Raw genomic sequence first — 241,407 nt, 5'->3', positions numbered from 1 at the left:
CCTCAGTCTTGAACTAGGTTACAGAGAGCTGAGGCGGCCAGTGATGGAAAGAGTTCAGTAATCAGTGAAGTACCTGGAAGTGTTGACACACCAGTTTCAGAAAACTGTGACTGATTATGCATTAATGTCCCGACACTGTGGGACTTTCCTCCCCTCATCACTTCTCAGTCTAAAATGTCTATGGAATCTTCTAGGCCTGTTTAAAGTGGAGGGCAATCCAACGCCATCCTGCAAACAAAAATCTGAAAATCTATACATTTAATTTATTGATTTTTTTTTACACATTTATGAGTCAAAATGAACTATAATTGTTCAGAAAAAGTATTGGTACTTGTACAGATTTAGATAAATACATTTTTATATGCCCTTGCCCAACAAGCACATGCATATACAAAATACTGTAAATTTTGGACACTTGGGTGAATTTCCATTGAATGCCTACATACAATAAATCATTTTACAAAATTCTAGATACATTACAAAATACAGTATATTAAATCACCCATTTTATTTAGCTTTACTTCATATCCTCTACCAGGAGGCGTGGAGCTGTGGTGTGGACTGTATATCCCAGCATGCCCGTTACTAATAACATTAAGGAGTCCAGTGTCCCAGTAAGCCATGACAGTGCCTTTTGTATATTAGCATGATGCTAATACAAGCGAGGCACAGTCTGGAGCTGGCATGTTCCCTGAAACCGAAGCAGCTAAATATAATTCAGACATAATTATTTTCATTATTTACACGTGTGCTTTTCCTACTGTGACATTTCGAAATGTCTTCCGTGAAAAAGGCTTATTGTACTTAATGGCAAAGAGGTTTTAGGCAAATATATCCTTCCTCTAATGGCGACATCGTTTCCATGTGAGACAGGTGAATGAAATTAGGCTAATTGATAACAGGTGCTGACGAGCTATTGTCGCTGGAAGAACAGACACGCCGCTGCTGACAGCTTAGATCATTTTTAATCATTACAACCTCTGACCAACGGTACTGGTGCTTCTAAGTTTTTCCCCAACCCATAGCTTTACCACACCCTTAAAACCCCTTAAAACAAAGCAATGTTACATAATGGTATTATGACCAGGTTAGCCAAAAGGGGTTTTCCCCCTCTTTAATTTGAAGACTTTAGAGTTCAGATAAAAGAAATGTTTTTCCTGCCCTCTTCCTATTCTTTGTTTCGCGAACCCTTGCTTTTCAAAAGGAAGATACTTTGTATTATAAATGAAAGCACTGTTTTTGAGGTGAAGCAGACTCCTGGAAGTCAAAAGTCATTGCTCATATTAGTATGCCATAAATCACTGAAGTATCCTTTAATCTCGTCAGTTTAATCTATCTAATATGCTGTTTTACACTTGGTGTTTCAAACTGTATCCTTCTTCCCAGCTGCTTTGACAGTTGAAAACTAGCCTCAGAGGCTGCTACGACATGATGCTGTCTGAGTGATTCGCACTGCATCAGCCTCTGAGACTGTATCTGATGAACTAGACAGGAAGGATCATTTTATATACATTCAGGAAGTCAGGACAGCAGTGAATCTTATCACCAGCTCAGGAATCTGGCTCAACGGCCAAAGCACTGAGGCTGGAAAACATGACACTGCAAATCGCCAGTGCAGCTTAATGGCTTTCTTGTTACTGAGTAATACAATACAATACATATTGCTTCTTTATATTGTCTGTGTACATCAGGCTGACAGTTGTGTCTCCTGGTTTGCAAGAGGCTCATTATTCTGGGGATGAAGTGTCAGGTGAAGTCTTGAAAAATTACTTTGGTAAAATGCAGCTTTTTATAAAGCGTTTTGGTGCAATACACTCCAAGTGCATACATAATTACTGCATGCGAGCTTGATGTTTTGTAAATAATGTATTATGCAACAAAGTGAAATTGCAGTCAGCGCTTTGTGGAAGCACCCATGGTGATTTATATTTTTCCGAGAAGAGTTTGAATTGTCCCGGCTGCATTCTTGACATTAGCTCACATTCAGCCAAGTTGGATAGGGAGCATCATAGCAACTATCATCATCATCCAATAAATCTTTTATGGAATTCAAAACAGGCTTGTGTTGCTCTGTGACTCCTACGGTCTTGTTCTGAAGCCACTTCAGTGTTGATTTAACTGAATGTTGAAAGGGTCACTGCACTGTTGGAAAAGTCAATTTAGGATCTTGAAGGAGGTCCTCTGAGGAATATTACCACAACACCAACATAACAGAGAAATTAAATTAAGATTTTTGCGTCAGACGTAAGTCACTGGATCACGGACTGTGCCTTTGACCCAGTTTTAAAGGGTAAACACTGAATTACAGGGCACAAACTGCTGCTTTACTGCTCTGTATGGAAAGTGGCAAACCCTGCTTTGACGCAACATGATGGAGCCGTCGCTCATCATGCTCTTTAAAGATCCATTTATTCTTTTCAACACGTGTTTGTAGTTTCAAACACTAATATATTTATTGTGCAACCTTAATTAGCTATTTTATGAGTAGAAAATGTCTTAATTTGCAGCCATCGCTACACTTACAGCCAGTCCCAACCATATTTGTGCTTTTTTTAATGAATATTGTTAAGAAGGCTTGCAGTTCACATAGAGTTCAGGCACAGCAGCCCCCCTCAGTTTCATTGCACAGCATGTATGTTGGCTCGTTTAGTTTGTTGCTAGTTCACTCCAGTGAGTTTGATGGGTATGTTTGGGATAAAAGTTGTCTTGCTGGCTGTATAGGAGGTTATGTGCATCAGTTGATATGTAAGTATGCTTTATATTTGTGCCTCTCCTTGTAAATAGAGGACGAGTAAGTGTTTTAATCGTGTAATTTGACTTGCTAGACTAGATGACAACATGTGGCTTAGCAGACAGTGCCAGTAGGAGGTTAATTAACCTGTAACTTGAACCATACTAGCGCTCATTGTAACGTGGAATTAACATGTATTTCCGGTTTATTGTTTATTTCTTAGTGTGAGAATTTGGTGTAGTTGTGTGAGTCTTACAATTGTTAATTATAGTGGTATTTTAGTTATTCTAGAAATCACATACAACCCAAGTGTAAACCTGTACAGCCTTCTAAAAAGTACAAGAAACCTTGAAGCGTCTTCTTGTGTGTTCGATGTGATTACTAACTGCAGCCAGTGACATTTATTAAAGATCTCAATCACTTTCACAAATATCCATCCATCCATCCATCTTCTTCCGCTTATCCGGGGCCGGGTCGCGGGGGCAGCAGTCTAAGCAGGGACTCCCAGACTTCCTTCGCCCCAGACACTTCCTCCAGCTCCTCCGGGGGGATCCCGAGGCGTTCCCAGGCCAGCCGAGAGACATAGTCCCTCCAGCGTGTCCTGGGTCTTCCCCGGGGCCGCCTCCCGGTGGGACATGCCCAGAACACCTCCCGAGGGAGGCGTCCAGGAGGCATCCGGATCAGATGCCCTAGCCACCTCAGCTGGCTCCTCTCGACGTGGAGGAGCAGCGGCTCTACTCCAAGCTCCCCCCGTGTGACTGAGCTCCTCACCCTATCTCTAAGGGAGCGCCCAGCCACTCGGCGGAGGAAGCCCATTTCGGCCGCTTGTATCCGCGATCTTGTCCTTTCGGTCACTACCCAAAGCTCATGACCATAGGTGAGGGCAGGAGCGTAGATTGACCGATAAATCGAGAGCTTTGTCTTTCGACTCAGCTCCTTCTTTACCACAACGGTCCGATACAGCGCCCGCATCACTGCAGACGCTGCACCGATCCGCCTGTCAATCTCACGCTCCATCCGTCCCTCACTCGTGAACAAGACCCCGAGATACTTAAACTCCTCCACTTGGGGCAAGGACTCCCCACCCACGCGAAGAGAGCAAACCACCTTTTTCCGGTCAAGAACCATGGCCTCAGATTTGGAAGAGCTGATTCTCATCCCAGCTGCTTCACACTCGGCTGCAAACCGTCCCAGTGCATGCTGCAGGTCCTGGTTTGAAGAAGCCATCAGAACGACATCATCTGCAAACAGCAGAGATGAGATCCTGTGGTTCCCAAACCGACACCCTCCGGCCCCTGACTGCGCCTAGAAATTCTGTCCATATAAATTATGAACAGAACCGGTGACAAAGGGCAGCCCTGGCGGAGTCCAACATGCACCGGGAACAGGTCTGACTTACTGCCGGCAATGCGAACACAGCTCCTGCTCCGTTATACAGGGACCGGACAGCCCTTAGCAAAGGGCCCCGGACCCCATACTCCCAGAGCACTCCCCACAAGGCGCCCGGGGCACACGGTCGAATGCCTTCTCCAGATCCACAAAGCACATGTGGACTGGTTGGGCAAACTCCCATGAACCCTCGAGCACCCGATGGAGAGTATAGAGCTGGTCCAGTGTTCCACGACCGGGACGAAAACCACTCTGCTCCTCCTGAATCCGAGGTTCGACTATCGGACGAATTCTCCTCTCCAGTACCCTGGAATAGACCTTACCGGGAGGCTGAGAAGTGTGATCCCTCTGTGATTGGAACACACCCTCCGGTCCCCTTCTTATACAGAGGGACCACCACCCCGGTCTGCCAGTCCAGAGGCACTGTCCCAGACCGCCACGCGATGTTGCAGAGACGTGTCAGCCAAGACAGTCCCACAACATCCAGAGACTTAAGATACTCAGGACGGATCTCATCCACCCCGAAGCCTTGCCACCAAGGAGCTTGCCAACAACCTCAGTGACTTCGGCCAGGGTGATGGATGAGTCGGCCTCCGGTCCCCAGCCTCCGCTTCCTCTTCGGAAGACGTGACAGCGGGATTGAGGAGATCCTCAAAGTATTCCTTCCACCGTCCGACAACATCCCCAGTCGAGGTCAACAGCTCTCCACCCGCACCGTACAAGGTGTTGGTGAAGCACTGCTTCCCCTCCTGAGCCGTCCGGACGGTTTGCCAGAATTTCTTTGAGGCCGACCGATAGTCCTCCTCCATGGCCTCTCCGAACCTCTCCCAGTCCTGAGTTTTTGCCTCTGTGACCGCACGGGCTGCAGCACGCTTAGCCTGCCGGTACCTGTCAGCTGCCTCGGGAGTCCCACGAGCCAACAAGGCCCGATAGGACTCCTTCTTCAGCCTGACGGCATCCCTTACTTCCGGCGCCCACCACCGTGTTCGGGGATTGCCGCCGCGACAGGCACCAGAAACCTTGCGACCACAGCTACGAGCCGCCAGATCGACAATGGAGGTGGAAAACATGGTCCACTCGGACTCAATGTCCCCAACCTCCCCGGGATCTGGGAGAAGCTCTCCCGGAGGTGTGAGTTGTAGACCCTGCTGACAGAGGGCTCCGCCAGACGCTCCCAGCAGACCCTCACGATACGCTTGGGCCTGCCAAGTCTGTCCGGCTTCCTCCCCGCCAGCGGATCCAACTCACCACCAGGTGGTGATCGGTTGACAGCTCCGCCCCTCTCTTCACCCGAGTGTCCAAGACACGCGGCCGAGGTCAGATGATACGACAACAAAGTCGATCATCGACCTCCGCCCTAGGTGTCCTGGTGCCACGTGCACTGATGGACACCCTTGTGCTTGAACATGGTGTTAGTTATGGACAAACTGTAACTAGCACAGAAGTCCAACAACTGAACACCGCTCGGGTTCAGATCAGGGGCCGCTCCTTCCGATTACCCCTCTCCAGGTGTCACTGTCGCTGCCCACGTGGGCGTTGAAGTCCCCAGTAGAACAACGGAGTCCCCGGGTGGTGCACTGTCTAGTACCCCTCCCAGGGACTCCAAGAAGGCCTGGTACTCTGCACTGCTGTTCGGCCCGTGAGGCCGCCACAACAGTGAGAGACCTGTCCCCACCCGGAGGCGGAGGGACGCGACCCTCTCGCTCACTGGGGTAAACTCCAACACGTGACGGCTGAGCTGTGGGGCTATGAGCAGGCCCACACCAGCCCGCCGCCTCTCCCCGCCCGGCAACGCCAGAGAAATGGAGCGTCCAGCCCCTCTCGAGGAGACGGGTTCCAGAGCCCAGGCTGTGCGTGGAGGCGAGGCCGACTATATCTAGCCGGTAACGCTCAACCTCCCGCACAAGCTCAGGCTCCTTCCCCCAGCGAAGTGACATTCCATGTCCCTAGAGCCAGTTTCTGTGTCCGGAGATCTGGTCGCCGGCCCCTGCCTTCGACTGCCGCCCAGATCTCTCTGCACCGGCCCCTTACGGATCCTCCTGCGGGTGGTGGGTCCACGGGAGGACGGCCCCACGTCGCTCCTTCGGGCTGTGCCCGGCCGGGCCCCGTGGGGAAAGGCCGGCCACCAGGCGCTCGCCGTCGGGCACCCACCCCAGGCCTGGCTCCAGGGTGGGGCCCCGGTAGCGCCAATCCGGGCGACGTAACTGGCCTTGATTTTAAATAATCCATAAATATATTCACAAATATCTAGTTTTTATTCATATGTTTATGCCTTTTAAGCTATACATATGCTCTTTAATATATGTTCTTTTTCAACACATATTTTGTAGTTTTAAACACTAATATATTTATTGTGCAACCCTTTAATTAGCTATTTTGTGAATAGAAAATCTCTTAATTTGCATCCATCATGAAAATGTGCCTGAGGCATGGCTGCAATGTATTCTTCACGCTGCTAGATGGAGCCAGTCCCCGCTGTTTTCACATCTCCTCCTGCCACAAACTTCTAGAGGAAAATGCTGCTCCAAATCTGACCATGCATTGTTCGCAGGAGGCACCCAGTGGAGAGCGTTTATGCTTTTAAGTCCATATTCATGCCCTTTTTAAAACACATTTGTGCTGTTTAACCAACATTTAAACGTTTTATTAATGTGCTTTTTGAGCAAGATTCAAGATGTTTATTATTATATACACAGCAATTAAGTGAAGCAGTCGTTGGCAGCGAAAAGCTTACGTCTCAGGCTCCCTCCAACAGTGCTCTTACATGTATCAATAATAAGAAATATGTAAGGAGAATCACCCAAGTGAAACAAAACAAAATCTAAGAATAATCAAATACAAATAATGCAGCCAGACATAAAATAGTGCAACAATACAATATAAAATAGGATATGAAATAAAGTATAAAATATAATACTGGGGTAGACAGGTAAGTAATAGTAGTAGCAGTACTTATGCTCTTTGAAAAGAAATATTCTTGTCTCATGCCTCTCTGGGATTTTAACACGTGTTGTTCCCCAGGTGACGACCTTTTAGGAAGTGTCTTCGTCTTTGTTCTATGACATTCTTCATTCCCATTTTGGCCAGCTTCCAAAACGAAGGTGTCTGAGGTTACCGAATCTGGAAGTGCATTCAAAAGCCTGTATATTTGGATGTGTATGTCCCAGAGCTGTGATTTTGACATGTTGTCCCCCAGGTCCCAACCTTTCAGGAAATGTCTTCTTTGTTTGTATCTCTTGTCTGAATATATATATTTTATTTATTGTTATCTGCTTTGCTTGTCTGCTTGTTAGCTAGCTAATAGCGAGGAGGAGTGTCCCCTGGGAGGGACAGACAGGTTCCTTGACCTTACACTGAGCTGCAGTGACATTTCTGAGGACAAGCCCCGTCTTAAGCCAGGCACAAAGGTGGGCCAAATGGCAAAATTGTCAAGGAGGATGGTGGTTTGCATGCAAAGGCTGAAGACGAGCCCCCTCCACAAACGGGGTCTGACAGAAAAGGGGGAAAAAATCTAGAAGTATTTAGGGTATGTACCATTTTATTCACTGAAACACCACCTCATGCACAATGGACTTTTCAGCTTCATATTCATTTCTTGACTCTTCAAAGGGCTAATTTTTTGAGCCTCCATTACTTGTGTTGTTATTGTATCAATAAGGATGCTTGAAATTGGAAGTGCATTCCAAACCCAGTCTATTTCATGAATATGTGCATATGTCCATCACAGATAAGATCATTCCTGGACAGTTCAACATGGTTCAGTCCAAGTGGAAACTTATCTCTGACTAGCTGACTCACCCAGGTCTGACACATCCTCAAACATTTTGTAAATAGTTTTTGATTGTTGTGTTTAATATTTATATTTTCTATATTTTTCATATTTTCTAAGTTCATATGTTGATATATTTTTAAGAAAAGTATTTGCTAGTTTTTGCCTTGGTTTACTAGTTTCTTTGCAAACATTTTCTTGTTGTGTATTGCTTTTATATGTTCCAAATATTATTGGTGTTTAAATTTGTAAATAGTTTAGTAGTAAATAGTTCAACACAGATTTAATATTAATCATGTTAATCGATTATGTTCCATATATGAAGTTTGTGTGGTGTGTGTTTGTTGAAATAATACATCTTTTTGGCTGTTTTAAACACAGTGGTCTCCCATTTGATGTATTGATATGAAGATTAGATAGATGCTAAAATCCCTAAAGAACGCAGCTGTCAGCTTTTCATCAGGGGGGAACCATTCGAGTGGTTTAAGTGAAAGAAATCTGCTTATTCTTGTTTACATGGTCCAAGGCAAGGAGGATTTGTACTCCTGGGTCTTCCTTCCACTTAAGAAGTGACTTTGCGGGGTGCTCACCTACAGGGCTGGACTGGGACAAAAAAGTGGCCCTGGCATTTTTGGCCCAGATCAGCCCCCACAATCGGTTGAACACCACCCACCAGTAGGTTACACCATCCTTGTGGTCCCTTTTAAATATGCGTACTGTACTATTCCCCTAAACCACTACAAAGCTGAGTAGTAAGTGTGGACAAGTGTACTCACTCGCTCTTGACTGACTCCCTGATGATCAGAGGTGGCTGTGGAGGACACAACACCCATACTCAAGTAGAAGTACAACGAAAAAGCTCTGCTAGAAGTCAAAGTAGCGTTTCAAATTCTTTAATAAAATTTAAGTATACCCCACAGATAGTAATTACAGTAATCCATACCATATACATCATAAGAGTTACTACATACTTGAAAATAAACATTGGACAACTTTGTTGCCTGTTCTTGGAAATTAAAACAATTTTTTCACTGGACTAAGCTAATACATAAGCAGGCATACATTTTAGCACAGTGGAGATACAGGTGTAACCTATTAAAAAGCCTTATTGTGCATCTTTATCAAGGGATACCTTAATAATAATATTATGATATATGGACTATTGATATATATATATATATATATATATAGGTCACTCACTGCTTAGCCACTGCTAACGTTAGCTAGTTAATGTTCGAATAGTCAGCCGAAGTTGCGACAGCATATGGGTAACTATGCTAAGCTACAAAAACTTGTGCTACGCTATTTGACATTGACTGAATGAGTGAGCACCAGCTGACGCTCACACTTTATGATAGTGTTACGATTGTGTTATGTTATTATTATCTTATCATCGTAATTAATTGAATAATAGGTGGGGTATGCAATGCCAATCCAATATACGTCCTTTTGTCAAATTCAGCAAATATCTCCTCACGGTCCGCTAGCTGTCCGTTCTGTGTGTGCGCTGAATAAAAATCTGGCGTTTGTACACAGCCTTGGCTCTGTAAATGGGAAACAAAGTGGCTCGGACCGAGCCACACAACACTATTCCAGCCATTCCATTCCTCATGATACCTTTGAATGGGCTGGCTAGATTTCCCAACTGTCAAAACCCCAAGAAAAGACTTTGTATTGACATACCATTTTGAAATTAAAATATAAAGTTTAATATACATTAAATTGTATACAATTCTCCCCTCCCTGCTCCATTCACGGACCAATAAAAACAGGTCAACTTAATTTCGACATCACACTCATTTGCATACTCATCGATAGGCCAATCACAAGTGATTGAGAAACTCTACTCCCCAGGCAGCTTTTCCTTCAACGTCATTTGAACACAGTGCACCTCTTTTCCTCCCGTTCTTTGCATGGAAATTGTATTTTGAGACATGAATGTGTGAGTGCAGGTAGTAAAATGAAGTGGTATACAAGCTTGAAATGTTTCGTACAAATAATTTGATCATTTCCGTGCCAGTTTGAACTGTGAGAGCGTTTTTTTTTTTTTTACATTTTCCTGATTTTTCAGCCACTGTTATATTTACTGAAGCTTATTGCCTGTGTTTTTGAATCAACTAACGCTTCTTCTTTCAGACAATGAGCTACTGCCCTGTTTGTTTTAAGATGTATTCAGCCTTGCCGAACCACTTGCACAGATCGCAGTCAGTCAGTAAACATCCCCTTTGAGCCCTCTCCAGTCTTGGGCTGTGCATATAAAAGCTCAAGACTAGACAAGCACCTAGCAGATGGCCACATTGAGCTGAGGCAGGCAGAGGTCCAGGTCAATCTGGACTGGCAAGCGGTCTTCTACACACCAAAAAGACTATGACTTTGGGGGTGGTGCTGTACACATTAGAGTACTAGAATACTGACACCAAGGTCACAACACCATAATACAATCATGGAAATAGTGGTTTCCACTATTGCAGCTTTGTGTTTTGGTCATCTAGTGAGCCCACCTCTGCCTGATCAGAAGAATCCGGACATTGATGTTGATCCTAGAGAGTTTCTCACACTCCTATGACCAATCCTCATTCAGCAGTGCAGTGCAGTCATCCAGCTTGATTGGATTCTGCAGCTGGGACTGGGACATCACTGGGCTCATCTCCTGCAAGAGCTCCGTGAAATGGTTGAAATCCACATGTGTCGCCATTCATCATCATGCCGACACAGTGACCGCCCTGAAATGGCTGCAATTCTGGACAGAGGAGATGGTTTTTGGTCTGCTAGGTGGACCTGTACAAAGTCTTTGCAGTTCCACCACACCTTCTTGGTCCTCCTGCAGTCACGGAACTTCACTGCAGGAAAAAACAATATCTTCTCCTCAATGAAGCCCTGCAACAGACATTCCTGGACATCTTTGCCAGCTCTTTCAACCAGGATTCGAGCCCTGACAAAAGTGTTTGGCGCTGGAAAGCAGCTCCTGGTTACAAGGTCTTGGCAAAGGGTGTCCAAGGAAAGGAGACCAATCAACCTGCTATGTTTGTACAGGTCCCCTTGTAGCACTCTGACCAGAGGCGCACCTGTGACTGCTGGTCCTGCATCGAGTGTCTGGCACAGAGGAAACAGCCTCTCTATGAGCACCTTCGGCTGCTCATCCTTGCTCCAGTAATGGAGTGGGGGAGGCATTTCATCAGAACTGGCACTTGAATGAGGTGCCAGGCCAAGAAACCTTCTGTGGTGGGTGAGGCTGATGTCACTCACTGTACTTGTTACCAAGCTGGCACTCAGTTGGAAGTCCAGTGGTGACAGAGGGCGGCCATTGAACAGCTCTTCAAGTGTCCCTTCTAAAGGTCAAAAGGTCAGATCTGTCCTGCGCTGTAAGTCATGTGTGTACTGTAAGTCAAATTCACTGGTGACTCTCACTTTCAGCCATGGAGTCACAGACTGATGGACTGCTAAAATGAGCTCAAGCACATGCAAAAACTAAAATGAAACAAAGTTTAACCTTGTGATATCAGTCAGATCTGCGTTTTCATTTTGTATTTTAAATGCAGGGAGTAATACAATGCAGTTCCAAGGTCAGGTGTAAAGTGCGTTTCCCCAACACTGTGGATGACCTGTGATTAAATGAGAATGGCTCTATTAAATCCTGGCTGGTCCTATGAGGACATCTACTGGTAAAAAAAAAAGAAAAAGATTTAATTTATCAAGTCAGCGATTGTTCATAATAGCAATAAAGTAATGAAATGCTGGTGTAAAAAATAAATATAAAGTAGCACTACAAAGAAAAATATACACAGCCTGTGAGCATGCACCAGAGCAGGATATCTCACACACACACACACACACACACGCACATTCACACAGCAGCTGTTGACGTGTGTGTCTGCATGGGTAAAGTGATGCTGACAAATGAATTCTGAAATGGGCCATTCTGCAAAATGACTACTTTTACTTTTGACACTTTAAGTATGTTTTGATGCTCATATATTGACTGAAATATTGGATGCAGGACTTGTAACAGAGTATTCAGCGGTGGAAGAAGTACTCCGATCCTTTACTGAAGTACTAATACCACAGTGTTACAAGTAAAAGTCCTGCATTCAAAACTTTACTTAAGTAAAAGTACAAACACACTAGCATGAAAGCAAAAGTACTCATTATGCAGAATGGCCCATTTCAGAATAATGTACTGTATATTATATTATTGGATTATAGTTATTGATGCATTACCGTGTTCATCACTTTAATGTTGCAGCTGGTAAAGGTGGAGCTCATTTTAATTACTTTATATACTGCTGGGTAGCTTGTGAATTTCCCCCTGAGGATCAATAAAGTTTTATCTTTATGTATAATAATACATCATCATTTATTTGTTGACTATATTTTGTATTAGTAATATATGAATCTGCTAAGTAGCTAAAGTTATTAAATAAATGTAGTGGAGTAGGAAGTATGTGAGATTAGTGGAGTAGTATAAAACTGAAATACTATTAATAAAATAATAAGTACAAGTACCTCAAAATTGTACTTAAGTACAGTACTTGAGTAAATGTACTTAGTTACTTTCAACCACTGGTGAATGTTAAACGGTGGCTCATGCCTGCAGTTTGTGGAAATCAATTCAGCATCTGTAGCAGAATCTCACACAGCGATGCAGGGGGAGTCCACAGGAGGGCTTGGGGTTGGGTTGGGCCGTCTGGGGACAGGGCCTGATGACAGACAGACAATAACAACAATAATATGATGAGTAGATGAACAAATATGAAAAAAAACACAGCTCAAAAAACTTGCCAGAGTAGAAACTAACGCACACACAAAGCACAATAAAAACAATGAAATAAATGGTGGCTGAAATCCATGTAGCTGCTTCAGTTTCAGGGTCCTGGTATTGTGCATGCTGAGCAGTGGGTGGTGATTGTGTGGCACACTGGTATTTAGTAGCTGGTGTTTCCTCGCACCTTTACTTCCTCAAAACCAAAACTCGAAGTCATAACATTGCTGTTCTTGTGAAATCAATTTATAGAACACATTAGTTTGCATTTTGTTGTTGCTACAGCGTGCGACCGACAATGTGTATTGTCTTTTTGTAGAGACAGCACCACTGCAGGAGCAGGTGCATGGTCAGAGTACCAGGTGGTAGTGAGTAGACATACTGATTCAGCAGAAATCTCCACCTGCACATAGGTAGGCTACTTAAGAGAAAAAATGGTCTCAACCAGCAAGACCAGTGTTGTGAACAATGTGGCCTGTCATGTGTAACAGATGCTCATGTACTGTGACGCTCCTGGCACTGTGAGTGGTGGCATGTTGTGAGTGCCATCATCAGTGTCACCATCATCTATTAAATACTCATTTGGCTCCTTTCTCTAAAATGGAAAGAGTGGCATGTCAAATTCAAAACTTACCAGTAGAGGGAGCCATAACACAAGTCATTTGAAGTTGCAGTGTACGTACTGTAGTACTATATGTCTTCTATCTATAATCGATTGTCAACCCATGTGTACTCTTTAAACTATAAAAGCAAATGTTCCTAAATTATAAATGCGATAGAGCTAAATATTTGATGTTATAGTTTTTTGTGGTGTTTTGCAGTGGCACTGCTGACAATTACAAGTCCTTATTATTAATTATTAATTATTATTAATCAGCAGCTTTCATTCTATTAAGAGTATGACCCTCTGAATCTGACAGCCTTTTTGCAGTTCATCCTTCACTTCTTCATTCAGCCTGCTGATGCTGACTCATGTATTGCCTTAAACATAATTACAACATCTTCCTTTAAAACAATCTCCATCTATTCATACGTACATATTAGCAGCCAGCACCTGTCTTTTTGCAACCAAGAATGATGGAAAATGTGCCTGTTTACTGCTGGAACGGGACGGAGGATGCTTCCTGTTCACACAACCCACAGTTTGGGATTGACAGCTGTTGCCGCCACCTGAGATAGCAGGAGAATAATGAGGGAGGAGAGGAGAGATAAACCCACCGGGGGGATTTTAACCAAAAAAAAAAAAGAATAAGAATAATATTCATGATTAGGCCACAGGCCCGTGAGACAGGAATAAAATGTATTTCTGCTGCTGTGCTAAATGTGCACTGGTTTGGTTCCTTGCTGCATGTGTGTGTTTAGTTTCCTGCTGTAACTGATAACAGTTCAGATACAGTGAAAGTAGGACTGGTTGTGGATGAAATAGGGCATGAATAGAAATAGCTCTGTAGCTTGGGCTCCAGCAGTCTCTGGAGGGAGTGCTGTGTCAGTTGCCTCATGTGTGCTGTTAAGCCGATGGCTGTCTATTCTCCATCCAGGTGCGTGTGTGTGTGTGTGTGTGTGTGTTTGGTAGTGTGTGGGAGATCCTGCCCAGGACTCACAAGCTCCTGGAGTCCATGAGAAAGCATAAGGCCTCTGCCAAATGCATTAAGATTAAAGGCATTGACAAGGAATGTGTTATTGCCAGCTCAGATGGGGCCTGCATAATCTGGGACCTGGTGGAAGCCAGAACTCGCCCACTCAACCCCTTCTGTTTCTTTTCTGCTGAAACTAATTCACATCACAGGAATAGTTAAATCAGTTTAGTTCTGATGAAGGCGATCGTCTTGTTAAACCTTCTGAAACTTTTGTAGAACATCGTATTTGGTCAGCGCTGTAAAAAAAAACAACAACATCAGTATTGATTTCCTCCTGGGGGCGTGCTGTTTCGTCCCGCTGTCTGCCTGTGTACAGTACAGCAGGCATTTTGAGAGGTGTCAGGTGGTCCCGGGTAACACTGACAAGCACTGTCCGCGACATCTTCCAGATGAAAAGCAGGTCATTATTAGTGAAAGAAACAGAGAGGTGCTCAGAACAGAACTCATAAGAAACATCTAAACTTTCATTGTGCTGTGGTACATGTGAGTTTAGATGTAAATGCTCAAAACCTACAAAACTTGTGTGATGTGCGTACTGTATGGTCTTGCCTCTGGTCATATTTTTACTGTAGCGAGGCAGCCACAGCAGGGCAGTGTGACAGCAACAGTGCATTGTTCTTTTAGCTAAGAGAGTGTTTGTTCCCAGAGCAGACGGCACATATGACTCAGGCGACCAGATGGTCTCTGTCGCCTACTTCATCTTTGGGTTTGACATTTCCTTCTTTGCAGAGAGAAGAGCGTCACAGGCAAATTACCTCTCCATTTATAGGCATAACATGACTTAACTATTAGGCTACAACGCAGCAACACTGATCTAATTATGTGTGCTGCAGCAGAGAAATACACCTTGCTGTCTCTTTTGTTTATATTATCATAACTTTTAGTTGGTACCCTATTAATGTTCCAAGGGTTGTGCTTTGTATGAGATATGATCCACATAGAGACAGCTACTGTTAGCCATGGGAGAACTCATCTTTGCAAGAGAAATATTAAAAGGGTACCTGACTTTGGTGAGGAAAATGCAAAATTGCTCCTATAATAACATCAAATAATAAGTGAAAGAGGAGGCCAAAACAAGAAGGAGACAACTGCCGAACCCAGAGATGATTATTGCTAAGCCATAAATTCTCAAACATGCACAGCGCTACTGTATATGATAAATGGCAGCAGCTCAGAGGTGCAGAATTATTGCAGAAGTTGAATGGTTTGTTTAGTCCCTTGGAGTCGAATGGTGGAAGTACTCCAGTCCATGGCTTTTTGGTAGTTTCATCACATCTCCCTTCTCCTGTCAATGACTGTGAAAAATACCATAGGCAAATTTATGTGGCTTGGGTTTGACGTGGCTGAGAAGTCATCAAAAATGTGGATTTAAGCGGGTAAAGAGGATCAATTCAAAGAGTCGACCCAACACATGTCAGGGGAGTATGGCTGCATAGTTCCTCCTGGCAGAGTGAGGTCGGGGTCATTGTCATTGTATCAGAGTGAGATCGTCTTTGTCCTCTGCTGGAGGAATGTACGTGCAGGGGATTGGCTATTGAAGTCCCCCAGGTTCTCTAGATGTCACGGTGGCTTAAAGCAGGTAGGACTTGCTGGTCCCCAAATGGCACAATTGGTGAAATGTGAACCCTATTTCATGGAAGTTAGATTTACTTGCGTCTGCAGTGTTGGGTCACATGAACAGGTTGGGTGCATGGTGTGTAAGACAGACGATCATTATTTGCCTCCTCCTCTCGGAGGCAGATGATGTTGGGAAAGGAGGTCTTTGGCGAGGCTTTGCTTGTTTGTATACAGGCCTTCAAATTCAAGTTGTAGCGTTCTGAGCGCAGGCCCTTCTGCTGTTTGCACTCATGGCGGTTTCTCTCTCTCGGCTTAAAGTATGTCATGAGTATTCTCGAGTTTCCTCTTTCTTGAAATTGAGCGTGCTGGTGAGCTTATTGCTTCCCAACAACAACAACAGGTTCTCCATACCATCACCAGCACCACTCTGAAGGGAAGCAGAGTAGGAGGCTCCCCTTCTGAGCAAAGACTTGGCTCAGACTCACTCTTGCATAAGAAGTGAGGAGGAGAGTCAGTCATAATGCTTTTGCTCGCTGCTGCAATAAATCTGCAGTTTTTTAGTGTTAGTAAGACAGCCCTGTGTGATTAAACATATCTATGTAGTGAGCAAAGGAGATAAGCAGTGCGGCTCTCCTATACTTCATGCCCCAGGAACGATAGTAATAATCCAGGACACTGTAACCTGTGATAAATGCCTTCCAAGGATTGGCTAATTAATTTCCTCTGCAGGCTGCTGGGGTCACACACACACACACACACACACACACACACAGATATGCTCTCTTCTTACCTTTTTGATTGTGATTTGGCAGAAATCTGTACATTAGACCAGTGGTTCCCAACCAGGGGTACTTGTACCCCAGGGGGTACTTCTGCAGCTGCCAGAGGGGTATGTGGAAAGATATTTATTTATAGAGCACTTATCGAAACAAAGTACAAAGTGCTTCACAACAAGAGAAATAAAATACCACAGTGAATGATGAAATATAAAGAAATAAAATACACAAAAGCAATGAAATAAACAGCCAGTTCAGGTAAAATCAGGATCTGCTTTCCGATAAAAATGTGTTTTGATAAGAGATCTAAACGAAGACACTGAGTCAGACGACCTAATTTCTTCGGGCAGGTTGTTCCAGAGCCTCGGGGCCCTGATAGCAAAAGCTCTGTACCCCTTAGTTTCCATCCTGGACTCAGGAACAGACAGGAGACCCCTGCCCGAAGATCTCAAACTACGTGAAGGTTCATAAGGGATTACAAGGTCTAAAATATAGTCTGGAGCCAGGCCATGGAGAGCCTTAAAAGTAATCAACAAGATCTTAAAATCAATCTTAAAACCAACAGGGAGCCAATGTAAAGAGGCTGAAACAGGTGGTATGCGGTCGCGCTTCTTGGTTAAAGTTCTGTACAGTGTGCAGTTGTGTCAAAGTTTTTTGATTAAGACAAGTGAGCAGGCTGTTACAATAATCGAGGCGTGAGGAGATAATAGCATGTACAACAGCTTCTGCATCACTAAAATTATACAATATACAATATTTATATTGAGTCAGTGGTAACACCTGAACACCACGGGTTGCGACTGAGAGTGTGTGAAAACTAGTTAGAAAGCAAGCAAGCCTAAATAATAAGCTAAAAGTAATGGATAAATGGTTGAAATGTCTAGCTTCTGCCACTGGTGGTACGAATACAAACTTGACCAAACCAAACTAAACATTCACAGTTGAACTGTATGAAAAACATTATTGTAACAGTATCCATCCCTTTATATGTATTTAGCTTCTAATAGTACAGGTACCAAAGATATGTGGTGCTCTAACATGAAATGGCAGTAACTTATAACATCAAACTTTTTGGTAATGGCCAATAAATGTCCTAAAAGTTTGTCTGTGATACAGTTAGTGAGTATATCATTCACCCTACTGATCTGTGGAAAGCAGTGAAGGAGTCAACATCGTGTACATGTACAGTTATTCAGGTACTGTATTGTACTAAGCACAGTTTTGAGGTACTTCCCCTCTAAACTTCTCTAAATATGGTTTCATTTAAACAAATCTTTGAGCCTACACAGGAAAAGTAATCCAATATTTCACAAAAAAAAAATATTAGAGAAAGGTCACAAAACATTTACATCTGTGTTGCAGAACTTCTGTTATTCTTCCTTCCATTAATCATCTCACAGTCCCTCAGATTCATCTTGTGTCCCTTTAAAGGGGCCCAACCCTGAAATTGGGAACCACTAGACTGAACTACCTAACTGTATATAATGGAGTTAAAGCTACAACAGCAAAATGTTAGATATGCTTTGATGCATCAGTATTAATAATCTAATAATGTCATAATAATATGTCATTTTATTATCATAGAGGCCATTTTACTGCATTTTGAGTAGCCTGCGGTTACTTGTGATACTTTAATACATTCTGCTGATACCATTTCTGAATGGAGGACTTATACTTGTATGGAGTATTTGACACTACTGATGGAAAGTAAAAGAAAAGCATTTCTGTGTCTGATTCGTTTTCAGCGCTGAGCACATGAACCCAAGCCGTACACTGCTCTCTTATGTCCTCAGTGTGCTGGAAAGTGGATGGGGGAGGGGGGGGGGGGCAGTCCCACAATCGCAAGCCTTTTTTTTTCTCCCCAGGCGAAGTTGGGAGCGATGGGAGGGGAAGCGCTCAGTGCTGCAGCTGGACGGCGGAGCGGCTCGAGCTGTGCCGGGCACGACGAGATGCTGCTCGTGACAGCGGGATCACAGTAATAATGAGCGCGTTCAGTAAGTGCTGGGATGGATGAGGAAGGTTCCCCGTCAGCAGCGCAGGGTGGAATAACAGCGTGCCGTTGCGCCTCCTGGCTCCGCGATGGTGTCCCCTCTGCTATCCGGACAGGGGACACTGGCGGAGAAGTGACACACCGGCCTCGGAATTTGCACAGTTATCAGTCTCAGAATAGACGCGCAGGGGAGTAGAGGCGCCGTCATGGAGAGGCAGAGCAGAGGCAAGGAGGAAATGTCGACATCGAAGGGGGAGAAGCGCAAAGAGAAGAAGCCGAAATCTGGGAAGCTTTTCCGAAAGAAATCGCTGAAGTCTGTGGGGAGTTTTATGAACAGAATCATCAAAACTTTGGGCACTTTCACCCACTTTGGAGACGCTGACGTGCATGACGCGGAGGACGACGATGGGGGATTTCGGAATGGCGCACCTTGCACCCTCAGCGCCAGCTCGGGAATCGTCAAAGAGGATGTACAGGTGGCTTGGGATCGCGTGGTGAAGAACACTTCGAGCACGTCTTCTTCTCTGTGCACCGGCAGAGAAAAACTCCTTCACCAATACGGAGACAAAATCCCAGGGGTTCTGGGGCTGAAGAACCACGGGAACACCTGTTTCATGAACGCCGCCGTCCAGTGTTTGAGCAACACCGACCTGCTCGCAGAGTACCTGGGTTTGGAGCGATACAAGCTGGACCTGAGTCAAACCAGAATAAACGGGCTGGTGAGAAGTGATGAGACGCGGCTTGCCAGGGGAGAAGTCACGGAGCAGTTGGCATCCCTGGTCAGGGCTCTGTGGACTCTGGAGTACACCCCACAGCTGTCTGTGGACTTCAAGGTACCCAAAGTACACCATATCAGCCAAAAAAAAAAAAACCCCACAGTCTACAGGTGGATATGAGCTCAGTATACTTAATAGCACAGAGAAGGGCCTGGTAATGTTAAAAAGGTGAGGCCAGTGTTGCAGCTTCAGTGGTTATCATTAACTAAATACTCTTACATCATTAGTTCCTTACCTTAAGTGCAGAGGAAGCTTTGTGTTTAGCCAAACATAATCACATGTTATGCGCACAGTATGCCATAAACACCACTATGAAGTAGTCTGCATGTAATGTTCAGACAAAAAGAAAAAAAGGGGGGGGGGGGGTCACAAGCCATACATCATTTGCTAAAATTGCCAATAGTATAGCAATCATTCTCCCACATGCACTAACAAGCACGCAGCGCTTTGCCCTGTGACTTCAGTGTTTTCCTGCCAGGTGATAATGAGGCTGCTGCTCTGTGTGGCTGCAGCCTGAGGGCGAAGGGTCAGCAGGTGCCTGACTCAAGTGCAGGGCTGGACTTTTTCCGCCAGGAGACCCTATATTACACTAAAAACTTTAGTGATAAAAAAAAAAATAATAATAATAAGGTTCACACCGCTGGCATCCTTTCATGAACAAACCGCAGTAGGTGTATGAGTGATGACTTTAAGTTAATCATTTCCTAGTTGCTGTAACTAGATATCGTTTTATTTCCTCTCACAGCATGGCCAGCGAAGTAAGGCACAGGTGACTGCTCAGCAGTGTTTATTTAAATGTGTTGCTGTTGGGATTCACATTATGTTGGCACCGGAAGGAGATTATTTACTGTATCACTTTCTACTTAAGAATCTTCCTTCCCTGAGGATCAGGGACTGTGGCAGAGCCCTATCAGGAGACCCTCAGGCTTTCCTACTCTGCCCATATAAGATAGGGGGGTGGGGGCAACTGTATTTTATCTGCCTGCAGCTCTCTGCTCTGGATTTCTCTGAGCCATAGTTCAAGGCAAGAAGTAGATGATATGGAGCAGTGAACAAAGAAACTCCACAATGGATCTATTCTTGGAAATGCTAATTACTCTGTTAGAAAAGGGTATAAGTATGGCTACTGCAATATCTTGACCCCTGCTGTATAGACACTTTCATGTGTCCTCACACTTGAATACATTGTAATGAGGAAGTGTTGTCAGGTTCTTGCTGCATACGAAATGCGGCGTTGACAGTCAACTTACAGAACCGAATCAAACTTGACATTGATTCTTTCTTTCTCTTTTGCTCTCCCATCTGTTGTGCTCTCTGAAAAACTCCACTCCCCTGTCAACCAGAATCCTCGATGCCAATAATTCCCAAAATTCCACACTTTCATTCCCCTCTTATCTCATGGGACTCGGATATCAGATATTTTCGGGACAACAATCAGAAGGAACAGCGTGGAAACATCTTGCCAAGATTAAAAGACCCTAAACACTCCCCCTTGTATGTGATGAGATGTTTCCTGTGTTAAAGCACACACACACACACACACACACACAAACACACATTGCTGCGCCTCTTGGCTGTGGTTTGTGACCGTAGGAGGTCCAGAGTTCATGCAGCTTAGGCCTCCTGAAATTGCCTGTTGAGTAATACCACAGCTGCCTGGAGGGAGGCATTATAAAATAATCAGATAGCTCCGAGGCTTGTGTCTGAGAGGCAAAATTAGCTCCCAGTTGCGGGAACTCCAGACAGCACAAGCCACTTATAAACAATCCTCCAGAAGGGATTTGTCTTTACTTAAATGCTCAATTAATCTATCATTTTTATAAGTTGATTATCAGTCGCTGCAGGCCTCTGAGAGTCAGGTGCTTTGTCAGAAGGGCATTGGAAAGGTTCAGCTAAAGCAACCAGATTAAAAGGACTACCTATAGTACCCATCTTCACATCACAGGAATTTTGATAAGAAATTATAAAAGGGCAAGTGTTGAAAGGGATCTCTTTAGCTTTTCTACTGTGCTGCGCTTTTCATTTTAAATGATTAATGCTGTTCGTGTACACCTCCTCTGTAAATGTAGACTCATCCTCGTTTGATCAAACGTTCTTCAGAGTTAATGAATCAGCGGTGGCCTCCCCACGGGTCGGTTGGTCGCAGAGTCCCAGTCAGGAGAAAAAACAAAACAACAAAGTCCTGCCGAATACCTGGCGCTCTGCCACATTCCAGTACCACCTGGCTCGTAGGACAAGAGAGGTGGAAGAAGGGAAGCAGCGTTTCTAAATGTTCACTAGAGATATTTTACATTGCCAGTGTGTCCTGAGCTTCCGCTCTCACAGATGTGTCTCTGACGTTGCAGTTGAAGGGTTGAGTTTCTTCAACCTGGGAGCAGATGTGTGCTTTTGATCTGGACGGTTCTTGTGCGTTTTCTACATCCCCCCTGGCAGGATGGTGTGTTTGCACAGAGGGGCCGAGACAGGGACAAAACCTGAAACTCAAACAGTTACTCAACAGCCAATTTATCGGTTTCCATAACATGAGAGGCCTGAGAACGAAGGGAGTTAGGGTGAGCAGGCTTGATGACTGAACAGGAATGTCAGCCTCCCCACACTGTACACCGATGGGCCTTTTTAGCAAGCTAAATATATGTTGTGACGACAACAATTTGCTGTCTCCATGTTGATCTTTAATGATTATCTGCTGGTTGCAGTAAGTCAGACGGCTCACGGAAGATTGCTTTGCGTTGCTTTTTTGTTTTTCTTTGGCTAAATTCAGCTTAGCTGCCAGGCAAATTTCGCCCTCAGTTGAAATTGAAAAGTTAAACATTTTCAACTTTCGACCCCTCCCTTTTTTTTCTCGCATCGCTTGGAATCCCACAATGCCTTGCAAAGCGGCTCACTCGTGTCGTGTCCCATAGAAAATGAATGGGGGCGAACTCTGTGTCACATTGCGCCACTTTCACTTGGGTCTTTGCCCTGAGAGTGCGCGAAAACTAGTCAGCAAGCGAGCAGAGACGTCTCAGCAGTTAAGCTAGCTAAAAGTAATGGATAAATGGTTAAAATAGATAGTTAACAGTAATGGATAAACAGTTCAGATGGTTAGCTAAAAGTGTTGGATAAATGGTCGAAATAGTTAACGTTAGCTAAAGGTAAAAGTAATGTAAATGGTCGAATTTGATAGCTAAACTAAAAAGTTTAAATTGTCATCTAGCTGTAAAGTAACAGATAAACAGTTCAAATAGTCACCTACAGTTGAAATAGCTAAAAGTAATGGATAAAGGGAAGAAATATTTGACACTGACTGATGGGACTGTTTTCTTATTTTGTCTTTATCTTTTAGTTAGATGATTACACACATTACAAACTGGCCAGTGGGCATTATGCCACAGAGAGCAATAAAAAACACGGTATTTTCCACAACCTCAATTATATCACTGAGACAATTGCCACCTTCGAAAGGCTGATGGTAATTACTGTTATTACTTTGCTGCACAACAGCTTTAGGCTAGTACGTGTCCGTGGTCTCATGGTGAATGTCAGAGCATTTCTGCACAGCAACCCTGAATGTTTCAAGAACATTAATCTCAAAAAGATCTGCTGTTCTACACTGAATCGTCTCCAGTCAGTTTGATTTAGAAATATTTGTTGTAATGTCAAGTTTGGTCATATTACATCTACAGTATGGGTAGATGTAGCTGGACAGAATATAAACTATATATATATGTGTGTGTGTGTGTGTGTGTGTGTGTGTGTGTGTGTGTGTGTGTGTGTGTGTGTGTGTGAAAATACATCCACAACATCCAGAGAATATGCATTTAAGGTTGTAAATATCTTATTCTAGAATTCAGAGACTTCCCAGAATCAGAGGTGCATCATCTATAAGAGCAAAAACATTAGTGCAAGCATGCAGTTTAAGAAAGTGTCTCAGTTCCTCTCTGGCTCCTAGTTCACATGCTGTAATAAAAACATTGCTCAACAGAGACCCGCAGCTGTCCACTCGTATTGGGAAAACAGTAGCTCTTTATTTGTTAACCCTTCGTATTTCGTGACCAACTTATCTTAAAATGACTGTGAGGCTCCAGTGTCGGATGACAACGCTCGTCACTTTTCCACTTTGAGATCGATGATGCAAAGGAAGCTTCACTTTCACTTTCAAGATAAGATCAGAAGAGAAGATTAGAGAAACCTTACTGCCCCGCCAAGACTCCACCAGCGGTTTTTCTCCGTTTATGAATTTTTATGTTCACTTTTTGAACTTGTCAGTAACCACGTCTCAGTAACTACTTTGAAGATGAGTTATTCCTCTGGTCATACTGAATGGCTCTCTTTTTTTAATGTTTTGAAAGAAGCGTTGACTTGAGTATATTCTTTTTTTTTTTGTATTCAAACAACTACACACATTCACTCTGGGGAGTTGCTGCACAAATGCAGCTTTATATTGTGTGGCACTGAGCTGCTGCACTGGAGAAATATTCAGCTGCATGCTTTGCTCCCGGACACTTCAGCGTCTCTGCCTGATCTTTTTGAGAACTGAACTAGCAGCTCTTCAGCGACAGGCCTAACTTCATCATCAGACATCCTACATCACGTTATGGTGTAATGGCTAAAAGAGGCATATCACACATTAGTGGATCATGAAGCAATGATTGGAGTCTGCTGTTCCCTCTGCTATAATCTCTCATCACTGCCTTTGCTTCTCCAGGCTGCCAGCTGCGGTTCTTGCAGCTAATTCCTGCCTAATTGACTCGGGTGCCATTCACATCTGCAGTGACATTATACTGTGTGCGAGCTTAAGTAGTCTTCAACCTACTTTTAAGAAGAATGTTATTCACACCTTTTTATTGATGTCAAAAATCTTGAAATTTCGTTTCTTGAGAAGAAAAGGGGGAGTAAATCTTTTATTAACAAGCATGTTTTTTAGGTCTTAGACAAAGGCGTATTTTGCAAATCTGATATGACTCTGCATCAGTCAAAGCGTGGGCCAGGTGGAGACGAAGGGAAGCGTGAAGAGCGTTAGTGCAAATTTGCAAGTCTAGGATTCCTCTGATCAGTGTTCTGTGGAGAAGGCCAGGGTAGAGCCGCCCAACGAACACACCCGAGCTGTCAAAACCAATAAACAGGTAGCGCTTGAGATTCCCGGTTTTTGTGAGAGAAATCTTTAGAAAGGATAGCTTAGCAAGGGGCTTCTCCAGGTAGCACACTACTATTTTAATTCTAACAAGCTGTGAGATTCTAAAAACCAATTAATCCACCACTGTTTTTCTTTTTCAGTGAAGTCAAATTTGGCATTATCTGGATAGGATGAATATATTTATGAATTTCAGAAGGTTTCTCTGTGAAGTGGCTGCATCATCATAACTTAACATCAGTACCTTTACAGCACTGGACCATTTTCCTTGCTTATACAATAAAATACACGTAATCAACCAAACTGTCATAATTATGCAGCTGTAGCCAAATTCCACTTTCATCAAGTGTGCTTTTCCCCTCTCCAGACTATAGTGTCCAAGCATGGATCGCAGTTTCGTGGTAATTCCCAACATGACGCCCTGGAGTTCCTCCTGTGGCTGCTGGACCGCGTCCACGAAGACGTCAATTTGGCCTCCCACAATAACAACAACAAGAGCAAAGCTGCCGGAAAGGTGAGAATCAAGCAGGCTGGTGGTTCATGTAGCAGCAGTCGACATGATAATTCTGCTTCTCATCAAAAAAAAAAAAAAAAAAAAAAGCTCCCAGTGTCGTATAGTAACATTTATGATAACAGTTCAAACTGCATGCTTAATTGATGCATAACTAATACATGACTCATAATGATTAAATACATGAATATATCCAGAACTCCCGTGGCTTGATATATATAGTAAACCCATTGTTGGTTCATGTGATTACATGACATCTAATGGATCAACATTTTATGAATGTTAACTCACACTTAAGACGCACATTAATTAACATGAAATTATATTATTTTTAAACAGATTAGTGTCTCAGACTAGTGCGTTCAATCACCTTTTCTCGCTGTTGTAGCATGAAGCTTTCTAAAGGGATTCTGTTCTTTCTGCATTTGGTCTTTGTCCATGAATTGACAGATGGCATAATCACAAGGCCAGATGTTCTTGCATGAACCAAGACAATATGCATTGCATGCAGCAACGTAGCTACTGATAGATGCACAGTACACACTGGCAAATGTTTTCAGATGTTTTTTCTCCAGTGGTTCATATTACTAATGTCCATGTTTGTTTTGTTTATTATCAAGCTAGCGAGTCTAACCTCACTGATAAGGATGTCCAGAATTTTTCTGATAATTCCACAGCATCACTGCAGTTAACTCTCCAGAGCTTACCTCCAAAATTTGTTCTGCAGTGCAGTTTTCATGCCACCGAAACCAGTGTGACAATCTAAGCTGTGCAACCTTGCTCTGTGTCTAATGCATTGCCTGTGGAAAAGGAGAGTACAAGTGTGGCGATTTGGTGTTTGATTTTCTCTCGGCACGTCTCCTCCTCGAGGTAGGCCTGCAGGCGCGGTGCATCCTGATACTCCTTGAATGGATCTTTGAACTGCTCTGCTGCGAGCCATTAAGGCAGAATTTTCATGTATTATTAAATACGTTTTTACCTTTTGAAATAGACATCCTTCTTTTTTGTAGTTTTATCGGGGTAGTAACCAGTGGCATAATTTATGAGAAGTGCTACACTTGCTGTTGGTGAGGCATTGCAAATAAATCTACTCAAACTCAGTGTCCATTGTTTCCTGAGGCGCTAACTGCAATGATTTATTCTGTTGTTTCATCATTGTGGGATCGGGAGATATTGAGATCTCCCAAGGCTATGCATTGGATAATTTAAGATATAACATCCCATTTTTCTATTAAATTGGTATGACCGACATGCAACCTTCTCTTGCACTGACTACTTGTATCAATTAAAAGGAAGAAAAGGTTATTTTTTCTGAAAGGAACACAAGTGCACTGTCAGCACAGCATATCATTATAAAGCCAAGGTCATATTGAAAGTTTTGGCTAGTCTGTGGAAGTAAGCCCAGCTCCTTTTTTCTGGCTTAAGTAGAGCATTTGCTCCTCTTTTCAACTGCAGCTGATACTCAATGCTTCCAATAGCATGTGAGTGATTAAAATGAGGCATTGAGACAAATTAAGAGATAGTGATAGAAATCTCTGTGTCTGACTAACAGAGAGAGTATGGGCCACAGTTCTCCTTCATCCTCTGTGGGTGTCCAGCTCCCTGTGTCAATACCAACTCCCCCAAGTTTTCTTATGTTCATACACAATGCTCTGATATCACATGAACTAAGCTTCCACCTCCTTGTGATCTGAGTTGCCCTTTAATTCAGGTTTGGGGGCAGGGGGGAATCTGGACTGTGTCTGTGAGTGTACAAGGCTCTGCAGCGGACATGACAGGAGGTTAGGACTGGAGAGCTGCTGATAAGGTCTGTCATGATGAGTCTGCAGCACCCCGGGGAAAGTGTTGCAGCACCTTGTTAACACCCAAGGAGCCAGTGAGGTGTGGAGGACATAAACCTTAAAAAAAAAAAAAAAAACCTGGAAAAAACCCTGCTATATGATGATGTCAGCATCATGATTCATTTTATTGACGGAGCACGGGTCTCCTGTCTCTCAGCATTTAGCCTTCTTTCCAATGGTAAATAGAGCCAATACATTTGAATTTATCTGAATAATATCCTGTCCCTGATTGGATGAAAGCCAACATGGTAAACATGTGAAACTGGAGTGTAACCCTTTGCTGCATGTCATCCCCACTCCCTCTCTCTCCCACATATCCTGTCTCTCTTCAGCTGTTCCTATCAAATAAAGGCAAAAAGCCCCCAAAAATAATCTTAAAAAAAAAATAACGTGAAATATCCAGCTACCAGTAACTGATCTAGCCAATACAAGCTGGAGTGAACACATAAGTGGCGATAACATCAGCCAATGAAGCTAAAGTTGGGTAGCTCCAATTCTAAAATACAAGCAATGACCACTTGTTTTATAACAAGCACCAGTGGCGACAGCATGGCAAGGCTAGTGGGATTTTGGAGAGAGATTGTTGGATATATAGAAACAGATTATCAAACCACAGAGTTGTATAAACTGCCCAGTGGTTTGGTGTGAACTAAACAGGGACTGTGAGTCCTGTATCCTTGGCTACTTGATTGTCTGCTATGCAAGCAGTATTGTCTTGTTGGCGACATCCGTTGCCTAGTCCAAATGCCACGTTTGGCCCTCCGCCTTGAGTTGACAATTCATGTCCAAAATCGGCTGTGCACTGGAACAATCAAATCAACATATAAGGCCTGTCAAAGAGGTCCGCTAAATGCAATTGTCAAAATCCAAAACATTATTGGCTCTTTTTAGACTTGCAACAATAAAAGCAAAAGGTAATGTCAGAAACAAGCAAATCAATAACAGTAGTAACACCTGCAGGGTTTGTGGGGTCAGGTAGCAATGCATACTGGGAAAGCCAAAGTCAACTCTAATTTTAAGCCCTGCTTGCACCATGGCTCTAGGGATGGCAATGTTGGTATGTTTATCTGTCAGTTGGTTGGTCAGTCGGTCACTGAGGTCCAGCCTAAAATATCTCAACAACTATCTGATAGATTACCATGGAATTTTGTACAGACATTCACAGTCCCCAGAGGATGAATCCTAATGACTTAAGCGATCCCCTAACTTTTCGTCCAGCTCTACCATGAGGTTGGCAGGTTTTGTTTTTTTTTTTAGTGAAATGTCTCAAAAACTATTGGCGGATTGCCATTACATTTGGTACAGATATCCATGGAGCCCAGAGGAAGAATCCTAATGACTTTGGTGAACACCTGACTTTCCAATTAGCGCCACAAGTTTTCAACTATCCAGTGAAATATCTCAACATCTAATAGATGGATTGGCACAAAAAATGTTCCAAGGATGAATTCAGAAGACTTTTACTCTTAAGGCCATCATGAGGTTCACATTTTTGGTTTTGAGTGAAATGTCTCAACAACTATTGGATCGCCATTAAATTTGGCAAACACATTTGTGTCACCCTCAGGGTGATGCCTCAACTTTTCATCTAGCATCATCATCAGGTCAAAATTTTATTTCGTCCAATACTTTGGTTTTTGACCCAATACATGCAAAACTAATGACATTCCCATCAGCCTCAGCAGTAGTTCCTCGTTTTAGTGCTAATTAGCAAATGTTACCATGGTAACATGGAAATATAGTGTAGACTCTTGTTCATGTACAACATATCAAGGTACAACTAAGGTCTGGAGAGTGTCTGGTTTGGTGACTATAGGTGGCATCTCCGCTTTTTGTGTTTTATGTTATCCTGTAACTGTAACCTCTGATATGCACTAGATCTGTTTGCACCAGCGTGTAACGCAACACGGATGATGATCGATACCTCCAAGAATGAGAACATACGTTTGAGTTCTTTTTCTGGAGCAAAAGTCAGATGAAAAGTGGAAAGGAACTGCGAGGCTGACCATTGCTTACATGCCTTGGCTGCAGTAATGCAGAATGCTGAACTATAAAGCAAATCTCTCAATTGATGACTGACCCTCTTTGTGGTCATACGCTTTGGGCAGTAACCAAAACAATGAGATGGCAGGTATAAGCAGTTGAGGTCAGATGACACACACTGTGTTGACTAAGTTTGCAAAGTATGTTATCTTTTTTGCAAAGTATGTCATCAATGTATCATAAGTGCATTGATGCAACATGTATCTTTCTTAATCAGTCAGCAGTTGACCGCAATAAGCTGTAGGTTTTTAGTTGCAGGTACAGCTCTGTATGAAAAAATCATCTGCAGTGTTAGCCTCCTTGTATGGTCTATGATTAGTCCATTCCCTTGTTCATCTTTGTGCCATTTTATGGGACTGTGAAGACCTCTGACATGGTTTAATTAGGGATCATTTCAGAAGAATACTGTGCTGTAATAGAATATTCTGCATATGAATAAATATCCCTTGCAGTGAGTGAGAGAGAGTGAAGGGGAGAGCAGCTCTGTGGCCTCCTTCCAGAGAAGAAAATCTCTTGTGGCAGTTGTCTCTTATGTTTGTCCAGGCCTTGTGCCATCAGCCAGTGTGGGCTCTTTGCAGACACCAAGGTTGTCATGGATTTCAGTTTTATCAGTGAGGAAACATGCGTTCAGATAGGCCTCTGCTCAGGATCAGGAACGGGAGGGAAATAATTCGGGTAATTCTGTCTCCTCATGATTAATAGTCTACTCCTTGCCTTAATCTCTGTTTGGACCCTTTCATAGCTCTTACATACTATACCTCTGTAAGAATGTACAGTAAGGCTGTGGTATGCAGTCTACCATCACTTCTCCACCCACAAAGGAGCTCTGTGAGGGGCAGAGAGGGCCTCACAGGGGGCAGGAGAAGGGCACCTGCAAGAAAAGTGTCTAAATCACACTCCTCTAAAACTTTAAAGAACCATTCAGCATCGTTTTCGGTCTGTGACGGTGTGTTTGCTTGCTTGCTTGCTTGCTTGTTGGTTCAGAGTTAAACTCCTCTGCTGCCACCCTGCTGGAGCTCTGGTGGTGCTGGCAGAGTCATCCAGGGTCATAGCCAGGCTGATGGGAGGCGTCGGCCCCGTTTTCCAGTCCATGCACGTTCCCACTCACAGCCAAGGAGTCGGCAAGCTCCATCCTCTTCTGCTGCTAATTGAGGAGCCTGTGGGCCTATGCTAATTGTTTTTAAGCATGTGTTGTTAATCACCACTTAGCACAGGAGAGCCAAAGAAAAAAGTTAGGAAGAGGGAACCCCTCTTCACTCCCCCTCTCCGTCTACAGTCTCCTTGGGCTGGCTACGTAGTCGCAACCACTGAGTGTCAGAGTAGTTGGAGCTGAAGTATTTTGTATTTGTAATGAAGGGTGACAGTTCACAATCCTGCACACACACAAGCAGACATACACTACACACATTTTAACATTTACCGTTGGCTCCCCATGGCTTTGACTCATGTGGCGTACATTCTCTCTTGGTTTGTTGATCATTTATCACTTAGGAAACACAGTGCAAGTGTGGTTCATGCACTCTCTCTCTCTCTCTCTCTCTCTCTCTCTCTCTCTCTCTCTCTGCTCTATGAATGTGGCTCTTTGTAAGTCGCAGGAAGAAAAAGACACTTGTTGTGCAGCTCTAGTTCAGAGACAGGAGAGGTGCGACGGAGTTCTTTGCAATAGTGTTGCAATGGGTGGGGGAACGGTAAGCAGTAGTGACAGCCAGAGAGATGGGGAAACAGAGAGATAAATTACTTCTTTGATTCTACATGACAAAAATCTCTGTAGAAACGGTAGAATGTGGGTGTTTGATCATTTACAAATGCGTCTGGTCAAGCGAGGGCATTGTTTTTGTAACAAGGCCAGGCTCTCCATGGACAGGAGATTACCAAAAGACTGAATTGCACTTAATTTATCGTCATCAGCACAACGGGAAAAATGCATGTGAAAGTTTTTACCTGGGCTTTGCTGTTCACACGAGCGAGTGGATATACTTTCAAAAGTCTCACTTATAGTACCGCGACAGCAGACGAAAGATACTGTGTTGAGAGCAAATGTCGTCATTTCCATAATAAATTATTAAATGTCTTAACAATCAATAGTTCGTTCAAAACAGTGTGCGGTCTGTAATCTCTGCAAAGTCCAAATAAATTAGGTGTTTGAGCAATAAATTAAATAAACATAATTTAAATTATAATAACAAAATAATGCCTTCACCTAAAATTGTGGTGCTCTGACTCCCTTCTGTTGCCGTTCAACGAATGGCCAGACAAGATTAAAATATTATTGTATTGCTGCACAACTGTCAGGCTTTTTTGGAGGACATAAATTAGATGAGACTGAACATGTTGGGCAGATATAGCACTTAATACTCTAACCCCATTTGTTTTGTATCAGCAAAAAGGGCCGTAACTTGAAATAGCTTCTTATCCTGTAAACATAATAGGTAACACCAATCTCAGACCTTAGTTTTACAGTTTTTATTTTTAAAGAAAATAAATATAATCGGCATGAGAGCTGTTTGTTCACTGAATCTAAAGTTAGTCCAGCTGCCAAGCAACCAACTGGTTACTCGGTCAGGGGAGTCAGCTAGCTAGACTGCCACAATGGGTGCAGGGGGGCACCTAAGCCGCAGTACATTTTCTGACACGTCCCTCGTCTTCTATGTTGTCAATTTATATACTTTTAATATATTTAGTTATTAATGGTGATTAACGGATAATTGATTAATCATTGACATCCCTAGTTGAGAGTTAAACTCAGACAATATAAGAAAGATTACCTGTCCTAATGTAAGTGAAGAGCAACTGTACAGTAGCTCTCAGAGTCAGTAGGTCAGTACGGTATGTTCCCAGTAGTTCCTGAGATACTCCTACACATTCACAGCACAACAATCAGTGGCCCCTCTTTGGTTATTAGTTGTGCTCTCCTTTCCTTCCCCTGCCTGGAGATATGATTTGTACTACGTGGGCGGTTGTGTACTGAAATTTGACATTACATCCAGACAGTGACCCAGACATTGTACCAAGGTTTCAAACTTCTTTTCACTAATTCTAGCAGTACTTGCCCATAAATGCACCTCTAAACCCAGAGCCGAGCAGTGCAGTTGCCTGTGTGTGGTCAGTGCTGCTTCCCTTTCTTGTCCAGGCTGGATGCGAATGGTTCTGTTGTGATTCTTGTGTGTTTTCTGCTGTGTGTGTGTTTCCTCTCCGCTCTGCCTTTGATTCTGTCTGCCCTGCCATGCTGAACTGGCTTCCTGTGGCTCGGAGCCACCCAGCTGGAAAAGCAGCTCAGAGGGAAGGGTCCGAATATGACCACTCTGTGTTTGAGTTCCTCTCCCACCTCCGACCCAGATCAGTGTTGATTGGTTAAGAGCCTTAAGCCCCCAACAGATGCTAAGATGAAAGTTGTCTGTGTGTAAATATGAGTCTAAAATGAACTTAATGTGTTCATCTACACTATCTCTCTGTTAGTCATGGGGGTTGGATTTGAGGCCATGTTCGCTTCCTAAAAAAAGCTGCTGGTTTTATTGGCTGGGGTTGCTCACTGTGGCACAGACACAATTAGCTGCAACTGTCTGACTGCTCCAGACAACACAATGCATCACCACTGGTTTAAAGAACAGAGAAAGGACATTTCTATAAACTGCACTCATGCTCTGCAGGGAGCCCTGCCCAGAAAACATTTTCTCATTAAGTTGTGGAGAGCTTTAAAATAAAAGGAAACAAAATTACCATTTGCTTTTGTGGGATTTTGACTTCTCAGAAAGGCTACATGGGTCTAATTACTTAAAAAGTAAAAAATTCGGCAGTTAAAAGTTTAAACCCGCAGCACACAAAGCTTTAAGAGTCATTGTTTGAACTCTCATAGATTTGTCTTCAAACGTGCTTTGCCTGAGGAGAAGAATGCATCTCTTCATCTTGTTTTGCAGAGAAATGTAGTTAAATCAACACACACTGATTCTTTATTTAATATAAGGAAATTCCCTCACACACACAATTATTCCCAACCCGTTTGGGTCTGATTGGCAGACAGCACCGACCCCAACAATTTAAGTGATTCAGATTTGCTGAGTGGAGGCTTTCCAGAGAGTGTGTCAATTAAATTGCCTGAAACCAGGCTGACTGGAATGATTTAAACAGTTGTTGATAGAAATAATTTAAACAGGGAGGCGTGCCTGTCACGCCAAGTCCAGTTATAATGTGTTATCTTGAGTTAAATTGAATCTGCCTGTTAAGATGAATGGATTTCTTAAAAAGCAAAAATTATCAATCCGGCCTCACCAACAAATGCCAGTTTAGAGAAAGAGCTTTAATCAAATACCTATAGCAAAGTTTGTATTTCTACAACATTATACCTTTCAATCCTGAACGTATTTATTGCTGTTTGTGATGGCCATTAAAACTCTACCTAACTGGCAGATACCAGAGGCTCCTGTGTGTCTCGGTTGATTGATGTGTGTAGTCATTTTATCCTCATCTGTGTCACCACAGTCATCAGCGGCAGCCGAAGAAACAGGAGGGTAATAATAAACCTCATCAGCTCAGGAGGCCGACCTGCCTTCATTAGAATTAATTTCCCCTTCAGCCTCTCCTGCTGCTCTCTTAAAAGTGGGATAAATCTTCTTAAGAGACATCTCACAAAGTCATATTCACCAGTAACATTTCTACTGAATTTTCCCCAAGTTTATTCTTAGATTTTAAGAGAACGCTGTTTAAACAGTCTGTGTTTCATGCCCTCTTCCTCTTTGAGAGGAGGAATGCAGTCGAGGGGCAGATAAGCATGGCATCAGTGAGCAGTGATTGGCTCCACTGGACCTATTGGGCTCAAATGTTTGTTGTATGTTATTGATGCGTCTCCACTGAAACAAAAGTGTAATGTTGATTGCTGCTATCGTGGCTTGATTGTTACTCATATCCAAATGGAAAAAATTTTCACTATTTAGTTTTATCTGGCATTATTTATTGTCCTACAAAGTTATGAACACTCATCGGATGCGCCCATCCAACTTTTTCTACCCTGATACCGATACTGACATATCGGCCGAGTACTGATCTGATACCAAACTTTTTAATCTGTAAACCTCTCTGTGTGGAACTGATATGTGAAAACAGGGTTGGTTCATACACCAACATGCCTTTTAGGCTTCTTTATTGTTTAGAGGGTTTATGAAATTGCATCATTACAATGCATCAACCTCATAACGACAGACACACCATCACAGCCTGAGCGTGCCGCTGTCTTTTTCCCGAGACCAGAACCTACCTGCCAAAAAACATAGCTCCTCCTCCTCCTTTTTTTTTTTTTTTTACTTAAGGTGTTGTTGGGGCTAAATCTTCATTGTTAACAAGATGTAGCATCAGTCCTCGTTTTCCTGAGCTGTTTTCTTCAATGAAGTTTAGTTAATCTTTAATAAAATGTATTCTGTCCCTGCAAAGTTTCAAAACAATCTCCCGACAAAAAGTGCAGAAAATGTTTAAATCTACTGTCAGAAAAACTAGCAGTAAGGAGTAAACTTTGGGTACTGTTAGCTAATCCAAAAAGTATTGCAGGTAGCTTTACGTACGCTTTCCAATGCAAATGAACAGAGCGGAACAGAAAACTGTATTTAATGTGGATTGTGACGTTTGGCCAATGCCCGCTCCACTTATTCACCTTCTTGCTGAGAGTTAGATGAGAAGATCGATACCACTCTCATGTCTGCACAGTAAATATGAAGCTACAGCTAGCAACCGATTAGCTTAGCTTAGCACAAAGACTGGGGGTAAAGAGCTCCTCCTTTCTCACTTGGTTGCCTGGCAACCTCACTGTGGCCACAAGACCCCAGGAAGTTACTGCGTCTGGCTGAGAACAATCTGGCACATCACCCTTCGTAAAATCACATTTCACATTTTTCCATTTTAGTTTTTGTACAAATTAAACAAATGTTATATAACATGTTAATCAGTGAGCTTTAGAGGTGCTGGTCGGTGGATTTTGTTACCTTTGGACAGAGCCAGGTTTGCTGTTTCTGGTTTGCAGTCTTTGTGCTAAGCTAGGCTAACAGCTGCTGGTGCCAACAACATATCTACCATACAGACATGAGAGTGGTGTCGATCACGTTATCTAACTCTCTGCCGAATAAGCGTAATTCCCAAAATGTCAAACTATTCCATTAATAAGGTCAGTATTGGCCCTCATACTTTGCATCCCTACTCACCACCATTACTTATCAGTGACAAACTCATACAGATGGAGCCTATCCCAGCATGCATTGGACAAAAGACAATCCTTAACAAGGTGCCTACAGGTGGCATATCTGAAGGCAGACAGGCAAAACTCACATTCATACCTGTGAGTGATTTAAAGTCTCAGACAGAGAAAAGACAGTGGCAGGTAATAAAGTCTGGGTTATTCTTACTGTGAGTAACTAACTGCTGAGAACAAATAGTGTTCAGAAAATGAAAAGATGAAAAGGAACCAGCTGCTAAGACTCATCATATTGTTCTCATGTATAAATTTACCACTTTCATTATATTTACTCAAACCCTGTTTTTTGCAGCCTCAGTCAGTGTCCTCTATTTATGACTCAGTCTTAGGTCAGATCATTTGGGTGGTTAGCAAAGCGCTTTTGGTCATGTCGATGTCATATTCATGTATTGCTCACAACACTCGGCTCATGTCTTGCTTTTAAAATGTGACTCATTCAAATCGCACCCAAAACAAGAAATATTGTTCATACGCTTTCTCACAGTGTTTGCTTGTTATACTGCACCACACTGTCAGTCAGAAAGTGTGTTGACAGTGCATCAAGACTTTTTACCACAAGAATAGAGCCTCCCTCCTGACCAGCTTCTCATCTTGGCTTCCTCTTGTCTTTGTTCCTGTCACCATGTCTGTCTGATCCATCACAGTTTTTTTTTTTTCGTCTGTCTCATTTAATTTCTCTTGTTGAAAGCCCTTTCATTTCCATCTGGTGATGATGAAATTCACTTTGAGGCCTGCGCTCTCTTGTCATTAGGTTCTTGCTCTCAGGCTAGCAGAGGCAGCATACAGTACACACTGCCTCCACAATGGCTTTCTCCTTACATCTCTCACCTTCAGAGAGTGGGATTCAATGAACAGCCCAACAGGATACCACAGTTACCAATATAGAACCGTCAAAACCTAAATACTTTTTTGACTGACACTTCAGTCTCATGATTTTGAAATCATACTGAACATTTACAATTACATGTGTTGTTCAGATGGAATTGATCGGGCTTGTTTTTTTGAAGAAGTAGTTCCTTTTTTACAGTTGGTTCCACACTCCTCAGTGTGTTACATGCAAAGATGCCAAATACATGTAAATTTAATGTAATGTAAAACAAGAGTCAGCTATGCTAGCACTTCTGTGAGGCTGTATGTAGGCACAGCGATGCTTTAGGCTAAATGCTAACATCAGCATGCTAATATGCTCACAATGAAAATGCTAACATGCTGATGTTAAGCAGGTAATATTCATCATCTTAGTTTAGCATGTTAGCATGCTAACATTTGCTAATTAGCACTCAACACAAAGTACAGCTGAGGCTGATGGTAGTGTCATTAGTTTTGCAGGTATTTGGTATTTATATAAACCAAAGTATTGTGCAAATTGAAATTGGGACCTGATGATGGTGCTAGAGGAAACGTTAAGGGATCACCCAAGTTATATATAATTCATCCTGCTGGGAACATGAATGTCTGCACCAAATTTCATGGCAATCCATCCAATAGTTGTTGAGACATTTGACTCAAAACCACAAATGGTGGCGATAGAGGATGAGTGAAGGGATCATCAAAGTAGGCCTGTCATGATAACTACTTTTGATGCATGATATACTGTCACAGCAATAACTGCGATAAACTATATTGTATATATTATATATATTGTCATTTTAAGGCCATTAATTTACATCACATTCCATCGCATTAATTTGCATAAAGCATAAGGGTTGTCGGTTGTAGCAAGGGAGAGATAAGGTAGATAGAGAAATTATTAGCCAAATAATCCCAAACTCACTACAGGGACATTATATATTTGAAGTAAAAAAGTTTTTAAAAAATCTTCAAAGGGAGGGTAAAGATCAAACTATTTAAATATTTACAAGATCAAACAAACTATTTACATATTTACAAACTATAGCAACATACTAATCCAGATATCCGGAGAGAAAGAGTGAGAGAGAAGCTCAAACCTGTCGGCCCCACACACTGCACCTACTGACTGTCTGCACACAGCGCAGGAGGAGAGGGAGAGACGAGACCCCGGCACTGTTGGCAGAAGAGCCGAGGACTGTGATTACTCTGAGCAGCATGTATGGGAATGAATTACAATAATATATTTGAATATATTTCTCGCCTTTATGATGGTCTGAATAGGTTGTTTAATTTGTTAGTCGCTTTCTAGAAAGTCCCTAAGAGGGTCTGAAAAGTCGTTAAATCTAGCGAGAAAGTTGGCAACACTGTAGTGTGTGTGTGTGTGTGTGTGTGTGTGTGTGTGGAGGAGCTGCCTGAGCCCCACCCACGGTATAATTCCACACAGAGAGCAGACGACGAGGAGACAGAAGCAGCGCAACCAGCATCGTTTTTTCTGTTCATTCTGGCTTAGGTGCTGTGAAAAAACGCTTAAGCGCTGCACCCCAAGTCTTATATGGTAGGGAAAACCTTGCTGTTTATTCTGGCATCATGTTGGCTAAAATGTTGGTGACATTCTTATGTAAATCGTAGAAAAGGTTTCTTATGTAAACAAACACGCATGTAAACACAACGGGCAATATCAAGGTCAGCAAAAATCATCCAAGTCATGTCCATATATAAGTGTTGGGTCTATGTAAATAATATAGAGTACGGTCTAGACCTGCTCTATATTAAAGGTGCAATGAGATAACTTCTATTATGAATTGGCGCTATATAAATAAAATTTAGTTGAATATATTAAGATTAGTCGATAATGTAAATATTGCGACAGGCCTACATAAAGGTAATTGGGATTCAATGTCTGAATTATGATTGTACAAAATGTGGTGCTAATACAACAAGTAGACATTAAGATATGGATATCTGAACCAAATATTATGGCAATACATCCGATTGTTTTCAAGACATGTCACTACAATCAAAAATGTCAACCTCATGGTGGCCCCAGATGAAAATTTAGGGGATCACCAAAGTCAGTAGGATTCATCTTCTCATGCCCATCCATCCAACAGTTGGTGAGTTAGTGTGCATCAAAATGGTGGAATGACAGACCAGTATTGCCATCTATAGAGTCATGCTGCTAGTATGGCTAAAAACTGCCCAATAATGATGTGCTTTACACCAAAATTAAAAGGGACATTTCACATATTTAGAGTTGAGGCAGCTTTAGCACCTTAGAAACATTTAAAGGGTGATTCCAAAGCGGCCTCAACTGCTTGGTAACTCACCTTCGCTCTGTAAACAAACTTGTGACTTTGTGACACTCTATTGATCACTTTGGGAGACATTAATTATGTTGTTTGTACCTTGGCACAGGGAGGTCAGAGCACAGAACAGGATCCATGGAGACAGTAGAGCATTTGGTATTTTGCTCAAAGACAGTTTATCAGAGCAGATGCTTGCTCACAGGCAAATTGAAGACCAAACAATGTTTTTCTGTGGTTGGATATATAAGCATTACAGATGACAGCATTATAGATATATATATATATATATATATATATATATATATATATATATATATATATATATATATATGCTCACAGCTGTTATAATGATAACAGGGGTCATCTGTATAACATCCATGACCTTACTGGTAGCTGTAGTATAGACAGGTGTACTGACCTGCTTCAGGGCCAGTCTGCCTTTCGTCCTGTCCTGTCAGTCAAAACTAGAGCAGATTGAGCCTAGCATACTGTATAACTACTGTACACACAGCATTCATTCAGTTACAACCCTGAGTTCAGTTTGAGTCCATGCACCCATGTCTGGGCACTTAGCATTTCCATACAAAGCACCCCAACCAGAGTGATCGCCCACAGGGGGTCAGAGAGAGAAAAGCTTCCATCGTCAGTATCATTGGGACTATTTATAGAGAGGTACGCAGCGTTGAAGGAGACTGTCCATTATTTATCAGCGCACTATATGTCAGCTGTGTGTTCTACTTTAACTTTCTGAGTCATTCAGTCACTCAATAACACTCTTTTCTCGCGCTCTATCTCCATCCATCTGTATCGAAACACACACGCATTAGCAGTGTCTTTACGCCTGCCCCACATCTCTCTGTCTCTCCTCCTGCGTCTCTCTCTCTCTCTTTTACAATCACCACGGGGATTTAGGTGCTGTTGGGTCTTGTTCTCAATCACTCCACTATAGTGCTTTCTCCAGCAGCAGCACATACCTGTGTGTTTCCACGGCTCATTTAAATTATTCACATCAGGGCCATTACTGGGAACACTCGTCCCCCCCTTTACGACCCCCCCCATCAGGATGAGACAGGTGGTCTGTGAGGATGGGGGGCTACATTTCCTGGATTTTCACCACAGTGGAGTGAGAGTGCCTGAGTTCCTTTACAGCGGGTCTACTCACAGAGGTGAATCACTCCCAGCAACATTTTTGGGGTTAATTATTGAAAGCCTCCCCAATGCAACGCAGCACACCGTTAATCTGTGCGATTTCAGGCTTTCATGCTGAAGTACAGATGACCAGGAGTCAACAGTCTTTGATTCAACAGAGCGTTGGGAGTGAGCTGCTCATCTCTGTTTGCATCCACACTGCTGAAATGGATCATGAGTAAATGCAGTGCTGTTTCCAAGGATGCCAAATCTCTTTTTAATAACAATGATCTCACTGTGGGAAAGTCATCTGATCAAAAGAAAAGGAAGTAAAAGAGTAATTTCTTAGCAGATAACAGCATGAGCATTTTTACACCACTCTTATTTAGTCAATATTGTACTTATGTTCATATTCATTTTGATATTATCAGGAAAAAATAAATACTTATGTTTTAGGGAAGAGCCATCTTTGTTTGTCTGAATAACTATCTAGAAACTACGATTCCCCAGCTGGTATTCTCCATTGTTTAAAGAAAATTACACTTTTCAGGCAGCTGTCTGGTTTTCAGCAGCTAGCTGCACAACAATGTGCTTATCAAGTCTAGCTTTAAAAATCACAGTGTATGAACTCTGGCTTCCTGCTGACAGTGCTGAGCCAGCGGCCAGGCTCCAGCCCAACACTCAGTTGCATGCTGTATCTTTGTCATTTATCTAAATCCCAGAAATCAATTACAGCACGCTAAGGTGCCAGGGATTTGAGTTTTAATTTTCTCCTTGCTCCTCGGGTACTGGCACACGCCCCTCTCCTGGCATTGAGGCTTATGGATTAAGCAGAGGTAGACAATTCTCTGGCTTTACATATCTTGGATATTAGCAGTTGCACATTTTTGTGTTTATATTTCTCCATGTTACCTTTTCAGATATGAGTTGCTATGGTGTGACCACAAAATAGTGCAGATCTGTTTCGTTGTAGGATATTTTCTCTGCTCAGCCATTAACTTGCCACCGTTCCATAAATGAGATATTCTAGAAACCCTATTATAGCAAACTGCCCATTGAAGAAAAGTTTGTTTGTAAAGTTTGTGAACGGTTACAACCCTCCCCCTCTGCCTGTAGTGTTTAACATATTGTCATTGAGGGTCGTTAGCTTAATGTGGACACACCTGTTATGTAGTTAAACTGGATTTCGCTTCCCATTCATTTACTTTACGAACAAGGTGACACACGTTCGTTTCGTGAAGAGACCTTTTTCCCAGCAGACATTTTGACTTATCATGGCAGAAAAAGCACAAGGGGAACTACTAACATTAACGATGGCTCTGTTCTATTAAGTTGCCCAGGAAGCCCCTCCATGAGCCAGCACACACAATACCAAGCCCTGGATCCGGATCACCTAAATGGAATACAGTAGTTATTAATTACACCTGTGCTTTTCCTGCTTTGACATATCAAAATGTGTGCCATGAAAAATGTCTATTGCCCCTGCCTCTTTCGCTTTGTGCAGAGTTCAATCTGATGGAACAAATAAAACTGGAAGCTCTCCAATGTCCAGCCAGAGGGAGTGGGATTGAGGGATTGAGCTCATATTCAGGGACTATTGCTTGTTTCTTCTTATTCTCGTTTTATAACTGCAGAAATAATAATAAAATAATAATAAAAGCAGCAGGAAATGAGGGACTACTCGGCTGTAGTGAGGGCAAGGACAGTGACAGAGACATTAATGAAAGTGAAATGTTTGATGAGAAGTTGTAGAATTTACAAATTTGTGGACTGCTGTTGTCCAGCCGACTAGTCGTACTAGCTCCCACAGTTTATGTTTACAAACCTACTCATGTATTTTCCTGTCCCGTCTGCTTTTTATTGCACCACGCAAGTAAATTTTGCCTGGCAAAATCTGGTCTGACCGCACCTTTAAGCAGCCGGCATGCGTCATCAAAGTGCTTGTCAGAAACCCTCTTCCCACTCTTTTCCGAAAACGTAATTGGGGGAGCTACGTCTGACAGTTCCAAAACTGTCAATCTGTCTGTAAATCTACAAATCTGTGTATGTGTAGACAAATCTGTAAATACAGATATTAATGGCTGAAAAGTAATTTTGCTCCACGAGCTGGAAATACAGACAAGTCATCAGTTACAACTCAGGCGGGCCTCTCAATTGGCTGTCTTTTTACACGTGACTTTTGCTACACTTCTGCAAATGCGTGTGGCGATTTGTCTGTGTGCTTCAGTAGCTATACAGCCTACATACCACCAGTTGGCGGTAGCACCCAGTGAAGCACCCAGTGATTTTAAAGCGAGTTTAAAATTCTGTCACATGAGCCGGTAACTGTGGGCAAGAGCAGTAAAGCCGAGATCCTCCCACTGGCAGCGGCAGCTAGTGGCACCGCAGTGGCACTCTGTGGCAGCTAGTGGCAGCCTGTGCGGCAGGCGAGCGGCACTCGTTCGGCAGTTGAGAGACGCCTCCCTCGACTCGCTGTCAACTAGAGCAGGGCCAAATATCCTGGGAAAACAGTGCCACTGGGAGGATCTCAGCTTTGCTATTGTGACAGAATTTTAAAATCAGCGATTGGATGTTTCATGTCAAAGTGCACCGTAGGAGTCGTAGTTAACCTCGAAATTTCCCTCCAAGATTCAGTCGTAGTCTGCCTTGCATCAGCACAACTGCAGCCATTACCACTACCCAGCCCAGCAATGTCACGCTTAAAATCACTGGGTGGTGGTATGTAGTCTGTAGCTACTGCACACAGACAAATCTCCACAGATCTCAGATCTGTAGTGTAGCAAAAGCCACGTGTAATAAGAGGCCCGGCTGAGTTGCAACTGATGACTTGTCTGTATTTCCAGCTCGTGGAGCAAAATTACTTTTCAGCCATTAATATCTATGTACGTATTTACAGATTTGTCTGCGCATTTACAAATCTCAATACACTTGCAAATCTAAATACAGATTTGGAGATTGTTTTACACATTTACAAATCTGATTACGCACACACGGATTGAGATACAGTTACACAACTCTCAACTTACATTTGTAAATAGTCCTGCTACAATAATGGCCCCATACGCACACACATTTCTCACTCATTCATACATTTCCTACATTACTGATGCTGCTGACATCAACACCTCATGCTAGACTGTCGTTGGGTCACCAAAAGTCCCATAGGGGAACCCACTGCTAAGATGTACCCCTGCCCAAACTGACCCTAAAATACCATAGGTAGGGCCAAAAGGGGACCAAATGCTACCCTCCAAACTATCCTGAAGGGAAGTAACTGTAACACTTTCCCCTCCCAAAATGGTTGGTGAATAACTCCAAAATAGCTATGCCAAAAACAACAAACCTATCTACACACTCCTCCAAGATAAACCAAATCAGTAGCCACTATGTCTGCCACAGGAGCTAGCAACACAGGCTCATTTACTCCTAACTCCTAAAAAATGTTTTTCCTGGAAGAGCCCCCACTTACTGTATCTCAAACCAGCTCAAACTATGTGATAATGAGGGGACACAACCCAGATTAAAGTGCCAATAAATATGTTTTATTTGACGGGTAACCTTTTAATTTACTGGCTGTTAATTTCATAGTAATTCCAAGAAATATTTAAACAATAACCAAGTAATATTGATGTTATAGGAAATGGTAGAAGTGCAATTAATGTAGAACAAAAAACGAGGATGCATGCGGTGTGGAGGTCAGCTGCGTCAGTACTGTAGGAAATGTATGGATGTGGGAGAAATGTGTGTGTATGCATTATAGGCTGCAAACTGACAAACCAAAAAAAAACAAAAAAAAACAGCCATGTTGCAGTGTGTGTGCAATAAATAAAAAAGAAGAAATCTCCCACCCTATGCTTCGGTCAGACCTGACTCTAAACATAGCTTTTCAGATTTTTTCCCCCTCTATTGCCTGCCTGTTTAGATGCATTTTTATCAGTTTGAAGTTTTTCTGACAACCAATTTCAAAGATAGCATCTCAATTTCAGACCGGCACATAGCACCTCTTGAGAGGGACCCCTGTTCTGTCGGGGTCACTTAACCTGTAAAATAATTTCTTCGACCAGCAGCAGTCATAGCTTACTCCATGGGATTTTCTATCTGGCCATGATCATTTAGATGACTGAGGCCTTATCAGAACCACATGTCAGTGGGCAGGTAACCTGTCCCACTTTCTCACTGTGCTTAAATATCCACATCGTCAACAGCTACTGTTAACACACAGCTGACGCCTTGCAGTCTTTTGACATAGCAGAGCTGGGCACAGATTTCTGAGAAGTGATAAGACCAACTGTGTCTGCAGTCGGTGGCCTCAATGTTGCTTTGTTATCTCTACATAAAGATAGCAATGGAATTCCTTACAGAGTGTCTGTGTGTGTGTGTGTGTGTGTGTGTGTGTGTGTGTGTGTGTGTGTGGTGGGGTGGGGTGAAAAGCAGGGCCTGTCAGTGCATTTGATTAGAAAAGAAAAAGTCTGAAGGGTTGCATTCTTTACCTTTCTCACTTAATTTCTAACACTATACATTGCATGTTTTACCTAAACCAGTAACAAGAAGATCAGCTGGGTCGAACCTCCCCTTTTGGCAGTCCTGACGTTTTGTGGGAGAATATGACTAAGCGATAGAAAAACCCTGACATCCATGCAAAGAGGAAAGAGTGAGCGAGGGGGGAGAGATTTGTCATTGTACGTGCCTGCTGAACCACAGTGCAGCAGGAAGGTCAGATTTCAGTCTCGCGCTCGGTCTTTGCAGAGCTCAAATGCTCTTCGAAGAATAGACTCAGGATTTGAAATGGTGGTGAACTGTAAAGGACTCTCCTGTCTCTGTCTCACACTGATTTCTCAGATGCGCACACACACACACACTCTCCACTTCCCTCTCCCCTTTAGAAATTCTAAACCTCCTTTCAGCTCCGTTTGTGAGCGGAGGTCATGGTCGAGCTGCCAGCCTAGGAACAGTGGCAGCCAGTATGGGACCAGGAGCAAGAAATCAGAGGAATAGTAAACAGAGGAGAGAGCGTGTGTCAACAGAAAAGGCTCGGAGAGTGCATTTCCGTTTGGCCTGGCCAGCCCGCTGTAAAAGCACAGCTGAAATGATATGACTTAATGCATTCTCAAGTACCTGACTTTTACACAGGCTATTGTGGGATTGATAGCGTGCGAGCAGAGAACTGCTAACAAGGTGCTTGTATGCCACATGATGGCCTTTTAAGCAGAACCACAAGAATGATTTTCAGGATGATTTTCCCCAGCCAGTAAGGTGTGAAATGGAGTTGATACTGAACAGATTATGTCCTACCTGATACAGTAGGACTGCTCATTATAACTTTTAGATTTTAGTCCTCTGCACAACCATTTCACAAATTAATGAATAAGTTTGACATTTTGGGAAATACACTTTCTTGCCAAGAGTTAGATGAGAAGAATGATACCACTCTCACATCTGTGTTATATTTGAAGCTACCACAAGCAGCCAATTAGCATAGCTAACATCAGAAACTAGCCTGGCTCTCTCCAAAGGTAACATCTGCCTACTAGTACCTCTAAAGTTCACAAATTAATATGTTATATCTTTGTTTAATCCTCACAGTGGTATCCATCTTCTCCTCTAACTAATTTTACATACTGTATATCTTCAGAAGCTTCCTCTCTGTTGTAGGTGAGTAGATGAAAAAAATAAAGACCGGGGCTTCCCTGAGGGTTATGTTTAGGTCAGTTCTTTCCACCACTTTCGAATATCACAGTATTTCCAAGGAAAGGAAGAATGTGCTGAAACTGTATTCTACGGGAGCCTGTAAGACTTACAACTTTGTTGCACTAGCACTATATACAGTACGAGTTTCCTCTCACAATAATGGACTTTTGATAACCTCTGCAATGGCAGCCTATGATGGATCTCTGAAGAATCAGAGTGTGACAGCGTTGTGTTTATGGGTGGCCTACTCTGTGCTGCAGGGCCCCGGTGGAGCTGAGGAGGTGCCGTCTCCTGACCCGTCCCAGTCCCAGCAGCCCAGAGTCCAGCACAGCTTTGTCCAGAAACATTTCCAGGCACAATACAAGTGAGTCACCTTTCCTCAACATACCACACTCATACCTGCCAGAAATGAAATCCACAAATACAACAAATTAGCAACAGGTCTCCTATGTTTTGGTGACCAGTGAGAATTTACAATGATTCCTTTGGAATCAAAATACCAAGAAGTTATGGCATAATAATTGACCATTTGCTAAAAATTGTCAAAACATAACTTTGCAACAGTAAGCACAGCAGGTCTGTCAAATTTTGGATTTCTCTGCATGTTCAAGCTGTATGCATTGGGCTGTAATAAAAGCGATACTCTTTTTTTTTTTTTTTTACCCTCACCAAAGGCAAAAATACTAGAGCTAACTTGTAAGGAAGGGATTAAACAGTCTCTCCATCTGCTCGAACGGGAACTGCAAATGTTAGCATGCTAACTAATACTAGCTTAGTAACAACAGTCCAGATTGGCAAACGTAAAACAGACGAATAAACCAAAATCTAAATAGTCAGGCAGAAAATCCAACAAAAGCAACTAAATTCAAGCAGACAGAAAAAAAAAACAACATCCAAAAACAGGTTGTCCAAGAACACTAGGAAACACAGACTGAGATGCTTGACCTATACTGACAATAGGACGAGCTGGCAAGGAAACACACTGACTAAGTGCTCACCGATGGAAGGACAACTAGACACAGATGAAACATAACTAGACACAGGTGCAACTAATCAGGGCAGGGCAGACAATCAAAGCTGGAGGGAAAAGCAAACAAAGACAGGAAGTAAATGTACAAGACACATGAGCAGAGGAGAGTATTTCAAAATAAAACAGGAAATAACTCTACAAAAACCCAAAACCATGACACCACTGTTATCATATGAAACTGCATATTTGTATTCTATGAGAACCGAAAGCTTGACAGGTGTAGCGACAGTACACTGAGGGGGTCGGGGCTTGGCAAACAAAAGTAAAAAAGTATAAGCATCAAAATATACTTAAAGTACTAAAATTAAAAGTACTCATTATGCAGAATAGGTCATTTCAGAATAATGTATATTATCTTATTGGATTATGATGCATTAATGTGTATATCACTTTGATGTTGCAGGTGGTAAAGGTGGAGCTCAACAAAGTTTTATCTTATCTTAATCTATAATAATACATCATAATTGTTTTGTTGATTATATTTTGTATCATTAATCAAAATCTGTAAAGTAACTTGTAACATAAGTACTTAAGTTATCAAATAAATGTATTGGAGTAAAAAAGTAGTGGAGTTGAAGTATAAAGTAGCAGAAAATGGAAATACAAAATAAAGTACTAAATGAAGTACAAGTACCTCAAAATTGTACTTGAATAAATGTACTTACTTTCCACCACTGCCTGTCACCAGGTTTTACATGGGACAAGTGCAGAGTTCAAACTGTGGTTCGTGCCAACTTAAATGTGGGTTATGCGATTTGTGAGAAGTCCAGTACCAGGACAAATACCATGATATAGAGTGAACAACAACACAGCAAGTAATGTAACTAACATTAGCTAGGTTGTGGGTTAGCTTAGCTAGGTTGTGGGTTAGCAAACTGTCCCTACAGTTGCTGCTGTGAAGCTAACAGCCAGAGAGGACGAGACGGTTTCCCAGAGCCAGCACAGCAGCTCCAGACAGCGATACTCACAACTCCCCTGCTACTATAGCTAACATCACAACAACAGCATATCTTGGCAAACTAGAAAGTAAGCTGAATGTCCGTGGGCAAGTCATTTAACGTTAGCTAGTGGACCATGAGGAGATATTCGCTGAATTTGACAAAAAGACGTGTATTGGATTAGAATCGCACACCCCACCAATAATTCAGTGGAAAGCTATAAAAACATGATAAGTCTCTGTTCAAGACTTTTGGGTTAGGGTATCCAAAGTTTTGTCTGAATTGATTGGTAAGGCCATACCACACAATCCGACCTTGCTGCTACTCAGTGATGATTCTCAGTTACAATTAAATACAAGGCAGTGCAAGTTGTTGCTGGGAGGTCTTACAGCCACCAAAATCTTCTAGTACAAAGATGGTTGCCGTCTCACGACCGTAGCACCAGGAAATGTCTGACATATTCTCATGAAATTGTGTTACTTGGGCTGTCTACTGTCTGAATTAATAAGGCAAAATCCTCCACTTTGGAGATGTGGTCACAGGCAGCAGTGCAAATAAAGGATAAGCTCCATGGGTCATGAGCCATGAGCCAAGGAACACTATACAGTGTATACCATTCTCAATTAACTATGGTTAAGCAGTCCATAGGAGAGTGTCTTGTGAGTTTTGTTTAGAGTACAACAGCAGGTCACAGCCTAAAAAGCCACTGCAAACACATCTGTCTAAGAACAGTCCTGTGTTTTGTCCAGTCAAGATGCTGTACCCACACAGTGTTACTCTGGCTAAGTGAAATATAATTGTATAACACCTGCGTGGAATAAGGTACACATCACACAGTCCACCCATGCTTATATTGTATTTAGGCTTCATTGATCAGATTATAGTGTAATTGCTTGATACAGCTGACGTAATGGAGATGTCATTATTTCTTGTACACGGATGTCCGCAGAGATGCAGATGCCTGGCTAGAAGAACAATAAATCTACACAGCCCCTCCAGTACTGTAATTACCAAGCAGGCAAGAGCAGTAATACTGGTCTGATGAAAAACTGGCCTGGTACCCTAACCTCTGTGTCTCTTAGGGTAATAGAAATCAAAATCTTTAGTACAAGTACTTACTTAGAGTTCTTAGCTTTTGTGCTGGGTGAAATACAGTAATTGGGGTTGTTAGCTGTGCCAATGGTCAAGTATTCTCACCGTTGTAATACCATGTGAATTTGTCTGGTGTAATTTGGATCACAAAGAGATTTTTTTTTTCTCTACTAAACTGGTTACTGTTTCTTTGTGGTGATGTACAGCAAAAAAAAACCCAAAACAGGCTTTTCACCCCGCTGTATTGTCACCATTTCTGATGCAGCTGGATGTCCTTGTTACTCCCATCAATCAGTCATCTAGGAGATGAAGAGGCAGTTAATATTTTACATAATATATGCATCTGTCAGCTGTGGTCTACTGGGAGAGGAGTGTCATTCAGATGTCAAGTCTCTGTCTATCTGGCCCGCTCATCTATGTGCCATTTTCATGTTTTGGTCTCGTCTAAGTAAACATTAATATTTGCACAGCAGATTTGTTGCGGTCACAGTCATGTTAAAAGACATTTACACTGTGGTTGGTTACTCACAGCTTTTTATAGTGATGCTTTGGGGTCTGTACACATTTAGAGGCCACTCCCTCTTGGTGTGCATCATCCTATCTGTTCGACTTAGTGCGTTACAATCTTTCTTTCTTACCCATGTAGGTGCCAATCTCTAATCAGTTCTTCCTTCATTTACACCAGTCAGCTGTATCTTCTGTATCCAGCTCCCAGGGTTGGGTCAGATTACTTTGAAATGTAGTCAGTTACTGACTACAAATTACATGGCAATTTTTGTAATTACTAAAGTAATCGATTGGATTACAACAAAAAGTTTATCTAATCTGAATACTTTTGGATTACTTCAAAATCAACCAAAATATTGCACCTCATAATAAAAACATTTTCAATGCATATAAAATGGATTTTGAATATTCAGCATTTACAATTGGTCTAATCCAATTACCTTTACAAAACAATACTGGCACAAACTACAGGAGTACTGTGTGAACATGCTGTTTCTTTTGTATAAGGTTTTGTTGCTGCTGTTTTTGAATCAAAGGCCACTTGACTTTTAACGCAAGAGGAGCACTTACTCAAAATGTTCATCTTCCATTTTCAATGGAAATAAAAAGGAATAAAAAATCCATTATCCATAAATCTTCATTAAAAAACAAAAACAAATATTAGTTAAGTCACCATTAACAAAACTGGCAACCTGAGAGGAGTAACTTACTCTGATATACAGTAGAATATGTCCGGCATTTAGGATGGGTCAAATCAAATTACCCTTATAAAAACATGCTGGCATAAATGTCTACAGTTGTACTGTATTGTTTCTTTTGCTTTTCATGAGTTAATAGACCATTGGTTATCATGAAAAAAAGTTTCATCATTTTAAATTGTCCATATTTTAGAGACCTAATCAGAAATGTAATCAAGTAATCGTTGACAATGTAACTATAATCGAATTACACATTTTTTCAAATGTAATCTGGGCTGATTATAGTTACTTAGTTTTTGTAATCTGATTACATAATCCCGATTACATGTAATCCGTTACTATCCAACCCTGCCAACTCGTGATGCAAAAGCCCAACACCGTCTGGACTCCATCCATAAACCATGGTGCACACTGACCGATTATCGAGGTCTTAAATTCAACTCCAAAATCTTATCTATGTTTAATTGAGACCATTTTTAAAAGTTGTCCCTCCAGACTAAACTGCTCATATCTTGTTTGTCGGTACCATCCTCCATCTGCCAATTCCTCGGAAAATTGGCAGCTCTGTGTGACTGTCAGTAATACATCTGTCAGAGTGCATCTCTTAATTGCTACCCTCACTGTCAAATGTTTCAGCTGTGACACCTTGGGTGTGTCTAGACAGGAAGCAGCAGTCTTAGCAGCCTGGCAGGCAAAATTTGTTCCTCACCCACTCGAATACTGTGCTGTCCAGGGAAAGTGGGTGAGATGGTACAGAGGGAATATATACATGACAGGGTTGGTTAAGCACAAACTTTAGAAAGGAACTCTAACATATACAGTAAGTGTACAGTCTGAGTCTATTTTAATAATGCAAAAACCCATGCATCATAAGGCTGTGGGGTTTTAAATGGAGATGAATGCATTTCTAATGTAAAATCCTGTCCCTCTATTTTCCTCTGAGTCCTTAGTCCCCACCACTGCCTGTGTAACACTTCGCAGTGCAGCGTCCAATGTGATACAACATCTCAGGTTGACAGACCGGAGAATCATCCTTGTAATAGCCCCGGTTTGTCACTGTGCAATCATCACGGCCATTATACACGTTCAAACAAGTTAAATCCAAGCAAGCCAAACCAAGAGTTATTTGATCTTAATTTATGTTATGTGTCATCACATGCTGGAGCTGATCAGAATCAGAGCTGAACTTTAGTTCAATGTACATTCAAGCTTCATTTTGTGATAAATTTAGTGTCATTTTCATTGCAGTATAAAGCGAAGCTCTTACCTCTGTTTCAAAAGATCTGAATTAATTCTATCGTCTCTGATTTATACATCTATTGCTCTTTACCCCCTTTGATCAAGTAAGGAAATCTTAATTTAGATCAAAGACTGTGTTCTTTGTCTATATGTGGGTGAGTCACGTGCTGTAGTCAGTGGAGACTGCAATGAAAATGTCTGTCTGTCAAGCATTGTTCATTACAGTGAAGCCAAGTGACGGGCAGCCGAGCGTTTCAGATTGCAAACGTGGTGCAGTTTCAGGGGGAGTGCGGCTGGTCTTACTGCAATGCCACTTTCTCTGAGAGACCCTCACGTCTCATCTCTGAATCAGTCGGACTGTGTGACCTTTGTTTTGATCATATCTCCTGATTGATTTGTTATGATTTAAAGGGAAGGATTGGGTAACTGGTACTTTGGAGTTTACAGGCCCAGTAATGGGTCTGTTTATTATGTGTATATTGTTTTTTCAATTAGAGAATTATGACGCACACATTAACGTTTATGCCTTTTCCATTTCAGATCATTAGTGTGGTGAATAAACTACCGTTCATTCCCCAACAGAGGATAGCTGCCAGGCTCAGTGAGAAGAATTAGCTGCCAGTCTATTTGATTTGAACGTATTGAGAATTTTTGTCTTGTTTTTGCCTCTCTTAGGAAAGAAAATCAATTAGATAAAGATACCTGGGTGATGCGTTACTACTACTATTCAAAGCTCTAGCAGTGTGTGGTAGTGCAAAGCATCAAGCTCAGAGTCTCTTCAGCATGGCTGCATCCCAGACAGAGGGATACATACCTCTCAACCTTTGCACGCTTCCTCCATTAGAGCATCACCAGAATATCACCTCTTCCTTTGCTCCTTTTCTCTTTTTAAGTGTTTTAGAGCAGTGCAGGGCACATCTATGTTTTAGTGGAGCCTGAGTGTGATTTGTATGCATGGAGTGCAGTTACCCTCACTGTTTCCTGGCGAGAATAAGACATCCGTAGGGCAGCCATTCTGCTCTGCCAAGAGGGAGAGATCCACTAAGAGCCAGTGTCAGCTGGGCTTGCTTGAATAGAGCTTTATTCACTCCCCCCTCTCCTCCCCTACTGGGTCTGTCAGGTGCCTTCCTATAAGGAAAACACATTTGAACGTCATCTACGGCTTAATTTCCCATGGTAGGATGCCGTGTGAAGGTCGTAAAGGTTCAACACACATAAGCTTGGGGAGTTTAAGTGTTCCTTACAGAGCTGATGAAAACGATGTGAGAATTAGGAAGAGGATGGGGAGTATTTTTAGGCATGGTTCATGACACAAAAAGGGAATTTGGCATTTGAAATGAATCAATTAATTTTCTTGATTTAATCTTAATATTTTTCCTATATGTTCATCATGATGTATAAAACATGATTTTTCTTTATGTGACATTTAAGTCTCCCCAAGTACTCACACTCAGTATACCGCCTCTACGTAATTTATTGGTGCTGGGTTATGCTTCACACAAGTCTATTATCAATTTATGTGCAGCAAGGTGCTTTCCGTACTGTTACAGTAGCAGTGGTGAATCATATGTAATCTTTTATTGTTAAGTTTGAGAAGTTGCACTCTCAATGTGGGGTGTCTTACTCAGAAGAATATTTTTTATTCCCTAGCCAATCTTTTTTTATTCCCTTTTTGAACTAAACCTTTTTTTCCAGCTCGTTTGGAAATGAAACTTCCATGCATAAGGTTGCTTCTGCAAACTCTGGGCTTTCCAATGTGGCCTCGAGAAACCAGATTAAATTGGTAAATGGTTGTGGAAAACATCCACTGATGATTGATTGAAACAGGGAGCACGGACCAGTCACAAGGGCGCAGATCTCATTACAACTTTAGGGGAACCACAAACATGGAATTTTCTCTTGAGTATTTTCTGGAGGGAACATCAGTAATATCAATAATATTTTTTTCCTACAATTTAACTGTGAGTGTTTGGGTTGGTTTGGTCAAGTTTCTGTTTGGACATTCGTACTAGTGGCAGAAGCTAGATATTTCAACCATTTATCCATTACTTTTAGCTAACTATTCTGTTTATCCATTACTTTTAGCTAACTATTTCAACCATTTATCCATTACTTTCAGCTAACTATTTCAACTGTTTATCCATTAGGCTATTTTTAGCCATCAATTTTAACTGTTTATCCATTACTTTACACTAACTATTTCAACTGTTTATCTATTATGTTAGCTAACTATTTCAACTCTTTAGCCATTACTTTTAGCTAACTATTTCAACCATTTATCTATTACTTTCAGCTAACTATTTCAGCCATTTATCCATTACTTTCAACTATTTCAACCATTTATCCATTATTTTTAGCTAACTGTTTCAGCAGTTTATCCATTACTTTTAGCTAACTATTTCAACCATTTATCCATTACTTTTAGATAACTGTTTCAACTGTTTATCCATTACTTTTAGCTAACTATTTCAAGCATTTATCCATTTCTTTTAGCTATTTCAACCATTTATCCATTATTTTTAGCTATTTATCCAGTACTTTTAGCTAACTATTTCAACAGTTTTTCACTTCTAGCTATCTATTTTATCCATTTATCCATTAGCCTACTTTGAGCTAACTATTTTGTATATTCATTACTTTTAACTATCTATTTCAACCATTTATCCATTAGTTTTGGCTGTTAAGACTTCTCGCCACTTGCTAACTAGTTTTCATGTACTCTAAATCACAACACATAAAACAACAAATAAAGTGCTTTATTTTAATATCAAATTTAACGATATATTTGGTTTTATGTGTCTGACTGGTTGATGTCAAATCTACTTGTGTATGAATAATATGAATAATTTTGGTCTACACCCACTGATGGTCCTAATTAATTTAATCAAAGAGGTTTAAAGAAAGCACCTATTTGAGATTCACTTAATTACTGTGTATTTACAGAAAGTCTTATCCAGGAAATCCTGCACAGACTAACTCTAAATACTGGACAAAAGATTTAATTTAGTTGCAGGACAGTTTACAAAATCACTTCCAGCAATCAGTCCATTAACTTCAGTGGGCTCTCTGACTCATTGTTCAGACAATTAGAGTGGGATTCATTGAAAGAAGTGTAATCATGAAAAAAAGGGACTGAATGGAAAACTGTTGGAATAGAAAATCACTGCTGTACGCATCTGGACATTTCCTTTTTCAGTGATCTGTGTCCTGTGCATTCTGATGCAGAGGAGGGAAGGCCATTGTTTAGGAAAGCTCCCTACTTTTCTCTGCTTGGGATCCTGTAATGGCATCACATGAGCATTAGCAGCACTGTTGAGAGTGATGCAACAATATGGAAACCACTTCTGCTGGTTCCCCTTTATAGCCCCGATCACCCCAGGGGGCTTCTTCTACTACTTACCACACCCACCACCCCAACCCTCTTGTCTCTCTCATTCTCACCAGTTACATCACTCATCTTTTTCTGTTTCTCGCAGTCAGATCAAGGGGTTCTATATGGAACACCGTGTTCTTTTTGACTATGTTGTTCACTTGTGTAACACGATTAAGCCATCTCCATTCCTGCCAGACTTAATCAGGAGGACTTCGAGATTAATTTAGAAGTCTGTGTCAAGTCAGCACAGCTGTTTTTTTAAGACTAATGTAACTGTGTGCTTTCTTTCCCTCAGATCTTCACTGACTTGCCCCCACTGTCTGAAACAAAGCAACACCTTTGACCCGTTCCTCTGCATCTCACTCCCCATTCCTCTTCGCCAGACCAGGTGAGCACTGCTGTTTTTAATAAAACAGACTTCTATCTTCTATCATCTGAAATCATGGTTCTTCTACAATGTGTCATTTTTACGCTTCGGTTTTTGTACGAATTAAACAACGTATGACGTGTTAAATAGTGAGTTTTAGCTGTGCTGGTAGGCGGATTTTGTTACATTTGGACAGAGCCATATTCCCAGTGTTGCCAGTCTTAATGCTAAGCTAAGCTAATCAGCTGCTGGCTCATATTTACCGTACAGACATGAGAGCAATATCGATCAGTGTCATCTCACTACAAGAAAGAAAAATGTCGAACTACTTCTTTAACACTAGAACCGCCAACGGGTAAAATTTACCCACTCCTGTTTTTCAGTTGTATGTAACTTTGTTGCAATACAATATTCAAGTCCCCTAGTCTTTGACTTTTCCTAAAAGTGTGTTATGTAGCCCCCCCTATTGTTAAACACATTCAGGTGTGCCAGAGGGAAAGACAGCAGTGTAGACCTATCGTTTAGCAAAAGTGGTCATTATAGATTTTTTCACTGGGTAAAAATCTACATTGAATTTTGGAATTGTTACGAATTGTTTCTTTTCAATAAATATTTTTGTATGCGTAATTGTTTGGATCCACACCAGTCCGCAACAAGCAAGCAGGAAGAACACCTTGGAACACCTTATTCTACATTATTATTATTATTATTATTATTATTATTATTATTGTTATTATTATTATTATTATTATTATTATCATGTAGGCCTGTAAAAACACTGCAATAGTCAATCGTTTTTTCCAAATTGTATGCTGCATTTAAATTCAGACTGTTTAGAATATAACGGCACGGAGTGGTTGGTATCTAAAGAGCCTCCGCGCGTGGACGTGCTCTTCACAGGTGCAGAAGAGTGCAGGAGAAAATGACCTTTATGGTGACGGCGGAATCCAAACACAATAAAACATTCAGTAAATGCATGAAGTGCTGGGATGCTGTTTGTGGGAAGTGCACACCCAAGGTGCTGAATGTCTGCGCAAAGTGTGTTTGAGCAACGCGTAGCTGAAATAATCACATTTTACCCGTTGGCGGTTTTAGGTATACAGCGATCCCTGGCGGTTCTAGCATTAAGTTTGAGGCATTCAAAAAGGGGAAGAAAAAGAAGAAAACCGGCTGGACAACACCCAGCTTTGTTCATGCACTACATACAGTAGGAACACAAGTAATTGTGAAGCTAGAGGGCTGGTATCAAAAAGGAAAAGCTGGTGGAAAACCCTCTCAGCACTGAGGAACAATGTCTTATTCAACTTTACATCACAACACCCACTCAGCCTCCATGTCAGGTTAATGGGGATCAGCTTGTTCAGGAAATCCTGACATTTTCAAGGAGGGAGACCCCATTCACTCTCTTTTTTTCAGCAAGTAGCTCTCTCACTTTAATTATATGGTAGTCTCTTTCCAAACATACACACACACAAAATCCACATGCAAACGTTTGCCTTTTGTTTAAAAGTCTAAACACTGGCTTTCACTTAAATACTCACAACATGCTTACAGTACTCGTTTCTGGTCTTTACTGTGGTCCTGCTCATGTCCTGGAAACTAAATCAACTATTTCGTCTCCCACAATTTGCCTCGTCTCCTGTCCTGTCCCGCGTAGGCGGTCTGTTCGTAGATGAAATGGTGGAGCTCCTGCTCAGATGCATTGTCCTCGCAGACCCACACTGACAAACAAACTTCCACACCACCTGCACCTCTACGACACACAACTAACTATGTGATTAAAGATCATTGCCTGACATTAGCATCTGTTTTCAGCTTTTTCAGGTTTCTGTTTTTTTATTATTTAGTACTGTGGATAAAGGCATTTATCAAAGTCAAGTTTGACCTCTCAGGCTGGGTTTAAGTTGACTGACTCTAAACCAAAACTTAATTCTAACATTAACCATAAACCATTTTTAAACTATTTATCCTGTTTAAAATCACTGTGGAGGCTAGAGCTTTTCCCAGTATCCATTGGGCAAGAGCAGGGTGCACCGTGGGGAGGTCAGCCTAATGTTGTAGGAATAGTTTGACATTTTGGGAAATGCGCATATTCACTTTCTGGGGGAGCGTTACATTAGAAGATCATAACCACTCTCATATCTGTTTGTTCAGAATAAGTCTACAGCCAGCAGCCGGTTAGCTTAGCTTAGCACAAAGCCTAGAAACAGGAGCTGGCTATGTCTCAAGGTAAGAAAATTCACCTACCAGCACTTCTAAAGCTCACTAAATGTGAGCTTTATTTGTCCAGGAAGTTACTGCTCCCAGCCAAGAAACAGTCCTGCACATAACCTACTGTAAAACAGTGAGTTGTCATTTTTACACTTTGTACAGAGTAAACAAACGAGATGTAATGTATGAATAAGTGAGCTTTCGAGGTGCTGGTAGGTGGATGTTGGACAGAGCCAGGCTAGCAATTTACCCCTGTTTCCAGTCTTTGTGCTAAGCTAAGCTAACTGGCTGCGGGCTCTAGCTACATATTGAACATACAGATATGAAAATGGTATTGATCCTTTCATCTCATTCTTGACAAGAAAGCGAGTACCACTTATAACCTAAATCTAAGCATAAGCATTTGGCAGAGCCTATTAGGCTAAAATGTACCTTTTACTCAGCACAGCCCCTGCGTGTTCAACTCTTTCACATGATTGACACACAGAGGTGTGTAGATCACTATTTTAAGGTTTGACAGGGTTTCTTCTTGCTAGTTATTTCCTTCCTTTTAGTTTTTATTCTTTGAAATAGTTCATACAAGTTCAGCCAACATCCCCTCTAATTTGGGAAATTGTTTTTAAGAGCTTTGTTCTGACAGTGTGCCAAGTCGAGAGTATTTAGTTACTGTCCTTTCTTTTTGCTGTGAGGCAGAAAGGGTGAGAGAAAACAGATGGATTGTCTTTTAAAGCATTTTTTTTAAATGCTTTTCTCTGTGTGAACAGTTCAGCTCACTACCAGCCAAGTCATGTCTGTAGCTATAAACACATACTGTTTGTTACCAAACCAACATTTCCTGTGCCCAGCGATCCAAACACTGGCCTCTGTCCCTTTGGCAATCATGTGCTCTACGCATGTTGGATGATTTTGTTTACACTCTGTGAACGTGATGCAAAACTTTTGTACTGTATATGAACAGTCTCAGTGGCTGCAGCCGTAAATGAAATTCATTAATTGAGCAGCACCTTAGGGCTGTAAATATCTGTAAATATAGGCAGTGTAGCTATTTACAGGAACCGTTATTAGAAAGCATTTTAACTAAATATTGTATCACAAGATGGGAGCAAAACAAAACATAGAGGGTTGTAAGTCAAGGAAATGGTAATCATTATCTCAAATTAATGCTATATAAAATTCTAGCTTTAAGCGAACAGTGCAATCCAGTCCCCCTACAGAGTGGTTTAGCAGTTAGAGTGTTTTGTTTTGTCCATACTCGTATGAAAAATGTAATTAGCATAAATTGGCGATACCTCCTTGAGCTGTGGCTTGATCAGTGCTGCCAATTACTGTGCTGTTTTTGCTGTGCTCTTTTGAAGTTTCCTGTTCCACTCCCATTCAGTGGAACAGGAGTAAACACATCGCTTCAGTAGTTATTGTTGTTTTTCAGATATACAGATTTAACAATACCACTTGTGCCTTACAAGAACCAGTAGAATTATGTAAATAACTCATGTTAAATCTTTAAACTGGCTTCCAGTTAGTTGCAGAATAAACTTCAAAGACCTGCTGCCAAAATACATTACTGATATGCTTGAAAAAAATAAACCCAGTAGGTCCCTTCACAACAACACAGACACGGGTCTGGTCTCTGAAACCGGCGTTTATTGCTTGGGAACGTCTTATTTCTGTGATGCATCCACGCCTTAGTCACGCCATGAAAACTATATTTGAGAATGAACATAGTAGAAAATACATGACCGAATTATACAGTACATAGCATGAAACAAATGAAGATACAAAATGACGCCTAGAATTAACAGGAAATACAGTAAAAGGCATTCTTCAGGTAGGACAAAATACTGTACCTTGTTGGCCGCTTGTCGTGAAAAGAGGTTCTTGAGACCTTGAAATTCTTTCGAAAGTTCCTTTGACTGTCTGCTTTGACTTCAGACTTCAATAATTGCAACCTTTACTGCAAAATCGCAGCACCTCGTGAGACATCTGCTCCGTTGGATTGTAAACAGTCCGTCAACGAATTCCGTGGTAGTGGTATTACAAACAGAGAAACGTGAAGTAAACTAGTGGTTCCAACCCTTTCAACTTTTACCTGTTATACATCAGTATATTCCTGTACTGTATCAAATAAATCTGTTTAATCATATATTAAAAAAGTGTTTTTACTTTACATCAAATAAATGTATTTATTTATTGCATGAAATGGAATTGATTATGATTATGCATCATGAATATAGAGCATTCATGCAACAGTACTTACACAGAGGTTCCCAACCCCAGGGCTGTGGCCCAGTACAGGGTCTTTGAACATTTGCTCCCGGACCACGAGGAAACAATATGATTTGGCAAAAAAGCAGAATAATAATTGTAACTTTAGGGGCTATTATAGGCTTTTTTTGTGGTAATAAACCTTAAACTTGTTGCAGTACACGGTGTATTTTTTTTCCCATCACTTCCCTGTCAGTGCCCCCAACACAATATACTGATTTTTAATTAAAATATAGGTCATCTGTATGTGAGGAAACCAGTCCATCATCACCCCCTTTCAACATTCAGCTGTATTACATAAAATCTGTATAAAGCTACAACCTGAGAGTTGCTGAGAGGTCTATCTGTATGTTTTTATTTAGTAAGTAACCACAATGAAATACAGAGCAAAGATTCTTTTTAGTTTTCTTTTTTTTCCTACCCACCCTTTTGTCTGCTCTTTTCTCTCTCTCTCTCTCTCTCTCATCATCATCAGTCATTTTCTGACTCTCATTGTGTGTGTGTGTGTGTGTGTGTGTGTGTGTGTGGGAGGATAAATAGAGAGAAAGATCAAGCCTGAACCAAAGCTCACATGAACATGCATGTGAACCTTCAAGCAGACTACTGGGAGACCCCCCCCTGTCGGACTTCAGCTTCCAGAACAATTACACTCTGTGATTCCCGTCCCCGGTCGGCTGGTCAGCCGCTCCGCAGTGAAATTGTTAATAGTGAAATGGTCCACGGTGCAAAAAAGGTTGGGAACGCCTGCCTTAGATCTTAGAAAACATTCAACTAGTAGTACAAGAACCAAACACAGTAAAGCTATTTGCTCAAGGTTGAATTGCTGACATGTGACAGACCTTCATAGACCTTGATTGTGTTTTTATTCCTTACATAGACTACACACATTGTGAAAGTACAAAACAACCTCCTGGCTGCAGAGTGGAGGTTATCCTGAGTTTGTGCAGCAGACTGAGAGCAGTCATCTCTCCTGCTGCTGGATGTCCTCTGTACTCACCTGTGATAAAACCTGTGTGCTCTGACATCCTCTGCTATCACTCTGCATCTCCATCACTCAGAGCCTCATTATACAACGACCAAGAACTCACCAAATGACTTTCAACTTTGTTCGTTCATGGGTATTTTTCTGGATTAGAGGTTTCTGTTTTAGCTGTGATTTTGCCTTTATTTTTATCTCACAGAAGAAATGTTCTGCCTTTAGCGCACAAGTTCAGATTTGATTCTTCTGTTTTCTGTTTTACCTCTTCTTTTTCTTTGTTACTCCCCAAAATAAATTTTGAGTTTTCTTCTGTTGTTAAGGTTACTTTTCTATACTATGCATAAGTTCTTGTTGCTTCCTTTTTGCTTCCTTTTCCTTTTGCTGGGACACTTCAGTATCCCTGCAAAGGGATCAATAAAGTTTATCACTCCATTATTTTTTTGAAATCAATTTCTCCATATAATATCTCTTGCCCAGGTCTTTCTATGCCAGTGGTTACAGTCTCCAGGCCATAGACTCCGACAGGTACCTGATAGAGTTCCTCTATATCTCCTCAGGGTACTGTTATTCAAAGAAGCCATTATGTCCCAGCACCCTGCTCATGTCAGCGCTGCCTCTGGAGAGGTCAGAGCCAAGCGCTCCCTGTATTTAAAAATGCAATAGCGATTCCATTATTTGGCACACATAAAATGAAGTCCTAATGATCTATTATTAATGTTAAAATGTATTGATTTATTCATGAACGTCTTCTTTTGTCCCTTCCTGGTCGTAGAGGAGGCTGCAGTAGAAATGGCACAGAAATCAAAACAGAGGCCGTTCTATTTCCCACCGTCCCTGATTGTGTATCTTCATCTGTGGCAGGCCGTTATGTGTGATTCTGGTGTTCAGCACCAAAGGACAGCGGTACCTGCGGGTCGGGCTGGCTGTGCCTCTGTTCGGCTCTGTGGCCTGCCTGAGGAGGATGGTGGCTGACGAGGGGAAAATTTCCCCAGACCAGGTAACATGAAGCAGGAATAAATGCTCAGTGTGGACCCAGATTCCTCTTAGATTTTCCTATTTTAAACCGCAAACTACTGTAACAGGGCAGCACAGCTCACCTTGGCTGGCACATGAGTGCGATTAAAGTGATTTGTGGAACTTATTCCGACCTTTCCTTGCATGCCATTGGCTTAAATTTACTGTTGTACTCGCTTGGCTAAAATACATTAAGCTGGATCTGAGATTAGGGGGAATAATAGTGCAAAGGTTGGCGCTCCATCAGGTGGGTTAAAAGTTCACTCTCACAGCATTATAAGATTTATATTGGCACTATTATAAGGAAACTAACGTGTGTGTTTGTGTGTGTATATTTGTCCGTCTCCAGGTGATCCTGACAGAGGTTTACTCCACAGGGTTCCAGCGCTCCTTCTTTGATGAGGAGGATCTGACCAGCATAGCTGAGAATGATGTCATCTACGCCTTCCAGGCTCCGCCCCTCTACATCAGAGGAGGCTCTGCACGGATCTCAGGTAGCTGCATGACTGAAGGTGGTATAACAAGCTATTTTTAGTTACAACACAACACACATTGTCTTGGTGGTGCTGCATTCATATTTTAATGTGGATGTACACACAGATCTGTAAGCAACCAAACCAATTTTATTAATTTACTTTGCTTAATGAAACCCTCAGGGAATGCACCTTACTGCAGGGAGCCCTCGGGGAGCACATTAAAAAGTATATAACTTAACATAGAGCTCTGTGAATTACACCCTGTGCAGATTTCTCTTGCGCTATCAGATTTATATCTTCATTTCATCTGTTTTTCAGCTACTGATGTAAAATGTGTGCTCAGAAGTACTTCAGTGCAAAGTATCACCTTCTTTCTTGATTTGTGGTGTAAACAAAAAGGTTCTGCTCTGTTGTCCTATCTCACAGAGCTGTAAGCGTGTTCCCAGCACTGTGTCAACACCGCTCAACACGTTTCTGTGCACTGCAGATTGTCTGCTAAAACATTGCACCTCTTCGTATGATTTAATACCTCTCCTTCAATCTCCATTATTTTTTTCTCTTTATGTAACTTTTTTCAGGCAAAAAATTGAGCAAACCCAAAGTGATGGGATACCAAAAAGGCAGCATTAGCTTGTTTTGATACTTAATTGAAAAGAACATTTTACTTTCCTGATTGATAAATATCACACACACAAGCCTCTCTTGAATTATTTAAGTACATAAATGAAATATTAAGTTACTTAATTTATTTTTATTTTTCTCAACTGCAGCCAGTAAGTATTTTCTGCCTTGCTGTTTGTGATTAATCAGATCTATAAAATCAAGATAGCATAGAGTAAACGATGCCATTAAAATATTCTATTAATGTATAAAAAATGTTTTAATTTTTTTATTACATTTTTTTCTATCCAGTCACATCAATGATCTGTAATGCTTTTAGGCTGTCTGACGCCATTAAAATGTGATTTTTATGCCCCTTCTGCAATTACTGAATCTAAAAGGTCTGATCTGAGAGACCCTTAATCAATTATCCATAAATGCTTAAATGAAAGTAAAAATCTGAGTCTTGTGGGTTTGGTATGAGATAGAATAACTCTCACCATCTAAGCATTTTTATGTGCAGTGGTAATGTTAAAGAAAGGTTATCAATGTGGATTATGTCCTTAGGCATTAAATTAAGCCACATGTTAAGTGTGGAGTCTGTAGAGAGCAGCTTCCTGATTGCTTGGCAAATGCAGAGCCAACACAGCTTGTGAGTAATTTAAGCAAAAAATGTGTGGTGAAATCTGAGGGTAGCCCTGATTGTTTTATTATGCTTTCTATTATGCATGTTTCCATGTTGCTCGTGACACACTCGAGTGATTGAATTTCACTGGCATTCAGTCAATTTCAAGGTAACAGTTACTCACATGCTTAGATCCTCCTAATGTGTAGGGCTGTTAGAGACAGCGTGAGGCGCTCAGTAAAGAGCTGTTCAGTGTCTGCTATGAATGAAAAAATGAAATACCCTTGGATCATGCCAAAGGCAAACCAATGATGACGTGACCTTCCCACTCCTGACTCCCAACCTCCCTGGTGTACTCTTAAAATGAATCTCTTACGTCATCTTCTCCCCACTGCATACACCACCTCTCCTATACACACCAAAGTCATCATTTCATTCTTTTCCCAGCACTTCTGTCTCATAAGATCATGTTGGCTCACAGAAATATTGACTGGGCACTGTGGCTCTGACCCTAGCACTTATTGGTTACTGACTGTTTGCTAAGCCCTGCCTCCCTCAGTTACTGTTGCTATCCTGTCAAGATTTCCTTTCTCGCGCGCCACACATGCAGGTTACTTAAACAAAAGCAGCTTCTTATTTTTAGCCAACAAACACGTTTGCCAACTGAAATTGAGGTTGTTGGTGGCAGAATGTATTAGCTCTGGCTAGGTTTGCTAATTAAGCTAACATTAGCTCCATGACTTTGATAAAAGGAGTCTTGATGTACTGTACTTGATGGCTCTCTACATGATAACGTGCTAAAAGACTGAGGCTAAAGCTTCACATCCCAGGCCGCATCCTCGCCGGCTGATGATCTATGTAGAAGACATAGAAAGACAAAGAAACATCATTGTTCTTGTATTACACTGTAGAGCTATAGTCCTACTATAACTAAGTATGATAAGGAAAAATTTAGCCAGACATGCTAACAGTTGCAGCTTACGTTAGAGTAGATAAACACACTGTTTAATCCATCCCTTACACTTTTGCTATTGTGTTTTTGGTTTTGGAAAGGCTAAGGAAAAAGGCACCACCCTCCAAACTCTTTAAATGCAGAGTATTGCTCTTAAAGCCCCATACACCGCTTCTACATGTGGAGAAATCTAAAGTTTGACTCACCTGCCATGCCTAGCTACGGTTGTTAAGGCTATGATTGGACAATCGTGGTTCGGGGGAGGGGTTTAGCGAACGGTCAGTTTAAGCTTCTTCTATTATTGCATGCATTGGCCTATAGAAAAGAATATTAGTAAGCTAAATGTCAAAGCTATAATGTCTCTTTGCATAAGACAGGCCCAAAACTTTAAGACTCTCCTCTGATGGCCTTATGGTGATGATGCCTGCTTTCATGTTGCAATTCAGGCTCACAAATGATACTGATGGGTGCACAAGCTGCACCTGATTAGAGCTTTACTTAAGTAGTAAAACTTAAGGCTGCAGTTTCCATTTATTTTACAGTAATACACAACGGGTGTCAGATTTTCCTTCAGATCACTTACATGTAATTATTCCTAAACCATTCTGCTTCTCGTAGAGAGTGAATAAGGGGGGAGGCAGCTCCAGCTTCTCTCTTCTATAAGAAAACAGCAACTTTAGGTGATTAACAGACTACTTCACTCCCATAGAACTGCAGAGACATTTTTAACATTACTTTGACACCGTTCGTATCTCCTTGGTGAATTGAGGACAGTGGAGCCACAGTTTTGTGTTTGGATTACAGCATTTTCATGTGCCTATCATCTGGCAATCAAGTAATCGAGGTTTACCTTAAAAATAAATAATGTATACAATCTTCAAGCGTTGTTCATAAATTTCATCTGAGAAAGAAGTCCTTTCTGTTTTTGAAATTTGACGGTGCACTGACAGAAATGAATAAGCACAATATCACTGTGGGGAGTACGGGTGCCAAGGACAAAACTTGAATATGGGATCACCTGCCAAAGAATATTTGGAAACAGATAATTGGCTTTCACAGTTAAAGGATCCATTTCTCATTCTTTTATCTCTGTTACAAACAGAGAACAGGTTCTTCCTCCTCTTCATTCATCGCCCAGTTGTCAGTAAAATGAGATCATCCTTCAGACTGTGATTTTGGTTTTCTTATTATTTTATGGACTGTTTATTGTTCAACAAATTTAACAACAGAGACCACCATGAGGTCAAGTGACTCGAGCTTTCACATTCCTGCCATGAGTTTCATCTATTGCTGCTGCAGTAAATTGTATCATACCAGTGGCCCTTTTCTTTGTTTCCACCTGTCAAGGCGTCAGTGTTTTGGCCATTTTAGTTTCCAAATAATAAGGACATTTCAGGTACAACTGATGTAGAAAACCTGACTGATGAGTTCCAGGAAGTTTTACTTAAACGACAGCGTGTCAAACTCAGATGCCCTAAGTACCATAGTACAGTGGTGGCTGCAAGAAAAAAAGACTTCTGTGAAGCTGTGCACTAAGTGTTTGTCTTCAGCTTTCTGTCTGCCGCATGCTACTGCAACACAAAGGATTCTGGAAAAACTTCAGCCAGCCTGACAATACAGTTACTGGATTTGTGTTACAGCTTAAAGCTCAGCTCAGGAGACTCTGAGTTGAAGACATTTAGTCATTTTTATTAGCCATGCTATCACCATGGCTCTAGGGATGACAGTGACGGTCAGTCAGTTGGCCCACCACTTAGGTTCACACCGAAATATCTTAATTTTGATACACACATCCAAGGTGCCCAGATGATTAATCCTACTGACTTTGGTGATCCCCTGACTTTTCCTCTAGTGCCACCATGAGGTTCACATTTATGGTTTTGAGTGAAATGTCGCAACAACTATTGGATCGAACACCATAGCATTTGGTGCGTACGTCCATGCTCCCTCAACTTTGGGGATCCCTTAACTTTCCATCTAGCACATCAAGTCACAATTTCAATTTGTCCAATACTTTGGTTTATGACTAAATACCTGCAAAAGTAACAACATTCCCATCAGCCTCCGCTGTACAAATGTTAGCATGCTAACACGCTAAACTAAGACGTGAACTTGGTAAATACATAAAAATAAGTCTGCATCAAAAAATCTAAATATTCTTAAGTCAGATAACATGTGCATGTTTTTGTCTAACAACCTTTTTTGTTCAAAGACCTTGAATACGACTGTGCAGACAGCTAATGGGTTAGGGGAGGGCTGTGGGTTCAGTATCCCTTTAGGGGCAGAGGTGTTTAATTATGGGCTTTCACATAGTCTGGCTGTGTTTAGTGTGGCTCATCCTGTGTGTCTGTTTGACAATGAAGGAAGCCTGAGAGTCCTGAGGAATGATGAATTCACAGACTCCTGCGGTTTCTTAGAATTAGTTAGAGGCTTTTTGATAATAAGAGATTAGGATCAACAGGTATGTAGGCAAAACAAAGTTAACTTTGGTGTGTGTGTGTGTGTGTGTGTGTGTGTGTGTGTGTGTGTGTGTGTGTGTGTGTGTGTTACCCATTTTACACATTGTTTTCATGTGGTGTGCCTTTTTCAGTATAGCTATAGGAATTGGGAATGGACAGTGTTAAAACACATCTACACAAGTGGAAACACACACGCATACACACACACACCCATCTCATACTTCCACCATTATTCATCCTGTAAACAAGGTTAAAAACAGTACAGTCTTTGACAGTGAGCCATAAAAAAAAGATTTAATGAGCAATGAGAGGTAGGTCTCCTCCCCAGCATCCCTGTATAAATCTTAGCGGGACAGGCCAGGAGGTGACCTCTATATTTTACTGCTGTTTCATGAACATGTTTCCCTGGGCATTTAAAAAGGAGATTTTTCCCCATTAATCATTCCCACAGCTGTCGGAGGTCGCTGCTCATGTAAATTACAGCGCATGATTTAAACAAGTTTTATTACTTGCTTGATTAGAGCGACATTAATAAATGAAAAGCTGTGCATACTTATCAGTACTCTCATTCTCCGGGTCAAGACACTGCAATCAGAGGTTTAATGTTAAAGCTTTGGCGGTTTAAATGTAGACTTTGATTAGTTTTGAATAGGTCTTGCCCTTCATACAGTTCACAGGTTAACGTCCTCACACCCCAGTTATTTCTGTAAGAGGAGGGATGTGCCAACACAGAGGCTTGCTACTTTGCAAGGACCTCAGTAACAGGATGCTCGGCAGTGGCATTTGCTTTGTCAGTGATGAATCATGTATCAGGTGTAAACAACAGTGTTTAATGAAACGTTTGGGGAAGGCACAGCCTCCATGGTCAATCAATACCTTCTCATCTGTGTCTGCGAGTCTAATTTACCATGTGATTTATCATCGTGAACTTCTTTGGGGCTGACCTGCGTGCTAAGCCCAGCGGTTGTCAGCTATGTGACGAGAACGCAGCTCTCCTGACGTCACGTTTCACAGGGATCTTATAATCTCAGCTTTTCGCTCTGTCAGTCACACTCCTCTGAGGGATGGAGGGGGCGAACAGGAGAGAAGTGGTGCTGCTTGGCACCCCACCAGCTCAGGATGTGGAGCAGAAGCAGCATCAGATAATACCTCCTGCTGAGAGTGCAGGCAGCCATTGGTCCATCTGTTCTCCCCTCTGAATCACTGTTCCCCAAATAGAAAGCTGCTGTCTCACCACTTTATATATCTCAATTCTCCTCCTCACTCCTTGTTAGAGGTGTTAAGTTTAATGATCACATTTTCAGTACGTGAAGTAAGATCATCTTCCTTTCAAGGAGAGAATGTGAAATGTCATGTACTTCCTGCTATCAGCTATCAGTGTAAAATCTTGAAATTGGTATGAGATCAGCATCAGCAGGATTTATCAAGAAAGTGTGACTGTATCTATAGTAAAAAAATATATATAAAAATCCCTATCTCCTTGTTCTTTTATCTCCTCTTCCTATGACAAATTTTAGTATCTCTTTCCACTTTGCTTTCACACCCCCTATCTGACTTTCTCCTGTGTTCTTCCTCCTCTGCCAGGGTACCATCACAGCCTCCCATCATCCCCATACTCCACTGGACCAGAGGGTCAGAGGTTACCTTCATCTGGGACATTGTCGTCAGAGTTCCTCAACCAGGGTGTTCCCGTAAAGATTCTGCTGTTGGTGTGCAACGCTGCAGGGGCAGGCCAACAGGCTGTTAGGTATTTATATCAACTGACTCTTTGCTTATATCAGAGTTTAAGCTAACATTAGCTGCTCTGTCCTGCTCTGTATTTGGTTTTGGGAAGATAACACTCTCCAGCCAAACTTGCATAAGATAACATTACGTTGCTCTACCTGTGTTGGAGGTGTGTCAAGCAGGAAAGCAGGAGTAGGACCCAAAATGCAGACACCATGACAAAGCAGGTGCAGTTCAATATTTAATGGAAATGAAAAAATGTTTACACTGATTTCAGGCAGGCAGTGGTCAGAATCAGGCAAGAAGTCCAACAATGGCAAAACCCATCAGACAGGGAGCAGGTAACGTACAAAATTCATGTAAGATAGAAACGAAACTCAGAGGTAATCCAAAATAATCATGGATACAATGACGATCTGACACAGAGGAAAGGATGGACACGGACTAAATACACTCAGGTAGGGGAGACAACGAGGCACGAGACAGGAAGCAAAACTACAAGACACGTGAGGGAAGGAGAATATTTCCAAATAAAACAGGAAACATCAATAGAAGACATGAAACCAACACTAAGAGGCAGAGCAGGACATGACAGCCTGCAATACGTGAACAATGCTGCTCCTTTATTCATCACCTGATGAGGATGCCAGGACCTTTGCCTGGGACAGTTTTAGCATTAGCCGTATGTATTTTAGGACCCCTTTACAGGGCTCTTGTTTTAAAACGAATCAATTCAAGACAAAGTTTTCAACCAATTGAGTTTTAGCATAAGCATTAGCTTGCTAGCTTCAGCTGACATTGACAGGCGTAGCAACAGTAACTTGAGGAGGGGTGAGGGGCTTAGCAAAATGTCAACTCTTAGCTTTTCTGACTTGATTGTCAGTCATTAAGATTTGTGTCGGTTTCGCAGCTTCTCAGCAGATGTGAGCTTTATGTACAGTAGCTCAGTCCACATTATATCTAGCCTTGCTCTGGTGGAGCATGTCAAGGTCATGTTAGCTCCCTGTTACAGAAAGGGCTGAGTTTCAAATCAGTCAAATGACAAATCTAACATCTGGCACGATAGAGATCAGACACTCATCTCCCTGACAGAGTCCAGAGAGATCAATATAAGTGAGCTCGCTGTGGGAAAGTCCAATCCCGGCCAAGTTTCTCCTTCAAATGCTTCACCGTCGTTGATCAAACCACCCACCTATCTCGCTCTCATCAGATGACAGCTGGAGGACTTTGTCTGCGCCAAGAAAATGACATTGGAGTCACATACTTGTTTCTCGCTTTGGTTGTCTGTTGAATATCATCACAAGTGCGTTTCTGAAAATCAGCAAAGTGTGAAAACTCTGATTTTGTAGGTCTGTTGAAACTGTGAAACCAATAGATAGCAGTAGATAAGGATTTAATAAAGTTTCACATTTTATGTGTGAAACCCAAATGTTCACTGTGTTTGCATTAGTTCTCTTGACAGTTAGCAATTTGGTATCATGACATTTTACTTCTGTTGCATCTGGATAGGGAAAATAAAAAACAGTATAAATTTAGACTTCTAAATGTAATCACTTAGGTTGGGGAAGTTAACATTCACTGGGAATGAGGAGCTAGAGAGTTGCTAACACAATGTTAAAGGCCTTAAACCATACAGCAAAAGAATGGAATTGTACTTTTAAAGTCATTTTCCCTCCTATTTTGTTGTGTATATTGTCTGTTCCCATGCCGTGGTCACTGCAGCTGTTGCCCCTCAGCCACCACAGAATGTTAATGGTTACCATCCTGAACAGTAATCCAGTAATCCTAATTTATTTTGTGGATCTCCGCTGTATTTATGTATGATGTAATGGGAAAATTGTATGACTGAGGATGTGTTTGATTTCTACAGTTTTGTTTCAGTGTCTCTAATAATCTAAAAAAAAAAACATGAGAAACAATTAAAAAGAAAAAAATAGTGTCTTTATAGATGCAACAAAGCTTGCTTCTCATTCATTACTCTTCTGTTCCTACTGATTAATCTGCAGCTTTATAACACCCCATCGTCATTCACTGTGTATGTGCCTGTGTGTGTCTTTGTTTGTCTCTTTATGCACATGCATGCTCACATGGCCTCCTACTAATAAATCTCAAGCATACAATGGAGGCCTGCCCTCAATTAAATGTGTATTATCATTAATGTGACATGTGATCTATCATTTCAGAGGGATGGTTGTCCCTCTCCTCATAAGCTATTTTCACTCCTTATTATCTCTCGCTGTCCTTCTATAGATATGCTGTAATGAAAATTCTGCTCTAATGCTGATAACGTTAATAAATTATTATTTACATTACAATAGGATAAGGAGACGTGTGAGCCGGTCGGGGCTAACGTGGAGTGGTTGAGTAAGAGCGTTGTGAGCTGTCATTTTAACTTTTATTTATTCCTGTTCAAGGTTTGGACCTCCATTCCTAATGAGGGAGGACCGGTCTATTTCCTGGGACCAGCTGCAGCAGAGCATCCTCAGCAAGCTTTATTACCTGATGATCAATGGAGCCCAGGCACAGGTACTAGACAGCTAATAATAATAATGTGATAATTGATCCATGTAAGGAAATTCAGTTTTTTTTTTCCTTGCCCCCACTTAAGGGTTTTATCAAAACACAGTGCCAGGAGCTGGTAAGGATTCATTGACTCACATACAGACTCTTTAGCATAGCAGATGCTTGAACCATTGTCCTCGGATTAAACCGTGCCTGTCATCTGGTGACATCCAGTCAAGGGACAAAAATTGATATGAAACACAACTCAAAGGATCTGCAAGTTAATGCAGTGAAAAAAGACATGTCATGTGCTATAAGGACAAAAGTATTCATTCCAACCTGGACATATACTATACATTCTGCAAACCGCCACAACATCAGCTAGAGTTTATTATTTATTATTATTATTATTTAGTATTATTATTATTATTATTACCCTTGGGGTAAAGTTACAGTACAGCCCTGTAATAAGTCAATAGAAATTGGTCCATGATGCTTGTAAAACTTAGATTTAATAGCCGTGTCGTGTGGGCGGGTTTGTTTTGAGCACCAGCTGGAGGCAGAGAGGGGACATGGTTCCTCCTGCCGTGCCAGCTGGCGCACCTGTTCCAAAACAGGTTTATTGGCTCTGGACAGAGCAAAGCATGCCCACACAATGGCGCGGTGTGGTACAGGTGGGGGAGCTCAGAGTGCCAGCTGGAGGCAGAGAGGAATTGGTTTCCTCTCGCTGCACCCACTGGAGCACCAGACCAGAGTCAGGTTAACTGGTTTGGGATACTCGCTCACTGATACACAGAGAGACACTTACAGTCAAAGACAGACAGAGACACTTAGTATATGGCTGTTCTGTCCTGTCATCCAGGCCATTTGTTTCCTGGTTTGTGTATTAATAAATGGATAGATTGTGGACAAAGCTGCTTCTCTTTTTGGAGAGCCCTGTTTAAAACCACATCAGTGACTCTGTGGCACGGTCATGTTTGTCCAGAGAACATGTTGTCCTCTTATTTCCCAACAATAGTATTATTGGCCTGTTTCCGTGCCAGTCTCTGGCTGCAGTAGCCCTCTGCCCTCTTTACTGTCAGTATTAAGAGTAAATATTGTGCTTTCTCAGGAGGTCAAAGCTCTTTTCAGTGAAGGCTGTGTAACAGACTTCAGTCTTGGGATGTTAATAAGGAGTTCTTTCCTAAATGTACACAGGATGGAAACGGTAATCGAAACTGCAAATGAATAAGGACTTTAAAATAGGTGAATAACACTACACTTACAAGAAAGCACTTCATATTAAGTTGAATGATAATGAGCATGTGTGTGTGAAGCCAATCAGTACAATCAGCGATCCAAATGCAAACAAAAGGGTCAGCCCCAGCAAAATGCAGTACTGAGTGTTTAATTTACTAAATACGAATTAACACTGTGCAGATGTTTATACTAATACAGTAGACACTATACTTTTTAGTCACAATAATCTCATAATTGAGTCTAAAAAGACTTTATATTCAGAAATTCATCTTTCTCTCCCCTGAACTGCAGTGACAAAATATTAATAATTATTGCAATTATGCAAATGCAGTTATTACATTGTGATGCTGGAAAACCTTTGTTAAGCCTAAAGTTACACAAAATACTAATTTTCCATAATTTGTCAGATTATTCCATTTTATATGTTAATAAACCTTTAATTTATATGGCCAAGTTACAGATTGGACCTTTTAATATTTTCATATCTTTAGGTACCGCCCTGATTCCATTCTCACAATGAACATTATAATATATTTGCATATATATTGCTGTGACAGGCTATAGGGCAGTGAGTGCTAATGAGACTTGATTGGGTCAGAAGGTGAGTATTTGGCCTGCCGGTCTTCCATGCGTGGCTACTGCTGGTGTGACTACTGGAAAACATGGGATGTAATGATGCCAATGCAAACAGCTTAGCTTGCTTAGATGCACCCCTGCTGTATGTCACTGTTAGATCAATTATTTACTTCACTCAAGCCAATTCCATCTTCTTGCTTGTATCTGCTTGCTCACTTGCTTGTACTGTATACTTGCCTGTGTTTCAGCATCTGATTGTGTGCAGTAGCATGCTGTTAATCACGTAGCCAAACAGATTTCCAATCAGTGGCTCTCCCTTCGTGGATCCAGCTGACACACACAAAGAGCAATAAAGAGCCATATAGAGCATGGGTTGTACAAGAAAACTGTTGACCAACTTGCTGCACATAAGTCAGTGTTCTTTAAGAAGTGTCAGGAGAGAGAGGATGAGAAGAGTCAGGTGCAACGTTTTCAGTAACTCTGTTGGAGATCTGTATTCTCCTTTGTGCCCCACGCTGTCAGCCTTGTAATTAAAACCAGGCTTGTACAGTATAATCACTTTGCTGGATCTTACCTCTGCCAAGAAAGGAGCAACGCTCAGAGCAGATGTTTGCTCTAAATCTTTTATCTGAGCAGAATCTGTAGTTTTCTTGCATCAATGAATTACACTCACAAGTGGATTTTTCCGCTACTGTCTAATTTTAACTTCAGCAAAGATGCGATTCAAAAACAAAAAACACGGCCTCTCTGACAGCCATTTTTCCTTCTACTGACATCACTTGACATCTTCATTTCAGCAGTGGCTGGCTTGATGCTCACTAACGCACACATAGCAATATAATACGCTACAGTACACTGCTGACTGCACATTCATCTACAGCACTGATGTTAACAGTCAGACAAGCATTCTCGCAAACTCACGCCTCCTCTAGCTAGACCTCTGGTGCAAACCCGGAAAAGGACTACGTTTTTGTTGAGGGGACACTGAACTGGCCCTGAACATTGCATACTAAGACAAAATCCCTCTGTACACACACAATGAACATATTGAATATAATGAAACATGTCTACTTTTAATGGGTTGTAATTGGAGATCTTTTGCCTTGTCATGCACAAACAAAGCCACAAACATTCCTCACCTCACACCACCCTCACTGAACACACACCAGTGATTAACCTTGGTCGAAAATAAGGCAGAGGATTTTCTCATGGTGAAACATTACAAACTCTTGAGTCTCCACCCGTGTCCGTGGAGCTCTCATGCTCATGCACACCTCCGACAGGATGCTGAGATGACTTTTCACAGGTTTTCTCCTCCTCTTCTCGACAGTCACGCTGACAGGGGTGACATTTCTCAGAGCCTGACCAGATCTCCGATGCTCGTTTGTTCGTTTTTCTTCTCACTCACACTTACTGTCTTTCACACACACACACAAACACACACACAAATAGTGTGTTTACACCCACTGGTTTCTGGTGTTACTCTCACACGTTCCTCTTCATCTGCCTCAACTGCGTGGAAAATAAATCATGAACACACCAACATGCATACATACACACACAGCACAATATTTTAATGTAGAAAGGAATTTTTGTCCCAACCTTTTTTACACAGTCGATGGTCCCAACCTCATAAGTTACTGTTGCTTTCCGTTCTCGCTCAGCATATGCAGTTTACAATGATAACGGTGGCAGATTTACCCCTCAAAATTCGCAGTAATTTTTGAAACAAAGGTCCTTGATTTCAGACAGAGGTAGACAAAAACAGCTTCTCATTTCTTCCTGACAATCGTCAGTTTAGCAGCAGATTTTATCAGCTGTAGTTAGCTAACTAATGTAGCTAACATTAGCTACATGAGTTTGTTAAAAATGCTACTTTTTAATGTTTCCAGCATAGAAAAGTCCAGAGCATCTTGTAAAAGGGTCTTATACATGGCTACATACATGATATCGGACTAAAAGACTGAGGCTAAAGCTACATGTAGCAAAAAGTTAGCTGCCTTATCAGTTGATAATCCATGTAGCGGACATGGAAATAAACAGCATTGTTCTTGTATTGCAGTGTAGAGCTAGTTAGTCCTAGTGTTATGAGTATGAAAAGGTAAAATGTAGAACCAGACAGTTTTTTATTCTAACATAACTGTTTAGCTGTATACTTGGACAAGCAAGACAAAGGTTCGATTTGTGCTTAATTGTTTGAATTATCATACACTGTGTTTCCCTTTTCATGCTACAAGAGAAAGGGCTTTTAGGGTGAGAACCAATGTGTTTGGCGAACATAACACTATCACAGATAACAGGTTTTGCTTAGGTCACATGAGTGTAAACTTTCCGAAATCCAATAAAGTGCAGGACAGAGCTGCTAATGTTAGCATACACTGTGAAAAAGTAACATTCAGGGCCGGGTTCCACACGGTGGGAAAATACTACACAGTGGATGTGCTAGTTGTAAAAGGGGCTTTTTTAATGTAACCTCACTTACTTCACAAACTAATGTAGTATGAAATGCCCCTGGCCTCAGAAGTAATGCTCAGTTAACACTGTAGGTAGTAAGCTAATTAGCCAGACATGCTAACATTTGCAGCTTGCATTAGAGCAGATAAACACACTGGGAATCCATTTGCAATGGATCCGTTTTAATCAGTTCCTTAATCCAAAGCTTGACAGGCCTGTTGTGAAGCTAAGCTAGCATTGGAAAATTGCTGTTTGGGTGAGAGTAGTGAAGTTTATCTCATTAAAGCACGGCCAATTCATGCACAGTCAAATGTATGTATCATATTTTAAAGGAATTTTCCCCTGGTTTTTTGGGGAAAAATCCTATTCCTGAGAAATTGGAATTGGTCGGACTCTTTGGGTGGTCTTCACATGTACACACAAGCCTCTGGAACTCACAGTAAGCCCAAGCAAGTCTGTAATGAAAAGAAAACTTATTTTGAGTTTATACTTGTCATCTAGCATTACAGGTTTTTTTTTTTTGGTTTTTTTTTACACAGCAGATTGAAAATGAACACACAGAAAAGTTGATGAGTTCTCTGGAAAAGCAACACACGGCACCTCGACACCACAGGGAAGTTGATGCCTGCGGTGTCCATAAACACATGATGCTGAAACGCTGAAGAGAAGATAATATAGTCTTAGTTACTCGGCTCTGCATGTGTACTCAAAATAAGGGCATGAGACCAAAATGTTACTTGGACATCAAGTAGTTCTGCTGCAGTATCTCAGCAGCCGACTGGCACTTGTGATACTGATACTTTAAATAGTACTGTAGCCTATATTGCATATGCGAGGCAGTAATTCAGAAGTATTGTGTAACTTCCCCTAAGGGTTATGCATTCCAGAGGGTTCATGTGTTCAGCATATCAATATTGTTGTTGCTTTAGTACGCTCCTTGTCATCAGAAAGACCCTGCTGGATCGAGTTTTCCTCACAGGACTTTGAGTGGGTGTTTGTGTTTGAGCTCAGCCAGCAGCTACACACTAGATTTCACTGGAACAAGAAGAGACAATTTCATTTTTGCAAAGCGCTCCTTCATTCCTAAAGCACCTCCACTCTAAGTAGATCTCAGAGTAATATAAGCATGCTTTGAAGGAGGAGAAAAAGATATTCGTACCGTATTTGTTCTTTCTTTTTTCTTCTCAACTCGGGCTTTGCAGTCCAGTCGAGAACGATGTGAGTGAGTAGTCCAATAATCTATGGTTTTATTAAAAAAATATTAATAATATAAAAGATAATATTTTGAATGCAAACAAAACTTTGACACCACTGTGTTCCATGTTGAGGTGCTACATGTTTATTAAAGTTGAACTGCTGTGAGCTCAAAATGTCAGGTCTTGGCCTATATTTCACGATGGCCCACTTTGTTCTCGTCTGTCTTTTTGTTGGCCTGTTAGCCTGTTCACAGCAAAAATTTTAAATATAACCCCGAGAGTGTAAAAATATGCCAGTGTTTATAAAAACTCACTCCCAATTCAACATTTTTTAAATCTTTTTGAACAGCTGTCCAAGTATGAGTGGACAAACAAGATTCCAATCAGCATGTGCCAGCAACAAATGACTAAAATGTCAACACAGGAAATCTTAGTCAAGTTCTTTAACGGTGTTGGCTGCAAACACTGATTTTTATCATTAAGTGTTAATGACTTCTACAGAAATTGTGAAGCTTTTGGCCATATTGTGTGTGCCAAAGATTAATAGACTGAACAAACCTCATCCCTGGTCTCTCCCTTTGATCACGGGAGACATGGAGTGTGAGAAAGACCGTCCCCAGTTTATCTGATGCTAGTGGTTAAATGTTTGAAATAATTCTTTGGCGCAGAAAGCCAATCACTCACCTTGTCTGAAGTCCTACAGGACCTACCATGTTGTATGATGGGAAGATGGAAGTTGTTGTACCTTTTTTGAATTAGAGAATGAGAGCCCGAAAAAAACGTTTGTGCTGATGAGCCAGAGTCTGCACAAAACACCTTGATTTGCTGTCTAGAAAACTGCACATCCTCTGCTTTGATGAAAAGGGAAACATCAGTACTTACACAAACCATATGAAACTTAACTATGATCGTCAGTCTTCTTTTGCACACACACATATTGGAATCATAAACCAATTTCAGCCCACATTTTTATGATCTGAAGTCTCCAAACTGAGCAGTCATTTTGACTGAACACAGTAAAAGTCATGAGGAATGTTGCTGCTGCTGCTGCTGCTTCTTCAAAATCCTGAGCTATGTGGTCTCATTTGGCAATCATGAAACTATCTCATCCCAGTTGTGCAAAACCATGATGGGTGAATAACACCACGAAACTACAAGCACCAACATTTCTCATAACTTGTTGTGGTGAATCAGTGTGGTGGCAGTGCTCATTTTAGACCTTAACTAGACTTAATAGTCCACAGCCCTGCTAGCGGCTCTGTGAGGATGTAGTTAAGCACAGCGGTGCTTAGAGCTAAATGCCAACATCAACATACTAACATGCACACAATGACAATGCTAACATGCTGATGTTTAGCATCTTAGTTTAGTGTGTTAGCATGCTAACATTTGCTAAATAGCACTAAACACAAAGTACAGCTGAGGCTGATGGGAACGTCATAAACAGAAATACTGGACAAACTGAAAGTTTCATCTGAAGATGGCACTACATGAAAAGTCTGAGGATCACTAAAGTGATTATAATTCATCCTGAGAGGAACATGAATGTTCATTTATTAAATAGTCCACAAAGTTAAAACTTATAGTATTTGAGGAGAGCATATGTGGGAGGCTTAATTTAGAAATGTTAAGTCCTGAAAGTTTATAGTATTGTTGTTTATACTCTTGTTATGAAAAGCATTAAAAAAAAAAATGTTGCCTTTCTTTCAGAATACCAGAGTGCTGTTCAACATCCGTGTGGTGGGAGGGTCAGCATTTTACAGCTACCTGTCACCTCAAGACGGGCGGCCACTTTACCACCCTGCTGTCGACAGGTGAGGGTGTCGAAAATACATGAAACATCAAGTAAATTCTGGCGGAGGACTGATGGCCCACAGACGCTCAGCTGATCAGCATGAGCTGGCTCTCATGGTCTCCAAACACATTCAAACAAGTTCTGCTGTTCTGGATGTGTTAATTGATTTTCCCCTCCATCACCAGAGCTCACCATACGTATAATTGGCTTTTCTTAACTTTTATTGGCTTTTGTTCTGCACAGTTTGGGGGATGTTAATTGCACTCCCTCCTGAATCCTGAAAGCCTGTGAGGCCAAATAAAAGCGATTAATCATTCATGCAATAAAAGATCCTGTATCCTCTGTTTACCTGGTAAAATATATTTCTGCAGGTGTCAACACTGTAAGCACGCAGTCCAGGGTAACTGTTATCATTTGAGCTGACTGGCTGTGTGAACACTAACTTCTTCTATTATTAGCTTAGAGGATTATTAGATTATTCTAAATGTGTTATTTGTAGAATTACTGGTGTTACGGTCAAAACTTTCAATGCTGAAATGACCAAATGTTCCCACAGGCTCATTCCAGTTTGATCTAATGTAATACATTTTAATTCAATTCAAATGTGCTCTAATCTAATCGAATAGTTTTTCCTGAGAAAGGCTACAACTACAGACAGGCAGCCAGTTACTGGAGACATTTTGACATAAAAACACGTTACACACTAGTATGAAGTTCAGCACTTTTTGATGATTGGCACAGTCTATACAGATGTTCTGAAGCAGATGTTTAGTTTTGTATCTTCATTTTATGTAAACCATACCAACTGTAAAGGTTAGACCTGATTTTACAGCGTGGACTGAAACGTGCCGACATTTTATCCCTTTTCACAAATGCGTGTCTGAAGGCTTTCACTTGCAGAAGTGAATTGCTATTTTAAAGGGGCCTTTTGGCAAGGTCTTGAAATGACTCCCATTTGTGTAGTTGCTAAGAACAGTTCATTCATTCGTTGAATGGTGCCGATGGGGGCAAATGCTTTTGAAATCTTTTGAAACGCAAATGTGCAGCGCCCTGTATCCTAGAAACTAATGTAATGATAGTGTTTGAACTCTAATGATTCAGAAATATGCTCTGTTCCCAAGTCAACCCACATCAAACAGTACAAGAATGTACTAGTGCAAGTGTTTTAGTCCACTGTGTTCACTCCTATCAGCCTCTGTAAACTGTCTTGTGTCTATGTGTAATGTCATATACATCACTGTGTTTCTTATACCAGAAGATATGTTGACGTAATCTTTAGTATGCACTTACCAATTGACTTGTTACAGTTTGCTAGCAGTGTGGCTATATGGGTGGAAATGTCTGTTGGTCACTCACCACTTTGGTCCAGACTGAAATGTCTCAGCAACTGTACAGCGGTGATCCCTTAACTTTTCACCTAGCGCATAATCAAGTATCAATTTCAATTTGTCCAATCCTTTGGTTTATGACCAAATACCTGCAAAACTAATGGCATTCCCATCAGCCTCAGCTGGACGTTGGGTTCAGTGCTAATTAGCAAATATTAGCATTCTAACTTAAGATGGTAAACATGGTAAACATTATTCCTGCTAAACATCAGCATGTTAGCATTGTCATTGTGTGCATGTTTGCTTTTTGTACAGTTTTATTTTCATTTTCCAAATATAAATTGACCCTTATCATATACACTTCACATAAACATAAAAAGGACATTCAGTTCAGTCATTGTGAGCATGTTAGCATGCTGATATTAGCATTTAGCTCAAAGCACCATTGTGCCTAAGTATATTTTGAGCTGCATGCATGGCTGTAGTCTTGTTCTCTAATATTCAAGTGAATAGTGCCACATATATATGGTAGATTCTTGCTCTTTCTCTTGTATCAACAGAGATTTCTTTGAAAGTGTGTTTGTGATGCTACTTGCAACCACTTCTCACAATGTGATCTGTTGAAGACTGTGAGATGTGACTGAGATCCCTGGAAAAAGCTACTAAGTGGACCTTGAATAAGGATCATTTTGTCAATTTACTGTTGATGTGTTGAAGCTCAGCTGTGAACAACTGGGAGCTGTGTTTCGTTATGAGTGCTATATCAAAATCAGTGAAGTATACAGTACCTTTATATTGTACTGTAGCTTTTATAATACATTTGCTTACCTAAAACATCCACAGCTAAATCCCCAATACAGTCCCACACAGTCACTCTCACACACACACACACAGATAAAGTAAGACACAAGCAACAAGCAAATGTCATCCACTGTTGCCTTATCAAACTTGCCTCTGTCTGAGCTCATGTAGCAAACCATTCATGCCTCACTGTGGTAATGCTGACACCTAGTGGTTAAAAAGCCTTGATACACATGCACTCAAATTATTTTAATAAGGTTACCGTAAATTTACTGTAAATGTAAAAGCATATTTCAAAAAGCACGGTAGAAGTGAAACATCATGTCACGTCATGTTAGACCAGTTAATGGAATGCTTCTTCCTCTACACTGAATGACCTTTCACCTTTATGTCTTTTAGAGTTCTGAAGCTCTGCGGCTCAGGAGGACCTCCACATGTGAAGCTCATCATCGAATGGGAGCACAGAATCAAAGACTGGTCAGTTTGTTATCTATTACAGACCACCACCTATTTACTCAGGCATGTTTCTCTCTGAACCTGACATAAAACTACTCTCTGCATGTTTTCTATAACCACCCCTTCGTGTCCTGGGGCCACAGCCTGTTTGGTAACATTCAGGAGGAGGTGGTGAAGGATGCAGAGAGCGTGAGGAATCAGCAGCAGCAGCATGTCCAACAGTACAGCTGCACCTTGGATGAGTGCTTTCAGCTCTACACCAAAGAGGAACAGGTAGTCAGTCTGTTATCATTTGATACCTGCAGCAACCAGCGGCTCCATTAAGAGCCATGTCTCCTGACAGTGAGCCTCCCGAATCCCTACCTAATCAACCCTACCTAATGTCATTTTAATACTGTTGTTGTCAATGTTTCTTCAGAGTAAGCAGGCGATAGCAGCGGTCATGTAACTAAAACAACATGCTGTTTCTCATTTTAATTCGCACAATTAAGTTATCATAGTTTTTGCCATTCTGCAGCAGCTATAACTACTGAACAGGAACAGTGTGAAATAGTTGTACATTTATGCGTACAATATAAACAACGGATCCAGAGTTAAATTATATCAAACATTCAAGAATATAAAAGATCTTTAGTTAATTGGAGCTTGGATGTGTTACCAATAGATTGGATTTTTTCTTAACTTTAATTTTTCATTTAATTTATGTATAACATGCTTTAGGTTTTATTTAATACTGATAATAAACATAGTGGCATATGGCAGATTTGCCACTTTCCATCAAACAGTAGACTTGGATAAACTTGGCCACACGTTCTCATCCGCAGCACACCTTACATTGTCCTTATAACCTTGTAAGGTCTTTCCCCCTTTCCTCACCTGGCCCAAGTCTTTCATAGAGGTCATCAAGGTATTAAATGAGGCGCTCATTGTTGTCTGCCCCAATGAGTGGTTTATGTATTTTTCTTTTCTTTTTAAATTTTTTGTGATGTAGATGTATCAGAATGTAGCAAAATGTAGTCAAATTTTACAGTAATTTTGTGTTATATGTTTGAGTTTTTCAAATAGTATGTAAACACACACAACAAAGTAGACTTGGAAATACACAGAGTTTTTGGTGGTGGTTGAGTTGGAGTGAGAAAACAGTCCATTCATTTTGAAAGACGTGGTCAGTGAATGCATTTTGTGTCAAAGCAATCAAAAGCTATCCACAGTCTAGTCCCCGCTGACTGGCTGTGAGATTGCTGTTGCTGTTACCTCGTGTCACCACCCAGTGGCGCTGCAGGCAGACGGATGGCACTGATGGGCCAGCTAAGCAACATTTCAACCTAAATGAGCAAACCTTAGTTATTCATGTAGCCTTTAGTTGCTCATATGTATGGGAGACACTTAAGTTGGGATTTATACATTGTGTGTGTCTCTGTCTGTTTGCATCCATATTATTTTTAATGTTGTTTTTTTTAAGAATCCCGGACTTTGCAAATTATTAATAATGTCAGTCATAAATGTTGCAATCACAATATTAGCATTTCCCTCACAACTTGTAAGTGAACCGGCTTTCAGAATAAGTTTGTTATTTTTTCTCTCTAAGCCATAAATAATGAAAACATAATATCATAATTATCGTATCCTCCTGTCCTCTTTTTTGAGTCCAGAGGTCACCTGCATTCCCACACACATGCACACACACTATATGATAAAATATGCACTCGCTGAGCACACACACAATATGAGTTATATCTCACTTGCGATTCACCCTGACACAAGAAAAAGGATTTTCGCGAAAATCTTCAGCACTTCACTGCCAAGTTTGAATGAATGACCTTGTTGAATACAGTGACTCATCGCTGCCCAGTATTCAAGATGGTAATCAGAGGGAGGCGGGAAAAGTGAACAAAACTAGTAGCCATAGCAACAGCTGCAAAATGTACATCCTGTTCCAAGTGAAGCTGATTAGGACTGTGAATTTCTGAGGTTCAGTTGTACATGCTTTCCAAGAATGTGATTAAGTGGAATAAGAAAGGAGGTTCAGATTTATCTGGAAGAGGTGGAGTAGAAGAGTGATTTTTGAGGCTCTGTCAGGTTGGTAAGTAGGCAGAGACTATTGACTGCATTGTTGTGTCTATTTCGTCCTCTTTTCTCCTTGTCCCCCACCAGCTTGCCCCAGATGATGCCTGGAAGTGCCCCCACTGTAAGCAGCTGCAGCAGGGCATGGTGAAGATGAGCCTGTGGACGCTCCCGGACATTCTCATCCTCCACCTGAAGCGCTTCAGGCAGGTGGGAGAGCGGAGGAACAAGCTCACCACGTTCGTGCATTTTCCCCTGGCGGGCCTGGACATGACGCCTCACATGGTGAGCCGCAACCACGGCACCCATCAGCCCCCTCTGCAGCCTGGCTGGAAACAGTCCAGACGACCTGACTTGGCTCCTCCCGACTTCCTGTACGATCTGTATGCTGTGTGCAACCACCATGGAGGAATGCACGGCGGACATTACACAGGTCTGAATAACTAACACCTTCTCAGGAAAGACCTGTTGTAATAATAATAATAACTTTATTTATATATATTTCAAAAACAGTTACAAAGTGCTTTACTGTAAAACAAGGAATAAAAAGTAAATAAAAACCAAAACATAAAAGATAAATCGAGATAAAATAATCCAAACCTATTGCAACAGATTAATAAGATAAAAATGAGGGGCTCGGACAATAAAGGCGGTCAGCAAAGGCCTGGTCATCCTTAGTGACACGGTCAGCAAAGGCCTGGTCATCCTTAGTGACAAGGCAAAATTTTGGAACCACTGGAAGCCTGGCAGCAGCGTTTTGTATCAGCTAGAGGCTAAAGGGAATTGCAATAGCACAAGAACGCATAAAAGCATGCATGACCTTCGCTAGATCTGCAAATGTAAGGAATTACTTAATTGTGGTTAAATGTCTCAGATGAACAAAACAGGACTGCACCACTTCAGTCACCTCAGCATCAAAAGACAGCTAAAATGACGCCTAGACTACAGGGCTCAGGGCATTTTTAGACATCTAACGTTCATCTCTCTCCATTGTCGCTGTGATTGCAGCCTTCTGCAGGAACTCAGTGGACGGCCAGTGGTACAGTTATGATGACAGCAGTGCTGAGCCGGTTCCAGAGGCGGAGGTGTGCACACGTGGAGCCTACATCCTCTTCTATCAGAGAAGAAACACCATCCCTCCTTGGTCTGCCAGTTCCTCAGTCACCGGTTAGTCCTTTCAAATACTCTGTTGCGGCTTGTTATATTGAGAACAGTCAGGTGGACTCTGCTTTACATCCTTTTGACAAAATATAGAAATAATGGAGGGACGGTAGGAGTGGATTATTTTTCCCTCTGTAATTTCAGTCTGCCAGTATTGTTTCGTGTGCTGCTTTTCAGCAGCATCAGTGTCATCTCAGTTACTGTTTTTAGCCAATAAAAGGCAGGTCGCCAGTGGTTGTAGAGCTGACGTGTTGCCAGCAAAGGTCTCCCTTTCCTGGAGTCAGAAGCATTCATCTTCATGGATTCAGCATAAAGAGAGTATTCACAAATGCTGATGGTACCCTGTGATCACATAGATTTCATTTTGCAGTGTGGATGGGATTGTTTCTTCTCTCTCACCGTGACTTTTGTGAGGAAAATTCAATGTTGCTGTGGGAAGCCTCGTGATGTCTTCCGGCGTACATGTTTACGACTGCCCCTGGCTTGTTTTTGGATAGAAAAAACACAAACTCCCTTCTTTTCTTTTCTTCTTTTTGCAGGATCCACCAGCTCATCCACCTCTGACCACTGGCTGGTCCGGCTGACGGGAGGCAGCAAGAGGGGTAGTGTGGTGTCAGGAGGACCCATCCCTGGACCTTCGGGGCCCATACAGGCCCCAGAGTCTCCTGAGCTGCCAGTGTTTGGAGATGAACCCCCCACAACAGTAGAAACAAGTAGGTATCTAGAGTTGCTCCTTGGTGTTCCATTACTCCCTACAATATTTAAAACTGATCCCAGAATGACCGTGTCTTGGTCAACGATCTCTGTCAGCGCTAACCTCTGTGACACATTGCGTTTTCTGCGACTGCTTCACAATTAAAGCCACCCTAGTGCGGGAATGAAAACTACCATATAGCGAGGTAATTACAGAATGTAAATACATTAATTATAAATTAATTAACTATAAATAATCAGAAAATGGAGTTTGATTTCATGAAAATTTAAGTTGTTGTCTCTCTTGTCTTTGATAAATAAAGACCCCACCACATTATTATTATACTGTATGGCTTGGTAAGCCTAATGCCTGGAAATATGTATTTTTACAATGTTATACTGTTACAATACTACATTTGAAATATTCAATCTGAACATTAACTCTTTTTCATGCTCATGTATTTTGTATATTTGCCTTAGTAGGAAGGTAGTAGTGACGTATCATGTCTTTTCTTCTAGATGGGTTTGAAGCCAAGCCGTTTGTCCGTGGGACCCAAGGCAGGAGTGTAAGCATGAGATCACCAACTAAGCCCAAGGAGACTCTGAGCAAGGTTCTGCCATTGCGGTGGTCTTTTGGCTCCAAGGACCGCATTAAACACCCAGTCCAGACCCAGCCTGGAGAGCTGGTAGAGTACCTGGAGTCTGGGCGCCGGCCACGATGTACCAAAGACCCTATCATAACATTGGTGGCCACCCCACCACAAAGGAATGCCCAGGGAAGAGCCTTTGAAGTAGGACAGGACTGCAGCTCACCTAGCGGTAGCAGTCTTAGTTATACAGACAGACCTGGCTCCGACACTTGTTACTCCCCCAAAATACCAGAGGGACAGAGCAGACCTTGCGTGGAGAGAAGCATCAGCCAGGGAGTCAGTAACAGCAGCAGTGTCAAAGCCAGGGATTATGGTTCTCTGAGGCAGAGGTCATCTAAGAGAGCGAGGCAGGACCAGGGCAGGACCCTGGACCTCCAGCTTCAGCTTCAGAGAGGGGCCATTCTAGTGGGTCATATCAGCCACAGTGCACCTCCAAGCAGAGATTCCACATTGCGAAGGACCAAGATCCAGACAGGCGTGACCTCCAGGGCACAAAAAGACTTGTTACAGATGGTTATTCAACCTGAGGACAGGAGGGGGCAGAGGGGACAGGAGGGTCGCAGCCACGACAGCCTCTTGTCTTTTTTCAAACCTGGTTTCATGAAGAAAGACCTTCCTGGGTCACCAATCAAGGGGCAAGACAGGCGTATGAACGGCCATGGACAGCTGGGAAAGCTGGCCAGCAGTAATTTAGCCAAACTGTCCCTCTCCAATGGAACGCTGACCACAGTGGCACCTGAAGAGAGGAAGGCCAGTGTCATCCCGAGCTGTGACGCCCATAACTGCAAAGTACAGCTAGTCAACGGAAAGGCTGGGAATCACGAGCCTGCAGACATTAAGCACGCTCACAGCTCCAGTAACATCCAGACCAAGCTGGATCTGACATTTCGCAGGTGTGCCTCCCTGCAGAGGAACGGCGAAGTAGTGGCCCCTCCAGCCCAGCGCATCCTGCTGTCAGACAAGCCCAGCTACGCCACTCTGCAGCGGACACGATACAGTACCACCTCCCTGGGTAGGCACAGACCGGTCCCCGAGTCTAGTCCCTGAGTCCGCAGCGCAGGCTAAGCTAGGTTAGAGCTGCCGAGGCTTTTTCTGTTTGGCTGGTGTCGAGCACAAGTTAGAGCGCAGGGTTGGAGTTTTTCTCTGGTAAACAAATAAATAATGAGGATTTAAACAGGATGTGATTGGGCAGCCTCCCTGCTGCTGTCATAGGTAATGCAGTAATTGACAGTGTGGCGTGAGTTCAGTCTTACAGAATAAGTAGAAGGCTTTAAATTGCAGTAAATGCAGTCTCAGTCTGTTTTATTATAATCATTAATGTTAGTCTTAGTGATTACTTCAGTGACTGATGGCTTTCTTTTGTTTTTTTCCATAAGTGCCTCTGTGACAGCCCAGAATGACTGTTGAACACTTGGACCTCTCTACTGATTTCTACACACGGCACCCAGAGAAGCTCCCAGCAGGAGGCATCGCTGCAAAGAAAGTATATCTTCTCGCTCCCCTTCATAGTACTGTTATAAGTTCTTACCTGTGTGTGTCTTAAACTAAATCTATGCAGAGTTAAATTCACTGAGGAGAAATACTGCTGTAATTTGACCTTTTTTTCCCCCCTTGTTTTGCTTTACAACACAGTCTACTGTTAATACATGGTTTTAATTTTTGAGTTTAAGATCAATATTTGAAAAGTGGAGGGTGATTTGGTGAATTTACATGTATTCAGCTCATTATACTTTCATTATACTGTTGATCTCCTACCTTCCGAACAGATAGTTCGGAAGGTAGGAAATCAACCTGCAAACGTGGCTGTTTAAAGTGGTATGCATTGGAATCCATTCAGAACGTACACTTTACCAATTTACAGATAATGGGCTAAAACATGTGAAATTGTTAAACACTGCAAAAAGTTCTAACACCTGCACTGTAAATCGGCTGCTATAGCAACATACATCATATGCTTTGTCATTTACTATCATTTTCATGTTATATTACCAATGCACTTTCTTTTTTTTTATCCATATTTTGCTATATGACCAGAGCTTATATGCTAAGATGCATTGCTAATGTAGGGATAATTACACTGTACCAAAATCTGTGTTTCAGGCATTGATTGATAAGACAATTAATCTACAACTTGTAACCAACAGATTGGATTGTGGATGTACACTAGATGAAATATGTAAAAGAAATCTCCTAACTAACTCAGTTTTTAACTCCGTTTTTAAACATTTTCAAAAGGTAACATAGAATTGTGAAAACCCCTTCCCTCGAAATTGCTTTCTCCGGTTTTTCTTCAGGTGTGTTCTGTGGATGGATGATGAAGAGTTTTTGGCTACATCTGAAAACAGCAGGTGGGATTGTTCGGTCGAAAAAGATATTAGCCACCCCAGAAACTTGCAGAGCAACTAAAGAGGGATTTTGTATTTCAACCTCTGCTGAAGTCTGGTTTGAATTCTTACTGATAAAATGCCAACATTAACAGGACCAGATGCAAAAGCAAAGCTCAGTTTGAAGCAGTTTTCTCATTTGGGATTGAACAGAGGATTCACACCATGTGCACACAAACACACTCACACACACACACACACACAGTTATTCTTTCTCTGCAGCCACAGGAGTCCTAATGGTAATCATGCTTTGTCACATTCACATAAACTGTAATAAAGTCGTCACCACAGAGTCATGTTCCTGCAGCATATCTAATGTATATTTAATTCACACTCATGAGTCATATTCACCGTTTCTGTTTCTCTTTTGTTTACTTCTGCATTGTAAATTTGTCACTGGGGATTATTAGGGAATGTAAAAGTGAGAGTCCTGATTCTTTGCCAACACTGTAACTGTGTCCATGTTTCATGTTGTGTCATTTAGCCTTGCTATTTAACAACACTCTTTACCAAAATGAAATGATAGTACATGAAGGATGTTTTTGAGACATGATTTGGGAAATATGGCTAGATTATATTTTATTATTAACTTTTTTAAAAGTCTACATTTTGTACCTGATGTGTAATTATGTAATTTAAGTACCAGATTAAAACTGTATGTTTCAGGTTCCTGTATAAGGTCAGATTAATACGTACTGTAAGTGGGATTAAATTGGACACAACACACAGAAGTCCCTGTACTGGACTGTCTATAATGTCTGCTTAATGTACTGCAAGTTTTATGGATTGCAAATTAAACACAGCTTTTCTCACAAATGAATTCAGTGTAGCTGAATGATGTATTACCGGAGGTTCAGCCTGTGTGTCTCATCATTCTTATATCTGCCTCACAACAGGCGGCTACAGCTCTAATTAAGGCTCGTTTCCCTGAAACACGGTGAAGTGAGGCCAGACTACTGAGAGATTTCATGCCGTTTTAAAGTGCAGCTTCTGCTTGATACGTAGCCTTGGTGTTTGATTGAATGATGTGTATGAGAGTAGATTCAATTCCAACGGCAAAGAAAGGATGTTGCCAAGAACACTTAACCGGATTTCCAAACTTTTGGGGGTGAACCCTTAAGTGTTAACGCCTTCCTCAGGCAAATACCCACAGGAGTAAAATGAGGGACATATATTGCAAAAGGACCAGTGACATCCTAATCATCTAATCACATTTATATGTGTCAGGACACCCTTATTACAAGTCATTATTTTAATTGTTTTAATGTCCCCAGTTATCTGAGCTCACAAAGCAGTCACCATTATGATGTGAATACAGTTAACACTAAGTAATATATAATGATCTGAAGGTTGTTGCTGACACTTTATATAAATGATATGCTGCAGACAATCCGCCTGTTAGCAGCTACTGTACAGAATGCTTATTGGGCTATAAGTCCAATGTACCCTAGCCAAACCGTTAAGCCTCTAAAGAGGCTCGCTCTGTTATTTAATAAGACTATAATGTCAGCCATTACATCACTGATTGAGCCTCCAGTCAGGGGCTCTGTATGCATTTCGCCTTGCTTATTTGTAACATGAACAAATGAAGAGGGTGGTTTAAAAGAACACCCTTCTAGCATGCAAATGTTTGCAGCTAAGTGCTCCTAATGTAATCAGACCTACTGTGCAAGTAACAAGTTTCTGTTATGAACTGTTTTCTGTTACGTAAGAACCTGTCTACTACAACAACATAACGCCCCCTAATATGTTGTTCCAACATGGCCCAATATTTGTTTTGGTGAGTTATAAAAGTAAACACATGCTATGTCCTTTATTATTATGGTCACAATTCTGCAGCAGGAGGGCCAGACTCGCAGCAGGGCAGTGGAAAGTGCCGCTGACCAAATGTAGATTTAAAAAAACTGCTTTCATTGTCACATTTCCAGGGGACCGTTCAGAAAAATGGAAGCTAACAGGGAGGAGGCGTGCTGGAGCAATATATGTGAATCTCCACATCGAGCTTCTAATGCTGTCTTTGATGTCAGTGGAAACAGCAGTCAGTAGCTAGTTTGTTGCTGAAATGTTCCCTCTCTTTATCACCGGCAGTCACACACAGAATATAATAACGAAAGAGAATGCTGTTTATTTGAATGTGGGCTGGTTGGAGACTGGACAAGTAAACTTCAAAATGACATTGGCTACACTGCGTCACTCTTGTTAAGTCTTGAAAGCACATTTCTTTGTATTGAAGCCTGCTTTTCCTTTTATTGTCTGCACTGTAATGTTCTCAAAACTGACTAAACTGCACCACTTATCAATCCAAGATTTCAGTGGAAATAGAGGATACCTACATGTTGTTAGTAGCACAGATTGAATGCATCTCATTGCACGCCATTAAAGAGGTTTTAATCAGCCCGGATGTGGCTGATGCTGCTGACTGGCAACATGTACAGAATGATAATTTTAACACCTGTTGGTGTTGGTGAGTAATGAAAGTGTGATTTCCACGTAGATAGGCCAAGGGTAAAATGCCTCAACTGTGCGTCGTGCTTCCTCGTCAGTTCAATCAGACTTCAACATTAAAGATCACATCAGTATGGATGGGGGGTAGTTCTGCTCTTAATTATTTAGTTGGATGTTCAGAGCCACAGCGCTTGAATAACAAACAAATAAATGTTTATGGTATTCTCAACAGGTAAAGCAAAAATGCAAATTTGAATCGTTTATTTATGTGGTTTATTTTTCTTATTTGTGTGGAAAACCACCTGTTTTATATACTTTTGTTTATGTAACTGTATATACTGTAGATTTATGTTTAAAGAAATAGTTTGACAATTTAGGAAATACGCTTATTCACTTTTTTGGCGAGAGTTAGATGAGAAGATTGATACCAGTCTCATGTCTGTAACGTTACGTAAATATGAAGCCACAGCTAGCAGCCGGTTAGCTTAGCTTAGCAATATTAGATGAACAAGTTATAGCTCGTTTGTTCAATCCATCCAAAAACTGCAGTGTAAAAACGATAATTTGCAATTTCCGGTGGGGTACTGTGTCAGGCCATTTTGTGTTATAACGTGTTAATTATTGAGCTTAGCATTATAATTCAGCTCATGATCCCTTGTAAAACAGCAAGTTGTTGTTTTTACACGTTTTTTGCAAGGATTAAACCAACAAGATAGAAAGTGTTAATTGGTGATCCTTAGAGATGCTGGTAGGTGAATTTTGTTTCCTCTGGACAGGCTAGCTGTTTCCCCCTGTTTCCAGTCTTTATGCTAAGCTAAACTAACTGGCTGTTAGCTCTAGCTATTTATTTGCCATGCAAACATGAGAGTGGTGTCAATCTTCTCATCAAATTCTCACCAAGAAATTGTTGTTTTGTGTATGCAGACTTTTAGCCATTTACTACACACATGTTGCTGAAACATTGGGGAGTGAAAATGTTTTCTAAATTAAATAAAGGCCCATGCAAGCATGTTACATAAACAAAGATGGGAAAACAAGCCAAATCAATAGCCTACTGCTCTAAAAGAGTGTTTTGTTATTGTTTATAGTGATAGTCTGCAAATCATTTGCTAGGCTAAGTAACATGGTGCGACATCAATTTCCTAATGGCTACACAGACACACATCTGTGCTATGAATATAGTGAGCATGAGACAACAGGACTGGAGATTGGTCCCTGCCTTTGGACAAAACTCATTATAGCGAGGGTAATTGCTTGTCTTTGCTCATGCAGAGATTGGTGTGATGGCTGGTGGTGTTTTGTTATCCTGAGACCATTAGTGCTTTTGCTTTGTCACCATCACCATAGGATGTCGTCATTCAGAATCAAAGGGAAGGTGGACACCTACTTGTGTTTTTACATTAGAGCCTTTGCAATGTTCTAATATCTATTTCAATTTAGTATGACGTTCTGGCATCTAAACCATCACACAAAATACCATCATTTTTAAGGTTTATTGTTTTTGCATTTATGTTAAGCGGTTTATGATGGCAGTTTCATAGCACTTTTATATAAAATTTTATCAGGAATGATGCGTGCTTTTTTCCTAGTCATTTTGGCTTGACAGTGATGACTGCTGTGCAATGGCATGACAGTGATGGGCAACATTGTGCAGCACTGATGTTGTCTGCTCATCGATCGTCTGGGATAGGCTCATATGGGTTTTTACAAAATTTTATTTGAAAATAAAACTGGCAAACCCGTACAGAAATCAGCAAAGAAAAATGAAGCAGACTGAGGAACGCTTGCTGCTGCTCTCAGAAACAACTGCTCGATGCTGGCATCTAGAAAACAGGACAAGATTGCATGAGCTGATGAAAATGATACACACTGGTGCCAAGAAAATCATGTCCTGAATCAATGGCAAACTGAGGTTCATGCGTCACAGACTTAGGGAAGACAAACCGTGTGGATTTACAGTGAATGTTCAAAATAGTAGGCACACACAGAGAAAAGACAAACAGAGGAGTTGAGATTTTGTATATATATATATATATATATATATATAGAAAGAGAGAGAGAGAGAGAGAGAGAGAGAGAGACAACTTTATGCAAAAGGAGCTTCAAGTCTTTTCCAGGTGGATGTCAGAACAAATTCATATTGTGTTTTTCAGTTGTGTATTTATAATTCCACAGTAGCCTGCATCATTTATAGCAATGGGTTTGTCAGGCTCTACATTGGAGCAAGATCCCCAGACTGAAAGAGACTACAAACGACGAGGCAGTGTCTTTGTTGACGTTTTGCTTCTCTTTGTGGTCATTCTGTGTCTCTTCGTAGTCCCTTTGAATCTCTTCACGGACATTTTGTGTCTCTCTGTAGTTGTTTTGCATCACTTTGTGGTCATTTTGTGTCTTGTTTTGTGACTCTTTAAATGTGCGTGTGGCACCTATTCATGTCAATGATAAATTAATTCATTTTAAGTCGCATTCTAGCAGTTCGTCAAAATAAAAGTCTACACCTATGGTTGAGGGTAAATAATTGCCTTGCTATGTCATGTAAATGTAATCCTGGCTTTATCCAGTCCTCTGTTTTTTTCAAGATAGTGGCTGATACTTCGATTCCTGCCATCTGACATTTGGATAAGCAGGAATGCTGAGTCTTCCCACTGTGAAAAGCTGAAGAAAAGACAAACAGTGCTGCTTTCACCCTCTTAAGTCTGTGAAAATTTGTCACAACAGATTTTTCTGCTTGAAATGTTTCCCACTTGACATTTGATGTCCTTGCACGCCATTTAATAGAGATATTTTAATTTAATTCAGCCATATATTGACACTTCTCTTCTCAAATGTTTGAAAAAAGGGCTGTTAAGCAGTTAAGATATTTAATCTCACAAAGCAAACATGAGCCTTTAAAAATAGAGACTGCCAACCAAAATCAATGGTACATTGAAAACATGACTTTTTATTGAAATAAATTTGACCTTTCATTCCGAGCATTGTAAAGACAGTCTTCTGTATCTCCTGGATTCAAATCTAACAGTTAAAACATACAGCAAGTTACCATAGGCATGCCACAGGTCACATCATAACGATGCCCAGTTAAATACGCAGAGACAAATAACTGCATCACAGCATCACAAGCCAAACAGCCACATAGATACAGTATAATGTCTTTTTTTTTTTTACACGCTGTCTAATTACTACACACACTGCCCACAGCTGTTCGTGCTTGCCTTAATGGTGTTTCACTGCTCAGTACAATAGTTTTGACATTTAAGATGTGCTCATTATGCATGCAATGATCCGTAGAAGGCAAAACTACAACATTTAAAAAAGTGACACGCTGCAGCTGTTGATGCAGCACTGTGAATATATGGATTAGATGCCACAAAGATGGATTCCATGGTTTTTACTATGAAATACAAGAGTCAGAGCGAATGGTTACAGCGCATGCCGCATGGTCGTAACAGTCGCCGGTTCGATTCCAGCCAGTGACCCTTGTTGCGTGTCGTACCCCTCTCTCTCCCCATTTCCTCTCTACCTCTTCACCTGTCACTATCAAATAAAAAAATAATAATGACAACACAAAAACAAAAAGATAAGAAATACAAGAGTCACACAGATCATGTGTTTCCTGTTCAGAAGATGACCAGCTATTAGTGCCGTGGCTTTCTGGGTCAAAGTCACAAACAATGTCAAACTGTATGATAGACAAACATGCACAATATATTCTGTAATCCAACAATACTGATTGCAGGCTGCAACATAAAACAGCTAACACAGATAAATACTGTTAAAAAACTATTTATAAATGATATTTCAGATGATAAAACTTGTTATGTTGAGGTGCAGAACCAAGGTTTCATTTTGTATGGCGGAAATAACACAATGGACCAAAACTTATTATTAGTTTGTTATATTTGGTGCAAAAAAATTGTCTCCTTTTAGCTCAGTTGCTAACTCTCAGGAAACATCAGGGGCTTTCAGTTACTCTTTATGCTCGCTTGTGTTCTTTTTTTTTCCCATTGTCGAATGGCTGACTGAGTCACATTTCCTGTAGCTTGCTGAGGCTAAAAATGTTATTTACCACATACAAGATGTCATCTGTTATTCCTTTTTTCTCATTTTGGTAAAAGGGGGACTAAATCTGACTGCTCCTCACATTGAACATGCCTTGAAATGTCACAGATCATATCACCACTTGGCACATAAATGTACTTCATAGTTCAGTAGTCACATTTGGAAGGATCCCTCCTTCATTATGTCTTCATGTAAACAGAAGTGTTTGCCGAGGGAATAAGAGCAGTCAGTAGTGGCAGCTGGCAGCTGGCAGCTGGCAGCTGGCAGCGGTCATTGATGGCCAGTTAAGTGTCCGTCTCAGTGCACAGCCACAGTGACAGGCAGCATGTTTTGAAGTAGTTCCCTTGATGACTGCGAGTGAGACAGATGAGAGCTGTCCGGTGCCATCCTCAGACTCATACTGCCGTCAGCCAGAGCAGGGGCGACTCTGAAAACCCTGTGGGATGGCCGAATGGCTACAATGAATTGCCTCTTAAATGTTTCACTTAATACAATGTAGATAAATGGATTAATGCAGCTGTTGGCATAGCCCATGCTGATAGCAATGTTGTAGGCATACAGGAAGGCAAAGGTGGGCCGCTGCACCCCAAGGTGGGCCAGCTGCAAGATGTAGTAAGGGGCCCAGCAAGTGAAGAATGCCAGGCATATGGCCACTGCCATACGGGTCACCTTTCTCGTCCGCACCTTCAGGCTGCGCTGGGGCAGTGGAGCAACTGTAGCTGACATGTTTTGGAGAATCTTGAAGAAGACCCCACAGATGACCACCAAAGGCAGTGCAAAGGCCAAGAAGAACTGATACAGAGTGAACCAGTATGTATCTGTAGCTGGGTTGGGCAGCAGGAGGGCGCAGCCGACCGAGCCGTCCTTGAGACGCATGAGTCCTGTGTACATCCAGACTGGAGTGATGGAGACCAGAGAAAACACCCACACCAGAGCTACCGCTGCCCCGGCCACGAAGGTGGTTCGAACGTGTTTGAAGCGGATGGGATGGACAGTGGCCAGGTAGCGATCCAGAGTCATTACAGTCAGGATGTATGTACTGACGATCTGGCTGTTGGAATCTAGCGCTGTGATGACAGTACACATGGTGGCACCAAAGCACCAGGAGCCATTGCCCCCAAGCTGGTGAATGAGAAAAGGCATGCCGAGGAGGAAGAGGAGGTCTGCGATGGACAAGCTGAATGGTGTAGAGTACAATGCAGTTTCCAAAGATCCCAAAGAAACAGATGACACCAAATATGCTGGGCATGAGCACATTGTTGTACTGCTCATGTTCTGGCAACAAAAAAAAGAAGATACAAACAGAATACTCTTTGTCAGTCACTTATAACATACAGTAAATCCTGCTGCCTGTCAGTCCTTTCCATAAACATCTTCTGTTTCAATGAAATATGTTTAAGCCACGAGTCACAATGACCACTGATCCCCACTTAACAATAAGTTTGCATTTGTTACACACAGCACTAACATCGTGTGCTCACTTCAATTCAAGGAGTCGGTTAAAAAAGGAGAAGAAACAAACAACCTACCTTCTTCTAGATTCTCGGGAGAACTCAAGGACGAAATAGATGAATTCGAAATGTAGGCAAAGTCCATCCCAAATGGCTTTTGGTGGTCTTTCTCTAATATAGTCTGCAGATTAATAATAATAACAATAATAATGATAATAATAAAAATAATAATAATAATAACCGCATAAAGGGATAAAAAAAAATAGTTCGCCTCAAAAAACAGCTTACAATATTAGTTTATGGCATTATTTTTGACAGCAGACATGCAACGCCGCGCGCATGTTTGTGTTATCAAAAGACTTCATCAGTGCACGCGACGACTAAAACGCACCTAAAAAGAAAAACGCGGAGCCGACGTAACACACTCGTCTTTCTGTCACTGAAAACTGGCAGCACCAGACTTTAACTCTGTGACTTCAACTCATTTATAATAGCCTCTCATTTTGCTCATTTCCAGCGGACAAAGGTAGGCTATAGCTGTATACTGTCAGAAAGTGAGGCAGAAAATGAGCTATCAGGGAATATAGCTACTGAGTGGGAACCTGAACAAGAGAGAAGGGGAGGGGGAGGAGGGGGGGTATGGGTGGTTTTCTCTCTTAATGTTGTCTTCCTTGTTTTTAAAAAAGATTTAGCCAACCTGTTCAGCCACAGCCTAACTCAAATACAGGTCTATATAAAGATACCGTACACATTACCCGGCTTCTATGATACTGCCACACTGTCTGATGTTGGTGACGCTGTTAGCGCCATCATATTTTTAAAAGATACAACTTAGACTTGTAGTTTTCTCATATAAACACTGCTCTTTTCTTATTTATTCCTATATTCACCCTGTAAGTCTGTGTCTTTCTGATGGGAACTTTTGCCATGGTTTGCCACTGAACAGCGTTCTGTAATGCAGTACTAACGCTGTTTTCCCCAAGGTTAAAGCTTGCCACTAGGTGTCAGCATTGTCAAGGTATTTAAACGTCTCTGTTGCCGCAGATAGACAGGCCAGAATTTAAAGCAGATGTCCAAAAAATGACAACAAAGAAAGACGACCAAATATTTGCCAAATAAGGGGTTCTGTAGTGGGATAAAGGTGACAGCCAATACACTCCCCGCTGACAACATGTAAGAGGGAGAAGTGGAGGAATGTATGCATATAATATTTGGAATATATCAAAATAGTGTGTCTGGCTGCTTTGTATATGACATATCCAGGCCGAAATCTTGAATTTGTCAATATGATGATTCGTTTTTAATGAGAAGAACCAACAGAATGCCTGTTGAAAGGTGGCGGTTTATAAAGTGGCTTATTTTATCGAACACACTCAGTTATTGTATGATGGAAGCCATCAAGACACACAAACCTCAACACTCAGCATGCGGTTTGCTTCACCTGGCAGCTCACCGTACAACGCGTTGCCCTGTCCACTTTTAATCACCTGACCAGTAAAGTCAGATGTCAAGCGCTGATGTGGCAGCAGCGTTATTTTTTACAGTCATAAATCTTATAGCAATAGGATGCTTCCACCGTATCTAGCCTATTTTGTCTGATGTTCCGCCTCGCCTTGTTTAACCCTAACTTAATAATTAATGGCTGATATGGATTAGCACATGTGGTTTAATCCTCTAATTTGAATCGCACTGAATCAGACACACAAAAATATATTAAGATAGATATATAGATAGGCTAATAGGTAGAGCTATGTCCGTACTAATACTAGGTATTTAGTATTAGGCTACTTATAATTACCATAGGGGATAATTAAAGCCAGTTGTAGGCGACAGTAACGGTGCTGTGGTGGGTTTGGCAGGGTTAAGTGGAACAGACTGACAGGGAGGAGCTCCAGTCACAGCAGCAGGCAGACCCTCCCAGCGCTGTGGAAGGAAGCGGAAATAAACGTCGTAAACCAAATGCTAGTAGCTACGTTTATAGGCTCCTAGGACGGGGTGTAAGCGATATCAGACGTACATCGGTTGTTGCCTCTTAAGAGGAAAGGGAGTGGATAAATTACACGATAGGGTTTTGTTTGTTACGGTGGCAGCATCGAAACGGAATATCTCGAGTGGTGAGTTTTCCCTTATGCTTTTTCTTTACATAAAAGTTGTGTACTCTTTCCTTTCACGACGCAGGCTAGGCAAGTTCAGTAATGTTAGCTGGGCTAACTGTGCCACAAAGCTAGCAACAACAGCCTGCGCTATGAGAAAAAAAGGTGTTTTCTTCCCTTTCACATTTGCCAACGTGAAGCTAGCTTGGAGGCCTCGAGCGTCAATAAACAGCTCCAGTTTATTTTAGACTGGGCACTTGTTTTGGATAATGTCATCGTTAGTCTGCCCGTTGTGATAAATTAATAGGTTTAAGTTTGATAATCACACTGCATCGCAGTTATTGTCATCCGACCGTTAGCCGGCTTGCTAGCTCTAGCGTTCTAGAACACTGGGCGCAGGCTGTTAGCTGGAACGGATTCGAGCCACTCGAACTCGTGTGAAAACGGTAAAAACGTCGTCTGATGCTCAAATGGCATGTTACTAGATGTTGAAATCGGACGTTGCTCTGACAGTAAAAATTCATGAGAAGGATGTATCGTTAGAGGATTATTGCAGCCTGCCCTCCCTTGGACTTCAGCTTCCCTTTTCATTACTTTGCCTTTACTAATGTTAACGTTACGCCTGTAACTGATGTGCTTTATTCGTTTGTCTTCAGTAACGTTGTAGTGGCCATCGGTTGAGTTGTTGACAGTTGTATTGTAAACAATGGCTGCAGTCACATTTTATGACTTACTGTGTCGTTACTGTCAAATGACTTTTCTAGAAAAGTGGCTTGCATCTTCTGCTCCCTTTCTAGCCAACACATGAACTGATGATCCGTGACGAGCTAACATGGATTGTTTTTAAGAAAATGAAATCCGAAAGTTTGCATTTACAGCTAATTTGCCATAGATTTGTTACACTTTTTTTTTTTTTGGTCATCTGGCTGGCTGTCAGATTTAATAGCTTTATTCGACACAGAGCTGTATTAGTGTGAACCCCTCAGAGCTGCACGGTAGCATATTAGCAAACAACTTAACGAGATAACGTAGCTTTATCCATTTAACTCAGCAACTGTGGGTTTAGCCAGTGTATCGCCGTCAGCTCTGCTTAAGTTGTCTACTGACTTATCTGTGGTCGGGCCAGGTGGTTGGCTGTCAAGAAAGTCTGAAGGAACTGCCATTGATTGTTGTGAACTTTTGGATCAATTATCCTCTTGTCCTCTTGTGAATGTTGCCCAGAGTAGCAGCAAGAACATGTACTGGTGGGCCTTAACCTCTTTTCACATAAGTTTGCCATTGGACATGGCCAAACTTGTGGGCTATATTTTGTATATTGTAAGATTTCAAGAGAACAAAGCATGTGATGTCTAGACCCCAAAATAACTTTCTCATGATCACAGGAAACAATTACATAAACATTTTATGTGCGCAACTTAGAGGAACTGAAGTAAGTAGAAACATGCAACATAAAGAAGGAATCATATTCACATTTTCCAAATATTCTTAAGGTTCAGACCAAACCAAATTCTTCTTTGGTTTTTATTCAGGTCATCTTAACCTAGCTTTGATGTTTTGAACGGGAATCTTCATGTCTTAAGAGTAAACATATGTCTAACTATCAACATTTCTTTTCTAAAAAAAACATCCTCCCCTGTGCAGTTGTTTCTCAACACTACATTTTAGTCTGATTAAGTGCCACATTGTTTCTTGTTTGCAGGTACCTTACTGTAACCTTTATGTGAGGTCTAAGCCCTAAAGGAGCGGGTCATAGACGGGAGGAGAGACTCGGAGAAAAGCATCTGGCTACAGAAGCCTGGATAAGAGTTTTTATTTTTTATTCAGTCCCTGAAACACAACTACAGCCAAGCAGTTTTCCAGCACGCAACAACAACCATGGAGGCCATTGCCAAATACGATTTCAAAGCTACTGCTGATGATGAGCTTAGTTTCAAGCGTGGAGAAGTCCTTAAGGTAATTACAACTATTTGATCATTTAATGTTAAGGCTTGTCTGTATTACTCATGATTATGAAATGCCTGAATTTCCTGTGTAGTTAATCATATCCATCCTGTGTAAAATAAAAGTGCCATCAACAGCGTATCAAGAGGTTCAGGCAGTAATGTTATTTTTATTAAACACAAAAATAATATTTGTAAGACTAAAGTCATCACCCAAATAAAGCTACAGTGTTAAGCCTGTATCTTACATTGAGATCAATATGTTCTTTTTTTAAATTCATATTTTACAAAAGATGCAAGGTTTTTGTTCCATTATGAACAATCTAAAGTGCTCTCTTAAACCCCAGGCTTGCCCAGATCCCCAGGCTCTAGAAGCTTATTCAAAGCCTTATGCTTTCTGGTTGCCTGAAAGCGTTTGTCATTCTCCGACCTTGATGAGATCGTATATTAGAAAGTGCATACTGCAATTTTCCTACACTCCTTCTCTTTGGATTTAAATGCAATTATTATAATCCCTCTGTTTAGAGTCATGGTCATGATGGGCAGGATGCAGAGGCGGCAGTGTAGAAAAATTAGTTACATCTTCATATTTCCTTATTTTCTAGGAAAATATGTGTAGCTGAATACTCCGTTTAAAACATCCTTTTGATAATGAATGACTTTAAGAATTCCCTTTTATCCCCTGTGGCTTTATGGCCAGTCCTTATTTTACTAAAAAGAACCGCCTACAGTTAAAATAGTTCTCAGAAACACTGCTCTTAACTGCTCTATTGGCAGCTAACAGGGTGAAAAGCCCATTTTGTAAAAGATACATTTCTAAAGGACCACACAGCTGTGTGTATTTTCAGTGTAACCTGTCATCTTGTTTTAATCATAACAGTAAAGTGTTTTTACGGGCAACATCTGCTTTGCCAGACATGCAGGTAGATGGAGAATTGTTGTGATGCAACGTAACATACACATCATTTTGTATTAAGTAATATTGGTTTTATTTTTTGCTACAAAATTAATATTTAGAAATTGAATGTTGTCGCCATTAGTACTAAGCCCATGAATTTAGCAGGATGTAGAATGGCACAAGAGGTGACTCCACAACACAACTGTAGTAGTAATAAGGAATCAACAGTGACCAGTAAATAAACATCCTAATAGTTTTACTGTTGTTTTTCTCCGGCAGAATCTTGATCAAACTCTGAAGGCCTTTCTGCTTTCATTCCACGTGAGATGAGACTGTGTTAATGATTCGGTAGCATGCAAGACTGCTTTACGACAGTTTTACATCAATGTGATGAAGTACTTTGATTTTATACTATCATATCATTTTGTGTATATGTAATATAAAAGTCAGCCGTCGTGGATGAGTTGACTTTTCTCAGAAAAGATTTCTTATCTCACCGGGGGGGGGGCGGCTTAGGAAACACTGAGCTAAATATGAGTTCTCATTAAATTTGCATATGAGAAGAGAAAGTACTGTACTTTTCCCTTTTCCTCTAATTTCAACAGCTAGCTAAAATCTCAAGCTTTTTACTAGATGGAAGAGTTCCAGCCAAGATGTTAATGGAAAATACCACAGATGCTTTCCTTTAATTGACATCACTAACTTATCTATCTAGAAAGCATGATGCAGGTATTGAGTACAGTCATTAATGGCTAAAAACCACTAAAACGTCATTCTTCAGAATCAATTATCCTATGTATGAAGCTCTGTGTTAGTACTATGCCTGAAGTTCAACAGATATGAGAAGAGCCACCATGTGTAAAGTTGGAAAATGTCTTCCTGACACACAGTGATATTCATATATCCTGGCCCTACATATTTGACCCAGCTAGTGGGTAACATACTGTAAGTGCACAACCTTAAGAGCTACAAAAAATGCTTTACAGGTTATTTCTGGACAGAGAATGAATCTGAAATGAGGAAGGAAAGCCTGCATTAATGTTGCCCCTAGCACTGTCCACATTTCATGTGAATCATTTGTTGGCTGCTTTGCCCATAGGACCATTTCACTGTTTTTGAGACAGAATGAATTGGCCTGATGTTTGTCAGATACCATCCCCCTCTCATTTCTTTCATCCTCTTTTGTTCCTCCTCACAGTACTCATACATTAGTCTCTAGTCTGAATGTTTCCCCTCAGGTAACTTATGAGAAACAGGATGGAACAAGCTCCTGTCATTCACTGAAACATACTGGTACACAGGTGGACCCACGCTTCACCTTATTTAGCATTTAAATAAGGTGCTACATCAGCTCCAGTTGAAAGTCATGTTGGTAATCTACTAGCAATGATTTTAGATTGATTGATTGATCCAACAGTTATTTTTAAACTACACTCTGCACTCTACATGTCTGCATTGGTTAATTACTTCAAAGTACTAGCCAACATCCGTTTGGTCTCTCTCGCTTACTATCTCACTTGGCTCTTTGCACTCTGCTTTTTAGACCAGTTGGATGTTTGGTTACATGAGTTGTTTAAACATCAATGATACTAAGCTAAATCTCTCCCTCAATTATCAACATTACCACAAATAAAAGAACATACTCCTGAAACAGGCTGTTCATGATTTCTAATCTAACAAGTCTGCTCTGTTTATTTACAACCAATAGAGCTGCTTTAGCTGATGCTGTACAGCATTCTATACACAAGCATTTGGACTATTACATCTAAAAGAAAACCTTTTCTGAGGTGGAGTGTGTTCATAGTGGCTCCTTTGCTCCCATCACCAGTACTATCTGTCTGCTGATACTAATACTAAACAGCTCTGCTCTTAGGACAAAGGATCCCTCTCATGAGAGCGAGCCCCTGTTAAGGCTTTGCTCGCATGTAGCATCCTTAACTTCTCACCATTTTCAGTATCACGGGGAGATGGTGGCTGCGTTGCTATCTCTAGCCCTCGCGTTGGCATACAAGAAGATGGGTTCCTTTCAGTTTTTCACTTTGTTCATCTACTCTTGCTTTCATTCACAATATCACTATCACTGTTACCGCACACAAGGGCGGGGCAGTTTTATGAATGTTTACAACATCTAAACGTAAATTTGTTGTAGATACAAAAATAGGCAGTTGGGTATTGTTGTCAACATTTCAGTGATTTGAATTTTTTATACATCAAGTATGATCTGCACCAGCATTACAGTAAGTAACTCTCTGTGCTGAAGCCCAAATATTAGGCAGCTCTGGCTTGAATCCACACAGCAGTGGTTCTCCTTCCCTTTTATATAAGCATTTATCTAATGGTCTGCCACTAAGGGGATGAAAAGGTTGCTTTGGGGACACGAAATCCTGTTGTGTCGAACTATCTAATCATCCTGAAATGTGTATATGCTGACTTATATCACTTTTCAAAGTACCCATATAGGTGAGTGATTACAAATGGGACGTGCCAGTTTGTCCATATGAGAATTTCCTATAACGAGCATTCCATTTAAGGACGTCTGTGTATTGATGCTAAATCTTTCAGGAGATCCATCTGAGAATGGATTTGGTTTTATTTGGGTCATCTTTGGATGAGTGATTCTTTTCTTTTGATCAGTACGTATGATCAGTTGTTATTGTGTGTCACTTTGACGCACACAGCTGGTTGACCTGACCAGGCTCCCCTCATATTTTACAGCCTTGAGTCATGAGCTAACATTTAGTTCTCTGATTTGCCAGTTCATGAGAAGTGTTGCAAGGTGTTACTTAATAATAGAGGCTCCAACCCCACACCATTTAATGTTTCTTACAATAAATCTATTTTATAATTAGGTGTGTGTGCTTTTACTGCTTTTAGCTTCTTATCAGTAAATGGCACACAGAGCTGTTGCAACTACCTTCCTGTTTTATCTTTACAGACTGTTTCAAGTTGTTCGACTGTGTTTTTAACTTCTCAATCTAAACGTAGAGAAGGAAGGATTTGTTGTTTGAGTCTCAAATTTCAGGTACAGAAATATACAAATTTAAAAGAATTGAAGCGTCAACTTATGTGAAATATGTTACAGTACAAATGTGTGTGGGCCCATGACAAATTTGCATAGTGCAGACTAGTTCGGTTTCACAGTGTGATTTCCCATCATGCATAGACAAAAAAGGGGAAATTGCCACTGATGGTTTAGAAGGTCTTTCTTTAAATCCAACTACACTGAACAGTTATTAGTTGTTTTTGTGCCATTTTTAGTCTTGGGCTTGGTCTCAGCTACTTTATACAAACTTCAGAAGTTGACATTGAACAGTGAAGTCTACACACGCACTCGTATACTATTTAACATTACCTCTTGACGTACTGAGAGTTGAAGTGTGTTCTTGAGGTGCAACAACCAGGGAAAAATCACTTTTGACTTCCTTACTAGTAATATATGTCTTTGGGGGATCATTACCGGAGATGATTTACTAAGACGATTGAAAAGTAATCTATTGAAGTGAGAAATTCATTGACCTGTATAACCTTGTTTACACGACCTGTTATTGTAGCATTTGAACACAGCAGTATGACACTGCAAAATCAATGATAGGTAAATCACCATTGATCACATGTCACATGAGCATATATTTAATACAAATCAACCAGCCATATCTGCAGTAACTCGTCCTATCACGAACTGCATTTGTTGTTTGACCAGTTTTATAATCAAATCAGCTCTTTTCAATGCTTAGCCTACTCTCATTCTGCTCATTTTCTGTGTCAGAAAGCAGATCTAGAGGCAAAGCGGCAGGCATGTGAAGGCCACAGTAGAGTCTGGCCATTGCCCTGAGCACTGTACATTTGTTCTCATTTCCTCCTTAAATAAATAAAGATTAACAGCCCTGCTAGCTGACAGAATTAGCTCCCATCAACAGATCTTTGAACTCTCCCCACGTAGCATGATCTAAGATCCGCCCTTCCACCTCGCATATTCTGCAAACTGCTTTCTCCACATTGAAAGCATTTATTTAAACTCTGTTCAAGTCATACTACTCTGTCAATATTATATTGTAGCCACTAATGAAATAGTATGCCATAAAACTCCAATTTAAAGTCAACCCAGGAATTGAATGAGAGCTTGCCGATAGATTACCAATAGAGCCGAGGCCTTTGTGGAACAGTAAGACACTCAGTAGTCATTATACGAAGCAAATGTCAGCTCACAAAGGAGAAAACTGTTATTACACTGAGAAATGAAATATATATACTCAGAAAGTTCAAAAAACAAACACTGAAAACTAAAACATTGAAACTTGGTGAAGAGGCTAGGAAATATTAGAACAGGAGTGCTACACAGTGGTAAAAGGTAAATTGGACTGACTAAACCAAATTGGCTTATCAGGCCAATGAATGTGAATTTGAGAGATTCACAAAAATGAGTCTTTTCCTCAAGAAAGACAGGATTGTAACCACCACCACCACCCACTCATCCTGCTGCCCCCAAACCATTTCAAGCCCAGAGGCAAATTGGGCTTAGAATCTGTGGTAAAGTTGTCTTGTCTGTCCCAACATTAGTGTCCCCTTGTATCTGTGTGTTAACATTAATGCCACAGCTTAGCTGTTTTCACATCCTGTTTGATGTCTTCCAACCCCCAGCAACTTCCTGTCTCCTCAGCAAACTCCAGCAACGCTACAGTGTGCACCAACCACACTACAGCACTGAATTTACACAGATATGCACACTCCCAGTCCCTTCTGACACTGACTTGCAATAGAATTACAGTCAAATTATTTGGCTTCAGCAAGAACTCACTATTTTTAAGTTGCCCTGTGACAGGCATCTTGTGATATAGAGGAGTATTGAGCTTTTAGCCAGTTACTTCAACACTTTCTCTTAAGGCCCCCTACCCCACCCCTCCCCTGATTAATGGCTCCCTCATCGCCTATTAGTGCTTAGGGTATTGATTTCCCCTCCCCCCCTCCTCGTCTACTTGACCACTGAAGGGAGGAAGAGTTGTATCAGCACTGGCTTGTGATGCCTGAAAGTCCAAACCTCACTTGAAAGACTCGTAAGCCGTCATTAGAGTCTGAGCTCCAATCCAAGATCCAAATCCCACTATTTCATTTTCCCTTTCCAAACACTTTAAGTTCAAGTCAGCCATGGTTTTCTGCAGATTTTTTAGCCATCTGTGTAAAGCAGCAGTGCAGTTGACTATGTGAAGCTGAAGGGTCAATAAAGCACTGCTACGTTTCTCATTGTGCAGTTTTTGTTACAGCTGAGACTCACCCTACTTACACTGCCAGAGGCCTTGTAGGATCTCACTGTGTGTGTTCACTTCACATTTGCATAGGAGCAGACTATTTTCTAATTAAGTGCTGAATCTCTGGAGAGAAAGCTTAGATAAGTACATTTCTCTGACTCAGTTTTTCCCCCTCTCCTTTCTTTCATCTAATTCAAACAGTGTGACCTTGTTAAAGTAAGAAACTTTTCTAGAGGCTTTGCTATGAAGTCTTTAACACAAAAACACACAAAGACGTTAATCAGTCAGGATAAAGTTTACAGCGTTTCAGTCATCCAGTGGAATACCCCTACAACACAGTGGTACGGGTGTTGCCATTATTGTTGACGCAACCTGTATTTGTAAATGGATTTTCATTAGTAAGAATAGTAGTAACAGTAGTCAAAAAGATGAGAGCTAAGAGGGGAACATGCAGTCTTTCTACCTAGCCACTACCAAGCATGCTGCTGTTGACATGGCCAATGGAAGGAGATGTGGAAAGTACAAATATTGCCTTAGCTTAGTAATGGAGGAAAGTGTGTTTGCATGAACCTTTTCCTGCCTTTCTCCTTTTACATTGAAATGTTTTTTTTTTGTGTGTGTGTGCGTCCATGTATTTGAGACATCTGCTCCAAGTCAACATACAGCAGCAGGTCTAGCAGGCTGACGCTTATTTGTACCAGCAACTACCCACTCTGGTCCAATAGCTGCCCAACTGGGCAAGGTTTAATATGTCAGTAATCATGCCTGCTGCTCACCCTGAAGTTGATACACGCTCTCTTAAATTGACACTCTCTCTCCCTCTATTTCTGTGGCCTTGCTTGTGCACAGTTTGTTAGAGCAGTAAATAGTCTGTGCTCAGGTACAGCCTGTAGACCTTGTGCAGAGAGGAGCAGCAGTAGGCCAACAGGTGGTATTAAGGCCCTTGACAGAGAATGTAGTATGTAGTCGACATGTATGCAGAAAATATACGGCTCTCTCGTTCACTCATTCACTACTCCCTATATAATAGACTCTAAATAGTTTTACTCTTTTGTGAATTGACATGACTCATTGCATTGTGGGATTGTTAGCAGAAAGTAGTGTACATGTAGATGCAACACTACTTTTTTAGATCCATTGTTGGAGTTTTTGAGGGCACTATAGTGCATACATTTCACACTCAGTTTGGACACTCAATTAAAATGGTGGATAGTAAATATAGTGTACTATATAGTAAATGGGGAGTGATTTCACACACAGCCTTTTGTGTTTGTATCCCTCTGTGATAAAGGGACATTAAATCTTTTCCTAAATAATGATCTCAAAGAACCTCCTTAGTTTGAAGCTTAATAGCAACCTTATAGTTTATTGCACAGCAAAGATAAGCTGTTGACACCAGAGAATGTGAAGTGGGGACTTGGTGGGAATGTGTAAGTTTTTGGCATGGCTGAAGCATGCTGTACTGATTCTGTGAAAAGGGAGCACTTGGATGGAGTTTTGATAACCTGGTTTAAAGCCAGACATTTTCCGTGTACTAACTGACCATGCAGTTCTGGTTCAGTTCATGGTTCATGTCCTGGGAGACATGGTGCGCTGTAGTCTGTTTTTTGGGGGGTTTTTTTGTTTTGTTTTTTTAACCTTTTCAACTTTTTAAAACTTAAGATTACCAAATTAAGATAAATTTTGACAGTGCTTCCTCCTGATCATTTAAAGATGACTCGTGTACATATATATATGCCTTAAGGATGTAGGCACCATAGACAGACACTCTAATTCGGTAATCCAACAAAGGCAAGCTGTGTGGCTCATAATCAGCCATCTAAAGCAGGAATTAGGACAGCTCGGCTCTTTTTGATCACCACCCCTGGACATAAACATCCCAATAGATGTCACTCAGACTAACTCAATTTCATTTGTGTGTCTTTCACACATAGTGAGAAACCACCATCAAGACAATTTTTTGTGTTGCCAGCAATGTTTTCTGTACATCTTCTACATTCTTAAGAGCAATAAAAAGAGGAGGAAGAAGGAATATTTCAGTGGCACTACAGATGCAGGTTAGCTGTTGCATCTGATGGGAGCAACAACTGTGCAGCGCGGGAATGAAAGGACAAATTTGCACTTTCAGTGGATTGATAGGCTATCACAAAAGGGCGTTTAGCCAGCCATCTTCCGCAGATGGAGGACAGTGCACTCCACAGAATAAAACATAGCTAGTTTGGCTGCTCTGAAGAAGCGATGCCCTCATTTTATGTAATTTGCCCCGGAGGTGTTTTCCTAAACTGATCACAAGGAGTGTGATTCTTCAAAGTGGTCCTTTTGTCTTCTTTTGCTCTCATTCTCTCTCTCACAGCTTCTGTCGCTTTCTCTTGCTTTTGCTATTCATCTCTCTTGATCTGTCTTCTGTCTCGGTTGGTGCCTTGTTTTTCGCTTTTCTTCTGCTTGCTGTTGAGTCAGAGAGCTGTAATTAGATCTCACTCCTCCTCATCTCCACACCACTCCCTCCTGATGTGCCATAAAGTCACTGAAAACTGTATTTAAACCAAAAGTTATTGTCTCGCTTTTCTCTCTCTCCTCGGCTTTAGTTCCCACTCTGCTCCGGCTGTGAGTGAAAAATAGTCCAAGAATTAGGCAGACATTGATTAGCCAATGTTTAATACATTATACATACGTGACCAAAGTGACATATATTTCTTGACACAACCGAGAAGGTGATGGATCATCAACTTCTGGCTTACACTGACTTAGGATTGGGTGCCAGCGGTGTGTGGTTGGTCAATTTCTTCAACAACAGCTGGTAAAGCTTGCATTGGCATTAAACAACAACAAGCTCATTCTTAATGCGACATAACTGCAACAGTTGTTCATAAGTGCACACAATTGCCTAAGCTGTCACATCTGTTTACTTCACAACAGATTTTGTCGCTTTTTTTAAGCTTGAGTCATTAGAGGGTTCTGCCAAAATAAACTGCATTGAGAATTCAAGCTGTGATAAACATCAGCTGCCTGAGTCAAATTGATGTTGAGAGGAGAAAGGAGTGAGGGAGTGGGGCTAAGCCGAAATTATCCTTCCACATCAATTATCACACTTAAACTGTTAATTAGAGTTTACCACCCATCTGGTTTGGCTGGTGGGTTCATCATCTTTTCAGGCATTATGGCTTATGTTCAGTGTAATTTTGATCAGCTACAGTGTAACTGTTGGATTGCTTGTTGCCTATTGTATCCTCACCACTGACTGACTTTTGCATCCTGATACATTAGTCCAAAAGATGGTGAAGACTTCATACAATACATACACATTATCTAAGTCTAATTTTGTATACCTTGATTACTTTTGATACAACTCTTGCATCTTTTCAACGTTCCCAGTTATTCCCTACTTTTTAAAAGAATTAAAAATACTCACTTTTTGAAATGAAATTCTCAGTCCATGTAAACTTGGTACTCAGCGTTTCACTGCTGTAAACACATACCAGTGATTCTCAACCAGTCTAGACCACTGAGTCTCAAAAATATGTGGCAATACAGAATGGGTCAAGTGTTTTTTAATGCTTAACAATAAATATATTTTCTTGAAAAATCTAGAAAATGTAAAGTTTCAGTATGAGAGTTGGTGGTCTTGCAAGCTACAGTGAAGCCATGATCAGCCTCTTCTGTTGTTGTGTCCAACATTGAGTTTATCCCCTGGGGCGGAGGTGTAATGTGTGTCTGAAGCCACAGTCTCTACTCTATAAGGGAGGCTCCCCATGTGGTAACAGCCTCAAGCATTATTTTGATTACAAGAGTGTTACAAGCCTTTATTTACTGGAATTCAATGTAATCTCTTTCTCTGTTTCTGCATCGGGGTGGCACTCCCTGATCCAAGTCTGCAGCCTCCCTGCTGGGAGTAAAGGAGGTCAAACTCATTTCGATGGCTTTCATTTCTTTCTAGATCTGTTTTTGTAAAAAGTGGACTAGTGTGGGTCTTCACGCCCCACCACATCACACCCCCAAGTCTACCTGTGGTTTTAAATCTTTCTCTCCATATCCATCAGTCTAGGGCAGCCCAGTTATTCAACTTTGTGATAACACATTCGGGGTATTTAAAATTATTACACCAATACATAACCTACCTTTTTTTATTTTCCTTTTTTTTTTTTTTAAAGACTGTATCCCACAGTCCCTGCACACTGTCCTAGATACTGTTTTGGGGGGTGAATCAGTTTCTCCCCTGTGTAACATCTGGTGCCACCAAAGGGGTCACAGGACATGTACACAGTTGGCACTGACACACACACACACACACACACACACACACACACACACACACACACACACACACACACACACACACACACACACACAGATATGCTCAGGAATCACTTAGCATGTCTGCCATTACAGGCCATCTGTTCTCCCTGAGTTGTTTCACTGTTGTCTTATTTTTTGAGGGGGTGTGTGAGTTAGGCCCACCTGGTTGCTCAGTATTGTCTGCTAAAAATCACTGTTTAGGACTGACCAAGCCACCACCTCCACGGGGACTTTCAAGTCTTTTCCCATAGCAACTTTTTCAAGGGTCCAAATCTACAAATTCTGACATCTTTGGACATATTCATTCTTGGACAGAAATAGGTTTGGTGTGGTCATGAAGTTGCTAGATTTGTACAATTTGAGCAGATTTAAAAAAAAAAAAAAATATATATATATATATATATATATATATATATATATATATATATAGTTTCTCATCTTTCTCAGTCAGTGTCTGTACATGAACTGAGGCCGAATTTTATATTGCCCGCTGCAAATGTGTAACCCTATTGAGTTAAAAAGAACCACTTCCTTATCTGATCGTTCTGATTCTGTGGAATAATGAGTGATATTGTAGTGTGTGCTACTTCCGATCAGCGATGTGCTGTTTGGGTTCCTTAAAATGCTTATTTCCTGTTTGCTTTGGTCCACTTGCTCTTCTTACCAGTTACTTTGACTTTGCATATTACCAGGTACACTGTTGTAACTGATCACTTTCTGTGGTCTGATTAGATAACCAAACGGTGTTTGATGTTGTCATGGTTGCCATCTGGTGTACAAATAGACAGCAGAAGGGGCTCTATCAGTTTCATTAAACTTGGTGGCAGACCCAACAGGCTTTGGCCTCTGAGGTTCTGATGAAGCTTTATCTTGTCTATCTTTCTATCTGGCTGACCTGCCGCATGTTCAGATTAACTCACACTCCAGGGTAATCCCTGCTCCTGATTTATTGCAATCCTGTGTGGACTGCGCAGACATGTGGTTTATTTAGCTTCTTGTTTTCTCTGCCCTCACCATTAGTCTCCCTATGTACCTCACTCTCTACCTCCATCTCGTCTTACACAATAAGTCGGTCCTATGTACACATTATGCAACAATGACATCTTAATCATGGCTATTTCTTTCATCCACGTACTTAGTGTTATGCAAAGGATTTTCTTTGTGACATTCAGTTTTAGGTAGCCACGAAAGGGAAAGTAAGGATTTCAAACTAATCTCCTCATGGTCATCACTCCAAATCAAAGCAGAGAGCCAGCAAAAATCCATGTTTGCTGTGCTTTGGTGTATTCCAGGCATAATTTCTATTCATCTAAATAACAAAGATACTTAAACATGATTATAGAATGTAAAGGAAAAGAAGAAGACACCATGGCTTGGGAAGATGATTAATAGCGTTGAAACTCAGCAACCCTGTTTTATCAGATGGATTCACACAAGATATTGTGTAATTGCGTTTTACAGAGACGTACTGAATTATTAGTTATGGACCTGGGTCTCTTGTGAATGCCAGCTACCCATGTTTAGTGTCACACATGGGTGTGTGGGTGAAAGCACTAATATTTTTGTGTGTGTGTGTGTGTGAGGGAGAGAGAGAGACAGGGGGAGGAGGGAGTCTACAGTGGCAGCTGTGGAGGAGATGATCCCTGGCCTGGACCTTTGCCTCTCAAATAGAAACTCCTACAACTATTGTGGCTCAATCAGATTAAAAAGACAAAAAAAAAAACTGTCTTCAGAGAGAGGGAGGGAATGCACATCATCCACAGAAGTGCAGTAGCACAATTCTGGCTCAGCTTGGAACACAGAGACAGAGCTCAGTCAGACACAATGCTGCGGTTGTCTCCTCTCTGTATGGTTAAAAGAACTGCCAGCCAAGCAAATATTTTATTTCTGTTTTTCCTCATGGGCTGCCATTCTTTCAGTTTCGACAGCCACCAGATAGACCCGCAAGCAGTTCAAATGCCACTCCAAAGGCATGTCTTAACAGCCGAAATACACGGGGCTTGGACGCGGGTCGACACATCTGCCGCAGCAGAGTGCGTCCATTAAAGTCAACTGCACCCATGTATTTCGGCCGTAAGCCAACCCTTTTCACTGGCCTTTATTTGATATAATTACACACAGTTTCTCTTTCGAAACAGTCACTATTTTTGATATCAAGGCTGGTGGTCTTATCTTTTTTTAACCGGCTGAGCAAATGTCTCCTAATCATTTAAAAAGATAAATATGACTAAAAAATACTTGTCAAGTTGGTTACCACAGTTAGGATGGGTACTTATTGTATAATATGACAAGTTTCAGTGTTGTTTGAGATGTATATTCAGACTTATTCAGCTTAATTCAAAGTAGTGAGACATTGGGGGGAAATGTGCTTTCTTGCCAAAATTTAGATGAGAAGATTGATACCACTCTCATGTCTGTACGGTAAATATGAAACAGCAGCCAGTTAGCTTAGCATAAAGACTGGAAACAGCTAGCCAGGGTCCGTCCTGGAGTCACTGATGGTTACTTGGCAACTGGTCCGGCAGATAACCCACCTTTTTTAAAATGGCGAATTGTTGTTTTTGTACGGATTAAACAAACGCAATATAGTGTGTTAATAAGTGAGCTTTAGAGGTGCAGATTGTTACCGATGGACAGAGCCAGGCTAGCTGTTTCCTCCTATTTCCAGTCTTTATGCTAAACCAAGCTACAGCTGCTAGCATTATCCTTATATTTAATGGACACATATGAGAGTGGTATCGATCTTCTCATCTAACTCTCCACCAGAAAGCGAATAAGCATATTTCCTAAAATGTTGAACTATTCCTTTTTAAAATGGAATATGGTTTGATTCAACACTTACTGAAACACCTTTCATTGGCAAGTTAGTTACTCAGATGTCTGCCACAATGAGGGAAGTTTCTCTGTCACTGCAGCCGCTTATTTTGATTGAATATCATCGATCAGGTCTCACACATTGGCTGTCTCTTTGTTCAGCTACTCTGACTTCCATTCACATTAACACTGTGTTTTACTACTGCTAAGTTTTAGCTCTCTCTTTTTTAAGGAAACTAAATATGATGTCTAGTAGGTTGGGGCATTTATACTACAGGAATTAACACAGTATTTAATTCCTTTTGTTTAAAATATCATTATTGTCGAAGGCACGTTGACCAGTTTCATAATGAGATATATATATATATATATATATATATATATATATATATATATAAAAATACAAAAAGATTGGATTGTTTCTCTTTTTCTGGTTGAAAACCCCCTGATTTTACAGTGTTCCCCAATTTCAGAAACCAAACCTACAGCCAGCTGTTTCAAATTGTTTTGTGGTTTTCTGAAGTAGCAAACCTGCAAAGAACAATTCCATATATTTTTGGGATGAAGCCGGACTATTAAGTTTATATACAATGCATGTTCTGGTTATTGACAACATGCTGTACCGATTTCACTTTCAGTCATAATAACAGTAGCTACTAAATTCTGTTTTGTCTAAAAGATGACAATGTTTGTACTCGTTTGTACAAATCTAACAGCATTCATCATGTTGTAAAGAGGCTTAAAGTATCAAGGTAGTCAGATTGTTCAGATTCACCATTTTGCTGTATTGAGCTGGAAATGAGCCTTCGGAGCCATGCTGCCGTTTGCCCTGCTGTCAGCATCATTGAGACACGGTCATCCCACAACAACACAACAGTGTATGTGAACATATCTCTGACCACCAAAGACGAGACCCCAATTTGTTTCACTTGGATGTCAGCTGAGTTTTACTGTGTACTGTAATATTGCAGGTTTACATATGGAATGAAGCCTAAAACATTGTCATGTACACCAAAAAATGTAATCAGTAGTTGCAGATATTGAGTATTTATAATTCAGATATCTGCATCAGTCATTGAAAATGAAAGTTAGATTGGGATACCCCTAGTACAAACGGTGGCTTGTTTTTGAATCTTGGGGAAAATTCACTTAAGCATTCTAGCAATTCATATCAGATTAGGGTACAGTATACTGCAGCACCTGCTGTGCTCTATTATTAACTTAGGTTGGGTAATTATTTAAGGTTATTTAAGGCATGTTGCGCCATCTGCCAAAAGGACTCTCCTTCTCAACAATGATAAAATGCATTGTTAGGAGCCTTATGGTTTATCAGTGATATAATTTAACAATGAACAGTGAGAGATATAAGGCGGCTCTGTTTTAGGAGTGTTGTATTAACTATGAGACCATGATGAGTTTAAAAAAGTTACTTCTAATGCTTCTAATTTTCTTTCTGCTGCTTTCTTTATCGTGCAGAAAATGATTACAGAGTCAATCTACTTCACAACAGTGTACTTAGTTGATGTCAGTCTATTGAGAGTAATTCATCCAGTTAAGAAAGTTTCTTTTTTTGTTTGCTTTCCCTGAGGGAGGTCAGAGTGCAGGGTCAACTGAACGGCACTGCTGCAGCTGGTAGGGTTTCAAGGGCACTTCAGCGGAGTGGATGCTTGCCAACAAGTGGGCTTGAGCCTGGGTCTTGAGGATGAAGCATTGTCTCTCTGACTGCTTGGCAACTCTTCTACCTATAATCCTGTAGAAGAGCACATTTTGAACTCTCACATTATTTGTTGCTTTTATGTTTGATTTAAAGTGCCTCAGCTGCAAGTGGTGGAAGTGTTACTGTTTTGTTTGTGTGTGTATGTGTGAAGAAATTTAGTTTCTGCATTCCCATATATGGAGATCGCGCGCACGCGTGTGTGTTGTTGGCGGAAAGTAAAAGGGAGTTTGAAGTTCACAGTATCATTAAGGCCCTGACACAAAGTGGTCATTGGGTGTCAGCGGCCAATACTCACACATAGTTTTTGCAACGTGTTTGGCATGTTGGCACAAGTTTTCCTTCACAGACGGCAGTTCGACTGATGAATGTTGAATCCGTGGAGGCTGTCGGTGAAAGCAAGATGACTGAATGGCTGTTAATGACCCAATTTACTGTGGTTTCTTCTTATTTTTTGCATCTGCCTTTTTAGCCATGCTAGCGTCATAGCCCTGCGGAGTGCAGCCCACCACAGTCCACCACTTTGGTCCAGACTGAAATATCTCAACAACTTTATTTAAGGGATGGTTTAATGGATATCTGTAAAATTGTATCTCAAGAGGATGTATTCTACTGACTTTGGTGATCCCCTGACTTTCCCTCTAGCAACATCATTGACATTTGTGGTTCAGAGTGAAATATTTTGACAACTTGTGAATGGATTGCTGGAGAATTTGCTACAGATATTCAACGTCCCCAGAGGACCTATTACTTGGTAAAAGTTTTCATTTTAATTCAGTGAATTATTTTAACAATCCACTTGATGTATTGGCATTAAGTTTTGTACACATTCATGGTTCCCAGATATTATATCTTACTGATCCCTTGATCTTTCTTCTAGCACCATCATCAGGTCAAAATTTCATTTTGTCCAATACTTTGGTCTATGACCAGATACCTGGGAAACTAATGACATTCCCATCAGCCTCAGCTGTACTTTATGTTCAGTGCTAATTAGCAAATGCTAATTGTAGATTGTATGCGTTTGGTCGGTTTGGTGTGTCAACCAAAGGCTAAGGCCCTTTGTTTGAGACATGGCTCAGACAGTGCCACATTGACTAGTGTAAACACGCTCGCCCTGTCTGGCTCACATCACAGATGTACCCCGATATCTGTAAATCCACTGTGTTACACATGCACATACACATATAGACGACCCCCACCCTTCCCCCCACTCCTGATTTCAACCTACTTGTGTTTTTGGTCCAAGGCCACTCCCTGATCCAGTAATGTTGGTCTTGTGCAGGGTTAGCAGCTGGGGAAGGCCGGTGACAGCTGGCATTCTGCAGGCTCACTGGAGCAAATAGACCCAGGCCACTCACACTACACAGGGGCCAGTTGGACAGCTGTCTTGGCCTGGGTTAGTGGGAAATTATGAATTTAAGGGGAAAGGAAGGCAAAGAAAAAAAATTGTGATTCAGAAAATAGAGGGACAGAGGAACAATGTCGGAGTCTAAAATGCTTAGAGGATTGTCAACGGTGTTTTTTGTCTGATGTTTTCTCACTCCAGTGATGCTGCATTAAGGATCGCTTGCGTGCCTTGGCCAAAAAAGTTTTTTGCCTTTTTAATTACGCAGATGAGTTGAGATCAAAGACAGTGAAAGAAATGGCTTTTTACAAACTTGACTCATGTAATTCTTCTGAGTAAAACTGATTCATTCTTCAGTACAGGATTTTGTCTGACTGGATGAGAGGGACAGCTTGGTTGCGTCCTTTTCTGTTGCTTTTAAGGCTTTATACCCTGCTGGTCTGTGGTGGCCATAAATCAGGCTGAGATTATCAAAAGGGCATTCACTTACGAAGGACATTTTTAAATCGCTACTGAGAAGAAAAACATCTAACATTTCAAGTTATGAATGGAACAACACTCATGGGCACCTTTTTTTTTTTTTTTTTTTTTTTTTTAAGATAGATCAGCTGCTGCAGCGTGAAGGTTAATTTCTTTCTGCACGACCCATCTCTCTTAAGCACACTCAAACATAGACAAAGAGGCACATACATATTGACTTGGACACACATCGATACACCTGCACTGTAGCCATACTTTGTCAGACATGAATGCCCTCACAGCTGTCTGTGTCACAGAGGTGTACCGCTAAAATTCGTTAGGATTAGGAGCAAGCGTTTTAAATAGTATTTGTTACAATATTTATTTGCCTGCTGCTCTCCTCTACTGTTAGTTTTGTAGTTTTCCAATATTTACCAAGCAGATCTCTGACATACAGTACATGTACCTTCTGAAGTCACAGGAAATTAAATGACTTAAAACTAAATTTAGGAGGTTGGTTGCTTTCCATTGTTGACATTTGTATGTGGCACTAACCTGAATGACTCTTCTTTGTCTTTTTGTCAACTCCAGGTATTAAATGAAGAATGTGATCAGAACTGGTACAAGGCAGAGCTAAATGGAAAAGACGGCTTCATCCCAAAGAATTACATAGAGATGAAAGCCCATCCGTAAGTATTAGGCATACCAGCTTCTCTAATGTCCGTTTTTAATTAGTCTTTATCTGTGAAAGTGTGCTATATATTGTACATGTCATACAATATAGATATAATTTAAATATATACATCTATGTTAAATAGAAAAATGTGGTGATTTTTCTTTTCTGCCTCTACTGAAAAATTAATTTGGCCATATTAACTGTCAGTTGCTCAGGTTGAGTAAGCTTGAACTACAACTGCCCCGTTCACTCTTAGGAGACGTGATTGTATGAGATGCCTTGGCCAAGTGCGCGCTGAACCACTTCAGAGGCAGGATCCTTAGAGGACATTACGTCTGGACCTGCGTTCAGTGCCAAATTAGCTCTCTCTTTATTAATGTGCTCAAGGCCTCTTATGCTTAATTGAATATTGACCTTATTGCATCATTGCTGGGTTGCTATCAGATGTACCTTCTCTTTTTTTTTGCAGGGGGAGGATGTCATTGTATTCGTACCAACAATACTCAAGTGTTTACAGTCTTTATTATGGTTATGGGGAATCAATATTTAGCTCTGCCTCATACATCTGTAACACTGAACCTCTCATAATCGATATATTGAAGGTTCTCAAGGGGGTTACCACTTTTATGCAAAGTTTTCAACACATTCATACTGAGTCCAATGTTTTCTGCAAAATAATATAGTACATACAGAAAGGTAGCAAAATAATCTAATCTAATTGTCTCATTATTAAAAAGCACTGTCTTCCTTAAAGGGACAGTTCACCCCAAAATCAAAAATCCATATTTTTCCTCTCACCTGTAGTGCTATTTATCCATCTAGATTGTTTTGTTGTGAGTTGCCGAGTTTCGGAGATATCGGCCGTAGAGATGGCTGCCTTCTCTCGAATATAATGGAACTGGATGGCACTCGGCTTGTGTTTATGAACTTGAACAAACGATTTATTTGATAGTTAAAGTATGGCTGAACCCATTCTTAAAACTTGATTTCAGCACATAATAAGGTCGTTGACTGTGTGTGTTCCCCCAGCCCCAATACTTGTCTCTGTCCAGGTTGTCAGCCTGTTTGAGGTTCATGCCATGTGTCCTACAGCCCTAAATCTCTTCTGCTCTGTTGTTGTTTTGTGAGGAAAGCTGCATCATGTATATGCTCTCCATCAGTTGACTGATTGTTTTGCTGTTTGCTTTCTTATTTGCATGTTAACATAGAAGCAGTGTAAAAGCAGTATAATGCGGGTGCTGTCAATGGAAACTCAACACTTCCAGTACCTGCTTTTCAAAGTGAATGTAATTCTGTATGGCTTTTACTGTGAAATAGCCAGCAGACCAAATTTCCACTAAGCCTAGATCCCAGATGAAACCCAAATCAGACTTCAGTGATTGTGAGAGGTTGTCTAATGTCTTATGTTGCTTGCCTTAATGGGCTCCATTATGTGTTATGTTGTGTAAGTGTTATCACATCCTACGACGTCATCAAAAGCCACTTTTCCCTTTTTTCCTTTTACACTGTGATTCAGTAAAGTGCAACCTGTGTGAATTGACTTCTGTGAAATAGTTTTGCACCTTGTTTCTATGTAGAATGTAGATTTACTGTAAATTTTTTTATTTTTTTAAGAAAACAACCCAGTACAGTAATGGACTAGAAATGGTGGTGACGGGGCAATGAAGAGTCTGGAGTTTTCCTTTGTCCCCCATTGCGGTGACAAAGTGCCATCTGAAAGCACCAGGCACCCACACGGCCCAACAGACATGCACACACAGCTGTGCTATACAGCAGAGCACAATAGAGAGTGGCTGTGTTTTAAGTCAGAGTCCTTTCTGTTGGTACACCCTGCTCAACAGTAATTGTGTTTTTGTAGCTAATGCTTAGGTTTGTGTGACAGTCAATTAAGAATAAGAGTGTTAGAGCAGCATGAATGCTTTCAAACAGGGAAAGAGACTCAGGCTTGCCAAGCACAGATACAAAGCACATCAAGAGTTGGCCATTTCATTATTGATTTTCACCTACGTGTAAAGGAGCCAAGATGTCATCTTTTGGCTGACTGTACTTTTTAATTATTTACACAAGTAAAGAGCTTTCAGTCGCTATGTCTCGCATTTGTCTCTCCCCTTCTCCATCCATCTTTGTTGCTCTCACTTATTCGCTCTGTCAGGGCTTTCTCACAGTGATATATTGGTAACAAATATACATCTAAAAATAAATGTCTGCCACTTACAAGTGATAGAATATTTACAGACTTTAAATGTCAAATTATATCATTTTAATGTCATTTTCACTGCTTCTCTAATTAGAGACTGTAACTTTATCTGGAACAAAATATTTATTTTTTGCGTTGGCTTTGCCACTATAATTAGATAATGACTAATCTACTTCCTGGTATATAGATGGACAGTGCAGATTCATAGGACTGGTCAGTGCTTGTGTAACTTTTTCCTTACTTCCTGGTACAGTATTGTCTCTCTTGTTGGTGGTAGAGTGCTCTCTATGCGTCTACGCAGTTGCCATATTGAAGAGGTCAAGATCCGCTAGTAAACAAATACAATGTGCGTCCTCGATCGGTTTTCGCGACTAGAAAGCATTAATCCCAATCGCATATTTTAACTGAATATTGGCGTTGATAATGATTGGTGTCTGATCAATCTGGGCATCTCTACCTCATGGGTGTGAATGTGAATGTCTGTGTGTTTGTTTATGTGTGTTAGCTCTGTGATGTACTGACAATGTCAAAAGTGTACCCTGTATCCTCTTGCACAGTGCATGATGGGCTAAGTCCCCCAGCATACCTTGAGCACAATAAGCACTATAAAAGAAAAATGGACTGTCATTGCACTGCCTTAACACTTTTCGGATATGTTGTGCATTATCAGGCAGTGTTGTGTTCATATGTTCATAAGTATGGGTATTTGGATTGTTTGAGAAAACATTTCTATAACAGTTCTTATAGACTCCGTGGATCCAGTCTATGCAAGAAAAAGGCTAAGTGGTGGCTTCGGGTCAGCTTAGTCAATGCTTACTTGTACCTGTTTTCTTTTTTTTTTTTTTTTTTTTTTTTTATTTTTGCATTTTTTAATTTTCACAATGAACAAGATAACAACTGGTAGGGTGCTACAAATACAGATCTTCCATTTGTTTCATATATTTGAGTGGGTTACATAGTTGGTCCATTTCCACCATCGTAATTTACATTTATGTGCATCCAATCTCAGGTCGTGGGTCATTTTTTCCATTGTAAAAATTTCCGCCATGATATTCTTCCATTGGTCCAGACTCAAAGGCTTACTTTTCAACCAATTCCTCGTTATAACTTTCTTACTTGATATCAGCATCACTTTGAATAGATGAATGTCTTCCCCTCTAACAACATCTTTAGTTAACAGGCCTAAATACAGAGTCTGTGGGTCATTCGATATTTTGTAACCCAAAATCTTTTCCATTTCTATTACAATAGATTCCCAGTAGGGGCGAATTTTTATACATGACCAAAATATATGAGAATGATTGACATTGACATCCCCGCAGAGTCTCCAACACTGTTGGTTTTTTTTAACTGTTTGCTTTTAATGAGGGGTGTAATAAAGTATCTCACCAAGTTCTTCCAGCCAAATTCTCTCCATTGTCTGGAGCTAGTAGAAGTTTGTTGTAAAAGACAGATTGAATGCCAATCATTCTCTGACAGTTTAAGCTGCAGTTCTGCTTCCCATTTCTGTTTTATGTATAGTGAGTCAAACCTATTGCAATTTTGTAGACTTTTATACAGCCTGGATACAATTTTCAAAGGTAAATGTCTGTAAGCCCCTGTGACCATATCAATTAGTTCACTGCCCTCTTGAGAAAGGTGATTTTCAATGTCTGTATTATAAAGATGTCTTAGTTGGAAATACCTAAATAAATCAGAGTTTTCCAAGTCAAATTCTCTTTTCAAGTTTTCAAAAGATTTAAACTTTTTTCCGTCTGTTAATGTACACACTGCAGTGATTCCCTTGTCAATCCATCATGTAAATGTGCTATCCATCTGACCACATTTGAATTTTGGAGAATACAATGGCCAGATCAACAATTTACAATCCTCCTCCATTTTGTATTTATTCATTACATCCCACCAGATCTTAATTGTTGTATCTACTATAGGATTTGGTTCTATAAGTTGGTTAATTGTTTTCTCACCCAACCTTGCTTGTGGCTGACATGATCCGTAGTTAAGCTCAATGTGTTTCCATTTGGAGTAATATTCTGGTGAGCACCAGAAAATTATTGTACCTGTTTTCTACCTCCTCCAGGTGGTTCTTCGGGAAGATTCCCCGGGCCAAAGCAGAGGAGATGCTAAACAAACAGAGGCACGACGGGGCCTTCCTCATCAGAGAGAGCGAGAGTGCACCAGGAGACTTCTCCCTCTCTGTGAAGTAAGAAGCATTCAGGGGAAACGATTCACACTCGCACTGTTTTCTATAAATACAGCTGACCATTATCCTTACATCAATGTACAGTTTCCCCACGACTGATCAGGTTCATAAGTTTCCGTACTTGGAATGCCTGAGTCATCAGCACGGCTTCTTCCTTATTCTTGTCAAGTCTCAGTGCTGCCCTCTGGTGAAGTGTTTGCCAGTTTATCATTTGTATTGTGCGTTGGACATCAGCCCTATGAGTACTTACTGTTTTAGCTGACACATACAGAGCTCATTTCCTCTTATCGGTCTCTCCATTCTGACCTTCCCAAACGACAGTTCAGATCAGTTCACAGCAGGTTACATGTAAAGTTGATGCTAAGATATGGATCTTAATTACTGTCTGGACTGTCCTGATTTCATTTAGTCAGCTAGTATTGAATGTCAGTCTGTTACTGGCATGACTGATTCATTTGACTAACACTTACCAGTCTGTCACAGACACGTCTAATCCATTTGATAAGTGAGGTAAATTTGTGAGTTCCACCACATGTATTTTAAATCTGTGTTTTGCCTTCAAAAACAACTATAGATGGCTGTCAGAATTTGTACCTTTTTTGTACTCTTAAATGTTGCTGCAGATCCCCTCCTCATAGTTTTCCTCTCTGTGACCTTGTGCAGGTTTGGAAATGACGTCCAACACTTCAAGGTTCTTCGTGATGGGGCTGGAAAGTATTTCCTATGGGTGGTGAAGTTTAACTCCCTCAACGAGCTGGTAGACTACCACCGCTCCACCTCAGTCTCTCGCAATCAGCAAATCTTTCTGCGAGACATAGAGCAGGTCCCCCAGGTAGGAACTGACATCCTTAAGAGTGAACACACTCTGACAATATGCCGCAACATGGTCTCTTTTTAAGATTTTTTACAGAATGATATGGTATAATAACTATTAAGAGGTGAACACGTGGTTTATTTTGAGGATATAATTGAATGTACCTTTCAAACTTACTAGCACCATACATGCTCATATAGATTTGCCCCTCCCCCCCAATCTAGATCACTTGTGAGAAAGCTAAGTCCTTAACGCTGCAGAACCAGCATGCTGGTTGTCTGCATAACCACATATGAACAAACTGCAGCAATGTTGTCTGCAGAAATGTCTTTGGAAACGTCTAGTCTCTGAAAAGCTCTCTCTTGTTGTTGGTTACTATGATTTCTGATGGTGTTCAAGAAAAGTAAGTTAGTAAAACCGAATTATGCTCAGGGAGAAACAGAATGAGAATCCCCCTCTAAGATGTATGTGTTTTATAAATACTGATGGGGCCTTTAAAGCCAGCTACATTCAGTGATCACAATAGGTGTGTGAGTGCATTGATAGTTTGAAAAAAAATATGATGCTATTAAAACTACAGATGACTTGATAAAGCAGTGAAGAGACTATCATTCAGTGTGTCATCCCGTCCTCAATTTGACATTAAATAACTTAACATCCTGTTCTTCTAAAAAGTAACTTACAAATGTAACATTGTCTCTCAGTTCAGTTCTCCTAAAAAGTACAACATACTACTTTAAGATATAGATATAATTCCTGCTGTGGGTTAAAGAGTTTCGGGGTAGATTATGTTTAAAAATATCTGCATTGTGCTGAGAATTCAATTGAATATACAAAATAGTTTTTTATATGCACCCAATTTAATCGGTTGGTTCACCCTGGAGAAAGATAGCTGCCATAACACAACAACAGAGACACCCGCAAACAACATGCTCCTATTGTTTTACTATATACTTCATTTTTACAAGGCTAATTAGAAAAAAAGAAATTGGTAAACAGGTGAAAATATACATGTCATTTATTGTATCCATGATCAGGTGTCTGGTCAGCTGACGCAGTGAGAATCCTTTAACCCCTTGAACTCAAACTAATATCAACAGTGTTTTTTCTGAGTGACTGTGATGCAAAGCTACAATGCTATTCTCTTTGAGTTCATACTAACACTTTTGCATTAATCTCATTCAGTAGAAATCCTCTGGGTGACTGACCGGAGTAGCTTAGCTTTTAGTGACCGGACATCTGTCACATAGATGTTTGTTTGCAGTTCTAAATTAGTGCGCTAGTATTAAATTGTAGGTAAAGACAGCAACAGTGAGGCTTAGCTAAAGGGCTTAGAGCTAGTATTACTTGTGTAGCCTATTTAAAAAAAAATAAATAAATAAATAAACATAATAGCTTCTCAGTAAAAACCATAAAGATTTAATTTCAAATGTGTGTGGTATTTGCGTGAATCTGGCCATGGGTAGGAGGAGGAAGTTAGCTAAAGTGAAGCTGGTAGCCTGCATGCCCGAGGGACAGCTGCAGGGGAAAGAAGAGAGGAAGTGTGACCAAAACCACACAGCAAATAAAGGAGAGAGAGAGAGAGAGAGAGAGAGAGACAGCCTGTGTCTGTGAGAGAGCGCCATGTAACATTATCGCCACTAGAAAGACAGTTATAATTATATTTTGTAGCAGGATGCAGCACTATTGTTTAGTCCTGTTTCCTGTGTATTCCTGCGGCTGATCAAGATTTGAGAGCAACCACTGAAATAGTTTTTTAATTACAACGTACACTGCAACGTACAACCCACGTGTCGTACTCTGGAGTATTCATAGTGGAGAATTGATGACGTGAAAGTTAGCCAGAATATTGCATAGGGTTACTTCAACCAAGGTCACTGTTAACTCAGAAATCAGACTGAATGTCTCAGTATTTTTATTCTGTCACATTTCATCCCTGTTTGTTTTAATCATCATATTACACCTTTACTAACCTGTTTTACAACCTCTTTTTCCTTCCTCTGATTGCACAGCATCCCACATATGTGCAGGCGCTCTTTGACTTTGACCCCCAGGAGGAAGGAGAGCTGGGTTTCCGACGCGGCGACTTCATCCAAGTCCTGGACAACTCTGACCCCAACTGGTGGAAAGGAGGCTGCCACGGCCAAACGGGCATGTTCCCCCGCAACTACGTCACGCCTGTCAATCGGAACATGTAAACAGTCAGACCATGTAAACAACAACAAGAACAACCACAACAGCAACCACCATCACCACCACCGCCGCCGCCATCATCATCTTCATCATCATCATCGTTCTTGATCTCATCAGCCCCCCATCCAACCCCCAACCACCCCTCCACCCCTCTTCGCCATCCCACGATAACAGGAGCAGACAGGAAGAGCGCAAACAACCGAAAGAGAGAGAGAGAGAGAGAGAGATAGCACAGGAGTAGTGCTGTAGTAGGTGTCGCTGTGTGGGTGGCAGCTGAGCAAAATCAACTTTAACTTGTGCTGAGAATGTTCGCCTCCTTAGTGAACGCCTCGGTGAGGATTGAACCGTCTTTGAGGGAAATCTAAATGCAGAGAAACTAAAGAATAGTGCACCAACCGTGAAGATAACCAAATGATTCTACCGCTCCCACAGCTACTTCTGTCTTCTCCTTAACTTCTTAACATTCTGCCTGTTTTTTTTGTTTGTTTTTTTTTTTGTTTTGTTTTTTTGTTTGTTTTTTCTTTGCCGCATGTTGTTTTAATCACCTAAATGAAATGCCTACCGATAAACCCTAACTCTGTTTTAAAGAAAAAATAAATAAAAAAATATAAAAAAGAAGAAATGGTTTTAAAAATGTACAAAAAAGAAGAGAGACACAAAAGATGCAATCTGCAGTACAGCAAGTTTCCATGTCTGAGATCATTTGGCACGTGAGCATTGTACATCAGCCATTGGCTGTATAAATAAATCAACTATAGAGAGAATCCATTTTTTAAGAATATATATTATATATTTGTATGTGTTTTGTCTGTTTTACCTCTCATCACAAATTGTATTTTTTTCCATTTGTAAATTATGTTCAATCTTTTGTTAGTCTGGATAAGACCTAGTAGCTCTAGAATGTGCTGAATTGTCAGTCTTTTTTTTTTTTTTTTTTTTTTTTTTTTCCTGAATCTATCTGAGGGCTCTCAGATAATACAGCATGATATTTAAGGGGTCACGAATTCCATTCAAAGAGGTTTGTCTTATCTACAATGCAAGGAAAGTAAAGTTAGTTCTCTGAGAAGAAACTAATTGCGTCAGGAAGCTAATGTTGACCAGCGAGTAGAGCCATGGATGCTGCAAGAGCTGTTGTATTACGAAGCCCTGTGGTAAATGTCAGCCACCTTTTCAAAGCCAATGTATTTATTGCAGCCATTTTACTTGGGCAGTGAATGTAGCTGACTGAGTCCATTGACATTAACATGAGGGAAGCAAGGTCGGAGAACTGAACTACACAACCATGCAAGGGATTTTTAAAAGACATGCTGAAATAGTAATGTTGTCAATATTCATTTCTAAAGAAAATTACATATGGAGGATATGTACAGGTAGTTAACATGCATATTCACAAACACTCATTATATGCATGAATAAGCAGACGCTCTCCTCCTTGTTATACCTGCACGTAGCAAAGAGGCGGAGTTTGGATAATCACATTGTGTAATCACCAGTGCAGATCTGCAGCTGGCACAGATTAACAGTTGAAACTGAGAGATTGTCTTTTATGCTAAAAGTTGAGAGATCAGCGTAAATGATGTAAAAGTTGTTTTGTCCTTGTTTTTGTTTTTATGTTTTTTTTTTGTTTTTTCTTTTGTCCAATGTGGCGTGTGGTCAAGCACTTTTTTTTTTGTCAAACATTTTGATTTCTGGTTTGGTCCAGTGTGTTAGCGTGCGTGCGTTTGTTTACTGTGTTTGTGTTTTCTTGTTCTCTCTGGATAGTGCCTTTCTCTCTGGTGTTTCAGTGTCTCCGACCTGCTACTTTGAGCCCCCTCCCTTTACGGGGCCTGCCAGTCCTGCAGTGAGAAACAGTGTATATAATCCAACCTGCCCTACCCAATAATGAACCCCCCTTTCCCCCCTCCTACATCACCCCGCCTTCACCTTTATCCTCACCAACATGGAACTCTTCTTATTTAAGTGTCTTTCGCCTTGTCTTACCTAATGATACTGTTTTGTTTTTGCTCTTTTTTTATTTGCATATGTTTGGTTTGGTTTTTTGTTTTTTTGGTTTTGTTGTTTTGTTTTTTGTTTTTTTTTTCAATTAATAAAATGCAATTATTAAAAAATGAGAACCATTTTGTTTTTTGTGGTGTCTATTTTAGAACAGACTTAGCTCATGGACTTGAGTGGTAGCTGACTCATAAATTCACAAACTCACTTACTCATTTTAGTTTAGCAGGCTGCAGATTCTCCACAAGAAGGAGCTGTTCTGTCATTGTCAGAATTGCTCTATGTGTGCCAAGCTGGGCCATCGTTATAGCTACTGTTTTCCTAGTATGTATGTATTTGAGATTTTACATTTAAAGGAATAGTCTGACATTTTGGGAATACGCTTATTCGCCTTCTTCCAGAGAGTTGAATGTGGAGATCATTCATTATTGAAGTATCTAACATGAAAGGGAGTCTACGAGTGTTTTTACTACGACTTGAGGGTACTTAGTGAGAAATGAACTTTTGTTAAACCGTAGCCACAAGCTGTAGCTATAGTAGCAAGAAAAGATAGGAGTCATATTGTCAGCCAATAGCCTCAGTTACACAGTAATGTGTACATGTATATCTAAAATTAGCTATCAGGAGCTACTTGTCATAGCAGCGAAACCCCCTGAGTGAAGGCAAGGCTGCGTTTTGTTGCTTATGAACTCAAAGTTTCATTTGTAAGAGGAAAAAACAGGTTCTTTTCTTAATGCATCACCCCACCTTCTAGGCAGCCAGTGGTTTCTATACATGCTGGTGCAGTATGATAATCAGCTTGCAGACTTGGAGCTTGCTTGTGATGAGTAATCCATCACAAGTGAATATCAGGTGCGCTATGGTTTTTGGCAGAACTGCTGTTGACAGCACAGATTGTTTTTCGTCTCTGGGTGGTGGTTGTGTGTTTGTGGGCACCTTTTAGAAAAGCAGGATTTGAGAGCTGCATTCATTAGCTCAAACCTGAAAACAAAAATGTCGCAAAGAGAACAGCTTTTTCTCAACATCTTTTCAGATAAATCCAGCACCCCAACCATAATGATCATCACTGTGAAGACTGCAGGTTTATTTTTATTTCTTGCTGAAACGGGAGTCACGGGAAAAATACAATCAAAACAGTACAGTATGCTTATTTGACTTGTAATAAAAAGGCAAAAACATGCACCCATACAGTCATATAAGAGATTTGTCCTTTTTGACATTTTAACCTTAGATGATCTTGCCCATCCAGACACAGTTTAATGATATTGCCTGTTATGCTGGCGTTGTATTAAATCATCTATATAATCTGAACATGCACAGGAAATCTGCATACTACAGGATTAGCATCTTCGACCGAAAGGGAATTCCTCCAGACAACAGAGCAGTGGCAATGAGTCAGTCGGTGGGTTTAGTTAAACGCCAACTCTATAAATAAGGCCACATTTCATTATGAAACCTGTTATGAAAGTGTCTCTTTCTCTGGAGGTGCAGATGATGTGCATGTGTCAGTTGATCTGAAGAAGCAGTGAAGAGGAAGCTGATGATTTCATTTCTTGAAGGGAAGCCCGGGGCGCTCTGCATGCAGCACTCTGCTGCAGCCAAGTGAGATCTTTAACATCGAGTTAGCCACGGTCTGGTGCACTGTCTGCTCCACATTTTGACTTTTAGCACTCAGAGTACCACTTTTGCTCTTCTCTTCAATCTGGCGCCCCTCTGCCTTCATTTTTGTCACCGACTGCCTTAAGCAGACACTGTTACATCAGTGTTGCTGTCCTCTTTCTAGCCCTCTCATCTGGAATGTATTCTAGTTATGGAAGATATCTGCTCCAGTTCTTCTATTCATCATCATGACATTTACCAGCAATGTTGGCACGGTGGTCTCCGTTGACCACTGGTGGCACTGGCAGTTATTCAAATTAAATGAATATAAGAGATTTCTGATGTACACTATGTATATAAAACTATATAAAATATTAAGTCTCTCATAATTGTGGGAGGTTCTTCTAAAGTGTAAGGCGTAAGCATAAACTCAGGGGTGTTGCATCAAGTTTGACTAGGCTGCTTGCCATATGGTGCTGCTACAGTAGTCGACAACAGCCACGGCAGCATTAAAAGCCTGCTGCTCTCCACTGTGTTCGGACATTTTTTAAGATGATTTGAGGATTTGCAAGTGAGAAGGACATTTCGTGCAGAGTTGAGAAGATTATTATCAGCGTGTGAACTAGTGACCTGTTTGTGCCAGTCCCTCAGCATCATATTTATAGAGATATTTTGAGTTCAGTCTAGACACATGGTTATTTATAGATAGATAACATTCGAGGTAAATAAAAAAGATGTCTGGATTTGGTAGGTGTAAGAAATAAACCCATTTTGTGAAAAGGCATGTGCAGTAGGAGGTAGACATTAAAATAAAAAATAAAGGCAGAGATGCAAAACGACTACAAAGAGACGCAAGATGAATAAAAAGAGACACAAAACAACTACAAAGAGACACAAAACGACTACAAAGAGATGCAAGATGATGAAAAGAGACGCAAGATGATGAAAAGAGACACAAAACAACTACAAAGAGACACAAAATGACTACAAAGAGACGCAAAACGACTACAAAGAGACGCAAAACGACTACAAAGAGATGTAAAACGACTACAAAGAGACACAAAACGACTACAGAGACACAAAACGACTACAAAGAGATGCAAAATGACTACAAACATGCAAAATGGCCACAGAGACACATTTGTAGTCGCTTTGCGTCTCTTTGAGTGAGGGTGTCTTGCTGCTATGTAGGAGGGGTGGGGAGCCTTTTACACATCTGTAAATGTGAGTCTTTACCCACTCTGACTGTGTCCCTCAGCTTTAGTCTATTTCTGCCCATGTTTTCTGTTGTTAATAATGTCACCTGGGTGGGCAGCAGTCTGCCACAGTTTGAACTCATGGAAACAATTTGTGTCCCTGTGTGGGTGTCTGATATGTGATAGAGTTATCAGATCACTTGTTTCAACTGTGTGAGTGCATTCATTTAACTCACATGCAAAGGTTGAGACTTTCCATCTCACTCCCTAATGGCAAACACAGGTAGATGAGCTCAAACACACTTTGACACACTCCTGGCCCAATGTTGACCTTCGGGGCTGTTTTGTGGGAATCTGCAATACAAAAGTTGCATTCAAAGCCTAAACTCTCCCAAGCCTCCAGAATTATCCCTCATATTCCGTCTTAACATTGTAGTGAGGCAATTTAACCACTCTTCACGCAAATAGTCTGTGTATTGCAAACTTTGGGTTCTTTGTAACCCTGCCAATCTGTTACTGCTGCTGCCAAACATCTCACAAATACCTAAAGTTCAGACAGGTGCACAGCACTGACAGGTGACATGTGGGAGGAGAGCTCAGCCTGTAATTTCACTCTCCAGCATTAAAACAAATAATTTCACTCTCTAGCATTAAAACACAGCATCAGACAAACATACATTTATGGTATATTACTACCACCTACTGGCTGATCACCACACTACCTGGAAATGTACACACACACACACACACACACACACACACATATATATATATATATATATATATATATATATATATATATATATATATATATATATAGAGAGAGAGAGAGAGAGAGAGAGAGAGAGATTATATAAAATGATATACAGCCTACTATGAAACAATAAGACAGCACATAAATGTTAAGACACAGAAAATAAAGTCAAAATACTGCTAGACTATTATGCTAGACTGCATAATACATCTATCACATATACCAAATCATGACATGTCTATAAAATACAAAACATATTCTTTTAAAGTATACATTGGTCATATAGCCTACTATATTTCTTTAGTGCATTACAAAGCATTCCCCGTCTTGCTGAATTAATTCAACCAGTGTGTGACAAAGTACATAGAGTCTTGGCCTTTTAAACACAAAACAACATTTGCCTGGAACGCTTATTCTCCACCATTTTATACAGTCTATGGTCTCCACTCGTGGTTAAAAATGTATTTTTGGTAGTTTTGAAATTGGACTCACTTGCAATGCCGTGCCGCTAAGCAGTGGGGGGCGCTGTTTCATTACTTTAAACCATTACAGTGGGAAGTCCAGTCATTGAGCTGAGCCAGTGTTGCTTTGTTAGCATGAACACGACATGCCGCCCGCAGATGGTGGGAAGGAGCAGCTTTGCTGCTATATGTTCAGCACTATGGTTCAAAAGCGCTATCGGAGCAAAAGAGCACTAAAACAACTTTCACGTTGTCGGCAGGATTCGAACCTGCGCGGGGAGACCCCAATGGATTTCTAGTCCATCGCCTTAACCACTCGGCCACGACAACTTACAGTTATAAAGCATTTACACAAGCAATTCATACCTAAATTCATATTCAAATGTAATAAAGTTACATTTGCAAAGGAGCGTGTATATCTTTATTATTATATCATATTACAATGTAATATGAATTTGAAACAAAATCAATGTAACAAATGTAGCCGCATCACTGTGGCATCTAACTGTGCCGTCATAACAACTGGACCGGCTGCAGTGTTGGTGAGGGCAAACTAGAACTCAACTAAACTCAGTTCACATAAAGTTACATTTGCAAAGGAGCGTGTATATCTTTATTATTGTACCAAATAAATACTGTTGCTGATTGAGTTGTGTGTTTGCACTACTTAGGTTTTATTCTGGTCAGGAAAGTAAATTGTTGTCTGACAGCTGTACTTTGCAGAATATTTTTACATGCAAAACATAATAAACGGATAAAATACGATGGATCACTAGTTATAGTTCAACTCAGCAGTATAAAGGGCAGCTAGTTAGACTGACTTTATGCCACCTTTGCTTGACTTGTTACAAATTACTGCATCAAGAATATAAACGTCTAAAAACTATAATCTACAGAAATAGTGCACACACTCCACACCTGCAAGTCTATGTGATCAGCTAACTGGACACTTGGCTGCTAATCTTGTCATGTGCAGAACAGAAGATAGCCTCAGTGCTGTTTGCATTACATTCACTGCCTTACTTGTTCGCTCCCATCTATATCCCCTAAGAAGCTGCTGTGACTTGTGGTGTTGCAACAACCGCACACTTACTACTTTAGGAAAAAAATAGTGTATAAGTGTGACTTAAAATATGAAACTAATTGTGAGTAATACAGTAGTCATTTCACTCATGTTGCCACTGAGCTGGAAGCAGTGTAACCACGTGACTCCTCTACTGAGAGCCTGCTGTTTGTTCAGGCAGAGAGGCAGAGAAAAAGAAAAATGGCGGCTCTAGGCGAACCTAAACGGGACGCCGGGCTAACATTTTGAGTTTTCACACCCGAAAAGACACAGGGGCTTATCGGGTTCACTGCACCGTCTGAATCCCCACCGGTCCAGCTTTGTAGGGGTGCCGTTTTCGCTCGCGCTCGTGTAGGCTAAATAAACGCAAACATTGGGATAGTAAAATAATAGCTTTCGCTTATCATGAGGGGAAAGAGGGGCAGGCCGCCCAAACCGCTACAAGCCGAGGAGCCATCCCCAGCTGCGGCCCGGGGCTTGCGACCAAGGAGGAATCTGAAGCCCAGGTTGAGGGACAGCGGGGATGAGGACGTCGAGAGCCCCACAAGGGAGACCAAGTCGGCCAAAAAGAGGAAAGGGGGATCCGTCACGTCAACACGGGGCAGGGGACGAGGTAGAGGTAGAGGTGGTGGCGGTGGCGGCAGAGGAGGCAGAGGAGGTCGTGGAGGAAGGCGGACTGCTGCGTCCAAAACAGTGGTGTACGACGACCACGAGAGTGAGGAGGAGGACGATGCTGTCAGTTTGAGATCGGAGGAGGACGAGTTTGTTGAGGAGGAACCTCAGTCCGAGGAGGATGAGGCCCTCAAAGAGGACTCTGATTGCCTTGAAGATGATGTGCTGGACGAGGAGGAGGAGGAGGATGATGCCAGCTACTGTACAGAGAGTAGCTTTCGGAGTCAGAGCACACACGCCAGCACTCCGGGTAAATAAACACTATAATTAAGCGGTGGCTCCAGTGTCTCAACATACACTGCAGGGGTTGGAAAATACACCCCGAAATGCTTCCGATGCTACTGATTATTGTTTTAGATAAGTGCAGGAAGCAGTATGGTTATTGTTCAAAATGGAGAATGCACACTGTATGAACACAGGCCGCAGTCATTTATGCTAACGTTACTGCAGGTGTATTGAATCGGTACTTGTAGCACTAGCTTACCTTGTTGCCATTACCGTCTGTCAACACATCTTAAAGCACGACTTTCAAATAATTCACGCATATTTAGTAGAGAAACTGCGAATCCCTCTAACTCGAAATATTATTCAGTTGCATTTACGTCAACAACTTCGCTGCTAGCGTGCTAACGTTAGCAAGTAAAATTAGCTCACGCTGCCTACTGTCATCCTGAAGTCTTTGTTAGTTTGATAACGGTAACTAACAATAACGTATTTATAGCTACCCTCAACACTCACTGCTTTTTTAGGTGAATAAGAAATGGTAGTTTCTGATTTAAGCTGATAAAAAGAAATACAGGAGCTAGCTAACTAACTTAGCTTGGCTAGCATGCCTGTCATTTTTATCACTTTTGTCAGCTTTGAACTTAGTTAACCCCTAAATTCATTCCAAAACTCATCCGAAAATGACAGCTAATGTCGTTCACGGTGCAACACCAAGAAAAGGGGTTAAAATATGTGGCCTGACTTACATTTAAGTTATTAGCCAGTTGGACAGCAAATGTTTTCCTACATGCAGGAGGTTGGCAGCCCCATTTAGCTGATGACACTGGCCATTGTGTTGAACCGGCTCAGCTGAAGTAGCACACATAAAAGTTTGCTACCAATTTGAAACCAGACTTCAGAATTTATCCTTTTTAATGTTTTACAATAATATGTTGAATTTTGTCTCTTTGAATGGTTCTGGCAAGCTAACTGCACCTGTAGGTTTGAAAATAACGTGAATTACAACTACATTTAGAAATGATGCACTATATATCCTGCTGAATTTTGGAGCTATTGCTATACAGAAGATGGATATTGCTATTTAGGCCTATAGAAGAGCTGGGTGACATTGATAAGATCAAATATCACAGTATTTTGACCATGTACCTAATAACTGTGACTCTCAGTCCTTTCATACAACCATAAAGAAATCATTTTTAGAAGTGTTTTCCTCTGCTGTAGCCTATTGATCAAAGCAACCTAATTATAGTTTACTAATATCATTTGTGTATCCTACAGGGAAGAAAAAAGTACGGGCTCCCCGACCTCGCACTCCCATTCTGGAGGAGAAGGAGATTCCTCCTCTTGAGCTTCCCGACACCTCTGAGGACCTCCTGGTGCCTAATGAGGAGCTGCTCAATGCCACCTCCATCTACGAGGTGCTACGGAACTTCAGCACGGTGCTGCGTCTCTCCCCTTTCCGCTTTGAGGACTTCTGTGCAGCAATGGTGGGCCAGGAGCAGTGCACTTTAATAGCAGAGACCCATATTTCCCTTTTGAAGGCCATCCTACGCGAGGAGGACTCCTCCAACACTACCTTTGGCCCAGCTGACCTCAAGGACAGCGTCAACTCCACTCTGTACTTTATTGACGGCATGACATGGCCTGAGGTGTTGCGGGCGTACTGTGAGAGCGACCGGGAGTACCACCATGTCCTGCCATATCAGGAGGTGGATGACTATCCCTACGGTCCAGTTGAAAGTAAGATCAAGGTGCTACAGTTTTTGGTGGACCAGTTTCTCACCACCAACATCGCCCGTGAGGAGTTGATGTCTGACGGCAGTATGCAGTATGACGACCACTGCCGCGTGTGTCACCGCCTGGGTGACCTGCTGTGCTGTGAGACCTGCTCAGCAGTCTACCACCTGGAGTGTGTGAAACCGCCACTGGAGGAGGTTCCAGAGGACGAGTGGCAGTGCGAGATTTGTGTGGCACACAAGGTGCCTGGTGTCACAGACTGTGTGACAGAGGCTCAGAAGAACAGGCCCTACATCCGCCAGGAACCCATTGGATATGACCGCCACCAGAGGAAATACTGGTTCCTAAACAGAAGGATTATTGTGTAAGTTAGGACCCTCACTGCCTTTCTGTTTCATTAGAATTACTTTTCATTCACACACACAGATTACAGTGAATGTGCATTAAGTTAGCACCACAAATGAAAACAAATGGGAAATATTCAATTATGTTTATCATTTTTATTTAACCAGTTGAAAACACAGTGAGAGCCACATTGTCACCAAATACATTCAAAACAAAAAGAGAGAAAAACCCTGAAAAAAAATCGTCAACACCAGTACAGTGGTGTCCAGCTGGTAACTTGGATAAACACGATGGCATGTTACAACCCTTTGACAAGTTATTCAAAGCATAGGGCGCAGGTAGGTAGGGCTGGCCATTAACTCAATACTTTCATATATCAACTGTCAGTGGAGTTCTATTGTCATTGTGTTAATTTACAAAAATTGTAATCTAAAACTAACAGTTAATTATTGAGATGTTTATTTTACATGTGTGAAGAGGTTTGTCTCGTATTACACAACATTGGAACACACTTCAATGCAATGAACATCAAGTTTTGTGTACATTTGACATATCGCGATATATATTGATATCATAATATAGAATCATATTCTTATTGATATAGCAATTTTGACTTCAGCCATTTCAGTTTCTAACAAGTTCATTTAGATCTACAAAGATAGTTTAGAAGGCACAGTATGAGTCATATATTTAATATTAGTTATATACCTCAATGCACTGTGGGAAGATCTGAGGTGCTGAGCCTAAGCATTCATGTGAAGCATGCCACCATAGTCACGAAGCAGTGAAAAAGTAGCAGCTATGTAGTAACCCTGTGACCCTTGTAAATATTCAATTGCAGGCTTATAAAACACCTTAATCTCAAAAGTTTTTGTTGCACATTTACCCTAAATATGACAAACATAGGCCTCAAATGTGGACAAATAAAAAAAACACATGCAAACAACATTGCAGCTGAATACAGTTTCCTAAAAGGTAGTCTCACATTACCAGACCTGTCTCTACTCTGTGTGTGTGTGTGTGTGTGTGTGTGTGTGTGTGTGTGTGTGTGTTGTTCCACACTAAAATCTGAAACAGCTGGAGAGTGAAACTGAAAGTTACTGGAAAATCACTTGGCAAAAGAATGCCTCCATGAATTCAGTCATTTGTATGACTGAAGATTGTAGAAGAGACATGCAATCCAAGCCCTTTCTCTTTACTGGCGGTGATGCTTTTCCTGATTGGCTCCTCACCTCCACCCCAAACCTATGTTCTGTTTGAACATAGACTTTACAAATAAGAGGCTGAATTCATCTCACTGTCAGACAGTATCTGACAGAGCCTTTTAATATTTTTGATTTTTTTTTGGGGGGGGCACTCACTCAATGCTTAAGCTGAACTGTTGTGCACCAAGAGAATATTAATGAGTAGATGAGCAGTCTAGTAGAGTCACAGTTTGACCTGTCCATGACACTCTTTTATCTTAAACCTGATTATCTTAATTTCTTCAACAAATGGCTGGTATCGTTCTGTGTGAATCATCTTGCTTTTGCAATTGGATTCAAGTATAGAAATAGAATTTTTTCAGCTAGCTTGTATAGGGTTCTCCCTACCTTTTTATACAGATATCTCAACAGAGTGCAGAGTTTATTTAATCCAATCCAAATAGAGGGTAATATTCTTTTAACAAAAGTTGAAATTCACAAACATCTGCGAGGCATTTACCCAGTGATATTATGTTACTAGGTAATATAAATGGATGAATTAGCAAATTTGTGTCCATGTAATGCTTTGTTTCATACAGTGAACATGTTTATATTGTCTCAGTTAATTTATATTGTAACGATACCTTGCAGAGAAGTGGTAGAGGAGGTATTTAACAGTCTATCCTATTCTGTTTCCACTCCCCAGCGAGGAGGATGGGGAGCATGAGAAGAAAAAGATCTGGTACTATAGCACCAAGGTGCAGCTGGAGGAGCTCATGGAGTGCCTAGATAAGGAGTACTGGGAGATGGACCTCCATGCCACCCTGGAGGAGATGAAGGAGGAAGTGCAAGCCCACATGGACATCACAGAGGACCTCACCAACAAAGCCCGTGGAAACAATAAAGCCTACCTCACTGCTGTCAACGGTACAGATTTGATATTGTCTTCATTCCCTATAATAGAGATACATTTGAATCTTGTGGTTGTGTAATCTGGTACTTGGGAGTAGGATGTACTTGTGTTCACATGAGCAGCGTTTGAAGGTGACATGGGAAAATCATTGATCAGCAATTAATGATCAGGGCATGTGTGACTCAAGCTGTGCAGGGAACGTACTGTATGTATCTGTGTGTGTTTGTGTCCTGCAGGGCTACATTCAGAAACAGTCTATCTATGCTTCAGATAACATAGTTCCTCCCCTCAGGCAGCAGTGCTCTGCTATGATGACAGTTGACTCAGAAATGTTACATGCCACCTTTTCTTCCTGCTTCTCTCGCACTCTCTCAGACAACAAGCAACTGTTTTCCCCTTCTACCTTCCTCCAAGGAGACCGAGTGGTTAGAAGACTTTTGATTACCATGCCAGCAGTTTCCGTCTCTGTTTGACAGGCTGACATATCTGTTGTTGTAACAGTTTTCCTGTGTTTGTCACCAAACTGCCTGATTTCAGTGGGGTACTATGTTTTACTGGAGATGTGCCTCTGGCATTCTGTCAAAGAGGTTTGAATAGGTTTTCTGTAGCCCAAAATGGAAGAAAAGATGTTTTTGTAAAGCCATTGCAGTGCTTTCTTCCACCATCATAAGTGATTTATGGGTGTTGCTGGTATATTTCATCCGTTAAAAGCCCTTTGCTGCTGCAACACAGTGCTGCCTGCACCTTGCTTTACTTCCTTTAAGCTGGTTGGGACACCAGTGAAAACTTTAGTTATGAAACACGGTCCTCTGGAGATTTTGGCCTTCTGAGGAAAGAAAATCTGCCCTGTCTTGGATCTGTGTGGATGGGAATAGGTTTTTTTGATGGGTTAACTGAGTTATAGACTTTAGATATACTAGCGTCTAAAACCAAGTTCACACTATTACTATGTTATTATATTTCTTAATTTATATATAACTTGTCAGTCATAGGTCACCTGGAACTGAAAAGCAGCATTTTATCAACTATTAGTCATATAATTTTTCAATCAAAAATATCAAACATTTTTTAAATTAAAGCTTCTCAAATGTGAGGATTTGCTGCTTTTTTGATCGTATGTAATGGTAAACTGAAAATCTTGGGTTTTGGACTGATGGTCAGATCAAACAAGGAATTTGAGGATGTCACTTTGGGCTCTGGGAAATTTTTTGACATTTCATAGACAAAATGATTAGCAATGAATCAAGAAAATATTAGTCAGATTAAACAACAATGAACACAATTGTTGGTTGCAGTCCTAATTTTTTAAATTTGAGCAAATGATCTTCATATGGAAACATAAGGAATGAGGACTGTTACTGTACTTTACAATATTTTAATGTTTTTGCCCCGATAACTGATGCAGTATGGACTGTATTTATGCAGTACTTTAACTAATTTAAATCTTAAACCAATACTGTATTCTTCCTCATGTTTTTTCACTTTTTTCACCAAGCAAGTGTATTTGTTTTGTTGTGATCTCGTCCTAACTTGGAAAAAGCTGTTGCTCAAGACAGGGCATTTACATTTGTTTAAATGTTACCATCTAATGCCAAGTCCTTCATGATGTTACATGGATATGTAATGGCTGTTTCTTTTTGTTTATAGATGTGATCATGGAGCATATGAAGGTCAGGCGGGAGGCCCAGGAAGCAAAGAGGCGAGCAGGGGTGCCAAAGCAGGAAGCAGAGACAGGCTGTGTTAAGACAGCGGAGGACACTGCCGAGTTAACCGCGCAAGACACTGAGGCCGCGCAAGACACTGAGGCCAAGGAAGATGCCAGTTCACAAGGTAAAAGTGAACTTATATACAGTATTCTGTAAATCAGTCTAGCTCTCTCTAATTCTCTCTTACATGCCATTTCTTCCAAAGTAACCCAATAGCACTCCTAACAGCAGGGGAACTGTGTCAGTGATGTCTCTGCAGCACTATCAACACCTTTACCTCTACTTGACTTGCTGTTCGCCCTGTGTATGTATGTCATACCACAGCAGCCACGGTTCCCCCTGCTGCAGAGGAGAGCTGCGTGTCTGATCCTGACCCTGGCTCGGCCACCCAGGACGCAGCCGCGCCTAAAACGGAGTCCATTGAACCTAACAAGGAAACGCAGCCTGCTCATTCTAGAAGCCAGGAGAGTGGGGAGTCCCCTCCGTTGGCAAAGCAGGAAAGGACAGGTACTTGGAGTCAAAGACTGACTCATGTTAGCTCCAGTGTCCACCTATCAGCAGCATATTTAGCCATTCAGCTTATCCTCCACTTCATAGCCTGCTGCTGGGCCGCACATCCATCTTCATCTGTCTGCTTGTCTCTGCTGTTTGCTGCTAACCATTTTAACCATTCAGCCCTTTTCACCCTGTCCATTTGCCTTGTTGGGTGTAATGTAGGCTTATCAAAGTATTACAGTATACTAGGGTATTTAGAAATAGATTTTATATACCGTCCAAAAACACAGCCGCACCTCTCGCCGCTTATTTTCTGTGTGCTCAGTTCGGATTTGAGTGTGTATTTTGCTCAAAAGATGCTCTGTGCTTTGTCTCATAACGTTAGTGACTCTTCATATTGACGCTTTTAATAATCGCCACGGTCTGCCCGTGGGAAGAATGAACATGTAAGAGTCTGTCCATTCTTGATTAAAAGCTCTTTTCACTGTGTCACACAGGCTGTGTGTGTATCTCACTCACTGAGTCGCAATGCACAGATTTGATTGGCTGAGTATCGTCAGGTGAGATGGTTCTGGGGCCACTAAACCAGTGCCATAAAAGATAGAAAAGCTGTGCCGGTTAAAATAGAATCACTCCGGTCATGCTACATTGACTTCTATCACCAGCAGCTCAGCGTTGGTACGTTGTTTTGTTTTTGTTTTTTTGTTTTATACCGTATACTCTGATGAAATGTCAGGATGGTACATGGCATAATATGGAGGTGATTGTAGGTGTTCCAGTGCTTTGAATTTAGACTGACATAAAAATTAATAAATATAAAATAAAAAATATAAAATGTTTATCTTTTACCTCTGCCATGTGTGCAAGGGTCTCTGTGCTTGCACCTGGACATAATAATCATTTCAGACAAAACACTCTTAGCTGTGGCCATTAAGTCCTCCTTTCTTTGAGTAGCTCGACCAAAACGTAGCTCGTAGCTCTCACCGCTCATGCAACACTGGAGTGACCATAATTAGCCTGATCCTTTTCAAATCGTCTTTCACAGCATCTCTCCATTATTTGCAGTAAACATCTAATTTGATAGTGATAATATATATTTTTTCCTATCATTTAATTGTTTAATAAGACCGTAAGCTGTTGCATTCAGGACATGTTTTGGTAGCTAAATGCTCCATTTATTTTTGGTGCATTAATTTCTTGTCTTGCGTTGTCTCCTGCGCTCATGGTCTTGAAAAGCACGCTTTTGGCACGGTGGTAGACGGCGTCCTTGGCAGCAGCTAGCACGCCACGTCTGTCACAACCAGCTCCTTATTCTCATTCCAATTTATGGGCTTTTGGGTGGGTTCCTGTTGCTCAGACAAAAAGCTCTCTGCCTGGAAGCCCCACCTGCTACCTTGTCAACAAAGAGCTGCATATATATGCAGGACTCTCTCCCCTAACAACTCAAAGGCAGAGCTGGTGTCTTAATTTGGCTTTGCAGCAAGCGCTCAGCTTGTTTTGGATTTGTGTAGCCCTTCCTTTTGTTTGTTGGTCATATGCAAATTTCAAGTCTTAAGACCTGGTGTTACATTGAACAAGGTCTGGCCAAACTATATTGAGAATTTCCTAATTGCAGAGTTTGAGTTTTTGTCAGTATTGTTGTAGTTTTTTTTTGTTCACACAGGTGTCTTTGCTTCAAGTATGTTGCTTGTTATTAATGTAATTCAGTTTCATTCCTTGCATCCCTATTTATTTTTTTTTAGATGAGGATGTGAAAGCAGAGTCTAGCAGTGAAGTCAAGCACCCTGATGAGTCGCAGACACAAACCCAAGATCAGCCACAGCAGCAGTCATCTCAACCAGAGGCGAGTAGTGGCAGCAGCCAGGTTTCTGGATGTGGGAGCCTCAGGAAACCAGAGCAGCCTGACCTGGCTGATCGGGCCTCTCAGTCCTCTTTTACCAGCCAGGATGGGACAGGTAAACATGAGTGAGACTCGTTAGTGCTCGAAAAGTAAATTAACACAGACTTTCAGTTCAGTTGTGTCAAATTGTCTCTCAGTGTCTCTGTTTGACTCGATGCTGAGTTTGTTGTTGCACTGATAGTGACATCTGCTTTCTGAATGACAGAAGAGTATATCGAAAGGGTCAAGAGCGATAGAGGGAGAGCAGCAGGACGGGAAACGAATAACCAAACGCCCAAAGGCAGCAAAGAGGTGAGTTGTGTGTGGGGTTTTTTTTTAAAACAAAAATGTTGTTTAATTCTACATTTTAATTATTTTTCACAGAAATCTGTTTAAAATGAAAGAAAAGTGAGTACTAATAGTTAAAACATTTTGATTACTGACTAAATTGTATCAACAGCATCTAGGATCCTAAATTTTCTTTATGTTTGCATGAACACTACATTGACTTGGCTTAGTTATTGATTAAATGAAAAGGCTTTCACCCATGTATGCACTCAGAAAGTTATTGCATCACCACATGTATCAAAATCTTTCAAATCTCTAGCATTAAAGGTCCAGTGTGTAGGATTTAGTGGCATTTAGCGGTGAAATTGTAGTTTGCAACCATTTGAATACAGCTGGCATCATCCTCCCGTTCCAAGCATGTAGGAGAAACTACGGTGGCCGCGAAAAACGTGGCAAATGGCCCAATCTAGAGCCAGTGTTTGGTTTGTCCATTCTGGGCTACTGTAGAAACATGGCGTGGAAGGGGACCTGCTCCCTCTGTAGATAAAAACAGTTTATTCTAAGGTAATGAAAACACAACAATTTTTATTTGCAGGTTTTTATACACTAATTAAAACATACTTATTATATTCCATTTCTGCCAATAGCTCTTTCTAAATGTTACACACTGGACCTATAAAGCCACAAGTTGAGCCTCAAAAAAGCAGCTTTTATTTTTTATGTCTAGTAGTTTAGTTGAATGTAATGTTCCCTCTCATGTTTCAGTCCTCTCCTGTACGCTCTGATGGTGACACTTCGCGTCTCAGCTTCTTCAAAAGGGACCTGACAGTGAATTTGAACAACTTGTTCAAACTGGGTCAGGAGGGTAAATACAGGGTCTACCACAACCAGTACAGCACCAATGTCCTGGCCCTGAACAAACATCAGCATCGCGAGGACCACGACAAGAGACGCCACCTCTCCCACAAGTTCAGCCTGACCACCGCGTCTGAGTTCAAATGGAACGGCTCTATATACGGTTCACGGAGCCTGACTGTCTCCACCCTGCGTCTCACCATCATCCAGTTGGAGACCAATGTCCCTGGACCATTTATGCATCCTAACTGGGCATCGCACAGGTACAACTCGGATCAGGTTCATTTGAAGCCCTTTGGGAAATTCACTGTTATTTCACACACTGCACCCTTTGAGCTGGTAAGCAGGGACTCATACAAACTTCGCGGTGATTTACCAAGTACTGTCAAAATAATAAACTACAGGCTATTTATACATTCATTTCAAGTTTATAAGTTACTGTCCCAGTGTGGTCAGAGATTCATATTGATTTAGCCACCAATGATTTTTATCAACATAGATAATGCTTGCACTGATCTGGCATGAAGTTCCTCTAACTGTGGGGTGGTTAAAGGAATAGTTTGCCTTTTAGAAAATATGCTTAGTCAATTTCTTGATGAGAGTTGAATGAGAAGATCGATACCACTTGTCTGTACCGTAAATATTAAGCTATTGCTAGCTGCCAGTTAGCATAGCTTAGCACAAATACGGGTGAAAACAGCTAGCCTGGCTTTGTCCAAAAGTGACAAATTCTGCCTGCACCTCTGAAGCTCACTTATTAACATCTCATTTGTTTAATCCGTATAAAAACTGTGTAAGAATGTCAAATTGTGTTTTTTACGGGGGTTTATGTGCCAGACTACTTCTTGGACAGAGCCAGGCTAGCTGGTTCCTCCTGTTTCTAGTCTTGGTGCTAAGCTAACCGTCTCCTAGCTGTCGTTAGACACGATACGGTGGTTGTATCAATCTACTCATCTAACGTTTGGCAGGAAAGCGAATAAGTGTATTTCCCAAAATGTCCAACTATTCCTTAAAGGATACAAATATAATTCATTTTGGTTCTTGCGAAATGTGATGATCCTTTTTTATTTGTTTTAAGAGTTTCAAATATAATTAAGCTTTATGGAAGAAATATGCAGTTGTGCTGTTTTATCTGTTGTTTTATACAGTTTGTTTCTGGTTTTTCTAGAACCAACTGGAACAAAGCAGTGCAGATGTGCAGTAAGGCCAGGGAATTTGCTTTGGCATTGGCCATACTGGAGTGTGCCATCAAACCAGTGGTGATGCTGCCCGTATGGAAAGATTCTCTTGGGCACACAAGGTAAATGAAGAACAAAACTAGCTGCATGAACTATATGGCAAACAACTGTTGGCTACACACACTAATAGCACATTAACATGTAGTGTGCCTTCCAAAAGACTAACAGCACTCAAGCTACTCATCATCTGTGTCACTACACCAGTGATTTCTTCAGCCCATTTGGAGTGCGCTATTGTTGACCAAACAAGCAGACTCAATAATAACCTTTCTATTTCAATTCTGCCCACGCACCTTACATCTTGGTTAAATACTGCACATTATTGCTTCAGGCTACATCGCATGACCTCCATGGAGCGGGAGGAGAAAGAGAAGGTGAAAAAGCGAGAGAAAAAACTGGAGGATGAGGAGACACTGCAACAGGCCACATGGGTGAAGTACACCATCCCCATCAAGCACCAGGTAAAACAGCAGTGTCTTTCATCTGTCATCCAGCTCCTCCTCTGTTCATTTGAATTGATTTAATCCATTACTTTTAGCTAACTATTTGAACTATTTATCCGTTAGCTAACTATTTTAACTATTTATATCCATTGCTTTTAGCTAACTATTTCAACTGTTCTTTTAGCTATTTGAACTATTTTGCCATTACTTGTAGCTATTTCAGCTATTTATCCATTACTTTTAGCCAACTCTTTAGACCTCTGTTTGAAAACTAGTTTTCACACACTCAGTTGTGTAGTGTACCTTTAATTGGGAATCACTGACCTAGTGCAGTGAAAAATCAAAGCAGTGGTGTATTGGTATGGTGTTGATATTGCCATAGAGCATTGTGTGGGATTTTGATCTTAATATTGTTACAGAGCTTTACTATGTCTTTAAGGCTGCTTTACAGTTGACATTGTATCAGTTTTAATGTGTAGAAATGTTCTCTGAAATGATTGTGGTTCTCCATCTGAAAGCTTCATTATTTTGTGACTCACTTGTTTGTTTTTCTATCCAGGTGTGGAAACAGAAGGGGGAGGAGTACAGAGTGACAGGGTATGGTGGCTGGAGCTGGGTCAGTAAGACTCATGTGCCGCGTTTTGTTCCAAAGCTACCAGGGAACACAAATGTAAACTACCGCAAGGATCTGGAGGGTAAGGGCTAAACTGGCATAATTTCTTCACTATAATCTTCTTTTGCTGGCAATTTTGGCTCATATTATGACTTGTTTCACTGTCTTCATAGCAGCTAAAATGAGCAAGGAAAATGCAGCAGCTTGCACAAATAAGCAGAAAAACTTGATGGAAACTGAGAAGCAGACTACTAAAAACACAGCGGACGAGGACAATGAACAAGCATCCATCACTGCGTCATCTCAGAGCACTTCATCAGAGGAGGACTGCAAACCTCAGACCTCCAAAGAGGAAGAAAACCCCACAGAGAAGGAACGGGGGGAAAATATAGAAGAGAAACGAGAAGATGAAAATATGGAGGTTGACCCCTGCCCAGAAACTGCTGCTTCAAGTGATGAAAAGGGTAAATGTTAAATGATAAAATTCAATTATTTCTCCTTTATCTTTGGATTTTCCTTGATGCTGTTTGTGAACGGATATATATTTCCATCATCCCCTGACCTCTGTGACTCTTTGTTATAGATAAAGTTGAAAACAAAGGCCCTTCCTCACCGTCAGTGCAGCCTGTGATGGAGGAACCAATCCACAGAGTTGAACAACCCAAGAAGGAGGAGACCACTGCATCAAAGCCCTACTACGATGTTGTAAATGTCAGCGAGGGCTTCCAGCTGCGGACAGCTTATAAGAAGAAGGTAAAGCCCTCCAAACTGGATGGGCTTTTGGAGCGCCGGGTAAAACAGTTCACCTTGGAGGAGAAGCAGAGGCTAGAGCGGATGAGACAGGCGGCCCTGCTGTCCAAAATGGCTGCCACAAAGCCTACATCCGGGGTTAAGACTGAAGGATCCACATTAGGCAAACAGCAGCCTGCTGTGACCCCGTGTGTAAAAGAAGAGGAGGAGGAGAGCCTTCAAGTGAAAGACCACGTGGTTAAAAAACTTCACTTTGAGCAGGAGCAGATGGAGATAAAAGCAGACAACTTGGATGTCAAATCAAAAACCACAGCACCCAATCACAGCAAACAGACAGAGGTAAATGCTGTGCAGGGGAACGGTGAGGAGGCCTTAGCTCACAAAGAAGTGAATGGAGGACCCCTAGCAAGCACTGAGCTCAACAGTAAAAACAATTGTATATCAGATGTAATAGAAAGCAAAGAAAAAACACAGAAGCCAGAGGTTGCTCGAGTAGGAGAGAATCCTAAGAAACGTGGGTACGAGGAAATGGAGCAAGACAGTGGAAAGAGCGACACAGAGAGCATGGAGGTAGACCAAAGCAAGACCAGTCCAGTGCAGGTGAATGGAAAAGCTGGGGTTACCACCCCTGCAGACTCAAACATCAACTCAGACCCAGGCAGTCGAGTCCAAGGTGATATTAAAGAGCCTCAGACTCAGAAAGAGCCTGTCATGAATGGAAACCTCTCGCAAAATGATGTGTCCGACATATGTCATCCACCTGCCCTGAAAGTCCCGAAATTAGAGAACCATGTGGCAGAGAAAGGAGACTCCCTCAATAAGAATGTGGCCATGAACAGTGAGGAGACAGTACCTGCTAAGCTTCCATCTTCAAGCCCTTCTTGCCTGAATAGTAATAGTACCGACAATAACAGTAGTAGCGAAGGTTTGAAGACTTCCATCACCACTAACACCACCACCACAGAGTCTCAAAGTGCCCCAGCAACTGACCTATCCAGTACTCTTACCACTTCCATCACCACCCAGCCCAGCTCCAGACCAAGTGTCCCTCAGAAGACAAAAGTTCCAGTCACTGACACCAAGATGGGCACTTCTGGTTCAACAACATCCAGCTCCATGACAATTAGTAAAGAGTATTCCACCAGAGACCGAGTCAGCCTTCTCAGGTTCTCCAAATCCAAGAAGGCACGCTCAGGGACAGCCTTGCCGTCCTACCGCAAGTTTGTCACCAAGAGCAGCAAGAAGAGCATCTTTATCCTGCCCAATGATGACCTGAAGAGGCTGGCGAGGAGGGCAAGCATCAGAGAGGTGCCCATCTTCAACTACAACGCCAAGCCTGCCCTGGATATATGGCCCTACCCTTCACCTCGTCCCACGTTTGGGATCACTTGGAGGTTGGTAACACATTTAGATCTTTTTACACATTGTTTGGGATACTTAATAATTAGATTTAGAACTGGCACTTGTAGTATACATTTACAATAGCCAGGTGAAAATCTTCTTTTAATTATTTTAAACAATATTATGATTGATATGCCAACTTTAGCTCAGACACAAATGTTAACATTGCTCATGGTTTTTGTTGTCTCTCTATATTGTGTTTACGTGGCAATAATAAGACAGATTTAAAAGAATTTATCATTTAGCCTTAGAGCAATGGAGACTACAATTTACTGGGGACACAAGGACATTTCTTTTGATTCATGAGCGCAATAATATGTTAACACGATGTAAAAATACAGCAAATTAAAATGTGTATGTAAACATACTTGCTGTTGTTGGAATAAGTAGCTCATTTTTTTTTATGACACTGTCCCATTTAGGTACCGTCTCCAGACTGTGAGGTCACTGGCAGGGGTCAGTCTGATGCTGAGGCTGCTGTGGGCCTGCCTGAGGTGGGACGACATGGCTGTTAAGCCCTCTGCTACTGTAGGGACTACTCGGAAAGGTGAGAAACTGCTGTACCTCATCTTTACCTGTACTCATCTTTCACTTCCTTTGGGCATCTTCTCTGTGTGCCTTTGAGGAAGTCTTCTTACATTAGTTTCTATTTTACTTTAAACATGCAACTTTTTAATGTTGTCTCTTCTTCTGTTTCTGCCAACAACACATTGGTGTCTCCACCTTCCAATGCTTGGATGAGTGCTTGTAGTAATATGACTATTAAGAGTTGCTATTTTAAATTATTGTGCTAATATGTTTGATTGGCACCATAGAAACCACGGACACAGACATCACCACAACAGAGATTATAAAACGAAGAGACGTGGGGCCTTACGGCATCCGCTCAGAATACTGCATCAGGAAGATCATCTGTCCCCTCGGAAACAAAGACACTCCCAAAGGTAAAAGCTAAACATTTGTTCAGAAACAATGTAGGAAAATCATAATTGCAAATTTGAAGACTGACCAAGATCCATTGTTGGAAGAGTTTTGGCAACATTTCATAAGGATAATGAATGCTTTGTTTCTCTTTTCCCATGAGTAGAAACCCCTACTCCACAGAGGAAAGGCCTACGCTCAAGTGCCTTGAGGCCCAAGAAGCAGGAGCCAGCCAAGCTTACTGGGCCTATTGCTGTGGAGACATGGGTGCCTGAAGAAGACATGGAGCTGTGGGAGATCAGGGCCTTTGCAGAAAGGTGAGAAACGCACAAAAAGCCTCCTCTGGCCTGTGGCCCCAAACATTATTGTTTTGGGGAACACTGAATTCTTCTGATAGAGCAGATTGTCACGTTTTTCCTTGGTGTTACAGAGTGGAAAAGGAGAAGTCACAGGGTCTTGATCCCTCGAAAACTGGCAGTAGTCTGAAGACGGCAGAGGATGTCAAGGCCCATTTGGAGAATCAGCTGAAACAGGCCAGACTGGCTGCCCAGCAGGTGGGAACACTGCGCACACACACACACACACACACGTGTTATCAGTTTTTCTGGTTTAGTAAGACCTTGTTTAGGTTGAACTTGGGCGGCACTATACTGGGAGGTCAACAAACTCTATATGTACTGAAAATGTTCTGACATTTTTGTTTTAGAAACGTCTGGAGCAGCCAAGACCAAGTACAACTGCCACCACTTCCACAACAACAACCACCACCACCTCAGCCAACACTCCCATCACTCCCAGCACCCCAGCATCCACGGGCCAGAGGACAGGTCAGGCCACATCTGGAACCAAGATGGTCCTGGCCTCCAAACTGGGCTCTCCAGTTTCCTTCCAGCAAGACAAAAACTTCCATCAGTCTTTTGCTTCGTGGGTCAAGCAGGGTCAGACCAACAACAGCTCAGGTAAGCCGGTCGAAGGCGAGGATAATTTGAATTATCTTCAGCCCATACCTGCATACCTCCATATAATGGTCTAGAGTTGCGTGCCTTCTCATCCATCATATTCTGTTAAAGACGGGCGGACAGAGGACTTTGTCACAGGAGACTTTATTCGTTGGTTTTCCCCTTTTTAATTTTTTTTAAAATTTCTAATTGTTGTTTTTCCGCCATTTCCGTTTGTAAGAAGTCAATCATTGGCATGACTTTTCACATCTTTTCTTTTTTTGTGTCAGTTTTTTACATAATGTGATTGGCTTGCCAAAATGACTTTGTGGCTCGTGGTGTCCACTTTCAGTCCTGTTAAAACTAGATTTTCAATGTTTTTGAGTCCTTTATATCCTAAAGGGCTACAGGAGATCCTGTGTATCGTCAGAATTTAAACACGTAGTAAAGCAATAATCCCAAATTTTCAAAATATCAGCCCCTTTGTTGACTCTAAACCTACCAGTGGACATCACAGCCGTAGACTGGCTGTCGTGGTGGCCCTTGTGGGTATGCGTGACTGCAGGTGGCATGGTGTGTCTTGCAGCCTCCACTGGCTTGGTGGCCACCGTGGCTAGCAGCATCACCACCTCAGAGCAAACCTTCCAGATTGCTGGCAGCCCAGTGACTGTGGCTGGCCAGGTCCTCGCCGCCAAACTCCCGCTGCCCGCTAACAGCAAGATTGTCACGCTCAACTTGCCCACCACTCAAGGAGGTAGGGAGCACAAGTGTCATCCATTTCCGCTGGTTTGGGTTTACACTTGTCAAAATGGATGGGCGCGTGTCATGTGAGAGGCAAAATCTGTCTGTTATAAGTATTGGCGTTGAGCATGGATATGCCACCAGTGTTTCGCTTGTTTTTCCTTTATTTTTCATTAGATGGAAGAGCTTCTATGGCCAAACGTTAGATTACAGTTTTTTTGTCTAAGGACTGTTGTCCGATGAACTTAAAGCTTTTCCAACTGCTTTAGAGATACTTTTCAGTTGTTGTTTTTTTTAAACAAACAAGACATTCCAAAGATCTTCCCCACACACACAGTGCATGCCTCGCCGCTTCTGTACATCCACGACCTGTATCACTGCATGTACCCAATGCATATTTGCTTCTTTCCTATATAAAGATAATCGTTCTTATCAACAGGTGTAGTCCAGCAGAAAGTCCTGGGCATATTCCCCTCTGGCCCCCCTGCAAACCTTAGGACATACAGCACACTACATCCCACAACTGGCAACATCAACCTCAGAGCCACCACCTCTGCCTCAACTACCCAGCAACAGGTCTTTTGTCTTTCATCCTGTCCTTTTCAGTTTTTACTTGAAGCTGGGGAAAATGTTAAGCATTAAGATTGATGATTTTACTTTTGGCTTTGTGTTCCAGGCCATCACCGCAGGAGGCCAAACACAGCCTGGCATGACAATGAGCCAGTCACCTACCCCGTCTACCTCTGTGGGCACAGCAATGGTCAGAAGTCCAGCGTTGGCTCAACAAGGTGTTCTGTCCAACTGATCATTTCCATTCGCAAATAAATGTCTTCAGCCTTTTTGGCTCATGCCTTACAAATAAAAATTCTTACTCCCTCTTCATCCCCAGGCCAACCTCAGCAGGCTGTGACCCAGATGGGCCGTGGTCAGCCTGGATCCACAGCTGTGCCTGGTTCTACACCTGTGCAGACAACTGCAGCTCAGAGAGCAGCAGGTGCTGCCCCATCACCTCATGCAGCCACTACAGCACCTGGACAGTCACCTGTAGCTTCCTCCCAGATCAACAGACCACAGCAGGGTCAAGTTAAACTCACTATGGCACAGCTCATGCAGCTAACACAGGGTGCTCAGGTGAGGGCACATTTTTTCTGTTGTCTTTTCCTCCCTACCAATACCATACTAATATCAAATTATGTTTTTTTCTGCTCTGCTGTTTAAAGAAAGTTTAGAATTATATCACTGTTAGCTGAAGGCAAGATTCCTTTTGTCTTCAACTCTGCAGGGTGGAAACCCAGGTCTGACGGTGGTGATCCAGGGTCAGGGCCAGACCCAGGGACAGCTGCAAATCATCCCTCAGGGTGTAACAGTCATCCCTGGTCCTGGTCAGCAGCTAATGCAGGCAGCTATGCCCAATGGCCAGGTCCAGCGCTTCCTCTTCACCCCCATGCCCCCATCCTCATCAGCTTCAGCTTCAGCACCTACCACTGTTACCCCTACAAAGCCTGCTGTGGCTCAAACCCAAGGTCCAACCCAAGTTCAGACAACTCCCTCAGCCCTAGCCCAAACCCAAATGGCTGCCCCTGTACCTGCCCCAACACATGTTGCAGCCCCAACACATATGCCACATTTGGCTCCCACCCCAGCCTCAGTCCCTGCGCCAACCCAAGTTGCAGCCCAGGCTTCAATGCAAGCACAAGTTTCGGCTGCTACCCCATTATCAGTCCCTGCACAATCTCAAATATCCACTCCTGTGCCTGCCCTGCCACACGTTGCAGCCCAGGCCTCGACACAGGTTTTATCCTCCACACCAGCTTCTGTCCCCGCACAACCCCAAGTGGCAAGACCTGTGCTTGCCCCAGCACAAAATGCAGTCCCAACCATGGTGCAAAACCAAGTCTCCACCCTTAGCCCAGGCTCATTCTCTACACAAACCCAAACTGCAGTGTCGCTACCTGTTCCAGGACAAGTTGCACCTCAATCCCAGCTCCAGACACATGCCTTCAACCCTGCCCCAGCTTTAACCTCAGCCCTTGTCCCGATGCATGTTACCGCTCCTGCCCCTGCTTTAGCCCCTGTCTCAGGCCCCTCTAACTTGACCCAAATGCCTGTTTCTGCCTCTCTTCCCTCACCTGTCCAAGTTCCAACCCCCGCTCTTGCTCCTGTCTCTGCTCCTGTCATAGCCGTTGTGTCCACCCAAATTGCCGTTCCATCGGCAGCCAAAGCTCTAACCCAAATCCAAGCCACAGCTCCCGTTCCCCTTCATGCTGCTGTAGCCAGTGCTGTTGTCACACCAGTCACAGCCACCTCTACAACACCTTCAGTGCCAGGTAAAGAACCCACTGCAATTCACACAGACACACATCAACACCAATCCTGTTTTAGTGATTTGTCTATACACATTGGTTGACTTTTTTAATACTTGCTTCTCTTTATTTCTCCCTCCTGTTGCAGCTCTGACAGAGCAGAGGGCAGCTCAGCCCCAGGTTTGGACTCCAGCCTCATCTCAAGCTCAGACTCCAGTTCAGCCAGCTCAGCAGGCTGCAGCTCCTGTTCAGACACCTGCCCTGGCCACTGTATCTGCCTCTGCCCCTGCATCAGTCTCCACACATTCACCTGTTACCCCTCTGCCTCAAGCATCTCTTCCTCCTCAAGCTCAAGTACAAACCCAGAATCCTACTGTTGTATCCATGCAGCAGGTGTCTCAAATTCCAGTCTCAGCAGTGCAGGTTCATATGACAGGATTACCAGTCTCTCCTGTTGTTACTACTGTGAGACCTACGCAGCCTCAGCTCCAGCCCCAAACCCATACTCAACCCCAGCGTCAAGCCCAAATCTGTACACAAATTCAGGTCCAGCCCTTTGGCCAAGTCCAACAAATGCCACACATTCAGGCTCAAGCGCATCTCCAGGCCCAAGCACAAGCCCAAAACCACCCCCAGGTCCGAGTTCAGTTTCAGCCACAAACTCAGCCACCGCAAGCCCAAGTACAGCCCCTTGTTCAAAATCAACCTCAGGTGCAGTTTCAGTCCCAAACCTTGCCCCAGCCCCAGCCCCAGGTCCAGGTACAGGTCCAGGCCCAGGCCCCAGCCCAGGCCCAACTCCAATCAAGAGTCCAACCTCAGTACCACCCCCAGGTACAAGCTCCATTTCAAACACAGGCTCTAACCCAACCCCAGGCTCAGCAACAGCCTCAGGTCCAACCTCAACCCCAGGTTCAGTCTCAGGCCCAAACTCAGCTACAGCCCCAGATCCAAACCCAACTCCATCCCCAGGTTCAGGTCCAGTTCCAGCAACAGAGCCAGGTTCACCCACAACCTCAGGCCCCGCAGCAACCCCAGGTCCACACTCCATCACAGATCCAAACTCAAGTCCAAACCCAGCCCCAGTTTCAAGTCCAGTCACCGCAGCAGACACAGGTCCAGCAACAGCTTCAGGTCCAAGCCCAAGCCCAACCCCAACCCCAAGTCCAAACTAAGCTCCAAGTCCAGTTCCAGCCTCAGAACCAAACTCAAGTTCAAGCGCAGCCTCAGCTTCAGGTCCAGTCTCCAATCAGGCATCAGCTCATCACCGTTCCAGGCCTTCAACAGCCGGTCCAGCTACTCTCAGCTCTGCCACCCCATGTTGCTGCCCAGATCCAAGCCCAGATCCAGGCACAGGCACAGCAGCAGGGTGGCACAGTTCCCCAGCAGATCAAACTGCAGCTGCCTATCCAGATCAAGCAGACAGGGGGGCAAATTCAGGCCCACCAGATCCAGAATATGGTGACCATACAGGCTCCAGCGAGCGTCCAGGAGCAGCTCCAGAGGATGCAGCAGCAGCAACCGCAGCAACAACAACAACAACAACAAAGACCAAAGAAGAAGAAACACCATGAGGCTAAAAGGGAACAGAAAGAGCTAAATCTGCAGACCGTTAGCCCCGGGGATGTCATCCAAAAACAGGTCTGATTCCAAAAGAATATTTCACAATGATTCATTTCTTACAGCATCTAGATACTGTAAATATTAACAGGATGTTTTTTTGGTGTCAGGTGGTAGTGAAGCAGAATGCTACAGCAGAACAGCTAAAACAGAGGAAGACCCTGGCTGCAGCGGAGCGAGAGGAGAACCAGAGGTTTGGCTCTTAATAATCCCAGAATTGTGGAGCTTTATGACAAAAGTTGTCAATGATATCTTGTGGATGACAGTAGTATTTTCATGGTATTCAGTGCATTTCCCTCCACTTTTGTTGCCCACATATCCTGATATAGGCATTTACTGAATTTCCACCCCATAACTGCACCACCAACTGAAGCTGTCCTCTGTTTTCAGAATGATTGTGTGCAACCAAGTGATGAAGTTTATCCTCGACAAAATTGAGAAGGACGAGAAGCAGGCAGCTAAGAAGAGAAAGAAGGAGGAGGTGGTGGAGCTGAAACGCTCCAAACAGAATGCCACCAAGCTGACTGCACTGCTCTACAAGCACAAAGAACAGCTGAAGGCTGAGATCCTGAAGAAGAGGGCCCTGCTGGACAAGGAGCTGCAGCTGCAAGTACAGGTTAGCACACAGGCTGCCTGAGTATAAGAGTCAAGATATCCAGAAATCATTCTTTATCAGGCATACATTTTAGAGAGGAGTTTAAAATACATTAAGTGGAGGTACTATACATTACATTACATGTCTTGTCTTCTTCTCAGGAGGAGCTGAGGCGGGACATTGCCCGGCTACATAAAGAAAAGGAGAAAGCCAGAGCTGCTATCACCCAGGCTGCTGCAGCAACGGTCAAGGCAGCCGCTTCCCACTCTTCCCATCCTTCTCACTCTACACATTCCTCTCACAGTACCCACACAGTGCCCTCACCTTCCTCATCCCATAAACGGAAGAGGGAAGAGGAGAGAGACAAAGACAGAAACAAAGACAGGGACAGGCACCACGACAAGGACAAGAAACGGGACAGGGATAAGGACCGAGACAAATATAGAGACAGAGATAAAAACAGAGACGGGGATCGAGAGAGGGAGAGAGACAGAGAGCGGGACAGACATCGGGACAGGGACAAGGACAAGGACAGAGATAGGGACAGAGACAAGGACAGAGATTCCAGCTCATCTAAACACAAGAAGAAGAAGAAGCTCTCTTCTACCTCAAAGGATCATAAGAAGGACAGCAAATTGTACTGTATCTGCAAAACACCCTACGACGAGTCAAAGTAAGCTCTCTGGGAAAACTATTGTGATTACGTTTCAGCATACCACTGTAATGCACACGTGATGCACACTCAATTGAATCATCATTGAGTGAGACAAAACTTTCTTCTTCTTTTGAAAAATGATCTTTTTCTCTCAGGTTTTACATAGGGTGCGACCTGTGCTCCAACTGGTTCCATGGTGTGTGTGTTGGCATCACAGAGAAAGAGGCCAAGAAGTTGGAGGACTTTGTGTGCAATGACTGCAAACGTGGTCAGGAGGGAGCAAGCAATGAGGAGTTATACTGCATCTGCCGGACACCATATGACGAATCACAGTACGGCTCCTTATAAATTACATAACTGTCTTCACATAGCAATGTTGTCAAATCCAGCCCACTAATGAAAATCTAGAAAATGCACAGTGGTATTTTTGCATGCGAAACATGTAAGAAACCTGATGACATCTTCTTCATTCATTGCTTTTATTTTCTTCTACATGTGGAACCTTTCATTGGTGCGCTAACCACGAGATGTATCCAATTTTCACCTGCAGGTTTTACATAGGCTGCGACCGCTGCCAGAACTGGTACCACGGGCGCTGCGTGGGCATCCTGCAGAGTGAGGCCACTCACATCGATGTTTACGTCTGCCCGCAGTGTCAGTCAACAGAAGATGCCATGACAGTCCTCACACCGCTCACTGACAAAGACTATGAGGGGTTGAAAAGAATATTACGCTCGTTACAGGTATGGAACAGTATGCCGGACTATCTCTACTTATACAACAATGTTAAGAACATTAGATATAAACTTGGATAAAAGCAAAATAAAGTGTCTTACAAGAAGGCTGAAAACAAGAAGCAGTTAATTTAGGAAAATGACCAAATACAAGAAAACAGTTACGATAAAAGTATTATAAACACTATAAATGTTTTTGTTTTTTAAATAATACTAAATAACTAGCTTTTTCTCTTTATTACTCACCATTCCAAACTGCCCACACACAGGGTTACTGCGTTGTGTATGCCCAAGACAGTGGACATCGTAAAGAAGTAGTAGAACATGTCCTTTATTTTTTATTATAAAACATGTCCTGATACTTTTAATCTCTTTAAACCATTGTGGTGGAAACTTAGTGGGTATGAAATTGAAGGCCCGGAGCAGTATTCTCAAATATCTTGGAAATCAGTGATTTAATATTAACTGATTCAAGGGAATCGCTTCACTCTTATTACAGTTTACTTTATACCCAGAAAACGTTAAGAGCACATTAATTGAATTGAATGGCATAGTTCAGACAAGGATAACAATATATCATCACCATGAAGATTTATTTTGAAGTCATATCCAGCAATTTTGATGCCTCGTATATCTTCTTGGGATCTTAATGCACGTGGCAAAGGCTCCAGTGCCAACACAGAAATGACAAGTGAGATAGGGCGGCCCTGTCGTGTAGATCTATAAAGGCAGAAAGGTTCCGATAATGTACCACTGTTCCAACTGAGGCTACTGGTTTGTGATACAGTGCTTTAATTCACTTCATAATAACAGTGCCAAAGCCACATTAAGATAAAACATCAAACTAACATGGCCACTCTAACCTATCAACAGCTTTTTCAGCATCATGTGATACAGCCATAAATTTCTTGCATCCAAGCGCATTGCGAGAAATTTTGCAAATCATTTATTCCTGGTTTTGGTATTATTAGTACTCATTTTCATTCATTAATAATTTCTTGTTATTTCAACAGTCCCACAAAATGGCATGGCCTTTCCTTGAACCAGTGGATCCCCACGACGCACCTGATTATTATCGCGTAATCAAGGAGCCAATGGGTAAGAACAAATGATAGCAATTTTCTTCAACTCTGGAAAATGTCCAATGTGTCTGCCTCCCATTGTGGAAGGTAGTAGTTGTGAATTTCCCTAAGCTGATGAAATGATCCAGATAAAAAGATTAAAAATTGCTGTCCATACTGTTTATTTCATGATGTTTTGTAATGTAGGAAATGTTATGCGCATATTCTATTAAAAAATAAAAAACGTCCCATATTTTTCTGTCCCTTGTAGACTTTTCGACAATGGAAACCCGTTTGCAAAAGCGACATTACCACAAGCTCACAGAGTTTGTGGCCGACGTGACCAAAATCTTCGACAACTGTCGCTATTACAACCCCAATGACACGCCCTTCTTTCAGTGTGCCGAGGTGCTTGAAGCCTTCTTTGTACAGAAGCTTAAAGGTTTCAAAGCGAGCAGGTAAGGTCAGCTGCTCCCACTACTGCAGACTCTCAGGGGCCCCAAGTTTCTCTCTCCTTTTCCATGCTCATGTTTGTGTGCCGTAAAACTTTGACTCTGGCCGCACCGGCTGTCATGTCAGTTTCATTTGTTCTTTTATGCATTTATGCCTGTCTTTCACTTTTTACTTTTGTTTACACCACTGGCATGTGTAGTAAGTGTTATGTAGTAGAATGTGCTTTACTTGTAGACTAGAGTTGGCTTTAAACTGTCAAATGGTTTGAGGGGTTGCTCGGCCGCACTAAAACCAACAGCTGACAAACGTTAAGACATTATGTCCAATGTCTTAACAGAACTTAGTGCCATGTTACATCTGTATCGTGTTTCATCTTGCATTTGTCTATTCACCTTTGCTGCATGCCTTATGATTTATGCCATCCCATTTTCTTCTTTCTTACAGATTGTCAGATTCTTAAGTGGGCCAGTCTAGCTGGAGTCTGGACTGGATGCTGGGGTCTCTAGTAAAAATGACATGGAAACTTTCTATTTCTAGAACAGCAAAAAATATCCATCACTAAAGAATAGAATAACACAAGAACACACACACACAAACACCAAATGTGCTTTCGTGTAAATGCCACCAACTTAACATTTTTGGTAACCATTATAATATTCAGTTTAATCACTAAGTGGCAGCCATGTTGACATGTGTGTATCATGTAATTGAGGGACATGCTTTCTTCTCATCATTTCCCTAAATCTGGCCTTTTCTAACAATCCATCACAGTAGCTAGGATGTTTTCAGTGCGATTTTAAATGCATTTTAGTTTCCTAACTTGGATTTATTTTCTGTTATACATCTGAGTTGGATTGGATCATGTGTTGACCTTACCAGATATAAAAAATATATAAAGCTGCATATTTTATTATAGAGAGATATTTATGAGAAGTTTTGTATGTTTCATCCCTTCGGCTTTGATTTAGCTGGTTGTTAAGGTGGTTGTCTTGAATGTACATACTTTTTATCATGTACAGTGATTGTAAGATGTATCTGACTGTATTTGAATGTTTTAAATAATTATGAAGCAAATCATTTTAGATAGTATTATTTTATGAAACTAAAATGTTCTACAAAGAGTGAGGAATGTGACCTCATCCTGTTCCTCACTTCACAAAGTAACCTCAGTTTGTAGTTGTGGAAGATTTCTTCAGTAATAAAGGCATTCCCAGTAAATTACACCAACATGGCTGCAGGATCCTCTGCTGACCCCTTTGCATCCTCTGTGTCTGTCTGTTGAGATGTCACAACAATAAACAAAATGCGAAGGGCTCTCAACTTTCCCCTCTCTCCGCATTCTGTAGGTCTCATAACAACAAGCTACAGTGTTCTTCAGCCTCTTAGAAAGCATCGCACATTGCCCAAACAAAATGCACTTGCCAAGAATATGGCTTTTCTGAACTGTAACTCTGTGACAGACTCTGCCTCATCCTGTGTTTGGGATCTGCTCCTCTGACTGTCGGTGCAACCAGCACTGCTGCTTTCACAGAACTGTTCAGGCAGAGCTGCCTTCTGCCCATTTGAGCTCTAAGGGACCTTTTTGGACCTGTCTTCATCAGTGGGACTGTAGTAAGGAGTGCGAACAACTGAGGCATTTCAGACGAAAGTTTACCTCGGAGAAAAGACTCTTAAGGAGCTCTCATATTTCCATGTTCTTTATTTTTTGATCTCAGTCTTTTTATTTAATTTTCTTTCTTGTTAAAAATCCCTCAGGCCATCCTTGTGGTCATCATGTCCAGTGAGAAATAGGAAATTGAATACTGATTTACAATGGCTGAGTTTTACTGAGCATAATGTATCCAGTTTTGTGTCTAAATTCAGATATCGCAAGGGAACAACTTTTTTTCTCCCATTTCCACTCACTGTTAGTCTGAAGTGGCATGAAAGACAGTTGTACTAAATATCTGGACATCAGTAGTCTGCTTGGTTAAACTTCTATAACCTACTGAAAGTACGGTAATAAGCTATTGTAAATGAATTGCTCCACAGTAGTTACTGACTGAGAAGGATGAAACAATGTATTTGAAGGTTCCTGCCCTGTTTGTAAAAATTTGTCAGATTTTGACTGGATTTCTTTTTCTTTTTTTTGTATTACATCTGAAGAAATATTGATGTATATGGAACTTAATAAAATGGAAAAGACTGATTCCTTCCTCGTGTATTTGTGGAAGACAGCAACACGTGGGAGTGCTGTTGACATCTTTATCAAACTTTAAAAAATGTTTAGTATAAGCTAAACGTTTGCGTATACATAGCATCTCAAGATTTTCGATATAATGCAGGGACAGTAGAAAACAATTATAATAAAAGATAAAGACTTGACAAAATAAATGTGCTTCACAATGTCTTCCAATACAGCGGCAGTTTGTTTAGTTTTTGGTTACAGACTCTTTAGAGGTGCATAAAAACATTAATTGACAAAAGTTTGATTTATGAATATGACATTTCCCTGTCAGATAAATAAGTTTTACTCAGCACCCGTTCTGTTATTAGTATGAACTGATGCAATTAAAAGCATGTACTAGATTTATTTGCTAAAGCAACAAAATACTAACAAAGAAAAAAAAACATTTTGAGTGGCTGCAGTCAATAAACGGGTGTAATATTCCATTTCAGATTTACAAAATGGGCACATATCTTTACATTAACTTAGGAATTTGTTGGATGTTTATTTGGGGCGTGGATATGAGGTCTTTGCTTAATTATTTCCCTTTGACACTAGAACCGAAATGCACCGATCCAGGAACAGTTCGTCTCTCCAAAACGTCAATTGAAAAAACATAAAGACTGGCAGAAAGCTGACTCAGAGTCAGATTAAACATGGTATTCACGCGCGGAGATCTCGCGATGTTACTGCAAAGTGACGAAATTTCCTGTGTTCTCTGTGATTTTTTTTTAAACAAGCCAATGAAAGGAGGCGGCTGGATGCATTTGCTCGAACAGCCCAATCAGGAGGCTTTGTTGCAGGAATTTAAAGGTCTGTGCGGGACTGTCTGAGTATTACAACCTTTGTGCGAGGACTAGGTAAGTGCGTGTGAACTATTTATGTAATTTTATTAAAAGAAATGTAATTTTCTTTTTGAAAAATGAGTTTTGTATATTTCTGTATTTATCTGTGTGGCGCTTACTATATTTCCAACTTGAGCTAGCCGGCAGTAGGCCTATTTTAATGTGAAACCGGCAGTCTGCTTAGAGGCAACTTAAAGTAAGTTTTATACCGGCTGACTTTTTAAAACTATTTGCAGGAATAACGCCACAAACCTTCACTTTCACTGCTGCTAAGCTTCCCTGACACTTGAAAATGTCCGAGAACGTCGCACGTCTGAACAAGTTCAAGAACAAAGGCAAAGACGCAAATGTGAGTTTACTCGAACAAGTTTCCTTTAGCATAATATCTGTATCGTTATCCAGGGGTTGTAACCTTGTGTCTTGGTTTCATTTTAAACAAATGCAGGAACTTCGACGCAGGAGAGTGGAGGTGAATGTCGAGCTCCGCAAGGCGAAGAAAGATGACCAGATCTTCAAAAGAAGAAATGTGTCCGCTTTTCCCGACGAGGCGACTTCTCCTCTTCAAGAAAGAACCCAAAACTGTCAGGTAAGCCTTTTAAATCCATTATTTTAAATTTGAGGAAACGTTTACTCTATTGTTAAATCTGGCTATGACTTGGATAAAGCAGTTTATTCAGCTCTATGGTGATCTTTGAAATGGTTAGTGTTGACTAGATAGATATCTATCTCTCTCTCTAGTCAACACTAACTAGAGCTGAATAAACTGCTTTATCCAAGTCATGCCTCAAGTTACCACAGTATAACAACTCCTTTCTGAGCGTCTCAACATGTTGAACATTCATAAAGCTAGCAGCATTTGTTTGCATGCCATGTGTAGCCATTCATGTTGTTGTCCACCTCCTGTTTATACCTTAAGTCATTGCTCCTTTTTTGTGTGTGTGTGTGTGTGTGACAATTGGCAGACCTTCAGACAGTGGACAGTTGAAGAGATTCTCACAGGCGTGAACAGTGGTAATGCTGAGTCCCAGCTCCAGGCTACACAGGCTGCACGGTAATAATTAAAGAGCATTGTATGTTAGGCTTTACGGCACAATCAGCATGACTAGTTACTGCCATAATGACTCACTCTTACCGTACTGTCCTGAATGCAGGAAGCTGCTGTCTCGTGACAAGCATCCTCCCATTAACCAGTTGATCAGCGCTGGTCTGATCCCCAAGTTTGTCGCCTTCCTGAGGCTGACAGATTGTCCTCCAATCCAGTTTGAGGCTTCCTGGGCTCTGACCAACATTGCCTCTGGGACGACTGATCAGACAGCTGCTGTTGTTGAGGGTGGGGCCATTCCTGCCTTCGTTAGCCTGGTCACATCCCCCCACCAGCACATCAGCGAGCAAGCAGTGTGGGCCCTTGGAAACATTGCTGGTGAGTGACAGAATATAATTTGTTTTTATGGTTGTTTTTTTTTTTTTTAAAGTATATTTATAACTATTTGGTTTGAAGCAAAGGGTGTGTGTAGATTTAATTTGTTTTTTTGTTTTTGTTTTTTTTAGGTGATGGATCAGCCCTTAGAGACAGGGTCATCAAGCATGGAGCTGTGGCCCCTCTGCTCAGTCTGCTGGCAGTTCCTGATCTGTCTGTATTTAATGTAAGTTTATTTATTTAAAAAAAAAAGTAAAGTTTAACCATGTATTAAACAATTTTCTTGAAATGGTCAAATTCAGTCATTTACTCTCCTTATTGTCCACTAGGGGGGGCCCTAACTCAACCAAATGCTGCCCTGTGTCAAACTAATGCCTGCCCTTCTCTTATACTTGATGTCTTTGCAGACCAGCTACCTGAGAAATGTTACATGGACGCTGTCAAACCTCTGCCGCAACAAGAACCCCTCCCCTCCTATGGATGCGGTCCAGCAGATCTTACCTACTCTTGTTCGCCTGCTACACTGTGATGACCTGGAGGTGTTGGCTGACGCGTGTTGGGCTGTTTCATACCTGACCGATGGTTCTAATGACCGCATTGAGGTGGTGATCCACACTGGCTTAATTCCTCGCCTGGTGAAGCTGCTTGGCTTTGAGGAGCTGCCCGTTGTTGTACGTATAACAGTCTTGTGTGCGCTTCAGAACAGTGATTTAGTTCTTGTAGCCTCTGCATAACTCATGTAGTCTGGTACATTGTGTCATCACCCTAAGGCAACTGCTTCGGTTGTAGAATGACCCCTCTCACCCTTCCTTCAGACCCCTGCGCTGCGTGCCATCGGCAACATTGTGACTGGTACAGATGAGCAGACTCAGGCGGTGCTGGATGCTGGGGCCCTCAACATGTTCCGCCAGCTGCTGCGCCACAAAAAACCCAACATTCAGAAGGAGGCGGCCTGGACTCTGTCCAACATCACAGCAGGGAAGGACGCCCAAATCCAGGAGGTCATCAACGCAGGCCTCGTTCCATACATGGTTGATATGCTTGTGCGGGTATGTGTTTGATTTTTATTGCTAGATTGGATTTGTTTTACTGGTGGGGGGGAAATATCATTTCAGCTATACCAGTACACTGCTGTCAAAAACAGATGCCTACATTATAGCATTTCTCTAACTTTTCAGGGCATGTCTATGTGGCTTATCGTTCCCTTTTTTTTTTTATATATATATATATATTTTTTCTGCAGGGTGACTACAAAACTCAGAAAGAGGCTGTGTGGGCTGTTACAAACTTCACCAGTGGGGGCACTATTCAGCAGGTGGTTTACCTTGTTCAAGCCAATGTGATTGAGCCTCTCCTGAATCTACTCTCCTCTAAGGACAGCAAAACTGTCCTTGTCATCTTGGATGCCATTACCAATATCTTCATGGTGAGTGCAGTGGCATGGAAAAATAGAAATGTGTGTTATCATTTTTGCCCGATCTTCTAAGTGAAATTATCAATTGGAGGTGGCAAGATGGCTGTGAAATACTTCTGCTGATGTGTTTTCCTACCAGGCTGGGGATAAAATTGGAGAGGCAGACAAGCTGAGTCTAATGGTTGAAGAATGTGGTGGACTGGACAAGATCGAGGCACTGCAGGCTCATGAGAATGAGATGGTCTACAAAGCAGCCCTCAACCTGATTGAGAAGTACTTCTCTGAAGAAGTAAGTGTCTTTTTTAAGATGTTTTGAACTGACTAAAATTCACTTTTTATGCCCATAAGTGGTCTTACTGTGTTTTTATATTCTCTTTGCTTTTTAAAGGAGGAGGAGGTGCAGTGTGTGGCCCCAGAAGCAACCGATGACGGTTATGCATTCCAAATCGGTGAAAACCAGAGCACTTTCAATTTCTAGAAAACGTTCTAATAACTGTACTGTACCCTCATTGGCACTGTTTGTCTATTTTGTTCATGTAATTGTTTGTTTGTTTGTTTTTTTGTGTGTATTGTACATACTGTTTTAACATAACTGATAAAATGTGATTGTAAATAAAGTTGTCGGATCATGTATGGCTTTTTTTTTTTTTTTTTTTTTTTTTTTTTTTTCCCACATTGCTTTGGTTTAAATAGGTCTGTGTATACTTGCACAGTAGAAAACGGTAGTATTGTAGATGCAAACAGAAATTAAGTTTATACATGCCAGCCTAGGTAGCCAAATGGTTTGCTGCACACATACCAGACTTGTAATGAATGACACTCCAGGATTGGCCCCAGTGCTCTGGTCCAAATCTGGCTGCTGACACTGGACTCAGTCTGGTTCAAAATGAAATCTAGCAGCCATATACTGAGCCAAATGTGGCACCAGCAGGTGCCTTTTTTATTTTTTCTCCCTGTAAACACCCTTCTCAGCTTTCTACCTCAGTGAGTAACGATAGCACTACAGCATTGTCTGGCAAAAAATGTTTAAAGGAATAGTTTGACATTATGGGAAAATACATTTATTCACTTAAGTTATCGCTCCCAGCCAAGAAATATTCTGTCTACACACACAAAAAACTTCGTTTTCACTTAGATTTTTGTACAAATTAAAGTGAGCTGTAACATGTTTAATTAGTGATCTTTAGAGGTGCAGGTAGGTGAATTTGTTACCTTTGGCCAGAGAAAGGTTAGGTCTTTATGCTAAGCTAACTGACTGCAGCTTTTATATGTAGCGTACAGGCATTAGAGTGGTATCGATCTTTTCATCTATCTGTGAAGAAAAAAGCGAATAAACGTATTTTCCAAAATGTCAAACTATTCCTTTAACCTGGCTCAACTTCAGCCTAATTCTGTTTACCTCGCCATTGTCAGAAGATAATGTCTCATAATTGTAAACTGCTGCGCAGTGTTTTGGTGTCCGATAGGCCTTCAAACTTATGGGTGTATTTCTCAAACTTGACTTCCTGGATTGTATTTCATGCCCTCCCTTGCTGCTTCTTGTTTTGTTTTTTATCTTAACTCACATTATTCCGAATGATTGCTGTAGTTCTCCAGGTCTGTCATTTGGGTTATACTTGCTCCATATTTACATGAAAATAGTCTTCACAGAAGACCCTTTGACATGTCACAGGGAAAAAAAAAGGCACAGGTGTAAATTAATAATGGCTGAATTCCATGTAGCTTCTGTTTCAGAGTCCTGGTATTGTGCATGCTGGCTCAGGCACACTGTCATGGCTTACTGAGACACTTAAATATTATGGGTGCTTTTGCTACTATGATAACAAATTGTCTTCTGTGAAATGAAAAGCCCTATTGCAGTAATGGCACTTAAGAGCACACATATGACATAAATGAAATAGTTGTGGTGGTGGAAGGGGGCCTAGAGTTGTGATAGATTGTGGCTGCGCCCATGTAAAAAGTCATAAATTGTCAGAAACACAAGTAGCTGTGTTTATTTATGCCATCAAAGTAAAAAAAAAAAACGGTAATCCGCACGGCTCATCACCAACTCAAGGACACACTGAGACCTGTGTGTGAATTACAGTGAGGTGCCACATGTTGGAGAAATGTTTCACTCCCACAAACTGTGTTGTCGTCACTGGTCAGCTCCTACCAGAAGTGGGATCTGCACTGGAGGGCTCAACAGTTCAACTCTCGACGAGCGGAGAGGAGGACTCGGTCCGAGGCAGAGGCTCCTTCCGAAGATGTGAAGATAAACATCGTGTTACAGCGCCGCCACTCCGTAGTAGCTCGTTTACACGTCTCACCAGGGATAAGTCATTTCTAGTAAATGCACTTTGCAGCGGTGCTAACGTTACACTCGCGATTGTCTGTTTTTTTTTTTTTTAAACGTTTCACATTTTGTGAACGGTCGCTATGGCAGTTCAGTTCACATCCGGGCCACAATGCCTTGACTCCATTATTGTCTAAAACTGGCGGAGAGGTTGATAAACCTTATTATTTTTTTTTTGTTACAGTTAACGACACATTTTTATTACGTGCAGTGAAGGCTGGAACCAAGAGGAGATGTCTAACCAAGGAGTTCGGCGGAATGGCCCTGTGAAGCTGCGATTAACAGGTAGCTAGCAATGCTTTTAAATCCCCAAGTATATTCCCCCACACATTAGCCAGGAAGGCTCGGTGTATTTGCTGGATGAGAACAGTTCCCATGGGCCATGGACTTGGCTTACCGCCGGTTCTTTCTCCCATGGTTTTCCATGGTTTTCCTAACAGCAATGCATTTTAAATATTCTTATTTTTACAGTGTAAGATAATATTCGAAAACTGACCGAGTGGACCCGTAGATAACGCTGAATATGGATATTATTGTTCTTGGAAATAGTCTCAAGCTTGTGATTGTCGCCAGTAACCACCACCAGCCATAACACGGGTCCCGGAGTATCGTAGCCATATGTTGTGTTGCTCTGCCATTGAAGTGGTTGTCGCTTGATGAAACCAAAATCTGGGATGATATCTCACATGTCTATTTAACATATTAGTTAGATATATACATTTGCAATGCAAGTGTGCTACCTAGCTATCACACTGTTCTGCTGACCATAAAGTTGGCTAGCTGACGTTAGCCTAGCCTAGACAGCCTGCCAGCTAGCTATAATCAAGCCTTTATGCCAGAACAAGCCTCGGTTGAGATGACAGGGAGCTCCACAGGTCACAAGAGTCTGCAACTGCCACTGAACAGTGAGCAGTGTCCCATAACTGCCTACTGACAGACAGCTGCCACCTTTGATTGCCATTGCTGTTAAAACAGGTCACTATTAAGTTGTATTCCTGCAGTATAACTGCATCGTTTTATTATTATTATTTTTTTTTTATAAAGTTTTATAAAGCGAGTTCAGCCTCAGCCACTGAGCAGATCTTACTTTCACAGCATGATCCACACTTGATGTTGGGTCTTTTTAGACAGAGTAATGAAGTAATGAATGTGAAGTAACATGCCCTTGTGCTGGTCTGTTTGGATATCTCCCTGCCTCTCTCCCTCAGCTGTTTGGTTTGTGCCTTTTCAACACAAACAGCAAAAAGGGTTTACATGAGAGCACACTGTTTGTACTGGGAGAAGTGGCTGACAGCTGCCCTTTCTGATGTACGTCCAGGATCTGACCTGAATCAAATTCCATGGCGGTCTTTTCTATCAGGAAGGGCCAAATTAAATATTTTAGCTGGTGCTGTTTCTGATAGGAATAAGTGGAGACAACAGGGCGGGATCTTAATGAGGTGGATTTAATGAGCTGGATTTGCAAGATGGCCAAGGACATCAAGCTTCGAGCAACATTTTTATAGTTGTCAGAAGTCATTCAGGGTTCAAAAAAGGGAATGTCATGTGGACATATTTCTCAAACTGATTTTGAGAGTTGTGCAATTAAATATTTTAATTGTTGTGACAGTTTGAATAGTGTTTGTCATGAAATAACTGTTATATAGGCATGGAAGTATTGTGGATGAACAAGTTATTGGTCTTTTTCTCATACAGTTGCACAGCATTATGTTGCGTGTGTTTGACGCTGCATGAAATTTCCAACCTGCTTGGACTTACTTGGTTATTTTTTTTTATCATTCTGCAATATCCCTTAGAGACTTGTCACTACAAAAAAATGTTTATACCCAACTTTCATGTTAAAATCTAGAGTCCGTTAGTTTGTCGCTGCAGTTTGAGATGGACCGCAGTGGTCTCCTGATGGAATGCTAAGAATGTGAGTCCACTGTGTGTGTGGGGGGGGAGGGAACCTCACAGACCACCTCTCCTCCTGATGCTGAGTGACACTGTACACCCCTCCAGACTAAATATCATCCCTCTCTTTCAGAATTATGTAATATTGTGCCGTGTCATCCACATGGTCAGCCCTGTCCCATAGCTGAGCTCACTGCGTTCCCTTTCCCTTTCAGGAGAGCAGTGGGAAGCAGGGCTGAGAGCAGAAGAGGAAGCTCTATAGGAAGGCAGCCGTCTGGTGGTAAAGCCCAAGCGCTCACTTTTAGCAGAGAGGCTTCACTACACACTGTCATTATGTCTTTCATTGTTTAGCACTGCACAGCTGTGTATACTAGGCTGATTAGATCGCTGCATAGGGAGTAATGGGCCCAGAGAGCGTCATTGCGACATTGTAGCTGCATGTTGTCATCTGTAGTCGAGTTGATTTTTTGACACATAGCTGCAGATGAATTTCCAGTCAGGTTGTGAATGATGAGTTGCTACATTTAAACAGGCCTGTAGCTGTTTGTGCTGTAGGCGTCTCTTCATTCTGACAACCCCCCTGTCCATTTGAACCAGATGTTGCAGATGTTTGCCAGCTATTAAACTGGAAAAATATGGCAAGCAAGCTGCTAAAACTAACACTTGGGGTGAGAATTGCCCCTTGACTACACGGGACAGGTTTCCATTATACTCTACAGCTGATCACTCCTAAATTATGTGACACACAAACACAGCTAATGGCATTACATGCATGATCCACCGAGTCATAAATTACATCCGGCTCATTGCTTTGTATGATCATTCTTAAATTCTGTCATGCCGACATAGCTCATGGTATAATTTGCACCACTCTCCATGCAACCATAAATTTGATGACACGCAGCTGAATGCCAAGTCTCAGAGTTCCCTCTGATATGATTGAGACTTTGCAGAAAAGAGAATGCATCCCTCCAATCCGTCACGAACTGTGAGTCACAAGCTGTCCATCACATGGAAGTGAAATCAGACTCATAAAAATCAGCGTTCTGTCTTTGCCCTTTGAATACATTTTCTGCCCAGAAAGATGTGCAGCAGAATAATAAATGAACTGACGTTTGTTTGATTTTCTGGTCTGATTCAGAATCTTGACGTTTATTGCTGGGGGTTTTTTTTAGTCTTAGCTAGGAGTTTACATGTGACTTGTTAAGCATATGGTTTGCTCATCTGAATTCTTTGGCGCGGCGCAGGCTAGCGAAGAGAGCTATCTCTGTGGGATTCCCTAGAATTCTCCATTCGCATTCCCACCTCTTCCTCTCTGAGTCACTCCTGTTCTTTCCGACTGTAAGCTTCTTCCCCCTCAGACCAAGTCCAAAGCATATTTCACTCCCACCCTCACTAACTGAGCTTCCTCCGCGCTCACTGATTCCCTTGCTGTCTGATGCGCTTTCTGTAGGTAGTTGGGTGTCTTTCTTTCCATTTAATCAGCTGCTGTTGCAAAATAACAGGATTTGATGGTGCTGCAGCCGATTCTCAAATTAGATGGACTAGCACTATAATTTTTGGTTATATAGTTGCACATTTTCCCTGCTCCTTTCCCTTGTAAGATGACTGACAGCTGAATGGACACAGATGCTGCTTGAGAATAAAACAGACGTGTTTTAAAGATCCAACAAAGGCCCTGGGGTTTCACACTGGCCTGCTGTGTGGCTTTGAGTGAAAGGCTTGGGTCTCCTTTTTAGTGCGAGTCCTCGCTCTTTCAATGCAGCTTGGTCTGACTGTAGTCTACAGATGGGGGTCTTTGGATGTTGGATAATTGAAGAAGAAACCCCCACAGTTGGGCGCAGATGGGGCTGTGGAGGCACAGGACCTGATGATCAAGACCGTTTTAATGTGGCCTGAGCTGGTGCTTGGTACATTCATGTGGTCTCTGTCAGAGCCATTTTTACAGAGTGGCTGCATGGAAGTGATTTGGGTTCATCTGGGTGTTCAGACAGGATACATTGTAAATACACAGTGATTAGCTGCATGTGGTGAACTGTTGACTCTATTGGCCCATCATGGACATGCATTTTGAGCAAGCATTTCCACATTTTGCTTTAACCAGATGCAAAAGAAAACAAATATAATAGCAGCAAAAGACCAGAAGAAAAGAAAATAGGGGTTGGGGAATCAAAAGGGGAATGTAACAAGCAATTATTACATGTCATTTGTAAACATTTCCTTCCCCCTGCTGAGAGCCTCCCATAATTTTAAATTGTTCCATCAATTAATTGACTGGCCGGCGTTGGCTTTCCTGTTGCTTCAGCTGCTCTTCAATGAGGACAAAGCCTTCTGCGGTTGCTCTACCCTCAACTGCCGCCAGCAACGGCCCGGAGGAGACCAGATGTAGCAGGGGGAGAAAGAGTGGGCAGCTTCTTAGAGAGGAAGTGCTTCCCAGACCCCGAACACTTGTCCAAACGTCACCCCTGACAGGTGGGGAGCAGAACAGTCCAGAAACCCCCTTTTGAGGTTCTCCTGTAATAATAAAGGGAAGAATTGCAATTACTCAGCAGGACATTAGGCCTCTCGTCTCTGTCCTGTCACTGTAATATAACAGCGTGCCATGGGTTTGATTAGTGGGCGGCATGTGTGATTTGGGGAGATTGGCTCTAGAGCATCAACACTTCAGAATGGCTGCTTTGTAACATTAACAACAGATACTATTGATAAAGAACAGAGAAAATATCTACCGTGTTCTCTGTTTATGCTTGACTGTCCTACAGCAGTGATTCCCAGCCAAGGCTACTTGGTACAGAGTCTGGACCTGTGATTGAAGGCCACCTGCTGCCCCTGTGTTACTGCTCGACAACTGCTACTACACTTGTTGTTATTAGTCTTATTACTGTTATTATCATTATTATTCCTATCACTATCATTCCTATTATTATTATTATTATTATTATTTTAAAATTCTAGGTGGAATTTGCATACAGTCAGCTGTAAGATTACGTGTTGCGATTGAAAGTGGCTGGAAACTTGTTAGAAAGTGAGTCTGTACAGTTATGAATAATAATTCAAATGGATTGATAAATGGTTTAAAAAGTTAGCTAAAAGTAATGGACATATGGTTGAAACGTCTATCTTCTGCCACTTAAAGGTAGTAGTATGAATACAAACTTGGCCAAACTGACTTAACTAACAATTCAATTGTATGAAAAATTATTGTAACAATATCTACATTTATATAGTGAATAATGTTGAATACCCTCCTGTTTGAAATCAGTTCAGATGAACATGACTGGTGGAGTTTAAGGAGTACTTGAGTTCATCTGACAGGGCTGTGGGCACGTTTTTTTTTTGGGGGGGGGGATTGGAAACCACTGCAGTACAGCAGTTCGGTTGATTGGGTATTTTTGCTGTATATAGTTTTATATTATTTACGTTATCATCTCTTTTATTGCATGGTGCTCAATGGAGACACTATCAGGGTCATTGCAAGGTCATGGGATATGCCCTAGCACATACTGCATTTATCCACTGAGAGGGAATCCATTTGGGAACTGATGTTTACAGTTAGCTGCAGACACTAGAACATCTGCAGCACTATTCCCAAGCCTGCGTGATATCCTACACATATCGGCTGTACTGACTGAGCCGCAACTCATCCTCTGGCTTATAGTGTACTTCTCTCGTGCTATATCATTCGTTGCCTTTCCACCTTCCTGGCAGAAAAAGAAGATTGTCCCTGCACTGAAACTGCACCTGAACGTGTCCTCTTTTATTTCCATTTTTGTGATTTATGTAGTCAATGTGCTGGAAGCCATGGTTAATTACAGTTCATAAAGAATTTAAATTGCTATGGTGTATTTCAGCCAGGATGAGTCATATGACTTTACATCTCAGGTCAGGATCTATACACCGTGCCACATTGCAAGCTTACACTGGTCGTGTGCCTCCTGTAGTACTGTCAGAGGGAAACAGTGCAGAGAGTGTCTCTTTGGCCTTGGAGAAGTGCTAATCCTTCTGGGCGGTTTGGGAAAGACCTTCTTCAAAGACCTGCTCTGTTAACCTGGCTGTGGTGGTTAATGGGTCAGAACTGGATTAGCAGTGAGTGTGAGGGAGGGGAGCTCCAGTGAGAACTCAATTGATTCTTGTTCGCAGGCTCTTTTCCTATCATTCCTGCCTGGCTGTTCTCCATGCTGTCCCTCCCACCGCCGTAGCCCCTCTATTTCTTGCCTATTTCCCAAACTAGTGCTCCCTTTGAAGTTGGAAACGCCACTCGGGGGTATTTTTATATTTTTTTTTATCAGAGGTGGCTGCATGCATATCCAGTGTCAGTCTAGAACCCCGTTTGACTTTAGATGACTTTAGTTTTCTGCAGACAGTCTGTACTGAAGAGACATTTTTCAGTATGGTTTGTTTGTTATTGATTAGCTGAACCTTAGGGCATTGTCTGTCACTGATGCTGGGGAGAGAGTGACTTTTGAGGATCATTAATGTATCACATTGACAATTCAGTTATTTCAGGCTTTGCAGGGTTGAATATAATGAAGAAAACATGCAATGTGTGATAATGTTTGATATTGTCATGGCGATACAGACTTTCATGTGTAAAAATGTTGGAGTTCCCCTTTAAATCTGTTTACAGATCTTGGGAAGTACCGCTGCATATGTGAAAAAGTTGCATAACTCCTTTGTGGCTCCAGAGGGAGCTGTGTAAAATCTGACAAATTGATGTCACTTGAGTTGGCGTCAGTTGGATCTGAAGACTAGAAAAAAATATCTGGGGGTGTGGAGTAAGAAAGAAGTGAGCTTACCAGACCTCTGTAGCCTGCTCCTCTTTTCTGCTTGAGGCTAGCGGCCCGAGGCTACATTAGCCACTACTAGCATACCAGAATCTCTGACAGAACTGTCGGCAGTCGAGTTGCATTGTGGGTAATGTGGTAAAGTGCCAGGTTTTGACAAGGAAGAAGAATGTATGGAATAAAAAAGGCTATCTCTGGTTCTGCTGCATCGATTTTAGAAGCTTTTTTGGGGGAGAACTACCGACTGTGAATCCGACAGTGTTATATCGGTGGCATACTCTTTTAAGTGAACAATTTCAGTGTGTCTCTAATTGTATGTGACAGTGACATTTTTTGGTCATTGTTGTTTCATGTTTAGCAGTTTATGTCACATGATGTACATGGAAGACCTCAGTTACCCTCAGTCTACACAGCTAATCTAAAACTAGATTTGTGTTTTGTTTTGTTTTTTTGGTGCCGTTTTGTTGACAGTTTGAAAACTACATTGGAGAAATGGACTTTGTCACAGCTCTGACAAAGCATGGCAAAGGGGAGAACAGGAACTACAAGATTCTAGACTCGGTCACAAATGAAAAGTGGAGAAAGGCCTTGCTTTGTAGACAGCTTCTCAACCGCAAGACCTTTTAGTCCATGAAAGGAATGCAACAAGGAATGAAGCCTGCAGCCCTTTGCAATGTGTTTACTGTGAAAATTCATACTGCAATGGTGATAAATGCAATACACCTGCTGCCCTAGTAAAGCCTCACTACAACATCAGAGATGTTGTGAAACATTAACTGTTTCACAACATCTCTGGCTTTTGTGTTCGTAAGGGTGTGGTGGTCCACCATCACACCCATTCCTAGTTCACAAAAGCGTGCTGGTACGACAGAGCCATTTTCTTTTATCATTATACTGGTCAATGTTACATTCCTCCCTGGAAAGTTAAGGACTTGTGGAGGTTGTGGAGCAGTCTGCGAGTCAAGGCCTCTCCCGTCACATTCCACTTTTGATCTGTGATTGATGCTGTGGCATTACAGGTGGGGTATGCAATTCTGGAGAAATCCAATACCATGACAAATACCATGATATAGAGCGAACAACGACACATCAAGTAATATAACTAACGTTAGCTAGGTTGTGGGTTAGCAAACTGTCCCTACAGTTGCTGCTGCGAAGCTAACAGCCAGAGAGGACGAGACGGTTTCCCAGAGCCAGCACAGCAGCTCCAGACAGCGATACTCACAACTCTCCTGCTACTATAGCTAACATCACAACAACAGCATCTCTTGGCAAAATAGAAAGTAAGCTGAATGTCCGTGGGCAAGTCATTTAACGTTACCTGACACACAAATCATGACTGGAATAGTGTTGTGTGGCTCGGCCCGAGCCACTTTGTTTGTTTTCCATTTACAGATCCAGGGCTGTGTACAAACACCGGAGTTCTTTTCAGCGCACACACAGAACGGACAGCTAGCGGACCGTGAGGAGATATTCGCTGAATTTGACAAAAAGACGTGTATTGGATTAGAATCGTATACCCCACCTTTTTAAGCTTGTTTCCTCCTTAATTTGTTTGTAGGGATGTCTGTGATTATTATCATCTCTTAGCAGTGTGCCCAGGTGAGATCACTCAGCAATTTTGCACAAAGTCTCATTAGCCCTGATAAATATCCACACATGCAACGGTCTTTTCATTTCCCTAGAAACAGAGGTGAAGGCAGGGTGGCCTGAGCGTTCCTGCCCAGCTGTTTGATGGAGGAGGGTAACCTGAGAATAATTCTCTGACGTGCTGGCTCTGCTTTAAACCTGGATGGACAGGGGTTGATAAGATTAACTCTGACTAACTTCAAGCAGATGGGGGTCTCTCAAGTCTCCAGTGTTACCGACTGGCGGGTGGGGGTGTGGTTTGGTGCAAAAGCCGCAAGACGCCAACAGCTGACCGAAGGAGTCTATCCGTGCCTCAGCCTGACGTTTGAGCCCCTTCAGTCCTCTGAGGAGACAAGACCAGAAGAGAGATGTTTATATTCACACCAGATCACATTTCAAATGGCATCTCTGCCAAAGTTGAACAAATACACCACAGGATTCCTGTGTCGTAAAAAAAAAACCGTCTGCAGTAAATGCGATATTTCAACACAAGGTTTTTTTTGCTCCCTGACGTGCTTGCCCTGGAAGAATCCTAAATGTGTACAGAGGCACATCTATTGTCTATTCTTGATGACTGTTTAGATTGACTCTGACGTATGACTGTTTGCTTGATAAGAGTTGCCTTATGATTCGCAAGAAATTCATTATGAAACTAACCTTCAAATCCAAAACTAGGAGTGCCAAATGCCTGATGATTCAGCTCTCAGGCAGATGCTACAGAAACTGTAGTCAGTCATGTTGGGAATGTTCAGAGATGTAGCCTAATATTTACTCTTACAAACCTTATTATTATAGGCGAAGCACCTGATACCTGTACTAATTCACTGTCCAGCGCTTGAGGCTAATAGACTGTTCTAGTTATGAATTTTTGTAATCACGACTGAATGAAATTATTGTTCAGGCTTTGGATAAATTAAGAAACTAAGCTCAGGCTTGTGATAGTCACATGTAGCATTCTCCACACATGAACATATATTTATTTATTTTTTTAACTCAGTCTGAAACTCATATCTCATGTTTAAGGTCCATATTTTCACTTTTGAAAGGCTTTACATGTTAATACGGCATTTGTCGAATTCCACAGGTTTAACTGCATTCTGTTAAAAATAGCTTCAGCAGTCTTAAAATATGGCTTCATTTGACAACCCAAGCTCTGAGAGATGATTTCATCCAAGCTTAGCTAAATTTGGGTCAGACGTGATGTCACATGCCCTGTAGACACGCGTCATCTAATTTAAACATGACTTGCAGCACTTAGTAAAAGCTGTTTATGGTGTGCACCTGCACTCAGCGGCATTTGGTCATGGCTTTTGATCAAGAGGCCACCATTGCATCTCAGTGAGACATCAGGGCTAATTACTGAGGATGAACACGTCACGTCATGCAGGAAGGAATTGTGGTTAACGGCTTCATCCTGTATCTACCTGGACAGCCACCAGTCATTCTATGCTCAGCCAAGAACTACATTTTCCATTGAATTGTTTCTCAAGTAGAGCTGAAAATATTAGACTATTAAACAATTAGTCGATCGACAGACAACTATATTGCTTTTCAATAAATCATTTCAGTCATTTTTTAAGCAAAAATGGGGGGGGTGTCAAACATTCTCTAATTACAGCTTCTCAAATGAGATGATTTGCTGCTTTTCTTTGATATATTGTAAAATAAATATCTTTGGGTTTTGGACTTTTGGTCGAACTAAACAAGACATTTGAAGACGTCACCTTAGGCTCTGCGAAGTTGTGATGGACATTCTTTCACAATTTAAAAAAAAAATGTTTCATAGACTAAATGATTAATAGAGAAAATAATTAGATTAATCAATAATGGAAATAATCATTAATCATTAGCCCTATTCTCAAGACATCAGCTATGATTACGACACGATTCTGAAAAGTGGCCGAGGGTCCTCTCAGTCCAACACATTCATTGGCAAGGTACACACTATAAAAGGAAAAATATGGTTGGGTGGTAATGATGTAACACTGCTCCCAGATGAAGTTGTGAAATCATTCTTAGAAACTAAAACTCCCCAGGATGGGGGGGAAGAGAAGAAGCAAAGCAGCATTTCTGGCATTTAACACAGCGGTGTGGTGGTCCTCAACTTCTGTTAATACTATCCTGTTGGTGCTATCCACCCTCTCCTCTGCAGCTCAGTCTAGGCCTCTCCTCTCCTCTACTCCATTACATCAGACGGGGCAAAGGAGCCAAGAAGCTAGGAGAGCCGCGCAGCCACTGAATTCAACTCGGGTCCCAGCCAGCGGTAGTGCAAGCTTGCAGAAGCCTAAGTTGCGCCGCACTCTGATTTGCTCACTGTTTTGACTTTTCACTTAGCAGCAGCGGTGAAGGTACAGTGGAAGACTTTACTCGCCTGGATGACTTTCTGTTAGGCAAGTTGTATCACACAGAGTGGAAAGACAGAGTGATGCACTATGCAGGGGTAACAGGAATGCCACTAAAAATTGCCATTGTGGCATGGTTTCCCACTATTTGGAGCCGAAAATAGTCAGGGTGGACTCCTCTATTATGCAATTACAGTGGACTGTATCACGGAGGGAAAAGGTGACGTGGGATGGATGAAATGTTCTCACACTAAGAATGTTGCCAGCCTCTTTCCTTTCACGTGTGGATGTGTGTGGTGAGTTTCCCCATGTAGTCAAACAGGTTTTTGCAAAGAAAGATAAGCCTTAGTTGGTGGATTTGTTACAATTGTACATCTTTGTATCTGCAGCTTTTGTCTTTGTCAAGACCGGTTTGGTTAGGAAGCAGTCTTGGTTCAACGACAGTGTTTCCCCCAGGTTGTCACATTTCATTTGGTGAGACCAGTAAGTCTGTTATGTTTGGGGCTGCAAGTAATGATTATTTTCATTATCAATTAATCTGCCGTTTATTTTCTTGATTCATCGTTTTGTTAGATTAAATTTGTCAGAAAATAGTGAAAAATGTCCACAGTTTCCCAGAGCCCAATGTTGCTTCAGATGTCTTGTTTTTGTTAACTAAACTCTTAACAGTCCAAAACCAAAATACATTCAGTTTACAATCGTAGAAGATAGTATAGTATATAGTTCCATTATATTCAGAAAATGCAGAGATTATTCTCAATCATGACCTGGCTGTCTATCCATTCAATGTTTGTCAGTGTTGTTGAGTTATTGTCACTGTAGTAGCAGTCCTCCGTCACTAAGCTGCATTAGATCTTGATTGTTAGAAAACTCCATTGGTTACAGCTGCCAGCATTGCACACCATGGCACCTAAAACAAATCCAAACGAAAACTTTACTTCCTGGCCAGTTATTTATCTTAGCTGGTTGCCCAGATATTAATAATGTCTAATAATCACTGGGCTTTGATGCTGCTTCATTCTCTAACCGCAGCACATCATTTATATCTAATATCACCTCGCAGAACAGACCTGTGCCTCCTCTGAGTGTGATGTGTTTCACGAGATCTCTCATCACTTTTTCATCAGGTGCTGAGTGGGACGTATAATGATATATGGCTTGTCTTAGTCATGGCCTTTTTATCCTTTTATGAAGAGAAGCTACGGGGGATATATTGTGTCTTCTGTCTTTTCTTTCTTCTAATTCCACTGTTGTTTTATGCTTCTGGTCACAGTGATTTGGTGCAACAGATGTCCCCAGACGTGTGTAACAGGAGTCCTGGGAATCTACATTTTCTGTGTTTTCTTTGCGGTATTTAATGCACTTCTCAGGGACTGAGTTCCTTAAGATGTTTCACTGCTGGTTTCCTCTCCACTCCTCAATTGTTGACAAGATTGTTCTTTCCCCTCCTCACTCAGGGCACGTGTGAGAAGGAGATGGGCCATGTCTTTGAATGCCTCTTTGAAGCTTGAAAAGAGGGGGAAGAAGGTCTTTTTCCCCCCTCTTTTTTTTTTTTTTTTTTAAGTGTTTCCCTTCTGTTTTCCTCTCAGTATAAAATGATGCACGGGGGGATTTTGTTACTCTTTTTCCTTTCTAATTTTCTAAATCTTGGAAATTGCAGGTCTGTTTAGAGGTATTAGAAGATTTTCCTGGCAGTTAGTAGTTCCATGATCACTCTGCCACCAATGACTCTAATATCTGTATTATGTGACCAGAAGGAGTCTTATCAGATTTGCATATTACATAAGTGGATTTGCTAAGACCTAAAAACCTGCCAATGCTGCCAATATTTCCCATTGCCTACAAGTCACTTTGCCTTAACCACATTTCCACAGTTAGCCTGCACCCCGTGAAGAGTTGGACAGAGTTTCTGAAATTCTACCCTGCTTCCTCACTCTATTCTGCCTGACTGCAGTTAAGGGCTCAAGTTAAGTGGTGTAGCCAGGTCTTTAAAAAGTAACCCACTTTTGTCATGAATAGGGCAGCGCTGAATGTACTCAGTGAATGGGTTGTGTGGTTGCCTCTGTATCCGATACACTGGACTACTCTATACAGCAGGGCCTTTTTGAGATTGATTGTTTGGTATCTGCTTTTAGATAATGAAGGTTTTGCTGCACTTCCATTTGCTTACAACACATCTTGCGTGCGTCAGAATATGGAAGTAGATATTAATTATTATTATTATTATTATTATCAATTGGAACTTCTGTCTAGGGCGGGGTATTGTTCAAACATTTTTGATACTGATACCTTGACTTCAATACCGGTTACTGAACGATTTTTTTCAATACCAATTTTACACACTCAAAGCAGTTTTACAACATAAAAAAGAAACCTATAAACCCATCTCTGGGCATAACTCAGTGTTTTTCCTGCATGCCTCTACGATGTGTAACGTTAGATAGCCAATCATCAGCATTATTAGATCTTGGTACAAGCATGCTGCATGCTTATTAGCTCACTGACGTTGATGAGATTTACTCCTTAGGTATTGAAATTTGGTACCGAATGAGAAGGCATTTTTCAATACTCGATAGTATCGAAGAAATTCGGTCGGAGCCATAAAAGTATTGAAGTTCGGTACCCAGCCCTATTTCTGTCTAATTGATCATTTTTAGCCCCGTTAGTGAGAGTGTAGGAGCCGCACGATGGCAGTTGGTTGCTCTGTCACTTGTAGGGCCTTTCCCAGTGCCCTGCCACTTTCAAATGGCTCAGGGACCATCAGGTCAGAGATTTCTGTCACTGATTGGTCAAACACAGACCCTGCGGCAACTACAATTTGTGTACTGTGTAATTCACAAAACAGGTATAGTATACTAGTATCTAGTATTAGGACAAGGGGTTGAAATTTCTTGTTGTCTGTTAATGCTAAAACAAAGTGAGGCTTGGTTATCAGTTTCCCAACTTGTTTAAAAAAAGAGAGACTGGGGGACTGTGGTCGAGGGAGCAAGGGAGTGAACGAGAGAGAGGGAGCGTTGGTGGAGAGAGGTAATAAGTGAATGAGAGCGAGAGAGGGAGTGCAATGAGAGAACAAAGCGAGTGAACAAGAGGAATAAAACTTAATTTACTGCTTTGGTTACGTACTGACGCAGGAATAAATAATCATCAAACACTCAGCAGATCGTCTGCTTTGGAGACGAGTTTTCCATCTTTTCCACAACTGCAGGTCTCCTTTTTTTCATTGAATTACATTCACAAAAACACATCATAGTCACACCACAATAAATTCAAACAACAACATGACAACCTTGTCTTGTTTCCTTATGGTGTCATGGTGTTTATTTTTAATCTGTCATTGGTCTAATCTTCATGGTTCTTTAGATGTGGTGGAAATGCAAACAGGAATGTTCAAAGGGAACTTTTATTTCCTGGTTTAGTTCATCAGGTCGAAAAGTGCTATTGGTCATTCACTGAGTTGGTTTAGTTCAAAATGAACTTGGACTTATTCCCTATAAACTACGCCTAATTTCCTTCCTGTGTTAGACTGAATGCCTGCATGTCTGTGATGTTGCCATGCATGGAAGCTCCAGCACCCAGCTAATATCAGCCTCCCTCCGCTGCAGCGCCAGTGACAGGCGCGAACAAGAGGCAGCGTTCAAGACCAAACATTACCCAACATACTGTCATAGGAGATTGATTAGGAGACTGCTCAGAGATTAGAAGGAGACTGATAAAGAACAGGTTCACTGGCACAACCATCAGCACTTGTCAGTCACAACTCTACCTTCTTCATCTCAGTTTTTCTCCCTCCCCTTTAGGTTTTAGGGAGGAGTGGAGAGGGGGAAAGGAAGCCTTTTGTTTATAGAAGAACAATGCTGCGCATGAGATTGCACGGTCCTGGGCCTGGAGTCAAAACAGGCTAGACAGACAAACAGGCAGAGGAAAGGTTGGGGTCTGGGAGAGTGGGGAGGAGGTGGGGGAGTACTGTTCCCTGAAGATGTGTCAGACTGTCTGGCGGGTTGGGTCAGTGCACTGGACTGGAGGAACCAGGTGGACAGGAAGGGAGGTTCAGAATGGGGTCAACCTGAGCTAGTGGGCCTGAAGAGATTTGTTTAGGTTCACACACAGTTACGATTCCACGCAAGGAGCAGATCGGCTGATATTTTGAAAATGCCCCCTCCTCTCCCTCTCCCTCTTATTAGGCTGTGTTTCCAGACAGTTTTGACTTGGGACAGGGATAGTGGAATATTACCAGGCGGTTGTCTCTGTTCCCACACCCCCATTTCCTCAACCTCATAGGCTCCAGTGTAATGGTTAACCGCAGAGCAACAGACTACAGGCAGTGTGAACCCTCTTTTCCCCACGGTGCTCTTTTCCCATGCTTCGTTGTGTTAGTGTGTGAACGCGACTTTTAAAGTGGCCGTATATGTCGATTCAGAACAGGCGAAAGTAGACTCACGGTTCCATCTTGTCTCGACCAGTGATTGCTACCATGGCGACGCCCCCTACCCTCCCTCCCCTAGACGTCACGTGAACTCTCGCTCCCCAGGTGTTTGGCTTGCGTCTGGTGGACTTCATTGATTCGCCTGCACAGTAGGGCTCTTTGTGTGCCAGCCTGTGAGAAACTGGGCCCATCCTCTCTCCACAGGTGGAACTTTAACTTCACCCCAAGGTCTCAGTCTCTGCCTGCATAGAGCTGCTGTTGCCACTCAGAGGAATTGATTTTTATTAAGATACAGGCTGACAAAGGAAGGAGCTGAACAAATTTCAGCTGATAAGCAGTCGTATGTGGTGTTTGTTTAGCTTTCCCTGCTGTCCTCGGGGAAGCAGCCCTGTTTGGGCTGTAATGTGGAAAACCATTATGTGACTAATAAGCTGCAGTCAGCCAAGCAGCCACTGAGAGTATACACACAACACCTTTGCTCTTTATGTGGAGCCACCAGGTTATACTTCCACTTAGCCACTGACCAATTTACCAAGTATTTGCTTGTTCCAGTGGTAGTGTGTGAAGCTGTAGGTGGTTGTTACATGATGCTGCATTTTTTTAACCATGGTTTTTTTATTTTTATTTTTTTACCATTTGTGTGGGTGAGCCTGTCTGCCTGCTATCACATCCACAAATTCCTTACCCTGCTTCTGTGGTCTGTTTAAAACTAACAATACTCCGTAAAAAGAGAAGTGGGCCGTCAGCCTAAAAGGTTTTGGTCATTTATCAGATTGAGGGAATAGTATGTGATCGCTGTTCCCGCTCAAAAGTGTCAATGATGATGGAGAGATGTACTTTCAGAGTAGCTGCGGTATGGAGTATTTAAACTTATTACTCACAGTGACAAATTCAGATACCTGTGTTTGACTGATATTGTGCTGTATGGATGGCCAGTGACAAACGTTGACTTGTAATCCCCATCAAAAATCCATTCTGGTCTAAATGATGGCTGTAAGTGGAAAATGCCTCGAATGCTGCTTTCTTTGTTTATTGTCTTTTTTTTTCAATGTCTATACCCGTCTCTTGCTGTGAATCAGTCAGCGCTGCAGTCCCTGGCTGTGCGACCGGAATGAGAAACACAGGCGACACAGAGAAACCCTTCTCTCAGCTTTCTCTCAATACTTGCTGTCGCTATGACGACAGAGGATTTTAGATGGGCCGAGATGCACGGGGATATGTGATGCTTTTCCGGAGTGTGTCTGTATCATTACGCTCCTTGATGGTTTCTAACTTGCTCCTTCTCTGTCACAAAAGCAGTCATCTCCCCGTTTAGTACAATATATTACACAGACTTCGCTGTTCAATACACTCCTGATAAAACAAACACATGACTTCTTGTTTCTTCTACTTTATGCCTAAAATGTATTCTTCTAATTTTTAAACAGTTTAGAGACAGCTTAACAATTTTTTTTAATATTAGTGTTTTCTTATAGATTTTGGTGCAAAATGCAAATAATGAGTCACTCAAAAGAAAATATACATCAAGCAAATCTAAATTGTAAAATTTACTAGATTAGAGCTTCAATGCTGAGTCGATTTATTAAATTTGTCCTTTCTAACCCCTCACCCCATATTATCGCTGGCAATCCGCTACATTATTTGGTTGAGCTTAAAATTGCCACTCCCTGAAAACAGCGTTCTGTACAGTGTAGCCATGAAACAGAAATGATGTGATTCTAGCTGGCGTCTGAAATGAGCTTTTAATGTTTCTAGTTTTCCCATAATTTTTTAAATCTCGAGGCCATGTGCGTGTGTCCATCACACTGTGTGTGTGTGTGTGTGTGTGTGTGTGTGTGTGTGTGTGTGTGTGCTGACGTATGTGTCTCTAATCCATTTTTATGTAAGAGTAATTATATTTGTTGATTTGTGAGCATGAGAAAGCCCGTCCACGGTGACCAATAAAACAACAGATTTACGATGCTGCCCTGTAGGTGCAAGCTCGCCCACTTCCTTTTCTTGGGGAAGGCTTCTGTCATCCGGACCCCATTTCCCATAACGGCATAAATTTTGGGGCATTTCTGTGTGCTGGCGGGTAAAGAGGCACCACAGTTTCTATGATTGTCATTATATAAAGCTTTGGGAAAGAACATTTAATGGCCTTTTGTGCTTTTTAGGTCATTTAGCTACTGATGATATATCTCTGCAAGGGGTTCAACATAACAGGTTCTACACTGAAATATGTAGGCCATGCTAAACCCGTTCATGAGCTTAAAATTAAATATTTTGGTGCCACTGACTTAAATTTTTTCATCATTGGATCAAAACAATAAGCTTCTTCTTTCATTGTTTCCCTCCTTACACTTTCTGCTCTTCCTGCTTGCCCTACATTCAGATCCCCCTTCGCATCACACCCCCTACTCCTCTCCCTGTTTATTTATTTTATTTCTTTTCAGAAGCGGCTATGAAAATTCAGAGCATCACAGTTGGAAGTAAAACAACATCATTAGAGAGATTTTACAAGCTGGAGGTGTGTTTTAGAAATTCACATTTATGCGCACAAAGGGTGAAGAGGAATGTCAAAGAGGAGGAAGCAGAAACCCCAGAGAAGCTCCATCAAACATAAATGAGGCCAGTCTTTCCACAGAGGGTGACATGGCAGCTCCTACCAAGGGTCCCAAAAACCCAGCTCATCCTTCATGTCACAGATCTGAGAATGCTTTGAGCCCTCATCAATCGCAGCATCAGTCACAGAAAGACAGTGAGACTTTGCTGATAGTCTCACTGAAGCCCTTAGCTTAACTAAAGGGAGTAGTCAGTGCTCAGTTCAGTTTTTGATTTAGATTTTTTGCCTCTTTCTGGATGTGTGGACTTGGTAGGTCCACATTTCCTACTGTAAGTGGAAGCTCGAGAGTAAAGGGAGCTGAACACACAGGCTTTTACAGATATGAAATGTGTGTGTCATTTGACTTGGCAACACTAGATGTATTTACAGGGAGATTCACTTAAAAAAAAAAAATGAAAAAAGCCTGTTGCATCAGCTGAGCAGAAGTTTGATCGAAGGTTGGATGTAAAGTCACCTGTTCTGACGGAGTATACTGGCTCCTTAATGATAGAAGAGAACACAAGTTTTGGAATCCCCCTCCCCACACCCACACATCTTTCCGACGTCTGATTTTTTTTTTTGGGGGGGGGGGGTGCTGTGTTTGACCATTTCTGTAACTTTCCTAAACGGACGATCCGACATTCACACTTCACGACGTGGTTGATCAGCTGTGCAGAGGTGAGAAAGGAGCCAGGGCTTAACTTCTCTCTCTGGCTCTAGCTTTTTTTCATTCTTGACACAACTATTTGTCACTTTTCATGTGTACAACGGTGTACACTCCCCGCTCTCTTTTCACTTCACTTTAAAACTAAACTTGGCTTGTATCCTTCATACATGGAGTGTGTCTTAAAGTGTCTTACAGACGTAGTGGACATTGTGTCCTCCCCAAGCAAACTGCAATTTTTGACATGTGAATTGCTCTTTGCTACATAATGCTGTCTCAGGAGGCTCTCATAGCTGTGTTAAGAGTGAGACCATTTACTCTGGTTCCTTTCATGCTGCTGTGTGTTTTGTGTCTGTGTGTATACAATGACACACATTTGGATGTACACGTCTGTCGTTCAGAAGGGTAAGCCTGCTGAGTTGGAAGTGTGTAGAGCCTTACCAACCAGATTTTTGTCTCTCTACTGTTTGCCTATAAAATGCTTTTCGCAAAATAAACTGGCTCCGCCGTTATACACATCTATCAAATGAAGCTCAACTTGAGTTTATGTATATCATCATAGCATTTTATAATGACTGTGTTTCGTCAGTGTGTAATGAGAACTGTGTTCTGATGGTTGGATTCGTCTGCGTCCTGATTGCTGTCCTTGCTCTCCTTCTTGCTGCTCTGCAGCCTCAGACTCTTAATTGGCTTCCCTACTACCATTGTCTCCCTGCGTGTACCATTCCAGCGGTTTTCTCTCCATTTTCTGTTTTCAGCTGTAATTTGGCCCCTTGTATGTTTTCATAAGGACCCTATATATGTATAATTGTAGTGTTGCCTTCCTGCTGTGTGGCTAGCTGAGGACTACTTATGTACTTGCTGGAGGGTCTGCAGGGTTTTGCTCAGCTTAGTTTGGTTTAAGCTGAGCTGGCCATTGTGTGGGCCATGTCATGTCTTGCTTTAGCCAGCATTTTGTCTTTATTGTCATTTCTCTGTTCCTGTCTGGACTTTGAATGTAGGGTTTGTTGCCAGTGCCTTACCTTGCTTTAGAGTCATATTTCCCAGTGGTTCACCATTCTTTCTCTTTACCTCATGTGGATTTATTGCATTGTGACTTCTAGACTTGGGAACATAGTGCTTGATGTTTTTCCCCTTCTGGAAACACCATCAAATCACTGTCAAGCTCTTTTTCACATTATGTAGATGTTGTGTGTGGCATGTGGGCAGAAGCATTGTGCAAACACAAAGAAAATGTTCACCTGTTAGGTTACTCCACCTTTTTCACTTCTCTTAAAGGCTCAAAGCGTGCAAACACATACACACTTATTCCTCTGTGCCTGTTAATAATTAATTAGATCACTGGAGCTGGAGTGGAGAGCGAGTAGTCTCTGGGGCATGTGTGTGTGTGTGTGTGTGTGTGTGTGTGTGTGTGTGTGTGTGTGTGTGTGTACGCGCATGCTCGTCTGTGTGTTCAGGAAGAGCGCGACCGAAAGCGATGCATACCAGATGTTTTAGAAATGAGGTGGGTTTCACTGGAACGTAACACATTCCCAGGGATGTTTGCGGAAAGAAATTCTTTCTCGTCTGTCGAGCATGTTCTGGGGCCCCCCCAGGTTGTGGGTTCTTGATGTTAATCCTACAACCTTGTGTGTGTCCCTTGTGCATCTGTAAACACCATGCATATGTAGATGTTGGTGTGTTTGACACTAGTGAAGCTGGTGATTTGTGTATTTAATTTTGTCAGCACTGCACTCATGTACTCCTCCCTCTGTTTCCTGCTGGGCAAAATTGTTTCAGCTCAGACCTAAAGTGGTTCAGGGTGATATTTGACATGCATGGTGTGTGTGTGTGTGTGTGTGAGTATGTGCGGCATGGGATGGAGATGAACTGGCAGTGGCTGCAGATTGAATGGCTCAAGCTGGAGTCTGCCGCTATGGGCGTGCCTTTGTCTATTTGTGTTAGCAAAGTAAAGTCTGAGCACTCTCACCTGCACATGAGGGGAGTGGGCAAGTCGGGCAGATGTCGCCCATGAAAGGCGTGAAATGGGCTCATATGGCAGCATGATGCCTGTCACATTGCAGCTGTCCTCTTTAGACCAGTCTGATATTATATGAACAAAACATGGACTGTATATCATGGGTAATACTGTGGATGTGGAACGGTGGCGTGTCATTCTACTCCCAAAATATAGTATTTAATACATATTCTTATGCAATTTTAGTGTAGTTATAAGCAAAAAAAAAAAAGTTTTATAAAATATTTTAAACTGTCTTATATAATCCTAAATATTATTAGAAACAGAATCAGTGTTAAATATAATACTATACTATTACTGTTGTGTTTTTTTTTTTTTTTTTTATCAAGATATATAGTCCTATTAATTATGTTCTCATCTCTGTTCAAGCCAATGAATCAGCCACATCAATATCCAGACCAATTAGTGTCTGTTTCTCAGGAACCTTTATCACAGAAATAAGCTAAGCCAAAACTGTATTTCCATGTGCCTGACTCATAGGCTGTGGCTGTAACTGTAACTCCAGATGCCCAGGTGCTGACTGAGCTTCCTCATCCATCCGGCTCTGCCTCATCACTTCAGCAACCGCCTCAATGACTCTCAGAGTAGATCAACAGGATCAACTTCTCTGCTGCAGGCGGGCTGGTTTGGGAAGGAGAAAGAGAAACAAAGCATCCCCTCCTACAGAGTGACATGTTTTTATTCTAATGATACAATAACTTTTAATTGCTGTAAAGCTTCAACTTTAAACCTACAGCTAAGGAGTTGCTTCCTTTGCTGTTGTTGATGGGGTGTCTTGATACACATTGTAGGCATTGTGTGCTATTAAAATGCTATCTAATTGTCTGTAAGCGATGGTTTGTGTGATCTGTGCCAAAGTTGTTCTCAGTAGAGTGTTTTCCTGCTTGAATCCCGAACTAGACAAATCGTTTCCCGCTGCCTACCCATGCACATTCCTGCCACTTTTCTAACAAATAAAACCCTGCTTTACTGTTTGACTGTAATGTTTATGTTGAATTAACGCTTGACTCTTCCTTTGTTTTTGTTTTTCAGTCCTCTGCGCCAAAAACCTGGTGAAGAAAGACTTCTTTCGTAAGTATCTGCCAATCATAGCTGTTCGTGATAAACCTATATTTGGTTTTCTATTTTGGTTTTGTGGGTATATGATGCATGCACTGTAAAATGCGGGTCACTTTGGCCTGATAAAGTGCCTGCTGTCAGCTGTTGCTAGCCTTCAACGACACACTAGGATCTACTTATTTAGCCATTTCAACAGATGTGGATGGTTTACTACATATGTCCTTGGAAGAAGGAGAGTGTTGTCTACATAGTGCCGCATCACTTTAAACATAAAAAGACTAAGACTTAATTGAGAGTGTAATTCCTGACATACTTTTATCATATATATATATATATATATATATATATATATATATATATATAATATGCATCTTTAGTGTTGTTAGTGTTTTGCTGTGTTTGGGTCAGGCTGTCATGGTGAATGAGCATGTAAAGGTCTTCTGCTCACTCAGGTGGTTTCTGTGGTGCCCATTCTTGCCATTCTAACGCTCAGGAGCTGAGCAAACATTCAGTCAGGGAGTTGGTGGAGAGCACCACTGAAACCATAGATAAAAATGTGTCTGTGTGCGTCCTTATTTGTGAACTAAATCCATAATGTACTTGTCTGTTTTGTCATTATGTTGACGTGTTGCATCAGTTATTGTGCTTGCTTCACCCACATCTACGTTATTTGCAGCAAGGAAAATGTCCCACACAGGTCCTACCTATCAGTTATAGACCTGCCACAAATAATAATTTGCATTATCAAATAAAATGAGTAAAACATCAAAAATAACAAAAGATATCTACCACAAATAATCAAAGGCCAAAATGATTCTGTTTCTAATAATATAAAACAGAAAAGCAAATACCTTTTACGCAATACTGCAGCCAACTCATACCATGTGTTTCGACTAGCAAACATTTGGTATTTCTCCTGATAAATGACTTAAATAATCTCTCACCAAACACCAAAGATTTTTGTGTGACTAATCAATTAATCCGATACGTTCAGCGTTATTCACATGGTATATTTTCAACTTAATATATTGAGAGCAACAAATTCAAAGCATCTTTAGTTATTCGCAACTGTAGCTTTGTCGCCGACGGATCTCATTTTGGAATCAAAATGCAAAAAAGATTTGTGGAAGTAAACAATGAGTAATCTGTGACTAGTCTGGGCTGGTCCCATAGCAGAAAACAGTGCTGTAGACACCACAGCATCTGTGTCAGTTGTATTTATCACCATCTGCCATGTAGCAAGCTAACACCGCTGTGTAATGTTGTCATTTGTGTCTTGTTAAATTGTTTGTTATCTGTTATTTATTCTTGGTGAGTGTGGCTGAGGCTGAATGTGGCGTTGTTGTGTTTTCTTCTCTCCCTGCAGGCCTCCCTGATCCCTTTGCCAAGGTTGTTGTGGACGGTTCAGGGCAATGCCACTCTACAGACACTGTGAGGAACACACTTGACCCCAAGTGGAATCAACACTATGACCTGTGAGTCCCAGAGACTTTGACACTTCTTATACACTCATTTCTGACATCTGTTTTCAAAGACAAAAAAAAAAAATCTGATTCCTTTTTTGTTTATTTGAATACCCCCCTCCTTTCTAAAGAATTAATCTGATTACAAACAGCAGTTTGAGGCCCTACCCGGGCTATTACAATGCCTCACAATGTTTATGTCTTTATTTATTTAACCTCAGTAAGTGAGCACACTAAGAGGTGTCAGGCTGTGCCATTAACAGGACCTAAACAGTAACAGATGTAAACAGCTCTTGCATCTGGTCTCTCACTGATCTAGATACTCTGTAATGACATAACCCTTCAGCTCCAGCAAAGAGTCTAAAAATGTCCCTTGGAGCAGTATTTAAAGAAACAGAAAAGGAGAGGCGTCTCCAATAGTATTTTCTTCCATTGACTGAAACACGTGCATGTCTTGTTGTACCCTGATTGCCTTTCCCAAAGATGGTTTGTGCTGTGAAAGTAACCTGGAAAAAAAAATAGAGACGGAGCGCGTGAGTGAAAATGTGAGAGTGAAAGTTTCCAGTATTCGCCCCGGTGTTTATCCAACCGTCACGCATAGCCAACAGCGAGAGGAAGCACATGTCTCCGTTTGTTTGGTTGCTGGGGATACAGGACCCTCTCTCTACATGGCTGTTGAATCAGCTACTCGTGTCACATTTGACAAGAGGGGGGGGGGAAAAGTCACGCGCATGCATGCGCACCTTAAACGATGGATCGATGGAGAGGAGAGCACAGACTCGTGGAGCATCTCTGCGCTAATTTATCCCAAGAGTCTGTAGACATAGCCGACTGGAGTTTATGTGAAAATTACTTGTATTTCTGTGCCAGTGATAAGTTTAACATCAGTGTACCCCCTTTACTGTCTGTCATTGTTTATCCTCATGGCCAGCAGAAGGACTCTCAGGTGGTGTGTTGCAGGAGAGAGGTTTTAATTGACTGAGAGCAGCCTAGAAAGCCGTCTGGCTGGCTCACACTTATTAAAATAGGGCCTGCAACACCTGGTGTTCCGAATACAGCCTAGTGCATTAAAGCTGTTGGCTGTGATTCTTTTTTTCCATTTGTTGAATGTGCTCATATGAGGGTGTAGAAATCCTGTGTGTGTGTGTGTCCGTCCATCCGCCCGCCCGCCCAGGGCCTTGGTTTCATTGGTCAGCCACAGCCAGCAAACTGGCCCGTGAACTGTGACCCTTCAGCATTGTTGCAGGATGTGGCCGGCATGCCAAGGATAGCAGACAGTCTATCTGGCTGCCTTCCTCTCTCACTCATTCTGCCTGCACCAAGTTTGTACAGACAATCACTAAGAACTACAGGATATGGTTGAAATTAAGGAAACATTGTCCTCTACCACTCCAATTGGTAGAGGACAAGGACACAGTGATTATTAGTAATACATAATATATATATTTTTTTAGAGGATCTTCATCATCATAATGAGTGTCATGAAGTGTTTTGAAACACGTTTAGAGTCTTCCTCCAGTGTGCACTCAAATCACATTTGGTTAATTAGGAGTTCTTCAAATATGGCATCATTAAATAATACATCTGCAATGTTAAGTGCCCAGCCAAGACTCAAATTATTTACGCCCACTCGTCCATCCATTTTCCTCCCACCTTCCAACTTGAATTTTCTATGGCAGCACCCATTTAAACAGCACCACCATTACTGGCTTTATTAGATCTTCATTAGCATTACTGTGTAGTATAATTAGGGCTGGGCAAAAGGAAAAAAATAAATGCCATAATGCAGAAGAAGCATAAGAGATTCTCTGGATGTTTATATATGTTTATCTGAGAAATCATCTGTTAAACTGTATTTGTTGTCTGTTTCAGTGGACATCATTTCATTTCAAAAAGCAATGGGTGATTAGCTTGTTTTAATCTTAAAGCAGTGGTTCACATTTTTTCACATTCGCATGTTCCAAATATGTTGATTTAATTTCATTTTAAACTGGATGTTATTTAACACTATTAATTATATAAAAGTGGCTATTGTTACAGTAATTTTCTCATTACAGTTGAATTGTCCATGTTTAGGTTGGTTTGGTCACTTTTTGCTATTTTAACCGTTAATTCATTACTTTTAAACTGCTATGCTCGCTTGCTAACTAGGTTTCACGTAGTCTCTATCGTAACATGTAACAAAAAAAGTAATTTCTATTTTAATCAAATTAGTTGAGTTACTCCACAATCTTGTGTACCTTTTTGGCTAGTGCAGAAGTACCCCTGGTTATGATGGTTATGGTTATGGTTTAGTTTTTAACAGCATCAGAAAACATATTTAGCCCTAGTGTAAGTCCACATATTTAAGATCTGTCAGGCAATTAGAGAACATCAGCTGGTTCCAGTTCCAAGTTGTGAATCTTAGTAGTGGGCCTTCCCTTTTGTTTCTGTTTGTATCTCAGATTGTGACTGTAGTGTTGCTCTAATGTAAAGTTTTTCACCATATGTTCTTGGCAGTAACTTGCAGGAAAAAGCTACTAAAACCATGCAGAAGATGCCTCTTGTGTGAATACAGTCTGCCAAATAAAAGGATGTGTTTAGAAAGCACATCTGACTCTTTAAATTTGCTGCTTTTTACTTTTTATTGCAATTTTCCCATTGTCTCGCGTGTGTGTGTGTGTGTGTGTGTGTGTGTCTGTTATTGCCTATGACTGGTATTAAAAATCTTAGCCAGACTAATGAATTTTATTACATGGAGGGTGATCCAGATGACTGGGGTTTGGTTATAATACTTCCCTCCCGTCACGTCTGTCTGACATAGCAGCTCTCTCACATCGCACCCCAGACAGGCATTTGGCACTGACTCAAAATGTCCAGACGTCTTACTCACAGCCTCATTGTTTCATATCCCTTTTGGTAAGCAGCATGATAATTACAGTGGGATGCAGTTCTGCGAATCGTACAGATGATTAGTTTTAGACTGAAGGAGGGAGCCCACCCGAGCAGATGTGCCACAACAGGTTCACATGGTGAGATTTTATCACACCTCGGCCTTGCCTGACACACGAAGAGAAGGAGAGAAGAGAGCAGCACGAATGCACTGAAGGAGAAAGGAAATAATCTGTCTGTTTCATCTAGCTGTCTCTGTTCTTTACACATCTTTGGCTGTGTGTATACAATATAATTACCTGACCATGTTCTTTACTTGCATAGCAGGCGAACATTTTGTGTTTTATTTTATTTTTTTTGCCATGCTAGTGGCACGGCTCAAGGGATGGCACTGACATTAGCCTTTAGCTCAAAGCACCGCTCGGCTTTAGTACAGCCTCACAGAGCCGCTAGCATGGCTGTAGACTCTTTAGTCTTGTTGCGTTACCTTTCGTTCTCTAATTATTGATTACATGCCACCTTTTACTATGTGATGTTGTTCATTTTCTCCCCATTAGTGCCATCACATCTGTCTTCTTCTCCATGCAGCTTATTCACAACTTCTTCAGTTAAGAATATGGGATCATGTAGCAAATAGTGTGATTTGACTGCAGACATGCATGCAGTATGTCTTAATATGTTTACTGTATAGTTTACTAACTTCTCCTGAACGTCTCGTAAACTGATTAAAAATAGGTTACATTTGACAGCATGATTGATGACTCTTTATATCCAATTATATTTTCAGAGTAGCTGGTTTAATCAAGCTGGTCATTTAGATTTTTCATGTAAACCAAAAGGGGCTAGAGAGCTGAAAGTTTGGTGTGAGTCTAATTTTTAAAAGAAAAGCCATTTTGAACAACAAATGTAGACACTTTTTCCCTTTTCCCACAGATTCTTAGAAACATTGTCACTTTTCTAGAGTATTTTCACAGTTGCAGCAGTTTTGTTGCTGCTCATCACGTCACCGTAGCTAAAATCGTCATCTCTCTGCTGTATCTCTCCTCCCTCAGTCCTCCGTCTCACTCCCCCTGATCTGTGGGGAGGTGCTGCTGTGAATATTATAAATAATTCACGGGGTCACAGTCTGCTTGTGGCGCTCTGTCTCATACTCAGACGCTCAGGGTCAGATTTACACATTCACACACACCGGCTGGAAAATCTCTCTCAGCCACCCCACCTTCCTCTTCCGCCTCCGCGTCCCCACTGTCTTGTAATATGTCCTTGACGAAGCAACTTAGCGGTCGCCTCTGTGGCGGATGTGTGTCTCCCCTGCATTGCTGGGGACATCCTGAGTGAGACTCTTGGCAACACGTTAGCCGTTACATGTTGACATTACCATTACTTCTCTTATAAGGTCTAACAGCTTCAGTTACACTTAAATCGCTGTACAATTATGCAATTCTTAAACAGCAATTATGTGTCACACAGTGATTCTCATGGCATCCATGAGAGAGCCTATCACTATTGAATATTAATTATGTCTCCTTCTTCTCTCTTTCCCCTCAGATACATCGGAAAATCAGATTCTATCACCATCAGTGTGTGGAATCACAAGAAGATTCACAAGAAGCAAGGGGCTGGGTTCCTTGGCTGTGTCCGCCTTCTGTCCAACGCTATCAACCGCCTTAAAGACACAGGCTGTAAGTGTCAGTGTTACTCTAATGTAGCAATCTGTCAGTGGTTTCTTATTATGTTTTGAATTTTCCAAGCTGTATGGGACTGTGTGGCTCTGTCTGGCCATGGAGCCATGTTATATATTAAAGATACCCTGTGGAGCTTTTAACCACTAGTAGCACTACAGAGCATTGTATTTAAAGCGGCTTCCCGTTTGGTTTGTATGGTGCACAAGGACAGACCTGCCGCCAGTTTCACGCTATTCCACTGATCAGCCATTAAAGAAACTGACGTCCAGACGTCGTTTGTCATTTAGTTAACTCAGTTACTTACTTGCCACAGACATATGGTAAAAAGAGGCCGTATTTATCAAGCCAGTCTTATACCTGTAGTGTGATAAGAAGCAGAAGTTAATAACACAGTGCTGCTGTCAGGGCTAAGTGACAGAACATAGAGTAGCTCCTTTTAGTGTCCTGTCTCCCTCACTAGGTCTGACAGAGGCCAGACCTGTGTGTGAGAGGGATCAACACTCTGCCCCCTGCCAGAACAGGAAGAGCCAATCAACATCACCCTGCAATTATAGTAAAAATGTCTCATGTCAGAAGCTAACTGGATAAATGAGATGGAAGCTTTAGTAAATGGCTCCTAGTAAAAGCAGTGCCAGACAGTTGTAGCTTCAATAAAGCGGTCTGGAGTATTTTTCCTGTGTGGTGATCTGGTACCTGCTCACTGGGCCTGCGGCCTTGTAGGCAAAAACGGGAAAGAATCCCACCGCTTTTCCTAGAAGCCCCTGACACTGTTGTTTTCCTGGAGCGACACAGGAAACCTGAACCTTGTGCCACAGCTGTGAGTGGTTTGCCTCTGCATTTCCTTTCTCTCCTGGCCTCCTCCTCACCCCTTAGTTTCCCCTTCAGTCTCCTCCGTAGACTGGCAGCATGTGCACACGCACACACACACACAAAATGCCATTGTGACTAACCTCCCTCTATCTCCGTCTGCCGATCTAGACAACCGGTCATTTCACGCAGACATGCATAATTGTACAGCTATTTAAGTGTGAGCGTAGATTTGTTGTGTTCTTTCTGTTGTGGTCTCTCTCCCCCTGTGAGTATTTGTCATTCTTTTGTTTTTTTGTGTGGAATTTACCAGCAGTTGCAGTTTTGTCCCCTCCACAGGCCTTAGAGAGGGCATTGGGTTGACTACAACATTTGTGTATAATTGTAGTGTCTGGGGTTGACTGTAACATTTGTGTATAATTGCAGAGTGTCTGTGTTTCTTGTCTTTGTGTATATGACTGCATACGTATTTAAATGTATGTACTTGTGAGTGCACTTCTCTGCATACATTTGTGTATGTGTGCGTGTTTTCTGTTTTCTCTGTGGCTGCTGACCTCCGGCCAGCCTTGTAACGATTTGACCGTTGCCTGTTTTAGTCCTGTTTAGTCTAGACAGACATCCTGAGCTGATCTGCATGACACCCAGACAACAGAGAGCAGATAGTGGCATTTCTCATGTCTGCAGGCAACTTGGACATTTTTTTTTTCTTTCCGCCTGATCTCTCTTTCTCCCTCGCTCTCAAATTCCGCAGACTTTAAGAAGACAAAGAGTTTCCAGACTTTGGCAGACGTTCATGTCCATGCTAAGACTGAGTGGAATAGTGCAGGCTTTGTACTGAAATTTGTCAAATGTTTGACCTCTGCATTTGAACTGAAGCCTGCTCTGTACCGATGCTCAGTGAGATTTTTACAGCCCGTGGCTGTTCCACAGACCAGACCATCTGTTCCAGGGCACAGCCAAGCTGTGGTCTACAGACAGAAGAATGAGAGACGGATAATGAGGGAGAGAGGAATTGACTCTGAGTGATGGAAATGATACAGAGCAATGGGACTTGTCCAGGGAGGGAAAAATTGCATCCCAACACATGCTAGTTTACATGCATCTCTCTGACACTGATGAATCCTCTCTTTTCTCTCTCCCTCTTCTCTCTTTTTTTACTCTTTCATCTTCATTCTCATTTCCTGTTTGTCTCGTGGTTTTCTCTTTCTCTTCTGCACTCTCTCCACTTCTTCTTTCTGTCCTCTCTCCACAGACCAGAGACTAGACTTGAACAAGCTGAGTCCCAATGACAGTGACACAGTCAGAGGCCAGATAGTGGGTGAGTACAGATGGGCACGATAACAAGGATGCATTTGGTAGCACAAAAAGATTTTGGAAAATGGTCACTTTAATTAGTAAATGATTAGAAGTTACACAAAAATCTAATACCTAAAATAGTCAGTCTGTCCGGGGTGTATTCCACTGATTGTATTCTTCACCAGATGTATAGAACGTTGTCCGTCATTTACCGTGTATTGAATATTCAAGGAGGGTAATATACAGCATTTAACGCAAAAGGCAACTAGGTTAAAGGCTAGGTTCATCATCTTTTTATTAGTTGCCTTGACAGTTTTTGTTGTCATCATGGAGCTTGTAATGACCTTCCATTTTCTGTTTTGCCTCTTGCATGGTGATGCATAATATATATAGGTCACAATACTCTTGAGGATATTCTTCAATGCCATTATAAATATATAAATGTGAAATATGTTCAGCTCTAGTCTGCCAAATGTTGCCCATTCTGTCATGTCACATTTATCACAGTCTTCATATAAAGTTTAGGATTAGATTTCATAACACCAGACCTTCCCTGCAGGAGGAAAAAAAAAAAAAAACTTCCTTTAACCAGACCCTCCAGGATACGCTGATAAAATTTAAGCCTATTCCTGTTACTCACAAAGATATATAGCTCCATTTTGTGCTTTGATAAAATATCTTTGCCTGCACTGTAATCTGCTGTCTAGTAATCCTTGCGTGTGCATCTGTCTGCCATGTGTTGCTGCAGTGAGCCTGCAGTCTAGGGACCGGATAGGCACAGGAGGCCCTGTGGTGGACTGCAGTCGGCTGTTTGACAATGATCTTCCAGATGGGTGAGTGAGTTTGGGGGAATCTCATATCATCTCAGATGGAGCTGTTTGTGATGCTGTTGCAAATCCTGAACAATAAAGGTTCGCCTTCGAGTACTGGGGTAAAGATATACGGAATATGATATTTGTGTGTGGTGAGACAGAGCAGCGAGACAGAACACTACTAGATGGTTCTGTGGCTGCTTAACCATGTCCGCTGACTGCTGTGTCTGTCTATGTTTCCGCTGCCAGCTGGGAGGAGCGGAGGACGGCGTCTGGACGAATCCAGTACTTGAACCACATCACACGCACCACACAGTGGGAGAGGCCTACCAGGTGAGTACACTCTGCAGCCCACAGAAACTCAAACCCAGACCTCTTAAATCAAACAGCAGCAGGCCAATGGAAGACCTCATCTCTGACCTCAGTGCTCCCAAACTGGAGCGGGCTCCTCAAAAAAGAGGTGTCAGACAGACTGCTCCAGACAGTGGTGTTTAATGATGTGGAAGAGCCAGGGAAGTCACGGAGCCAACAAGAGCGGAAATAAAGGCATCTCTTCCCAGCTCTGTTGCTGTCTGTTGTACTTTTGTGCTCCCTTGTTTAGATTTCCTAGTTAGCATCTGAAGACTTCCTCTTTTCAATCCTCTTATGCTCTTTTATATTCTCTTTCTTTCTTACACTGATTTACAATTACCATACTTTTCTTTACCCCCTCAGGCCTGCGTCAGAGTACTCTAGCCCTGGCCGTCCTCTCAGCTGCATCGTGGATGAGAACACACCCATCAGCACAAACGGGGCCACGCCCACCACAGCATTGCCGCCCAGTGGCGGTGACCAGCGGGCCCAGGAGAGACGGGTCCGGTCCCAGAGGCACCGCAACTACATGAGCAGAACCCACCTGCACACACCCCCGGACCTCCCTGAGGGATATGGTTAGTGGGAAGCCAGCATCACCGAGTGGACTTCTATATAGTATCCACTCTTTATATATGACTGAACATTTATCATCTAGCCTTATTGCTCAGCCTTCATTAAAATAATTACAGTTGTACAAAGTTAGGTTAGCGTATGTACTTACTGGAACTGATAAGGCAAATGGTTTGGTAGGGAACCTTTAAATTGAGATTATCTCCAGTACCCCACTTCCACTGAAGAAAACACTATACCAGTGATTCCCAAACAGTGGTGATTGATGGTGTCGATGAAGGGTTACTTGAGTTCATCTGATAGGGCTGTGGGGGTACATCTCAAAAAAGTGTTGGAAACCACATCACTATACCATCAATACTCTATATCCAGTTTTTCTATCTTGAGACAGATACATATTTAATATTCTGATTACACTAGAGTATGCTGGGGTTTTTAAATCCTCTATGAAAGCCATCTCTACTTCCATTATGAATCGTGTCATCATTGTAATGCTGTTATGTTAATTGCTTCGCCTCTGCCCTCGTCCCTGCTCAACACTGGGCTCAGTAACCCGGCTAATCTGTAGCCTCATTCAGTCCAGTGCCGCTCTGATGCTGCTGCAGATCCACACAAGGAGCCTGAAATACTGGCTCCATTTTTTTTTTTTTTTCTTTTTTCCCCCTAATTGAATTGATCTAACTGTTAAAGGCTGGCGGCAGCCATTCACTCCCCCTTCTGTTCTCCTTTCTGCACACAGTCAAACAATCAGACGCATTCATGTAAAAGCAAACACACACACACACACACACACACAAACACAAGCTGCGATCCCCCAGACAGCCCAAGGGAATTTTATTTATCCTCACAGTAAAATCTTCTATAGGATTTGGGAGTCAGAGCTATATAAGCATTTCACAACTTTGCTCTCAGTTCTTCAGATTAGGATGCTCCTAGCCTCACTACGCTTGTCTCTCTATTCCTGGCGCTCTCTCTATCCTTACTTTCTTAATTCTTGGGCAGTCCCTATAAAACCTGTCAGCACCTCTGATTCTCCTCATGTGTGCGCACACTAGCCAAGAGATGTCACCTCTATGTGTTGAACGTATATCGTGCAGTCATCGGGTGGGTGTGGGTTTGGAAGGTTGTGTGTACATGCATGTTAAAGCAGGGCGGGAGGTCCAGAGGGATGCCAGAGAAGAGCTCTCTGGCAAGCTGCTCCCATGGAAATATCTGTCAGGCTGTGATCAATGAACTTACCAACTCAAAAGTCAGACAACCCCATCTCTCCTCTCCTTTCCTCTCCAATGTTCTTCACCCTGTCTGTCGCCTCCCCTCCTCCCTCTTCCGCCTCTTCCTGGCTGCCTTTTGGGATCTCCACTGACTCAGGCAGTCCTTTTTATCTCCATCTGTGTGATCTCTCTCTTACACAGACAGATTATAAGCACAATCTGTCTGCATGTGGCACATACAGAATTAAACTCAGTTTCATTTTGCATATATTTTAAACATTTGACATACACTTGATGCCAGGGTTGAGGCAAAATCTTCTAGTTCCATTTTATTTTGATTCACATCATTTGTATAACCAAGGATCTCCAAATCTTTCTTCGATTAATCCCATTTTTATGTCTTCCTACAGAGCAGAGGACCACGCAGCAAGGCCAAGTGTACTTTCTCCACACTCAGACGGGTGTCAGCACGTGGCATGACCCCAGAGTACCAAGGTACGTCCACCACTTTTTTACTACCCACCGTTTATACTGTAAAATACATAAAACACAAGAATAAAAAAAGCATAAATTAGAAATCGACATTACTCATAGCTTGTGTCATGGCAGTTACCATGACTAAGAGCATGGTCCCCTTCCGTAAGGCTGCAGCTGTTTATGAGTCTGACATGCTGTGAGAAGACCCATGTCACGGGGCTCTGAGAGCGTTTCGGTCCTCTGGCACGAGCGCTGAAAGGCCTCACTTGGGGACACATGGCCAACAGAACACAGGTCTCAATCAGCCATACCAGAGGCTCTTGGGCAATACTCAGTCAGGCTTGTGTGTCCTACTGATTACCATACTCCAAAAGAAATGCACACGCACACAGATCTACATGTGCATGTGCAAAGACGGGCTTCAGTGCACTCCAGACGCTATCAATAAAACATGACTGATGTTATAATACCTGGCCACTGCTCACTTGCATTCTATCAGTATGTGAGTGATAGATGATATTTTTATTGCTCTTGATAGGAGGCTATTGGTCACGCCACACCTCACTGGGTGCTCCTAAGACAGCTCCAATATTAGCAGATGGCTTAGCTGCCAAGCTCTCATGGCTCTTGAGGCTCTGGTCCCTTTTGGCTTTAATCCTGCAAAAGTCCGCGCCAGCATAGCTTGCCTGCTGCAATTTCTGAACCTTTTTGTCTCCATGGAGTCCAGCTGAAAGGGGTTGCAGGGCAGCAGTAAATAATTTAGATGGGAGGAAGAAGAAAAATAGAATAAAAGTGATTTCTCAGACATCTCGGAATCTTGCTGTCCGCCTGAGTCCAGTTAGTCAATGCTTTGGTATGTTTTATACCTAGAGTTGGATGTGTGTGTGCTTTGTCTCTCTTTTCCCCTGTCCCCGCCCAATGTTGCCTCTATTTTTCTTAAATTCGTGCGCACTAATGCTTCATTGTGTTCTTCTGTTGCATTTCAGAGATCTGAGTAATGTGAACTGTGAGGAACTAGGTCCTCTACCTCCTGGATGGGAGATACGGAACACTGCCACCGGGAGAGTTTACTTTGTCGACCACAACAACCGAACCACGCAGTTCACGGACCCTCGCCTCTCCGCCAACCTGCATCTAGTCCTAAAGTGAGTACTGCAGTACCCTTGAGCCAGAAAAATGTAATAGTAAAATAAATTAGACGGTACATAAAAAAACAGTATAAAGGCAGAGAGATTTATTTTCTGTCTTCATGTTGTCTTTGTTTTACGTCTGTAGTCCAAGCCCCAATGGCTCTCGAGGAGGCATCGAAAGTCAGAATGTCAGGTAAGGTTTGGGCGTCACGCCAGCAGTCTTCACTGCACACAGACGGGAACACACACAAGCACACACTCCCCCAGACATTCACAGACTTACTCACTTTGCCTCCCCCTCAGTCAGTGTTTTACTGTGGGATCCTGTGCCAAGGTGTGTTCACCACCTGTAGAGGTTCAGCACTCAGAGTGGCCCTTCTGCTGAGCATACGTTTGTGTGCACACACGCAGAAATACATACCCAGTGCACTCCCCCACAGTCTTTCTTTCCACACAAAAAATTCAGATTCCTCGGGCCCGCAGAGGTTTTGATCATAAAGGCGTTTTAGCACACAATCCGTCACAAAGCTGGCTTTGGCCAGACATCAGATAGCTGAGTGGAAACCAAGGCTGCTGTGTCTGTGACTGAGGAGCGTCTTACGTCCAGGAAACGGAGCATAAATTTGATGCCCAAGTCAATGAATGAACTGTGTGTGTGTGTGTGTGTGTGTGTGTGTGTGTGTTTGTGTGTGTGTGTCCATCTATGTTCATGTGTGTTAGTTCATGCTTCTATGCTTGGTACATGCCTGCGTGCATTGATGCACATGTTCAGAATTTCTTCCCTTGTGCAGCTGTTCAAACACATACTGTGCAGCAATAGCCATAGAATTACCCATAGTTCCTTGCTCTACAAAGGTAGAAGCGTATGGGTGCCTTGGTGGGCCTCCTCCGCCTGATCTCATTCCTTCTCCGTGCAGAGAGAGACGGAATGCATCGACGGAGAGATCAGGTTTCTTTTTTTCCTGTTCTGATGGATCAAAGAACGTGTTTGGGATTTTGTATTCGTTTTGCTTTTTTTCATCTATGGCCCTCTGAAAAGTCTTGTAAAAACGTATCCTGGCACGCCACATTTGTTTTTAATGTGTAATTTTGTCATGAGCATGACTATGCCCAGATGTGTGAAAATTTTGTGCATACAATTTCTATTGTATATGTATTCTGGTAGGATGATTAGTTCATATCAAAGCCAGGAAGTTGGCATGTTTGATTGGTGTCTCTCTGTAGCTATTAGTGTTATTAGTATTTTGCAGTTGTCATTAGTACATTTGCACATTTTTGTTATGTGGTTTTATTGTGAAGTGAAAAGTTAAGTGATATAAAGTGTTAGATTTGGGCTGTAGAGTGCCGTACATCTCCTGGTTATTCAGGGGCACACAGACCTTGGCCTGAGTTTTGTGAAAGAACTTCTTTATAAATTGTGCATGACTAAGGTTTAACCTGAGCCTACCTCAATCCCTTCTAATTACATTAGCCCTGTAATAGATGATCTATTGCCTTTTTGGTACAGTTTCTGTCCTAACTGAAGCTGCTCTACTACTGCAAATAGAATAGATTTTGGAGTGACTTTCTCGCTTGTGACAAAACTCTGGAAAAGATATCAGTTGTCATGGATTTCCATCAAGACATCTGCCTTTTATCAAGTCAGGGATTATAGAAATTTTCACCCCTCATATGCCGTCATCCCACAAAAATGTTTGTTATATATATGTCCGTCAAAGTTCTAGTTTATTGCCTTTTTTATTTGCTTAAGACACTGCCTGAGCACCCAGACCACAGCTTTAGTTATATTTCCCCTATGATGTTGCAATCTTCTGCCTAATTCCAGCCCCCTGACTGGTCGAGGTCACTGTTCACTAGGTAACTGAATCCTTGTCTGGTTTTTAAACTGCGCTGCAGGACTGCCCTCTATACAGTTGCATGAGAAACAACTGTGTCATTTCCCAGACGTTTGCGATTTGTCGGGCAGCCAAAACATTGTTTTTATTAGGGCGACTTGTCTCTGCAGTGAGCATCTTCATGTAACAGTCATGCTCATCAGTTACGAGTTGGAAAGAGAAGAGAGAACTCTGGGCCATGTTTGCCTGCAACCACGAGAGGAAGAGCAACAGAGCCAGAGCTGAAATGTTTGATTTATGGGTCAAAGTGCAGGAAGAGATGCTCCATGCCTCCTCTCTCCTTCCTTCTCTCCCACCCTCTGAGTTGTCTACAGTGTTTGGGTGCTGTCGGGAGAGTGCCCTTCCTGCCCTCCCCCTCCCTCCCTTGCCTTCCCTCCCTCTGAGTTTAGTCTGCAGGAAATAAAGGGATTCAAGAGGATGTCTTCAGTGTCCTATAGGGCCCTTCTGGGATAGCAGGAAGTGATTGAAAAGCCACACTGGATTCTATTGGGTAGACACCAGAAACCAAACGCAGTCACTCAGTCAGGAGAGGTTGTTATTGTGGTAGAGGAGAATGCAAGCCGTAGGGCAGAAACTCGAGAGTAGCAGTTTTGAGGTAAATTAACTTGTGACAACTGTATTCCATTGAATCAAATTAACATGATCCAATTACCTGATAAAAGCCTGTGTGAAAATGTTTATTTTAACCTTGGCATCACTTTGAGTGTTATAGCCTACATATCCATACTGCATGCGCACAGACTGATATGTGTATGCTTCCACCACCCTCTGTGCTCGGCCCTAGAGTCTGGTGTTTATGACCCTGCTCAGGGCCAAGCATGCCTGCTACCCCCTACTGGAGTCCAAAAGGCCATTGTGCAAATAATCTTTTAGTGCCGGCCCCATAAAGGCTCTTTTGATTCTGTGTGTGTGTTGTGTGCCACCCTCTGAGGCCGTCTTCCCAAACACAGCTCTTAGTTCAAAAGTTGTATTCTCGAGACCTGTGTCATCTTTAACCGCAGATGATATTTACAGCCACACTATTGATACTGTGGTTAACTGCTTTTTTTGTCAGTGTGTGAAATGTTTCATCAAATGCTGCTTTCAAGAAATCCTTTTGGTTTTAGCACATACTGGCTTCAGTTTTAGAGTATCCAATAGAGTGAGAATACAGTAGTGATTTGAAAGGCAGCAAAGTGTGAATGAAAACAGTTTAAATTCAATGCTGATACATTCAAACTAGACTGCTCTTCAAAGGCAGAGAACCGTAACTACAGAAGCTGTGAAAGCAAGAAAAAGTGGTTTTGAGACTAGTCATACTACATAAGACCTAAAAAATGCAGATACTGCACTCCAAACAAACAAAATGTGTTATTTCATGTTTCTTGTCCATTTGCACTAGTTTGTTTTTTTTTTTTCTTTGAAAGAAAATAAGCTATTTTGATCATTTACAGTCCATAGTTGATGGGGATGAAATGTAGCCCAGCCAGTGTCTACTGTTAATATTTACAGTACATTGAAATCATTAAATTAATCTGCAATTTATTACATTTAAAGATGCTATAATACATTTTTATAATAACAGTGTATTAAATGACAATGTGAAAGGGGTTGCTTGTAGTGATGAACCTACAGAGAATTATCCCCTGAATCTGCCGCTCCCCTCGTCCTTATGGGGCTTTATGTAGTTTTATAGTGAGTTTCAGCTCATTGTTTAGCTGTCCAGCGCACAACTTCACTCAGTTCAGTCTTACCGCTCTCATACCACCATTTTCAGCCACAGCTGGTTTCAGCGAAAAAGCTCTAAAAACTCACTGTACACTACCTGCCCAGCACCAAACAGCAGACAGACACAGTTAGAGACTAGCTAGTAAACATAGTGGAGCATTCAGCAGATAAAGCTCTCTTAGGAGTTGGTAGTGACCAAAAACAGAGCTAAAAGAAGGCTTCCAGTCATCCAGTGGACACAAACACGATTCCAAACGAATGATAATTTTGCTCCGTAACTGCTGGATGTGTAAATAAGCAACTGTTTGCTAACAAGTTTGCCATATCAACTTAAAAGGTGATGATATGTCAATGTTGTGTTCACAACTTGTTTCTGCTGCCCCAAGTGGCCAAACAAATCAATTATTGCAGGTTTAAATATTTGACTTAATTTTAGGTCAGCCACTGCAATTGCATGAATTCCACCACAGTCAAGCGGCTACTGCTGCTCTGCTAAGCTAGTTACCTTTATCAGGGGTTTAGGTGAATTTTTTTTTCTCCTCGTTATGATAGCATTTAGCTAACGCCTCGTTCTTTATGTGGATTAACAAAATGAATTACAAAGATGTTGGTTCATCAAAATGGATCATCTTTGATTACAGCTAGGGAAAAATCTGTTTAGTAAATTTAGTTTCAGCTTTAGCAAAGGCTAGCTGTGGCTATCTCACCAGCTAGCTATCATGTGATAGCTCTCACATGATAGCGCTCCTGTCTAGTTTTCTGCCTTTCTGTGACAATTGTACTTTTTTTTTTTTTTTTTTACATAGATTATACATTTATATAGCATAATAATTTTGTATATGGTAAAACAGATGATAAATCTGATTCCTGTTGTGACTCAATTTTGACCAAATATGTAGTTACTGCATTTTGGCTTTGTTGGCCAGAACATGGTATGCGTTTCTATCTATCACAGTGCCTGCACTATTTTCTCGCTCCGTCTCTTAAGACAAACTTTTGGACTTGTGTACCAGGCCTTGATGACCCTACATTACCTCGAGTGTACATGATGATATAAAAGCAACAGAGGATCTATTTGCAGAACTTTATTTCCCTCAGTCATATTCTGCTGCTCCCCCGTAGAAAGCCTTATTTTAGTTCCGCAATCTCTCTGTGTGAGACCACAGCCTCTGCCAGGTGGAGAGAGGAAGGTGTGTTTGTGTTTGTGAGAGAGGCAGTGAGTGAGTGAGGGTGAGGGAGATGTCTTACCTCCAGTAATCCCACCTCCACCTATGTCTGTCTGACTGTCTGTGAGGGGTCGAGGCAGCTGTTTGACTTGATGTGCTTCCCAGATGACCTCAGTGTGTTTACTCCTCGTACTCTGCAGTCCGCAAAGGACAGAGAAAGAACTCTCACTCTCAGAAAGCTGGATTTTGAGTTTCTTGGCGTTCATCTTATTGTTTTTGGCAAATGCTTGCTTACTTTTTTCTCACCAGTTGTTTGTGTTTGGTATTGGTACATCTAAGACTTACAATTTTTTTCTTTCATCTTGTCCCTCTGTGTCTTACTGTCTCTTTCTCTTGGCCTGTTTCACACTCTCCTCTCTCACCATGCCACTCTTTTCTGCCTCTCTGCCTCCTCCCATCGCTGCTCTCTCCCTCTCCCTGCCATCTGCCCTCCAGTCGTCAGAACCAGTTGAAGGATCAGGTCCAGCAGGCTCTGGTGTCCCCCGGTCAGCTCCCAGAGGAGGCCGAGTGCCTCACGGTGCCCAAGTACAAGAGAGACCTTGTTCAGAAGCTCAAGATCCTCCGCCAGGAACTGTCCCAGCAGCAGCCTCAGGCTGGCCACTGCCGCATCGAGGTGTCCCGTGAGGAGATCTTTGAGGTGAGGAAGGAAAGAAACAAGTTCAGTCATGTCATCATATCATCTGAAGCTCACAAGGGGTGCCTGTTACTAAAGATACTCAGAAACGGGTACATAATTTAACCCAGAGGGAAATTCAGCTGTCACAGCCAGAGCAACAAAATGATAGAAAAACATGGAAATAATGTAATATTTGCTCCATTGCACAACCACCTTTTCCCCAAAACTCTACCCAACAAATTTACATTTAGCACAGTAAGCAATAAACAATAGCAATTCTGTGTTGTCCCCCAATTTACAAGTAATGCCAGTACACTACTTGCCGTCTAAGAGAAGCAAACAGCACGATATCTCATTCATTTGTACCTGCAGAGCTGCTTGTAAAATTAAAAGTTTTATTTATAGACGCACCCAAATTTTTGTTAAACATTCTCTGAAGGTTTGTCCCCCCCCTTCTTGTCTACTCCCATAAAGGTCATTGCCCACAGCAGTTTGGCTGTGAGAATGATTTCTCTCACACACACATGGTTATCTATCATGTGTGAAGGTAGTCTGTTCAAAATCTAAAGCAGACCTCTTGTTTTAGATGAGGATTTTATCAAGTACATTTTCTCAGCTGGGGAGTTTTTTTTGTTCTGCATCAAGAAGGTGCGGGGCCTTCATCAGAGCAACAACACCTGCAACAGACTGCATGACCCTCATAAAATATGCGCTGGAATGTGCTGGAACAGCCACGTCTGTTAATCTGAACGAAGACATTTTTGTTGGCTGATCTCAATGTGAGAGAGAGAGACGGCCAAGGGGGGGGGCAGAGGACGTCTTGAGGTTGAGCGAGACATAACTGCATAGTGTCTCCAGACCAGCTGAAGCATTACATTATGACTGAACAATCAAGTGTTAACTGGTGGACTGTCAGACCTGTCTTTATGTGTATTTTTCGGCATAGATAACAAATTCCCATTTCTCCCACAACACCTGTCTGTTGTCTGCTGCATCTGGAGGGCATAGTGGAACCTGGCTGTGTTATTATAGTCTTATGGCTGTGTTTATTATAACTGCCCCTAATCCACTTTAAATGAATCCTCCCCCTGACGCTGTGAGCCGTCTGCACGTGGGATGAACACTGATTGAGGAGGAGAGTTCTCACAGCAGAGAACCAATTGAAAACGACTGCTGTAACGCCACACTGCATCTGTCTCATTTCTTACAAAACTGCTACCATAGAGCAAATTTTTATTTAAAGCACTCCCCAACACTTTCTTTTTCTAGCTCTTAACTTGAGTCCTTTATTCTCAACCTTTGGTCTAGCAGTTACCATGTTTAACATGCGCCATAATGCAAGGCATGGTGCTTGGAGAGTGGGTGCATCCCTGGAACTGGTCACATGTGATTTTTGTCAGTTTCCCCAGAGACAGGGCCCCTCACATGGATAGTGCAAACTGATAAATGGCTTCTCTTGAACTCTTTTGCCACTGAGGAGCATATAGCTGCCCAGCAGCTAGCAGAGTAAATACAGTAAACCGCTGTCTAACTGATGCTGTTACTGTCTTTTGATGTGTGTGTGTGTTTCTTTGCATCTGTGTTGCAGGAATCGTATCGACAGGTGATGAAGATGAGGCCGAAGGACCTGTGGAAAAGGCTAATGGTGAAGTTCAGAGGAGAGGAGGGGCTTGATTATGGAGGAGTAGCCAGGTAAAAGAAGAGCATGGTGTATGGAACACACAGACTTTGATTCTGTAAATACTTTTTACACAGCGGTCTGCCTCCTAGTGGGGGAGCCAAAGCACACAACTTACTCACCATTCTGTTGTCTGGTTTGGTGTAGTCATGTCTTCATCACTTTCTGATGTAACTGGTATCTCTCTTTTTTTTCTTTTTTTTTTTCTCCCTCTGCATCTCCCACCTGACCTCTGTGCATATCTGTGTGCCATACTCTGCGCAGGGAGTGGCTCTATCTGCTGTCTCATGAGATGCTGAACCCGTACTATGGCCTGTTCCAGTACTCCCGTGATGACATTTACACATTGCAGATAAACCCCGACTCTGCTGTCAACCCTGTGAGTCACAGTTGTTACTGACAACACACAAAAAACTCCAAATGTACTGTAAGTTTTGGATCAACCTGGTATCTGCACATCTTGAATGGTCTTAAAAAAGCACTGAATTCAATTCCCTCTTGAATTTCATTTACAAGAGCCTGAATATTGTTTCTGGCCTGCTGTAGACAGTAACATAGTTAGAACTTTTATGTGGTTGTGGGCTGTCGGGAGACATTACACATATATAAACTACAAATGAGACTGGTGTGACAGTGGATTGTGCTGCAGGAGGCTGTTAAATCCTTTTTTTGTGGAGTTTCAGTCAGCGCCATCAGACCTGTAGCAAACACTGTCACTTTTGCTAGCTGCTGTAGCTAGGAAGCTCATTGTCTCATGTTAATTGGTTATTTACATTTCAAGGAATTATTGTTTATATACAGCTGGAAAGTACTGACAAATGTGATATGAATGTAGAATTGGTCCAATTCAGTGGTATAATTTTGTAAGTCCCAAACACACTTTAAACGCTCAGTTCTTCTGGTAAATCACTGCTGTCTCTTCATTTGGAAACTAAAGATGTTTTGTCTGTCCTCAGGAGCACTTATCATACTTTCACTTTGTGGGCCGTATCATGGGGATGGCAGTGTTCCATGGCCACTACATAGACGGAGGCTTCACTCTACCCTTCTACAAACAGCTGCTGGGTAAACCCATCACCCTGGACGACATGGAGTCTGTTGATCCTGACCTGCACAACAGCCTCGTGTGGATCCTGTACGTACAAGACACATTTTTATAGACGTCAACAAAAGTATTGACTTTTCTGCCTTAATGAAAAGTGAAAGAGGGTTTCTGGATCATGAATTACAACACATTACACACACTGTTCTGCTCTGCATTCCTGTCTGCAGTCTACGTGTGCTGAGTATACAAGAAAAACAAAATAGTTATCTGTACTTGTCAAAGAAAAATATGCAACTTTAATGTAAATTTGACAAATTATAATCTAACAACTGATGAGTTGTTTTGCTCACATGAATACCTCTTTCCCGTACTTTGATGACAGCGCCCCCCGGGGTTTTTGAATATTTCTTACATCAGGTGTCCCTAAGCACGTGCTTTCAGACCAGCCTAACATCACATCTGCTGGTTTCCCCGATTAATACGCATACAACTAAAAGGAGCTCACTTCAGTTTTATTGGAATGAAAAGCACGTTGTATTTTTTATTTTTTTCCCCCCAATAGTGATTGTTCAAAAGACCCTCAAAGAGTAATTCATATGTTTATCTCTCTTCAGGGACAATGACATCACAGGTGTGCTGGACCACACCTTCTGCGTGGAACACAATGCCTACGGAGAGATCATCCAGCATGAGCTCAAGCCCAACGGTAAGAGCATCCCCGTCACCCAGGACACCAAGAAGGAGTACGTCCGGCTCTACGTCAACTGGCGTTTTCTGCGAGGCATAGAGGCCCAATTCCTGGCTCTGCAGAAGGGCTTCAATGAGGTCATCCCCCAACACCTGTTAAAGTCTTTCGACGAGAAGGAGCTCGAGGTACTTTAATCGATTTCCCATTGTCACCTCTCTTTGTTGTTTACACACATCTAGATGCCATATATCTTGACTTACCTCCAAGTACATTTAGTTAAACATACTGAAATGATTTCACGACACTCCTAAAAAAAAAAAAATTATTTACTTCTTTCCTCGACCTGTAGCTGATTGTATGTGGCCTGGGAAAGATCGACATCAACGACTGGAAGTCCAACACACGGCTCAAACACTGCACTCCAGACAGCAACATTGTTAAATGGTTCTGGAAAGCTGTGGAGTCCTTCGACGAGGAGCGCCGAGCCCGGCTGCTGCAGTTTGTCACCGGCTCCTCCAGAGTTCCCCTGCAAGGCTTCAAGGCCCTCCAAGGTAATAACACCCAGGAGGAAAACTGTGCATACTTTATGTTTAGTTATGTAAATGCTCTTTTACAGTGGAATTGTTATGCAATAAATGCAAGTGCAGTGCTACGTACAAAACTGCCCCTGAACTAGCTTGGCCTGAATTGTGAGTTGGACGCAGACCAGAGTCAGCACTCTAAAATATTAACCAAGTAATGCAGTTGAAAGGAGTATAAAATAATAAATGCTACTGTGATGTCAGATCCGTAATGTACAAAAGAAGTGGTAGTGTAGTCTGTTCCTTTGCCTCTATTTTCACAGGCTCTGTCAACACAATCTAAGGTGTGTGTTTGGGATTCTTGGCTTCTCTGTGTGTGTGTGTGTCTGTGTCTCTGGGTTTCTCCGACCTGAGGTGAACCCTGAGTCTGCGCTTAGTGCAGTGGTTCAGTGGGTCCACCCTGGCAGACGGTGCTGCCCAGAGACAGAGCACCCAGGCATGAGGAGTACACCGTGATCCACAGGCAGACAGCGCCCTTACACACCTTTATATAACATGGCCATCCTTTCTTGGTCAAAACATCACCAGAGGCCAAAACACCCAAAAGCACACTTTGACTTAAAGTATCTGTGGCATCGCTTAGATTCTAAAAGCTGGACACACGGCTACAGTCAAGGGACAAAGTCAACTCATTTAGTACTGTTGGTATCTAGATACTGTACAGTATTATTGTTGGGCCATTTGAATATTTAATGAAATGTCTGCAATAACAGGAAACCATAATGAGTGATTTTTAAATACTCTAGCAAAGGATGTATGTCACTAATGTTTATTTTTGTTTCTTTGTTTGGTTGTAGTTGGAAAGCAAACATCAACTAATTATTTGCAGCACTATCAAGTCTATGGAATGTAGACACATGGACAAGTATTAAGGCCTCTTAAGTGAAACGTTACAAATGACACAACTCAGTCAATAATGAGAAGTCTAGATGTAACAGCTTATATCTTTGCTTCTTATTGTATAGAAGCAAAGAGGCCATAATAGTTTTTATTTTCTAAACAACTGAAAACCTAATTGTGAAATTTAACCACTACTGAATACTTCTACAAATGTTTAAAGTACCCCTCCACTCAAAAATGTGTTTTTCTTATGTTTAAATTCCCTTAAATGTCAGTCCTTGACATTACTGACTTGTATCTGTGCAAAATGTGTCACTAGAGGGGTGTTTTCACATTCCTCTACTGAAGGGGTAGATGGGAGCTTCCTTCCACTATCTACTAACATTACGTAATAACATTGTGAACACACTGTAACATCGTAGCAGATATTATTGTATGTTTCACAACCACCATGACTGTGTCAGCCACTGCCAGTTACAAGCTAACAAACAACATAAACAAATAAAAGATGCTAACTACACCTACCATTCTGATACGTTTGCTAGTCGCCGATTTTTGGTGCACAATAGACCAGCACCGGTCAACCTAACACGCAGCGGTGGGGGGCGGGGCATTCGTAGATCCAGAATTTCTCAATGAGTGAGAAAGAGTGGATGTGCTTCCAGCCCCTTTTACTGTGGGACAACCACGTTAAACAAAATATTAATCAGAGTAGAGCCTTTTTACATACTTTAAAATGTGTCTGGAGGGGAACATTTAAATTTAGATAACACTGAAGTTACAGCACTGAAATATTTTACTTTGAAAACTATGTCTGAATTTATGTTATTAATTCCCCTTCTTGATTTTTTTTCCGGAGTTCAATTCAACTTTTTTTCACAAATTGAGTTAAAAATTCAAATGTCCGGGGTTTCCAGTCACTCACCTGAACTTTTCTTTCTTGGGGATCCTGCTGGGATAGGACAGAAGTCTGATTGATTCTTTCGGGCGTGATTGATTATCCTAGCTAACCTGTATGTTCAAGTTTGAATTAATTTGTGTAAACCTGAAAAACAAAATCAAAACTTTAAATGACCTTCTGGAAATTTCAACGAGAGAATCTAGACAATTCTTCACAGAGCAGGATCAAATGTGTGAAGGTCCATTTTTTCTAAACTAATTGTGCTTTGTACAGGTGCTGCTGGCCCTCGCCTCTTTACCATCCACCAGATTGATGCCAGCACCAACAACCTGCCCAAAGCCCACACCTGGTGAGGAAACTGTCAGCACTGTAACATTTTCAGATAGTTTGACATGGTGCCTGCCCTTGAGACAGATGGGAAGAGAAGTGTTGAACCTTGACAAAACGCTTGCTTTTGGTTTAACTTTATTCAATCCATGTTCACTTTACAGTCAAGGTAGTTTAGCAATTAAGTAATTAGTATTATCAAACCTCTTTATGTTTGCTTTGGTCTGGAGTTATGCAGCTGTGTAGTCATTCAGATGGTCTTGGTGTTTTCAAAATATGATTTTAAAATCTGTTCTCCCCTTCTGTTTTCCCAGTTTCAATCGGATTGACATTCCTCCCTACGAGCACTATGACAAACTGTACGACAAGTTGCTCACTGCCATCGAGGAGACGTGTGGCTTTGCTGTAGAGTGAGTCACTGATGCAGGCGGAGCTCAGCAACAACCAGAAGCACCATGGTTTGGCCATGATGAGCCTCCCCCTTCAAATCGATCCACTCAGACGGGGGTCATCCACGGTTGCTTCACCCAGGGATGCCCATACTTCCCTGGGACATGTGGCCAAGCTAAGGGAGGGTGGGCAGAGAAGACCAGAAAATGTCATCTGACTCTGGGTTGTTTTTTTTGTTTTTTTGTTTGTTTGTTTGTTTTTTTTAGACCCTCCATCCCCCCTTTATGTCTTTTTTTTATCATTGAAAAGGATCTATTCAGCTGCTAATAACTAAGACTATTTACTAACTTGTGGAACCTGCAAAATTTGCTGGCTCTTCCCTTTTTTCTAAGCTCATTTTAGCATTTAAAAATACAGGCTGTATTCCATGTAGCAATGCTCCATCTCACCAAGCAGAACACAAGGTCAGTCCACTCTGAAACAACATTAACAAGACTGGTTTGTTTGCTAGAATTACCACAACCACTTGGAAACACTAAATTTGGATGCTGAGTGTGCATGACTCGGGCTGGTTTGGTGCCTCAGAGTGATCACACTGGGGCTATCAGTAATGCCAAGGCTGGAAAACGGCGATGTGTGCGGATGAGAAGGCAAGACTAGAGACTGAATTAGGCAGAGCCCGACTGTTTACAACCCTCTCCAAAGACAGCAGCAGGGACCTCTGCTCCCGAGTCGCTGCCAAACAACTAGCGCTGCATTCCCAGAAAACCTATTTCACCCGTTTGACAACTAGTTTTGTTGAATGAATAAATGAATGAATAGCTTGAAATGTGTTATTTTTATATAACAGGGAAAACTGAAAAATAAACAATAAAATTCTCTATAATATATATAATTTATTGCTGTTATATTTCAGATACCCCTTAACATTGTTCCAGAAAAATTTAAATCTTTTGAATGTTAAGTGTTACTGTTTAAATTATAGAAGACAATTTGAGCTTGACTGAATTTCATTTAAGAAGGCTGTGGTTTATGTCTTGACAGAACCTCCCTCAATACTGTACAAGGAGAGGTATGTCTTAAAGGGCAAACAATCTTAAACACACAACGTCCTCTGAGTGCCATAATCATTTTGAATGAATGAATCTTTGCAAATATCGAGCGTACCCTTTAAATTCTACTGATTTCATCCTGGAGCTACATATGGTGGTGTGACGTTTCCCTTCTATTACCCTTTTTTAACAGTTTGTCATTTGTAGCTGGGCTATATTAATGTCACTAGCATGAAACCTACCATTCATTTCTAATGGTATTCTGTTCAGAAGAGTCATCGTAATCCATTTTGTGTTGCCTCCACATTGTTGAAAAAGAAAAACCTCTACTACCTTTTAGCCATGTGGTGCTAAATAGCATTAACGTTTGTCTTACATTGGCAACCTTACTCATTGACATACTACTGCTTAAAGTGTACAATACACTACTCGTGCTCATACATGCTTGTGGCCGCTAAACAACATTTCCAAGAAACCAAGAGCTCTACCTAGCCACATTCTCAGGAGATGTCATATGTAGTTTGTAATGTCCTTTGATTTGACGACTGACAAGAAACTAATTCTGACCATTTGTCTTGATTTCCTGAATGTCAAGGAGTTTAAAAAGTCTTGTCATTGAAATTGTTTTGCCCACGGCAGACCATTAAAACACAGTCATCGTTGCATGTGTCCATATGTGCTTTTGATTGAAAGGGAACTGAATGAGATGAACTCGTGTTTTAGCCTGCTACACAGTCCCATCGGTGATGCTTTTATTTACAGAAAGGGGGATTGTTTTATACGATTAAAAATGAAATTCTTGAATGTTTTCAAAAGATGCTGCCTGTCTAGCAATCTCTATGACCGTGGACTGTTCTTAATGTTTGCATACACACACACACACACAAAAAAAAATGGAACTGTTCATGACTAATGTGTATGCAAAGTGAAAAGTGTCCTCAGATGGTGCTTTGTACAGTAATAAGATATTGTTCATATATGTGGATCAAGCAACCTGTAATTTATCTTTAACTTAAGTAGAAGATTTTCTTGAACTGAAAAGAGGAATTGCACACAAACAGAATGAGGTCGCCATGTGTATTTAATGGTGACTTCTGTAACAGATATTCATTCGCCTTTTAAGTCCAGTGCACAAGCTGATCGCCCTACTGTCTGTTCCTACACTACATCGCTCAGCATTGCCCCGTAGCTGCCTCTCATTGAAGAACTGAACTTTTTATTAAACAAGTCAAAGTTGAGAGATGCCGCTCTTGTATTATTATTTTTGTTGTTGTTGTTTTGTTTTTTTTATAGCATGATCCACTAGCAGGACTATATCTCTCATAGCTGACTGATGCAATTTGATGTATGTTAACACTATCATTTTGTAAGAGTATTTTATTTTTGTGTGTAATTAGTTCTAATTAAACTTGCCTTTGTCTAACAATGTAAGGCCTTGTACAAAGATATGTCCTGTCCTTTTTCCTGCTGGAATGGTTGTTTCAAATATCATAAAGAAGAAAGCTTTTTAATCTGAATTATTAGTTAGGCTACTTTACAACAGATGTGCTTAAACTGGCCCCTTGGTACAGTGGCACATGCCCCCGACCACCCACTGTGTACTCACTGATACCACTCTGGATTTAAATGTCTGGCAGATGGCTCAGAGGGGGGCAGGGAAAGGAGTTAAAATGACAATGAATGGAGCTGTTGGGGAAAAAAGGTGTCAAGTACAATTTTTGTTGTCCCATAGATATGCAACTGAATCACACTACAGAGAGGTCTTGAAAACTGTCTTTCTACACAGACTGGAAAGAGGATAGAAGATTAGACTTAAAGATGGTAATGATTCCTATTTCGATGATTCCCTGTGTAATTCGTATCAAGAATAAGTATGTCAAAGCTAACAAAATGTAAAATGTACGACTGCAGGCTGTACAGAACTCAGCTGCTAGGCTGTTAACCAGGACCAAGAAGCATGACCACATTCCACCTGTTTCAGCCTCTTTACATTGGCTCTCAGTTTGTTTTAGGATTGATTTTAAGATCTTGTTGATTACTTTTAAGGCTCTCCATGGCCTGGCTCCAGACTATATTTTAGACCTTGTAATCCCTTATGAACCTTCATGTAGTTTGAGATCTTCGGCAGGAGTCTCCTGTCTGTTCCTGAGTCCAGGATGAAAACTAAGGGGGGCAGAGCTTTTGCTATCAGGGCCCCGAGGCTCTGGAACAACCTGCCCGAAGAAATTAGGTTGTCTGAGTCACTGTCTTCGTTTAAGTCTCTTCTCAAAACACATTTTTATCGGAAAGCAGATCCTGATTTTACCTGAAATGGCTGTTTATTTGATTGCTTTGTGTATTTTATTTCTTTATATTTCATCATTCACTGTGGTATTTTATTTCTCTTGTTGTGAAGCACTTTGTACTTTGTTTTGATAAGTGCTCTATAATAAAGTTGTATTATTATTTATTATTATTATAAACCTACAATGTCCAAATGAACAAAGGTGCAGTCCCTTAATTATGAAAGACAAAATACTTTTTTTTTTTTTATTCAGTAGTCAAAAGTCAGTAAACCTTACTCTCACTCTCGTTTTGGTCCACCTTTGTAGCCTACTTGACCTCTGTTTATTTTCCTCTGGAAGAAAACTGCTTTCTGTCAAACTTTGAACATCAATATACTAGTTTTCTACCAAAAGATCTGTAATAATTAAACATTATTATAAAGTCTTAAACACTAAACATTTGCTTGTCGCATTATTCAAAAAGACGTTAAGTGAAAATTCATCACACGGGTCACATTGGCTCTAATAGATAAATACAAGAGGGGAAAAAAGTCGTGTCTTTCATGTTTGGGTTGGTCCCAATGACGTCACTTACAGTAATACATCGGAAGCACAGTTAGAGCCGGATTACCAGTTTCTGTCTCGTACAAATTCATCCGCCAATGTATCAAAAGGAAGCGCCAGAAAACAGAGTCGTGGGCCTTTCACAGGGTGACATTTTTAAGTGATAGAGAAAATAAAAAACATAGTTTCAGGCGCTACATAAACAATGATTGAATGTGTGATTGAAAAATGCGTTATGTTCTTTTGTCTGCTCTAATTTAGTTTAGAAAGTATATTCCATGGAGGGTTAGGGGTCCAGACGTAGTAGTTACAGTGAAATAAAAACCCAGTTTGACTGCAATGTGTCTGTTGTCAGTCGGTAGAAGCCATGGATGTATTACAATGGCAGAAGCTGAAGTTGAGAACCGTGTGGCGGATGAATACATGGGATGGGGGACTTCCTCTTGCTATATAAACCGGGCCTCATTTTCCCTTTACCGGCATTTCAGCACCACTGCCGGTCGGGTTTTTTTTTTAGACGGCGGTCAAGCCATAGTGAAGGATATTTATCTTTTTTATTTATACACATTACTTACAAAATGCCTGGATATTCCGACAGAGACCGTGGCCGAGACAGAGATAGAGGGTAAGTACCTTTTCTCACGTGTTTTAGACGAGTTTTGCCCTCGTGTGATTCATAGAAATGGCCGACAAGACTTATAACCAAGAAAAATGAACTGGTTGACTAAATATTGTTACATTTTTATAAAAAAATCTCCATAATTTACTTGCGAACCTACCAGTTTCAATAGCAGGCAGTTAACCGGCTAACGTTACACAAGGCCTAGGCCGGGCAACGGACCCCGTTGTCTTTGGCTCAAGGCCTAGTTTGGCCTCGTTCCCCGGCACAGCGGCTTTTCGTTAGCTTCAGGGTAGCTTAACGTCAGCTAACTTGGCGTTAAATTTCACCGCCACACGAACCTCTTAATCACAATAAGGATTGTGGATATTACTGGACTACTTTGTTAAATACACAATACTCATGATAAAGATTATTTATGCATGATCACTCTGTAGGTAACATGTAATGTGGTCAACTGCTCTAGCTGCTCTAGCGCGGAGTACTGTTGCTAATGCAGCGGGCTAGTCGGAGTTACGCCATGTGGCAGCGTGAATGCGGTTACAAAATGCCGGCTGTTTTTCCATTGTTCCTCTGCTGGCTGGAAAGTATATGGCAGCTATAAAATTTTCCCAGAATGACGCAGTTAAGATGGGTCGCCGTTCGTTTTAAAAGATAGATGACTGGCCCGATCTTGACTTTGTAACGACTACGACTAAAGTTTCATTTTATTTGCAGCTATGGCGGCGGTCCTCCTCGCTTTGGTGGCAACCGTGGTGGAGGTGGAGGAAAGTTCGGCAATCCTGGTGAACGGCTGCGGAAGAAACAATGGAATCTGGACGAGCTCCCAAAGTTTGAGAAAAACTTCTATCAACAGCATCCCGACGTTGCCCGGAGGTCTTTGGTATGTAACGCTAGTCCACATGGACCTTGAAATGTTATGCAACAGTGCTAGTAATGTGCTTCCTCCTGCACGTGTTGCAGTTACGTAATCAGTTATGAATACTGAAGTTGTTTCATTCTTATTTTGCAGCAAGAAGTTGAACAATACAGAAGGGCCAAAACAATTACATTTAAGGGGAGAGACTGCCCAAATCCTATTGCAAAGTTCCACGAGGCCAGTTTCCCATGTAAGTTTAAAACAATTGGTAAACTAATATCACAAAGGGAAGTTTAGTGCATCTCATTTAATTGCTCTGCTTCCCCCCCCCAGCTTATGTGATGGATGTGATCAACAAACAGAACTGGACGGAACCAACACCCATCCAGGCCCAGGGCTGGCCTCTGGCTCTTAGTGGCAAGGATATGGTCGGCATTGCGCAGACTGGCTCTGGCAAAACGCTTTCCGTAAGTGACATGGCATTAGTTGTGATCAACAAATGCTGCACTGATCTGTGCTGACATGCCAGATCAGGATATGATTGTATGATCAATATTACTCTTGTCTAGCTCATGGAAGTGACTGTTATGTGTTTGCTCTACAGTATTTGTTGCCTGCAATCGTGCACATCAACCACCAACCTTTCCTGGAACGTGGAGATGGTCCCATAGTAAGTAATAATAACGCTGTCATATTGATTTACATGCTTTTCCCCACTCAGAAATGCGTTTTAGCACTCTGTCCCATGAAACACATTTTAATGAACTGAATGATGTCGTATTGATGATAAAAGAACTTTTTTCTAGAAATAAGTGACCTGTACTATCTGCAGTGAGCAATCTTATTTCTACACTTGGAAGTGAATAAAGTGTATAGCTCTTTTGACCGACTTGTACTGAAAAGCCATAATTCCACCTTGACAGTGCTTGGTGCTAGCCCCGACCCGTGAGCTGGCACAGCAGGTGCAACAGGTGGCTGCAGAATATGGCAGAGCCTCTCGCCTCAAGTCCACCTGTATCTATGGCGGAGCACCCAAGGGTCCCCAGATCCGTGACCTGGAAAGAGGTATTGTAGCATGTCTGTTTGCTTTTTTTTTTTCTCCCCCTTCTTTTGGTCATTTTCAGTGTTTCAAGGGTTTAGTTCTCACAATGGCTCTTCATTAAAGGTGTGGAGATCTGCATCGCCACTCCTGGAAGGCTCATCGACTTCCTTGAGGCAGGAAAGACAAACCTCCGTCGCTGCACTTACCTTGTGCTGGATGAGGCCGACAGAATGCTGGACATGGGCTTTGAGCCACAGATTCGGAAAATTGTCGACCAAATCAGAGTGAGTTACTAGGATGACTATTAACAAACCTGTGGAAGTTGAATGTCTCTCTCGTTGTATATTTAAGCGAAAGTGTTGCTAATTATTACCTATTTTTGCAGCCTGACCGTCAGACACTGATGTGGAGTGCCACCTGGCCCAAAGAGGTTCGCCAGCTGGCAGAGGACTTTCTGAAGGAGTACGTCCAGATCAATGTCGGGGCGCTGCAGCTCAGTGCCAATCACAACATCCTGCAGATAGTGGATGTCTGCAATGATGGGGAGAAGGAGAACAAGTGAGTAGTCTTACCATGGTGGTAATGGCAAGTGTTGTTGAAGCCAATGTTTTCATAATAGCTGTAGGTGATGGTGATAAATTCTCCACAGAATTAAAATTTCTAGTAACACTGTCTTTTAGACTCCTGCGTCTGCTTGAGGAAATCATGAGTGAAAAGGAGAATAAGACCATCATCTTTGTAGAGACAAAGAGGCGCTGTGATGACCTCACCAGGAGGATGAGAAGGGATGGGTAAGTGTTGAAATTAAAATACTGAGTCACAGCCTGACTGCCTCTGTTTTTGAAGTACTTGTATGGCTAAATATTGAAACCTTCAATAATTTTGTTCTTTTTTAGATGGCCAGCTATGGGAATCCATGGTGATAAAAGCCAGCAGGAAAGAGACTGGGTTCTCAATGGTAAGCTTGCATCACCAGTAAATTTACATCACTCATTAATCAGAGCTGTACAACTTAAAGAACATGTTTTTATCATGGCTGATTTTTTTTATTCTTAATGTTTTAGAGTTCAAATATGGAAAGGCTCCAATTCTCATTGCTACAGATGTTGCCTCCAGGGGTCTAGGTCAGTATCCTACCTGAACTGTATATTTTACTATAATGTATTTCAAAAAGAAAGTGTATTTGCTTTCTTTAACTCTTCTGCTTCTTTCTGAGTTTCTCCCCTGACCTGAAGGAGCAGTCTGTGTGGCAGGGCCTTGGCATGACAAGCCCAGGTCTCCAGAGGGGGAAGGAGGATTCTTGGAGGGTGTCCTGACTGGCGAGGCACGGGTCTCCCAGTCGTGCAGATATACAGAGGTGACCAGGCCCAAGTGCAGCATAACACGCTGGCCTGCCTAAAAAGGGGGGCGAGTTGAGGGCTGGCCACAGTTCCTCCCCCATATGCTCGTCTGTTCTCTGGCAATGGTTTGGACTGCTTCACACACCCAGGCTCTGTAACTGTCCCAGCTCAAAGCCCAGCTACACTGTCTCCTATTGTCTTGCATGTATGTTTGGGCACTGCGTTGCAAGCCATTTGAGTCATTTGGGAGGTGCTTTCTGTTGTGTAGACTCGTTGTAAAGCATGGGTGGCATTTATGTTGCAGTTTCCTAAACTTCTGTCGGAAGAGCAGTCTGCCAGATCGATCATACCATCACCTCTGTAATGACATGGCTACTGGCGCTTTTGGTGACAGTGGGACATGCTAGTTGGACACACTTGGACAAAATCCAAGCTCACACTCCTCCCTCGCCTGCGTTTCAAAGTCATGTCGAGACCTGCCAACGAGAGACATTATGATCAAGTGAACACGGGGTCTGGAAAAATCTTGCCATGCCGAGTGGGGGTGCACTGTTTTGTAGGCATCCAGCAAATTGGTTCAGATCTACAGTTTCTTGGCAAGAGACACTGCAGTGCGCGCTTTATAGCAAGCATCTCGTGAGTCTGTGACAAAGGGACCTTGGTTAAGTGCTAGTTCAAACACTAGGAGGCAGTAGTGTGCATAGCAGCCCTACTGTGTAGGGACACCTGTGGGTCACTTGACAGTATGTGGGGCGTGTGCTGCAATGGGAATGGACTAGTGAATGCATACTCCAAGAAGTGGTAAGACTTCTGATCCATTCTTTCTGAGGGTGGTTTGGCAGTGGTTCTAGAGGGAAGGATTTTTATTTTATCCCACTGGATTGGAAGCCAATGGAGTGTGCATCGTTTCTCTTTTCCCACCGTAGTCTCCCCGTGGAGTAAATTTTTGTCTGTAGTTGTCTAATGCTAGTCTTTTGCAGCGATGTGGATTTACTAGCCATCCCTACCTCATGACAGTACTAACTTTTTTTTGTTTTGATCTGGTTGTTGTGGTGGCGCTGGCGCACGTCTTTGTGTGCTGTCCTCCTTTTCCTTTATGCCACACCGCAACACATTCTTACAGATGTTGAAGACGTGAAATTTGTCATCAACTATGACTACCCCAACAACTCTGAGGACTATATCCACCGCATTGGCAGAACGGCTCGTAGCCAAAAGACAGGCACAGCTTATACCTTCTTCACTCCAAACAACATGAGACAAGCCAGTGACCTCATCTCTGTGCTCCGCGAGGCCAACCAGGCCATCAACCCCAAGCTCCTCCAAATGGCGGAAGACAGAGGAGGTAAATCTAATTGGTGAGATACAGAAACTGTGCTGTGAACTGCAGCCGCTTTTTTTTCCCCGCTGCTGTTTGTTCTGAGAAGTGGATGGGTTTATCATTATGAACTTACTGCTAGCTCCAACCTTTTTTTTTTTTTTTAACTTTTTTGGGTTAAAACTTTCTTGATTTTAAAAAGGCCTCAAGTTTGTTTTCCCTTCTTTTCCAGGTCGTTCAAGGGGAGGCAGAGGTGGTGACTATAGAGATGACCGTCGGGATAGGTATTCCTCTGGAAGGCGTGATTTCGGCAGTTTTAGGGACAGGGATAATGGTAGAGGGTTTGACAACGGACCAAATAAAGCTTTCACAAATTCACAGAATGGAGGCTATGGGGGCAACAACAGCAGCACCAATGGCTTCAGCGGAGGCAGCTACAATGGAAATGGACAGTCCAACTTCAGTAACAACCAAACAGGAGCCTTCGGAGGCCAGACCAACTTCCAGGCCCAGCAGTTTGCTCCCACTAAGGGTGGAGCACAGACTGGTGCAAGTCATCCCCCATTCCCATTCCCCCAGGCACAGGCTCCACAGCAGCACCCTCCACCTCTGGTGCCCTACCCCATGCCTCCTCAGTTCTCTCAGTAAACACACCGTACACTTGAAAGAAGTAATTTATTGCTTTTTGTCTTGTTTTAAGTTCTACACTCAATCTAGGTTTTTTCTTTTTTTTTTTTTTGTATTTACACGACAGGGTTACAAACAACTTCAACCTCCATCAAGCCTTTTAAGATCTGCAGTGCAGCAGCAGTAGTGGTGTTGCACACTTGTTTCCCCTCTTACTATTTAATTTGTTACATTCCTCAGTAATGTTTAGTTATGTTTTGTACTAGGTAATTACAAATGTATTGGTTTTTCATGTGTATCATTGAAAGTGATGTTAAGCTCCGACCTTGGAAGTGCACTGCATGATCTTTCCAATAAAACGTAAAAAAACACTTGCTGATTTGTTTTTTGTTTCTAAACTTTGAAGCATTGTGCGAGTTACTCTTGACACTTATTCTGAAAAAGATTTTACCACTGATACTACCTTTCTTGTCCAGCAGGTGTCGCAGTTAACTAATATTCAGGCATCTTGTTGAGCTGTGGGTATGGTAACCTCTTGAACCAGCATGTCAGTTGATGTGTAGTATGTCATGGTGATGCTGAAATCAGCAGTGGGTAACTGCTGGTTGTAGGGTCATAGTGTTGCTCATGTTGACAAAACATTTGTAGTTTTGTTTTTTGTTTTTTCCTGCCAGCAACGGAAAGGGACTGGGTACGTGTTTTCTCCGTCATGCTCGTGCCTGTTGTGTGCTGGCAGCGATGGTTTGTATGGCATCTTGGTTTTATATTTTTGACACATTGTGGTTATCAAAACAGTGTGCTATAGTTGTCCCATTGGCCAAAATTAAAGTCAACTTATTCCAATTACACCCTTCGGCTGTAGTTTAAAAGCTCTGCATCGTTTGAGGACAGACACCTAGTTTTGGGGAATTGGAAGAGAATGGAGTATTGTCTCCACCTGCTGGTAGAGGCAGAAAGCATTTTCTAAAAGCAGGAAAAAATCGTAGCGCTTCACAGTTCATGCATTTAACCAGTTAAGTATTTGGTCTGAGGTGTTACGGCTGGACTGGTAATCTGGCATTCCGGGCATTTTCCTGGTGGGGGTCGGTCTCTAGCACCGGCCCATTGGTTCATTTTGTGTAATGACAATAGACTGGGCCAATCACGTCTCTTACGCATCTGTGGATGAAGGGAAAGCAAATAATCTCGAAGCGGATCCCTTCAAATGCGGGCGGGCATACATAAAGGAACACTTCATCCTTCAGTTTATCGCAAACATTCAAACTCAAAATCACCAAAATTGGAGATGCATAGTTGTAAGTAACTAATCACTAAAGCTGTCAGATAAATGTAGGGGGGTAAAAAGTACAATATTTGACTCGAGATGTTTTGGAGTAGAAGTAGAAAGTTGGTAAGGTATTTGTTCTTAAGCACAGTACTTCAGTAAATGTACTTAGTTACATTCCACCACTGATCATATATTATTAAAATGATTAGGCTCAGGGCTCCCTTGATAAAGATGTGTGAAAAGGCTGTATAGGTTACATCTGTAGCTCTACTGTGGTCAAATGTATACCTGCTTATGTATTAGCCTAGTACAGTGAAAAATCTTTTCTTTTCCAACAACAGGCAACAAAGTTGTCCAATGTTTATTTTCAGGTATGATATACAGTAACACATAAGCAGGTCTATCACTCCTCTCTGAACATTAATGTAAAACAAAAAGGTGATCTATTAACTGTGTAAACACCTTATGCAATAGTCATCAATATTTGGATACTTGAAATCTGTATGAACTGAATACTTAGTATCCAATGAAATGAGATGGAACAGCTCCATGGATTAATTGAATAAACAACTATTTGGTCATTACCAGTATGGTATTGTTTAAATTGTACCGCTTTTTGCACATCTTTGTCAGGGAATATTAACAATTCTCGATCTGAATCTAATCATGTTAATATGCCACCCAATGAATTGCACTCATATCTCCCCCTCTCCTTATGTCACTGTCTAGTCGAGCCAGGTTGTTGAAGTAGCAGTGGAGGAGAGAGACAGGGAGGAACAAGTAGCCTCAGACTTGAGTATGGATATTGTGTCCTCCACAGCCATTTATGATCACCAGGGAGTCAGTCAAGAGTGAGTGAGTACTCACCACTCAGCAGACTATTACTGTGCATCAATGGATTATGAGACAACGGGCCCCTGGGAACAGAAATATAAAAGTATCTAGAACCAAGTCGACCCCCATGCTGCAGACAGAACGGTGTTGCTCGCGATCGTCTTTTTCAGGGACATTTTGCAGGTTAACCTTTAATCCAGAGTGCTCCTGTTGGTTGAAATCTACACCTGATGTTCAGTATTTTGTTCATGCTGTAGATGAAGATAGGCTGCCTAAAACTGTTTTTTCCCCCCAATTATTCTTTAATAGAAAAAAAGAAAAAAAAGCTTAAAAAACCATTTGTGTGACAGAAATGTGGTTGGGTTTTTTTTTTGTTTGTTTTCTTCCTACCTGTTAATCATCTTGTGAGCATCGTGTGATAAGGTCTTTTGACTGAGCTTTAAGACTTCCCAACAACATGTAAATAACAGTCACTTCAAATAGAGGCTCTGTTTTGAGGCCCCATGACCCCTTGGGCCCCTGGGCGTATGGTAGTCGTGCATTTAATACATTTCAATCTTTTTGTTATTAGGTTGAGAAGCTTAAGAGGATCTGGGCCCACATGTGTCACAGTAGAGCTGTTGCTCCACCTCAACCATGTATATAATCAAAGACTGAAACCTGGTCACAGGTCAGCACATAGTGATTATAGATTAGATCTCGCTGAACAGTCCCTGCTCGCTGAACAGTCCCTGCTGTGGGTGCGGCTGATTTAAATTGCTTTCTACATATTTACAGAACCGTGGCCTGGAAGAATGTTTGGAACGCTCGCTGTGTAAATACTATTGAGCCTTCTCTGTGAAATGAGTCAGAGAATTGCTTTTTCTTTTTCATCCTGATACGCAACAGCCACACCCTGCTGTTGCCAGCTCCATTTGCATAAAAAAACATGTTAGACTTGTATGAAAGTTTTCTGTTTTCAGCGGGGAAAAGGCTTGACATTGTGAAACAAAGGAACCAAAGATGGTGGTTATTCATGATTTACTGTATGTAAATTTGATCAGAGCTGGACAGACCACGCTTATCTCTCGGATGGATTGCGCACTGTGGAATTTAAATAGGTGGGCTGTGCTTGATTGAAGTACAGAGGTGGACACACGAACATGTACACCTGTACCGTGTGATGTAAACCTTGCAATTAACAATTGTGAAGCATAGAAAGTTTCAGAGACATCAGCTGTACTCATTTTGGTTTGATTTGTTAGAGAGAGATGTTGCATTACATTGCACAGGCGTTCACATTATTGTGTCCAACCCCTCCATGCCTTATCAATACATGAGGCCTAGCCTGGACTTTGTGTGATTTTGTAAATATTAACTAGTAGATACTTTCTATTTCGAAACTTGTCCTGGTTTAATACTTTATATTACATTAAATAGGGATGGCTCACTATAAATGCTGACATATCGATGCCAGTTAATTATTAAACCTGCAATAACTTATTAACCAAGTGAGACCACCCTGTCTGTGCCTTGTTTTGCCTCCTCAATCATCACCACTTTCTTGTCCCTTCACTCAATCCTCTCTGTGTGATCTCGGTTCCTTTTACCTTTTTGTTCCTTCTCCTTGTTCTCTCCTTCTCTCTCTCCCTGCAGGTATGTGGGTGTTGGTTTGAGCAGTAACTGCTCTGGGTGTGTGTGAGACACACCCACTGCAAGCTCCAGACCGGAACAGAATGCTGAGCCGAGTTCTTCCCACTGAGGCGTAAAGAAGTCATACTGTACCTCCCACCACCCACTATACTGTGCATAGTGCATATTTGTGTTTTGTGCTAACACAAATGAACTTTGCATGCACTGTGGTTTTGCATGCTGTCTTTGTTAACAGCCTTTTTTAATTTATTTTGGCAGCAGGTGACGTTTGCATTCTTCACACTGGACCATGACTCCTTGTATGCCTGTATGAGTGTGTCCGATAACCACTGATACTCTAAATGAATATGCTTCGTCACTCTGGGTGTTGTTACGCATGCCAATCAATCAAGACTCATCGGGGTTAGGCTGCATTTTCCAAAACTCTGATGTGAAATTACCTTGATTTGAAATACAAGTTAAACCATTTCCTTCAGTGTTATTAAGGTTAGCACTGTCACAGTGTGTTATCTTTCCAGTCTAACAACCTGAGCAACTACTGTACCTTACTGTTCAGATGCTTGATTATTATAGAAATATTTTGTTTTTATTCATACTTCTCTGACAGTCAGACTTTTGTCATTATGTAGCTTATACCACTAATAGTGATATATGACAAAAGTCTAAATTAGACATCTGCACGTCTAAATGAACAATAAGAGCAAGTGCTAGTGATGATCCTGATATCCAGCAGGATATAGTGTGTATAGAGTGGCCCCTATACATGTGGGAACAGTGAGTGCTATATAATGTCCTGCTCTGTCTTGTGTCTCATGGAGCTGATAACAGAGCAGTAGCTGTATCAGGTTCAGAGACCATTTCTATAGGCAGGCGTGTAGCGTTTAGAAACAGCAGGTTTAAGGTGTGGTATTAAGAGCATGATGAGAAAGCAGACCCATGAAAGATTACTAGAGTGAATGCATGAAGAAAAAGCTCCTAGAATATAAAGTCAGAGGGAGGATTGTGAAGCGGCAGGAGCGTGGAACTGGTCCGCCCGGTCTTCTCCTCCGCTGCTTTTACTGTCGACACACCTGCTGGCCTGGGAGGAGCTGAGAGAGGTGGACACTCCTTATCTGTGGGGGGGGGGGGACACCACAAGAGACAAGAAGGAGTGAGAGGACGAGGAGAGAGGAGAGAGTGAGGAGTTGGAAGGAACGGACTCGGACTCAGATTACACAAACAGGCCTGAACAGACTCCCAAGATGTCGAAGCAAAAGGAATACAGTCCTGTAAAGATCAGCAAGTGAGTTCTGTCACCTTCTTCTATGTGTGTGTGTGTGTGTGTGTCAGGTTTCCTAGTCTTATGTTATTGTCCCGTGTCCTCGCTTTCGCTGCCTCACACTGTCCCCCCCCCCCCAAAGAGCTAACCTGAAATCAGCTTCATGCCTCATTTTTGTACCATGATTCCATTTGTTTGCACAGGAGAGGGCTGCTTTGTTTCCCTGGACAATAAAATGCATCTCAGGTGCCATGTGAAAGCAACAATGATCTGACTGTTAAAATACATTCTGTGTGTTAAATACAAATATCTGTCTTTCATTCATTCTTTAAAAAACGAAAAGAGCACGAGGAGCTTTGGAAAATGAACGAACCCTCCCTTAACATGAAGTGTCTCAGTCCTGTCCTGTCCTAATGCCACTATTTTACTAACTTTACATGTTTACTGTACTTCATTGATTGTCTTCTTGTCACTTCACCTGACTCCTTTACTTAACTACGGCACTTTTATTTGTATCTTTGCCCAAAGGGTGTATCATCAAAGTTTACTGACTCACTTAATCCATATCTGGTGCCACTCAATAGGCCGGTGTTCTGACTCATTAAGCTGATGGGTCAACACTGTGCCTGCAATGCTCTAATCCAACAGAGAACATATATAATAGAGCTTGTTGTTATTGCTATGTAGCGGAACAGGTCGTTTGAGTAGAGGAGTGAGTTGACTCTTCATCAATCATGCTTTATGAAGTTACACATGGCAATAAATGTGTGGATTTTTGAAATTGCACAACCGCTACGCCGCTCCTTTCAAAGTGACAGCAGGTGTTCTGCAACATGTCACCCGGGGGGCACATACTGCTGAACATTAGCGGTCCTTCACAGCGGGGCGTGCTGAGCATATTTGCCACAGTGACACTTGAGCTTGAATAGAAGCTAGTGAGTCAGTGAGTGAGTGTATAATGTGGCGAAAAGCTTGCCTGATATGAAGGGGTGAGTATTCATGAGTATGCCATGAAACAGCCCTGCTTCAGCAACTGTTTGTAACGTAGCTCTCCGCAATGAATGAAGTCACCCACATGTTGGACCTTTGCAGCAGAGATAAGAGCCTGTTTGAGTAAAGGAGTGGTGGGGGAAGTATTCAGATCCTTTACTTAAGTAAAAGTACTAATACCACACTAAAAACTCCATTATAAGTAATATAAATGTACTTAAAGTATAAAAACTAAGCAGAAAAACGGCCCCTGTGACTGTTATACTGTTATATATTTTATCATCAGATTATTATTACTCGTGCATTAATGTAAAAGCAAGATTTTACTGTTGTAGTTGGCCAAAGTTGTGCAAAGTTGTAATTATTTTGTATTGGACTGCAACTAATGATTATTTTCATTATGGATTAGTGTGCTGATTATTTTCTTGATTGATTGATCGATTGATTGTTTGGTTTGTTAAAATTCAGAAGATAGTGAGAAACGGCGTCACAATTGCTCAGAGCCCAAAGTGACACCTTCATAGTGCTTGTTTTGTCCAACCAAATAGTCCAAACCTCAAAATTATTAAAGATAAATTCAAATTGTTAAATGGAAAAGCAGCAAATCATTACATTTGACAAGCTGGAACCATGAAATGTTTTTGCCAGAAAATGATTATCAAAATAATGGATTTTCTGTCAATTGATTTGTCGATTAATCGACTAATTGTTTCAGCTCTGCTTGTATATACTGTTGGGTAGTTTAATTTATAACAAAGCACCATAATTTTTTTTTATGCAAAACATATAAAATATGAAGATCCTATAACTTGTAACTAAAGCTGTCAAGCAAATGTAGTGGAGTAAAAAGTACAACATTTCCCTCTGAATAGAAAATACTCAAGTAATGTACAAGTACCTTAAATTTGTACCTAAGTACAATACTTGAGTAAATGTACTTAGTCACATTCCACCACTGGGAGCAATAAAACCTAATTGTCCTTCAGTACTTCGCCTACTACGAGCCATAATGTCTGACTACAGCTGTCAAAGCCCCACTGGAAACTAATGACGATGTTCATTTAATAAGAGCTGAATGGCGCGGTGTGACACAGCGTTGTGTTCGTCTCAGCATTAATGTCTGTGTCACACACGGGCAGCATTCCTGACTGCTAATGGGGGGGCAATGTGTCCCCTGGGTCCTGATCTGGGTGTGTCAGAATAAGTAGTTGGCTTTCATATCACAGCGGAGAAGGAATGACAAAACAAACACCCAGAGAGCCCGAACAGGTCTGTAGAAAGTGTTCATGAGTGACTGGAATCTTCTTTGTTTTATGATCACATCTGAAACATCCACTTTAGTGTTCTTTAATTACACGGGGAGCAACTGCTTGTGTTAAAGTACAAAAGCAGCTCTTTTAATATGAATATACATTTCAAACCCAGTGGTGGGAAGTCACTAACTACATTTACGCAAGTATTATAAGTACAATTTTGAGGTACTTGTACTTTACTTGTAAAGTAAAATATCTCAATACTTCCTCCTCCACTTTACAAACCAAGTCCTCTTAAATGCAACGATGCTGTACTAAGCGGTGAGCTTTCTCAGAAAGGCTCAAACCATAACAACATAACTGTAGGCTTTTCTTTAATTCTTGTTTAGCACAAAAATCCAATAAAAATCTACTTCCATGAAAGTAGACTTTAGAATGCGTGCAAGAATTTAATGACAATGTAATGAGTAACACAAATATATCTTACTTACTTTCTACTCGTACTACTTTCCTTGTCAAGATTCTGCACAGACTTATGTCATTGCTCTGGAGGACGTTGACCATCATCTTTCTTTGTTTTTACCCAGGAGTCAGGCCACTGACCTGGCTCTGGTGATTTCTCGCATGCAGAAGAATGCAGACCAAGTAGAGAAGAATATCCTGCGATCAGAGGAGCTGCTGGCTTTGGTAAGAAGTCCACATACACCAGAGCTGGAGACTTTGAGACTTGAACCAGACTCAGATCACAAAAATATAGACTCATGACTTGACTACATTAACACTGGCTTCATTTGAACCACAAAATCTCAGCAATAAAGGCTGAGCTTACAAGTTTCCTTGACCAACATGCTGCTGTTGGGGCAGGATGTCATCTCTTTGAGGGTACATTAGTGTTTTAAATCAAGTAACAAGTGTGAAAAAGTGTCTTTTTCTTTTGTTTTGGAGCCCATGTTCTGTTCTTTATGTATATTGAATATACATTTCAGGGACTTGGTCCTTCCATGTAAATAAAATGATATTAAAACAGCTTTGAAAGGAAAACCACCAGAACTAATGCCATGTCATACAGTAAATCAGCGTGTTCAGACCTGAAACAATTGTGATAGGATTTCCAGTTTTTGATACTATTTGATACTGTAAATCAATTCAAAAACACAGACTTAAACGGGACATGATTCAACAAAACTTCAAGCTTTTTCAAAATCAGATAAGCTCAGAAACACATGATCGCTGCAGTTTTGCTCAACTCCTGGAGGTTAAACAATGTTGATCCAACATGTATGTTTGAATCTGACGCTCCTTTGGCTCCTTTGTAGGACATAGAGCGCGATGGGGAGAATCTGCCTCTGATCCACCAGAAGGTGAACACAGACAACCTGGCAGAGGCTGAGGGGCTGCTGAAGGATCTCTTCATGGACGTGGACAAGTCCAAGAGGCTGCAGCATCCGCAGGCAACTGAGATAGAGAGAGAGTGAGTTTATTCTGGAGTGTAACAAAAAAACAAACACACACACAGGCACGCCAAAAGACACACCTAAATTAAACTTGATATGTCACATACCATAGAGATATGCTAGCCACAAATTGTCATTTCCACATTCCCTTTTACTAGTCTCCACCCATCTACTTACAAATGACTGAAATACTTCTGTGTCTACCTTTTTTCAGTGTTAGAAATCTGCATGATCGCTGGGCGAAGGACTGCGCCACCTACAGGGAACTGTATGGCCAGGTGCAAGATTTGGAGCCGACGCAAAAGATCGATTGGGGTCCTCTGCTGGATGAAAAACTGGTCAGTTCAAGCTTTAAGTCAATCTTGGGCTAAACATCTTCATGATTATCAAGTGTCACAGGTTTGTACTGCTGTGATTTACAGAAAAAGCTAAATTCAGAGGTATATGGCCCCAACCTGCCTGATGTAGAGAAGCAGATTGCAGCACATAACATTCTGCACCAGGCGATCGAGGCCTACAGCGCCCAGCTGAACCCCAGCACTACCTCTTCACAGGTAACAGCTCACAACACATACAGTGGTGTGAAAAGGTTTTTGCCCCCTTCCTGATTTCTTTTTTTTTTTTTGCATCTTTGTGACATTTAAATGTTTCAGATCATCAAACAAATGTAAATATTAGGTTTTGTGCATTTTGTGTTTACTTGTGTTATCTTTGACTAATATTAAATTTTTTTTGATGATCTGAAACATTTAAGTGTGACAAAGATGCAAAAAATAAGAAATCACGAAGGGGGCAAACTTTGAAACTTTTTCACACCACTGTACATGCACTCCAGGACTACATGCAGGATGAATCATTTACCTGTTTCTTCGTCTTCTTTGTTCGCAGGAGCAGTACGCCACCCTCAAAGATAAATATGCTAAACTTTTTGTGAGTAGTTTTCTTTTCACTCTAAGGCTTCAATGTGTGACTTGGGTTCTTGTCAGTTAATTTCATAGGGACATGTATGCTCTATGTAGTATGTAGTATGTATATGTAGTATGCTTATCTTGCATGCATGTTGCGTGTTCTGCAGGAGAGCTCCCAGCAGAGACGCGTCCACCTGGCCTCTCTGTACGAATACATGCAGAGCTGCAATAAGGAACTGGCCTACCTGTCGGGCCAGAAGGAGAGGATCCTCCAAAGAGACTGGAGTGATTGCATGGTCGACCCCCCAGGCGTCCGCATGGAGTATGAGGTGAGGATACAACAACAGGATGGTGATGTCATTATTGGCAGATGTGGCTACCGATTTTAATTTCACGGCTTACTGCGTCGTCTTGTGATCAAAGAGAGTGAATTAAAACTTGTTTGTCAGCTTGCCTTCAAGCATAATCCTGTAGGGGCTGGTTGCACCACCTGGGGACCCAACTGGTGTAACCAGTATGGTACATAGTGACTGCTTAGCTTCTGGAAGAACTTGATTTGAATACTTGAAACACTATGTTATGTTTTCTACATCCCACTTTATGTTGTTTCTGTTTATATACAGAAATTCAAAAATAATGGACTACTAGCACATGAGAATGAGATCAACCAGCTGCAGGCGGAAGGAGATCGTCTTGTTGAGATGAAACACCCTGGCAGCCCAACAATAAAGGTACATCTGTCAGACATTAGAAACATAACTGTATGATAACTGTAATAAACCATCAAAGTACCCAACATAGTGGTATGAGTTATGATTTCTTATGGTCATATAAATTAAAATGAATCAAACTGAACAGATCAGATTGAACTGAATTGAGGCGACTGTTTTTGTCAGGCACACAGAGATACTGTGCAGGCTGAGTGGCAAGATTTCCTCAACTTGTGCCTAGCACAGGAAACACACCTGGACAACATTGAAGACTACAAGAAGGTAGAGAGCCTCTGAATGCACCACACTACAACTGACTGTCATAATATTTCTATTACTAAATCCACCACTTCACTACAGCTCATTGTTAAGAAGTGACTATTTGTTCAATGCAGTTCCAGCTGGATGCAGAGACGTTGTCCAAGTCCCTGGAGAGACTCGTTTCCACTCTGGACCCAAAGACTCTGTCCGACAAGAGCAACCCTGAGGTCCTGTTGGCGCTGGAGGTACAACTGTGTTTTCTAATGTCATGGTTTCTATGCAGCTCTAGGAAGTCTTGAACAGTATGGAAATGTTGAAACCTGCAGCAGTGATATGGTATTCTGCAAACCATATATTATTTTCAAGATAATTTTATGTGTCAGATCTTTAAAAGCTCAAGTAGCAATTAACATGTGAAATTAAAAATAAGAACAAATTAATGGAAATTGCCTGAAACTAAAAAATGAAACAAAAAGAAGAGCGGGAAGAAGAGGAGGTCCATCAGAGAAACGTATAATAAGGAGAATTTAGCTCCACGCTGGCAAGTACAGACAATGAGGATGCATGGAAAGTGATCGCAAACGAAATCAATGCCAGCTTTATTTGTGTTAATCATAGACAAAATAAGATAAAAGTGGTGTAACATCGGATCAAATGTTCAAATCAAATTGCAAAGAGTAGGCTAAAACTACCCTATTCTGCATTATACAAATTTCACATTACATTAAATTATACACATAACATATTATTCATCATGAACAATTATATATTTTTTACAATCCTTTTCAAAACATGACTCGAAAGGTGAGGTGGCCTCTGGAGGAGTATTTTTAAGTTGTAAGAAATTTGATAAATAACATATATATATATGTAGCATATATGTACATGAGTGTGAGGAATAAAGGAGAATGATTTATACTTTTATTATTATTAGTCCAAAATGTCACTTTTGTCACTTAATAGAAATAGAAAAAATAGAAATAGAATAGAAATAGAAATATGACCTCAGAGTTTGCTTTGTGATGAAGATGTCTATATGCTGTGAGTGTGTGAGAAGTTTTAGTCAATATGTTCAGGTTCTTCACCACTTATAGTATTTGTTTAGTCTTTGCAGTTTGCAAGGGTCTGTTCCAAGAAGCAGGTTTACTGAGTTGCTGCGTGCTTCAGTATAATGTAGCATGTAAGAGGAAAGCTTATATAAATGATATTCCTTACAGTTATGTTGACACTATCAATATATGCTATTTGGGATATGATCCATAAAAATCTAAAATGAGTTAAAGAATGATATCGTAACCATTTTAAGTGAGAACCATCTGTGGCAATCCTATAGAATAGATTTACCATTTTAATTTGTCATTTTTATGTTTTATTATTTAGTGTCTTTTAAACGTTTTGTATTTCACAGCTCTGCTAATGTAATGTGTATTGTACATTTTATAATTGATGTACAGTAGACATGTTTAATGTGAACAATGGGAAGAATCACACTAACGTGAACAATTGATTGTATTAATGTTGAATCCATCAAAGCCATTAACTTTTTCATGTTGTATAGGTAGTGTAGGTTTTAGGACAGACTTTGTGTCTTTCATCAACTTATCATCATACATTTCCAAAATATAGAAACTATGTAGCTGCTGCCTCTGCTGATCACTCCTAACTGACTTATGAGACCTCTGGAGCTCTCTTAAATAATCTTGGAGCCAAGACCAAGTCTGGACACTTCATCACACTCATCGTTCAATTGTAAAAATAAGTGCAAAATGACATCTCTCTTAAAATTGTGATGCACTTAAGACCAACCTTTTACTCTGAGCGGCTTCATACATACCAGCCCTGATCTTTTTCACGATTCCATGGTCTGGATTTGATGGGGTTCAGTGTTTTACCTGATAACTTGATCAGTGAACCTCCTTCTTAGAACAAGCCTCAGGTAGTTGAAGATGTCAGGCTGCACTCTTCAAAGCAGCCAGTTTGCAGATCTAACCTGCTATAAATGGAATCAGCAAAGTCACTTCTATCTCTACCTGGTTAGATAATCAAGAAATGCTAAAGTTGGGGGATACAGCACAGTATATCTTTGTTTGTTTGTGTTGCTTCTGTTCTAATTCAATAATACCTTCAGGGAGATGAACCAGCAGTAAAGAGGAATGAGCAGCGTCTTGCTGCTCTCAGGGAGCTCAGCAGCAACGTCGTGCCTCTGAAGTTACGCCGAATCCAGCCCACCAAACCCACCACTGTAGTGTCCCTGTGTGACTGGAAAGATGAAGAGGTGGGATGTGGTCAGCAGTCATTTACAGGCTTTAAAATATTCTTGTTGTTATCATCTTTATTTTACCATCTTCTCTGTGTGTTTCAGGACACAGTGAGGCGTGGTGAGACGCTAAACCTAAAGTCCAACTTTGATAATAAGAACTGGGAGCTTCTGAGCAGCAGTGGGAAGACCAGAACCCTCCCTGGGGTATGTTTCATGATTCCACCACCTGATGCTGAGGCCCTGGAGAAAGTAAACAGGTACAGAGTACAAACTCACCACCAACAGTATGTTTTCCTTCCATAGTTTTTTTATGTGATTACAACAGAGACAAAGCCTGTAATGGATTTGAATGAAACATTGTGTGTGTGTGTGTGTGTGTGTGTGTGTGTGTGTGTTCGTTCAGTCTGGACAGAGCACTGACAGACCTGAAGAGCCATAGATCTGCAATTATGGCCTCCTTGAAGAACCCCACTGTGGAGGTGGTTCGCCCTCAGAAGGCAGGTGAGAAGAAAAACATTTTAACAGAACACTTTATTTTGTTTTCCCTGGCTATAAATCCATGAAAGAGTCTTTGATGGAATATTTGGGTTTATCTAACTTTTCATTGTAGATTTATTGTCTTTGTTCCTCCTCAGCCGCCGTACAAAGTGCTCCAGAGGATCCCAAAGCTGCAGAGCTAGCAAGTAAAATAGACAACATCAACAGAGCTCTGGATCAGAGCAAAAAAGAAATCCTGAGTCGACTCAGAGCCCCGCTAGACACCCGAAACCCCACCCAAGACCTGGTGAACAGGCTGCAAGAGCATGAGGTGATCATGATCAACATTATGCTTTAATAATATAACCTAGGTTACAGTTTCATTATCTTATTTATTTTCCAATAACGTTCACACATGTCTGTCTCGTTGTGATCAGTAACACCATATGTCTTGCCCTACAGAAATCTGCTCAGACATTAAGAAAGCTGGAGTCTGAGAAGTCTGCGGTCCAGAGAGAGATGGACCCTATTCTGGCCAAGAAACCCCTTGGACCCACTGCCTCCACCCTGCCCCTCAAACTCAGTGCCGCCAACAACAAGATTGATGACATCAACACCCTTATCGATCTTTATAATAAAAAGTAAGAAGATCAGAATGAAATGATAGCACAGTGCAGTATTTTTTTCAACAGAAGAAGAAATAACACATTCTTCCTCTTACAAATTAAAAGTTGTCTTCATATAAGCAATAAAACACACCCTTGCTCAATTCAGTACTCTCAGGATTTTTTCTAACTTACTTTCTAATGTTAGCAAACTTTAGGTAAATATTGCTATATAATATCAGTTAGCAGACCTCATCACTCTTCTCTGCAACTGTTACAATAGCTTAGCATCTACTGTTTAGCATAATAGTATAGCATAATAATACTACTTGCCTACTAGCCACAGTGGCTAGTAGGCATTTTTATTTTATTTTTGAGTTATTTTTTATCATTAATCTCCTGGGTGTTTCTCTCCTCTTAATCAGAGCTACAGCCTCCATGTTCCTAGAAAAGCAGGCACAGAATGTGGAAGGCATCGTCTCTGGGTTTGAGGAGCAGCTAGCTAAAGATGGTGCCATTTTTGATCAACCTAATGCCCTCCCGAGTCGCAACCAGCAGCTGCAGGTGTTGTACTTTATGATGCAACCAAAATGTAAAAGATTTCTGGATAGGCTCATATGAGGGGATAGAGCATAGGATTCCCCATGGGGATCCAAACCTGTAGTGTTTTTTTTCCTTTATCACTGTTCTTTCTCCTTATGCCAAACAGGTTATGCGTATGGATGTCGCCTCAAAGAAGGATGAGTTCAATAAATTGGGGAGAGACTTGGACATGACAGAGCAAGCATGCAGCTCCCTGCAGCAGAGTTTCAATGAATACTGTCCTGACATCCGCCGCCAGGAGAATGATGTGAAACAGCTGAAAAACCGTTACGCGATTGTCAATAATCAGCTCCAGGAAAGGTGAGTAAAAAAAGATTCAGGCATTGTTGTAACTGTATGTGCCTGTGTTTTTTGACTTCTCTGAAGTCCTGACAAATCTATTTATGGGAACATTTCATTAGTGATGTGGAGTGTTTTTCATATTTTGCTTTAGGTCTGCTCTCACACAGAAAGCAACAAATAAAAAACAAGATTTCCAGAATGCTGCTCAGTCACTGGATTTCTTCTTGGTCAATTTGCCCAATAATACAATCAGACCTACTGATGATGTGGCACAGATAACAGCCAAGCAAAACTCTCAGAAGGTGAGTGGACATCAACCTGTCTCCAACTTCTATATACAAAATAACTCAAGTCTGTTTCAACAATGACATAACACTGCTTTGTCTTATGAGCTGTGGTTTTTGGGTTACATGTCTTGTTTAGAAAGTGATGGAGGATATCAAGAGGAAATCAGGTGATTTAGACAAACTCAAGTTTCTTTCCCGTGATCTGCAGAGTGTCTTAAATGTGAGTTTAGAGAATATGATTATTCTCATTTACCATTTACAGCTTAAATACAGTTGATTAGGTATGCATTCTTCAATGTTTAAATATATTTTCTTTCAGGAGTATGAGGTTAAGTCAAACACTTACCGTGGCACTCTGAATGATGACAATGATGATGATGGCGATGATGACAATGATAATGAACCAATCCTAAAGAAACGTCAAACTATGGCTCAATCTATACAGAGAAAGGTACAGTTATAGACAATTGCCTAAAGACAACAGTAATAGACAATCGACTTCTAAACTAATTTTGCCTTATGCTTCTACTACAGGAGAAAGATCTACTGAACCGTTTCTCTGAGGTGTCTGCAGAAAATGACCAGCTACTCAGCCAGTTGGGGATTGTGAAGAGCATCAAGGCCAGGGTATGATATTATGGAATCAAAATAACATCAACAACGCTCGTGTAGTAATAGAATTATTCCTTGTGTTTCCTGCCTAAAATATCATTGTCAGTTATTCTGAAGTGACTCTCTTTCTCCTTTGTCCTTTTATTCATGTGCAGAGTGAAGAGAAAATTAGTCAGGTAGTCGTCAATCAGCAGCTCCAGCTACAGAGCCAAAAGAAGGACCTGAGGGAGAGTGATAGTCTGAAAAATGAATTAAGTGAGGAGATTGCCAGGCGCTTACATGCTGAAAAAGACCTGGAAACATACCGTAAGAGGTTAGTGTCTCTGAAGGGTAGGAGAGGAGTGGAGAGGTTGGAGGAGAAGGAGGTGGTGCAATACTACCGTGACCCCAAATTGGAGGTGGAACTACAGTCCCTGAAAAATCAGATCCAGGATGAAGCATTCAAGAGATCAGGAACCCATTCAGAGTTAGAAATTATCAATGACAAGATTATCAAATTGGAAATACAGCTGACCAGAATCGAACCTAAAATGGTGACCAAGTTACTAACTGAATATGAGAGAGACCCACAGCTTGACAAAGAAGCTGCCAATATTAGAGATGAGATGCAGAGGATACGACTGGAGCTCCAAACGAGAGATACTGAGGCAGTTCATGTGAAAACTGAGCTCACGGTTCTTTCTCAGCAGAAACCAAAAATCAGGGAGAAGGTTGTTAAGAAAGAAGTGGTGAGGCTTGAAAAAGATCCACAGATGCTGAAAGCTGTTCTCACGTTCCAGAGTGATATTGCGGAGGAGGAATCCCAGTGCAAGTCACTCAATGATAGCATTTTTAGAATAAGGAGCCAACTAAACACACTAGAAAGGGTCATTCCCACCATCCAACCTAAGATAGTCACCAAGGTGGTGAAGCAAGTACAGCAAGATCCAGAAATGCTTGAAGAGTCGAAGAAACTACGAATGGCCTTGGAAGAGGAGAAAGATGAGAACGTTATATTGATGAAGGACCTGACCACTCTTCAGCTACGTTATGGTGAAGTGGACAAGCTCAGGCATAAAGTCGAGGTCAAGGAGATCATCAATGAGATCTACAGAGTTGATCCTGAGACAGAAGTCGTGCTGGTGCGTCTGAGGAAAGAGCTGCAGGATTTAAGCCGTAACCGTACAGACCTGGAGAAAGAAATCAATACTGTGACAGCGACTCTGACTACCCTGCGCGCACAAAAACCCAAAGTGGAGTACAAGGAGGTGACCCAGGAGGTGATCAAAGAAGAGAAAAGCCCAGAGGTCATTAGGGAATTGCAAAGGCTGAATAACCAAGTCTCCCGTCTGCAAGTCAACTGTGACACCACCCTAGAGCTGCTGACCCACCTACGTAAAGAAAGAGATGAGTTGAAAGCTGAAAAATCCATCGTGGAGACCAAGCTAGTTAATAAAGAAGTCATCAAATATGAGAATGATCCTCTCCTTGAGAAAGAGGCTGACAGGCTTCGGAGGAATGTAAGAGAAGAGATTCACCAACGCCGCAGTGTGGAGGAGTGTCTCTTTGACCTCCAGAACCAATACATTGTCCTTGAAAGGCAGAAGCCAGAAGAGAAGATTGTAATGCAGGAAGTAGTGCGTCTTCAGAAGGACCCCAAGCAGATCCTGGAGCTTGATAAGTTGAACAAGACCCTGGATGATGAAGTGAAAGCCCGTAGAAAGCTTGAATTGGAGGTCAGACAGCTCAGAGCCCTGGTTCAAGAAAAAGAGAGTACCCTGGCTCAGATGGATGATCGTCAAAAGAAGATTCAAGTAGAGTCAGAGCTCAGGCAGATCAAATCTCGCATTCTTGATCTGGAAAACGCTCCAGCGCCCGTTGAAGAGAAGATTGTCATAGAGGAGGTCCTGAAAGTGGAGAGGGACCCTAAGCTGGAAAAACTTACTGATGGTATACGTGTCGACTTGGAGGCTGAGGGCACCAATATCAGTCATCTAGAGAGAGAAATCCGCAACCTTAAGATCAAGTTGGAAATTCTGCAAAAGGAGAAATCAGTTGAAAAGGTTGTCTACAGAGAAGTTGTTCGTGTAGAGAAAGATCCAGCATTGGAAGCTGAAAGGAAACATCTAAGAGAGTTAGTAGCGCAGGAGAGAAATCTCAGGCGTAACCAGGAGGATAACTTTCAGAACATCAACATCAAAATGACCCATCTGCAGACATCGAAGTCAGTGACTTCTCAGGAGGAGACCGCTGTCATCACCAACAGAGATGCTCTGCAGAGCGAGAAGGAAGATCTCCTCAGACAGCTCAAAATGTTAGAGTCTCAAAGACAGAACATCAGCATTACCTTCCAGCAACAGTCCAAGCTGATGAGTGAGAGAAACCAGATGGCACGGCAGAGAAGTCTTAAATCATCCTTTGAAATGCAACGGCTGGAGAAAGAAATCCTAAACGAAAAAGACAAAATACACCAGAGAGACACACTCATCATTGAGCTGCAGAACAGCATTAAGAAAGAGGACCAGTCTGAAACTCACACCAGAGAGACAAATCTTTCCACGAAGATCACCATCATGGATCCAGAAACTGGTAAAGACATGTCTCCCTATGATGCCTACTTGCAGGGGCTAATTGATCGCAACCAGTACATTCACCTTTCGGAGTTGGAGTGTGACTGGGAGGAAATCACTTCAACCAGCCCAGATGGGGATACAACAGTTCTGCAGGATCGCAAAAGTGGGAAGCAGTACTCTGTCAAGGATGCTCTGAGGAATGGTCGCTTGACCCAGAATGACGTGATCCGCTACAAGGAAGGGAAAATGCACATTTCTGAGTTTGCCCTCCTTGTGGTAGGGGAAACCAGAAAGCCCTACATTCCTCCAATAACAGCCCCAAGATCACCCATCAAACCCACCCCACCCTCTCCTTTGAACTCCATGCCAACCTCCCTGAGGTCCTCCAACACCAACCTCAACACTCAACGTTATGGCAGTTTGAACAACCTCAGTGCTTCAGCAGGTGATGAACATTTTCCCATCTCCGGTATTTTTGATACCACCACTGAAAGCCGCATGTCTGTGAGAAGTGCACTGACCCGCAAACTCATTGATGCCGACACAGCTCTGAAGCTATTGGAGGCACAAGCAGCCACCGGTGGAATAGTTGATATTGCCAAAAAGGACAAACTGTCTGTCCACAAAGCAGCTGAACATGGTCTCATTCACACAGATCACAAGTACAAGCTTCTGAATGCCCAGAAGGCCTTCACTGGAGTCGAGGATCCCATGACCAAACAGCGTCTCGCAGTAGGACCGGCAGCACAGAAAGGGTATATTCCCCAAGAAAATGCCAGGAGGTACATGGAGGCGCAGTACCTGACCGGTGGCTTTGTGGATCCCTCTAAAGCAGGCCGCCTCACTGTCCAAGAAGCTCTCGCCACCAATCTGATTGACAGCACAACAGCTAATGAGCTGCAAGATGAGGCTTCCCTCACAAAAGAGCTAGTAAACCCCATCACTAAAGAGAAGATATCATACAAGCAGGCAATGGATCTGTGTAAGAAAGACATCAGCACAGGACTCCTGCTGCTTCCTGCAGCCTCCACTGATGCCGCAAATGCCCCATCATACTCAAACTATCGGTTCAGTTCTTCCTACAGCAAAGTCTAGATGTGAACTTTAAGATGTTTATGTTAAGATTAACATGTTTTATTTACCACAGCCACTGGTGCTAGAGGCTGTATGACAATGCTATACACAATATACGTAAATATAAAAATGAAAAATTGATATGTTCAACACTGGGAAAATACTTTTATGGTGAAACTGTACATGTGTATCTGTGTTTTTTTTCACTGCTATTTTTGGGTCTGCTGTAAAAAAAAAAAAAAGAAGGGTTATGTTTGTTTTATATGCTTAATTGTTTTTCAGCACTCTCAAGCTAAATCCTTCATAAGTTCTTATTAAACTCCACAAGCCTGACAATCATTTTTCTGTCCTGTTATTTAACATATTAAGAGGTGAATTATAGGAACATATGCATGTAAATTTTATCAATTTAATTAATAAACTAGACAAGGTTTGGCGTGTTCACAATACTTGTAACAATGTTGATAATCATATGATGATCTTCATTCTGACCTCTGTCAGTTGGTGGGTCAGTCCACCACTTTGGTCCAAACTGAAATGTCTCAACAACTGATGGATGGATTTCCATGAAATTTGGTACAGATATTTATGGTGCACAGAGGAAGAGCCATAATGACTTTGGTGATCCCCTGACTTTTTCTCTAGCGCCACCATGAGGTTGACATTTGTGTTTTTGAGTGAAATGTCTCTACAACTATTTGATAGATTGTTGTGAAATTTGGTACACACATTCATATCCCCCTCTGGATGAATTGTAATCACTTTGATGATCCCTTAACTTTCCATCTTGCACCATCATCAGGTCCAAATTTGAAATTGTCCAATACTTTGGTTTATGACCAAATACATGCAAAACTAATGACATTCCTATCAGCCTCAGCTGTATTTGTTTAGTGCTAACTAGCAAATGTCACCATGTTAGCATGCTAAACTAAAATGATAAACATTATACCTGCAAAAATTCTGCTAAAAATAGGGGGGATATACAATGTATGACGCATATCTTCCCATTTCCAGAAACACAGCTCCACAAGACAGTGAATCATCTACTGTATCTAATACTTAATCTCATGGCAACATAGCTGTACTTTATACAATGCTTGTAAACCGCAGCGAGTCATATGCTTGGAAATGATGGATTAAGGATACAGATTAAATATGACTCACATACAAGCAGTAGTGTGTATTAAGGTTAACAAGGTCAAACGCATGAGTCTACATGGATGAGGCACGTGTCTAATAAAAGACTGCCCGGGCAAATGCAGACATTGGAAGCATGTAGAACAGTAGTAAAATATTAGGACCGCGTTCCAGTGGTCTTTATGTAGTGCCAGAGTGCACTACCTTGTCAGCAGGCACATTTATCAGCAAATGAGCACTGTAAAAACTGATTTACCTTGGTGTGTCTCACAAAAAATATAAACAAAGGTCTAAAATGCCATTTTCCTGGCAAGGGTTTAAAGGTGATATCGGTTGGGAAATTGTCTGAAAGACCCCATCTGACGCCACAGTGGAGGTTATAGTAAATGGTGTTGATGTGGGAATATGCAGCCTCTCTGCTGGGATGTCTGCCTGCCAGATTACCTGGTGACTGAAAGGACTTTGTGGGATTACTGCACATGAGCCTGTCTGGAGGCTGAAGTGGCCCCACTCTGTGTCTAAAGTAGTTAGAAAACATGATGCTGTAATGACAAAACCACATTGCAGTGTGTACTATTGTCCTCATATTACTCTTTTCTTTGTCTTTCTTTCTTGTTTTTCTTTTTTTGTTTAAAACAAATGTATACATTTTGACAGACACAAAGTGTACAACCTGCTGGCTGGAATCAAATTCTGGATTCTGGGATGTTTCTTTTTCTCCTGTTTCCATCCATGGTGTAGTGACCCAAGTGCATGTGTGAAGACTTCCTTCCTAATAAAAAGCCTGCTAAATAAACCGGAATACGACAGCATCACATACAGTACGTGGAAACACAAATAGCACATTTGCACTGATTGGACCAATGCCTGAGTGATGCACATGGTAATTGGCAGCTCCTTTTTGTTTTGCTGGATTGTTATTGTCATTGTCATAATACTAGACTGCAGTGCTGATGGTTTAAACCTTGACAATGAGCATTTCTCTCTTATTTGCTCTCTCTATAAATGACGATAGCAAAGCCTCCTGTACGCTGCTCTGTAATCATGCCAAAACCATATAAACTAGTATTTAAAACACTGTTATTCAGTGAGCACTGTCCTGTATTTTCCCTCTTCATATGACATTATCAGGAGCAGTGACAATTTTCAGTGATCTAAAAAAAAGTGTGTTCCTGGGTCAAACAGGCACTTTATTATTGCTATTGGAAATTAATTATCAATACAAACATACATAAAAGCACATAAACATAAGAACAAAAAGTATGATAACCAACACAAGACATGAGTCATAAGCACCTTTATTCATGCATTGACCAACTCCTGACAACCCTACAGTAAAATGCATTTACCAAAGTTAAGCAACTTCATTGCACACACTAATGTATAGTGTGTTTGTCTTGCTCTTCATTGGTTTAAACAAAGGAACTGCCAAAGGAAATAAACTCCAGCAAAGCTCAGACTTCACTGACA

At 41.6% G+C, this 241,407-nt stretch overlaps 8 protein-coding genes and 1 non-coding gene across 16 annotated transcripts; 7 read left to right on the top strand and 2 right to left on the bottom strand.

The window, feature by feature from the left end:
- Window positions 1-18,474: 18,474 nt before the first annotated feature.
- On the top strand, window positions 18,475-87,764 carry usp43b (ubiquitin specific peptidase 43b). Of its 3 annotated transcripts, XR_006376314.1 has the most exons (17): window positions 18,475-19,441; window positions 24,865-25,011; window positions 45,359-45,462; window positions 54,271-54,363; window positions 60,656-60,791; window positions 61,158-61,302; window positions 67,505-67,667; window positions 70,060-70,171; window positions 77,323-77,426; window positions 79,936-80,013; window positions 80,136-80,265; window positions 82,147-82,489; window positions 83,065-83,223; window positions 83,757-83,930; window positions 84,430-85,572; window positions 85,937-86,043; window positions 86,855-87,764. XR_006376314.1 is itself a non-coding variant. In XM_044182398.1 (16 exons), exons 1-16 carry the CDS (start codon window positions 18,815-18,817, stop codon window positions 85,945-85,947), a joined length of 3,669 nt encoding a protein of 1,222 aa, XP_044038333.1. In that variant the 5' UTR covers window positions 18,475-18,814; the 3' UTR covers window positions 85,948-87,764. The 3 variants fall into 3 exon arrangements, 2 of the variants coding, with proteins under 2 accessions (XP_044038333.1, XP_044038335.1); XM_044182398.1 differs by having other exon boundaries at window positions 85,937-87,764; XM_044182400.1 differs by lacking the exon at window positions 24,865-25,011 and having other exon boundaries at window positions 85,937-87,764.
- Window positions 87,765-92,310: 4,546 nt separating this feature from the next.
- On the bottom strand, window positions 92,311-95,473 carry mchr1b (melanin-concentrating hormone receptor 1b). The gene is given in 3 exon segments (XM_044182396.1): window positions 92,311-94,628; window positions 94,630-94,723; window positions 94,978-95,473. Coding segments are annotated over 3 exon segments (1,044 nt in total). The 5' UTR covers window positions 95,045-95,473; the 3' UTR covers window positions 92,311-93,745.
- A 1,360-nt stretch (window positions 95,474-96,833) lies between these two features.
- grb2b (growth factor receptor-bound protein 2b) lies at window positions 96,834-125,671 on the top strand. Its single transcript, XM_044182397.1, has 6 exons — window positions 96,834-97,013; window positions 98,692-98,945; window positions 116,293-116,390; window positions 120,655-120,777; window positions 121,441-121,609; window positions 123,604-125,671. The coding sequence occupies exons 2-6, from the start codon at window positions 98,868-98,870 to the stop codon at window positions 123,787-123,789; spliced, it is 654 nt and encodes a 217-aa protein (XP_044038332.1). The 5' UTR covers window positions 96,834-97,013; window positions 98,692-98,867; the 3' UTR covers window positions 123,790-125,671.
- Window positions 125,672-130,034: 4,363 nt separating this feature from the next.
- On the bottom strand, window positions 130,035-130,116 carry trnas-aga. The gene has a single exon. It is a non-coding gene; the product is annotated as a tRNA-Ser (tRNA).
- An 852-nt stretch (window positions 130,117-130,968) lies between these two features.
- bptf (bromodomain PHD finger transcription factor) lies at window positions 130,969-157,799 on the top strand. 5 transcript variants are annotated; one of them, XM_044182392.1, is made up of 32 exons: window positions 130,969-131,771; window positions 133,025-133,847; window positions 135,719-135,939; window positions 137,573-137,755; window positions 137,956-138,138; window positions 139,869-140,081; window positions 140,232-140,317; window positions 141,059-141,411; window positions 142,317-142,448; window positions 142,718-142,847; window positions 143,389-143,524; window positions 143,619-143,906; window positions 144,026-145,586; window positions 146,016-146,140; window positions 146,409-146,537; window positions 146,681-146,831; window positions 146,945-147,068; window positions 147,221-147,473; window positions 148,039-148,206; window positions 148,633-148,769; window positions 148,870-148,981; window positions 149,083-149,324; window positions 149,476-150,520; window positions 150,645-152,134; window positions 152,224-152,306; window positions 152,504-152,729; window positions 152,870-153,381; window positions 153,519-153,695; window positions 153,914-154,106; window positions 155,111-155,195; window positions 155,430-155,616; window positions 156,958-157,799. In XM_044182392.1, the coding sequence occupies exons 1-32, from the start codon at window positions 131,255-131,257 to the stop codon at window positions 156,995-156,997; spliced, it is 10,305 nt and encodes a 3,434-aa protein (XP_044038327.1). In that variant the 5' UTR covers window positions 130,969-131,254; the 3' UTR covers window positions 156,998-157,799. The 5 variants fall into 5 exon arrangements, with proteins under 5 accessions (XP_044038327.1, XP_044038330.1, XP_044038326.1 ...); XM_044182391.1 differs by having other exon boundaries at window positions 130,970-131,771; window positions 143,616-143,906; XM_044182393.1 differs by having other exon boundaries at window positions 130,970-131,771; window positions 143,616-143,906; window positions 156,056-157,799.
- Window positions 157,800-158,551: 752 nt separating this feature from the next.
- Window positions 158,552-162,124, top strand: kpna2 (karyopherin alpha 2 (RAG cohort 1, importin alpha 1)). The gene is made up of 11 exons (XM_044182389.1): window positions 158,552-158,677; window positions 158,899-159,011; window positions 159,108-159,248; window positions 159,625-159,713; window positions 159,814-160,082; window positions 160,211-160,305; window positions 160,487-160,750; window positions 160,895-161,128; window positions 161,323-161,505; window positions 161,633-161,782; window positions 161,882-162,124. Exons 2-11 carry the CDS (start codon window positions 158,955-158,957, stop codon window positions 161,969-161,971), a joined length of 1,572 nt encoding a protein of 523 aa, XP_044038324.1. The 5' UTR covers window positions 158,552-158,677; window positions 158,899-158,954; the 3' UTR covers window positions 161,972-162,124.
- A 1,474-nt stretch (window positions 162,125-163,598) lies between these two features.
- Window positions 163,599-212,289, top strand: smurf2 (SMAD specific E3 ubiquitin protein ligase 2). The gene is made up of 19 exons (XM_044182388.1): window positions 163,599-164,113; window positions 185,197-185,235; window positions 186,590-186,698; window positions 191,106-191,239; window positions 193,302-193,367; window positions 194,094-194,178; window positions 194,407-194,490; window positions 194,872-195,086; window positions 196,703-196,787; window positions 197,756-197,914; window positions 198,045-198,092; window positions 203,163-203,364; window positions 204,932-205,035; window positions 205,286-205,400; window positions 205,978-206,156; window positions 206,681-206,939; window positions 207,104-207,305; window positions 209,350-209,425; window positions 209,718-212,289. The coding sequence occupies exons 1-19, from the start codon at window positions 164,062-164,064 to the stop codon at window positions 209,815-209,817; spliced, it is 2,313 nt and encodes a 770-aa protein (XP_044038323.1). The 5' UTR covers window positions 163,599-164,061; the 3' UTR covers window positions 209,818-212,289.
- Window positions 212,290-214,123: 1,834 nt separating this feature from the next.
- On the top strand, window positions 214,124-219,849 carry ddx5 (DEAD (Asp-Glu-Ala-Asp) box helicase 5). 2 transcript variants are annotated; one of them, XM_044182387.1, is made up of 13 exons: window positions 214,124-214,298; window positions 215,010-215,175; window positions 215,305-215,401; window positions 215,485-215,618; window positions 215,756-215,821; window positions 216,075-216,216; window positions 216,317-216,477; window positions 216,579-216,751; window positions 216,874-216,984; window positions 217,090-217,151; window positions 217,258-217,317; window positions 218,657-218,891; window positions 219,084-219,849. In XM_044182387.1, exons 1-13 carry the CDS (start codon window positions 214,252-214,254, stop codon window positions 219,109-219,111), a joined length of 1,482 nt encoding a protein of 493 aa, XP_044038322.1. In that variant the 5' UTR covers window positions 214,124-214,251; the 3' UTR covers window positions 219,112-219,849. The 2 variants fall into 2 exon arrangements, with proteins under 2 accessions (XP_044038322.1, XP_044038321.1); XM_044182386.1 differs by having other exon boundaries at window positions 214,140-214,298; window positions 218,657-218,878.
- Window positions 219,850-224,331: 4,482 nt separating this feature from the next.
- On the top strand, window positions 224,332-239,136 carry LOC122869407 (envoplakin-like). The gene is made up of 22 exons (XM_044182385.1): window positions 224,332-224,493; window positions 227,300-227,399; window positions 228,029-228,183; window positions 228,381-228,504; window positions 228,589-228,720; window positions 229,055-229,096; window positions 229,242-229,403; window positions 229,698-229,805; window positions 229,971-230,066; window positions 230,180-230,290; window positions 232,174-232,320; window positions 232,408-232,562; window positions 232,709-232,806; window positions 232,941-233,113; window positions 233,245-233,423; window positions 233,813-233,951; window positions 234,097-234,290; window positions 234,424-234,574; window positions 234,696-234,779; window positions 234,879-235,010; window positions 235,094-235,186; window positions 235,327-239,136. The coding sequence occupies exons 1-22, from the start codon at window positions 224,453-224,455 to the stop codon at window positions 238,816-238,818; spliced, it is 6,108 nt and encodes a 2,035-aa protein (XP_044038320.1). The 5' UTR covers window positions 224,332-224,452; the 3' UTR covers window positions 238,819-239,136.
- Window positions 239,137-241,407: the final 2,271 nt, after the last annotated feature.

Source organism: Siniperca chuatsi, linkage group LG21 (genome assembly GCF_020085105.1).
Source record: "Siniperca chuatsi isolate FFG_IHB_CAS linkage group LG21, ASM2008510v1, whole genome shotgun sequence".
NCBI lineage: Eukaryota > Metazoa > Chordata > Actinopteri > Centrarchiformes > Sinipercidae > Siniperca > Siniperca chuatsi.
The sequence above is the reverse complement of the archived record's forward strand: the minus strand, read 5'-3'. Positions and strand labels throughout refer to the sequence as shown.

Coding starts and splice junctions, on each gene's coding strand:
- usp43b (XM_044182398.1), top strand. CDS start 18,815: ATGGAGAGGCAGAGCAGAGGCAAGGAGGAAATGTCGACATCGAAGGGG. Junction 61,303..67,504: donor AGGCTCTGCACGGATCTCAG/GTAGCTGCATGA, acceptor CTCCTCTGCCAG/GGTACCATCACAGCCTCCCA. Junction 83,931..84,429: donor CCCCACAACAGTAGAAACAA/GTAGGTATCTAG, acceptor CTTTTCTTCTAG/ATGGGTTTGAAGCCAAGCCG.
- LOC122869407 (XM_044182385.1), top strand. CDS start 224,453: ATGTCGAAGCAAAAGGAATACAGTCCTGTAAAGATCAGCAA. Junction 229,806..229,970: donor CTGGCAGCCCAACAATAAAG/GTACATCTGTCA, acceptor TGTTTTTGTCAG/GCACACAGAGATACTGTGCA. Junction 234,575..234,695: donor CCAAGCAAAACTCTCAGAAG/GTGAGTGGACAT, acceptor TGTCTTGTTTAG/AAAGTGATGGAGGATATCAA.
- grb2b (XM_044182397.1), top strand. CDS start 98,868: ATGGAGGCCATTGCCAAATACGATTTCAAAGCTACTGCTGATGATGAG. Junction 116,391..120,654: donor ATAGAGATGAAAGCCCATCC/GTAAGTATTAGG, acceptor TACCTCCTCCAG/GTGGTTCTTCGGGAAGATTC. Junction 121,610..123,603: donor ACATAGAGCAGGTCCCCCAG/GTAGGAACTGAC, acceptor CTGATTGCACAG/CATCCCACATATGTGCAGGC.
- ddx5 (XM_044182386.1), top strand. CDS start 214,252: ATGCCTGGATATTCCGACAGAGACCGTGGCCGAGACAGAGATAGAGG. Junction 215,176..215,304: donor ACGTTGCCCGGAGGTCTTTG/GTATGTAACGCT, acceptor CTTATTTTGCAG/CAAGAAGTTGAACAATACAG. Junction 216,478..216,578: donor AAATTGTCGACCAAATCAGA/GTGAGTTACTAG, acceptor CTATTTTTGCAG/CCTGACCGTCAGACACTGAT.
- bptf (XM_044182391.1), top strand. CDS start 131,255: ATGAGGGGAAAGAGGGGCAGGCCGCCCAAACCGCTACAAGCCGAGGAG. Junction 148,207..148,632: donor CTTGCCCACCACTCAAGGAG/GTAGGGAGCACA, acceptor TCTTATCAACAG/GTGTAGTCCAGCAGAAAGTC. Junction 148,982..149,082: donor TCCAGCGTTGGCTCAACAAG/GTGTTCTGTCCA, acceptor CTTCATCCCCAG/GCCAACCTCAGCAGGCTGTG.
- kpna2 (XM_044182389.1), top strand. CDS start 158,955: ATGTCCGAGAACGTCGCACGTCTGAACAAGTTCAAGAACAAAGGCAAA. Junction 159,714..159,813: donor CAGGCTACACAGGCTGCACG/GTAATAATTAAA, acceptor TCCTGAATGCAG/GAAGCTGCTGTCTCGTGACA. Junction 161,783..161,881: donor AGAAGTACTTCTCTGAAGAA/GTAAGTGTCTTT, acceptor TGCTTTTTAAAG/GAGGAGGAGGTGCAGTGTGT.
- smurf2 (XM_044182388.1), top strand. CDS start 164,062: ATGTCTAACCAAGGAGTTCGGCGGAATGGCCCTGTGAAGCTGCGATTA. Junction 195,087..196,702: donor GGACCTCCCTGAGGGATATG/GTTAGTGGGAAG, acceptor GTCTTCCTACAG/AGCAGAGGACCACGCAGCAA. Junction 205,036..205,285: donor GATTATGGAGGAGTAGCCAG/GTAAAAGAAGAG, acceptor TACTCTGCGCAG/GGAGTGGCTCTATCTGCTGT.